This window comes from Halichoerus grypus, chromosome 2 (genome assembly GCF_964656455.1).
Source record: "Halichoerus grypus chromosome 2, mHalGry1.hap1.1, whole genome shotgun sequence".
Taxonomy (NCBI): Eukaryota; Metazoa; Chordata; class Mammalia; order Carnivora; family Phocidae; genus Halichoerus; species Halichoerus grypus.
The window spans coordinates 192,400,757-192,689,114 of NC_135713.1; the positions used below are offsets into that span (position 1 = coordinate 192,400,757).

At 45.2% G+C, this 288,358-nt stretch overlaps 4 protein-coding genes across 5 annotated transcripts in view; 2 read left to right on the plus strand and 2 right to left on the minus strand.

Annotated features, from left to right (window-relative positions):
* Positions 1–19,262, minus strand: part of WNT9B (Wnt family member 9B) — a 20,968-nt gene extending 1,706 nt beyond the window's left edge. The window contains exons 1-4 of the mRNA XM_078066388.1: positions 19,148–19,262; positions 16,083–16,148; positions 1,936–1,996; positions 1,317–1,573 (exon numbers count right to left, since the gene is read on the minus strand). Coding sequence (XP_077922514.1) covers positions 1,317–1,573; positions 1,936–1,996; positions 16,083–16,148; positions 19,148–19,262 — 499 coding nt within the window. The remainder of the gene's footprint in view (positions 1–1,316; positions 1,574–1,935; positions 1,997–16,082; positions 16,149–19,147) is intronic.
* Positions 19,263–44,298: 25,036 nt separating this feature from the next.
* WNT3 (Wnt family member 3) lies at positions 44,299–91,510 on the plus strand. Its single transcript, XM_036103125.2, has 5 exons — positions 44,299–44,521; positions 82,510–82,751; positions 86,289–86,554; positions 87,230–87,717; positions 91,216–91,510. The coding sequence occupies exons 1-4, from the start codon at positions 44,442–44,444 to the stop codon at positions 87,707–87,709; spliced, it is 1,068 nt and encodes a 355-aa protein (XP_035959018.1). The 5' UTR covers positions 44,299–44,441; the 3' UTR covers positions 87,710–87,717; positions 91,216–91,510.
* Positions 91,511–96,653: 5,143 nt separating this feature from the next.
* NSF (N-ethylmaleimide sensitive factor, vesicle fusing ATPase) lies at positions 96,654–240,345 on the minus strand. Of its 2 annotated transcripts, none has more exons than XM_036103124.2 (21): positions 240,257–240,345; positions 216,059–216,144; positions 213,650–213,749; positions 210,369–210,408; positions 202,007–202,173; positions 198,887–198,994; positions 198,335–198,410; positions 195,225–195,380; positions 165,474–165,673; positions 153,012–153,177; positions 152,132–152,206; positions 151,748–151,935; positions 143,975–144,070; positions 141,492–141,648; positions 138,207–138,340; positions 126,016–126,082; positions 123,461–123,540; positions 103,302–103,436; positions 102,100–102,213; positions 98,786–98,841; positions 96,654–98,336 (listed from the first exon to the last, which is right to left on the minus strand). In XM_036103124.2, exons 1-21 carry the CDS (start codon positions 240,266–240,268, stop codon positions 98,294–98,296), a joined length of 2,256 nt encoding a protein of 751 aa, XP_035959017.1. In that variant the 5' UTR covers positions 240,269–240,345; the 3' UTR covers positions 96,654–98,293. The 2 variants fall into 2 exon arrangements, with proteins under 2 accessions (XP_035959017.1, XP_077921982.1); XM_078065856.1 differs by lacking the exon at positions 96,654–98,336 and adding an exon at positions 98,451–98,625.
* A 9,091-nt stretch (positions 240,346–249,436) lies between these two features.
* On the plus strand, positions 249,437–265,327 carry LOC118542691 (ADP-ribosylation factor 2). The gene is made up of 5 exons (XM_036103123.2): positions 249,437–249,523; positions 251,942–252,108; positions 257,622–257,732; positions 261,184–261,308; positions 263,473–265,327. The coding sequence occupies exons 2-5, from the start codon at positions 251,961–251,963 to the stop codon at positions 263,632–263,634; spliced, it is 546 nt and encodes a 181-aa protein (XP_035959016.1). The 5' UTR covers positions 249,437–249,523; positions 251,942–251,960; the 3' UTR covers positions 263,635–265,327.
* The last annotated feature ends 23,031 nt before the right edge of the window (positions 265,328–288,358 follow it).

The window sequence follows — 288,358 nt, forward strand, 5'->3', positions numbered from 1 at the left end:
GCCGGACGAGTGTCGTGTGGAGCTGAGGACATGGCTCGGGGCAGCCTCCTATCACCCGCCCCTTAGCCTCAGGCTGCAGGCTGCCGGGTGGATGGAACTTTCAGATTTACTATGGAGTATATGCCCAGATTCCTAGGGCAGCAGACAGGGGTTCCTGCCTTTAGATGAGGACACTAAGATGCCGAGAAGTGACTTGGGCACATGCTGAGGCCAAACCACTGACCTTGACTCCAAGTGAATGTGTGGGCAAACTGGACCAACCCATTTCTGAGGCCCCTGATCCCCTGAAATATGCTCTGTGGGCGTCCTGGGCTTCAAGATCCCGCTTAGATGTCACTCTCTGCTCCCTACCTGTGCAGTAGACCCAGTGACAGAGTGACTTTGGGTCTCCTGCCTGACTTGTTCGGGACTGATCATCCCAATCCCCACCAGGACCATCGCTACTCCTGTACTCTTGCTGGGGCCTGGCGCAAACCCGGCCACCCTCCGCCGCTCTCCGGGGGACCTGGGTGCTGCTAACACGGGTGGGAGAGTAGCATCAGCTCCATCCCAGACCCTCCCCCGCCGTGGAGAGCAGCTGGCCTGGAAGGGGGCCGGCTCCTCTCTACCGTCACTGCCTTTCTGTGAAAGCCCCTTGCTCCTTGGTGACAGAGTCCCATCCTGAGCTGCTTCCCCCCCGAGGCTGTATGCTCTCCAAGTGTAGATGGGGTGTGGTTCAGCTCCGTGCCTCCAGCTTCCGGCATAGAGGCCGGCTCACTGCGAGCCTCACCAGACGCTTGGTGAATGAGGTGTGGAGGGATGCAGGGAGGAAGGGAGGAGAGAAGAAGGTAGGGTGTGAATGGAAGGGAAGGAGGGAATGACGGACCGACGGGTGCGATGAACAAAGTCACGGGTGAATGAGGGAACACATGAATTTGGCCCGTCTCAGGTTATTTGGCCAACTATTACCTGCCTTCCATCCTTATATGTTCTTGCCCCTTGTTTTGTGCACGTGTGTGCAGGAGGCTGAGGGAGGGGACTGGGGGACCACCCATCTCATCTGTGGGCTCCTCCTCGATTCAGGAATGGGCTGTGCCTCCTCCTCTCCCGGGTCTCCCTTGCTCCTCCACTCCCCCACAAACCAAGGGAAAGGCTGGGCCTCATTAACTCCTGGGACTCTTCTAGCGGGGGACTGTGCTAGGTTCGCAAGGGCAGCATGGCCTGGGCCCAGGGGCCGGGGGGGGGGGGGGGCAGAATGGCTGGCATCCTCCCCAGCCCTCCTCTCCCCCAGGCCTCCTCCCCAGCCCTCCTCCCCCCCCCCCAGCCCTCCTCCCTACCTCTCTTGAGCAGGCCGGTCCTCCCCTCCAGGCTGCAGTTCCAGCGCTCGTGTCGAAACTGGAATTGGCACTCGAGCAGGCTGAGGTGGGCAGCATCCTGCAGGGTCTCGGCCAGGCCAGGCTCCCTCCGGCAGAGCTGCTTCTGCCGCCGGGACAGCTTCAGCAGGTCACACTGCTTCAGGTGGGCCCCACCCTGTGCAGGGGCCACGGCCGTGCCCAGCCCTGGGAAGGGCGTCAGGACCTCCCGCCCGGTCAGGCTAGAGGGAGTGAGAGAGGGAGACAGTGACCCTTGGGGGTCTTGATGGGGGAAGGGGGTAGGTAGGACAGGGGACAAGCAAGGGGGGAGGGGGCCCTCTTGGGGGCTTCATTTATTCCCTGCTGGGAGGCGGGCCAGCCCCATGTGGTTATGGGCCCATTTTTCAGAGTAGGAAACCCAAGTGCTTGGAACAAGTTCTCGTGCCCAAGTTTTCCAGAGGCCAATGTCTCTGCTGTTCTTACCCATTCTGTTTCCCAAACTTGCCCAATCATAAAAATCATCTGGGTGCTTATTAAAAATATAGATGCCCAGGGTCCACATTGGGTCTGGAGTGCAGCCTGGAGATCTGTATTTACCACATACTTTGGGCAACGTCTACGATCGGGGATGTTTGGGAAGGACTGTGCGTAGTACTGGCTGCTGTCTGGAGGGGAGAGCCACGTTCCTCAGAGGGGGGGCAGGCAGACGGATGGAGGTGCTGGGCAAACGCCCCGCAATTTCCCTGATATCCTTCTCTCCCTCAGGTTATACGGCTGCCCAAGTAATCCTGTGCCCACCTAGCCTGTTTCTGCAATTCCCAGCTAGATCTTCAACCTTCTGGCCACTCAGTACCTGTTACAAAGAGATGCTTAGGGAGTACCTGGATGGAGGGAGGGAGGGATGGAGGAAGGAAGGAAGGAAGGAAGGAAGGAAGGAAGGAAGGAAGGAAGGAAGGAAGGAAGGAAGGGTGGATGGACAAATGGATGGATGGACAGATGAACTGACAGATGGGTGGATGAATTTCCATCACACCATCCCCTCCAAACTTCCTGTTCTACTATATCCAAAGTCCGTGGATTCTGAAGTCAGGCTGCCACTTCCTAGCCGTGTCGCCTTGAAGCCCTGGTTTTCTCCTCTGGGAAGTGCCAAGGGGGATCCTTTCCACCTCCTGGGGCTGCTGGGAGGATTATATGGAAAGTACCAACCACAGTGCCTGGGACACACTGGTTCACCTTTCTGCAGGCTGGAGTATCTCAAAATTCTTTCCTCTCGCAAGAGGCTTTATTCTTTAACCTGGGCAGATCTTCCCTTTGTCCAGATAAGGAAACAAAGTTTTATGGAGAGGCAGTGACTGGCCTGAGCCATAAAGCCGATGAGCAGCAAGACAGGGAATACCATTAGAGCTCACCTTCCCTCTCCCCAGAAGCTCTCTGAGATGATTCTCCTCTTTCCTATCCTGTCCCCTGGTGGCCCTCAGCATGGGTAGAATATACGCCATTCCAGGAGAGGCCCACACCCCACGGAGCCGAGGACATGGCTCTCCTGTTTGGAGCCACCTGACCCAGCCTGGCCATCTGGCTGGATGCCACACTGCCCCAGGGAGAGTGTGGGTTCTGGCTAGGCCCCAGGTGCCCCCAGAAAGTGCCCGTAGATTCTAAATCCATCAGATGCAGCCAACCCAGTGTGGAGCATATCTCTGAAACCTCTGAGCAGAGACAGATGCTATCAGGCTCCTCCTGGCCCAGCCTGGCCCTAGGCTCCCCTGCTAGACAGGGTGAGGGCAGGGACCTGTTAATCATTAATCTGGGGGCAAATGGGTAAATTTCCGGTCCACCAGGTCTACACCCAAACCCCTCCCTGCAGCCTGGCAGGAAACCCTTAGAGCTTGACCCTTGGCAGGTCCAGATGTCAGCTCTAGCTGAGGAGGCCCCACCCTGACTGGCTTCCAGTATGAAGGGGACAAAGAGAGCAGGCACCAGTTAGTCCCTCAGATGGTCTCCTCCCCACAGCAGGTGCTGGTGTGAGGGAAAACTCTGCTCACGCTGTTCCTACCGTTCAGAAATTGGGACCTCCCTCGTAGCAGCTGATGGACAGATGAGAGAACACGCAGGGAGGGAGGGCAATTTTGACCAGTGGGGCTGCACATCCTTCAAGGCCTGTCTCAGATGCCATTCCAAGAACAATAGCTATTATTATTATACCATTACAGCTTTATATATATACCTTTATACATATACCATATATATATATATATATACCATATATACCAAAGTATATAACATTATACTTTCTGTTACATAATTTCAATCATCTATCAGTTTTTGAGTCCTTATTACTAAGACCTTTAAATTGCAGACACCTGTTGAGTTGGCTACCCACTGGTTCTTCCCATCTACATGGTTACCACCATGTGGCTGACCATCTTATACCACATGACCCTGCCGCTCCGACCTAGCGATTGGACCAATGAGGATCACGTGACTCAGGCTGGGCCAATCAGTCCTTTCTCTGGGAATTTGGAATTTGAATTAAGTTGTGCTTACAGTTGCTTTCTCTCTCCGTCTTTCTTTGGGTGATTGGGCCTGTAACTCAGGAGATAAAAAGGAGAAGCTGGTCCAAAGAGAGAGCAAAACAATGAACCGAATGCATAGAGAGAAGCAGAGGTGAGAATGGGAGGGAGAATTTGGGGAGCTTTTCAGCCCCAGCCCCAGAGTCTTCCTGTGGGCAGCTGTGTTCTTACCTTCGACACTCCTATCTATAGTACGGCGTTAAGGCTTGGAGTGGGTCATCTAACCAAGGGTGCTGTCACTGATCATGAGCTTCTGACAGCTGTGAAGGACCAGCAGGCCCTAGCCTGCAGCTGTGAGCCAGGGCCAGCAAAGACCCTCTCTCCCATCCATAGGCCCCTATTTTTTTTTTTTTTTTTTGATTTCGTGTAATAGACCCTGTGATTGATGGCCCCAGAAAAAGTCCAGTATAAAGTCGGTTAATTTTATTAGCAGTAATGACACTTAGTAGCGATTAATGGTCAGGAAAGGCAGCCAACCGCATAGAGGCCTCAGGCCACACTGGGCCCCGGTCTGTCCGAGAAGACTAGCCTGGCACTGCCTTAGGAGCCCCCTCAGGACCTACGAAGACAGCTGGGAGATCTTCCAGGACCCAGTTTCCCTTTTCCTTATTTCCTATGTTGTGGTTGGGATCACATTTCCTTTGAAGAAACAGTGCCATGACATCAACTTTAGAAAACACCGTATTTCCTCAGATGCTGTTAGTGAGCTATCGTCCGCATGCCCATCCCGTGGCATCTGCTAGGGAAGCCTTCTTCCCGGACCTCAGAAGAATTCTAGGCATTGCAGGCTCCCGTCCATTTCGGGGTCTGTGGGCATGATCCCCTCCCCTTGAAGAAACCACATTCCCTGGCACCCCAGGGCTGAGAACCCCACCCACCCCTGCCTCTCTGCAGAATCTTAATCGCCCACATGTTAGTTGGGCCCCATGGGGGTAAGATGTACACCTGGGAAGATCAAGTGAGCTTCGTCAGTCGTGTGAATCCAGACAAAATTTGGAGTTTTCATAAAGACGCTGCCCTGTGGTCTGGTCAGATGGTATCAACCAAATAAGTAGCCAGTGTTCTGAGCTCAAGAGCAGAGGATGAACAACTTGTGAAGTTGTTAGCTGCTCTTCTGGGCTGTGGGACGAGAGCTCCTCCAGACTTCTGCCCGGCTCAAGTGCTCCCGAGCCCTGTGGGACCAGGCCACCCCCCAACAGGCTTTGGTGCAGCTGGTCTCCCCCATTTCTGCTTCCAGTCGCCACCCCCCGCCCCAGGCTGACTTCCAGTCCCTCTTCTCCTGCGAAGAAAGCAACAATCCCATGTGACCAGCTCCATTCTCCTCCCTTCTTTGCCTCCAGCCTGAGACCCTCTGCTCTCTGTACCCTCAGCCCTTAGTTTAATAATAAGACCAGAAACCCCCACCCCTATACAACAAGATGTCTCTGGCTTTGACTCCGGAGCATCCCCAGCTGTTCCCTGGGCCACCTTGTCTCCTCCCAGGGTGGGAAAAGTCAAGGGTTCCCCTCAGGACTTCACCTCACATACACCCCTACCCCCAGATCTCCTCTGCCCGCTGCTGGCCCTTCCTGCCCTGGCCTCCTTTCACTCCCCAACGCTCACCCCATCCACAGTTTTGGCTAAAGCAGCTCCACCTGGGATGACCCTGAAGGAAGGAAAAGAAGATTCTCTCAGGATTTGGAGAAAGTGTCCCAGGAGGCTGCTTTTGTTTACCTTCAACAGGACCCCAGTCACCGCCAAGCCCCAGAGAGGAAATGGAGCTCACCTTGGAATAATCACTCACCACCTGCTGGAGTAGGGAACCCAAGGACCTCAGGCCCCCCAAGCTGTTCTGGCCTGGGTAGTCTGGTCCCAGGTCTGCCCTCGCTCACTGGCGACCTTGGGAAGGTCCACTCTCCCGCTGAGCTCATTGCATCTAACAAAGACACACTGGCTAGTGGGAGAGCATGAAGGGACCAGGCTGCCTATGTTCAAACCCTGCCTCCACCTCTTACCAGTTGTGTCACCTTGGGCAAAGCTCTTCACCTCCCTGTGCCTCACCTATAAAATGCAGATCACCACAGTACCCACCTCGCGGGGCTTTGGGGAGGATTAAATGAGTTAACATTTGCACAGGTCTTAGAACAGTGCCTGACACAGAGTAAGCTCCAGAGAAGTGTCATTCTTGAGCACTCACTATGTGCCAGGCTCCATGCTGGCCACGGGGACGTGCTCCTGCCCCTGAGGAGCTCCAGTCTAGAAGGAACTTGGTAGGATTCAGTAGTGCTCCAGATTCTCCCAAGGCCCTAAGAAGCAGAAGAAAGCTTTGAACCAGCCCAGCTCCCGGTGGAACAACCAGGAGGTGCTCAGGGATCAGAACTCTTAGCTCCATCTGGGTGAGAACCTGACCTTGGCCAGGCCCATCCTACCTGTAGTAAGGGGCCTGGGGGGTGGGGAGGAGGCAGGAGGAAGGTCCTAGGGAGGCTTCCTGGCTAGTCGGGGAAGACCAGGCAGGTACAGTGCATTTCCCATCACTTGGGGGTGCCCCAGGCGCTGTTCTCCCCCCTGACACACACACCCACCCTTGTTTCCGCTTGAGAGGGTCTGGCGGTTCCAGAGGAGGTCGCCCCCAGGATGTGGGTGAGGGAGTGGGTGGGTGGTGTAGGACAAGGCTGGCGGTTTCCAGGGCACCAGGCAATGCCAGCCTGTCTAGACCCTTAGCTGGAGGGGCCAGGAGCTGTGCCTGGCACCAGGGACCTTGCCAACTGTGGGCAGCTGCCTGGGAACCAGGAAAGCCTTGCCCTGCCCGGAGCATTGGCCTTGGCCCTGCAAAACCCCATTAGATGCTCCCGATAACAGGCTTCCGCTGCAGGGCCATTTGCATGGTAAGTGTTCCCTTTGTGCTTTCATCTCAAACATCTCAGCCCACCTCACAGCCCTCACTAAATCCCCCTACACACCCACCCACACCCACCCACACACGCCCCACCCCCACCCGGTGCTCTCCACCACCCATCTCTTCCCAGCAGGGAGAGTTGCTGAGGGTGATGCCTGGCAGGGGAAGAGAGGGCCTTTGGCTCCAACAGTCCTTCTGCGGGGGGGGGGGGGGGGGATACCCTCAACACCCACCCCAAGCTTCTCTCCCCTCTTTCTGTCACGCTGAGGGGCCCCAAGTGGATGCACGCCATTCCCTCCATCCTTCAGACTCCTTTCTCCTCTCCTGGATTCCGTGTCAACCTCATGCCTCCTCCAAGACCACGTCCTTAATGAGCAGCCTGGCCAAGTTGCCAGTTGCCATATCCTACCTCTACTTTTTTTTTTTTTTAGATTACTTATTTATTTATTTGAGAGAGAGATAGAAAGAGAGAATGAGCAGGGGGAGGGGCAGAGGGAGAGGAGAAGGAGAAGCAGGCTCCCCAAAGCAGAGAACCCAACACAGGGCTTGATCCCAGGACCCCGAGATCATGACCTGAGCTAAAGGCAGACACTTAACCGACTGAGCCACCCAGGCGCCCCCCCCTCCACCTCTACTCCTAAAAGCTCCAGCCCCCTTCACTCACCCATTCACTTAAATATAAATATCAACGACTTTATTGAGGGTCAGCTTCATGCCAGGTCTCCCCACGGAAGACTGAAAGACACAAAAGATCACTCACTACATCCTTGTCGGCGTCTCCCCTCAGCCCCTCTTGGCTCCACACCTCCTTTCCTCCCCAGCTCTTAAGTTCAGGACTCCATGAACCCAGCTTGAGGACCGAATCTGGTCACCACCTCCCCCCCCCGCCCCCCCACCAGAGCTCATCCCCAGAGCCTCGTCCCCTACCCCAGCACAGCCCTGGCTCAGAGAGAAAAGAGCCGGGCCCAGCTGTGGGTTTTGTCTCTCCAAGAACAGCTCCACTTCCTGTCTGCAGCCCCACGCACACCGGGCTGCCCGCTGAGGATGGCATCGGGCAGACGTGTGCTCACAGCTAAGTGAGCAGCAAGCCGCCTGCCCAGCAAGCATGCTTTGCATCTCAACAATCTTGGGTATTTTGAGCTTGGCCAGTGCAACATCTGCGGAGGAAATGCTTGCCCTCCTCCTTCCTGTCTCTCTCCCTCTCCACTCAGGCTCAGGCAGAAGCACTGGAGGGGAAGCCTTCATCCCTGGCACATGGATCAGGTGGCACAGTGGCCACCAAAGGTCCCCATGTGCAGGGGGCTCCCTCGCCTCTGCAGGCCTGAGATTAGGAACATCTCCCCCCAGCTCCCTGGCTGGGTCCAAATGCACACCAATTGAATCATTATATTTTAAGGCTGGAGAAGCCCTTCAAGATCACCCAGTCCAGAGGTCTTTGCCCTGATGGCTCCTGGGAGGTATTGCAGAGGCTTCTGGGGGCAGGCAGGAGGGCAAGGGGTTTGCCAAGAGTGCAGGTCTCTGCTTTGACCTGTCTGGTGCCCTGGGAGTTCATGTAATATTTATTGTCCAAGGTGACCCAGGACTAGGATGGGATTCCTGATTGTTTCTGTCAAGCCTGGCAGTTTCTCCTTTCAGTTTCAACGCAACACTTCAGGGAAGCAAAATCAGCACCACCACAGCAAATGTCTAGGATGAAAGGAACACAAGATGGGTAGGACTGAAAGGAAGGCAATCTGGTTAGGATTCCTCTGGACCCCTGGGCAGCTAAAGGGAGAGAAGTATGCTTTGTTTAAAAGACTACTTTTTTCCTGGTCTAAAACTCAGTTTCTTTTTGGCTAAACATCAAAAATAAAGCTTAGAGAAGTGGCCTGCTTATTCATACTAAAGTGTGAGAGTCTGATGCAATCCTAGTGCCTGAGAACCTACTTGGCTAGATAGAAGGAAGATCACAGGAGAGGGTCTAGGATCATGAAGAAACCGAAGAGGAAGGGGAAGCCTAGAGCAAGGATGGGTGGGGGGTAGAGAAAAGTGGGGCTGGAAACCTTAAGACAAGCTTTCCCAGCTTCTTGGGTTCACAGGCCCAGACCTGACCCACGGGAGGAGTAGTTTAGAGGACACAGGGTGGGGACTGCAGGAAAAGGCAAGTAGTCTCTGAGGATGTCTCTTCTTATGGCAGGCAACACGCCCACCCAGTTCGGCCCCAACCTTGAAACCCTGGCTCCCAGGCTGGGTGACTTCGACCAAGTTATTAAACCATAGTAAGTTCACCAACTCCCCAGCTGGGCAGGCTCTGGGTGGTCCCCCTCTTCCCCACAGATAGGCAGGCAGGCTCAGGCTGAGCTGGGGGCCCTAGAAGAGCCAGGCCCCCAGGGAACGCCCTATGTGTGATCCCTGTGTGATTCGGGTAGTTCCGCTGTTTGCGGCTGCTCTAGGCAGAGATGTCCCATGCTGCCCGTTCCATTTGTCCTCCTCCAGGGCCCAGGGATGGTCCACACCTCCACACCTCTCCTCTCAGCTCCAAGGACAGCAGGAGCCTCCCAATCTGGTGAAGGAGCCACGTCCTGAATGTGCCTAGGGGACACCTGGGTGGTCAGGACTGCCCTAAGGGATGAAGTTGTAAGGGGCTGCCTTGGGCATAGAGCGGGGTTCGCCCCCCCACCCCCTCAGAGCCGGACCAGGACAACTTCCCACCTTGGACAGTCCTGGACTCAGAGCCAGCCGGGGCTGTAGCAGAGGGTCCATCCCCTCGGGCAGTCTTTTCCTGGTCCTCCTGCCATGGCTACCCCAGTCCACTTCATGCCTTCCTTCAAGCTGTAACCCCTGCCTGCGATGCCTCTCCCAGTCCAAAAGTCCTCATGGATCTCCTGGACTCTTTTATGGCCACAGCCTTTTTCAATACTTGACTCAAAATGCAAGGAATGGGAAAGGTGATCCTGAGGCCCCATCCAGCGCTAGCATGCTCTGATACTTGTCTACCTCCTCCAGGAAGCCCTCCTTACTTGCCAGCCCCATCTCTCCTAACCATCCTCTTTCTTTGCGTTCTCTCACTTTTCAGATATAACATCCTTAGTTCTGCGTGGTTGACACTTTTTTCTTCCTCCTCAGAGCTGCACAGACAGACTCTCCAAGTAGCCTGTAAGCCCCTGGCAGAGGTCCTGGTTTCTCATACCCTGAGGTCCCCCATCCCTAGCTCGGATCCTCAGACACTTGCTGGCTGCATAAATCCCTCAGATGTCCAACCCCAGGCGGGAGAGTATAGCTCCAGACTGTCCCTCAGCCTCCCCTCCCACACCCCTGGCCTCCCTGCTGTCTCACTCCCAGGCTGCAGGGTCCACCCCCAACCTTCCCAAGCTCCGCTCTGCAGGCTCGGGGGGCGTGGCTTTGGAGGGCGTGGCTCTGGAGGAGGCTGCCTGTGGCCACGCCCTCCGACTCTGATCACTGGCGCGTGTTCTCCCCAGTGCCAGATCTCGGGGCACCTGGCCACGGTCAGTCAGACCCCGACTCCGCCGGCCGCCGGCTCAGCCCCTGTGGGGACTGAGAAAGTCAGGTCTGTTCCCTCCGGACCTCAGTTCCTGGGGTCAAGCCGTGCCAGGCAGCTGAAGCCTCCCTTTGATAGCCAGCGAGGACCCGACAAGAACTTGGCCAAAAGTCTTTCTTTAAACCTCAGCTTGCACAGCCTCTAGCGGTGGCACATGCTGAAAGTTTACCGCAGGTTCACTTCGCCCACAATTCCAACTCGACAAAGCTCGGACAATTAAAGATTTTTATGCAGTCACGGTGAATTCATATGGCAGCAAGTGTCCTGACCTGAACCCAAATGAGAATATTTGTGGTCTGCCTTTATCCCAACATGTAGATATTTGTCTGCAAAAATAATAATGGGGTGCTGCCCTAGATATGGCATATGCATTATATTACCTTTCTAAAATTCAAGAATTCTTGAATTCTGACATGACCTGGCCTTAAAGGGAATGGAACTATCAAGAAAGCAGACCTTCTCTGCTCTTGCCCTAAAACCAGTCTCTAGAATTTCCAGGACTCTGGCGGGGAGGTGGTGCCTGGCTGGCTCAGTGGGTAGAGCATGTGACTCTTGATCTCTAGGTAGTGAGTTCAAGCCCCATGTTGGGTGTAGAGCTTACTTAAAAAAAAAAAAAAAAAGAATTTCCAGGACTCAGAACATGGTGGTTGAAGCCTATTCTTGCTCTTTGAGACTCTCCACTGCCCCGCTTCGGTCTTCATCTCTCCAGTGAGGGGGTCCGGGCTGGAGCAGCTGTTCTACCCCCCAATTCATCCCAGCTGCCATCAGGATTCCCATGGAAGGCCAGTTGTAACTGAATTCTGGAGTCTGACAGGGGCAAGTCTCTGCTTTCTGCTTCGCTTCTACTTCCTATCCTGACAGAGGCCAGGTCATGACAAAGCAGTGTGTGCTCAAGAGAGCCAAGTGTAAGTAGGTGATGGAAGAGCAAATACGATGGGGCAGAGGAATATTCTGGGGGAGAGGAAGGGCCAGCGAGAGGGAGAGAGGCTGCCCATCTAGACTTGCACTGTGGACCATGAGGCAGTGTTAGCGACTGCGGGGGACTCAGCCAACAACAGGGCCCTAAGACCCTTGCCTAAAGGGCGCTATGCATGAATCAAAGACATAAGCACATGAAAAAAGTGGGTAACAAAGCAAGAGTTTAAGACAAGCAGGTGCAAGAGATGCCTAGGTCATATGCCAGGTAAGGGTGTGGGTGACAGAGGGGAGGGTTCAAGGGTCAGAGCGGCCCAGGGGGAGAGGCAGAGGCAGCAGGAGGTGGGGATGACGAGGTTGGCTCTGGATGCTGACGGGCCAGAATTCAAATTTCAGTGCTGCCAGCCACTAGCTGTGTGACTTTTGGCAAGGCACTTGGCCTCTCTGAGCCTTTTTCCCACTCACCTATATGAAGAGACTTCTACCAGCACCTACCTCCTGGGATGTCACAATGAATAAATGAGATCATGCACATAAAATGCTGAGCACGGAAAGGATTTGAATTATACATTGATGGGGGCAAAGATGAAGAGGGGAAGGAACATAGGACACCAGAGATGCTCCTAACTTGGGAGTCTCTAAGACCAGATCACTAGATTTCTTGAACTCTTTACATGTGGATAGCATTTCAGCAGTTTATATACACTTATTTAAGCGGCACCTGGGGGGCTCAGTCGTTAAGCGTCTGCCTTCGGCTCAGGCCATGATCCCAGGGTCCTGGGACCGAGCCCTGCATCAGGCTCCCTGCTCAGCAGGAAGCCTGCTTCTCCCTCTCCCACTCCCTCTGTTTGTGTTCCCTCTCTCACTATATCTCTCTCTGTCAAATAAATAAATAAAATATCCTTATATACACTTATTTAACTACAACAACTCTATAGGTTAAGGACTAGCCCATTTAATAGATGAGAAAACTGAGGCTGGACGAGTTAACTGACTTGGGGCGCCTGGGTGGCTCAGTCAGTCAAGAAGCTGTCTTCGGCTTAGGTCATGATCCCACGGTCCTGGGATCAAGTCCCATTATGGGCTCCCTGCTCAGTGGGGAGTTTGCTTCTCCCTCTCCCTCTCCTGCTCCCCCTGCTCATGCTCTCTCTCTCTCAAATAAATAAATAAAATCTTAGAAAAAAAAAAAAAAAGAACAGTTAACTGACTTGCCCTAAGTCACAGTTAATAAATGGGTTGGATGGAAGATCTGAACTCTATGTGACTCCAAGTCCAGTGCTCCTTACACTGTAGCAGGGCCTCGGGCTGCCTCTCTCCCTGCTTACACTGATGCCAGGGTGGGGTCACCCTCACAGCACCTGGCCCACCTCCTCCTGAGCCCAACTTCTACCTGAGCACATAATTCTCAAGGCACCTGGACCTCTGTTGCTTAGGGGATTCCAGCCCAGGAGTCCCCGTGCCTTGCCTGCCCTCCTCAGCCTTAGAAAATCCATCACTATCCATGAGGGGGCTGGTTTGACCCTGAGCCCAACTACAGAGCCCGACTCCTCCTCGGGGGTGGGGGGGTGGGGGGGTGGGGGGGTGGGGGGTGGGGGTGGGGGTGGTTATAGCTCAGCCAGGGACAAGCCGGCCTAAATTCCTTCCCCAAACACAATGATTCTTATCAGTGATGTTTGGCTTTCAATCTACCACCCCAAAGCAGTAAAATTTCTTTTACCCTTTCTTCCCTCCAATGCTGTTTTTCTCAGGACCCAATCAATTTCTAAAAATGTATTTAAGTGAAAACAATACCATCCAAATACAAAAAACACTTAGGAATAAGTTTTTAAATATGTGCACGACCTGCATGCTGAAAATTACAAAACATTGCTGAAGGAAATTTTTAAAAGCCCTAAATAAAGAGGTATGCCTGTTTATAAATTGGTAGATTCAATATTGTTGGAATGTCGATCTTCTATAAATTGACTTATAGATTCAATGCAATCCCAAACAAAATCTTGGCAGGCTTTCCTATAGATATTGATAAGTTGATTCTAAAGTTTATGTGGAGGGGCGCCTGGCTGGCTCAGTCGTTAAGCGTCTGCCTTCGGCTCAGGTCATGATCCCAGGGTCCTGAGATAGAGCCCGGATCAGGCTCCCTGCTCAGTGGGAAGTCTGCTTCTCCCTCTCCCACTCCCCCTGCTTGTGTTCCCTCTCTCGCTATATCTCTCTCTGTCAAATAATAAATAAAATATTTACAAAAATAAAATAAAATAAAATTTATGTGGAAATATAAGGGACCTAGAATAGCCAAAACAACTTTTTAAAAAGATTTATTTATTTATTTTAGAGAGAGAGAGAGAGAGGGAGAGGGGAGGGGCAGAGGCAGAGAGAGAGGGGGAAAGAGTCCTCAAGCAGACTCCTTGCTGAGCATGGAGCCCAATGCAGGGCTCTATCCCAGGACCCTGAGATCATGACCTGAGCTGAAATCAAGAGTCACACACTTAACCGACTGAGCCACCCAGGTGCCCCAAAACAATTTTGAAAAAAAGAGAGAGAGAGAGGGAGAGAGGGAACTTACTGTACTTGGTTTCAAGACTTACCATACAGCTACTATAATCAGTCCTATATGGTATTGGCATAAGGATAAACATATAGGCGAATGGAACAGAATAAACTGTCCAGAAATAGAATCTCATATGTTGAATCAATTAATTTGCAACAAAAAGGACAACAGAGTAAGGACCATCTTTTCAGCAAATGGGGCTGGAACAAGTGGATGTCCACATGGAAAACAATAAACTTTGACCTTGACCTTACACAATTCACATAAATTAACTCAAAATGAACAAATAGACCTAAGTATAAAAGCTAAAACTATAAAGTTTCTGGAAGAAAACATAAGAGGAAATCTTTACAACCTCTGAGTAGACCGATTTCTTGGGTAGGACACAAAAAAAGCACAAACCATACAGGAAGTTGTAAATTGTACTTCATCAAAATTAAAAACTTCTGTTCTTCATAGGATTCCAATAAGAAAATTAAAAGGCAAGCCAAAGATAGGGACGAAATTTGCCAATACTTTCTTACAAAGGACCTGGATTCAAAATATACAAAAAACACTTACAACTCAATAAGAAGAAGAATAGCCCAATGAAAAAAGACATTCAGATGACTAACATGCACATGCAAAAATGTTCAACACGTGGGGTGCCTTGGTGGTAAAGTCAGTTAAGTGTCCAACTCCTGGTTTTGGCTCAGGTCCTGATCTCAGGGTCATGTGAGATGGATGGAGCCCCTCATCAGGCTCCGCACTCAGCACCCAGTCTGCTTAAGATTCTCTCTCCCTTTGCCCCGCCCCCCGATCATGCTCTCTCTTTCTCTCTCTCTCAAATAAATAAATAAATATTTTTTAAAAAGGTTCAACACACCATTCATCAGTGTGAAAATGCAAATCAAGACCACAATGAGATATCAATACATATCCACTAAAAGGGCTGAAATTATGACCGCCAGTAGCTGACAAGAGTACAGAGTAATTAGAACTCTCATACATCACTGCGTAAAATGGTACAATCACTTTGGAATACTATTTGGCCATTTCGTATGAAGTTAAACATAGGCATACCATATGATCCAATAGTCAGGTCCTAGGTATTTATCCAAGAGAAATAAAAACATATACCCATATATGTACGTGTACACAAATGCTTATAGCAGCTTTATTTGGAACAGCCCCAAACTGGAAACAATCCAAATGTCTATCAACTGGTAAATAGAGAAACACAGAGTGGTATGTCCATACAGTAGAATACCATTCATCAGTAAAAAGGAATGTGCTACTGATATATGTAACAACGTGGATGAATCTCAAAAACATTATTTTGAGCAAAACCATTCAGACACAAAAGGCTATATACCAGATGATTCCATTTATGTGAACTTCTACAAAGGGCCAAACTAATCTATAAGGACAGAAAGCAGAGAAGTGATGATCTGGGGCTGGTGGGGGAGGACTGGTTGCAAAGGAGCATAGGGATCCTTTGGGCTGATGGAAATGTTCCCCCATGCATTAGTTGTGGTGGTGTTTATACAAGGGTATGCATTTGTTAAAACCCCAACTGTGCACTTAGAACGCATGCATTTTACTGCATGTAATGTTGATTAGGGAAAACAATTAAGGTGGCGGTTTGCTTTCTTTACAATGATGACACCTCCATAAGCCAAGAAGACGGTTAGAGGCCCAGGAACCACCAAAAGTGAGCCTGGACAGGCACCCAATCAGGCCCCTTTCATCCACCATCTCAGTGAAGCCTCGCATCAGCCTCTAAGATAGGTATTATCATCACCTAAAGCTCAGCAAGGTTAAGACATTTGCCCAAAGCCACACAGCGAGCAAGACAAAAGGCCAGGATTCAAACTCAGGTCTAGCTGACTCCAAAGCCTGTGCTTTCATAAACTTGTCTGTACCCTCTGTGGAGAGGAAAGGAACCTAACTAGCAGAGGTCACACATTATAAAAGCACCACCTAAGTCAATCAGTATTTACAAAGTTGTATCCACAGGAATGACTTCAAGTTATGAAGCTATTGGGATGACTTAAAGACTGGATTGGGTGATGAGGGCTGTCATGGGCTCCACTTGTCACATAATACAGTGCATGTTCATTTATAAAACACCGCACCAGTTAATATTTGCAGAATTCCCAAGCCATCCAAGCCAGAACATGAACTCTTGAGCAATCCTAGACTTCCAGGCCAGGATCAGCCCATTTGAATTAGGGAAACTTAGGACCTCCAGGTGCTATAGACCTTGGAGGCAAATAACCTGACCAAGTGACCAAGCAGGGGAGGGGGCCACCCTCTACCCCCTTACCCTCCAGCTCCTTGTAGCTGTTGCTCCCCTGGATGATCACACAGTATTCGCTCTGCAGACTGTTCCCTGGAGGGCAAAGAGCCCAGACTGTGGGCAGAACCTGGTTTCTGTCCTGCCTCTCCCATTGATTTGCTGTGTGACATAGGGTGAATCACTGAACTTTTCTGACCCCCGGGCTCCCTTGGGGAACTATTTACACCATCCTATAGACCTCAAGAATGGCTCTGAGGATCAGATGAGGGAGAGAGGCTGTATGAGAAAAGTGATTTGTAAATCACTGCAATACTAAATTAGGTCATTATCAGCATCACCAGAATTCAGCTCTGGGTTCGTACAAAAGCCCCAGAAACAGTTGCCAGCTTACTGTGGTTTGGGGATGATGGTTGCTTCATTTGAAAAATGGGAATAATCGTACATGACCTGCTTGAAACAGGGGGTTGGACCAGAGAATGTTCGGGGACACGTCCAACTCTTAAGTCTATGATTCTGTGATTTCAAAGACCCCAAGAAGATTGGCTTCACCTGCTCTCCTGATGTTTGAATTTGCTTTTACCAAATGCCCAAACATTTCATCTTATAATCGGAAATGAGACTTTAAGTGCAAATGACCTGGAGAAAGGAGAAACACATTGTCTTCCATTCTCACTATAGTGTGGATGACTGATATCAGATTCCTACCAGAGAGCAAATTCTGATGGGAAGCTGGAGAATCTGGCCTGACTGAGTCATGATAGGGCTTGCTCAGTGAGAACTCAGGCTGAATCCTGTCCATTCTCTGAGACTAAACACATAACAGCCCAAGGCCCCAGTTTTAGCTTATTCTCCAAGTATTTGTCCAGCTCCCCAGACTGGGGGGAGTGGTGGCTGGAGTCTATTTTGTCAGCCTTGCTTAGTTGGGTTCATGACCTGAAAGAGGTGACTCTAGGGACGCCTGAGTGGCTCAGATGGTTAAGCATCTGCCTTCGGCTCAGGTCATGATCCGGGGGTCCTGGGATCGAGCCCCGAATCGGGCTCCCTGCTCGGCGGGAAGCCTGCTTCTCCCTCTCCACTCCCCCTGCTTATGTTCCCTCTCTTGCTGTGTCTCTCTCTGTCAAATAAGTAAATAAAATCTTAAAAAATAAAAAGAAGAGGTGGCTCTAATACTCATATGATCCCTCTCAGCCCTAACCCAGGCCTAATCAACCATCCCCCCCCCGATTTCCAATGTTGCCCCACTGCTCACAAGTCTCAAATTCTACCCCTGTGCACTGCCACAAATTCCTTTCCCTTCCAACCATATCAACCAGGGTGGTCCAGGCCCCCTGGAGCCCCTCTCTCTTCACCTACCTGGCCCTCGCCCCATCCCCAACTCCAAAACCCCCCAAAAGAATTGTGGAAATGAGCTGATGTCCAAGAGGATGCAGGTGCATTTGTCCTCTTGCTCTCCATTCCAGCTCAGAAACCCCTGTCAGGGCTGGGATACCAAGCTACTATGCCTAATCTCCTCACTAGTAACAATTACTGGCATTAGTTGAGCATTTACTATGTGCTAGATACTATCCTAAGCGCTTTCCATGTACTAACTCATATAGTGCTCATATGAAATAGGCACTATTATCCTCATTTTACAGATGAGCAACTGAGACACAGAGGGCTTAAGTGACTTGGCCAAGAGCAAGGGCTAGCAAGTAGCTGGGTTGGGGATTGAACCCAAAGTCTGTGCCCTCGCCATTATACCCTGCCTGCTGGGGCGACAGCAGTGTCTTCAAGCCTGAAATCACTGTCAAACAAACATGTTTGTGCACTGCTCTCTGGGTAGAAATAGAGGCTCAGTTCTATCAAGTTCAGCCTCTTCTTTGTACAAAAGGGTCACTGAGGCCCAGAGACTGGTCTTCCCAGGTCACCAGCAAGCTGAGTTCAGAGCTAGGGTCTGGGCTGACCTGCCTACCCCACCCCACCCCCTTATATTTCAGGAGAGGCCCCTGCTCATAGCCAAAGCACGTTTTTAACCAGGGTCATGACCCGGAAATTAGCCCACAGCCCTTAGCTCTGCCTGTGCGGGGACTTCTCAGATCCTTACTCCCCTCCCTGGCAGGTCCTTAAGAACAGTCTCTGGCAGGTCACTGGCTTGGTGTGTTTTCTTGCCTTTGCTTTAGGCAGGCTGTAAACCTCACCCTGATTTGGAGTGAAGATCACAAAAAATGACAAGATTAAAGTAACAGTCTGTACGTATTTGGAGCAAGCATTGGGTGGACGTCACGTGAGTGCCTTTGCACCCACGACCCCACCTCCCACCCAAGTCCCTAGGTCAGAGAAAGAGGGACATTGCCCTGTGACTTGCGCTGCGTTCACTCCCCACTCCCTCCCGCTCCCTCCCCTGGGATCTCCCCAACTCTGATCCTCCTTTTCCAATCATGTACCCTTCCTCCCTTCTCACTCTTGGTCATTCTCCCCAGAATTCCCCCGACGCCAGGTCTGAGATTTGGCTGGGCTTCCCTAGCGGAAGTTTCCCTCCGGCATCTCCCGCTGACACTCCCCACCGTCCGCAGGTCCGCATTCCCCTGCTATCCGCGCGATCCCCGCCCAGCCACCCAGCCCGCAGGGTCTCGGTTCCGCAGGGGGAAGGCAGAGGGTGGAGAGAGAGCCCGGGGCGAGGACTGCGGCTGGACGGAGACCAGGTTACGAGCAGACAGGGCACGGAGTGAGGATCCAGAGAGGGCATCCGAGCGCGGGAGGGACGCCTGGACCGGCAGGGACCGGGCGCGCCGTGCGGATGGGGCCAGGGTCCGAAACGTGTGCAGAGTCCGGGAGCTCGGGCCGGGGTCCTAGGCCGGGCGGAGTGGGCGGGATGAGGTCTCGGACAGGGCGGGGTGGGAAGGGCGGCGGCGAAGAGGACCCAGTGGGACAGCAGATCGGGGCCGGAGCTGGGGAAGGCAGAGACCGAGCTCGGGGCGCGAACTCCGACAGCGAGCCGGGACTGGGGTCCGCCGGGGGCTAAGGTCTGAGTTCGAGGTCCCGCCGCGGCCGGGGCCAGCGGAAGGGAAATGTTGGCCCTGCTCTAGCCCGAGGAGGGGAGGCAGGCGGGCCGGGGACGCGGGCCGGGGGCGCGGCGGGCACTGACCCGAAGTAGGCGGCGGCGGCAGCGGCGGGCAGCGCCAGCAGGCAGAGCGCGGCCAGGGCCAGCGCGGGCGGGGGGCGCATGGTGCCGGCGGCGCGGCGCCCTGTCGCATCTCCTCGCGCCGCTCAGCGCTCGCAGCGCCGCCACCAGCAGCCCGTGGGGCTTTAAAGCCGGGCGGGGCGGAGCGGGGGTGGGGGAGGGAGCGGCTCTGGCGGCACCCCCCCGCCCCGGGCCGTGAGCCCCCCGCCCCATTGGCCCCGCCGGCCTCGCCCCGCCCCATCGCGGGTGGGGCCGCCGCCCAGGGCCCGCCCCCGCCCCGCCCCCATCTCCGCGTCCCAGCCGCCCCAGGTGAGAGCTCACCTGACGCGGCGCCCGCCGGGGGCGCGCTGGCGGATCGGGAAGGCCCCCGGGCCTGGAGAGGCGGGGATGGGGGCCCGAGGCGGAGACCAGGGAGTCTCCGCATCTCCCGGCCGGGTGGAGGGACGCGCAAGATTCTCTCCCCCGAGGTACGGGGGGTAGGGGGCGCAGAAGGAGGGAGGCTCCTGGAGTCGGCGGAGAAGCCGTTTCGTGTCCGCTCTCCTGCGCAGGGGGGGTGGGGGGGTCTCTCTGCCCAGTCCCGGGACTCTGAGGGCAGGGCCGGGTCCTAACGCAGAGCCGCTCTCCCGGAACCGGAGATCCACGTCTAATGAATGGCTGGGGGGGACCCTGCTGTCCAGGAAAAGGAATCCTGGCGGGGTATCCCTTAGAGCAGAGGAGGGGGAAAGATCGATCCCTCTTTCTAAACGGGAGACCGTCAAGGGCAAGGTGCGCAGCGCGGGGTGGGAATGGGAGGGCCAGAGACGAACCTGCTTTCCAAAGTGTGTGGATGCCAGACCTCTGTCCGGCAAGATGGGAATCTCCGGTGTTGGGCCACAAAGCTCTGTCTTGCTTATCCTTTTTTAAAGTTTAACCCCAATTCCTGCAGCGAAGGTGCAGTGATCAAGGCAGTAGGTGACACCAGTCTATGAGAGAGACATACAACAGATGACCCAAGCAAGATTTTAAGTGTTTTTGAGAGTCTTGAGCACTGGGTCAAATCAAGCAAAACAAAATGTAACTTGTACTGAATGTCAAGATCTGCACGCAAAGTTTCCAAAATCTCGGCCATGCTTGTAGAACATCAGCTGACAGTGACCTTGGCTTTGCGGTGGGCACCAATGTGATGGGGTGGGGGGGGAGCTGGGAGGCTTGTGGGGAGATGGCGGCTTCCACCTTAGGCAGGATGAGCAGAGGAAGCCCCTGCCACAGTGAGCCTCTCTGAGCTCAGTTTCCCTGCTGAGTGGAGTGATTAGATGATCAATGATCTTTAACAACTCTGCCAGCCCTGTCAGTTCTCATGGTCCTGTTTATTGAGGTGCACAGCCCAGTGTGGCGAGCTGGGGCCTAGAGTCAAGTCATGGAAATCGTGAACCCTGGGTATGAAATGGGGATGCTGACCACTATCTCCCAGGATTTTTGTGCAGAGTGATTGCAAATGCCTAGCAGGTGCCCGTGCGACGTTCACACAGAGGCAGGACCAGTGGTGTGCTGGTGTTTTACATGCTTTCAGGGTGTGGATGGGTGTCCGATTGTTATCATTTCCCAATTTCTGTGCTGTAAATACTCCCACCATGGCTGATCTCAAGATGATAATGTGGCATCATCCCCAATCTCCTGAGTTAGGAAGAGATTTGCTCGATCGGTTCTGCAAGCCCGTCAGAGCTGACGCCAGCATACCACTTTTAAGACCTTGAACCAGGCTCAGTGAGGCTCAAGGAGGGGGGGGGGGCAAGCTAAACCAGTGTGAGTCAGGGAAGAGGAAGAGCCCCCCAGCAGGCCCCACCACACCCAATGGTCACCAGAGAGCGGGCAGGTGAAGAGCAAGCAGATCCAGCAGCCCCTCCTGTCCTCATGCCCACGGCACATGCCATTATGCACCAGCATGTGCCTGGAGAAGGTGGGGGATGAGGGGGCAGCATATTCTCCCAAAGTGACACATTCTCGACATTTCATATAAATAAGTGGCACGTGGACACCTGTCGGTTAAGGCTGTGATGCAGGGGTTGGAGGAAAAGCACCAAGATGGGATGGAGAGGTGAGTGGCTAGACTGTGAGATTCATACAGCAACTATCCAGATGGCTGTTCTTGAGCCCTCACCAGCCAATGGCATGGACTCCAGCCTTGGCTCCTTCCTCCTGATGTTAGAACTGTGTGGGTCTCTGGGGTGACTCCTGACTTGCCCACGAAGGCATCAGAGTTCTGTTTCTGCCGCCCCGCTCCTCCGATGCCAGGGCTTCAAAGAATTGCCCAGGTGGCAACTCCTACTGCTGATCATAATTCCAGCAGCAGCCCCCGTGTACCGTGTGTGTGTGTGTGTGTGTTTGCACATGCGCGCGTGTCCCAGGCGTGGCACGTGGTCTCACTGAAACCTCCCACCTGTTGCAAGGTCAGGGCAATCATGATCCCTATTGCAGATGAGGAAACTGGAGGCTCAGAGAGGTTAAGTAGCTGGTGAGGGTGACCTAGCTGTAAGTAGAGGACCCAGGAGTTGAGCCCAGGCCCAGCAGAACTGTCACACTTGTTGTGGCCCACGGTTGGCTGTGGCTGGCTGAGGACTGCCTAGGCACAGCCTGACTCACACTGGCCTTTGCATAATTCATCCTTACGGAGCATCATGTACCTCCGAAGGGGCCGCGGCCTGGAGTGGGAGATGTTGGTGAAGGCATATCATCTCCACAGTGGGGGGCTGTGGAGTCCCCGAGGAAGCACAGGAGGGGCGGCCCTCAGGACTTAGAGCCTTGTGCCATCGGCAATTAGTTGCTCCCACATCCTGTGAGCCTGACTTCTCTCCGTATGTCCAGGGGCGGGCACAGGACCCAGCACATAGTGGGTGCTCAGGAAATGTGTGTTGTTGCCAGCTTACAACCCGTCTCTGGTCTTTGTGTGGGGCTGCAGAGATAGAAAGTGTCGTACTGACAAAATGCATGCTCACAGCATCCCCTCCCAAGCTCAGACACACGCTCCATCACACACACACACACACACACACACACACACACACGCAATCACACACCTACAACTTTGACACTCTACAACACAAGTCCAGGCATTCAGTGACACACAGACTCCCCCGCACCTCCCCCATGGATGTCTAAATTCCTAGGCAGACCCACAGCTGCTCCTGGACCCACAGGTTCACACAGGTATGCGGGAGAAGAATTCTTAGACAGCCACATGCAGCTACCTGTCTCCATTAACCAGCCCAAGGCAGCCACGCTCAGGGATGGAGTCCTCCCCTCCCCCTCCATGTACACACACACACACACACACACACACACACAGTTTGGAGGGCACAAGCATGTGCCTGAATGGTTTGCAAAGGCTGCACAAATCCAGTTCCCGGGTCTCTCCAGACCTTCCTCCTCCCCCTGAAGCCTGTCCTCAGATCAGGCTGCCCTGCCTGATTCTAACCCTCAGGAAGCATCCAGCTTTGTCTGGCCCCAGGTACCCCAGGACTCCAAGCTCCAGCTCAACCCAGGCCCCAGACAGAGCCCAGCAATCAAAAAATCTCCCAAGCTAACCACCAGGCCATGAGCAAGTGGAAATGAGGAATTCCAGGCTGGCTATCTCCCTCTGATCGCCCTCAAAGCTGCACAGAAAATGGACTCAACCTGACAGGAAGTGGGGCAGGCGATGGCCCAGCAGCTGTGAGGGAAGGCACCAGTGCCCGGGCTGGTCCAAGGCAAGGCTGCTCAGGAAAGCTGGTCCTGGGGAGGCTCGCCTGCCCTCCCCACCTCCTTGTGACCCAGCCTTCTTTGCTGGGGCCTTGCTATGACTACTTCTGTTCTGACCACTCCCATCCGTCCTACCTCTGCACATTTGAACCAGACTTGACCCTCGCTTGCGTTATTTGACTCTGGGGCATTGTGCGGTAATATGCTGGGCATCCATCACTGTCCTCACTATTCGGATACAACCCTAAAGGCCAGAAAAGTGAGTAACTTCTTCAGTGTCGTAGAACTCACTGGCAGTTGATGGTTGGGGATTTGATTTTTTCAGAACATCAGACTGAGATGGGACTGAAACTCAGTGGGCAGAGTGGGCTAACAAATCCCTCGCACAGGAGACTCAGGGCTATGTGTGAAAAGAACAACAACAACAAAGAAGACAGTGGAGAGAGACACCAAAATGTTAAAAAAAAAAAAAAATAGTGGATGCCTTGGAGGTTGAAAGTCTGGGTAGAAAATGTTTTAATCTTCTTTGTATTTTCAAATTTTTCTATTACAAGCATGCTTAACATTTATAATGAAAATTCCCTAAAAGGGGGAGAGGACAAATACCCAGAATAATATCTAATGAGATGACTTTAAACATTGTCAGGAAAGATATTTGGGAGGGGGAGAGGGAAACATTCTGGATACCCTCCTATGGCGCCCCTCCATCTACACTTCTGTAGGAAGTGCCCCTGTTCTCTCTTGGGGAGCTCACTCCAGAGTTGGCAGATCTCCCCAACCCATGGCTATTCCAATTCAAAGCCATCTTGCCTTGATTCCTCTCTCCCTTCCTCACCTTCCTCATTCCAGAACAACACCCTGAGTAAAAACTGTGTTGTGTAGAGGAAGGTGTGACCCTCCCTTGTCCCCTGCCTGCATGAGGCTCTTCTCCAGCCCTGATACAGCAGTATCTTTGAGCTTAGCCAAGGAAGACTGAATGCAGAGGGGTGCCCTTTAGCACCCCTCCACCCAGTCACGCTTCCCTTGCCAAGGCCAGCAGGTTTCCCGCTGTGGAGCACCACCTCTGCTGGAAGCCTTGCCTACCTTGACTGACCACTCCTGGCTCTGCTCACTCACCACTTTGGACCTCAAGACTTGATTGGCACAACTTAATTTTATGCTAGTGATTATGTTAATGCACACTGTCTCTGAGTTTGGGGGATGTTACGTACCCCTGCTATGTGTAGGTTACAGATTTCTCAAGGACCAAGACCTTGACCCCTGCTTTTTTATATATACTGAGCTTCAGCCCACAGAAATCATTAAATATTTGAATTAATGAATAAATAAACAATGGACCATGGATAGGCCAAACATGACTTACTGATGGCTACAAACCGTGCCCTTGATTTTGTAATCTTCATGAGACATATGTTCAGCCCTCTATACTAGCATGGTTAGAACTGGAGGGAGTGTTCTGATCCGTCCTGTTCTGTTTAGGGATCATGGATAGTTTTGTAGGTAGATGGGTAGGTAGGTAGTTAGGTAGATAATAATCTGGATGGACAATCCCAAATTGAATAGCCTGTGCTATTGTCCCCATACGTAACTCATAAATGTTAGGTGACATATATGTCCATGCTCTGCCTGGACACCAGACTCACCATCCATATACCCACCCCTGGTGTCCTCGCTTCCAGGAACATTCGAGTACAGCGAGATGACTGGCCACGCAGTGCTGGGCAGCATCCACTCTGTCTTTGACTATTGTGAATCCTCCATGGGGCTTTCCCAGGGCAAAGCACTAAGGAGAGACTCTAATTTGGGATGTCTTACAGCAAAAAGTGTTCCATGCAAGGCACAGCTTACTAATACAGCTCAAAGAAAGAAAAATGAAGGAAGGAAAAAGGGAAGGAGGGAGGCAAAAAAAACCCCACAAAAAAACAAAAAACAAAAACAAAAACAAACTAAAACCAAAACACCTACCCAACTTTCTTAGCAAATAGAAACGAAAAACAATCCAGAATTTACTACACATAACATTCTAAAGCTCTGACTCTGGACAGAGGCATGCTCAACATCTTCTCTGTAGGTGGTTTTCATCTGAACACATTCTTGCTCTCTGGAAGGGAAGGGTGAGGGGAAAGGAGTACCGTCTTGAAGTTCAGAATGCCGTCCCCTGCAATTGTAGGAAAAACCATCAGAGACAGCTTCCTCCAGGCCACATTTTCACAACTACAGGTACAAATAAGCTTGCAGGGAGTGCTCGTTAACAGAGTCTTCGCTAGTAGACAGTTGGACCACAGCATGTCTTCCTGAATTCGGCGTGGGACTCCATTGTCCCAGCCTGAGGTCGTTCTTTAAACTGGGGAGAGACTCAAACCTTGACTTATATCTGGGAAACAGTAAGCTCAGACTTAACTCCTCAAAGAGAAAAAGGTGACTAACTCCATTTTACTGCAAAATTTGCATTACATCTAAAGTGTGATTATATAATATTCAATGTAACGAACTTTGATCAAACCTCTGGTCTTAAGCCCTGGGAGTAAGAGATGATTATTTGTCCTTAAGGAGCAGGCAGTTTATTGGGAAAGACGTATAAATAAATACATAGAGTTTTTTGACATTTCTTTATAAGTGTAAGCTAATTATTTAGTACTCACTATGTGCCAAACATCGTTCTAAGTCCTATAGGAATATTAACTCATGTAATCCTCACGACATTTTACAGATGAAGAAACTGAGGCACAGGCAGGTTAAGCAACTGGCCAACTAGTCAGCTTGGACCTGGGATTAGAACCCAGGGAGCTTGGCACCAGAGGCTATGTGTTTCATCACTGTGCTGCAATAAACAGCAGAAAGTCCCAAATGAGAGCGGAACTGGCGAAGGACAATCCACTCATCGTTCCAGGGGAGGGGTGTCTGGGGCACTACGAGGGGTCAGCGATATTTGAGCTGGATCTTGCAGAATGGCTTTTTCAGTACATCTTCCTGCATGTTACCAGACACAGTCCATCCTAATTTGTCACATAAATGTTTGAGAAGGAGTCAAGTTTTACCCTTGGTTGTCCTTATAATTCTAAGGGATGACCCTCCAGAACATTCCTTTGCTGTATTGAGTCCACCTTTGGAGTCAGAAGTAGATTGAAAGGGTACTGGAGACTTTAGAATAGGAAATGCCTTGAGACTTGCTGAACCTTGCTACCCTGTATTACTGACTCTGGAATCTCATTATCACACCAGACCACCCCCCCCCCCGCCCCAGCTCCAAAGTCAAGGTCTACCCTAGTCTCTCTTTCTGGGTTTAGCACCCGGGATGTGCCTACTGTTCTCATGGCCCGCAGGGTGATCAGTGTCTACCATGACCTGGCTGTAATACCACATGTCTTCGATAGGGGTCGCCAACTAGTGAGAGGATGGGACACCAGCCCCTAGTTGAACGGAGAGAACCCTGGGTCCTAACTTAACCTTCCTCTGTCACCTCATTTCCTCGTCCATAAAATGGATCTAACACTCGCTATCTGTCTTCCTCACAGAACAGTGGTGAGAAATGTGAAGATGAATGTGGACATCTTCCAGTGTAATTCAGAAGAGGCAGCTCCTGTCCGGATGATTTCAAAAAACGAATCATTCCATAACTACCTTTTGAGCATCCCTCATCTTGCCAGGTGCCATATGGAATCCAGAAATTTTCTCTATCTTGGTATCAAAGGACTTTGAATACAAGTTTTAAAGCAAACTGTAACACTGAATGGGGGGCAAGGAAGAATTCTCCCCGGAGAGCAGTAAAAGCAGCATCCCCTGCCCTGGGAAAATGATGTGCAAAGCGGTAGGACATCTGCCTCAGCCTGTGGCTGGAAGTCCTTCCCACCCAAGAACTCGTCTCTTCCTCACATAACCCAGTTTGCGCATGGGGAAACTGAGGCAGAGAGAAGCGAAGTGGCGTGCCCAAGAAAGAACCTGGATTCCAAGGACCTCCCAGACGGCTAATTCCAAAACATGGGGTGGGAAGGGGCATAATGGAAAGGCAAGTGACCTGGGCAGACCTGGCGGGACGGAGAAGGGAAGACCTTCCTGTCCGGACACCCTGGCCAGGCAGATGGAGCTGAGGGCTGCTGCGGCGGCCAGCCTTCTGCAGGAGCGCCCCCTGCTGGTCACCGGTGCCGCTCCTCACGGCAGCCGCGGGTGGAGGATGCTCGGTGCTGGAGGGGCCGTTCTCTAGAGGACCGGAGACCACCCCTTCTCCCCAAGCTAGAACAGGAAGGGCCGGGGGGGAGGGACGGGGCGTCCCAACCTCTTCACTTCGCACACGGCAAACGCGAAGCTCAGAGGAGGAAGTGACTTTTCAAAGGCTCTCAGCAAGCCAGAGCGATGCGGCTCTCCCAGTCGTCCTGCCTCGCAGTGCAGAGCCCTCCATCTCCCTTCCCCTCCTACCCCGCATTCCTGAGCCCAGAGGGCCCCTTGCTCCCCGACCTGCGCCAAGCCAGCCCTCATTCCTCCCCTCCTCTCCAGTCCCGCCCCGCTGCACAAGCCCATCCCCTCCCGGAGCCTTCCCGCCCTGCAGCTCCAGAGGTCCCCCTGCTGCGAAGCCCTATTGCCTCCGGGGGCCGCGAGTTTAAAGGGCTTTCAATTCGGAGACGTGGTTTTGTCAGCCTCCTGGCACGATCTTGGGGACCAGAGATGAGCCCTCTTTCTTTTGGATTCTCCACTCACCCGCTCAGCCCTTCCCCACCCAGAGGGGCCTGGTACAGGGCAAAACTGGCACTGGGTGATGAATATAGACTCATGTCTTTTTCTTCTTCTCAATGCAAAGCAGCCCAGCCGTGTCTACGGCCCTAACAGCCAGGATGTCTATGCTGGCTTTGGGGCTTTCTCTCCTAGCCTGTGGCCTTGGACAAGTCATTTTAAATCTCTCAGAGCCTCTGTTTCCCGACAGTAAAATAGCAGTAAAGCTATTCATTGGGCTGGTTGTGAGGCTTGAATGAGATAATGTGTAAAATGTGCCTGAACATAGTAGGTGCTCAATAATTGGCAAGGTTGATTAGTGAGATTTCCGAGGAGCCTCGGGCTGGTCTCCCTGGCCTCATCCCTCTCCTATTTGGCACCCTCATTCTTGGATGTGAACCTTCCAGATGTAATCCTCCCCGCCCCCTGCCTCGTGTTGGGAGAAGCATCAGGGAAGGGGCCACCCAGTGAGCGTGAAAGGGCCCTAGGAAAGGAGCGGAGCGTGCTGCTAGAAGACTGGAAAGGCTGAACAATGGGGGTGACCAAACCACAGAGGACGTGACTTTCAGGTACCTGGGTCTGCCTCCCTCACTCCCCTTTCGGCCGGCTTCCTCACCCCACACTTTTTCTCAACACATCTTGCTGCTTCTGCTTCTGTTAACTCCTGGTTCCTGTTTCCTAGAACTTACTGCCTGCACGTGGCCCCTCATGGCCTCCGTGACTTCCTCCCAGTGCTGTGGCCATTCGGCTTTGGAGCCCGGTGGCATCTGTCATGTATCCCGACATATGTCTGAGAAAAACATGGGGACACTGCATCCAGCGCTGCTTGGACCTGTCAAAGGCCATTGGCCAATTGTGGACTGGCCACCGGAGGGTCAGGTGTCCACCCCTGGTCCCGTTGGTTGTGGTCCTGGGGACAGGGTGTGTGCTGTAAAGCGTGGCCCCAAATATGTTGACATGTCTAATAGAATAAGCGTTTAATGAACACTTATAAATAAATAATAATATAAATATTAAAAATAAAAATAAAATAATATAATAAATAAATAATGAACACTTATAAATCCTCCACCCGTGTCATTATTATTTATAATGTTCAGAAGCATATTATTTATAATAATGTTTGAAACTTGTGGAAGTTCATTTGAAATTCATTCGTACAGGAAACAATCCCTTATGAACTGCTTTATGTGGTGAGCAATCCCCTCTACCTTCACAGACCTACACGCCAAATTATGTTTTGTACACCCAGATTTTTATGACTGCCTCCACTTGACTCTTGATATACTCACATGCTTGTTACCATAAATACTGCCGCAGGAAAGAGTCAAACTTGACCGATGGTTTGGGGAAAAAGACTTTCCCCTTTCCCCAAATGATCTGTAATGTTATTAAAAATAAAATCTCTGGGGGCACCTGGGTGGCTCAGTTGGTTAAGCACCTGCCTTCGGCTCAGGTCATGATCCCGAGGTCCTGGGGTCGAGCCCCCTTATCCACGTCCCATCCGGGTCCCTGCTCAACGAGGAGCCTGCTTTTCCCTGCCCCTCTGCTGCTCCCCCTGCTTGTGCTTGCTCTCTCTCTCTCTGTCAAATAAATAAATAAAATCTTTAAAGGTAAAATAAAATAAAATAAAATCTCTGGGCACCTGAGAGGCTCAGTTGGTTAAGCGTCTGACTCTTGGTTTTGGCTCAGGTTGTGATTTCATGGGTCATAGGATCGAGCCCTGCACCCAGCTCTGCGCTCAGCAGGGAGTCTGCTTGAAGATGCTCTCCCTCTGCCCCTCTCCCCCTCACCACCTCTAAAATAAATAAATAAAATCTTAAAAAAAAAAAAGTAAAATCTGTAATATAAAAAAAAAAAAAAGCCAACTTGTGTTCTGTATCTTTCCTTGTATTTACCCACTGGGCTCCTGACTCTTCCCTTCCTCCTTCCCTCCCCTCCCTCATCCCCAATTATAAGGCCCTGCTCCAGGAAGGAGAGCAAAAGCCTGAATCTTTAGCCAGATAGCTCTGAGAGGAAACAGCAGGACTGGTGGCACAGTGAGGGCGTTTGCTCCCTGCCACCCCTCTGATGACTGTTGGGGTAGAAAATGCACAAAGTTTCTCCACTCCCAGGCTATGGCCTGGAGTTGCCCCAACAACCGCTCACCCCCTCGGGTGGAGGTCTCCAGGAAGATGAGTGTGCCCGTGGAAAAGGCTGGCTGGCAGGGCACTGCCCACCCACACAGCCCCTCCGAGTGATTTAGAAACACATATGTCTTCCTCCAGGCTCTTTACTTCCCAATGTCAAAAAATGGTCTGAGCAAATACGCCTGTGATGCCAATGGGGCATTCCTCTATGGGCTTCCCTTTTGCAGTGTCCAACCTGTGCAGCTGTGCATGGCAACACCAAAGGCATACACCAAGTCATTCCTCTGCCCCATGAGTGGGAAGCTGAGTCTTGCTGACCCAGTTGCTGAGTCTTCCAAACCTTCCCCCATGCACATTCCCAGTGGGGACACCACCACCTTCCTGCGTACCCAGCCTCAGCCCTTTGGAAGAGTCGCCTCTCCCTCCCGGGCTCCAGAGTTCACATCTCAGGTCCAGCACTTCCCAGGGCTGTGACCTCAGCTAGGTCTCACAGCCTTCCTGGGCCAGAGTCCCTTAGCTGTGAAGCGAGAGCCATGCCATGCTCTGACATGGAACTTGAGTGAGGATGAGCTATAGGGAAATAAATGCAGTGCAACACAATCAGGGCAGGATGCCACCGAGTTCCCCACATCAGCCCCCCTCCCTATAGTCTCCCATTTATACTCCAAACTCTGCCCCAGGAACCTCAGCACGTGGCTACCTGGGTAGCTGGGCAGAGTCTGATCACACTTAAGCCCCTCAAGTAAACGACACACAAAACACTTGCAAGAGTCCTGTACTGAGCTCTTCCTGAAATGAAGGATTATTTTATAAACTGAAATCCTCATCCCTGCATTTCTTTCTTCACACGCCTGGCTTTTTATTTATTCCAGGGAATTGCTGAGCAGCTCACCTGTGCCCTGGGACACCGTCAGCTGGTGGCTTCCCAGCAGGACCTCCCCCTTCAGCTCTGGGCAGTTGCTCACCAGCCCGGCTCGCCGGAGAGGCTGGCGGCTCTCGCCACCGCGGCTTTCATTCTATCGGCGGATTGCCCCCAACATATTGAGCATTGGCTGTGTCATGCACTGTGCTCATTCATTTCAGTATCTTATTTATTCCTGCCAATTTCTTCAGAAATTGACATTACAGTGATCACTTGGATTGTTTTTAATCATTGCCATTTGCAGTATCACACATTTTTCTTCCTCTTCTCAATGCAATACAACACAGAGGGTGTACTTGTTTCTTGGCCCTTAAAAACTCCATTTCACATACAAATGCAAAGAACAATCTCAGACTGCCTTCTGGGTGCATCCCTAGAAACCAGACTCTGAATGAAGTTCAAGAAACACCACCAGTTTGGGGCCCTGGGTGGCGTTAAGCGTCTGCCTTCAGCTCAGGTCATGATCCCGGGGTCCTGGGATCGAGCCCCGCATCGGGCTCCCTGCTCCGCAGGAAGCCTGCTTCTCCCTCTCCCACTCCCCTTGCTTGTGTTCCAGCTCTCGCTATCTCTCTCTCTGTCAAATAAATAAAATCTTTAAAAAACAAACAAACAAACAAAAACCACCACCAGTTCTGAGGAATGCAACTCATGGCCTTGGGGCCCTGGGTCTCCCTAGGAGCCCCAGTTGGAATTCCAATGCCCCAGTTCCCTCCACACCTTCTTGTGCTTCTCCCCTGGGAAAAGGGATAAGAGTTTAATATCTAAATATCTAAGGGGAATTTCAGGATCTGTGGTAAGGTGTTATTAATTACTCACCCCCCCCCATTGTCAACGTCTCTACAGTTGCTGTTCCTAGATGCCCCAGCAGGTGTCACTGTGACCCTGACCATCCACACAGGTCCCTCTTCTGGGCCTGTGCACAAGACACCTTTGAGGCCTGGGGGGCTCCCAGAGGTGGGAAGTCACCTCTAAAGGGTCCCACAGGAAGAGTCCTGTCCCAAAGAGAAGAGCCCCATCTCTGCTGCACTCTCTCCCAGGGCCATTTTAGGGAAGGACTGTGGTCCAGGGAAGGTTCAACCTTATGGTCAAGGGGCTAGGTATAGAGTGGAGAGTGAAGGGGGAAGAGAGGCCCTAGACCATCCTCCCTTTCCTCCATCAGTCTCTTCTTACATTGCATTAGGAGAGTGTCCTCCCCAACCCCACTCTCCCTCAACACACACCAGCCCTGAGCTTTGGGGACAAATCTTGGTGACTGCTGAGGGCCCCTCGGTGTCAGGAATCACTAGACTGATGAGGAACCAGAGGCACAAAGGGGACTGTAAGTCAGGGAGGGCTTCCTGGAGGAGATGAGTGTGGACTCAAGAGATTAACTCAGGGCCCTGCCTCGCAAGAAGAATAAGGGAGAAGAGGGGCCAACCTGGGGAGTTGGTACTATCTGGGGGAGGAATGTTGGGAGGTGAGTTCATGGATGGCTGTTTTGGGGGATGTTTCTGGAGTCCAGTGGGCTTCCAGGGACTCTCTCCCCACAAGTCAGGGAAGCAGGAGACACAGACTAAAAGTGCGTGTGTGTGGAGTAGGGAGAGAGCCTTGGGAGGGGCTGGAAAGGGGTATGAGAGAATAACAGGATATTGAGTGGTGAGCAGAGCAGGAGACCTTCCTTCCAGGTTAAAATTGGGCTGTCTGGATGGGGGAGGGGTGCGACAGGAGAGGGAGAGGGAGAGGGAGGGCCAGGGAGGAAGGGCTAAACCCGTGCCCAGCCTTAGGTACGGGGCTGAGCCTGCCAGGTGTGTTTGCTTCCTTGAGCCCTTGGCCTTTCTCAGGATGAAAAGTCAGTGACAAGCCAGGGAGATGGGCTTTTACACAAAAGGTGTGTTGAGCCTCCTATTGTGAAGCCCAAGGAGACCTCAGAGGGCCTGGCAGAACTCACCAGCTCCCTCCTCTGCATTTCCGCCCGGCCCATCTGTCCACCCCCTGCCATCTTTCCCAGAGGCCCTCCGTCAGCACCAGTCCTCGGCCACCCCGCCCCTCCCCCTCCCCGCTCTGAGAGCCGGCGAACTTGCCCTTTTGGTTATCACCTCATGGAGATTTGGCCCTTCTGGAGGTGAGCCTTGACACCTGGCGTGGGGCCTGGCCCAGATGGGGACAGGAAAGACTTGAGAACTAGTAACTACACACACACTCGGGTAGGGACAACGTGCAAGAGGGAAGCGCAAGGAAAAGCAAGGGTCTCCAGCAGGAGCCCGGGATGGACGGTGTCCGTGGGCAGTCTCACCTCCTTCCTGCCGGGGTCCCGGCTTCCCGGGCGCCACCACGTGCGGAAGCCACCTCAAGGTGCACGTATAGGCAGGGTGGGAGATTTCTGAGAAGGTGCAGTGATGTGTCTTGTCCAGAGCCCGCCTCTGCTGAGCTGTGTGGCGCACCCCGCCCTCCCTCGCGCCCCGGGGCCTGGCGTAGGACAGCTGGGGGGGGGGGGCCTGAGCAAAAGCTGGCCAGCCAGCTCAGGGGAGCCTCCAGTGCCGCCCCTTAGGCGCCCACAGAAGCCGGATGCCCAGCGGGGAAGCCGAGGCCCAGGCTCAGATGCTGCGCACGGGCTGTCAGTGCTGCTAGGACTAGAACCCAGGGCCGGTGGCATGCCAGAGGATCGGGAGAAACTTGCGCTCTCTCTAATTTGACCGCGTCATGAAGCAACAGAAATCACAGGCTGTTTCCAGTGGGGCAGGAGCACGCGGTGTGGAAGGAGCCCTTACGCCAGGGAGGTCACCCGGCGAGGAATCCAACCCATCGGGGCCCCAGCCCAGCTTCCACACACAGCGGTGGCGGGTGCCGTATCCTGGCTTACTGGCAGCCCCTGTCCTGAGTGCACTGCCCCCCCCAGCCCCCCGCGGCTGATGGCTCTCGATGGACGGCCAGCATCTGGGACACTGGAGCCCTGGTGTTGCCAACAGCCCTCACCGCCTGTTCACTCCGTGGTCGTGTGGCAGACTTCCGGTGGAAATAGACGCAGCCCCCCACTGGGCGGCTAGGGCACACCCAGCCTTGGGATCCCTGCAGATCCCTCATGGGGTCTGAGACAAGGACCAGGGGGCCAGAGTGCAGGTCAGGGGACTTGCCGACTCCCCAGTCCACCCACCTAAGTCCCCCATTGAGGCTTCTTCGATGTCGAGACGCCCCCAAGCCCCCACGGCCCACCCAGGGCCAAGAGAATACTCTTCGGCAGACACGCCCCGCTGCCTCGGCCTGGCCTCCCCGCCGCTGCCAGCCCCTGCCAGCTTCCCGGCGCCCCTGGCTGGTGAGTTTCACCCCAGAGGTGGCTGTGGCCTTTTGGTGGCCGGGGCCACCGCCTTCCCCGAGCCCTTTTCCATTGCTCCGCAGCCCAGTCTCGCTCATCCATGATCCCCAGTAGCGGGGGGCAGGGCTGGGGGGCGAGAGGGGCTCTCTCTACGCAGCGGCAGGGGGCGGGGGCCAGGGGCTCCCCTAACTGCAGAGGCTAGCCTTACACACCCAGCAACACATGTCCCCCTTTATGGCCAGGGCTTTCTCTCGGTGCTTAAAGGCAACTGTGAAAAGAGCAGGGCTGATTCTGGCTGCCTAGCGGTCTCCTGGCAACCGGCCTGGCAGGAGGTCTTTCTTCCCCCCCCACCACCTCCCTTCTCTCCTCCACCACCCCCCTTTTTCCTTTCCCCCCTGTGTCTTGTGTTGTGTCTCATTAAAACTTCCCTCCCAGCCACTTCGCAGCCAACAACCAGGCCCTTCTGGGGCAGCTCAGCCAGCCGGGCCTGGGGGTGGGGGCTCCGAGGGGTCAAGCCCCCAGAGACGAGGCTTTGTGTTCTGGAACCAAGGCCTAAACTCAATTTGGCAACCTTCGGCACGGTCACGAGGGGCAGCCACTAGAACCACCCCTCCCTCGCCCTGCACGCCCCTCTTCCTTCTCTCCCCGCTCCGCGGCTTCAGCTCCCCAGTGTCTTCTGTTAGTGCCCTAAGCCTGCCAATAGAGCCCTGGCCAGGGCCTCACAGGGCTGGACACCAACAACCCCTCACCTAGAAGGACGGCCCCAGCCAGAGGCCCGCAGCTAGCTCTGGCCCAGTGTCCCAGTCTGCCCTGGAAGGGGCAGGAGCACAAGGGGTGGTGGGCACGGGGGTCATGGGATAGGCGGATCATCCACTGTGAGTGTCAGGACCAGGACTCCTTAGTCTAGAGGGACACTGAGACCCAGAGAGGGTAAGTGTTTTGCCTGGGAACACACAGGCAGTCGGGGGGTGGCGGGGGGATGGTGGGGCTGGAACCCTGGTTTCTGCTCTCCCTCTTCTGTGGGCTCTTGACGCTCCTTACATTGGGGAACCAGGTGGCTCCCTGAGGCCAGTGTACCTCCCGAGCTCTCACTTGCCTACCCCAAAGCTCTCTGCCTCCTCCACGCAAAAAGCTTCTGTCCGGCCGGGACTGGAGGGGTGGCCCCGGACCTTCTTCCCCAGCCCCTCTGGACAACTGGGAGACAGCTGATCTTCTTCCTCCATCCATCCCCCCAACCACGAGTGTCTGTGTCACAGAGACCTGGTGCTGGGCCACCCTGTCATCTAACACATTCACAAGGCTGGATGGGTGGCCCCACGTTTCCTATCTGATACCTCAAGGTAGGGATGATGCTGGGAGTGAGTCTCAGCTCTTGGCCAGGGTGGCTTCCAGATCCAACTCGGAGGCTTCTCCGCTTCTGCCAGCTCCAGCCTGGCTCACCATCAGGACCCCCGGCCAACCAGCAGGTGCAGGCCACCAAGAAGATGCCCTGACCACACAGGCTGGCGCCGTGATCCGGCGTTTTCCAGACTCCGGGCATTTCCATGCCGTATCTGCCCCACAGTTTCATAACACTTGTCTTTAAATTGATTTGCTTTGTTCTTAATAAAGAACAAAGATTAAAGAGGGAATGTTAGATGACGGTGATGTCACTCTAACCAGATACTATGGCCCCCCAAAGGCTCTGAATGTGTGGCCTTCTCTCTTTATTAGAAAGGAATCTTAGTGTCGTATTAGCACCAAACAGACTTTCTCCTTGACAATACTCAAAAGGAGTGACGGAGAATGGAATAAGGAATGTGAGTAAATGAGCTTTCTCATTGTGTGATTCAAAGTTATTAAAAACCATGCTTCATCTCATGGGGCATCCATGGTCCTCTCCAGCTTCCGAGGAACATTACCATTAGCGATGGAAACACTCTCCAAATTCCAACCTTTGGCCAAACTATATTTCAGACTTTCTTAAATTCTGGAGCAGAAAAAAAAATAAATAAATAAAATGAAATTAAATGAAAAATATTTTGGTTATACCATGTTCTCTGATTTGGGGTTCAGAAAATGATTTCTCATCTTAGCAGCCCCCTTGATGTGCAGAGCAAAAGGCAGAGGGGACCTGGGGAGGGTCCAGGTAGGGGTAGGTGAGAAGAATGAGGGGAAGACTTTTGGGCCCACCAAAGGAGCTCTGGGAACATCATCACCATCACCACTGGCCCTCAATCATTAAACAGTCTGATCAAGATTTTGCCATTTGGGGGGTCACAAGTTTGTAATAAGACTTAGGGCACCAGCATTTGTGGTCTTCCATGTGCCCCAGGCTCTCTGGGTAAATTATTCCATTTAACCCCTGGGAGGCGTGGAATTAGCATACCCATTTGACAGATAAGAAAACAGGCACATGGAGGTCCAAATAACTTGCCTAAAGTCACAGCAAAGCAGTGGTAGGGCCAGGATTTGAAATGCCTCCCTCTGATCCCAGAGCCCATGCCTTCCTCCCCGCAATGCAACCCGAGGCTGGCTGGCCAGTGGGGACAGACCTAACTTGGAGATCCTGGTCCTGCAGATAAAAGGGTGAAGCTCATGCCCAGAGGCCTGAAAATGGGAGGGGGGGAGTACAGGAAGAACACAGCCCCACCCCCACCCCAGTCCCCAGAGGAGCCTTCCACCAGCCCCAGAGAGCACAACCTCGGGAAGCTGTGTGGATGTGTGGGAGGGGGCTTCTCTGGGAGCCTGAGGAGGCCATGAACGGAGGGCTGTGATTACATGTGGAGAGAGTGTGGGAGGAAGGCAGCTGAGCTCCAGCTTTTTTCCCTCTTTTTTTTTAAATGGGATATAATTCACACACCATAAAAGTGGCCATTTTAAAGTGTACCATTCTGTGACTTGTATTACATTCAGTAAGTTGTGCAACCATCACCACCCTCTCATTTCAAAACCTTTCCATCAACCCCAAAATACGCTTGTACCCATTAGCCATCAAGCTGCAGTTTCTTAAGGAAAATGGAAAAGGCAGCACGAGATGGAAGTATATTCTGGATTAATTTTAAGCCTCATCTCACTCCTACACCATCTCTTGTTGCTCCCTTTTCCCTCCAAGTCATCTCAGAGCGAGTCTCCCAGCTCCAGGAGCAATTGCAACTTCACCCCCATCCAGACTAAACCCCCAAACCAAGAAAAAGAAGCCTAACCAGCCCATAAATTAAAGCAACTCGATTGTGAGTCAACCAGCAGCACTTAATCTAACTGCACCATACCAGACACTATGGGCAGGAGGGACAGATGTCACTTAGGAGGACTGTGGTTGCAAGTTAACAGCCCGGAGTGGCCTAAACAACAAGGAAAATGTACTCTTACACATACCAAGAAATTCCGAAGCAGGACTCCATGGGGGTCAGCTAATGTCTCAGCAGTGGTGTCAGAGACCCAGCTCCTTTCTCTCTCTTTGCCATGTTCTTCCTCCACTACTTAAGCTCGTCCTCAGGCAGTTTCCCTCATGGTCACAGGATGGCTGCTGCAGCTCCAGGCATCCCACCCAGACACAATATCCAAAAGCAGGAAAAAGGGACATTTCTTAGTCTCATTTTAAGAGCCCCAAAACCCTTTTCCCAGAAGTCCTTTTGCACCCTCCAGCAGACCTCCCCTCATGTCTCATTGGCCAAAGCTGGGTTACATGCCTACCTGTTAACCAATCCCTGGTAAGGAGGAATGAGTCCAGGACCGGCTTAGACCAATCAAGATTGATCGCTGAGCCAGGTGGGGGAGGAGTAGATACCAGAACAGACGGGGGGCCTCTTTCAGCCTGGAGGAAGGGACCACCAGCATAGAAGACTTTACACTGGAGAGGCTCAAGGAAGAGCAGCGGACTGTCATAAAAGTAGAGAAGGGCCACTTACTGAGCTCTTCACAAGTCCAGGTGCCATTTCAGACACTGCACACATCACTCCACTGAATAGGCAACAGCCGTCCGAGGCAGGGTTATTATCCCCATTTTGCCCATTATTATCCCCAAATTTGCTGTTTGCCCACAGGCTTAGAGAGGGTAGGTAATGTGCCCAGTGTCACCCAGTAGGACACAGAGCGGTGGCAAGAGATCTGGGCTCTAAGACAAGCACTCAGTTAGAGGGTCTCGCCCCCATACATATGAAACCCCATTCAGGTCTTACCCGGAAGCCAAGGAGAAGGAGCCAAGGAGACGGACTCTGCCAGGTGTGGGGCAATGCCTGACAGGGGCACCTGGTCTGCCCAAGGACCTGCCTACACCTGTCCCAGCCACCTGCTCCTGGGCTCCTGCTGGTGAGCAGCTCTGACCCCACGGCCGGCCCACTGGCTCTCTAGCCATGTGTCTAGGCTCCCAGGACCCAGGGGCCAACGGCTGGGCCCATCCTGAGGTTCCAGCAACAGCCGCTGCTGGTTGCACTGGTCTGTGGGGAAGCTAATTAGCTGCAGAGCTCTGGAGGGTCCAAACCAGGACTTGACCAGAAATTTCCACACTATCTCCAAGAATAATATCAGGCTTGTTCTGTCCCGTCTCCCTAATGTGCCCCACGGAAGTCTTCCCCGAAAGACCCCTGAGATGGAAAGAAACTTCATGGTTCTTATCTTGGTTTTATTTTATTTTATTTTTTTAAAGATTTTATTTATTTATTTGACAGAGAGAGACATAGCGAGAGAGGGAACACAAGCAGGGGGAGTAGGAGAGGGAGAAGCAGGCTTCCCCGCGGAGCAGGGAGCCCGATGTGGGGCTCGATCCCAGGACCCCGGGATCACGACCCGAGCCGAAGGCAGACGCTTAACGACCGAGCCACCCAGGCGCCCCTCTTATCTTGGTTTTAAAGGAAACTGGGAGCCATAGTCCATACCAAGAAAAACCATGCCAGCCAAGGTCTGGCTCTGCTTCTCTGGGCACCATCACTTCCCCCCGGGGGGCCAGGCCCGTCTGGGTGGGCCCAAGGCAGCACAAAGGGGCTGGAGGAAAGCTGAAGAGGAGGGAGAAAGGGAAGGAGAAGGAGGGGAAGAGTGACAGAGAGGGGGCGCTGACAGCGTGGGGAAGGGCAGCATGAGGGCCGCCAAGCCCCAGGTGCCAGCAGGCTGCCAACCCCTGATCTCACCCCGCCTGGGGCAGTGCCACTGTCCTCTGAAAGGGAAGCAGGAGCGGCAGGACAGAGCCGGGGAGCTGGGGTAGAGGGAGCGAGCTCTAAGGGCCAAGGTCTATTCACCATGGGGACCCTGAAGGGCCATGAGGAACCCAGACATGAGAGAGGGGTCCTCCCATCTGAGGCCTCAGCCCCTGCCTCCACCCTCCCTCCCTCTCTCAGCCAGTCACCAACAATGTTTATATGGGGTCTCCCATGTGCCAGGCCCTGCTCTGGGCGTTGGGGCTTTAGGTAGTCCCACAGAGCTTTGATTTTAGAGTAGGCAATAGACACTAAGGGAGCCACTGAAGAGACGTATTTGACATACAGTATATGTAACGTAAGGTCAGTGCTAAGGGCTGTGCAGGAAAATAAAGTGGAAGAGGAGGCCAAGAGGGAGGCCAAGCGTCGGCGAGCAGCTAGTGGTAAGGGGATCTTTCTGGAAAGGAGATTTTGAGGTAGGTTTAAGTTGGAACATCAGACAAGTTTTTCCTGGATAAACCCTTCTGGAGGAAGCTCTTGGGCGCCCGAGGGGAGACTGCTTAGCTGAAGCTGACTGGGGCACAAGGAGCGACCCCAGAAAGAAACCCAATATTTATTATTGCGGCCGCGGTCTGGCATTCTGTCAGCACGTTTCTCATTTAACGCTGACAGCTCCCTATGAGATAGAATTATCTCCACCTCCCACAGAATAGGGGAGGCTCCGTGATAACCAGCAGCTGGCCAGGGGTGCCCTTCATTCTTCCTGTTGCTCCCTCCCCTTCCCAAGGACTCTGGCCCCAAATCGCTTTCCAAAATGCCCTTGGGGAACCGGAGATGACCAGCACCAGAGGAATTCCTGCGGCAGGGAAAAGCCCTCACGTTCCCACAGGTGGCACCTGTGATCTCGGGGTGCGGGTGGGCCAGGCTGGGAAGGACTTGGTGACATCACTCTGCCGTTTGCAGCCTCGCATATCTCGACACAAAGCAGAGGCAGCCGCAGGGTTTCCCGCCGGGCGGTGCCTGGGACACCTCACATCACCTCGGCCCGCCCGCGTCCTGCATCTGGGGCCCGCCCGCCCTCCCAAGGGAGCCACCTGGGTGGGGAGGAGAGGGAGCCCGAAGCCACGCACACCTTATCCTCAGCTAAGCTCAGGGACTGCGAAGTAGATTAAGGGCATTCGCTCACGAGGACGCCTACTTAACCTGGATCCCCAAAGATCCGGGCTGCTCACCAACAAAGTCTCGGGCTCCCGGCCCCGCGGGGTGCGGGTGCGGGTGCGGGTGCGGGTGCGGGTGCGGGTGCGGGTGCTGGGCCGGACGGGGCCCCCTTCCTCGCCAGCCGACTTCCTGCCTTATTATCAGCACCGCCGCCAGGGGGCGCGCCAGGGCCGGACGACGGAGGGGCTGGCCGGCTCTGGGCGCCTTTGTGCGTTCCATTGACATTTGTGGCTCCCCTATGGTGCTTACGCGGGGCAGGCTTCTGGCACCGCCAGGACGCAACCTCTGCGCTGGGCAGTTTACAGAAATCTTGTTCAGTGAATTCTTGGGCCCACCACCCAGTCTATGGCCGGCCTGCTTCCAGGCTGTCCTCTCTGGTTGTCCAGCCTTCTAGTGGCTCCCAAGGAGCTCGCTTGAACAGTCCTGAGGCTCCTATAGCTCTTAGGAGAAAGTTAAAAGCCCCTCTCTCCGGTGAGAGACCGTGGGGTCCCCACGCGCCCCCTCGTACCGCTCCCCTTGTTCTCTTAGGCCCTCTGGACGGGGACACCTGCTGCTTCCCCACCCTGCAGCATTCCCCTCTCTTTTCACCCTCCCCAGGCCGGTCTGGGCGCCAGGTTTCTGGGCCCCGAGCAGCTTTCGGGCACGTTCCAAGCAAAAATGAATAGCACGGCGCTCGATCGGAGATTTCCTCCTGCCTCCCGGCGACAGACGGGTAGCCCCCTGCGGGCGGGCGGGGGCCTGGCCGCTGTCGTCTTTGTCTAGGCGGTGCTCCGCAGGCGGGCCGGGCGAGCGGCGCGGAATACACAGCTGCCGACGGCGTGCTCCGGGGGAGCGCACATCAAAAGGAACCTCGGGGCAGCGAGAGAGGTGGGGGTGGGGTGGGGCCGGGCCGTCACCCGGCAGCGCCCAGCTCCCCGATATTCACACACACACAACACCAAGGGCTTCCCACGTGCCAGCCCTCAACCCCCAGCAAACCCCCCCCGCCCCGCGGCCCTCCCCGCTTTCTTGGCCCTCTTTCTAGAGGCCACCTTCCCATTCAGGGCGGAGGCCTGGGGGTCCACCGCACCGACGCCGCCAGCTCAGCCAGCCCGGCTGACCTTGGAGTGAATTTAACCCTTTCCCCCATCGACTGCAACCCACCCCGAGGTTCAGGGTGCCTATTAGGGAGGCGGTGTTTCCGTTCGTGACACGTGGCGCGGGGGCGTCGTCCCCCTCCCGGGTAGGGACCGTTTCTGTGTTCCACCGGCAGCGCTGGGCGGGTGGGAGGAAGGAAATTAAGCCTGTGTTGAAGGAAGGACACCTGGCAGGGGAGGGGAAAGGGCTGAGGAATCCCCTCCTCTGGGGAGATTTCAAGTGGGGGGAAATCCCCACGCCCGCTTCCATTCTCCAGGGCGTCAGGCAGGGCCGCTAGTGGGTTCCCACACCTCCCCGCCAGGCCTCCCCTCCTTTACTTCCCCAGGCTGTGCTGCCCGCAGAAGTCCGCGATTCTCTCCTCCCACCCACTTGTTTCCTGGCCCCTCTTCCCTTGCCTGCCTCAAGCTCCTGACCTGGGTCTGCGGGTGCTCCCAAGCTGCCTGGAGGAGGCATTGGGTACAAATGGCCCTGCAGAGAATGACCAGTCTTGCCTAGGCTGCCCAGGGCTACTGGCTGGGCATGTCTCAGCCAACGCTCAGCCCACCCACAGCCTCCGGGATCTTTTGCCCCCACCTCCCAGGGCTGGCACCTATGGACTCTGAGGGCCCATAAATGACCCCAAGAGGTCATCTAGTCCAGCTCCTGCCTCCTGGCCACACTGAATCCACAATGGTGTCTTGGTGGCCATGGCAGGTAGACCTGCTCAGCTCTCAGAATGACAATTATGGGCTCTGGAGCCTCCCAAACTGCCAGGCAGAAGGTGAGATCCAGCAGGCACCTCTGATCAGAAAACCAGCAGAGAGTCCCCGTTGGGCAGGACAGAACACAGGGGAGGACCTAGCAGGCCGTGTGGGGTGTATGGAGGGCTCTCTACCCCTAGTGCTGGGACCCCGGAGTGCCACAGGCAATGATTATGGCAGACCCACTGTGACCCTCTTTCCAGGTGAATCAGAAACAAGGCACCCCAGAATTAGCCCATCACGGGAGCCTCTCTAAAGAATCCCCATTTCTGCAGCCTCCATCCCAGTCGTTGTTCTTGGGCAGGTTGGGGCTTTTTTCCGTCTTGCTCATCCTGCCCCTCTCAGCCTCCCTCCTTCCCCCTTCCCCTTCTCTCTCCTCCAGCTCCCCTGCTAGTCTCCCGCCCTCTTCTCTCTGTATCGATGTCTCTCAGTTTCTCTCTCTCTCTCCTTTCTTCACTGTTTCTCCCTGTTCCCCCCTTCCCTCCTCTCTTTCATCTCTCCCCCCACCCCACCCCACCCCTCCAGCCGAGCACCCGGCTAGGAACGCGGCAGGAGCCATGACAAGCCCAGGCGGCTCTCCCGACCCTTGGTGCCCCGGGGCCAGTTCCCCGAGCTCCCCGCGCCCACAGCAGCCGTGTAGGGAGAGGGCTCTCAGGATGGGCAGGGGCAGCAGGTTCGAGCTGTGGGCACGGGTGGCCCAGATCAAAGGCCAGGAGTGTCTGGCCCCTGGCCCGGACTTCCTCCAGCCATGCCCCCCACCTGGTAGAGAGGTGGCCTGCCATTCCAGGCCTCTGAGGGACTTGGGGGCCGCTTCTTTGCTGCCCCTTCTGCCGCCATCCCCTGAGCAGTGGCCCTTGCCCCCCATCACTGGCCTTGCTTTCTTCACCCCAGGCCCAGGGCTGCTCCAGGGTCCCGGGTGCCTCTGGGGCCGTGGGTGGCCTTGGGAAGCAGATCGCCCAGGTGACAGGGGGCAAGTCCCCCAAGAGTGGCCTCCATCCCAGCACCACTCAGGGCTGAGACCTAATTCTCTGGAGTCTGGAGAGGAAGAGGACAGAAAGACCCCAGGGGGCTGTGGTGGGACTTTTCTCCTATGGTGGGGGGTGGGGGTGTTGGATACATTTGGCTTCCACCCAGGGAAAGGACCCGTTATCACCGAACCCCAGGTGGGAGCTCAGGCAGAGAGTTGGGGGGGAGGGTGCCCTGGCGGGCAGCACAGTCTTCCAAGGACCCCAGCTGCGCCCTGCTGGGGCTGCTGCGTTTCACTGGCCCCAAACGGTTCATCCATAAGATCCAAATGGGATTGCGGGCACTGCTTCTGACCCGAGCTGGAGGCCGGGCCTGAACCCCTCGTGGAGGAGAAAGTGACCTGGCTCCGCGAGCAGGAAATGCAACTGGCCGCTGGTGTCAGTTGCAGGAAATGCAAAGGCAGCAGGAGGTCCCGATACCGATCTGATCCCTGACAAAAGACTCAAATGACACTCAGCTCCGTCCCCCGGCGCCGCCCGCAGCCAGACCTTCGAGCCTCAGCGGACCCTTCTGCGCGCCTCTCGGACACCCGGGAAGCGACCTCCCGCCGCCGGGGTCGAGTGGCCGGCAGGCTCGCCGGCTCCGGAGGCTGGAGGCTGGGAGGGGTTGTATTTCCCAACCCCCCTCCGAGACCCTCGGATCCTGTCCTGCCCGAGCGAGGCTTCTGGAAACATCCGTGTGCTTTCTACTCTCGATTTCTCACGCGCCCAAGTCCAAAGGGGTCACGGTCCCCCGAGAGACAAGGAGCCACCCATCAATGCCCACGCCAACCCGGCGCCACGTGAACGCCCCCGTCAAAGCCCCAGCTTCTTCAACCTGGCTGGCGGGGGGCGGGGGGGGGCGCCGCAGCGGTCCCGGGCCAGCAGAGGGTCCAACGTGCCACCCCCCGCAAGTTCCCACTGTGTCCGGGGCGCGGGCTTTGCCCAAGTTTGCTGGGCGATGCCCTTCCCGGAGCCCGACTCGTGGGCCGGGCGGGAGGGGCGCGTGATTGACAGGCTGAACTACAGACTCATCTCTTACCTTAGGCCGCGGGCGCTGATTGGCTGCTCGCTGACATCCTCAAACCCGGCTGCTCCGCGCTGGGCTCGGGAGGGGGGCGGCTGCGGGTGGAGGTGCGCTTCTGACAAGCCCGAAAGTCATTTCCAATCTCAAGTGGACTTTGTTCCAACTATTGGGGGCGTCGCTCCCCCTCTTCATGGTCGCGGGCAAACTTCCTCCTCGGCGCCGCTTCTAATGGAGCCCCACCTGCTCGGGCTGCTCCTCGGCCTCCTGCTCTGTGGCACCAGGGTCCTCGCCGGCTACCCAATTTGGTGGTAAGACTCGCCTCTTGTCTGCCCGCGGCCCGATTTCTCCGCCGAGTCCCGGGGAGGTGGGGGGCGCCGGCTGGGGGTGGGCTGCCGCTCCTTTCTCCTTGCCTCCCTCCAGCCCCCCACTCGCCCACCCCTCCTGGATTTTCTGTGGTGTCGCCTTCAGAATCCAACTCCTGGCTTTTCTGATAATCACCATTTTCCCTGCTACTCGCTGCAGAGGCTGGAGGACTTTTCCCGGCTCCGATGGTCTCTGATTCTTAAATCCTCACCCTCCACCCGTCCCCATCTGGGGGCCCCGAAGACCCTCCATTTGCTTGCAGTTGGGTTTCTGGAAATCCAGAGCTGTCCCTGGGGCCCAGCCACTCCTCTTCTCCATTTTGGGGTCTTCATGGGCAAAATCATCTTGTTTCTTCATTGCCACCCCCATCTCCGCCGGCGCCTCCATCAAGAGATTTCCCCCACAATAACCCCCTTTTGCCTTCATATTTTAGACCCCAATGGCTTCAGGGACCCCTGGGGCAGGGGAGCGGGTGGGGGGTGGGTGGATTTCATCAGATTCTCCCCACTCTGCTCTAGATTAATCTTGAGCCTCAGAAGTGAATATGGTATTTGCTGATCCGAGATGCCATTGAATTCAGATTTTATTCATTTCTTGTTTGTCCATCCTGGCAAAAGGGGGGCTCTTTGAAAATGTAGTTGTTTGGGAGGGGGTGGGTTTGTTCTTTGACCAAAAACCCAATTCTCCATGTCAAATTCGTTCCTTTTGGAAAACCGAGGACCGAGGAGAAAGGGAGAGAGGGAAAGGAGAATTCTGTCCCCGAGAAATGCGGATACAAAAGACATTTTTAGTAAATAAGGCTGGGAAACCAGGCGCAGTGTTTGGGGGGGTGGGCGTGTATGGGGGGGGGACTGACCGAGGAATAAACAGCCCTTTGGGAGCCCCAGTTCCAGGGAGTCCCCTTGTTTTCCAAGCAGCCCCACCGCCCCCCGGCAGGTCCCAGAGGCCAGAGGGGAAAGACACACTGAAACCAGTTCTCTAAATTATACCCCGCCTGTCCTCAGTCTCCAGCCCCCTGCATTCCGGAAAACTTTAATTAAAGAATCTTACCCTCCTGGACGTAGGAGAGCCTCGGCCCGGGGGGTGGGAGGTGAGAAGGAAGAATTTGGGATCCGTGAGTAAGAAGAGGGCCTGTGGCCCCTGAGCTGAAAGTCAGAGAGGAAGGCCACCAGGGCGCGGTGCCCCCTGTGCGTCCCCCTTTCCCTGACTCGCCACCCCCTCCCCAGGCCAAGCTAGGGGGAGCAGAGCCAGCATGGTTCCGGGGCCACACCCTGAGTCTGCCTCCAGTTGTTTGGGGGCCAGGAGGGGGGCAGGAGCAAGGCATGGCCAAGGGTCTGTGTGCAGAGGGTGCTGAGAGTTGCTCCCAGGACATACACCCAAGGGAAAGTCTTTCTTCTGCCCAGCCCATCCTTCCCGCGGCTTTGGGCTGGCCTGGGGCCTCCGGTACATAAAGAAGTCCAAGGGGTGGCTGGGGCAGACAGGGATTCCAGGTCGGGGGCTCTGCCTGTTGGGGGAAGACCGCTGCCTTTCCAGCCCTTTCTGACCCTCTTTCCATCCCTGGGCCAAGGCCATGCTGTTCTTTACCTTCATGGGGACTGGTGGGGGAGGGTATGGAGAGAAGGCTTGGAGCCCCACAGGCTGCAGGGGTGAGGAAGAGGCCAGGTCCCCTACCCTATTAACTGGAGGAGGGCACTTCCCAGGGCGGGGGGCAGTGTCTGTGGGGAAGGGTTGTGTGTGGGGGGGAGTCTGGTGTGTAATGGTGTGTTGGGGAGCATCTAGATAGCAAGATGTTGGAAAAACCTGGAAAGCCAGGACATCGATGTGTCCAATGCTGGACACATGGCTTGTTTGGGGGCTGGCGGGGGGCGGGGGGAGACAGGGATGCTGCTTTGTCTGAGCCAAGGAGAGGGCTGTGTGTGTGTGTGTGTGTGTGTGTTCTAGGTCTATGATCATAAGAGGTGTCAAGTGTACACGAGTGTGTTTCTGCATGTAGAAGAGTCCGTGCCCGCACCGGGGCCACCATGGATGTAAACTCACGTGAGATGGGGGATCCGTGGCTGTGACAGGGTGTGCTGCGTCCCTATACACAGTGTGAGCAAGTGGCTGGTGCTAGGATGTGTGTGGATGTGTGTGTGAGACAGAGGAAGTCTAGAAGTGTCTATGCCCACGTAAAGGTCAGCCCCTGTGTATGCTAGTGACACTATGCATGACTGTTCATGACCGGGCATGCAAGTGGTGTGTGTGAGTGCGCGCGCGCGTGTGTGTGCATGCGTGTGCACGCATGCCTTCGTGACGGTGTCAGGGGAAAGCCCCACAGCTGTCTTTGTGCATGGATATCGGTGCTCATGGCCATGACCTGATTGTGCTTGTAAGTAGGAGCGTGAGGCTGTGTCTGGGTCTGCCTGGGACCCTGTCCTCAAGTGCCAGTGACTGGTGGGGCCCAGGGTTGTGGATATGTTTGCAGACCTATGACTTACGGGTGTGAGTGACATCCTGAGCTTGGGTGCTGGGTGGGTGTCCGTGGTCCTGGAGGCGCAGTCTGGCAGGAGACAAAGGTCTAACAAGGAAGTTGCGAAGGGCCCGGCTGACCTAGGGTCCCGGGCTGGGCAGTGTCAGGGCAGGGGACAGAGCCCTTCTTGGCATGAGCTCATCCTGTCTGCCTGAGGACAGCGGCCAGCATCCCTCCCCTCTTAGGCCGTTTGTCTTTGGTCTTGGAGCTGGGGTGGAAGGGAAGGCACCTTCGTAGAGCTGGGGCTGGGCCTGGGACGGGGATGGTAGAGTGGACAGGCCTCGGATTCCTGTTCCCACTCTGCCTCGAGGGCAGTCGGGCAGATTCCAACTCTTTCAGCATTGGAGCCCAGCACAGCCTGCCCTCTTTAGCCCACCCAGCTCACACATTCCCCAGGAGGGATTTACAGGGGGAATGGTTTAGCTGGGATTGCTGTCCCTGCCACCTCTCAAGAAAGGCCCCTTGAACCCCCAGGGGCCAGTGCTGCTCGGGCCCCAGCCCTGAGAGAAGGCAGCCCAGAAAGTAGAGCCATCAGGGCCTCAGATGGAGGCTCAGGGAAGGAAGAGATGGGCTCCAGGCCTTCCCAGCCAGGTAGAGATAGAGTGGGGACAGGAAGCCGTGACAGCCGCACTGATTTCTATAATTCTCGTCAGTCCCAGTTAGTGCCTGCTGGAGGAACTTGTCTTTCTTCTCCTTCTTGGGGGAAAAAAGAACTCCCTTATTAGGGCCCATCCTAGGGCCTGCTACATTCCAGAGACAGAGGCCCTGATGGAAGGGGCCTACGCTGGGGGTCGGGAGCCCACCCTGCCTCTGTGTGACCCACCCACTTGGGGCTCTGCTTCCTCTTAACGCTGGAGATTCACCAGCCTGTCCTGTCTCACAGCTTGGGTGAAAGGGTTCTGCAGAAGTCAAGGGCAGTGAGCTGGGAAATAAGACACCTGAGTTCTCTCTCCACCACCTGGGACCCATTCCCCCACTCCAGCGGCTGCCCCAAGCCCTGCCTCAGTTTCCCTCTCTGTCAGATGTCGTGCTGCCTCCCCCACTCGCTCCCACCTCCACCCGCCTTTCAGAGGCTTGTGAACATGTTCAGTCAAACCCCGTGGGGGTCAGTGGGCTGGGCCCAAGGAGGCACCTGGAGACTGCGGGGGAGGAAGGCCCCAGGCCAGGTGTTAACACTTGTAACAGGCAGGAATTACAGCTGGCTGGGGCTGGGGCTGGGGCTGGCGAGGAGCTGAGCTGGCTGGAGGCTGTTGATCCCACAGACAGACAGACAGACAGATGGGCAGATCGGATGGCCAGGCTTGAACCGGGTGGTCTCCCTTCCAGGGCAGGCCTTTCCCTGCGGGGATTTTGGGGGGGTGGTGGTGGAAATTAATCCAGGTCTCTTGGAAGTGAGTTAACAACCCTCCTGCCCACCCCCACCCCCACTGTGGGTGGGGCTTGCTGTCCAAGGGAAGCAAATTTGGTGGCGGATCTGTTTGTATTCTTATGATGGGACCACATTTTGTTTAAAACAAAAACAAAAACAGGTCAAATGTTATAATACTACCAGGAGCCTGGAGCTGAGTTATTTTCTTGGAAGAACCTGCTTTAGCATAGGGGAAAAGGCACGGGGGAAGGCGCAGCAGTCAGGGAAAGTTCTCCCCGAATCTCAGAGCATTTTTCAACAGCTCTGGGGCCAAGAGGTGAGCGATGGGTGGAGTCTGGGCTCTGAGCATCACTCACATCCCAGGGATCTTGAGGGCCCTGGGTCTGAGACAGCTGCCTAGTAGGAAGACCTTCTGGGAGTGGGGGTGGGTCAAAAGAGTCAGGTGCCAAGTTCTTTAGTGGACACTCTCCCTCCCCACAGCTTTCCCAGTGACAAACCCAGCCAGCCCCCAGCAGCCCCCACACTCTGCTATCTGGGTGCATGCTCAGTAACTGATGACGGTGGAGAAACTGAGGCAGATGGGGAGGGGGCTAGGTGGAAATCCCCAAAGAGTAGACTCAGCCAAGCGAGCATCTCTAAGCCACCTCACTACAGAACTGAATGTTAAAAAGACCTGAATGGGACTTGGACAGACCAAAGATTGAGAAGACAGTGTGGGCAGTTGAGAAGGTGATCTGGACACGAAGTAGGGGAAGGGAGCTATGACCTTAGGGTTTTCTCTAGACTTTGAATAGGTCTGCGTGGGAGACAAGGAGCTTGGGGTCAGGGCAGGAGAGGTGAGTTTTCTCAGAGGAAGATGGAGCTAACTGACTTTTCTGGGGAGAGTGGGGGAAAAGGAAGATCTTCCTGGCCTCAGATTGTGGTGAGCTCAGGAGTGGAGTAGGACCTGGTCTTCTAGCCTTTTCCACCCACCCTGCTGGGAGCCATAGAATCCTTCTAAAGCCACCAGGGAGGGAAAGACATTCTCTACCTCTGTCCCTGCTTGGGAGAGGAGCTACGTCTCACCCCTCCCTTAAAGGTTAGGGCCAAGGATGTTCTGTCTATACGTTATGTTCCCGTGAGTGCCAGGAAGTGGTTAGAGTGGAGTGGGGAGACTCGGGTCTGAGTTCTGGGTTCACCGCCCACAGGTTGTGCGACCTAGGATGAGTTCCTTGTCTTCTCTCTGCTTCAAGTCCCTGCCTCCCTCTGGGTTTCCTTTTCCTTGACTCCCCTGAGGGATCCCTTCTACCCCCTTGGAGTTCCCAGGGCTATGACAGGGACTGATACAGTGCTGCGAAGGGGCGGCCCTGGTGCCACTCTCCCCCCTGCCCTCCCCACACCCCGCCCCTCCCCGGCCCACTCAGATGTTCAGGGCCTGGCTCAGGCAGCCTAGCCTCTGACTTCCACAGCCCCACCTGCCCTCAGCCCCAGAGCTGGCTGCCCACTGCTGCCAGGCCAGCCTGCGTGCACCCCCGGACCACACTGCCCCCAAAACCAGCATCCCGGCTCACATTCACATCTGGCTCTTTCACGTACTGCCTGGATAACCTAGGGCAAGTTAACCTCCCTGAACCTCAGTTTCCCCATTTCTAAAATGAGAATAGTGATCGCCTCTGCCTCATAGGGTTGTAGAGAAGGTTCAATGAACCATGCATATAAAGCTCTTAGAACAATGCCCGGCTTACAGAAACTACTAGGTGAGTGTTAGTTACTCACACCTCCTGTCTGCAAGCTATTTTGACCCCTTTAAGTCCTAGATCAAAACTTGCCTCTTGGGGCACCTGGGTGGCTCAGTCGTTAAGCATCTGCCTTCAGCTCAGGTCATGATCCCAGGGTCCTGGGATCAAGTCCCGCATCGGGCTCTCTGCTCAGCGGGGAGCCTGCTTCTCCCTCTCCTGCTTCTCCCTCTCCCGCTCCCCCGGCTTATGTTCCCTCTCTCGCTGTATTTCTGTCAAATAAATAAATAAAATCTTTAAAAAAAAAAAAGAAAAACTTGCCTCTTCCAAGAAGCCCTCCCGGGTTGGCCTCACCTGGCCCTGCTTTCTTATCTTCTGAGGTCAGCTTGCCCCCTTATCCTTGGCACTGGTGACCATGAGCCTGTAGCTTTATTCTTTTTTTTAAGTTTATTTATTTATTTTTTTTAGTAATTGCTACACCCGACATGGGGCTCGAACTCACAATCCCAAGATCAAGAGTCCAACGCTCGCTCTTCCTACTGAGCCAGTCAGGTGCCCTGACTGTAGCTTTATTCTTAACTCGACGGAATTAGGCCAGGTAAACCTACCCTCAGCTCTCTGCTCGCCCAGGAAGGGTAGGGAGAGAGGGCATTGGCGCCTCTCCTAGCCCTCCTCCCACCCCACAGTTTGTGAGGCTCTTGCGGCCACTGCCATTTCCAGCTGGGACCTGGAGCCACCTGGGGCTGGGCTGGGGAGGGGTGGGGGGAGGCAGGCGCAGAGGGGGAGTGGCCCTGGGGCCGCCTGGACCAGCCCGAGCACAGAAGTTGCTCCTCCAGGAGCCGAGAGATGATTCAGAAGGTGATTTATAGACGGAAGGCAGAAAGCTTGGCTCCTGGCAGAGGCCTGCTGCTTAATTACATTCTTGGGGGGGAGGTATGAGTGGTGCGGCAGCAGGGGATCGACTTTTACCCCCTCCCCCTCCAGGCCTGTCCCCATCGCTGCCCACACTCCGAGCACGGTCCCTCTTTCTCCTGCTGCCAGAAGAAGGAATTCCCTCTCCTCAATGAGAGACTAGGCCAGGAGCGCAGGAAGAGCTTCGGGGGCTGGAGGAGGTGGAGAAAAAAGGAAGAGGCCAGAGTTCCATCTCCTCCTCCGGGGGAGTCTGGCCTACAAAGGGGGCTGGGAAACAGGACCGCCTGGGGAGGAGGATCGGTTCCTCTCTTCCCTGCTTCTGGGCAGGTGAATCCATAACCCACCCAGGGAAAAGGGTTTCTAGAATCTTCCTGGAGGTGGCAACTCCACACTTTCCCTTCAGTGTCCTATCCTACCGCTGCTTCTGGATCCTTCCTTCAAGTATGTTCCTTTTATGTTTGGTTCTCAGTGGGCCACGGGCTGGGGACTAGGGACCAGGTTCTGTGCTTGGAGGCTGAAACCCACTTCTTTAGTGCCAGACAGCCTGTGTGATGTGGGCACAAGCGCTGCCTTAGATCCAGAGGGTTCTCCAGGGGCAAGGGCAGGCTTGTATCAGAGGGAGAAGAACTTCTATCCTCAGGTTAAACCAATGTCTCAGAGAGTCCCCTCAATTCACCTGCTTAAGCTACAAAATCACTTCTGCACTGTTGACAAGCAACCCCACTCTGTTCAGTTACTTGCTGTGGTGACATCCGGATCCCCTCTGTGAACGCTGACCCATGTGGCAACCTGACATCTCTCGGCTGCTGCTTGGTTCCCATGTAGTCTCATTGTGGCTTTGAAACCCAAAACCCCGCCACTAGTTCTGGAGGCTAGAAAGGTGTGTGGGGGGCAAGGGGGAGGGTAGCCTAGGCCAATAGAGTATATTTATCTGTTTGCAGCTTGGCGTGTACAGCCGGGAGGGGTTGGCAGGGGTCAGGATGGGGACACTAGACAGCTCTCTGGTTCCCCCTGAGGCGGGCCTTCTCAAAATGGCCTCATTATGTGTGTGGAGTGAATTCCAGAAACGTCAAGCACACCCATACATCCAGGGGAAGGATGGAGACGCAGAGGTGTGCTGGGATACAAGAGGGGGCAGTGTGGGGCGGTGGGAGGTTTCTGGCCAGTGAGTTAGGGGTCCTGAGCCCTGGCTCTGCCCCTAGTTGGGGTGTGACGTTAGGCAAGTCCGTTCACTGTTCGGGACCTCAATAAAAGGGGACTCGGGCAAGCGGCTGGCCTTGGACTTCCAGCTCTGAGATTTCAATCCTGGCTTCTGGTCACCCAGTGATTTGGACTAGCTGCTTGGTGGAGGGGGGCGGTCAGTGAGAGCTGACCTCGGGGCAGGGTGGGGAGTGTCGAGCACAAAGCTTTGTCCTCAAACAGCTGTGAGGTCCTGGATGAGTCTCACCACGTCCCAGGCCTCGGTGTTCTCATCTGCAACATGGGTGATGATGATGCTGTCACTTGCCCTGCTCAGCTGCAGGACTGTCCAGAGCCTCAGAAGCAATCATCTTGGTGAGGCCCGTTGAGAAGCATCGTGTTCTTTCCAGAGAAGTTAGCGTTGTTGCTGGTCCTACCAGAAAAGAGGAGTGGGAGTCGGCCCCTGGTCAGAGGGGGCTGAGCATGGACCCAGCAGGACTCTCTGAGCCTCTGAGTTTGAGGAGTTGGTCTTTTCAGCAGAGGAGGAAGGAATGGGCTGATAGCGGCGTCATGAGGCTCAGTGGGGAGCACCCAAGGGAGGGGCAGAGATCGAGGCCAAGCGGCCACAGGACATGCCCATGTTCACAGCGCACAGCCCGCGGCATGGGAGCCCTCCCGACCTAATGCCCTGACCTGCACTCAGCCAGGCACAGAGCAGGATTTCTAAGGAGGGACACACAGGGAAGGCGGTGTGGGTGGAGGTGAGGTGGGGTAAGGGTAAAGGGCCGGGAGCTGGAAGGGGCTTTTCTGAGGCCTGTGGTCATCAGAAAATCCTAATTGCCTATACAAGGACTTGCAAACTGGCAGACCATTCACTCAAGCTAGATTGGAAAACCAGGGAGGACTGGGTGTGTGCGTGCATGCGTGTGTGTGTGTGTGTGTGTGCGCGTGTGCGCGTGTGCACCTGCAGATGTGTGTTGGGGGTGGTCAGGGGGATGGGAGCAACAGGACCAAGCACCCAGTCTCTTCGGAGGGCCCCTGTGTGAAATCTGCCCCTGGGCACAGAGTCCCACTTATCTGCCAGAGCCAGCCGGGCCAGCAAGACAAACCAATCTCTCCTCGCAGGGCCATTGGGAATGCAAATAGGGGCCTGTGGCAGTGCGTGTGACCAAGCATCTCGCCTCCTGTCCAGCTCCTCACCACTTATCTTCCTAACTGGGATTTCTGAGAGCCTCTCCCCTGCTCTAAAACCTCCCGTGGCTCCCCACTTCTTGTCTGGCACCGAGACTCCCTAGGACTTGGCCTCTACCCACCTGTTCAGTAGTACTTTCATAAACCCCCAAGAACCTCCCAATTCCTCTGGGCCTGTGCACGGAGAACCTCACCACCTCCTCTCTCCCTTTCCCTCATTCAACTGTTGAAATTCCACTTTGCCTTGGACCCAGATCAAAATCCTCTTCCTTTGGGAAGCCCTCCTAGACTTCCAAAGCCATGCCCCCTAAGCAGGGAATATGTCATCTCTCCCTCTTCCTCTCCCCCACTAGCCGACATGCCATACGTTCCCACTGCCTTCTACCATGGGCTTTGGGTGTCTTATTTCCTCCTAGACTACAGATGCCCCCAAAGGGAGAACCAGTTTTAGTCCCGTGTAACTCCCCTCCGCACCCCACCCCCCACCCCCGCCGGTTCCCAGCATAGAGCAGAGATCCGTAAACACACAACGCTGTGCTGTATGTAACACACGGGTAAAGGCACAGGTGTCGTGAGCAGACAGAACGGGCAGAATGGGTACAAACCCTACCCCACCCCCCGCGTAACGCGAGGCTCCGAGCACGTTGTTTCTGCCCGACTTTGAAAGGAGCCGGACCTGGTTCCCCTGGACCAGCGGTCAGCCTGCCCTGCTCAGCTCAGGTCCGCATGGCTCCGGCCACGTGGCTGACAGCCCTGAACCTCCTCTCAGGAGGATGGGAGCCCAGGCCTGAGCAGGCTGCTGTCGGAGCCTCGGCCCTAGAGTCTCAGTTCCCCTGGGTTTAGATTTTCCATCCCAGCTCCATTTGCAAACATTTCCCATCTGTATTCTATCTGCCACCACCCCCCCCTCCCTCCCTGGCCATGCTCACCAGCTCACACTATACTTGGGAGCCTGAGTCTTTAGTTTTAAATTCCCATTTGGTGAGACTTGTTTCTCCCCCCAGGATTAGGTGAGTGTGTTTGTTGGTGGTCTCTATGTACTGGTCCCTATACACATGTCGTGGGCTTCTAAAACAACCTCACCCCATTCTGCAGATGAGGATTCGGGTCACACAGCCTGTGCTCTGAATCCACATCCTGGTGGGCCCAAAGCTTTTTCTTTCTACCACCATTCAGGCTCAGAAGTGGACTTCTTATTTGGGGCAAGAATTTACTTATTCATGTTCTGCCTTATTCCCCAAAGGATGGCTTTGAGGCAAGATTACATGTGACCTTCAACTTGCAAGCTGCTGCTTTGGGTTTATTGATACTATTTCTGAAACTCTGGGAGGTCCCTTATTCGGGGATAGATGCAAGTCCCTGGCGAACTTTCCACATGTCCTCAAGCTGGGCTAGTCGGATGCCGGCAGCAGAGGTCACGTGACTATTATGTTGCCCCTTGGACGGGCGCAGCGTCCTGGGCAAATCAGTGTGTTCTCACCCGTGAAACAGGAAGGAGGTGGGGTAAGTGGCCTCTCGCATTACTTCCAGCTCTAAGTTTTGTCCTTCTATTTAGTCCCTTCTGCTCCTTCACAAGAGCTATCATATCATACACGATATCTATCATACACGTACCAGAAAACAACCAGACTGCATCTTTCTCGCCCAAACCAATTCTTGAGTTAGTGTACCTGAGACAGCTGATCTTTTTTTTTTTTCACCAGTTCTTTACAATTCAATATTCAGCTTTATTCCTCCCTGAGGACGAGCATCTCTCCTTTTCAGATAAAGTAGGTTTCCCTTTATGTCCTGGCTGTTAGGAAACCCAGCGTCAAACCTGAAGTTCTGTCCTGGCACCTCTATTGATCTTGACTTGGCATATTTGTCTTCTCCTTCACCTTGACCCTGATTTTCTGTTTTCATGTTATTATTTAATCCCATGTGTTTTGTATTATAAGCTCCTTGAGGGCAGGCACTATCTTGCCCATTGCTGTGTTCTCTGTGTCTGGCTAGTACAGAGTCGATACTCAATAAACACTTGTTGTCTTTGGAATACATCTTGGCAGTCAAATCCTTTCTGGAAAGAAGCAAGGCACACATAAATTTTTTTTTTGAATGTTGGTTTGTGGGACGCCTGGGTGGCTCAGCTGTTAAGCGTCTGCCTTCAGCTCAGGTCATGGTCCCGGGGTCCTGGGATCAAGCCCCGCATCGGGCTCCCTGCTCAGCGGGAAGCCTGCTTCTCCCTCTCCCACTCCCCCTGCTTGTGTTCCCTCTCTTGCTGTGTCTCTCTGTCAAATAAATAAATAAAATCTTAAAAAAAAAAAAATCTTGCTTTATCAGGGAGCTGGGTTGCAAGAATTCCAATCAGTTTCTATTTCTTTATCATCAGCTCCCCCTCCATCCCAAGTCTACTAAAGCCTTGTCTTTGGGTAAGCCACCATCTTTTCTTTTGTCTGTGATCTGCTTCACTCGAAACTTGAAGTTGGTACATAACCTTCCTCTTGGGAAGCTCTCTTGTTTCCGGCCAATGATTGCACTTTACCCTTTCCCTGGCTCCCTTCACATCTGGTTCTTCCCCCTTCCCTCTCGCTGAGAGCCAGCCGGTGCCATGGCTGCCATTCCACAGGGGACAGAATGCCCTCAGAGCCTCCACCCTGTCTCAGCGGCTGGGAGGCTCCCACTCCCCAGCAAACATTGTGGGCACTGCTGTCACTCTAAGGCACAGCGGGAAGGTAGAGCAGAGGGAGGCCCAAGGTCATGTGGGGACGAGCACCAGGGTCCCTCACTGCCAGCCAGGCCTTTCCCATTGGCAACACCGTAGGGGGGCGCTGGCTTGGCCTGGAAGGTGCCAAGCCCCCAGCCATGAATAGAGCTCCAAGGAGGGACAGACCGCACCCATCTGCCAACAAGGTGTCCTCAGCTCTGAGTAACTCCTCACCTCCTCTGCTTCTGCCCTGGAGCGGCACCTCCAGAGACCACCCCACTCAGCCCTTCATTTTAGAAAAGAGAATGCCTGGCCACAGGCTGGTGGTCCTCCATCTCGACTGAAGCCTCGGCAGGGAGAGAGATTCTGGACCTACCTCAGCTGTCAGTAAGGAGGGAGTCTGGGACGTCGGCACCGTCCTTGCAGCTAAAGCAGCTCCATGAGTCCGGCACCTTCATCCCTGTTTTGTCCGTGAGAAAATCGAGGCTGCCAGAGGCTAAGTAAGGAGCTGGGAAGCGAGTGGGGGAGACAGGTCATGGCCAGCCGATACTTCATCGTGTATGTGCTGAGGAAACACAGCACACACTTTATTTTTTTTTTATTTTTATTTTTTATTTTTTTTAAATTATTTATTTATTTATTTATTTTGAGAGGGAGAATGAGATAGAGAGAAAGAGCATGAGAGGGGGGAGGGTCAGAGGGAGAAGCAGACTCCCTGCTGAGCAGGGAGCCCGATGCGGGACTCAATCCAGGGACTCCAGGATCATGACCTGAGCCGAAGGCAGTCGCTTAACCAACTGAGCCACCCAGGCGCCCCTCAGCACGCACTTTAACTCGTCCCCCCTCCCCGACCCAACGACCTCAGGATGAAGATACTCCTGTTGTCCCCATTCCACAGTTGAGGAAACTGAGGCCCCAAGAGAGCCGCTGCCTTGCCCAAGGCCTCACAGTTGGCCAGCCCAGGAGTGGCCACCACAGCACAAACTGCCCGAAGCCAGGCCTGCCAGTGACACCACAGTTCATCCTGCCAGCCAGGAAGTTCCTTCTTAGGTCTGACTGCAGTCTTTCCTGACTCAGTCCCAGCCCAGACTCTCTGGTTTGTCCTCTTGGGGACATGAGCTTCACTGTGGATTTCCAGTTCACCTCCAGTTCAGGGGTACATTTCTCCCTGAGTCTTCGCTTCTCCAGAACCATCCTCCCCTGATGACCCAGTCTCCTGCACGCCTTTCACCACCTCGCTCTCCCTCTTCTGATGATCTCTCTCTCCAGCTTCCCTAGGTCCTTTTGCAAGTGCCGTGACCCACAGAACTGCCTTGAGACCAGGGAGCAGGGGTCCTGCCAGACCCTTCCACTTAGAGGGCTCCACTCTGCGGTCTTAAGGCTTCAGGGCATTGGGTCCAGGGTCCCAGCAGTCGTACCCACCCAGAGTGCACACTCCCCAGCCCTCAGCCTATGCTCTGGATCCTCAAGCCCCTAGAGTTTCTTGCCCAAATGGCTGTGAGCCTGCTTCTGGGCTGTGCAGACCTCTGTCTGGGTTTTATCCTGCCAGAGCGGACCATGCTGCTGGTGTGGGTGTCCCTGGGCCCAAGAGGTAGTCAGGGGAGGCCATTTGCAGGGGTTGTGGATGGAGCCTGGAGATTCCATTGGGGTGTCCAGTGTGGGATGGAACAGGGATGGACCGATGGCAGGCTGGGGGCTGGCTCTCCCGTCACTGTTCTTTCTTTTTTTTTTTTTTTTTAAATATTTTTATTTATTTATTTGACACAGAGAGAGACAGCAAGAGAGGGAACACAAGCAGGGGGAGTGGGAGAGGGAGAAGCAGGCTTCCCGCCGAGCAGGGAGCCCGATGCGGAGCTCGATCCCAGGACCCCGGGATCACGACCTGAGCCGAAGGCAGACGCTTAACGACGAGCCACCCAGGCTCCCCTGTTCTTTCTTTTTTAAAAAATTATTTATTTAAGTAATCTCTACACCCAACGTGGGCCTTGAACTCACAACCCCGAGATCAAGAGTTGTATGCTCTTCCCACTGAGCCAGCCAGGCGCCCCCCCACTCTGATATCACTTTTCTAGCATAAAACTCTGTGGAGAACCCAGCCTCTCAGGTGGTGAGCAAGGATAGGATGAGAGAATGACTTTTTAATTTATTATTGAAGTCTACATATAAGAAAGTACGTAAGGTCAAAGTGTATGGCTCCCTGAGTTGACTGGGACATACCCTATTTAAGTTTGTTTCCCTGACCGGAAACCTTTACGCCTCGGGCAGTGGTAGATGAGCCTCTGCTTGTCCTCTCACCCAGGCCTTGTGAACGCCCCAGCCGGGCCCCAGCACTTGGGCAGGAAACGGGGCTCCCCCAGGGCCACACCGGCACAGAATCTGGAAGAAGACTTGCTTTCTCCAACTTTGCCGCTTACATTTCTCCCTCAGCAGGTTACCTGCCTTCTGCGTGGGCAACACTTCTAGCTCCTTCACGGGCTGGGGTCACCTCGCACCTTCAAGTCCCTCCTTGTTAAGCTGGAACATTGTCTTACCCATCCTCGGCCTCCAAGTTCCTCCCTGTGTGGTGGGATTTGTCGTTTTTAAATGGCCCTATTAGAAGACATGCAGCGGGGCAGCTCTGGGGTTCCCTCCTCCCGGCGTGGCCTGTGATGCCCTGCGCGGCCCAGCCCTGCCCCAACTCCCCACCCTAGCTCGTGGCCCACTCCCATCTCCTCCCCAGGACCTACTTTTCCCTGCATGGGGAAGAGCGGGGCCTTGGGGAACAGCAGTCCTGGGCTCTAGATGGTTCTGCCTTTAGTACCTGAATGACCCGAACTCTCTGAGTCTCCGTTTTCTCTGTAGGACAAGGGCCACTCTAAGGAGTAAAAGACATAACACGTGTGAGACTTCTTATCGGCTCTGGTGTCCACACATGTTGCTGTCCTTAATCTTGGTTTATGGTCTGTGTTGTTCTTCTACTACCTCCTATCTCCAGACCTCTGTGCTTGCCCTTGCCTTCCCTTGGAACGACCCCTATGAACTTGCGTGTGGTCTTCGAAGCCCAGTTCGGGCAACATGTTCTCTGTGTAGCCTTCCCTGGGCACTGGCTCCAGCTCAGCCCCTTCCGCTGGGAGCGCTTTCATGGACTAGACCGGGAGCCCCCTGCGGGCAGGACCAGCCCCCGGTCAGCTTTGTATCCACGTCTCCAAGCATAGCGGGGGGCACACAGAGGGGCCTCTAAGACGAGTCATGGGATGAAGGGACACTGCTGAGAGTCACCTGCCAGTCACAAGCTCAGTCCTTCAGCCCCAGCCGGATGCTTAGAGCCTCCGTGAGGTCCTCCTGGGAAGAGCTGCGGGCACTTGTCACGTATCTTCTTGGATTCTTAGTTAGCTCTTCATGTGCATCTGTCCAGCCTTCCCAACTAGAGAGTCAGCCCTTTGAGAGCAGGATTCCCCTTAGATGGCCTCATCTCTCCAGTGAGCCTTACACATCGCCCTGAATACTGCAGGAGCACAACTGGTAATTGTGGTGATGGGTTGGCTGATGAACCAGGCTCCTTCCCAAGGAACCGCACATCCAGGCTCAGCTGGTTCCCACTCTCTGGGACAGGATTTTCCCTCACTGTGTGATGCCTCAGAGGGTCCAGCTCTGAGCTTCTAAGTCTCTGTGCTGAAAGGCAGCCTAGTGTTCCAGAAAGACGGGGCAAATCTGCCGTGGTGTGAATCTCAGATGTGCTACTTGATAGCTCTGGAACTTTGGGTAGTTTCTTAAAAATATCTGAATCTCAGTTTGTTCATCTGAAAAATGGGGGTAAAAATTCTGATCTCAGGGCAGTTTTTTTTTAATATTTTATTTATTTATTTGAGAGAGAGAGCATGAGTCCAGGAGCGGGGGGAGGAGCAGAGGGAGAGGGGGAAACAAACTCCCTGCTGAATAGGAAGCCCAATGTGGGGCTCGATCCCAGGACCCTGGGATCGTGACCTGAACAGAGGCTTATCCGACTGAGCCACCCAGGCGTCCCTTGAGGATGAAATGAAACAACACACAGGAACTGAGTTAAAGGCGAATACTGAATAAGTCAAGGATGTTCTTAAGGTCATTCCAATGTAGCAAGGGTTATAAAACTATCCCAGGCCAGGATTTGTACAACAAAAAGATCTGAATTCCTTCCAAAACAGAAGAGGCCACACTCGGGGAAAACCATATGCTTTATGTTGTTTGGTCCCAACTAATTAACCTGTTTGAAGAAAGAAGTGGGTGATGGGCACGTGGTAGAAGTCTGAGACTCAGTGGACCCAGTGCAATGTGGACTCTGGCCTGACCTTGTGTTCTGGTGTCCTGTTCAGCCCAAATACTCACAAAGGCCTCCAGCTCTTGGGAAGGGAAGGATAAATCAAATGTGGAAGCTGTCTGTTTTTACTGGGGTTCCAAGGACTGGTCTGTGTAGGTTTAATAGGGCCCTAGTTAATGGCTTAGACGCTCGCCCTTTCAGTCTCTCTCTCTCTCTCTCAAATAAATAAATCTAAATAAAATAAAATAAAGTTTTCCCAGCTAAGAATGCCTAGACAATATAAATTTCATTTTGCTTATTTTTAACCATTATAAAAATGGTGTTATGCTGAATGCGGTCTTTGCTCCCTCTACATTATGTTTCTAAATTTCAAGCTATGTTGTTGGGTCTTACTGGAGCTCTTTTACTTTCACAGCTGTGTAATAGCCCATTGAGGGAACGTACGACACTTGCCAACTCCTGCTCCTGCCGATGTACCCGTGTCTCAGGGCGCACACGGGGGACAGGAGCTCCTGGGGGTGCCTATTGCAGGCTGTGCGAATGTTCCCCTTTGCGAGCTGACCCCGAGCTTTTCAAAGTTAGGTTGTGCCCATTCCCACTCTCATCTTTGCTCTACACCTTCACTGACACTTGGAATCAACTGACTTCATCTTTCTCAATCTGGCAGCTACAAAATGGGATCTGTGGTCTTCATCTGCAGAGATGGGGCTGTTTTTAAGGTCCCAGTGCTGGGCGAAGTGGAGGCAGGGCAGGGACCCAGGTGTTCATGTCGACACGTAAGACATGCATTTGGAAGAACATATGGCCCATGGCTGGGGTGTCTGGTGGAAATCCCCGACTTTGGCTTTCAGTCCTTCACACTCCTCACATTCTTTGCCTAAGGGCCAGAGGGCATCACTGGCATTTGGTGACGGGGGCAAACTGACTGATGAAGCCTTTTCTTCTCTGCCTCACCTCTCCCTCTGCACCACCTCTCCTCCTTTCTGCTCCTCAGATGCACCCTCCTGGGCTGTGAACCCCTGCCCACTTTCCAGAAACAATGCCACTCCTCCCAGGGAGTCCCACCCCAGCAGCCCCCCCACCCCAGACCAGGGGTCCATGTCCCCCCGGCCCTCTCCTGCCTGAATGACAGCAGTAACATCTCCCAGGTGCCACATCAGGGAAGACCAGAAGGTGACTCTTTCTCCTAAATCTTGATCCAAATGCTGGGGTTCCTTCCTTCTGAAAGAAAAGCTGTGAGCTCCTCAGCACGCCTGGGAAACCAGATGGGGCAGCCATGTCCTGCTGGAATCTCTGTCCTCACAAGCTTGGCCTTGCCCACCCTCCCTCCCCACCCCCCAGGGAGACTCCTCACTTCCTCGGGCTTTTACTATGAAGATAAAGGGGTCTTAGGATCCCTTCCCCGACTGGAAATCTCTTTCCCATTGCTCCTTCACCTGGCCATAACCTTCCCAGGAGTTTTCAAAATCCAGCTCGGAACTGTCATCTTGCTGGGCACTTTCCCAGCCTACCTGCGTTGCTCTTGGCTCTCCTGCGCGCACTGGGGCCAGAGCAGGACTTGGTACGTGGGTGGATGCGCTTCTTACACCAGTCCCAAATAATCCTGCTGAGTTGGGCTTCTGGGGTCAATCAAGTTTGAGAAGTGCCACCTGCTACTTCCAGCCTCTCAGTGTTTATGGTGCTCGTTAGCATATTAACATTCATTAGCATGTTAGCAACAGCAGCGCGGCAGGGATGACCCTGGTCTTCGTTTGTTTGGTCTGTGTTCCCAGAGTATTTAACTTGGCAGCCCTTTCTCCCCCAATAACAGCCATTACCTATTTGGAAAATGTGATCTAGAGGATTCTCCTGCTCCTTTCATAGGTCAGTGTGTCCTTGTGGTCTTATTCTCAGCAGTCAGGCTGTGATTCCTCCGACTTTTGATTTTTTATTTCATTTTAAAGGTTTTTTTTTTTTTTTTAGATTTTATTTATTTATTTGACAGAGAGAGAGACACAGCGAGAGAGGGAATACAAGCAGGGGGAGTGGGAGAGGGAGAAGCAGGCTTCCCGCTGAGCAGGGAGCCCGATGTGGGGCTCGATCCCAGGACCCTGGGATCGTGACCCGAGCCGAAGGCAGATGCTTAACGACTGAGCCACCCAGGCGCCCCTCATTTTAAAGTTTTTTATTTATTTATTTTAGTAATCTCTACACCCTACGTGGGGCTCAAACTCACGGCCCCAAGATTACGCGTCGCACATTCTTCCGACTGAGCCGGCCAGGCGCCCCCTCCTCTGACTTTTAAAAATCATCCTTTGTGAACTAGTTCAGCCCCGAGTACCCCGTAGCAGAGGGGCTTGAATGGAATGAATGCACACTTCCATGAATGAATGAATGAATGAAAATCAGTCATTCGGTTGGTCATCCAGCTAGATCCCCTCTCCTGGGAAGCAGTCGAAAACGGCCTGGCCATCGTACCCTGGGGCTGCGTCAGACCCTCTCCACAGTGGAATGAATCACTGTCCCACATTAGGTGCCAGTGATTTTCTTCTTAGGCATCTGTCTTGCAGGGACCACGTCATGCTCACCTCTCCATATTCCCATAAGTGGGTACACAGTCGCCGGTTCCTGAATGGCATCTCTCCTCGGACTCCTTCCCGAGGGATCTAGAACACTGTGGTTAAGCCTGCAGGCTCTGGAGCCCGAGTAGATGTGTCTGTAACTCCCCGGGGAATCTCCGCGCCTTCAGTCTCCCTATCCAAATGGGAGTGATGATCATAGTACCTTCCTTACAAGGTTGTTAGGGGACTCAGTGAGTTAATAATACGTGGGAAGCGCATGAGACGTGCCTGGCACGGGGAATGGGTTGGCCGCTGCTGGCACTCATAACAGGAGGGACCACCAGTCCTTGTACCAGGGACGGTCATGAGACCGATTTACCCACATTGGCTCAACAACTCCTCCCTCCAGTCTCTTTGAAGGAGCGGACAGTTACAGTTTTCCAATCAGGAAGTGGAGTCCTCCCAAACGGACCCGGAGACTGGGCAGCTCCTCCCCCTCCTCACCTACAGTGACCCCACTGAGCACCTGATCAGCTTTTTTATCCTCTGTCCTTCCCCCAAAGATGGCAATCCATGGCACCGCATGGGGGGATTTTAAGTGCACGGGGTACCCGAGACAGAGTATAAGTGGGTGAGAACGAGTTCTTGGAGAGGCCTGGGGGTTGCCATCATCTCCGTGGTAGAGCCAGGAACACAAAGCTATTGAGGCAGGACTTCGCCAAAGCACAGGAGAAAAATCACCTGTGAATCAGCAACGCTGCAGAACGGGCAGAGAGAGCCTGGAAGTCGGCTTGGTATCGCCGCCCCATGGCACTGTGCCCGGGGCCCTGTGTGTGCCCAGGAAATGTTTGCAGGCGGGACATCTGTGGTCGCTTTTATCTGGGCAGGTTATCCAGGTGAAAGACAGATGGTTGTAAGAGGGCATCAGGCTTGGGCGCCTGGGTGGCTCAGATGGTTAAGCGTCTGCCTTCGGCTCAGGTCATGATCCCAGGGTCCTGGGATTGAGTCCCACATCGGGCTCCCTGCTCCTTGGGAGCCTGCTTCTCTCTCTCTCTCTGTCTCTCATGAATAAATAAATAAAATCTTTAAAAAAAAAAAAGAGGGCATCAGGCTTGGGGGGCCATCCCGGACTTTCTGAGGTGAACATGCTGGAATCCCTTTCCGCATGCGCCAGTTGGCCTTCTCAGGCCCCGTAGGCTGACTCCATTCTTCTTCACTTAAGAGGAGGACCCCAGGAGTCAGGGGGTTGACCGTCCTCTTTTCTCCACAGTGGCCAGGGCTTTATTCCAGCACCGTCCCTGGTCTGGCCATACCACAGAAGAGAGATGTGGGGGTCTTGGGGGAAGGGCTAATTTGGGGACGTGACTGTAGGAGGTTTAAGATGCACACGCCACAGGCTGTTTATCTTGGAGAAGAGAAGGTTGGGGGGCTGCATTCCAGGCAGGGGAGCAGCTACTCTCTCAGCACCTGAGGAGAGGCCACGAGGACCAAAATGGCGGCTCAGAGGGATGGGGTTGAGGTAAATAGATTTCCCATCAAATGTCACGAGGCGAAGACACCCATGAGTGGGAGCAGTCGGCAAGGCTGGCAGAGAGACTGAGAGAAGTGGGGCTGCGAACTTTCCAGCCTGCAAAGACGAGGGAATTCCCAGGAATCTATGGACTGATTGGTCTATCAAAAGCTTGACTAGTGTTGAGAATCGGGTAAGGTGTTAAATTTGGATTTTTCTCTTCTCCATGGTGGCACAGTGTGTTCTGTGAACAGAGGAGAACCAGAATTCTGTGAAGACGTGGAAGAACCCCTACCATGGTTGGTTGAGTTCTTTGGCTCCTCAGCCCCATGGGATCCCAACTGAACTCCCAAACTTGGGCTACAGAGCCGGAGGGTGTGAACACTGGGTCTTACTGCCTCCTCTGGGCCTCTGTTTTGTGCCAGACGGACCCCCCAACATTCCTTCCAGCTCTGACACGCTTCTTTCAGGGGGAACAGCCCTCGTCCCCACTTCACTGCCTACAGGATCTAAACTCATCAGCTGGGACCTCAGGCCCTGCCTCCTTCCCTCTTTGCTCCTTGGGTTTTGGCGTTTTTGAGTCACACCAATGTCCCAAAAGTGCCCTTCCTCATCCTTCTCTCTCAGGGCATAAAAATCCACCTCAGAGCATACCCCTCTGAAGTCCTGGGGATTACCTGTCCCCCAATCCCACCCCATGTCGTCTCCTTCACTTGGTCCCCCATCTCCACCAGAACGATTTGTAAGCCAGCTGGTCTCCTTGCTCACGTCCTCTGCTCTTGTGCATGTGACCTACTCATTAGATTATACCCTCCTCCGGGTTAAGGGCCGTGATGGTGTCCTCTGCCCAGTTGAGTGTAGAGCACACAGTGGGTGCCAAATAAATGCATTCTGCTCGAATGATCTTGTTGTCACCAGAGGGTGGGATCTAGACAAGAGTAGCAGACTAGCAACAGCACAGCATTTGGTCAAACCCACCTTCACTTACTGGTCCCCTGTCTGAGGCTCAGCTTCCTTATTTGTTAGGTGGAGACCATGTGTTTCTCTCAGGACTCTTGAGAGAATTAACCAAGTTGCTTGTGTGGGGAAAATGCTTTGCAAACCGGAAGGTGCTGGAACGTGTATCATCTACCCTGAGCCCTCTCGGATGCCTCCTGGGAGAGGTCCTGAATTCACATGTCCCGTCTCACACACACATCCCTCCAGCCCTCAGACAGAGGTCTCCTCCCCATGGGGGGGATGCTTTGAGTGTCAGTCTAGCCCTTCCCGGGATACAGACAAGTAGACCTCGAGTGTGGAAGATCCATGACAACATTCAAAAGAAAAAAGATCAATAGGCAGGGGCCCCAGCGTTTGAGTTTACAGCCCTGTAAATCCCGAGAGCAGCCTGAGTGGCCGGCTCAACCTGAGTCTTTCCTTCCCCTCCTCTTCCAGCTCCCTGCAGACTCCGTCCCAAGAAATGTCTCCCCTTCACTGCTTTATTAGGCATCTTGGTGGCACCATTTCCTAGTGGTGCGACCCCAGGCAAGTGTGCTCAGCCTCTCTGAACTCGTGTTTGTCACCTGTCGAAGGGGGATAATTATAACCTCAGAGAGTTCTTTGGCAAATGAAAAGATATATTCCACGTAACGTGTTTTTCCGTGGCTCCTGGCACAAGCTGGGCTCCATAAACGTGAGCTGTCATTATTCATTCTCATCACCACGCGGAGCGCCCGGGTAAATTTGGTTGCCTCGCTACCTTACTTACAGAATTCAGGAAATTATTTCCTCATGACCTCATTAGGCACTCTCGACCCCAATAAATACACCCTGCATTCTCTTTCTACCATTGGGTATACACCGGGATAAGGCATTCCCCTTTATTTCATTTATTTCATTTCTGATGAAATGATGCTTTGACATTTTCCACGCGTGCCGAAGGCACATTACACACACACATCCTATTTGTAGAGACATTTTTTTTTACTTTACATGTTTGCTATGTGTGTGTGAGTGTGTGTGCATGTGTATGTATGTGTGTGAGTGTGATGTGTGATTTTATCTTTTCTGCCTTACGCGTGTTTCCTCCTGGAAGAAATTCCTACTTTTGTCACGAATGTGACTAGAACAGCAGACTGAGAATACCGAAATTTCCCGTGGCGCCGGCACTTGCGTGGGGATGCACGTGGTCTGGGGGGATGGCAGGGTGTAGGCAGTGAGCAGAGGTGACGCAGCAGGAGGTGAGGACAGAGCCAGAGGAGGGGAGTGAGACCTCTACCCATGGACTCGTGGAGAAAAAGCATTTCCAGGGAGAGATGAGTGGGGAACTCGAACTCCTAGACTATATAGCTGTGGGCATGAACCAAGGAAGGCATGGACCCCCGCCGGGAGAAGGCCTTAGGACCTCGAACCCCAGGAGTGTTTGTTGGTGTCCTGCAGCTCGGCAGAGGAGGTTCGGCTGGCTCACACCATTCACACCACGGCAAGGCTGAGAAAAGTAAGTCGAGCATCAGGAAGAAGGGGAAGTGAGAGCAGGAAACACCAGAGGACAGGGGGACCGAAAGCTTGGAAGGGGGTCACCAGATAAAGCATTAGGCTGTAGGGGGAAGTGATTTCTCTTGAAGTAGACTTCGTATCTTGTCTTTTCGCAGCGTACGTTAGCGTGTGTTTTGTAAGGCACATAAAACCCGAGCGTGGTGGCCGGCCAGCCAGTGGTTTAGACCCAAGTGTGTGTGTATCAGTGGCCGGGCACGCCCAGACACTTTTGACCGAGGTGCTGCTGCTGGGTCAGATAAGGTTTGCTCCCCTCGCTGTGAAGAGGAGATTTGTTGAGAGCGCAGGAGAGGGAGGTTGAGGGAGGGCTCCTTTCACTAGAGAAAGGCAGGCAACACCAGTGGCTGGAAAGAATGGACTAATTCTGGGAGCAAGAGGTGGGGCCCCTGAGGATGGATAGCAGGGAGGGAGGGGAGCACCCCCTCCCACCACCACCCTGGGCGGGCTCTGAGCCTTGTCCGTGACCTAGGACAGTCTGCACCCTGCCTCTTCCCCTTCGCATGGGATGGCACAGAGAAGTGGGGGCACCCGGACCTGTTCAATCTGTTTCTCCGGCGGTGGGGCCCAGGCACCAGCCGCTGTCAGCACCCCCCGGGGCCATCTGACACGCAGCCAGAGTTGAGAAGCAGTGACCCACCCCTCTGAGTGCTGGAGCGTTTAACGAGGTCCTGCAGAGGTCTGTGGTGGCCCCCGGAATACAGCTCTTAACAGGTGCTGAGTAGATGTTTGCAAAGCCCAGGCTGACGCGTGCGGCAAGGAGCCCTTGAGCAGAAAGCCCAGAGGGAGTGAGCGTAAGGAACTGGCGGCAGCACTCAGGCCTGGTGGGTTTGGGGGGGCGCAGAGGAAGATGTTGAGGCGCGCTCTGGCTGCTTCGCCTGCAGATGGGGAATGGGACGAGAGGGAGGGGCAGCCACCGCTTTGAACTTGCGTAGAGCCTCCCTAAACGGAGTGGGCAAGTCCAGGTGCGGCGCAGGGCTGTTCCACCTGCGCATCCTCGGAGCCGTGGGAGGACTCGGCGCCGAGGACGCGCTCCTGGGAATGCGGTGGAAATACCCACCTTGAACGCCAAGGAGCGAGCGGCGGCCCCCCACCCCAGAGCCCAGTGGCTGCGCAGCATCCCCACCACACACCCCCCCCCCGCCCCGCCCCGCCCCAGGCCCCTGTCTCCCCCGCCGGCAACAACCCCGCCCGGCCCTGTGCCCTCTGCGGTTCTGGCCAGAAATCCCGATGTGGTGGGAGTTTTTATTGTTATTGTTCCTTCGAAGTTTTATTATGAAAATTGTGAATCCGAAAAACAGACAAAAATAGTACGAGGAGCACACATATGCACACCTCCTAGTTCAACTGTTTCACATTTTGCCGTAGTTGCCCTAGCCCTTACCCCCCCCCCAACTACCTCCGCCCCCAGTTTGGCTTGGTTTGCTTTGCTGCACCATTTCAAAGTAAGGATAGTCATCATGACTCTTTTTCAGCCTTGTATTTCCAAAATATAAGGATAACCCTTATGACCATATACCATTATCCCACTTAACAAAATTAATGATTCCTTTTTTAAAAAATTTTATTTATTTATTTGAGAGCGAGAGAGAGAGCATGAGTAGGGTGAGGGGCAGAGCGAGAAGCAGGCTCTCTGCTGAGCAGGGAGCCCATCGTGGGTCTCGATCCCAGGCAGACGCTTAACCGACTGAGCCACCCAAGCGCCCCTAATCATGATTCCTAATGATTCAGATTTCCCCAGTTATCCTCACAATGCCTTCATGGCTAGGATTTTCAAACTAGGCTCCAATTATTTGATTGTTATGTCTCTTAAGTTTATTTTAATCTCAAGCACCCCCCCCCCCCCCCAACACACACACTTTTTAAAAATGACAGGAGCTTCTGGGCAGTTTAGTTCTGTAGCTCTGTGTACCGTCCCACATTCTTGTCTGGTTGCTTCCCCGTCGTGTCATTTGGTTTGTTCCTCTGTCCTTCGTCCTTCCTGGCAGCTGACAGTTCTCAAAGCCTGGGGAGATTCAGGTTAAACCTCTTTGACCAGAGAACTTACTACGGGAGACCAGGTACTTCACGTTGCATCATTTCATCCCGTGCTCTTGTCACGCTCTGGGGGAGGTTTTTAACGATCCAGTTTTCTGGACTCCGCCCCAGAAAGTCTGATTCAGCAGGGCTGGCTGTGGCTCCCAGGTGTCTGTATTTTTCAAAACCACCCCCAGCGATCTGGGCGCCGTAGGGCCACGGCCTGTGCCCCAGACTAGCCGCAGACAGCTGATAAATGCTTGTCCCCCTTCTTCTGGAAGGTGGTGAAGTCCTCGAGAGCCCAGCCTTCCCCAGTGTGTGATCCGTGCTGTCGGGGGTGAGGCAGGGCGGGTGGGCATCTGGGCCCCAGCAGGGGAGGAGCGTGGGGCTTCCGGGGGCAGCTCCCTGGCTCAGCTGGGAGATCTTGCAAGACCAGAGGTGCCCCCCGCCACTTCTCTGTGCTCCCAGCGCCCGGCACAGGGCTTGGCCCGGCATACATGTTTGTTAAATGAAGATACACACCAAGCCCATGGCTTGCAGAGGAGCAAGGAGGGCTGCTGTGAGGAGGAATTCCCAGCCAAGTGGTTCTCCTTTCCGTGGTCCCTCCTGGGCTTCTTCCTAGGAGTCAAACAAAGGATTTCTGGATGGTAGAGCCAGCAGCTGCTTAATAAGGCCCAGAGAGCCAGTAGGGCTGTCCCCTGCCCTCAGCTTGGCCTGCTGGTGGACTGCCGGAGCCGAGGAGGTGAGGAGAAATGTCTGGGCTAGTCAGGTGGAGCGCTCCGGGTGCCTGGGGGAACCAGACACTCTACCTATCATACAAAAATGAATGAAGTAATTCATCCTCTCAAAAAACTCGGTTTTAGTGGAGAAACAGAGTCATTCAGTGGGATGTGTCTAAGGCTCCCCTCGGGTATGTATAAGAACCGGGAAATATCCAGAGGGAGCAGTTCAAACTGGACCATTAGGAAGGGGGTTTTAAAATCAAACCTTGATGGATGAATAGGAGTCCAAAGTGAACAAGAGGGCTAGGCAGGCTCTGTCTTGTCTTTCACTGGAACTGGCTTGAAGGGTAAAGGAGTGTGCGAACCCAGAAAAATCCTGGCCTGGGGACCAGCAGACGTGGCTTCTCAGAGCAAGCAGTCTAACCCTGTAGGGCCCTCATTTCCCCATCTGGAAAATGGGAGACTGACCCCTGCCTTATATAACTCAGGGGCTGGAGGAGAGGGGAAGGGGAGAAGTGTTCCCAGGCTGTAAACAGGAGCTAGAGGTGCAGACATGGTTTAGGAAAAGTTTAAATCAGAATTCTTTTTGGTGGAAGGGGAGGCAGAAGAAACAAATGGCCAAGATCCGGGAGTCACAGGTGTCCAAGCTGAACTCGTCTGCAAGGCCCAGCTCAAAGGTGACCCCTTTGAAGATGCAGACCCACCCGTGTGGTTTCCACCCTCACGCCGTGCTATTCCCGTGGACACCTGCGGGGATGTCTGTCCTGCTCCAGGGTGGGGGCCTCTGAGCAGGATGGAGGCTACGTCTTAACGCACACCAGGCACGTGATGCCCGTGTACTGAATGAAGCCCCCACCCTCGGACGGGGGGCTTCGAGAAGGAACTGCACAGTGTAAGGGAGACAGAGGTCTGGTTGGGGTCACAGGGCCTGGGATGACCCCTGCGCTGCCTCCAGCCAGTGGAGGAACCCTGAACAAGTCACCCTGCTTCTCTAGGCCTTAGTTTCCCCTGAGGGAGTGGACTAATGAATTAGCCCAAGACCCCACCCAGCTTCAACATTCTACGGCCTGGTACCGTGCGTAATAGAATAATGAACGTGTGCGGCTCTTTACAGACTGCTTCTGAAGCCTTCCTCGGGCATCTTATGCCCCTCCCCGCCTCCTCCAAGTAGCCAGAGACCAGCACGAGAACCTCCTCGGGCAGACACTTTTATTCAGCAGGCCTTTAGTAAGCATCTACCTTGTACCAGTGAGCACCCAGAGACACCTGGTCCCACCATGGTTTCTAGAACGCTTTGTGTCTCTCAGGTGGGAAAGACAGGACCCACTGAGGGAACTTTCAGAGGGCCACCCAAAACTGGTAGGCAGGAGTGTTGTGACCCTAGGCTAGTCATTTAATGTCTTTGGGCCTCCGTCGCCTCATCTGTAGAGAGCATGGCAACCCCTTGTGTGTCTGAGAGCAGAGGTTGGGCTACAGCTTTAACTGGGAAGGAGCAGGACGCCACCGAACAAGTATGAGATCATGTGGGCTCAGCCGTGAGTCCTGAACTGCGCAGCAAAGCAAGTGGGCCTGGGAGCAGCTTCCCCTCTGGTCCCCTGTGAGCATTCGTCTGCCTGTGGTCTTGGTGCCTCTTGGGGGAACCTCAGGGAGTCTAGGGGTGAGGCCGTGGGCCTGGACCCCTTTCACTTCTCTCTGGGCCAATACCTGCCTGAAGGAGGGTACCCTCAGCTCACTGTGTCCTCTCGGGGTGCTGAGGGAGGACACAGCCCCGAGGAGACCCACGCTGGAGCTGCCAACAGGCCACCAACTCCCCCCCTCCATTCTCCTCACCTTCTCCCCCGCCACCCCCAACTTCTGTCAGGCCCTTCCCCCCTTCATCTTCCCACTTCTCACCCTCCTTTCCTCCTCCCCAGGTCTGACCATCCTGCTCTGAGCCCTGCCTCTCAATTTGGCTGAAGGGGACAATCCCTTTCTCCCACCCTCCTCCCCTTCTCCACTCTGATCAACTCCACTTTCCTATGAAATTGAGAAAAAAAATAAATAAATAAAACCCTCATGCTCACAACACAACCAAAAAACAGGTTTAAACATTTTACAGGTTTCAACATTTTTCAGGCCGCCTTGTCACATCTTATCAGATCAGCCGGGAGCCGCAGGCCAGGCGCTCTGGGAGCTGCTTTGGAGAACAGAAGCTGTAACATTCCAGCTGAGGCTGGCCCGCCTTCCCCTCCCGCCCTCCCTCTTCTCCCCGGAGAAACATCCCACAGGGCTCTGGGACGGGATGGCGGATGGAGCTCGGGCCTCCGCCTCCTCCCTCTGACTGGGACTCAGTCTTTGATCCCTTGGCTTGGAGCGTCCACCAGCCACCCCTTCTCTTCCTCCCATGCTTGCCCAGAGCATGGCCCCTCTGGGCTCTCAGGTGGTCTCAGCGCACCTCCTCGGAGGGCCCCACTTGGCCCTGCAAGGGGACCTCTAGAAGGCGGCAGGCAGAGGGCAGTGGTCAAAGTCACTCACTGAATGTAGAAGTGACCACTTGGCCAGTAGGGCCAGCAAGTTGTGTTGGAGAGTTTAGGGAGAGAGAGGAAGGGAGGAAGAGCCTTCTTGGGCTCTCATGGCGAGTCCTCAGTGCTGCCCAATGGGAGGGAATGGCTCTTTACTTTGGCTTCGTGTTTGGGGGATGTGTGGGTTTCCCATCTCTAGTGGTGTAGACAGTTGGCCTGGAATACCCCCTTCCCTCACGTTCACTCCCAGTCTCCCATCTTCCTGTTCCCGCCACACTCACGGTGACCTTGGGCACACACTACAGGGTGATAGGTCCAGAAAAGGCTGACCAACGTCCAAAGGCCCAGATTTCAGCTGAGCCAACCTAAGGGAAAGGCCCAGAATCTGTGTCCCAGGGTGAGAGGGAAGGGCTAGCTTTGCGGCTCCCAGGTAGGAGGAGAAGGGTCAGGCTGGGAGGCGCCACCCATGTGCACAGGGCGGGGCCCCATAGGAGGATGAGGGGATGGGGATGGGATGGGTTGATGGTTTAGTGTGTGTTCAGATCTCTCACCCAGGGAGGAGGGTGGGGACAAGAGTGGAAGGGGGAAAGACCAGAGCAAAGGAAGGCTGTGGTGACTCACTCTGTCCAAGTACGCTGGCCGCGCCTCCGCGGGGACCTCATCAGAAACACCGGGAAACAAAAGGCAGACGTGGGCGCTTGGTGCCTATGTCGCCTAATGAGGCCCAACCGAGCTGCCTCCTGCGGGGTTCTGGGAGAGCCCTCCCCATTTCCTGGCCCGAAGTGTGAGGTCCGTGTGATATGATGTCCCCACCCCCGTGCTGGTGCCCTCCCTCCTCCGCAATCCTGGGGCTCCTCCCTTGGCACGTGGCGTCCAGCGCCCACACTGTGAGGCTCCCAGGTTGTCTCACCCTTTACCGTGTGCCCACCAGGGAGGCCTCAAGTGTCATTCAACTGTTAGCTCCAGCACAGATCCCCAAATCTGAATCTCCAGGCTCCGTCTTTTTCCAGCACTGTCTGGACTTGGGTGCCTCATCGGCCCCCAAAAACTGTCTTTGTTCCCAAACCTGCTTCACCTCTTAAGTTCCCTTTCTTTACTGACATCATATCCATCTTCCTGATCATCCTGGCTTAAAACCTCGGTCATGCTCTCCTCCTTCCTCCTGTGTCCCCTGTGGCCATCCTTAGTCACCGCTTCCTCACTGCTCCTAATGCCTCTCTCCTGAGACCTGCTGCCACAGGCCCCGCTAGCCCAGACGGGCGGTGCCCAGCCCCAGCCGCACAAGGGGTTCACCCCAGACCCATGAAACGTGCCCCCCAGGGGTTGTAACGTGCAGCCAAGCCTGACACTCTCCTTAGCATCAACTGTCACACCAGCCTCCCTTTCCCAGCCGTGGGTCACTAGTGCCTACCCCCCGGGGCCCGTTTTGCAGTTAGATTTTGTCTAATAGACTAATATTTCCAAAGCCCAGTTCAGGAGCCTCCAATGGTTGCCCAGGTTGCCTGGATAAAGCTTGGCACTCAGGGCTCCTTTCTCCTCCTGGCTCCTTTATACAGCTCTGGGCTCCAGCGGGGGCTAGAACGGCTGCGGTTCCGTCTCCCACCTCATGCCTGGGGCTTCCCTGCCACCCCAGCGCCCCCCGGGGGAGCCCCCCCAGCCATGCCTTCATGATCACCACTGGCTGAGACCCTCTCGCCTCAGCCTTCCTGGAGGTCTCGGCCCCGACGGTGCGCTCTCTGGCGTGGTGGTAACTTGGGTTGTCGGTTACAAGGGCCTTGGGGACGCTCTGTCCCTTGTTTACGGCAGCCCCGGCACCCAGACCTAGTAGGCGCTGGAAAAATGCTGTGGCTCCATAACTGGACAGATGTGTCCTGCTCTGGGCGCTCCGTTGGTGTGGCTAAGGCCTCTCCATGTCCCCAGCACCTGGCACTCTGCCCGATTCCAAGTCATCACTCAAGTGCGTGTTGAGTGAATAGGCGGGGAATGAATCTGTTTACCAAAGGAAGACTTTAACCTGCTCTCCCCCCAGGTGGGCACCTCCAACCATTCCTCATTGCTTATTGCCCTCCCGGGGCCCTCGGCTGCCCGGCTGGCTGGGACTAAGTCAACTTGGGGAGCCCAGCAGGAGGCCTGGGCCTCCGTGGGCTCAGAAGCTCTTCCTTCATTGATTCCTCTCTGGTCTCCGGGTCCCAGCTCAGTGCATGGACCCTTTCTACCCTCCCCATCCCCTTCCCTTCCTATACATAAACGAGGGCTTCCTAGGCTGCTGGAGGCACACGAGAACCAGATGGTCCTTCCTTGATGAAAGGCATCCCTTGCGGCGTCTCTAGGCCTGCTCTGTGGATGGAGGGAGCTCAGGATCCCCTCTGCGCTCGGAAGTGACTCCCTAGCCTTGACCTGCACTGAGATGGGTGTGGGGTTGAATTCGTGCTCAGCACCCATGGGGCCCACACGTGCTCCAGGGAGGATCAGTGGCGGGGTCAGGAGAGATGTAACTTGTGAACCTTGAGTTAGATCTGTCTTGTCTGTCACAAGCTCCCGGCCAAGGCACCAGGGTGAGCCGAGCGTCCTGACCGGGGCCTCCCACATCAGGAGCAGGGATGGTCTTGCCATTCTGGGTTATAGCTCATGTCATTCCAGGAGTTAGATGCGTCTGCCCCTGGCCTGCCCCACTCCGTATGGGCCACTGAACTCGTCAGGCTCCCCTCATGCTGTCCACCAGCCCTGAAGGGCCTCTTGACCTCAATGGAAAGCTAGTAGCCTGCCTTATGTTCCCAAACCAGCACTTGGCTCTTGGACTTCCTGTCCATTTTCAAGGCTTTCCTTCTCCTTCTGGAAGTTTTCGTCTTGTCCCAGGCCAGGGTGGGGCCCCACTGGACCCCGGAGCGGGGAGGGCACCTGTCCAGTACTGCCCAGGAGCCAGCAGGTGGAGCACCAAGCCCTGGGTTATTGTAGGGCTTCTGGAAGCATGGTGGTCACTCTGGAGGAGAGAGAGACACAGATGACCGCAGGGGAAGTGGTTTCTGTCTCCTTCCCTCCCTCTCAACACCCATGGCAGGTGCCCTGTCTGGGGCGGGCAGAGACACTGAGGCTTGCCCTGGGGAAAGGTGAGGACCTTCCTGACTCCAAGAAAGGCACAACTGGGGGAGGCTTGGCCATGGAGCCCACCTGAGACCGGAAGGAAGAGAAGGGGAGACTTTCCTGGGGCTGTGTCCCCGCCCATCTTCCATATGTGACTGTGTAGCTTGGGACCCTCTCCAGGCCTCAGTCTTCCCAACTAGAGAAGGAAGGGATTTGACTAGAGCTGTGGTTCTCAGGTTCCATCCTGCAGAGGGGCCATGGGTGGGGGCAGAAACTATACTCACAAAGCACTGCCTTCCCTCCCACTCCCAGCCTCTGGTAACCTCTACTCTACTTCTGTCACGAGGAATTCGCCTATTCTGGTCCCTCACGTAAGTGGGATCCTACAATAGCTGTCCTTTTCTGACTGGCTCTTTTCACTCAGCATCATGTTGTCAAGGTTCATCCATGTTGCAGCAGCTGTCCGAACTTCATTCCTTTTTGTGGCTGGAGAATATTCCACTGAATGGATAGGCCACATTCTGTTGTGCATTCATCGGATGGACACTTGGGGTGTTGGCTGTGGTGAAGACGGCCGTCATGACACCGACAGCCCGGCGTCTCTTTGCGCACCTGCTTTCATTTCTCGTGGGCACGTAGCTGGGACTGGAATTTCTGGATCATGTGGTAATTCTCTGTGTAGCTTTAAGAGAGGAACGGGCCCCTCTTTTTCTCGGTTTTAGGTATGGCAGTGGGGGGAGGTTGTGTATGATTCCACCTGGAAAAAAATAGCTAACACATACAAAACACCCGGAACTGGATGCCTCCCGAGGCCCCTCCATCTCTAAAATCCTATTATGCCGGGGGGATGGCAGAACCTGGGGGTCGACAGTGCCAGCGTCACCGGCCAGGACACCTTGCACAGGACGCTTGTTAGTGTCCCGCCGTGTGATAGATGTTTAAGTCAAGTTAGCATCTAGGCTGGCCTGCATTCTGTGGTTAGAAGTTTTACCTCTGCCCTAGCTCGCGGCACGAGCCCACCTTCGGCCTTCTGGAGACAGAGGTGTTGTCGGGGCAGGGGAAAGGGGAGGCCAAGAACCGGGGAGCAGCGGGAGTCCCCCAAGGCCGTGCACATACTGAAGCCCGGCCTCCTCGGGGAGGGAATTTCACTCTGAGAGGTCAACATCGAGGGCCCCACGAGCAGCCTGTTGCCTGCTGGCACCTGCTGCCCATCTGCCCGGCTGTCTGTGTCTGTCCTCAGCCCAGCTGGGCGGTGGGTGGTTGGGGTGGAGGATGAGCTGTCCTCAGGGAAGGGTGGAAGGGCCCTCGGGCAGGGCCGGGCCAGGAGCTGGGTATAAATAGCCCCTGCCCAGCTGGGAAGGCCTGGCAGTGCCCTCCGCCCTCCCCCTCACCAGCTGCCGGTGCCAGGCGGGGTCCCTACCTCCCTTGGGAACCTGGCTGTTGTCTGAGGTCCTAACCGTAGGGACTTCCTCAGCGGAACCGAGCAGTCTTGTCCTGTGTGGAGGCGAAGCCTCCGGATGCCTGGATTCCTGGGGAGTGAGGCTAAGGAGCTGCAAGACAGGGGGCATCAGACTGGCCTTTTGGGGAAGGAGGTTCCTTCATTCCTACTTACCATGTGCCTGGCCTTTCGGTAGACCGTGCCCGTGTGTGTGTGTGTGTGTGTATGTGTGTGTGTCTGGTGTGGAGCAAAGTGTTGGGGAAACGGGAGGAGGGGCACCCTCTATCCTCAGGGAACTCCCACTCCCACAACCAGATCGAACTGGAAACAAATGAGTCCAGCACTTGGAGATAAGAAGGTTTGAATAGGATGCAGGAAAGACACAGAGGCAGGAGAGGTTACTTCTGTCTGGGAGCCCAGGGAAGTCTTTAGAAAGGAGGCGACCCAGGAGTCCTTTTTTTTTTTAAGATTTTTTTTTTTTTTTGAGAGCAAGAAGGAGCAGAGGGAGAGGTGGAGGGAGGGGCAGAAGGAGAAAGAGAGGGAGAAGCAGGCTCCCAGTTGAGCAGGGAGCCTGAGGCGGGGCTCGATCCCAGGACCCTGGGATGATGACCTGAGTCAAAGGCAAAGGCTTAACCCATCTGAGCCACCCAGGCGCCCTCCAGGAGTCCTGTCTTGAGGACAGGGTAAGATGTTTGCCGGGGGCTGGCAGCGGAAGGCTCTCCGGGAGGAGGGGGCTCAGTCTGCGCAGAGGTGTGGAGGGGTAAGAGGAGACGGGCGGGCCCAGCACCCGGAGCTGCTTGCACTCTGGGAGGAAGACTGAAGGAGAATGAGGCTCACTGTGTGACCCCCTCCAGGGGAGCATGCACTTCATAGTGGGGACAAGGAGCTGTGGGTGAAATTGATGCATCTGTGGTGGTGGCATTTCAGTCCTGGGCTCTGTGTGGGGAAGAGGCTCAGGGTCAGGGGTGCCAGGCCACGTGTGGGGGAGGGCAGCTATCCCGCAGAAATCAATCCCACAGCCGAGGCCTCATTAGCCCCATCCCCAGCCCGTCGCCCCCATCCCCAGGGGGCCTTGCCCATGACCAGCAGGATGTCCAGGTCGGAGCTGAAACCCTTGAATGGAGCATTCTGGGAATGTCCCCCTGCCCTTGCCTTTTGGGTTACCTTTAACACTCAGCCAGGTCACAAATGTCCGCGTCCAGCTACCCCAGTTAGGACTGAGCTGCCAGGGAAGGGGCCGACTTTGCTCTGATCCAAGGCATCCTTCCCAGTGATGGATGGGAAGGGGCTCTGGAAATTCTGACGTGTTCTATCAAGTCAGGAATGGGAGGGCAGGAGGCAGGAGTTTGCTGACAGGACAGGGGACAAAGTGCTGGGGACAGCCCCTAAACACAGGGCTTCCTATGTGCTCGGCGCGTTTTATCATTCCTTCCTCTTATTATGTCTATTTTACAGGTGAGGAAACTGAGGCAGGGAAAGGCTGAGTGAATTGTTTGAGATCAGTAGTTAGGAAACAGCAGAGCTGGCTCTGCACCGGGGAGCCTGGCTCTGGGTTGCACACTGGGTTGGCCCCTGGGCAGCAGGGAGGAGCCCGGGTTTGGCCAGAAGGGAAAGAACTCATCATCTCTGGGGGCGCCTGGGGGGTTCAGTCGGTGAAGCGTCTGCCTTCGGCTCAGGTCATGATCTCGGGGTCCTGGGATCGAGCCCCGTGTCGGGCTCCCTGCTTAGTGGGGAGTCTGCTTCTCCCTCTGCTCCTGTTCCTGCTCTCTCTCTCTCAAATAAATAAATAAAAAATCTTTAAAAGAAAAAAAAAAGAACTCATCATCTCTGCGGCCCAGAGTTGTTTTCAGAGGGCGTCATACTCGGAGTCTGACAAACCCAGCGTGGAATTCTGGCTCAGCCACTTCCCTGTGTAAGCTGCCCAGCTTCTCTGTGCCTCGGTTTCCCCCTCTGTAAAATGGGGGCAGCAACGCCCACCCCCCGGAGCTGTTGTGAAGATCTAATGACGTGATGTATGTGACGTGCCAGGCACAGACGTGCGGAAGAAACGGGCGCCGTCGTGATGGCTGGCATTGCATGTGACCGCGGAGGGCAAGACAGAATGTGCTTGGGCTGGAGGAGAGACCACAGTCGTCCAGTAGGAAGGACTTGGTGTCCTTCAGAGGCCTCTCCCTGCTGGGGGAAGTTTGGGGAGCAACTCTGGCCTCTGCGGCCAGCCGGTGCCAGGGGCTCGGGGGTTCTGCCGGGCCGGGGAGGCCCCCCTTGGACCCCGGGGAAGGGAGCTGGTGAAACCAGGGAGCGGAGCCCCTTTGGAGGGCGGGGACGAGAAGTGGTGTCGCCAAGTGGAAATGAAGAGCCAGCAGGGGCGTCCCCACTCCTTGGTGTCCCTTCTCTGCTGTGGCCGGCGGCCCGACGTGGCTCCGTGGTTCTGGCTGTGCAGCCGTGGGCAAGCCGCTTCTCTCTTTGGGCCGCTCGCTTGTTCATCTGTATAAATGGGCTTCGCGTTCTCTTAGGGCTCCTCTCATAGGTTCTAATTCTAGTCCGGGACTCAGCTTGGCTTGAGGGGGCCTGGGCCTGCCGAGGGGCTAGGAGAGAGCTAGGAAGGAGGAAAGTGATGGAGGATGCCCATCTCTGGGCAAAAGGAGGCTGGAGACTTGGGGCACTCGGGGCCTTGGCTGGCGAGCAGACCAATAATGGGGGGGTGACATGGGAACATGGGCAGGGCCCCTGGTGCCAGAAGTGACTGTGGGGCAGACCGGCCCAGATCAGAGTGTGTCGGGGGGACAGGAGGCCAAGCTGATGGCAAGCGTGGCCACCACAGGGCCAGTCCACACCTCCGGACCCGGGCATGGACCGAGGTGCCTATGATGAGGACACTGGGGAGACTGGCTCTGGCCAAAGGAGAGGGACTCTGAGGCTGGGAAGTGGGTGCCAGGTCTTCCCATGCTGCTCTGGGACAGGCAGGGGCCAGACCAGGGCACGGGGAGGTGGCCAGGAATCACGACCCCATTCAGACCAAATCAAGGTGCGGTTCCGGGAGTGGCAGAGGCCCCCCTATCAGGTCTCAGCTCCCCTCTCCGATTGTCCTCTTCATCTGGGGCTTCAGGTCCTAAATGTCAGAGGAGGAAGTGGGGAAGGCCTGGGCTTCTCCCCAGGGGAGCCTTGCTCCCTCGCCGCCCGCTCGGCGCTGCGCTGACTCTCCACCCCGAGCCCTGGGCCCGGCTCCCGCTGCAGGGATTGTAGAGCTGCTGGGGCGGTGGGCAGGGCAGGGCAGGGCAGGGCTGCAGGTGCGGGTTGAGAACACATGGGGAGGGGCGCCTGGGGGGCTCAGTCGGTTGAGCGTCTGCCTTCAGCTCAGGTCATGATCCCAGGGTCTTGGGATTGAGCCCCATGTCGGGCTCCCTGCTCAGCTGGAAGTCTGCTTCTCCCTCTCCTCCCCACCTGTGCTCTCTCTCTCAAATAATTAAAAATCTTAAAAAAAAAAAAAAGAAAGAAAGAAAAAGAAAAGAGCACATGGGGAGGCAGCCTGAACGGGGAGGGAGGCTCAACTCTGACACTGTGCAGTCCTGCAGACTGGGGCGGGTTACTTAGCTTCCTGGCCTCAGTTTCCTCGTCTAGGAAATGGGATAATAATGATGATAATGAAGTTCCTACCTCATAGACTTGCTGCAACGAGGATTACATAAGGCGAGAGACATGAGTGCTTAGAACTGGCCCAGCATATAATCAGTGATAGATAGTTGAATATCATTATTCTCGTGATAAGCTGTTTATAACCGTAACCAGGGTGGGGGCAGGAGAGAACAGGCTGCAGGGCCCCATCGGGGGCTGTGTGCCATGTGCCCATCAGGGGGCTCTGGGCTGACCCGCTCTATCCCACTCAGGCATGGGATCCACAGTGAGGCTCAGGGCACAGATGGGCCAGGCCTACAGGCAGCCCCTCACGCCACCCCCCTGCCTCAGGCCCCAAGCGGGCATTGCCCAGAAGGCAGGCGGCACAGTGGTTTGACCCCCAGGCTCTGGAGTCAGATGGCCTGGGATCCAATGAGCAGCTTCTTAGCAGCTCTGTGGGCTGGGCTGGATGCTCCGTATACAAGGCCACGCCGCCCAAAACAGGGCCGCTGTGAAGGCCCTTCTGTGTCATACAGTTGTTATAAGGAATCCACGAAGCAAACCCAAGGAAAAGGCTCAGCCCGGTGAGCATGCTCTGCTCTGCCACGGGCCGGGCACCAAAAAGCCTTGAACAAGCTAACTTACTTCCTAAACCTCGGCTTCCTCGGCCGGGGGCTGGTGATGTTCTCCAACCTTGGAGAAGTGATCAGAAACGCTACAGGTAAAGCAGCTGGCACGGAGTAAGAGCTGATAAATGGCAGGCATTTAGTTCAGCCCTGTGTCTAGTCCAGGAAGCCTGTGTGTGTGTGTGTGTGTGTGTGTGTGTGTGTGTGTGTGTGTGTGTGTGTTTTCCCGATCTGCATTTGGGGTCTTCTGGTCCCTCTTCCCAAGGCTTCTGTCATGATTTTGGGTGGGGGACTCGACTGAGGTCACTGCCAGACTGGAGCCTTGGGTCAGTGCTGGATGTGAAGGGGGAGGAGATGGGCCCCCATGCAACCCTTCTTCCAGCTCACATGGTCCCTGATCACAGGGCTGATTGCTACTGGCCTTCGAGTCCACTGAGACCCACAGATCATTTTCTCAGTTTCTCCTGCAAAATGTCATCCCTGCTGTTCCAGTGCTGGGGGAGAGAGGGGACGAACAGCACCTTGGTTTTCTAGTATTTTAAACTCTTGTTCCTCGCTCCCCACAAGACCTTCCCTTCTGTTGACTCTTTATAAAAGCTGAGAGGTTGACAGGATATTGATTGAGAAATGAGGGTTAGAAGAGTAAGGTGACTTGACTAAGGTCATGAGTGTTGGCTGGGAGAGCATGATCTGGGATTTCTCCCTCCTGACATTGAGCTACACTTGTCTTGACACGAAGCCAAGCTCCAGTCTCAGCTGAGAGGGAAGATGGCACTCTAGAAACTTCTAGGAAGCTGCCAAGATGGTCATGGAGGCCCTGGGGGACAAAGGACAGAGGACCTAGTAGAAGCCACCAGTTCCCTGGGGAAGCGCTGGGGGGTTATTGGCTGGGCAGGTAGCATCCTGGGGAGGAGGCTCAGGGACACTGCCATGGGCAGCGTGTGTGTGTGTGTGTGTGTGTGTGTGTGTGCAAACCTCAGGCACACGTGTACATATGAGTTCCCTGCTGGGACTGGGGCTTCTCTGCTTCTCTACTTCATCTGAGATGGGACTGGGGTCAAGCCAACTCCTGTCACCTCCCTCGCTTTAGGTTTGGGTTATTTCCCATGGGTCACTGGAGTCTCTGTGTGACCCCAGACGCTTAGACTCCCTAGAAGATTGTCCAGCCCAACCGCTTCAGGGCCCATCAGGGCAACTGGCCCAGAGCCTAGGAGGGACTTAACCTGGGCCCCCAAATCCACCTTTCCAGTCCAGGGTTTTTTTCATGGTATTGTGTGGCCCCCAATGCCCCCGCGAGAGGTTTCTGTGGGTCCCCACACTAACGTCCGACATGCCCGCATGTCGGTCTGCCCTTCAAGGGGCAGTGTATTGCTGAGGGCAGGGAGCGCACTCAGGTGCCGGGCTGCCCGAGGCTCTGGGCTCCGGCTGACCCACGGGCCGGCATGGCTCCACCTACCCCAGAGGGCTCACGAGGAAGAAAAAAGGCCCCTGATGGGCCATGTGCCTCCACCCTCTGTCTGCCCGCAGGTCCCTGGCCCTGGGCCAGCAGTACACATCCCTGGGCTCACAGCCCCTGCTCTGCGGCTCCATCCCAGGCCTGGTCCCCAAGCAACTGCGCTTCTGCCGGAATTACATCGAAATCATGCCCAGCGTGGCCGAGGGCGTGAAGCTGGGCATCCAGGAGTGCCAGCACCAGTTCCGGGGCCGCCGCTGGAACTGCACCACCATAGACGACAGCCTGGCCATCTTCGGGCCCGTCCTGGACAAAGGTACTGTCTCTGGGCCGGGTAGCGGGTGGGGGGAGGGCCTGAGGACACAGTGACTCTTCCCCCTTGGGGTGCCTTAGCTCCCAGCCCGGGGTCCCCAGGAGAGGGCCGTAAAGCTGGTCAGGACCCACAGCCTCCACAAAAGTGGGTCAGCTCCCTCTCTGGACCAACCCACACTGTCACCATGGCCGCCACCCCTTCCCAGGTGCTGCTGGGGGCTGAGCAGCCTTGAGATGCTCTGTGTCCTGAGATCCTAGGGCAGGACAGGAGGCCATGGCCTTCCTCCCCACCCCCCTCCCAGCTTGCACAGTGTGTGGGGGGGGCAGGCTTTGTTGTGGACTTTTGTGACATTTTCCCAACACTGTGTTAAGTGCTATGCAAATCTAGCTTTGGGGGGTGGGGGGTGGAGAGCATCACCACCTCTAGGTCCCTCCCGTATAGAAAATTCTGGAGCTGAGGAAACTGTCAGATGCTGGTGGCATTGCATTGAGAAGATTCTGCTGACCCCCATACCCCTGCACGCTGGATCTGCCCAGACTGTGGAGGGGCTAGAGGGCGAGCCGGCCTCCGGGTAACTTTCCCGCCCTCCTGCAACCTGCCAGTCTAACCGGCTGGTGCCTGAAAGGAATGGCATTCACACAACTTGACCTCAAGCATGACCAGGGGAGAGGGATGAGGGGGGCCACTGCTCCCAAGAAGGGGACTTTGGGGCTGGAGAGTTCTGGGCTGAAGATGGACACCTCTGAGGAATAGCCGTGTCCTGGAATTTAATGACCCCAGCTGGTCTCCTGGGAGCCACCACTCCCTTTCCGCAGCAACTTCAACCCTCCCGACCACCCCCCGGGGTTTTGCCACCCAAACTGGTGAGCCTGGCCCTCCCTTCTTTTACAAGAACTGTATTTATAGCCAGAAGGAAAAGGGATCTGAGAGCAAGGTGGATCTGACGGGGAGGGTGTGGGCGATGGGGGGCACTGACCCCCTACATATTAGTGTGCGGTCCCCCTTTACCTGGGCCTCAGGTATGCTGGGTCTGTCTGACCTACAGGCCATTGTCAAGGGACAGAAGAGCAATTAGCGAATCAATGGATGATGATTCTGTTTACTCTTCTATTACCAAAGCTAATTATTCCTTGTTTACATAAAAGGTTTGGCCTCTAATTGGGGCCAAGTGGCGGCGGTTTGCATTTCAAACCTGATCTTGCCCGGTGTGTCAGTCTCACCGCCTTCCGGTGCCCCACCTCGGGCCAGGTAGCGCTTAATCAAACAGCCTGGCGTCTAGACGCGCTCCCCAAAAGCAAGACTCGCCTTCTGATTGCTCTTCCCCGCTTGGGACATTTGGCAATGAAAGTCGGGCCTTTGAGCCTATTACCCATGCACGTCTGTGTTCCACCTTTTCGATCACCGTTGTAGGTTCTGGTACCTGCCTTCATCTCTAAATTGCAAGAGGGCGGTTCTGTGTTGGCCGAGGGTGGGGAGCTGGGTAATATGTCAGAAACTCTAGGAATTTGATGAAGCCGAGGAAGGTCCGGGAAGAAGGCTGCACGCCGGCACGCGGGCTTCGGCGGGTCCCCACCAACGCCGCGCGGCCGCCACGCGTTAATCTCTGCACACGCCCCCCCCCCAACACACACGCTTTGAGAGCCAGGGGGGCGGCTGCGGCGGGGGGGGGGGCGCCCTGCCAGGGGCGCGCACCGTCCGCGGAGGCCGGGCCCCGCTGCCCACGGCTGGCCGGCCCGGAGGCCGGGCGGCGGCCGGCGGGGGACTCGCGCGCACCCGTGGGGCGGCGGGGGGGGGGGAAGGGGGCCGCAGGGGTCAGCGGCCGGAAGGCGACGGGCCGCGACGGCGGGGCGCAGGCGAGCCCGGGATCGCGTTCCGCGGGCGGGGCGGCGCGGGCGGCCCGGAGGGGCTTAGGCGGCTTGAAAGGGGCCCGAGCGCCGCCCCCCCACCGCGCGGCCCGGCCCCGCGCCCGCTGCGGCCGCCGCGCCATTCACACGCCCTCTGGCCATTCGGCGCGGCGCGGCGCGGGGGCGGGGGGCGCCGCTTCAATGGGGATTTCGCGGGCCGGCGCCGGGGCCGGGGGCGCGGCCCGGCCGCGGGAGCCGCCCGTTGCTACGCGGTGGCGGCCGGCCCGGCGGCCCGGGCCCGGCGGCCGCATTATGCGGGTAATGCGGTGTGACACCGCGCGAACAAAGGCGGATTGAGCGGCCCAGCGGGCCCCGCCGGACGGGGACCGGCACAGCGGGGCTGTCAGCGCCGCTCCCAGGCTAATCCCCGCCCCGCCCCCGCCGCCCCCGCGTCCCCGGGGCTGGGAACCGAGCGCGGCCCGGGGTCCGGGCGCCGCCGCCGCCGCGAGAGGCCGCGGGCCCGGCCGGAAGCGAGGCGCTGGCCCTCGGCGCCGCCACCCCCGGGCGCCCAGGGGAGGGCGGGAGCCGGAACGGGGGCGAGGAGAGGGGGCCCGAGGGGGGGGCGGGGCCTTGGCCGCTCGCGGGATCGGTGCGCCGGCGGGGCTGTCCGTGGAAGCGGGACGGGCAGCTCCTCCGCAGGTGGCCCACGAGGCTCCCAGGCTTCCCGCTTGGGTGCCGGGCCGCGATCTCCCTCAGCACTCGGGATGGGAGCCCCGGCTTCTAGGCCGGCCTGCGTGGCCTTGGGCAGGTCACCTGCCGCTCTGGGTTCCTCTCCTGTCCGGAGAGAGGTGGTTGGACTGCAGGTCTCCCAGGCCTTGGCCTTCTAATCCTCAATGTCTGCGTCTGTAAAATGGGCCTAAATTAAGACTTTCTGCCTCCTAGTTAAGAGGATTAAATGAGATCAAGAACATGAAGGGCAGAATCTGGTGCATACTGAGCTCTCAAACGTGGTTATCAGGATCATGAGGTTGGGGACACCCCTGAGAAGTTCTCCTTTTCCTTCAAGGGATCCTGCCCTGTGTTCCGATCCTTCCCGTGGTGGCAGGGAGAGGGTTTGGGATTCGGGCCATTGCCCTCCTGGTCAGGAACTCTGGTGGCAGAGGGAAGTTATGCCCGTTTTACAAAGAGGGTAACTGAGACTCAGAAAAGGAGGGGTCTGCCCAAGTGCATCTAGGTGGGGGATGGGGTGGACTTGGGTAGTTTAGGCAGTAGGTTCCCAGGCTTCCCTCCCGCAGGCCTCAGGCTCTCTCAGCAGTGGGAGGGCTCACGCCTGTGCTGCAGTCTCTGGACTTTGGGCAGATGGAGGGTAGGGGGCCCGGGGCCAGGACAGAGCAGGACGACCACATCTCTTCAGCAACCTGCCAGAGCTATAGTTTCTGCCCCTGCTTCTAACAGGCTCAGCTCTGCCCTGAATCAAGTGCTGAGGCCCTGGGTTAATCAGTTAGCTGCCCCGGGCCTCAGTTTGCTCATCTGTAAAGTGGGGATACCTCAGAGGCTGGGCCAGTCAAAAGGGGTCGGAAGGGCACCTTGGTTCCTCCCGCTTTCTCGGGGCTGGTGAGCCCTTCTTCCCGGCTGGGGAGGTCGAGGCAGGGCGGCTGTGCCCCAGGACCCGGCCTGAGCCATGCCCTCCCCGCAGCCACCCGCGAGTCAGCCTTCGTGCACGCCATCGCCTCTGCCGGCGTGGCCTTCGCCGTCACGCGCTCCTGTGCCGAGGGCACCTCCACCATCTGCGGCTGCGACTCGCACCACAAGGGGCCACCTGGCGAGGGCTGGAAGTGGGGCGGCTGCAGCGAGGACGCCGACTTCGGGGTGCTCGTGTCCCGGGAGTTCGCGGACGCGCGCGAGAACAGGCCGGACGCGCGCTCGGCCATGAACAAGCACAACAACGAGGCGGGCCGCACGGTGAGCTGCGGCCGCCCTCGCACGACCCCGCCCGGTACCCCTTTGGGGACCCTGTCCCTGCCCCTCCTGGCTGGCCTCGCCCCTGCCCCACCCTGCCCTTCTGGTGACCCTTGTGCATCCCGGGCTCCCTGCTCTCCTCTTTCCCCTTGATGGAGCTTGGCCCACACCCACACCCCACAATCACCCCTTCTGTTCACCCATTCTCCCCGGGCTGTTTTCCATCTGCGCCCGCCCAGGGATGCGTCAGCTCGGGAGTGAAGGGCCCCATGGAGCAGGTACCCGCCAGCCCACCCAGTGCACTTGGGCTGCCCTGGGCAGGGCCGTGAAGACCGGTGGGCCTGACTGAATTCAGCCTCCACGGCTTCCTCTGGTTGTTTGATCTAGGGCGAGTCACTTAAGCTCCTGGTCTCAGTTTCCCCATCTGTTAAACGGGGATCACCATCCCCATCTCCTACAGCTTTGAGAAATGGCTGTGATTTCTGCCAATGCTTGGGCTGTGAAGGGGAGGGAAACAATGGTCATCAGTCTTTAGGTCCGCACCTCGGCCCCCAATCCGTTCTCTTCCTGACCCCCAGTAGGAGTAGAGAAGGCTCCAGGGATGGGGTGGGCAGGGGGCAGAGCGGGAGGGCCTAGGTGGGGTCGTGTTGGGGGCCAGCTGCTTCTCCTCTTCCCCAGACCATCCTGGACCACATGCACCTCAAATGCAAGTGCCACGGGCTGTCGGGCAGCTGTGAGGTCAAGACCTGCTGGTGGGCCCAACCCGACTTCCGCGCTATCGGCGACTTCCTCAAGGACAAGTACGACAGTGCCTCGGAGATGGTGGTGGAGAAGCACCGCGAATCCCGCGGCTGGGTGGAGACCCTCCGCGCCAAGTACGCACTGTTCAAGCCGCCCACCGAGAGGGACCTGGTCTACTACGAGAACTCCCCCAACTTCTGTGAGCCCAACCCCGAGACGGGCTCCTTTGGCACCAGGGACCGGACTTGCAATGTCACTTCCCACGGCATCGATGGCTGCGACCTGCTGTGCTGTGGCCGCGGCCACAACACGAGGACGGAGAAGCGGAAGGAGAAATGCCACTGCATCTTCCACTGGTGCTGCTACGTGAGCTGCCAGGAGTGCATCCGCATCTACGATGTGCACACCTGCAAGTAGGGAGCCAGGTAGGGCGGCGGGCCGGGGGCGGCTGCGGGGCCTTGGGACAGGGACCTGGGTTTGCCCGGCTCCTCTTCTTGACCAACCCACTTCTCTTTCTGAGCTGTCCAAGACACACGGCCCAAAATAGGAAGCCAGGATTTCCCCAGCTGCAGTGGGAATGGTCCCCGGGCAGCTTTGGGTGGACTACACAAAGCACAGATACCAGCCAAGTGTGTGCACGCAAGAGTGCCAGCAACTGATTAATATTTGTATACAAGTTAGTAAATTATGAGCCAGGTCAGATGTTTGCATGGCCACTGGCTATCATTGCTGAGCATCTGGGAGCCAGAGGAGGGACACTGTGGGGCTGGAAGCCAGGACACCTGACTTCTGGTCCCAACTTTGCCCTGTTCCATGAAGTCCCCAATTTCCTGTTCTTTCACTTCCATGGGCCTCAGTTTTCTTACCCGTAAAACAAGGGGGGTAAAATAGTTGAAATAGTAGGCCAAAGATCCTCTTTTACCCCTGGGGCAGAGTCATTTTGCATCCACCTTGAACTTTGAGGGCAGGTTTTTGCACAAGCATAAATCCTACTGACCTCGAGGAGGTGGGTGGGGGAAGCGGTGTATAAGCCCATATCCTGACAGATCTGAAGCTTGGGTGGAGCGGGGCCACTCTCACCGAGTTTATGGAAGGGGATGGGGAGGAGGAGGGATTCAAGTTCAGAGTGATGGTGGTGAGTAATCAAGGGATCAAAGGCTGGTGGATTATGTTCCCAAGCTTCCCAGAGGTGGCCTGCGTGGGAGACACGGTGCCTGGCCCTTGGAGCCATCGGTCCCCAGCATAGGTCAGGACTGATGTAAGGTGGTCCTAGAGTCTTGGGGCTGGAAGGTCTGAGGCCACTATGCCCTCTCTCCCTTTTCTCTGCCCTGAGAAGGAGCCTAGCATATAGAGGCGTGAGCCCTGGTCCAGCTGCCGTCACCTGCCAGCTGGGGGGACCCACACAAGAGAGTTTTTATAGATCTGCCTCCTTATCTATCATCCTCCCCAGAGGTGCTGTGGGGACAGTGCTTGGTTCATTGCGAAGAACTTACCTGCCTGAATCATCGCCCCAGGACAGTGCAGGGGAGAGCACCCCACTGGGTGACGCAGCTCCACAGAGGCCACCTCTGAGCTGGTGGCACGTGTCTACACTGTGTGGGCCTGGGGGAGGGGCCTGGGGCCTCTCTGAGGTATGGAGGAACCCACATCATGGGGAGGGCTCTGCGTGAGTCCATCTGGGAGGCCCCTTGGTGTAGCTCAAGCTATGACCTGCCAGGGACGGGGTCCAGGAAGGCAGCAGGCAGCACGCCTTTCTTGGTGTCTGAACGGGCGCAGTGTGGCCGGCGCACCAGGTCAGCCCGGAAGCCCCGAGGCCCGTTTCCTCATCCGTACGGTGATGGTGGGAGCCTAACAGGAGTTTTAGAAGCCCCAGTGAGCTACCAGCGGCGAATGCTTGTCTGAATCTGATACTAATAGGGAGTGATAACTGCCATCAGAGAGCCGTGACATGAGGGTGTCATCCCGTAGTGAGATGGTGTCATCCGCGTGGGCAAGTTTCGTTTCCTGCTTCTCACAGTGGTAGGAAAGTCCGCGAACACGAAAGAGCTCACAGGCTCATTGTAGCATGCCCACTGTGGCCCAGGCAACGTGGTGCCCCGAGCAGGACACAGCTCTGGCCATTCTGAGGGGGAGCCGAGGGGAAATCAGAACTTCAGAACACTAACAGCAGACCCATTGCTAGGGTAGGGACACTGAGCCCAGGACACTTTCTGCCTCCAGAAAGCTTCCAGACGGGTCCTGCCGAGGCTCCAGCGGCCGTGGCTCCAGGGGGCTCTGGGGTGTCACCGAGTCGGACCCCAGCAGCTGCGTCCCAGCACCTCCCCTCCCCAGGTGGGCCGCCAAGATAAGCCATCAGCCAAGCAGGGAAGGAGGTGCTGGTTTGACCCTCGGTGTCCAGAAAAATCCTCTGCCTGCCACCCCTGTAATTAGTACTGATCCTGAGAGGCATTAATACATCTTCAGCACTCTTTGCTCCCATTTCTGAAGTAGAATGGTGTTTTCTCCAATCTTACAGAAAGTGCTACACAGGCATGGATTCGAAATGCCCTGTCCAGGTAGACCGGTGCCCCCGAGGCCCTTCCCTCTGGTCGCTCTGGAGCCCTTGCTCTGGGACAAGGGGAGGACTCGCTCCCAATGTGGTACCTTTGGACAGATTCTCAACTTGCTGAGTGATTTGGGGCAAGCTGTGGAGCCTCTCTGCGCCGCGGTTCCCTCATTTGTGAACTGGGTGGGGGGGTTGTTGTGTGGACCAGAGGCTGTAGACACCAAGGGCCCCAGTGCTGGGCCTGGCTCGTGGTCCAAGGAAGCAGCAGAGATTCCCAGGCTGAGCAGAGCTGACCTCCCAGAGCGACGGTCCCAGGCGCGCTGCGTGGTCTCGAGCCACAGGCCCAAGATGGGCGAGACCTGGCTGGTTAGCTCCCCCTCCTTTCATCCACACTGACACTGCAAGCAAGATAGGAACCTTCGAGACAGGATGGCAGGGACATATGCCCTCCACACACTGGGTGGGGAGCCCCAGTCTAAATGGCTTGATTCCTGGTCCTTCCCTGGTGGGGAAAACATCTTTTCCATTGCCCGTAGCTTCTGTCCAGTGTCTCATGCTGATGACCGATTGCCTACCCTACGAGTACCAGGTGCATTCCTTGTTATTCAGATGTTGCGAGCACAGTAAGCTGGAAAGGGCTCTCTCTGGACAAGAGTCAGGGGGCCTGGCTGGCCCCAAGTGCTGGATCTGTCACTAACTTGCCACAAAACCCTGGACATGTCCCTTTAATCTTGCTGAGGCTCGGTTTCTGCCCCTGTAAAATAGTCTTCCACTGGCCCTGTCCGCCCCCTGGGGACTGGAAGGTTGATTGGGAATGCCCTTGAAAGCACTTCGGGCCTCAAATCCTCGGTGAGATGTCAATACACAAATGAGTAAGAGGTACATATTGGTTCTCCCCTGAGAAGGAATTATTCATAGTTCATTAAACAGCCGTGCTCCTGTGTGGACAGCTCATTACCAAACAGCTGGTACAATAGAAAAGCACAGTGCCCACATCTAGTCTCGTGGGGAACGGGACCCTGGACCGGAGGGTCCTTCAGTCTCTCTACGAGGGGGACTCCTGCCTGGCGGCAGCTGCCCACCACTAGCCTTCCTGCTGCCCAAGCTCCCAGCTAGGAGGTGGGGCAGGTAGGGTGTGGATCCCAGTCTGTGGTTGCTAAAGCCCTCCTGTTCCTATTTAAATCACGCGCCCTTCCTCAGCGGCAGATCCCAAAGCAGAGGAGGGGGGTACGGGAAAGCCACTTGGGTTCCCCATTGCCCCCAAGGACACGAGAAATGTCGAGCTCTCCTGTCCACAGCCTCTGAACGCGGCACCCCAACGGGCGGTTCCTCGGAGAAGGGAATTAAGTGTCCGATTCTTCCTCTTTGTTTTCCAAAGGGCACTGGGAACGGGTGAAGTGTGTGGCTGGGCAGATTCACCGAAGTCCCATGGGAAGCAGGACCTGGAGCCGGGCTCAGCGCTCAGCACCAGGCAGCAAGGAACCCGGACTGTTGCCAGACGCCCGTGCGGTAAATGACCTGGACCTGTGCCGCCCGCTGCCGGGGAGGCCTCCCTCGCCCTCTCTCTTAAGTTTCTCACCCTGCTCTGGATGGTGTGTGGTTTTTAAAGAAGGGGCTTTCTTTTTAGTTCTCTAGGGTCTGATAGGAACAGACCCCAGGCTTATCTTTGCACATGTTAAAGAAAATAAAAATGGAAAAAAAAATTCTACTCCGACAGAACAGGCTGGGCTGCCATGAGCTCTCTGCCTGGTGGTGAAGAACTCAGCACGGGCAGGATTGTTTCCAGACGCTTCTTCTGGTGACATGCCAAGATGCCTGTGAGGTGGGAGTTAGGAAGTAGGACAGACCCCTGCAGTCTCCTTTTCTTGGTCTCCTCCTGCTCAAATCTGATAGACTTCCACATTCGGACAAAAGCCATAGGTGTAGCTAGGATCAAGTGGGAGGGAGGCCCAAGGCAATTGTGGGAGTCGGATTGGGAGTTTTGAAGAACCAGGAGCGCTGGGCGGCCTGGGAAGCTGTTTGAAGAGCGGCTGTGTGTTCTTCTCATCTCGTTTCCTCTGTCAGCCTGTTCTGCACCAGAGGCTCTTAGGAATTGCAGTCAGAGCTCCCAGTCTCTGTTGTCCTTCTGCGGTGTCTACCAGGAACGCAGCGCGGGGTGTCTTGACTTTTTTTTGTTTTTTCTTTTTTTTTTAAGAGGACGAAACGATGTAAATAGGTTATGTTTAGGGGTGGTGAGCCTTCTGCAGCTCCAATGGTTTCCTAAAGAGAGAAGTGGTATCTTTAGAAGGGGCCATTCAGTCCCTCCCGGCCCTGCTCACCTGCCGATTCCCCACGAAAACAACTCCAGGTAGAGCAGTTTGGAGTTCAGGTTACCTCAGTAGAAATCAAGACAAAGGGTCAGAGAGAGAGTAGCGGTCGATTCCTGAAGTTCCAACTTGGTGACTTGTAGCTAGGGAGGATAGAAACGGTTCCTTCGTTTCCGCTCCGATAAAGACACATCTTCTGGCCTCCTTTCCCTGCTTTGGCCTATGCGGGTAAAAGAGAAACACACACCTGCTGGCCTCACCTGTGTGCAGAGAGCACGCCAGTCCACGCAGTTCCCAAGGATCAGGAAGAGGTGTTCGAAGGGGGGCAAGCAGCCTCTCCCAGCTGAGCTCCCCTTGCTCCATGCGGGTCCTCTCGAGGGTCCTGAACGGAGGCCAGCGGATCGGATGGCACGAGCCAAGGCCACAGCTCTGTCCTAGGGAGAATCAGCAAGAAGAGAGGCAGCTGGGGTAGAGATGAGAACAAGGTTGTTTCTTCCTTTACTCCCTTCTCTCTTTGGTCTGCCTCACACTGACCTCAGCTACCGGGGCAAGTGATCTTCCTGCTTCCTCAGGCAGGCTTGCCAAGACCATCTAGAAGCCATGCCCGCACTCTTGATTCTGCTGGCAACGAGCCCGGCTAAAGATACACATCCCACCCCCCTCTCCAGAGAGTCCGAAATGCCCCTCCCCATCTCACCTTAGACTGAAAAGTTTTCAATCATGTCAACCGGATAATGCTTGCTTTATGTGAGAATTATTTCAGCAGAATGGATACAAATTTTCAGAACAGTCTTTTCATATCTATGTATTCTATATTAAAAGTGATAAAGTCATGTTTCTGGGGCGTATTCAAGTAGCCGACAAGTAATTATTTAATAATAGTACACTGAGCGCATTGTAATTATTCTCGCCGTAGTCAGGTAATAGTATCCAACAGAAATTTCCTACCGATCTGCTGTATCCAAAGTTTTGTAAAAAGTTGTAGAAGTTGTTGATCTTTTTGATTTTATATTCAAAAAGTCTCTTTTTATAAATATTATTTATTATACAATGTATATACCTTTGAGTTAACTAAGATTATATATTATATAAATATATATATATTTGGAGAAAATATATTTCATCATGCAGTTTTTTTCTGTTAAGTCATTAAAGAGAAGGTAAACAAACTTAAAATGGATACATTGTACCATGTGTGGAGTTTCCAGATTAATGCTCAGGAGGTCAAGAATATCCAATTTCTGAAGGTGGTGGCCTGAACTTGCACCCTTAATTGAGTGGCCCAAAGTAAAGCCATTCCCTCTGTTCTCTAAGCAGGATCATCTCAGACATCAGGGACATCGGGTCTCATCTACTGTAGGACTTTCTTACAGGCTTACCTTGTTCTAAGTCCACATCTGACCAGTAATTCCTAGGTTTGGAAGTAAGCGGTTTGGGCTGTAATTCCTTTCCTAGACTCTAGCACTTCACTGCACAAATGAATATCACAGACACTCAAAAGATGTGGCTCAAGGCCAGCAGCCCACGGGGTTGGTTAATCCTTTCCTCACCCATGTTTGCAACTCCATTTATTGGGAAAATAGGATTTGCTCTATTGAAAATGAAACCTGACTGGAAATGGCTTCCCCTCCTGCTAGCACAGCTATAGAAGGGGTAGGTTGGTCGGGAAGAAGAAATGGTTTGGCCTGGCCTCTGGGTGGCCTGGAACAGGTATCATCCGAAGTTGGGGGTTGGGCAGAGAGGACCCAGCAGTGGGCACGCTCTGGGAAGGGCATTTTCTCCTTGGACTGCTGCTTCAAAAGGACTCACCTGAAGCTCAAAAGCGATGCGCTCGACGATGAGGGACAATAATTTGGTTTTATGACATTAGACAATCCTTTGGTCTTCAGACCTGCCCATAAAATGTCACCTTCAGTTTGTGTAGCACAGCTAAAATGCTTTCTTTTTCTTTCTCTTTCTCCTGATTTACCTTTATTAGAAGCAAATCTTATTCATCTCCCTGCAGAGACGAAAACAACATAAAAATAAAGTGGTCTGCCTTGTGCACCGGCGATGGGCTGCCCTTGCGCTCTATTCAGACCTCTAACCTGAGATTAGGAATGGCCACTAGAAGTTCATGAACTTTATTGTGCCCGTGATGTGTCATTACTTAGTCCCTGAAAAGCGTAAGCCACAAAAATGGTTGTACTGGCCGCGCAAGGAATTGGACGTAGAGCGCAGAAAGAAATCTCTGTTTCTCACAGCCCTGCTCATCTTGTACTTCACTCTGACATAAAACTAATACTCATCTCCCCCAGCATCCTGGGTACCTTTTTTTTTTTTAACCTATAAGATTGCCAAACATTTAAATGGTCCCTATTCATACTTACCAAGGCCATTTGTAATCCTTTCTATGATTAATCATATTCTATGATTAAAGAGAACACAGTTTATTGCAGTGCCTGAACATTCAATTTCTCCGTAAGTATAAATACTAATAAACATCTAAAAACAAGAGGAAGTTTAAAAAAAAAAAAGATCCAAAAGAAAGAAAAGAGACAATATAGTGGGAAGATCTCTTTCAAAGTGGTCGTTTATGAAAAAAGCAGGGGAGAAAGGCTGGGGGTGGGGGGGACAAATAAAGGCAAAGGAAAGGCAGAGAAAAGCAGGGGGAGGGATGATGGGGAGGTGATCCTAGGTGGATCCAGTGATGGGATCCAGTGATCCAGTGGTACATCCATGCCAGCCCTGGGTATATGGACGGACATGTAAGCTGTGGCTGATCGACACACACAAGGGAAGTTAATGCGGCAAAATGATGGTGGCTATGCTGTCATTTCTCTTAGCTTGACAGAGAACTCTTGAGGAGGCAAAGAATTACCTTACCAATAATCTGATACTCCCAAGGGAGTGTGACAAAGTCAGTTGCGTGGAGAGACCGTATGCGGGGGAAAGTTCAAACTCAAGTCCTCCTTGCAAATGCTGTCTACACGGCTTGAGATTCTTGCCCATCACAGATACTCGGTAGAGCATTGTCATGCCTGGGTGTCCGCACAGCCCACGCCCTCTGTGGGCTCTGCTCCAGGGCCCGGTCTCAGCTCTGCTTGCCAGTGGAGGAGAAACTTTAGATCATTTTGCAATAACTTCTGAAATTTACATGCTTTTTTGAACTTTCATCCACACCTTCCCCGGTGTCTTCTTTGAAGAGGCTTATGAATCAAGTGGCCAGGCAAGGAACAGGAAATCTTGCTTTTGCCTTCTGTGCTTGGGCAGGGTTGGTTGTTTATTGCTGACTCAGTGCTTCAACAAGTCTGTTTACCAGGATTTGATTATTACACACTTGAATCTACTCTATGACTTGCTGCTGAAACTTAAAGCAGAGGCGGTTCACTGTAATTTTTAGGACATGAAAAGACAGCCTTAAAGCAAACCATGTTTCAGATTTTAGCCACCATTATAGTTTTTCTGTTATATATAAATATATATATATAAATATATATAAGATTTTATTTGAGGGAGAGAGAGAATGAGCAGGGGGAGGGGCAGAGGGAGGGGGAGAAGCAGGCTCCCCACTGAGTAGGGAGCCCGAAGCGGGGCTCAATCCCAGGACCCTGAGATCATGACCTGAGCTGAAGGCAGATGCTCAACCGACAGAGCCACCCAGGCGTCCCCTCTGTTACATAGTTTTGAAGGTATTTCAGTGAAGATGTACAAATACATGTAGGATGAGATAACCTCCTTTTCTGAGGTTTTAATTCTATCTGCTGACAAAAACTAGCCTGTTCACGGTGCATCCGTATATGAAGAAATCTAAAGTAGCAACTGGCTGGCCTCCTTTGCTTTGTCACTAGGCTTATGACGTCGTCATACACTCGCTCACTCTCTGCCCAGGGCAGCTTTGAAGAGCACTGGGATAGCTTCAAGACCCTACCTTCCCAAGGTTGTGCAGGGACCCGGGTGGCCTCGGGGTCCTCCTAGGAGGTGTGGACAACTCCCAGGGAGCTGACCTCTTTGCACTGAGCCTTGCTGATTCTCTGAGCTGCCTTTCCTCCTAACCTCACCCCACTCTAAGCATCGGGCTTTTAGGCTAAGAGATCCAACAGCTCAGAAAAATGCAAAAAAGGATTCCAAAATGAAACATGTGAAGAAATCCCACTGAGAGTGTCTGAATCCCTTGGTTTGTACATTTCAAAGGAGTAATTCTAATTGAGAAACAGTTTTCCTTTCTGGATTATTACTAACCCATTTATGGCTTTGGTCTGCTTCAGTTTTTTAATAAGGTGGAAATAAGTAAAATAAGTATGAAGGTTCTTGTTATGCATTAACTCTTGAAAATATGCTATTGATGTATTTCTCTTTTCAAGTGACTATACTTCCTAAATAATGAAAACCAGAGACTTTTAAATAAAAATCCTCCATCTCCTTAGGCTAGTTATAACAAAACAAGGAGGGGCTTTTCTGAGCCCCCTCCTCTTAACACATTCCTATCAGTTATGTGTGTCGTTTTGTACAAAACATGGTCCACAGAATGTTTTCGAGTATAGATACTCTTTATTGCATTCCTTCATTTGCAAGAAACAATATATATTTTTCAATACAGTTTTGGACAAAACACAAAAGACATGAACCTCATTTAACGAGAGCCATAAGTTAATACAGTGTGTGTTGCTTTCCTGGGAGGAGAAAAGAGGCAAGTTGCACAAGAGATAGGGGACCCGGGGTACTGGCCATCAGGGATCACAGAATTACACAGTACAAAATCCACTTTAAAAAGCCACAAAATAAGCTAGGGATGAAAACCCAAAATGAAGTAGATATGACACAGAAGTCAACCAAAAATATACAGATGGCAGGATCTGGAGATAATTCGCCTTCTACCACGGGGACAAATGACAGCTACACCCAAGTGCCACTGTGGCCACAAGCCTCATGGGCGGCGTGAAGCACCTTCAGGTGGCTGCTGACCGCTCATCCCTGCATTTGAAGCTGCGGGGTGGTGGTGGGGGAGGGGGGGGAGGTAGGGGGGGTGGAGATAGTTGACTTGCTCCGTAAGTCTCATCACAGATATGATGACCTGATTCATTCCTTCTGACTCAGTTATAAGACTAACCACCGGTTCTCCTTCCCTTTGGAAAGAGCATGTGGAGGGGAAAGGAAGTGTGTTAAACATACTGGAATGGATGTTAAAAGACTCGGGATGAGGGCTAGAAAACGGTTTCTTCTGGAGAATAGTGTTTTATTTAATGCTAGATAGCACAGAGGGTTTAAAATAAAGGAAGAATAAATTCTAAGTCATTAAGATGAGGAAAACGACAAATGGTGATACTAATAAGAAGCCTTTAATATAAAGAACTGTCCCATTTAGAGTTGGACATTAATTAGTGCAGAGAGATTTATAAATGACTTCATTTTAATGACTCCTTTCTGTTTAGGGGTGTAGGCTTTTTCCATACAGGTCTTTCCTAAGTCGTTAACAACAGCTACCACGTGGTAATGGCCAGCACGTCTCTTGCCACGGAGCAAATGGGTAACACTGAGGGGACGCCACGGCCAACACAGTAATACTCGGACTTTCTATTAAGAAAGATGTCCTGACTGCAACTTGGAAACATCTCTGAAAATGAGAACAGCATCTTAGAAATTCAAAGTCCTGTTTCTTCAGGCAAAGATAACCACCAGTTTTCTGGGAGAACCTTTAACCAAATACCCAAGTACCTTTAGTGTTAGCGGAGGGGAGCTGTAAGATATAATCCCTCTGAACCCATACCTCTAAGTCACTGCTCCTGGTTTACATCTAGAAAGTCTTCCTTCTAACAGGCCAAGTGTTGTCTTGCAACATCATTACATTTACTGAGAGTTTTTGGGTGGTGATGGTGGTAGGGAGCTTAAAATGTGTAGTGTTCACAAGGGCAGTGTATGTCCCACACTTCAAGACTGAGGAAGAAGAAATCATCCTAGCTTGCACAGAGAGGTAAGCATAGCATTCTAGAGCAAATTTGTACCTTCCACAAAACAGAATATCTGAGTAAGCACAAGGAAGGGAGTTTTATTGCACTAATCATGCAGAGTGAGCACACATTGAAGGTAGGGATCATTTCACTTTGTCTAGGATCTTGAGTAAGTTGAGTGAAGATCCCAGGCCGTCTTCACCTTGGTCACTTCCCTTGGTCACTATGTGTGTGCAAAGAGTCCATTTTCAAAGTCCAGGGGGCTACTGAAAAAGAAACACCCAAAACAAAAAAAAGCAGATGAGGGTCTGCAAAAAACCATTTACCACAAAATCACTAAAAGCTTGATGGTTTTTCTACATTTTTTGCTATGCATCTGCTATTAGATAAGCATTTCAAAAAAGAAAATGGTCATAGCCCCATGCATTTAAAAGCAGCTTCCAATAAATATGTACCATCGAGTTTTTTCCTGCATTGCGACAAGGAAGTTTTGCGAAGCAGGACAAGGAGAGCAAACCAACAGTACAACCAATTTCCTTGCTTGGTCTCTCAGACCTACAACACAGTGAAGAATGCTAATAAATGGAAACAAAGTTGTCCAAGAGAAGTTGAAAATTCAAATGTATATGCACTGTACAGCAACACTTAGAACAGGTACTGGGATTTAACAGTGTGGTAAGTCTGGCTGGTGGTCTTAAGTGTTGTGTGTACTTACGCTCCTTCTTCTCCTAAGAGGGCCAAGAATTTTCTCACACGGTATTCAGGATCCATCTAAATACATCAGAAGAAATAAAGAACACAGGTTAATGGTACCTTCTAATAACTATGCACTTAATGCCAAGGAAATGCTCGGTTTCATACTTCCACCAGTGCTCTGCTGAGTCACAAAAATATGTTACCGGCTCCCTGACCAGTATTCTGATACACAGCGAAGCAGATTACATCATTCAAGAGGAGTGAACAGGACTTCCTAGCACAGAGAATCACTGTGCACGAGGTTCCAAGTGACCCAGCTGGTCATTCCCAGGCACCTCAGCCGAGTGCCCCCTCAGCTAGCGCTGTGTGAGGAGGCAGCACGTCTGAGAGGACACGTGTGAGACCAGACGATGGCTATTCATGGGGGTTCGAAGGGCATCCAAGTCATAGGAGTCATCCAACATATAAAAGTGAGACCAAACTTAAACCAGTTGAGGTTGATTAAATGACTAAAAAGTAGCTTATTAACTCTTCATGATCAACATATTCATTCGCTTTTCTTAGCCTTGGTCTTCCATGCAGTTTCTTCTTTGCAATTAATGAAAAAAATGGTGATGAAAGTAAAAAAATGAAGAGTGGGGCTGACTCCCCTAACATGGCCCCTGGATAATCTGGATCTCCTGTGACAGAAAAGCATCAGGATAGGGGAGCCTGACTGGCTCAGTGGAGCATGTGATTCTTGATCTTGGGGTTGTGGGTTTGAGCCCCATGCTGGGTGTAGAGATTACTTAAAAATAAAATCTTCAAAAAAAAAAAAAAGCATTCCTAAGTCTAGGAGAAGATAGGGGAATTTTGGTTCAGAGGCCAAGTTTAGGATATTACTAATTTTCTCTATTTATTTTCCTTTATATTCATGTTTATACTAATTTATTTAATTATATTTTGTTCTCATTGGTCCACCAGAGATGTTAAGTTATCTAAAAAATGATCATTAAAAACATCTTTAATTCCTTAAGATGAATTTTTATTGTAAGAAACATACCTAACTTTTAAAAAATGTTCCAGGGCAGGAGTCTGTTTCCCAAGAGGGAACTCCCTGCCCTCCAGGGAGAGCTTTCAAATGTCAGTGCAGCTGTGGGTAAATGTGCACTTGGATTCCCCCTACCACCACATTTTTTTTTAATTTTTTTTTTAAGATTTCTTCTCTTCTATCCCAAAAAAAACATTGAACAGAAGTTTCAAATGTATCAAAGTTAAGAGGTCAGACTACAAAGGACTAAGAAAAAGTGTGAATAGCTAACAAAAGAAACATTTTCCCTCTTTGGGAATAGAATTACATATGAATCAATTGTCAAGTTCTTTTAAAAAAATGGAACTGGCTGGAGCTCAGCTGTAGTCAGTACTTGCAGGTCTTTGCCCATTAAATATATTTAATATGTGTGAGCAACGACTTACTGACTTGCCTGTAGCTATGGAATTAAAAGTCAAGAGAAAGGGAGGAAAAAAGTAATCTAGATAAATGACTTTATTCCCTCAGGTGACATCCAGTCAGAGCAGATCCTCAGCACTGTGCAAGTTTTAACAGAATCGTGTATAGTGAACAGAGAGGTAACATGACTTATATTCTGCTCAACTACATGCCTCTCCACTTAGGCTCAGTCTCTCTCAGGCAGATCTAAAGAGAATTCACTCAGCTGCACGAAATCCATTTGACAAGAAGGGGTTCAAACTCAGAGGCCTATGAAGTGTCAGTCGCTGAAGATTAGGCCTGAGTGCCCCGCTCTCACTTTCTGCCCCACATACATGAGAGGCATTAAGTTGATCACTGACCTGCAGGCATCAAAGGAAGAAGGGGTAGGGACTGGAGTGAAAAGCCCACATAGTTTCTTCTATGCAATTATTGAAAAAAAAATTATGCTGAAACCAAAAAAATGAAGAGTAGAGCTGACTATCTTGACAGATTTATCTTTTCCCAAGGAAAGAGCTAATACATCTGTATACGCCCCTTTACCGAGGATAATCCCAAGCAAAGTGATCAGTCTGTAACTTCAATTTACATTCATCGTGGAAAATAAATTTCAGTCCGGCTGAATGTTCAATACATTCAACTTTAGGTTTCTGAAAGCCACAATTTTGTTTTAAAATAAATGTTCCAGCAAATCGAAAAGCATTCACTTCGTGTTCTCCATTTGTTATTGGTCCAAGAGCCTATTTCAGGTGTAACCGTGAAACTTCACTTCTACCACCCACTGCTCACGGGGCGGGGATGGCAGGACTGAGCAGTGACACATAATGCCAACAGCCTGGCCAGTCTGTCCACCAATGACCTGGGATGGACCCACATGACTACAGTTCACTGAGCGCCCTACTGTGTGTCCGGCTCTGTTCCAGGGACTGTGGATTCCAATAGTGAGTGACAGCCAAGGTCCCTGAACTCACAGAACTTGGCAGGAATACATTTATTATCTAACCAGTGTGTCAGATAAGGATAGGAAGACATAGGATGGACATGTGGAGGGGTAGAGTTCCCAAAGGAGGAAAGGTAAGTTGCCAGTAGACATGAGAAAGTCCCAAAGAAATTTCATCTGTCTTTGCCCAGGCACTAGCCTAGGGCTCGGTTTTCTATGTGATCCTGGATGCTTTAACCCTACAGTAGTTTGCATGAAATTTCTAGGAGCCCAGCCAGGGGAAAATATAGAGAGCCTAAGTCTACTCTGTACAATTCAATTAACTTGTCCCTTAAAACAGTCTCCCAGGCCCCTTTTGGTGTAATGCACAGTAGCTTCCGGACCTCTGATAAACAACGCCATCTTCCTTCCATCAATAATTGGCTATGTGATCCTGGATAACCCACTGACCACCTGTGGGACACTCAGTATCCTCATCTCTAAAATTGGGGCAGGGGGTGACGACAGGAGAGCAATTGCCTCTTTGAAGTCCTTTCTAGTTCTAAGATCTAATCACTCCCTAAATTAAAATTGAAAGTAACTTTATAATCTTTTTTTCTATTTCTGAATTTTAAGAAGTGAGAAAGAAAAGTACTCATAAGTTATTGTTCGGTCTCAGAAGCAGGCTACTAATAGCAACTTGAGTTCAGAAATAAGAGAATTATAACAAACTAATTAAAACCTTAGCAAAGGAGGGGCACCTGGCTGGCTCAGTCAGTGGAGCAGGCGACTCTTGATCTCGGGGTTGTGGGTTCGAGCCCCATGATGGGTGTAGAGATTACTTAAAGTCTTTAAAACAAAACAAAACCTTAGCAAAGGAAATATAAAACCTTGGTATGTCATGAAGCTCCTGTGTCTGAATCCTATGGAGAATGCAATATCTTACCTGGAGCGACATCTCGATCAACATTAGTAACTTCTTGATGCCTATCCAGACCTTCTTCCCTTTGACTTGCTGTGAAATTGTGGTACGTTCCTTATCTTTGAAGTTGCCCAAAAGCTACAAAAACAATAAAAATGACAAAAGCACTTTTATAGTAAGTGCATCAACAACATTAGTTAATGGTCACATTTATCCTTAAAAGAACAGTAGTAAGAACTATCTGACTGGTTCAAGTTGACAGGATTTTCTCCTATTTTAAAATCCAACCTGACCTTCTTAAACCCACTAGGTACAATTAATGAAAGTGAAAACTGGTATCCTAAATCCTATTTTCCTAGAGATCTCCATTATAATTTAGAGATATGTTTGCTGGGGGTTGGGGGAAAAAGAAAGCTTCAACCCACAATAAATATCAGTTAAAAATTTTAGCATGTGTCAAAGCAGAGACTAAATTTAATTCTTACCCAACCTCGGCACAAGAGCTGCTCACATAATTAATCTGGAGACATTTATCATATAGATAATTTCTATTTTGTTGGGAGTATGCCCCAACTGCATGGGTCTTGAGGATTTTAAGAAGCTTTTACCACTGTCAAACAAATCATTACATAACATTTTTTTCAGATCTCACCAAGATCTGAAGATTCGTGTACATTGATATTAATCAAAAGTTTAATGAAGGTTATAGTTTTTAAAAATTTAACTTTGTCATCCTCAAAAAATTTAAGAAAACATTTCCATATTATGAAATTGTTAATAAAGCAGTTTCTTTTACTTCCATAGCATTTTCGCAGTCTCTAAGGTTTTAATCACCGTTCCAATTTATTAAATGCAAGTAAATGAGCGGAAAGCTATTACGAGTGACCGAATTTTCTACATATTGATTACTCTACCACTCTACCCTCTCCTTCCCCCATTCCAAGTTTCTGGCCCATGTAATTTGTATGTATCACTCCTGGTGGGCACAGAGTAATTCATTCCTGGCAGGCTGCCTATACCAAGGAATGGGAAATTCATTCACTTTCACTGACATTCATCTCTTCCTCGAATCCCTGAAACGACTGAAGGTATATCCCAGGTGCCCTATTCCAGGTTAGCACAGAGACTAGGCACCAGGTGCAATGCCCGCTGCGCCCCCTTTAGCATTATTCCCAGCCCCGACTCCTTTCTAATAGACACTTCGCAATCCATTGACTCATTTTCACCTCCAGAGCCTCCAACAGCTGCTCTCCGGTAGCAATGTTGGGCACGTGGACGGTGGTGCTGAAAGCGTTCAGCATCTCCATCTCCTGAAGGACATCTTTGCGGCTAGTGGTCCCAATGATAAGAAGCTTGCGGCCCTGATCACAGGGAGAAAATGTGTTAAGATGCAGGATAAGACTGGTTAGGAACCTAGAGTAAGCTTGAACAATGTCCATTTATTTAACTGCAGAAATGTAAGTGGTTAAGCAAAAGAAAAGAAATTCAGAATTTTCTTCATGAAAATCTAAAGAAAAGTATCAAGGACAGGATTCAGAAAGGCAACAGCTCCTTCTTGTCATTCGCGTCAATAAAATAATGGATGAGTAAGTCAGGGAGACATACAACCCAAATAAAAAGATACTGAAGTATATGCTCTAATTCATTTCTCATGGCCAACATGGTGTACGTATGGTGGGGATTGGAAAAAAGGAAATGAATGAACGGGAGGTCTGTATCACCCACTTAGCAAAGATTTATAATGCTTTTAACAAGGAGTAGGGTAGGGGCGCCCGGGGAGCGTAGTCTGTTAAGTGTCGGACTCTTGGTTTCAGCTCAGGTCATGATCTTAGGGTCCTGGCGCCGAGCCTCGCATCGAGCCCTGCATTAGGCTGCTCAATCAGCAGGGAGTCTGCTTGAGATTCTCTCTCCCTCTGCTCCTCGGCTCGCACTCTCTCTCAAATAAATAAATCTTTTTTTTTTTTTTTTAGAGTAGGGTAACAATAATTGTTTACATTTCTGCAACACTTACCTGTAAAAGACATGGTGCCAAGTGCTTTACATAACTGTGTCATTTAATATTTTAAAATTTCAGTTTTATTTTTAACCCAAAAACATACAAAAAACGTTTAAAAACTATAGCAGGCCTACGCCACCATTCCTGATTCCCTCTCTCCAAAGGCAATCATTTTAAACTCTTAGCTTTCTTCTTGTATTTACCTCTTCTTTAAATAACAAGGTTACACCACTATTTTTAGGTTTTCGTTTTCAGCTTTAAATATTATTTACTGACCACCTATTACTGAAGATGGGGATTTAATATTGATTTGTCACACACCCCTGCCATGTGCCCCTTTTCTTGTCCTTCCAATGTGGTTATTTCATAGTCTTTGAATAAAGCTATATTCAGTATTTATCATGATTATATAAGTATGATTGACAGCTAAGCCATGTAGTATACTATTACATTTCCTTTCCTAGGAAACATTTTATATTTATTAGAGTTAATAACTGTCATTTTTACCCTCTGCTTGTTACCAGGTACCTATTACAAGTTCATCCCCAAACACAACCATGAATATCCTTTCAATACATTCAAACATGTCAGGGAATTTTAAAGTTTGTTTGTTTGTTTGTTTGTTTGTTTAAGACATCCCCCTCCTGGAGTCCTCTATTCTCAGAGAGTCTGAATGGAATGCTGCTGCACAGCTGCAGTTCTAGAACTTTCTTCTCTCCTGTTAGATCCCCTACATCCTGGTCTTCACTTATTCCCTCTTTTCCATGGTGCATCTACTTCAATAACTTCCTGAGAGAGGGTGCACAGGAGGTAAAAATATAAAGACTTTGAATGTCTGGAAATGCTTTTATTCTACCATTAATATTGTCCACTCTATACCTGAGAGTTCAGCTAGGCACAGAGAACAAGGCTAAAAATAATTTTCCCCTCCAGAATTTTGAAGGCATTACTCTATTGTCTTTTAATTTTCAGTGCTGCTGGCTAGAAGACTGATATTATTCTGATTTTGACTCTTTGCTTCTACTTTTTTTTTTTTTAATTTTAAAGGACCTTTTCCTTACCTTTATATTCCATAATTTTAAAATCACATACTTTGAGATAAATCTTCCTTTACTCATTCTGCTGGTGCTAGATGGGTCCTTTCTAAACTGAAAAATGATTCAGTTTTAGGAAATATCTTGGATTATTTATTGGATTTTTCTTCTATTTGTCTTTTCTTTTTTTTTTACTCCTGGTTTTTACCTCTTTCTCTTTCAAATACTTTTTGGGTTAGGATCAACATTATCTTCCAGCCTTTATATTAAGTTCTTTCTATGATATATTTTCATTTCTAAGAGCTCTTTCTTGTTTCTTGAATGCTTTTTTTTATTGTATTTAATGGATATGATACCTTATTTTAGATTTGTGTGACTATTACAGATTTTATAATGTTTTCTTCTGTTCTCTGCTTTGTCCTGTCGCCCCAGAGTTCTTTTTTTCCTATTTGTTCACTGGAGCTTTCCCTCAAGTATCTGGTGATTGCTGGATGACTATTCAGATTTAAGAGTTAAACTAGTGACTGGAAGCTCTGAGTCTGAGGGCTTCACTACAGGTTGATCAGATAAGACTTGGCTGATTATTGGGGGTCCTTCAAAGGTCAGGATGTGTACATTTTTCCCAGAGAAGAATCTTCCAGTCTTCTTCCTGAAGGCTATAAAGCCTAGTTTCCAGCATACTGGGATTAGATGGGGGAAGGGATCTGGGTAGCTCACCATTCAATATGGAGACTCCCATTTACTCCTATTTGCAGAATGGCATCTCTTGAGATCAACATCTCATTTCATGTTCATATAATCCTGAGAATTAAGTACTTGTATTATCTCTACTTTACTGATGAAGCTATTGAATCTCACAGATGCAAGTAATTTGTTGAAGGTCAAATAGCTAATATATGGTGGATCCAGGAATGGAAGCCAGATCCAGAATCCAAAACTGTATACTGCTTTTCTTGATGAAGAAAAACACATTTAAAAAAATGTTTACTTGGGGGACGCCTGGATGGCTCAGTCGTTAAGCGTCTGCCTTCGGCTCAGGTCATGATCCTAGGGTCCTGGGATCAAGCCCCGTATCGGGCTCCCTGCTCCGTGGGAAGCCTGCTTCTCCTTCTCCCACTCCCCCTGCTGGTGTTCCCTCTCTCGCTGTGTCTCTTTCTGTCAAATAAATAAAATCTTAAAAAAAAAAAAATGTTTACTTGGAAAATGGAAGAGGAATGCATTTTAAACTATGTCACTAGATTTATGGTACACACTTACTCCACAGATAAGCCTTTAATACAATCATTAAACCTATTCATGGATCTTAGAAACTCAGGATGTTAAAATGAGAAAACAGGGGTTCCTGGGTGGCTCAGTCAGTTAAGTGTCTGCCTTCGGCTCAGGTCATGATCCCAGGGTCCTGGGATCGAGCCCCGTGTCGAGCTCCGTGCTCAGCCAGGGGCCTGCTTCTCCTTCTTCCTCTGCCGCTCGCCCTGCTTGTGCCCTCCTGCTGTCAAATAAATAAAATCTTAAAAGAGAGAGAGAGATAATGACAATACACTATGGACAGGTGGGAGGTATTATGCATAGGATGTCACGGTAGAGGGAGGGAACAGGTGGCAGAGAAACATCTGCTCTTTCTCTGGAACTGAGTCTTAAGGAATGAGTAGGTTGATTAGGAAGTTGAAGGGCAAGGATATTCCAAGCCAAAAGGAGCAGAAATACGTAAGTCTGAGGGCGAAATAATAAAAACAAAAATTGGGGTATTTACAAACACACAAAGACATACACATTTCTACTATCACAGAAGAGTGGTGCTTTAACATTCAACACTAAACTCCATCTGTAAACTTAGGAACACATCCCTGAAGGCTAACAGATGCTAAAGGCCACACAGGCTTATTATAATGAAAGGCAACTGTTATCTCTCCTTATGTTCTATAGCCCATAATTCAAACTCCCTCATCTTGCCTTCTCTCAAGGAGGGCCACACGTTGGCTGGCCCTAGAAGAACGGCATTGAGGAAGAAGCTTCTTACTCACTCCAGAAAGCTGGAATTGCCATTTTCCAAGTGAAACTTTCTCTTACATTAACCGTGACTATGCCCTTCGGAGTGTTGAAAGACTGGGAAATGTAGAGCAACTTATAATGGAAACACTAATTTATGTTTTGCTTTACTTCTTGTTTAACAAGACTGCAAACACTGCAGAGAGGTCATGACCCAGGCAAGTTCAGGCCTTGACATGTAAAGCCTCATCTTTAAGAAAACACCGAAAATCATTACCAAATAATTAAATTGTGCTGGGTCATTCTGTCTATTAATTAGTGGTAATGCTCATGAGGAAGCTTTATCATGAAAAAAACAACTCTGAGTGTGTTAATGTAGTAAATCATACTGGAGAACAGTGTGGATGAAAAGCTGCCAGCAGCATGTAATAGGAAAGCCGCCTTTAAAAATAAAAGTAGAGTTCAACCCAAGAGGGGAAATCCAACTCATTAATGTGTGGCTACTAGTCTTAAGTCTACAGCATGGAAACATGCCCCTTGATGGAAAGAAAAAAAGTAGACTGGTAACTTATTTGAGGGATAAAAAAAATTGTTCCCAGAATACTCTTTACCGAGATTTGCTAGTTCCTGATACAATAAAGAAACGGGCCTAAATAAAATGACTATCTGCCAATCGGATTATGATAAACATTGTTCCAAGGTTAAATAAGTATTAGTTAACTAATTCTTGGTACCATAAGAAGCAACTCAGGTGAAAACATTTCCATGAAAAAGGCAGGGCTCAGTCAGGTGTTGATCCTTCAAAAAAACACTTCTTTACATGATGAAGAATGAACAAAGTACTAAGCAGTATCTAAGCCTTTTGCCACACAAAGGACTAACCAGATAATCCACACCCTTTCATAGGTCCTGCCCATTGATTGGCCCCAATAAACTGATTTGTAACAAAAGTTCATGTGGAAGAAAGCTTTTTTTTCTTAAATAAAAATGCCACCAATATAATACTGCAGTGAAATGGAAGGGCTGATTTTAACCTGTGAACAAAAGTAAAGTCAGTTATGCAGTAAAGAAAGGCCATTCTTTCCATATCATTCAATGCTGAGCAAGTGTAATACACCCTCGGTAAGAAGAATTAACTGGGAACAATTGGGAACCCTGAAATGGATTAAGAAGTGAGTTTAAAAGTGCAACTCAAAACTGCTGTGTGTCGGGGCCTTAAACTTTATTTTCTGATTGTTAGAATCTGAGGCTTTTTCTGAGAGAGAAAAATTTCAGAATATTAAGAATTTATAAACCCAGTATGTAAAAGACTAGTCGTTCAGATCATTAACGAGAATTTACTCTGTTCAGGTATTTACGGAATTATGAGATTTGGTTTGTGCCCTCAAAGTGATTATAATTTAGCTGGGAAGAGCAAATACACATTCAGGGACCAGTACCAAGTAACACATCAGCAAACACAAACTAATCATGGCCGAGGGGACAGAGCATAAGGGAACAGTTTCATCGGAGTGGGGGCATCTAGGAAGATTCCCATAGTGCTGTAGAGTCACGGACACAGAGGAGGCCCTGGAGGAGAAGGGACGGGTCTCTAATGCTACTCAATCCCATGTGGGTGGTGGAGGCAGCTGAGCCGGAGTGCTCAGGGCTGAAAACGAAGCCTTTTTAGAGAGAGGGGAGTGGGCAGCCACTGAAAGGAAGACTCAGAATGCTTAACTAAGGAAGGAGATTTGATATAAAAAGCAACAGGAAACTAAAGAAGGTTCTTGAGGAGGCAGAAGAATGAGGAAGAGAAAGAGGATCCAGCAGCTCCAGGCAGGACGGTCTAAGGGCCGGTGGAAAGCTGGGGCACTAACGATGTGCAGCTCTCCAAGTCAGCATGCCCAGGAAGGATCTGCACCTTCCCCCCAAGACCTCACACACGACATCCTTTTTAAGGCAAGCCCAGGGCTGGCAGGCAGCAAGGGAGGTGAGGCAAGTCCCCTGATGGATAGGTGGCTTGGTGCAGTAGCAAAAGGACAGGCTCCGTCATTCACAGCTGTGTGATTTGGGGTAGATTTCACTTCTGAGTACCCGTCTCCTCCTGAGTCATACAAATGGGATAAAAATCCTACCTACCTGTCAAAGTAGAGTGGTCGGGGCAGGGGTGGGGGGAAGAAGGTTGGTGAAGGGGAGTCTTTCGGAGGAGGCAAGAATGAAAGGAGGTACGAGCTTAAATGAATGGTCTTGAGGGGAACCTGGAAAAGCACTCTGTGTAGGATGTCAGGACTCCCCAACATTATGGTTAGGTCAGGGTTAGGTTGGGTGGGTGAGCAGTGGGGTGTCTGCAAATCCCTCTCCTCCCAACACAGGGTACTGACCAAATGATGCACATTGAGCGCATTCTCCCAACATTCACTCTCAGGGGAAGAGGAGAGCTCCAATCTTCAGCTTGACTAGGGTTCCAGTGAGGCCCAGATGAGGTCTGAACTAAAGATCAACCATCGCCTTTAGGAGTCGTGGCAGAGGGTGAGAGTGAGTGGCCTCAGCAAGAGGTTTCTAAGGGAGAGGTCAGTTCAGGGCAGGGCTGTGAAGAAGCATTCCCAGTAAGCCATGCTTTACTCTCCCACTTATCCTAGCTTCATTCACAAAATGGGAAGAATTTCACATATTTTTACTTAGTTTGTATTATTCAACACAGAGACTTTTTAAAAAAAAACACCCTACCCACCATAGTTCTTATATAACTTTATCATTGCCCTTATTTGCAAGTCTGAATCTGTTCCTAGCCTGTCAACTCCCTGCGGGTAGGAGCCATGTTTTATTCATCTCTGTCCTGGTGGTGGTTAGCACAGCATGCCTGGCACACAGAAGATACTCCTGTCCTCCCTCCACCTAGAACGCTCTTCCCTTACACATCCGCATGATTCTCTCCCTGACGTCATGGGGTTGCTTCCTGCACAGGCCCACACAGCCCTGCATGCTCCGCCATTTAAAACTGCAGACTCCCCTTCTTCAGCTCCCTTTATCCTGCTCTCCGCTCCCCCCCATATGGATCACCTTTTAACATGCGAAATACTTTACTCATTTACTGTCTTTACTTATTTATTGTATTTATTGCTGGTCTTCCTTCAGGAGGACAGGATTTTTGTCTGCTTGGGTCTATTGATATGTCCAGGGCTAGCATTGTGCCTTGTACATACTGGGAAGTGAATACATTTGTGTTGAATGAATGAATGGTGATCTCACTGTAGGCTTCGAGGGTGCAGATCACTCCTTCCTTGTTACAGTCTCTGTCCTGGCCCTGGAAAAATGCACGCTATACCAAGTGTTCAACAGGAAAATAACTATCTACCATTTCAGAGTCTATACCTCGGAGCCCCAAATGGGGAATGCTATAACAAGTTTTCAAGAAAATAATCTAGAATGAATGGCATGTATGCTTCATTTACAATGTCAGTGGATGCCATAAGGCTGTCATTCTCTTTCTTTTAGTTAATCAACTGATAGTTAAGCTATTGATTATATAATACAGACTTCTCTAACAGGGAAAAGAGGAGATTCATTAGAAGCCATTAAGTCAAGCTAGTGAAATAACAAGTATTATTAAGCATCTCCTACAACTCTTAAGTTTCCCCAAAACAAGGGAGAAAATTGACTACCACTAAAAACAACCAGGAGCCAGGACAGTAAAAGGAGAGGTTGGGGCCTCTTTGCATATTCTGCATGCATTTCTGATTTCTCATGCTCAAATGTCTGGTAACTTTTTTTGTGTGTGTGGTTAAATGTTTAAGTTGAATACCAAAGGAAGGATGTTTCAAATAAATCATGCTACAACTAGGCAGACAACTACACTTGAACTTTCCATTAGATTTTCCCCTGAAGCAAATTCTTAGTCTACTGTCTTTTAACCATCCTCATGGTGCTGCTAGCAGGGCAGAGGACAATAAAGAGGGGAATTCACGATGCAGATTGGATATGAAATGAGAAACTTCACTCCAAATAATTTAAAATAATTACTATAGGCAAGAGCAAACCACTTTATGATATTACAGAATATTTTAGTATCAATTTGTGAAAAAGACACTGAATCATCAGATTTTATACTTGAGTAGCTCTTGAAGATTACCTCGTCTAAAGATGACCTAATCCTCCCCTGGTTATTTTGTAGATGAGAAACCTGGGATGAGAGGTGAAGTGACCTGTCTGCAGCTTTTATACCCAGGCAGGGAGCTGAAGTTAGAGTTCAGGCCTCTTAGATATTTCCGTTATGCTTTGCTGTCCATTGTTCTCATCTGTGCAATTTTTAACTCATATCAGCAATGGCTGATCTCTTAATTATGAGTCAGGGAGACACACCACCTAGGAATTATGATCTCTGAGCTCTTAGGAGAAAAGTTTAAATTAAGAAAATAAAGCTGTACTGACCATGCCACAGTATTCTTAATGCCGAAAGGAACAGTTCTCATTAGAAACTGAACTAAGACGACCACTGATTCATTAGCAGATTCAAACTCCTCAGTCTTGCATCCACAGGAAGTTTCCCTCCCTCTCTGGATGTTTAGTTTGATGCGCCCCACAATGACCTCTGTGCTCTAATCAGGTCAATTTTCTTCTTCCTTCTCATTTAATTTCTACCTCTGTGACTTTTATCCACAGCCTTCCTCTTTATCGAAACGCTTTCCGGAGTTTTCTAGCAGTCTGCAATGGTCTCTTATGTCCAAGATATTTCAGAACTTGCCTTCTCTCCACACTCTGCCCTCACTTAACCCGACACAACTCCATGTACTCCTGCAGGCCCCAACCTTTTCGAACACAGATCAACATGCGCTCACTTAACTGGAGGCCAATCTGCTAAACAATTCAGCTATCCAGAACACAGAACCAAGAAATAAGCAAAAATCCTCTAACTTCTAGGACCAAAACAAAACAAAATAAAGTGAGACTCAAGTGACTTTACTCACTGCTAGTGTCACCTTATCCACTAGGCACGTGGGCACAGTGGCCAGGGCCCATAAAACTTGGAAGGGCCCACAAATATATATACATATATTTTTTAAGTAGGCTCCATGCCCAGCGTGGAGCCCAACGCAGGCTCGAACTCACAACCAGGAGATCAAGACCTGAGCCAATCATCAAGAGTTGGACACTTAACTGACTGAGCCACCCGGGTGCCGCTCTCTTTTCTTTTAAAACCAGAAGAAAACAAAGAACTTTCAAGTCAAAAAAAATGTTTTCTTGTTGTTGTTGTTTTTAAAGATTTTATTTGATTTCATTTTTTATTTTTTTTAGGTGGGGGAAGGGCAGAGGGAGGGAGAGAATCTTAAGCAGGTTCCATGCCCAGCACACAGCCTGACTCGGGGCTCGATCTCATGACCTTGAGATCATGACCTGAGCTGAATTAAGTCGGATACTCAACTGACTGAGCCACCCAGGTGCCCCTAAAGATTTTATGTTTAACTCTACACCCAACGTGAGGCTCAAACTTACAACCCTAAGATCAAGAGTCACACAGGCACCCCTAGAAAATGTTTGAAATACCAACAGTTGGAAAATAAAATTCTGAATTTTTTTTATGGAAGAAAGGGCCCATGTAAGTCATAATGTGGCTCTGTTCATAGGAAAGCTCCTTCAGCTCTTGTGGCCTGGTTATTCTTCCTTTACAAACAACTCAGGAGTCCCAGTGGTTGCCTTTTTTAGTTCACAGCTGACCAGAAGCAGCAAATTAGAAAAGTGGGAACCATCAGAGGCAGGTAGGCTAACACAATTCAATGGGATTTTGCAAGTCACAGCTAATAGCAAAACCATTAAGAACAAGAAAAGGTACAAAAAACTAAAACAAAACAAAACAGGGCACACTGGGCCTATTTCATGACTACCTTGACAGAGCTGTACACATTCCAACAGTTCCTCCTGTTACCCATGATATTACTGACCCATGTGATTATGATTTGTAATGATGATCCTTATTCTTTAACACAGTTCAGACACCAAAAATTATACAGCAATTTTTTCCTCTTAAAAAAGGCTAAAGTATAACAACAATAGATATTTAAAGAGGTTAAGCTTTCATCATCTGAAAAAAAATAAAGCTTTTGATTTCTTATGAATTCCTATTCTTGTCTCCAGGGAAACTGAATATGCCATATGAAGCCTGAGATAAGTATTATACACAAAACATATCCTTACATTTCCAAATATCAGTTAGTGTGTAAATAATAAAAATTTGCTAATTCTGGCATAGACGCATCTTTCACCATCTCTCCTCATTGCTTCAGAGCTGGAATTCCTTAGCGTGGCAGCATGGCCCTGACAAACCCCCCTTCTACTCATCTTTCAAGACCAAGATCAAGAACTATTTGTGGAACATTTGCAGATTTTCTCAGCAAAATGGACTGTGCTTTCCTTTATGTTCCACTGGAACCCACACAACTTATAAAACTAGATACATCATGTTTACACATCTCTCTCTGTCACTGGATTGTGACAGGGATACAAAAAACAAAACCCTTCCTTGGTGGATGAAGTAGGAAGAAGCGTGCAGCTACTTTGCCCCACCCCCAAAGCCCCAGTACCTTGTAGGAGCAACTCTCAGGGCTAAGGTTGCCAGATAAAGCCCCAAGTTATGCCCCAAACACTGCACGAGATATACCAAAAATTATTTGATATCTTTCTAGAATTCAAATTTAACTGGGTGTCCTTTATTCGTATCTACCAAATCCAGCAACCCCACTCAGAGAGGATGCAGCCCCACACCAGGGTGGATGGCTTGGTGAGCAAAGTGTGGGCTGAATGTTAACTCTCAATTGTCACTTGACTTTGTACACACCTTGTTCACCAACTGCACAACTGACCAGGTGGTCCTGGATGATGAGCTCTCTGAGGGCGGGCAGTGTCTCATTCATCCTTTATTTCTACAGTGTGGAACAAAATGCTTATTGAGTGCACATCCCAGGGAAAGCATATACTCTATAAAGTCACATTTCAAACTTGCATGTCAAAAGAAATATTTCTGGATGGGGAAAAAAAACCTTCCCATTGCCCTTCCATGGAACTTAATACAATTGTCACCATCTGTCTTCGTCAACCTTGGTCACACTGCCATTCCAGCATCAGAAGTTCCTACTGGAAGCACAACACTGAGCTGACTGCCAGGTGGGTCTCCAAGGACAACTGGGAGAGGCATGAGACACTTTCACGCTTCTCCTCTCAGGACCACAGGGCGTCTTACAGACTAGACCTTAAATTAAATCAGCCTTACAAGAAAAAACAAGGTTAAAAAAAAAATTACACATAGACAAGCTTAGAGACAAAGGTACATCCATTTAACCCTGTTAGGCAAATAGCAAATCAGTTGGAAAGACTGGAATTGAAGAATTTTGACAGTTATATGCTGCTAGTTAAAAATGAAAACAATGGTATACACATTAAGTTTTTCTTTTTTCCTGATTATAAAGTAATAAATGCTTACTGTTGAAAGTTTATAAAATGTAGGAAGCAATAAAGCAGAAAAAAAATCACCTATAACCCTGCCATCTAGGGTACAGCAGGGGCCTTCAAGATAGAGAAATAAGAGAACTTCCTTTTATTTTTTATTGCATTCTTCAAAAAATTTTTTGTGTGTATGTTTTAAAATGAACATCATCTTATAGAAGAAGAGATGTATTAAAATGTTGGGAGGATAAGCTCATATGCTTTTTTTTTACTGGTAGGGGTACGCCTTCAAAAAGCTGGGGGGCCACTGACATAAAGGCAACCAAAAGGAACAATTTTGGCATTACACCCCCTCACCCCCAGTCCTTTTTTCTTTGACTGAAATCACACTCGGAGAGCAACTCAGGATTAAGTGAAAGGTGACTTGACAGTTATGCAGGCAGTTTCTGACACAGGCCCAGTTTATATAGACAGTGGGTTACTGGCTGGGTGGTCAGAGTTTTCCATCTGACTGGTTAATTTCTCCCTGTCTTCCCTTCCCATTATTGCCCCTCTTATTCTGGAAACTGGCCCCCTTCTTCAGCTTGCTCCAGGGCTGGCTAAGGCAGACAGGGGCTGCAAGGAGCAAGATGGCTGGCAGAGAAAGCTGCTATGCTCTTTCTTCCGGATTTCTAGGGCTGGTTTCTCCAGCAGCAGCCACGTGGAGCCGAGCTCCTTTGATATGCGTTGTTTGCTTTGTTGGTTTTATATATTTTTTGTGTGAGGAAAGACGACAGTCAGAGTTTTCTTTGAAGTGAATAATAAACTAATAACTGAGTTGTGCTTTGCAGTTTACAGAGAACTACAATAAATACTTATTGTATTTAATTCTCACATCCTCAACTTCAATATTACTATTGTTCTTATTCTAGAAAAGTGAAAATTGAGGCTCAGAAGTGGCTGAATTCAAATTCAAGTCTTTGAATTCGAACCCTTGTGCTCTTAGGTCCACCACCAATGCTAGTTCTATGTGTAGTTAAGACCCACCATCTTCAAAATACCCATTCGTAGTAAATATTATCATCCGCATAGCCTAAATGGTTTAAAAAAAAGGAAAGAAAAGGCGGGGCCCCTCAGATTGTCTGAAGCCTGCCTGTGGAAGCCCTCTTTCCATTCCCCAATGTGAGGGGCAAGGAAGGTTGTCAATACGAAGATGTGGCTGTAGACCAAGTAGTGACTTAAAAAGATCAAGACCTCGTTCCATCTACACATCCCAATAACTATGAGGAATACTGACAGACTGTTCTGGACCTTTTGTAAGATTCCTCTTACTGGCTCTTCTTTCCCAACAGCTGTTATGCCATATCCCTAGGAAATCTCCAAAGATCTGCGTACTTGTTTCAGGGACAAGAAGGCAGGAGAGAAGCTGTGAGACACTACTCTGGTCCACCCTAAGTTAGGAGAAAAGGGGAGCTTTAGTCACAAGCAACAGGTGGCTTTAGGGGAAAAGCAAGTAGGTGGGTCAGTCCTTGGAGGCTGAAGATAAATGTAATAGGTAGTGTCCTCAGGGATCTGACAATGGCCAGAAGCCCTGTTCCTCCCTCAAATCCTTACCCTGTTGAGCCCTGAACCTCCTGTCTCTATTTCATTCTTCATTTATAACAGGGATCTCTAATTCTCAGACCAGAGTACTCAGGAAGCTTCTAAATTCCAGCACATGGGAGAGAGGGAAGCAGGGCATACTTATGTTTTCCCAGTACTGCAAATGAGGGAAGCTGTATCTGGGCGCTCAAGGCTGGAACTCCAGCTCACTTTCTGATGATCTGCTACATATAGCAGTTGCATTTTTTAGTTTTCCTATTTTACAGGCTAAAAAGATTCTGTGGACTATCTAAAGGCACCTCTTTTCTTCAAAAACAAACAAACAAACAAACAAACTGGAAAATACATTTCTAGTTCCAGAATAGTCTTAATGAAATACTAGACCCTCTAAGAACTTTGAAACAGCCACAAAACAGGAACAAACAGAATCTGAGATGGTCAACCCTTGGCCCCAAGCAATGGGAATATTCCAATCAAGAGAACATCCATTCTCTTTTCGAAGATGTTAGGATAAGACTCTATAAATCAATCCTTTACAGATGGCATGCTCTGTGGACAATGGCAGGTTCCTCCTTTTCAGTAACTCCATGCTCTTCACGATAAAGCATCAGTACCTTCTATCTGTGTAGTCCGCAGGTTTATAGAGGACCTCACAATACATTATCTTCGTTGGCCAATGGGGTAGGTACTGCAGGGAGAATTACCTCCATTTTACAGATGAAGAAATACACAAAGATATTAAGGGACTAGGTCAAAGTTGACTAAGCTACAACTCAAACTCAGGTTTTCTGACCCCAATAAAGAGCAAGTTCTGCAGAGGGGGGTCCTCACAAGATTCATGGCACTGTGGAATATTATGGTACTAAAATCAACACTTTTCTAACGCTGACGTCATGTCACAATAACATATTTATGGCAATAGTGCTCAGTGAAGACATTCTGGCAGGGAGAGAATATTGTTCTCAGCACCATTAGCAGTTCACCGATGATTAAACTTTAGATACTTAATTTTGAGTTAGCTGAAAATGGTGTATACGTGTCTTACAATTTTTTGTATTCATTAATACCTATTATAGATGTGCTCTACCAAACCAAACAAAAACCCTATTTTGAAACCATGTTTTTTTTAAATGTGTATCTGTTTTTATTTATTTACTTGATTTATTTTTTAAGTAGATTCCACACCCAACGTGGGGCTTGAACTCACGACCCTGAGATCAAGTCTCACATGCTCTACTGACTGAACCAGCCAGGTGCCCCTGAAAACGGTTTTATTCAGCAGGTATCTGTAGCAATATTTTATAAAAGGACTCACTAAATTTCTTTCACTAGTGCCTGAAATCATTCTCCATATATATGTATATATGTATATATATATAGAGAGAATGTATATATGTAGAATGTAAATATATGTAATATTCAATATACATGGAGAATGTAAATATATATAATATATTCAATTTACATAGAACTTTCTGAGACAACCTACTATACTAAGCGAAGTATAGAGAATTTTATAAACTATAGTAGCCATCTAATGTCACTGACTTAATAAATGGAAAAACTGGGCCACTGAATTGTCAACCATCATACAGCTTTTCTTCAACAAAGCAGTCCAATGCACAAGTCATCACATCAGTGATTACGATTAATGTGTCTGGCAAAATGACTATACCTCTTTCCTAAAGTGGTTATACATCTTATTGAGTCATATTGTAGTTATTAGCCAGAGTTAATTTTGAACAGATAGATGGGGAGATACTCATGTTTAGGCCTGCACGATTTGGAGTCTCTTCCATTATCTGCTTCTTTCGCTGAAGCAACCCAAAGGCTGAAGAGTTGCTTAATATTACCAAGACTTCCAATAACATCTCTGAAGTAAGACTGTACTCAGATGTCGTGTCAGGATTACATGAAGAGCAATCTTGTCTAGAGACTGGTGATGTTAAAATCCACGGGACAAACAGATACCCCTGCCCGAGTTCCCACTAGCAGCTCACTATAGTTTTTTTTTGGTACGTGATGCCAGTCCTGGCTCTAAACCCCTACTTCTTTCTTACTAGGTAATATTCCTAGGTGCCAGAGCAGCGAGGAAGTTGTTTTTTTCAATAACATTTACTTTAACAAAATCTCTAACAACCGCTAGGTCTGAATTCTACTTCAGTAATACTGCTATGAATTCAGAGTGGTCTTCTCTTGTAAGAGTTTACAGTTTCCAAAGAGTTTTCCAACTGGTATGCTGCAAAGGAGTTCTAGGTGGACAAAGATATCAGTTCTCATCAGCCCTGGGGAAGGCTGGGTGGCACCTGGGGCAGGGGGGACTGCGCTGAGAGTGGTGGCAGCCATTTACCCAAGTACCTCAACAGACGCTACCATTTTCTATATACTATTACACTGAACTCAAAGAGGAATGGTTCTCCATGAGTGGCAAGGCCATTCTGGTAGCTATAGATGCAGTCTTCCAATCTGATTCCCCAAAGCGTCAAGTAAACCTAGCACTGAAGCAGTCAGGTTAATGGGCTTAACTAACTACTCCCGCACTTGTTGAGGAAACTGGGAAGTCATGTCATTTTAGAGCTTGAGGAGTTCCTTTGCGGGCACTTAATTTTGTCTCCCAAAAAAAGAAAAAAAGAAGGTGCCAGAAGAGCTCTCTGAGAAAAATAATAAAGCTGTCGATGCTGCAGGTTGCGGGAAGATTTACCTGGCCTTACGGCTTTCCTACCGTTTCTTCCTTGACATTAAGACTAAGGCTTTCATCCTCCTGATGTTGAAAAGCACATTCCCCTCAACTTCCATAAATCTGCAAAACCTGAAAAGAGCCCCAGTGTCACTGAGTAAAAGAGCCGGCTTTAGGAATCTCACTGGAAGGAGGGGTGTCTTCAAGCCTCTCACTGCTAAGCCGGACATTTCCTAACACTGGACAAATTGTACATCCAGCTCGGGGAGGGTGAACTGCAGTGGTCTTTTACCCTCCGAGCCAATTGTTAGCTTTTCACAGGAATCAGCAGGGAAGCACATGTGAAACCTCTGTGGTGCCGGTGAGCACCCCCATGCCTTGTGTGACTCTGCATGTAGATGAAGCAGGCCGGGGGCTTTCCGAGCCGCGGCCGGGAGTTCTCAGAGCAGCCCTTTTCTCCCGCGGGGCTCCCTGCTGGGACAGCCCTTTTCAGTGTTCTACCCCCCCTCGATCTCTTCTCCTGCACAACACAGGGCAACTTGATTGAAATAAAGACCTAGGGAACATGTTTTATTTTCTCCTGTTCAATCCATTTTAGAAAAGCTTTTAATTGGTTTTAAAAAGATGCTAAACAAAATGTGATGATGTTTTTCAGTCTTCATGAACTACAGATACCACTTTTTATACTTTCAAAGGGCTAATAAATCAATCATGAAATTAACTCTCCAGCTAAATTTAAAGCAAACCCACTGTATACCGGGTTCATTAAAAATCTATGCATTTACTTAGAAAAATTTAAAATTCAAAGAAAATTATCCTAGTAACTGAAATCTGACTTGAATTTTTAGTCCTACACTGAAAATCCAAGACCAAAGCAATCACAAAGGGAAAAAAAGAAGGCTTGTGAACCAGTTTTAATAAGCCAATTTACAACGAGGGAGGGGTGTGGGGGAGGGGAGGAGGAGAAAAGAGAATATCTTGATACATAACAACATAGTGCCCCTGAAGGGATTCTTTTATTTGAGCATGTGCACACATGCACACATAATTTTTCTGTGTGAAAGCTGGAATTACAACAAATACAATATTAAGGATTCTGTGGCTGATATGATTACTATATTGTATCCATGCACAATTCCTCTTTTTAAAGAAAAATGCCTTCAACTTCTGTTTTCTGGACAGTGATAAAAATAATAGTTTTCTACCATCCTACGTGGCTCTACAACACTCAGATTCATACACTTTTAATATTTAATTGAAAACATCTGAAAAACCTAACATGGATAATGGTTTGGTGAATTGAATGCTTCCACTTTAGAAAGACAAATATTCTCGACACTGGATCAGCCTGAAAATTTTCCCTTGTTCTCCTGAGAGAATACACACTAATTTAAAAAGCAAGGTGGTACAGAAAAGGCGTATTTTTATCTTGTCAAATGTACGCCAACTAGAGATATTTGAAACATTAACTTCTCCGGCCACGGATGCACTTATATAGCAGGCCAGGTCAGAGTCACCAAATTCTGATTAATGACAGGCTGGTAATCCTTAAAAGAGAATCCCTGCCATTTCCAATCACTAAGGCAACCAGATCTATCTTTGACTCCTTACATATTCCTATACCTTTCCTTTTCAGTCCTTAGAGAAATGCATTCCACATCCCTTTTTAATGATCCAATCCCTGTTTCTAGGACTTCTCCCAAGTTGGGCCATGTACCTGGGATGCTCAGTCCTTGCTTCTAGCTCTCCCTATAACCCTCCTTTCATCAATTAAGTAGCTTCTGCAATCACTTTCTTCTTTAAAATCTGTTTTATTGAGATATAAGTCATAGAACACACAATTCACTGATTTACAGTGTACAATTCAATGGTTTTTAGTATATTCACAGAATGTGCAACTATCACCATGATCAATTTTTGAAACCCCGCACCCATTAGCAGTCACCCCTCATTCTCCCTATCCACCCCTCCCAGTCCTAGGCAACCATGAATCTACTAGATTCTGTTTCACAGATTTGCCAATTCTGGACCTTTCATACAAATGGAACCAACCTGTGGTCTTTTATGATTGGCTTCTTTCACTTAGCATGTTTTCATGGTTCATCCATGTTGCAGCATGTAACAGGACTTCACTTCTTTTTATTGCTGAATGATATTCCATTGTATGGATATGCCATGGTTTATTTGTGAACATCTGGGTTGTGTCCACTTTTTGGCTATTATGAATAATGCTGCTTTGAACACATGTACAAGCTTCTGTGTGGACATATACTTTCATTTCTTTGGGGTATATACCTAAATTGTTGGGTCATATTGTAACTTTACCTCTAACCTTTTGAGGAACTGCTAGGCTATTTCCCAAAGGCTGCACAATTTTTATATTCCCAGCAGCAGTGTATAAGGGTTTCAATTTCTCCATATGCACAGCAACACTTATTATTATCTGACTTTTTGGTTATAGCCACCCTGGTGGGTATGAAGTGGTATCTCACTGTGGCTTTGATTTGCATTTCCCTGATGGCCAATGATGTTGAGTATCTTTTCATGTGCTCGTTGGCCATTTGAAATTTATTTATTTTTGAATGTTTTCACTTTAATCATACCTTGCCAAATATAAATTACAAAAATACAAAATAGTTAAGCCCACCAAAATGAGCACTCAAAAAATATCTTTAGAAGTATGTTATCTATATTTTTTGTTGAATAGGTTATTCATGAAGTACATCTGTATAAACTTGTGCCAGACGCTGTGAGATTTAAAAATATTAGATAATGTTCCTTTCCTCAAGAATTTTACATTTTTACAAAATGGAAAGTTATTCCTAAGTCTTTAATCAAAATGCTGCAAGTCTTTTTAATATGCTCTATTTATTTCTATCAGTATCTATTTTGGATTACAATAATTCTCAACCAGGGAATGTCTCTCTGTTTAAATAAATGTATTTAACAATGTAAAGGACAGTTTGAAAAACATCATTGAAAAATTATTCTTCCTTCTCCCAAATGACTTCTAGCATAAATTCTTTTTAGCTAAAGATTGAATAAGATATATATATTTTTAAAGATTTAATTAATTTATCTGAGAGATAGAGAGAGAGCACGAGCAGGGGGGACGAGTAGAGGAAGAAGCAGGCTCCCTGCTGAGCAATGAGCCCAAAGCGGGACTTGATTCCAGGCCCTGGGATCATGACCTGCTTAACCAAATGAGCCACCCAGGCGCCCCTGAATAAGATATAAATTTAAATGCCTGGAGAAAGTCTCCCAATCTAATAATTTTTAAAATGCTACTTCATAGGAAAGGATTTTTTTGTATGTGATATATACGGATATTGGGGTTATTTACTTTTTCCAACAACTTTATTTATAAAGATTTTATTTATTTACTTGAGAGAGAGAGACAGAGTGAGTGTGCCTGTGTGAGCAGAGGGAGAGGGAGACAAGTAGACTTCCCACTGAGCGGGGAGCCCGACAGAGGGCTCGACCCCAGGACCCTGGATCATGACCTGAGCCAAAATCAAGAGTCAGATGTTTAACTGACTGAGCCAACCAGGTGTCCCTTTTCCAGCAACTTTAGATTTATCTATTTACATATTTATTGAAGGAATCAGAGAAAGGAAAAATAAATACTCACTTCTCTAACTTCTTTAACCCATCTAGGATGAGCTAAAACTCCAATTACTGGGAATGATGGTTTATGGAAAAATGATTACAAAATTCTTACAGTGCATATATATGGTAAATTTTCAAGGTTGTTGTACCTTATGTTTCTTTTCACTACTCTAGAAATACAAAAAACCAAAAATATCCTAGAAAATCAAGACCCATCACTTTTAGTTCTAACACACACACACACAATTTTAACTGTTAAATTAAAAAGCAGATTCACCAACTTAACATGAAATATTTTCCATACAGCCCAGTTAAGATCTCTAACTTCAAATACAAGATTCCCATAGACATTAAGATGTTTTTCAAGTTACCCCTTTGTATCTGTCTTTGGCATTTCTCAAAGGTTACAGCACACAAAATCAATCAAGAGAATTTGTATTGTGTCATAGCCAAACATGCTCTGGCAGCCTCTACATAATTAACATATTTAACCAACCCCCATAGATTACTTTTAAATGTGGTTAAGTTACCAAAATCACCAGTCTCCAGTAGCCACATCAATAAAAATGCAACCACATGAACAAAGATCCTGGCTATGAACTCCCTCCTCAAAAGTGCCACATGACACAAGAGAAATAATTTAACAAAAAATGTAAACATTTTTTAAAAAGAAAAAGAAAAATCTGCCTACAGGAAATAAATATCCCCAAATATAATTTCTTAGGAAAAATCTCTATCAAATGACAAATGAAACAAATTGGAATGTATATTCAATCCCTTCTACATGAATATCATGATCTCTCATGGGAGATGAAGGTGGCTAGGGATGTGTAATATCCTGGGGAATTTATAGAACAACAAAAACAGAACATTAATCGAAACTAGGATTTGGGGATATTCAGAAAGGAAACTTCTCTGTTAAGAAAATCATTTACCTTAAAACAGAAGGCCAGACCAGATGACTTTTCCAAAGCCCCTCAACAACAATTTTATGTTTATGATTGCTCGCTTATTTAGCAGCTTATTTGCACCATTATATGCAATATACTGGAAAAATTCTGTGAAAATGTTTCTTATGCTATTTTTTACCTGAGGAGGTGCCTTTTTGAGAAGCACAAGAAGAGCCTGTAATACCAGATTAGAAAATCGAGGGCCAATAGGGACATAATCTGGAAGAGAAACATTGCTATGTTTTAGGGATTCGATACACGTCTGCACATATTCCAAACATTCAGATTTTTCTGCATCAAGAGTAAACATAGTCCTAGGTAACTGTCATGCAACTAACGATAATTAGAAAAATAGTATCTGCAATAACTTAAAAGCTTAAAAGGTTATGTAAGAACTCTCATCTGTAAATTTTTTTTAAAAAGCTTCTAAATATCCATTTTGAGTTCAGGTAGACATTTTTTTTTAAATTTTATTTTATTATGTTAATCACCATACATGACATCATTAGTTTTTGATGTGGTGTTCCGTGATTCATTGTTTGTGTATATCTTTGTCTAATATTCGGAGACAGTTGTTTTTGTTTGTTTGTTTTTGTTTTTTTAAGGAAGAAAAAAACCCAGGTGTATTTACCAAGCATTTCCAAGAAATTACTGCAAACTCTGGTAATATAGTAAGCTCACAGGCAACAACACATACTAGAAAATGAGTAGAGGGGGAAATGGCAATTACTAATGTACATAAGGTACTTCAGTATAACTGAAATGATGGTAGAGTCACTAAGACTGGTCCTCAGATGGTGAAGAACAGAGAACTTTCTAAAATTTTCTGTTAAACTTCTACTAATTCTTCAAGATTCAGCATAAATGCCCCTCCCCAGCTTTCTCTGCATACTGCATATATATGTACCCTTGCCTTATGCTTAGAACTACCTTCAGGCACCAGCCCTCTGAAGTCAAAAGTGATCTTTCCCCTTTCTGAATATCCAGAACACATAGCACATTCTACTTTGCAGTAATTTTTACCAATGTGTTACAACAACAGCATGTTACTTATTTTTTCTGAGACCCTAATAATTCTACCACAGTAGTAAGGGCTCAGCTTACTTGTCGAATAAATGAACAAACAAGTACAGATAATAACTATTCATACAAGTGAAAATATACTCAGAGGGCACACATTCCTGACATAGTAGTGTTGCTATGACCACACATCTCAATTGTGTTTAGATAAAGGAATTTACACAGAGCTATGAGTTTGTGCTTAAAAGCTTTTAAAGAAATAATCCTATAAACTAGGCTGAAATGTATCAAAAATAGCAGACCAAAAACCCCAGGTCACTAGATAAAACTATCACATTAAGAAGACCTCAGATACACCTTATTACATATAGGTACATCTTTGCTTTATAACAAACATTGCCTTAAGAAACAAGAAAATAAATAACGGAGGACCTGAAGCAAGCCTGAAAATCATGAGGAAAATATGGTAAGAACAGTTGACTTGAAATCATTACTACACCATTTTGGATAGCTTAAGAAGGCATTACTCAGGTGTTGGGTAGTATTTTCAGAAGTTTATGAAGTCACCATGTGGGTTCAATTTCAATACAGTTATCACAGCATCCCGAGTCACAATTATAATGCATTTATTCCAGATTTATCTAATTTTTGCAATGAAATAAAATATAAGTAACAACACTTTTCTGGCATTTACTGGGATATTACACCTTATGAGTTGCATACAGGGACTGTCTTATTATTCATCTTTGTATCCTATAGCAGTGCATTTTATTTTTTAAAGATTTTATTTATTTATTTGACAGAGAGAGAGAGAGAGACAGCGAGAGCAGGAACACAAGCAGGGGGAGTGGGAGAAGGAGAAGCAGGCTTCCCATGGAGCGGGGAGCCTGATGCAGGGCTCGATCCTGGTACCCTGGGATCATGACCTGCGCCGAAGGCAGACGCTTAACGACTGAGCCGCCCAGGCGCCCCCGTAGCAGTGCATTTTAGCATAAGAGATGGGTAATCAATATTTTTAAAATTTTTTTTAACTATACAGCACCTGTAAACATTTCAGAATGTTTTCAACACTGTTACCCCATTTTTGTCTGCACAATTACTCAATGGGATAAGTAAGGAAGGGAACACAGCCTCTGTTCTTATAAAACAGGCACATTTGATTTCATTGCAAAAATTAGGTAAATCTGGAATAAATGCATTATAACAGGGACTTGTTCTTATAAAACAGAGACTGAGGTACAAGAGAACTTGCAGCTTCTCCCAAGTGTTATTTCACTCCATTCATAAGCCCTTCTTCCCTTAGTTCTGTCGAAGTTCCTAAGTGGAAATTCTGGGGTACAGGCAAGCTCAGAGGTACTAAATAGCAAATATATCCATCAATGGAAACTACTAATCATTTACTAGGGGCAGAGAACTCTGTGGAAGAAACAAAATAATATGAGGTGTGGGCCCTGACGGGAAAGCAGTTTATGATGGAGTTACGGTCATAAGGCATATTTAACATGAATACCATCACTGACTTCAGATATAACAGATAACATAATTCCTTGTAAGACAAAGAAAAGTATTTTTATTGCCCTATAGTTTATAAATACCCGTTATTTTTCTCTTGTACTTTGTGAGACATTAGTGTAATGTCGCAAAGATAGTACAATGGCAGAGGTTATGACTTACCAAGCAGTCTTTCAATGTCATCCACAACCACACAACTAAGCTGGGATTTGTACGCATCATCAAAGATCTGGAAGAAAGTAAAACCATTTATTATCTCACTGCTCTCCATAATTTCCAAGAAGATAAAATTTAGTTAATTCTTGAGTAATGCCTACACGAAACACAGTAAAACACCACTATTTCAGACTCTCCTACATTAGAATTTAACAGATAATAGGATTTTAAAACTAAGAGTTCTTACAACTTAAAAATGAGGAAATTGAGGCCCAAACAGTTAAATGACTTTGCTCAAGATGACACAAATGGATCTTGGCTGAGCAAGGAGAAGGGTAATGCTGTTTTCAGCCCCACGAGCTGGATGTGTCACACCTGGGCATGCTGAGGAGCAGCTGGTCATGAATCAACTGACAAATCCCATCAAGTATATCACAATGGTCTCCCCTATGTCAGGAGCGTGACTTCAGTGTTGTGACTCAAGAGCTAGATGGAGCCACAAGGGATGGGTAGAATAAAACTGAATGTCGTTTTATTATTGGTGAGAACTGTGGCCCTGTTAAGCAGGAGCAACACTAAGAGAACAGAATCCTGTTCACTCAAATCAGACCATAATGGTCAAAATGTTCACGGAAGAATTAAAGTTGGTTATAAAGGATTAGACAGATGTATCTTTAGAACCAGACAAAAGATAATAGTACACTGTCTTAAGACAGTGAAAGAAATGCAATAAAGCTAGCAGTAAAGGAAGCTATTATATCCTGACAAGGATGTAGCAATTTCAAGCCAGACAGAAGACTTAATTTATGTATAAGTTGGACGTAAGTGCCCTCAGCCTTGAGACCAGCCTTTTCATAAATGTGGGGGTTCCTATTCTAGGGGCTATAACTGGGGTTCAGGGCACCCCATGGATGTCAACGGTAAGAATTAATTTCTGCATCCCAGCCCAGTCTCCCTGGTTGATAAATAACCTCAATGCACCAAGATGGTAACCACACCCTCCACCCATCTTGCTTGGGGTGGCATAATATTCTTCTGTGGTTATCTTTTAACCAGAGATAATTAAGTATTAGGCACAGAAATAAAGTAAATCACGTCTTCAGTATTAATATTTTTCATATTAAATTTAAAGACAACTTGTGTATACTTGGTCTCGAAAGTATTTGTAACAATTAAGAAAATTTACCGTCAAGATTAATCATTAGCCTTACTAGTTCGTCAAGATTAATAGATAAGCCTTACTAGTTCAATTTAAATACGCCACTGAATAATTCATTTTGATAAACTTTTACGTTGGAAGGTAAAAGATAAATTTAATAGCCTTACAAATGGTAAAGATAATCTAAGATGCACCATATTTATATTATTAGTTGTATTTTAACTTAATGCTAAATAAATATAATTATAGTTACTTTGAAACTCAATGTTTTGTTAGACAAACAACTGAAGTACTTCAAAGAGAAAATAAAACATTTTAAATGTGTAAATATAGTTTAAAATATTTAAAGAAATTTAATTAAGCTGTAAAAGTCCCCTTTGAACTGCTAAATTTCACTAGACCTACAAATAGAATAAGAGATGTAACTGGACTTTTTTAAAGTTTGTTTTCTTCTGTGTTAAAAAACTAGGTTTTAAATTACAAAATTTTAATATGTTGACTTTTCATTTTTTAAACCTTAAATTAGCTATACATGGTCTTTTTTATGCTCAAAAGTCACCCTCAAAGATGCAAAACAAAAACGTGGCAAAACAAATCAACTCATGTTGGCAATCCAGATGGTAAGTTCCTCCCAACATACTATCAGTTCTTTAAGGTAGGGATTATGTCCTCAGTATTATGTATTCAATGTCTGACACTGCACTGGTGCTTAATAAATGTTTCCTGTATGCCTATATGAAAGAAAGCCTCTGTTGCTTTCCTTTGCACCATCCCCTTTACCCCTCAGTCACTCTCCCATATTGTGTTAAAATCCCATTTACCCTTTCATCCTCAGCTACCTACCTGTCTCCCCATTGGACTGTGAGGTGGATAAAAACTTGATTCATGTCATCTCGAGGACCCGGCATAGAACAGTATTTATACTTGCCCAGTGAATTCAGTGGTTGAAACAACACAAGTTCTAACTCCATCTTGCCATAGATCACTTGTCTCTGTTCTGCCCTGGTACAGCATTTTGTATATTGTGTACATATTAAGGATTCATTACATTCTTCCTTGTATTATACTAGAATATAAGCACTCTGAAAGCAAGTACTATTTTAATTATCTCTGTATCCTCATATCATTTAATATAATGCCTTACCAGAAAGTAATCAATAAATATTGACTGCAAGAATAAATATGCATTTTATTTTGTTTTTTAAACATTTTATTTATTTATTTGAGAGACAGAGAGCGAGTGCATGAGCAGAGGGAAGGGGTAGAGGGAGAGGGAGAAGCAGACTCTCCACTGAGCAGGGAGCCCGATGCGAAGCTCCATCCCAGGACTCTGGGATCATGACCTGAGCCCAAGGCAGATGCTTGGGCCGACTGAGCCACCCAGGCACCCCATAAATATGCATTTTATATTCAAGCAGAAATATCAAGTGAGTAGTTGGAGACATATGACTGAAGTCAGGGTATGGAGCTCACCTTCCGGGCAGTGACGCTGAAACCATGAGAGGGGAAGAGACCTCAAGGAGAAATGGCAGAAGTAAAAGAATAACAGGCTAAATACCAAATCTCGGAGTGTTACAAATATTTTCGAACTGCCATTACGCGTTAAGCATCAATGAAGGCAATGGAGAGAGTAATGAATGAGACAAATATGATCATACCTTCCCAAAGCTTGGAGTAGGGCAAATAGGTCACAGGTAACCATAATAAAGCATGACACTACTATGCTGGAGGAAATACAAGATGAGATGGTAGTGTACACAAAAGAGCTGTGGCAGTCGGGGATACCCACACATATACTGATTTTCTTTCTAGCATGTGGTAGGATTGTAGTTCCCCACCCCCTCTCAAGGCAGGGATGACTATGGGGCTTGCTTCAGCTAATGAAATATGACTGAATATGCATCATTTTCTAAAAGGAGCTTTAGAGCTACTGCATGGTTCACCATATTCCCTTTATCCTGCTTTGGCTATCATGATCTCACATGTGAGAGGGAGCTTCTATTATGTGTTAGCTTGAGTCTCTGAGAAGCTACAATGAGCAGAGCTCCTCCTCTGAGCCATGATGGACATGTAGTATGAGCAAGAAATAAACTTTGTTATGTTAAGCCACTGAGATTTGGGGGTTGCTCCTTATTGCAGCAAAACTTAGCCTATCCTAACCAACATGGAGGATTATGGAGTCAATGCTGGTATCCTAAATTTAGGAAGTGGCATTTAAGCTGAGATCCGAAGGATAAACAATCAGTGAAAAATGGGGAAGAAAGTGTTTCAAGCAGAGTGCACTGAATATTAGGAGGCTCAGAGTGAGAAAATTCAGGAGCACTGTAGGAACTGACATATAGTCAATAAAAATTAAAATGAAGAGGGGCACCTGGGTGGCTCAGTTGTTAAGTGTCTGCCTTCGGCTCAGGTCATGATCCCAGGGTCCTGGGATCGAGCCCTGCATCGGGCTCCCTGCTCCGCGGGAAGCCTGCTTCTCCCTCTCCCACTCCCCCTGCTTGTGTTCCCTCTCTCACTGTGTCTCTGTCAAATAAATAAATAAAATCTTTAAAAAAAAAAAAAAAGAATTAAAATGAAGAGGTGTTAGTGTGGTATGCGTGGGGAATGGTAGGTGAGAGATGAAGCAGAAGAGGTGACAAAAGAGCCTGGACACGGAGGGTCTTAAAAATTTCATACCAGTTGAAATTTTATTATAAAGGCAATAAAAAGCCACTAAAGGATTTGAAACAATGCACCACCACGTCAGGTTTATGATTTAGAAACATTTTTCTCGCTGATATACAGAAAAGCATCAGAGGGAAGTAATCATTGTTCAATACTTTAGAACTCCAGGTGAAAGATAATGTGGTCTGGAGGTGGGAAGGGGAATGGGTGTTCTGATAAATGGATGGATTCTAGAGATATTTAGGAGGCAGAACTGAAAGGACTTGGTGATGAATGGGTGTGGTAATGAGGAAGAAACTAGAGTTGAGGGTTCTTTCTGGTTTGGCTACTGAAATAGAGGACAGAAGAGAAGCTGGTTTGGCGATGGATCATAGGTACATGTAAAGAGCAGGGAAAGAAGAGCCCTTTACCTCTCTCTGTATCACCTACCCTCCCCCCCCAAAAGAGAAGAAAAATAGGACATTTATTTCAGCCTCTTGATACATAATGATCAAGCTTTGAGTTGGTGAATACAAGACAGGAGAAAAGTTTAGAAGTAGTTTCACAGTGGTTCTTGGCTATGTTTTTTTTGAAGACTGGACCAAGATAGCAGTCAATGTAGTATCCTATAAATTCCGGTGATGTTAAGGAGTCACTGAAAATAATGTTTGCTCTTCAAATCATTTCTCAGAATTCTACTAAAGGCTCTGATGCAAGCATGTAATTCCATCTGTCAGGCTGTACTAGGGTGGATTAGAGCCACAGGGGCCCGGGATGGTGAACTGGCTATTTGCAGTACTCCATTTTTCCCGAGTCAGCCCTTCTCCCTTCTCAAGGAGAGTATAGAGCTTACACAGCTATAGGAATTCAGTTTGCTGGGGTCAAAACTGATGATAAACTGTATGCTGTTTCACCAATTTATCTCAGATACTGTGTTCATGAAGCATTATAAATCACTTCATAGCTGACTGCATGATTTACCCATAAGATTTGAGAAGAAAAGTACCTACGGCAGTCATTTAATGTAGGTTTGTTTTTTTTTTTTTTTTTACAGACAGCTCTTAATGTACTAATTACTATCATGAGGAGAGGAGCACTCAGGGCTAACTCTCTTAACAACCTACTAACCATGACAAAGACTGTGCAATTCCAGTTGTAACTTGACCAGTTTCAGTTGACAGGTCAACTGAAACTCCTTTGGGTAGCAACTCTGCTCTAATTTAAATACACACACCCCTTTCACTTCTTACACATATAATTCTTTACCTTACCTAGTCACTAGTGTAATATAAGGTCACCATTCTTCCTCTGGATCCTTGTTTTCCGCCTAGGCTCCTCAGCCCCTTCCACTCCTCAACCCCTGGCCCAGGCCCCAGCCCAACGTTCACTAAGAAGACACTCAGATTGGTGTGGCAATTACGTGCGATTAGCTGCCACGTGAAAATGTAAGTGAGATTTACATGGTGAGCTGGGAAGTTCTACCACAACTTTAGGTAGATAAACCCAAAAAGGAGGCGAAGTACCAGAAAGAAAGACGCAGAAAAAAATAAAATTGTACAAACTGCCCACAATAACCGAAGTGCCAAACCTGCCCCTGCTAACAGCACCCGGCAGACACAGTGCCTGCTCCAGATCAAACGACGCCAACGACAGTTAGGCAGGTGGGCTGAAGCTGGAGCTAGTGGATGTATGCCAAAGACTCTTTAAAAATCAATTTAAATTCAGATCCTCTCATTTAGTAAGATAAATGTATGACTCTTAAGCCTTTTCTTGTTGGAGAGGTTATCAGCTGGGGATCACATAAATAGTTATCATGCAAACCAGGACATATGAAACGGGGGGCGCTGTTAATAATGCTGGAATAACAGGTAAAAACCAGGATTGCTCAAAGCAAATTGGAATGTGTCTGGTCACCTAGTTTTATCAGGACGTTTCCTGTAGGGCAGGTAAAATTATCAACGCATGTAGTCTTACAGTCCAGTGAGAAATCTGAAAGAGAAGGCTAAAGAAAAAGAATCTGAAGAACTGAAGAAAGAAAAAGTGTGTGAAAGAGTGGCCTTCCATCAATATGGACATAATGAGAGGTCTATTCTCGAAGATGAATAGGATCTCTAGAAAACACAGAATCCCACAGTCTATTTCTGCTCTCTGGTACCACCCCTCTTGTGTGCAAAGGCAGGTAGTAGGTCATAAAAGACAAACTAAAATGTGAGGAGACCGGGCTGAAGGCAAGAACATGCTGGATGCACCACGCAAGCAGGGAGGAAAGGGAGGCACGGGGCTCCTGCCACACAGGGGCTGGGGCAGGTCTGAATACGGTCCCCAAGGCCACTGCCAGCTCTCTAGGCACAGAGCCCACTCCTGGAATCTACAGACAAGCTAGGAGGCACCTGTGTGCAGGGGAGGGGCAGCAGCTGCCGGTTCTGGAGTCCGCATGAATACAAATGGGAACACGCCAGCATTAGCTCCATGTTAATCCCAGCCTTTCAGAATCACAAACCACAGCAAAGCGTGTTCTAAGTGGATTCCATCCTCCATTTTCTATAAACTCGTTAGTGCTCTGAGGTAAGTGAAGCCAAATTCTCTGGTTCTTCTGAGGCTGAAAGAGTTCATCTCAATTCCGAAGTGGCTGGCGTGAAATACCTAGTTAGGAATCTGATGACAGTAGGAATCTGATGACTTAGAAAATCCCTAATGCAGTAAATCTGTCAGCAATTAGTTGAAAGCATACCCTAATCATATTTGGTAGCATATAAAAACGTAAATGAGCAAATTCAAATCGGTGCTATCAGTAATAATCTCCAGTTTCTAAAAATAACTTGGGAGTAGACCAAGCAAACATTAGCTGTCTTCTAATGAAACTGCCTCAGGAAGTGGACCTAAACTTTTGGCAAAGCACTAAAGCTTCCTGGAATGACCTTAAAATCCCTCATTTGTTCTCCCTGCTTTTCAGGAAAAATTCTTACATTTTTCACATAACACAAACCACAGAGTGGGGTATTCTTAATAATATAAAAAGTCACAAGGTCTGAAAGTTCTACTAAAGGTTGCACCATCCTCCTTTGTGTGCCGAAGAGATACAAACGCCAAAAGACAAAGTGTATTAAACAAAACAACAGGCGCCTACCCCCCAGCCCTATGGGGACCAGTAGGCACTTCTGGAGTGTCCACTTCTCTCAGTTAATACATGCACAAACTTCGACAAATCAGCTACATGATATATTAGGATGTTAACCAAAAACATCCAAATTCTGTTGCTTAGTAACTGCTGTCAAAAGATCCAATTTCCAGCTCTGCTCTTTGTATGGACTAAACCATGAAAAGAGGAGGATTAGGCACCATGATTCTGTTCTGTACAGACTACAATTTGCAGTGGGATTTACAGGAGGATATTCAAAGAAGATTATTTCCTTCCTGCAAAGCTAGTGGAAAGGAAAATTTCTTCCAATAATTTTCAGTCCTTTAAAAACAAGACTATATTATGTTATTAATGAGTAGTTTTATAAATCACTGATACTCCTACTTAATTTTGTTCAAACAATTTAGTCACATCGGATTGTTCTATTTCATCTCTGTACTGATTGTGTACTCAGAAAGCATCAAGATTAGGTAATTAGTTAAAATCAAACTCTATCGTTTTGTTCTTTTGTTCATTTAATGGCACTAATAGAACTAGTAAAATAGATTTTTAAAAAAATATAGATGTGAATATGGATAAAGGAACTGAAATTTAAAAATAGAATGGAGTTGGGAAACAAACATAAAATGGGGGAGAAGATGATCTGTAAACACTTCAAACATCTTAATGGAACATATGGTATCTCCACCCACCCCACCCCCCAATGTGAGGATAATGGCAGTGTTGAGGAGTTTATCCATGGAGAAAGGATTTATTAAGCAAATTAAGAGAAGTACAAGGTAAAATTTAAATTAATTGAAAATAAACCACTTTCATGTATTTTAGCACCATCCATATGTGAACAAGAAGCAACAGCTTAATTACAATTAGTTGTAATTAAATCTAAGATACTCATTAAAGCAAGCCGAATGACCCTCTCTACTAACAAAAACTCTTACCTCTTGGTTTAAGTAATAAAATGGTATATAAAGATGTTCTATGAATCAACAAATCAGACCACCTCTCTTTAACAAAAATTAATGTGTTAAATTATATGAAATTATAATATTTCTGAGTTTCACTAACTATTGCCATTACAAAACACTTAAAAAATCTTTTAACTTGAGCACTTAGTCATTAAAATGTAGCTGAAGAAATAATTTTAAATGCTAATCTTTTACCTCTCAAATTGGCAAAAAAGATTTTAATTAATTAATTGTTAAAGATTTTATTTTCAAGTAATCTCTACACCCAACATGGAGCTTGAACCCACAACCCCGAGATCAAGAGGCACATGCTCCATCGAATGAGCCAGCCGGGCGCCCTGGCAAAAAAAATATTTTAATAACATCAAGTATGGGTGAATGTCCAAGGCAATGGACACTCACTCACATGATGGGGCTGCGAGTGTAAATCAGTACAACTTTTTGAAGAGGTGGACTTTATAAATCAGCAGTATTTTTACATAAGAGTTTTGATACCAATATTTATCAAAAATCTTCAAAATATTAATGTTTTTACTTTAGCAATCCCAATTCTGAGAATTTATCCTAAGGAAATAACCGGAAATGTATATACAGTATTAATGATACGTAAAAATAACCACTACACTTTACTGAGCACATATGATATCCCAAGGCACTGCATGATACTCTACATAGATTATCATCTCACTTAATTCTGAATATTATCTTCATTTCATAGGCGACAAAACAGAGGCTTATAGGTTAAGTGACTATAAGGCCTGGTAAGTGTGGTGGAGCTGGGATTCAAAGGCAGATCTATCTGAAACCTAAGCCCAAGTTCTCAGCCATTAAAATATGATGCTACTCTCAGAAAAATCTAGTAAGAAAATGGGGAGTAGTGATTACCCTAGTTTGGTGGTTCTACAGAATATTTTTTTAATTGTGAAAAAACCTGGAAACAAACTAAATGTTCAGCAAAAGGGGAATGTTTAAACGAATACTATACAGCTATTAACGTAATACTGAAATACATTTTAACGACACTGAAAAAAAAAAAAGCCATAATATATTAAGTGAAAAAAGCATGTTTAAAACAGTATGTCCAATGTGATCCCCAATAAACAATGTGTGTGTGTCTGAGTATAGAAGTATAGAAGAAAACTGAAGGACAAATATGGAGTCCTTTTTTTTTTCTTCTGTGCTCTTTTCTATATTTTCTAAATTATTTTTGTGATTAGAAAAGCTGCATCTTTGAGGAGGAGCAGCACGTAAAAGGAAAGAAATGTGTTTCCAGAATTGATAAAAAATTATAGATTATTTGTGCTCTGAAAAAAAGAAAGAAAGAAAAAATCGTCCTATCCTAACACTAAAAATGAAGGGAAGAGAACAGCAGTGGGAGGTAGGCTAGAAGTACTGAGGAATGGCATTTTCATTTTCAAAAGCAGCCTGGAAGACTTAGCACCTTTAGACTGGTTTGAGCCCGCAGGCTTTTGTCAACCTATCATTAGGCAACAATGTGAAAACTACTTGCAGGGAAAGATTTTGCAATATTTCTAATATATTTCTAAGACATCTATGCCTCATTCTTTTTTCTGTTACTGTACTTAGTTAAAGGGAATGACATTTTTTTTCCCCCCGAGAAAACCAAAAAGTCTAATATGAATTTATTATACTGGTGACATGGAAATAATTTTTGTAACTTTAAGGGTACATGGATGATCCAGACAGTGAATCATGAATCGAAACAATTTTGAATAAGCTTGTATAGACACTTATTTTTCTATTCCTTAGCCTTCCACTCATCTAAAAGTCTACCTTGAAAGGCTTTAACAATTTAAAGATTAAATCATAAGTTATTAAGCCATTAATTTAACCATTTAAGCCTCTAAACCCAGCACACATTACCTTCCCCCCTCAAGTCAATTTGCAAGAGATTAAAATAATAAAAATGATAATATCTCACACTTACAAAGCAGCTTTGATCTGTAGGAGCCTAAAGTGCTTTTTTAAAACTTTATAGAAAAACTAGGACCATTCCACCCACATCTCAGAGGACATCTGAGGTAGAAGCTGGCAGCTGGTGAAAAGCGATGCAGTAATTTACCATCTGCAAGGGAGACTACTACTTTTGAACAAGTACAAGGAATAGATGCAAGTTAGGGAAATGCGAACAGAATTAGCTGTTCAATTAAATGCTACATTCAATGGCCACAGATTCCAAGGGCTATTATTTAAAGTTTCACCAGAGGAAGTTTAGGTTCCCTCAGAGGGGAAAAAAAACAAAGAAAAGCCACCCCCACCTACATTAAGGAAGTTACTGGTTCCAGTGATTCTGTCTAGATTTTCCCCAGAAGGACAGATACTACTGGTTTCACCTCAGGCACAGATAAACGAACTATGATATTTAAGTTCTTTTTCTGTCTGGCAACATTTTCCTCTCTTTCACACTCAACTTCAAAGGCTTTTATATAGAATATTTAGCTTTTTTAAAAGATTTTATTTATTTTATTTTGAGAGAGAGAGAGAGAGAGAGAGAGTACAAGCAGGGGGAGGGGCAGAGGGAGAGAGAGAGGGATAAGCAGACTCCCCACTGGGCAGGGAGCCCGCCACAGGACCCTGGGATCATGACCTGAGCCAAAGGCAGAGGCTTAACCAACTGAACCACCCAGGCGCCCCACAGAATATTTGTCTTGATGGTACAGTGTACAGGACAAGAATCCTGGTTCAAGCTCTGCCCCCTCCATCCATTTCAAGCATGCTACTCGAACAATCTTCTGCCATCTGCACAAACAAGAAGCTAACTTCTCAAACTTACATTTTTTTGGAGTCTGCTTATTTTAAAATATTATCTTTCCTCTTCAGTCTCTTCCCTTAAAAAAACCTAAAGTAACTGTATCCTCTATCTTTAAAAAGTGGGGGCCTAGGAGCAAGGTTAAAGAATTCCAGAGCTGTCTTTACTAGGCAGGACCCCAATTCTCAAAGCTCTTTTCTCAGATTCTGATTTTCCCACATCTCTTTAACAGTCAGTTTATATCTATGAAAGATCAAGCATGAAAAATCGGATTTAAGTAAAAGAAATACTTCAACTAGATATAAAAAAATAACTTCTTCACTGTCTGGGAGATCTGGGAACACAGGCTACCAAGTGACATGAAACAGTCATTACATCTTCATCAGTGACTTTTGTTGTTTTTAAAGAGTAGCCACTTACTATCCTAGAAGCCATACATGGCACTTGCTTGAATGTAAGAGAGATGGATCAGATGGTCTTAGAGTTCTTTCAGCTCTAGGATTCTATTCTACGTTGCTCTAACTTTCCCTGACGGTTCAAAGCAGCTGCATTAAGAAGGTGACAAATGGCACTTAGAGATAGGAAGAAGGATGAGGGCTGTGTTAAGTTGACAAGCAAACTCTGATTGTCCTAAAGGACCATCATCCCTTTGTAGGGGTTTTGAGAATATCTTTCCAAAGATGTACCTCTGTTCTTTTCCAAACTACATAGTCAACCTAATTGACCCCAAACAGTGCGATTTTGTACACTGATTAAAAAAAAAAAAATCCTAAGTGAGTTTGCTCCACTCTACTCAAATACTTTTAAAAAAAAAAGATTTATTTATTTTAGAGGGACAGAGAGAGAGAGAGAGAAAGTGAACAAGAGGAGGAGCAAAGGGAGAGGTACAAGCAGACTCTGCGCTGAGCGCAGAGCCCAACGCAGGGTTCAATCCCAGGACCCTGAGATCATGACCTCAGCAGAAATCAAGAGTGGGATGCTTAACCGACTGAGCCACCCAAGTGTCCCTCTACTCAAATACTTTTAACTTGATCTTTCTTTCAATCAAGTCAATACAAACTTAAGAAATGAAAATTAACGGTAATATGTATTAAACAAAACATAATTTGGGGGCACCTGGGTGGCTCAGTTGGTTAAGCATCTGCCTTCGGCTTAGGTCATGATCTCAGGGTCCTGGGATCAAGCCCCAAATCGGGTTCCCTGTTCAGTGGGGAGTCTGCTTCTCCCTCTCTCTCTGCCCCTCCCCCCACTCATTCGCTCTCTCTCAAATAAATCTTTAAAAAAAAAAACACATAATTTGGAAGATTAAAAACTGCTAATAAGAATGCAATACAAAGTTAAATCTACCTAAAACAATGATTGTTTCCTCCCAAATTCTGCTGATAATTTAGTTCCACTTGAGAAGAATATCGTTGCTATGGCTTTTACATACATACATGTACAAAGACAGATATACAGGTACTGCGTACACACACGTATCTAGGAGACAGGAGATTAAAATGAAAGTAAAAACCTTGATACCTTCTTCATGGCCTGACACTTGGCTGTCTCAGAAAAGCCAATCATTTTATCAGGAGAACAGATCTTGATGAAGGGGAAGTTGGATTCCTCTGCAATCTTCGCTGCTAAAGCAGTCTTCCCACTATGAGGAGGGCCTGCATAAAGATAGGAGCACGTCAGGGGAAAAAAGCCAACCTAAGCAAAGGGGAATAAGACAAGTTTAAACGTTTATCCACAATGTACTGAGGTCTCAACTAGTTGCTCATTAACATTTCCTGACACAATTTCATAGCAGACATGTTTTCTCTTATTTATTAGCAACTAAACTTAATGAACTGATTAGCATTTCTGAAAGGTATGATGAAATACATTCCTTCTTTCTTTCTCACAGTCTTAATCTTTCGAACTTCTGGCTAAATATATAAAATGCAAGGGTTTTGTTTCTTAAAAAAAAAAAAGAATGCATTCAAATGCATATCCGTACTCATATTATTAGTTCCATCAAATCATATGTCTAACAAAAAAATATGATCTTCTTAGGAGATGACATTGGGGGCAGGGAAAAAATGCCTTATTGAAGCAAATGTGACTTAAAAAGCTAAAATTTTAAAGATTTAGTTAGGCCTTCTCATAAAGGCAACCAAATCTATAAACTTATCTGTATTTGGACATCTCCTCTTTCCCTTCTCTTTCATCCATAAACCAACCAATTCTTCCTTCCCATCTTCTCAGGAACCTGACACTGACTGAATCCTCTTCCCCATTTGTTCTATCTCTTGCTCTTCCCTACGGTCTGTCCAACAGCATCTCAGCATGCTTTAGTCTACCTAACAGTTTAATAAACAAAGCAAAAAACTCTTCCTGGGTTCACACCCCTCAACACCACTCCTTCTCCCTTCAAAATGAAACTTCTCTAAATAATTATCTATGCTGGCCACCTTCACTTTTCATTTTCCCTCCATCCTCAAACCAACGCTCTGGCTTCCATTGCCATTACATGGAACAGGCTCCCCTCTGGGTCACCAATGACCTCCATGTCACCAAATCCAACAGACACGTTATCTGTTGGCTTCTTAGGAATATTTGATACAATGGATAACTCCTCTTTTTTAAAAATACTTTTCTTGACTTCTGTGATAGCTCCTTCTCTTTCTCTCCCTCTTACCTCTTGCTCAGTCTCCTTTGTCAACTCTTCCTGATCTACTTGGTTTTCAAATGTTGACACACCTCAGAGATCAGTTCTAGGCCCCCTTTTCTTTTCAACTTACACCCCTTCTGTAAGTAACCTCACCCAACTCCTATGGATTCAACAACAGTCTATATACAGACACTCATGAATGTTATTGCCAGCCAGACCTCTCTTCTGAGCACACATATCCAATGGGCTGCTCAACATTTCCAATTCAATTATCCTATAGGAACCTCAAACTCAACATATCCAAAACTGAACTCATAATCTTTCTTCCTGAAATGTTCTTCTCCACTAGTGTTCCCAATCTTAGTAAACAGCACCATTTACCAGGTCGTGTATAGTAGAAACCTGGCGATTTGATAACTCTTCCTCATATTCAATCTAGTTACTTAATATTTCTAAGTTTAGCTTCCCCATCTACCAAATAGACCTAACAGAAGCATCTGCCCTCAGAGGATTGAAGTGGGGTTTAAATAAGATAATAAGTGTAAAGTGCCAATAGAGTGACTAGCAAATAACAGTCCAAAGAATGTTGGCTTAATTATGATTAATAATTAATAATAATAATAATGAAGTCTCTTTTATTCTCTCTCCTACATATTTCTCAAAATGGTCTACTTGGGCGCCTGGGTGGCTCAGTCGGTTAAGTGATTGCCTTCGGCTCAGGTCATGATCCCGGAGTCCTGGGATCGAGTCCCGCATCGGGCTCCCTGCTCAGCGGGGAGTCTGCTTCTCCCTCTGACCCTCCCCCCTCTCATGCTCTCTCTCTCTCTCTTTCTCACTCTCTCAAATAAATAAATAAAAGATTTTATTTATTTATTTATTTGAGAGAGTGAGAATGAGAGAGAGAGAGAGAGAGCACATGAGGGTCAGAGGGAGAAGCAGACTCCCCGCTGAGCAGGGAGCCCGATGCGGGACTCGATCCCAGGACTCCGGGATCATGACCTGAGCCGAAGGCAGTCACTTAACCGACTGAGCCACCCAGGCGCCCAATAAATAAAATCTTTAAAAAAAAAAAAAAGATGCATTAATGCAGCTGCTTCTAACCATTGGTTTCTCCTGTATCTTTTCTGACCCTCCAATCTATTCTCTACCACAAAGCAGTCATGATGTTTTGAAAATACAAATCTTATCATGTCACTTCACTGCTTAAAACCCTACAAATGGCCTCCATTGCCCCTCAGACAGAGACTGAATCTTTAATATGGTCTACAAGGCTATGTAAGAACTGGCTCCTGTCTACTTCTTCAGTTTCATGTCTAGCCAATGTCCCTTTCTGTTTCAGTCCCCTTCCCGCCCAGGCCTTTTTCACATGCCGGTCCCTCTAGCTAGAAATCTTCCCCAATTCCTTTGCTGGGCCAGCTTCTCCTCATCCTTCAGGTCTTGGCTTAATGTGTTTCAGGAGGCCCTCACTCGCAGACTTTGGAAGGAGTTAGATTCCTCTGTCATGTGGACTCACCAAACCTTTCTGTTGTACTAATCATAACTGTAAACAGGTAACTAGGGAATAGAATGTCCCTGCCTTTCCGTCTACTTGGTAAAATCCTAACTAATCCTTCAAAGTCTAAAATTAAACACCACCTTTAGCTTTCTTTGATCATCCCTGGGCAAAATGACTTGCATTCACATACACCTTTACACATATATACTGTAGTTAAGAATTTGTTTACGTGTCTTTTTTTCATGACCAGACTGAACTCTGTGAATGTCTTTGTATCCCCAGCAACCGGTTCAATGCCTAAAACATTTTACTCAATGAATACTTATTTAATTGAATCGAGTACTATGTGCTATCAGTCTATTATATAACATAGCACTCAGTGGATATTGATTTAATTAACTTAAGTACTCTGTGGTAGCATACAGTCTATTAAGTAACAGAAATTTAGATACAATCCCACAAGAAAACTAGTTGCTATCATTCATCAGTAACATTCTACCCCAAGAAAATTTTAATTTATGCACAATATTTATATATAGACTGGATTACTATTTTTAGATTATGAAAAGATTTAGAACGGAAAATAATTCATTTTTCTGGAATGTGCTAAATAACTTTGCAAAAGTTTTTTTTTTTTTCTTACTTTTAATGCCATCTCCTCATTCTTTCTTACCTTCCAAAAGGACGCTAACCAGTGGTGTGCGGTCACTATTTTTAGTCTGCTGAACCAGCAGCTCCCCATCTTCTAGAACTCGTGTAACTGGATCACCCCATTTGATAATACCATTCATAATGTAACTTGCATAATCCTCTTGGTTTGTGCCAAATGCCTATGGAGGAAAAGGATAATTTAAAGCATTTTGAGTGTTAGTATACAAACTAAAATACTTAAAGGTACAAAAGATGAGTAATAATTTCTACACACTAAAAGTGTTGAGCAATATCCCATATTAATGTAAAAAGCTTGAAAAGGAAAAACAAAAAACCCATTATTTTATAATTTCTTATTTAACCTTGTACCCAGTGGTGGAGGAGTTACTTTGGGTGACTTAATGGAGTAAAACACAGATCCTAGGGTCAGATTCTACAAGAGCCCAAGCCCTCATGATCCCTGAGAAAGGGTAGTTTCAACGTGCTTGTTTCTGTAAGGAGTACATTGGTTGTGGCCTTCTGTTAAGAACAAAGAGAAAAAGAGGTTATGGACTTAGAAGCAGTTGGCTCAGCAGACGGAGATACTATCTTCACACTGACGGTAGGTGTCTCGGATTAAAATGGAAAATGAAATGGTAATGAGAAGATCTGGTCCACATCAGCTTGGTAGCAGGGGACATAAGTTAAATGGCAGCAACGTAAGCCTAGGTTTGTAAATATAAGATTTAGAATGAGGTAGAAAGGAGCAGCTATACTGAAGGACTGAAGTAGGAGAAAAAGGAAATAAAAGCAATTACTATAAATAATAATCTTAAGTGTGGTTGCTACATATTAGAGCTTAAATCACATCCCTCTTCATTTTCAACTTCTACTTTCACATTGTAACTCCCAACAAACCAGCTGCCAAGAAAAGTCAGTAACGTTAGCACTTAGTGACTTAATTGAATTGCATTTTCATAAGGTTAACAAGTGAAGAAATGAGTAAGAAAACATAACCCAACGTAATCTAAGGGTCACATATCTTGAGAATTTCAAATTTTAAAAAATTATCACATCCCTCAAAAAGTCAATTTTTCATTACCCAACATACGGAATGATTTTAACATTAGAACTTGTACCTCACAGAAAATCATTCTCTGTAATACTGTCTCTTAACAATATACAGTGGTCTCATTACTCTGTTACTTTGCCACCAAATCACTTTGCAGACCACCCTCTCGTCCTTGCACACACTAGTCTTTTGATCCCTGAATACAGAAGAAAGTTATCATTCCCTGTTCTGGATATAGGAACTGAATGGCCCTGTAAAAAGTTATAAAGGAGGAGCCTAGGAAGCACTGGTTGGATGGCTACTGTAGGAAATATGTAGACTGGCTGGCTTTTGTCTTTAATGATTCCAAGTATATACTCCAAGCCTCACAACAGCAGGAGCAAGATACCTGAACCAGGAAACAGTGACCCCCCCCCGGCCAAGTCTAACCATATGTAGCAGTCTTCCTTACGTATTCTGTCATTTTATTTTCTGTTTTATCCCCCAGACCCGTGCAATAAATAAAAGTAAGTTATTAATTACTTAACTAAGTAAGTTATCTTAGTTTCCCCTTCCTGGTGGCCAAATTATTTGTCATTAAAAAAATCTTGGCATAGGGCGCCTGGGTGGCTCAGTTGGTTAAGCGACTGCCTTCGGCTCAGGTCATGATCCTGGAGTCCCTGGATCGAGTCCCACATTGGGCTCCCTGCTCGGCAGGGAGCCTGCTTCTCCCTCTGACCCTCCCCCCTCTCATGTGCTCTCTCTCTCTCTCACTCTGTCTCAAATAAATAAATAAAATCTTTAAAAAAAAAAAAAAATCTTGGCATAAAGCAGTTAGGCTGGGCTCTAATATTTTTGGTAACTATTACGGATGACAGCAGCAAAAGATTAAATTATTTCCATTGCTCGATAACTTTTGAAAGTAATTATTTTATATTTAAAAGTCACAATAGTCATAAAGTAGACAGGGCTAAAACAAATTGATTTTTGTCTTTAAACGAGATACTTGCAACAAATAATTATTGTCAAGAATATAAAAGCAACTTATACAGGCCAAATAAAAATAAAGAATAAACAATACAACAGAAAAATAGGCAAAAGACATGAACAGCATTTCACAGAAGACACTCATATGGCCAATAAACATATGGAGAGATGCTTAACTTCATAAGTAATCAGTGATGTGCAAATCAAAAATAAAATGAGATTTAATTTTACATCCAACTGAATGGCAAAAATTAAGTCTGACAATACCAAGTGTTATGAGATGGCAATCTCCCTATCATGAGAAATAATTTCAATTAAGTACTGATTAATTACCCAGCCACCAGCATTAATGTGCAAATGTTTCTCACACTGGACACTTCCAATACTGAGATTTCCTGATTTTTAAAAGTATGTATGATATAACCTTACAGAATATTGAGTAAAATGGCGTTTACTTTTCTCTTGAATCACTCAATATCCATACTCACTGGTTTGATATCATTCTCCAAAGAAGCAAGGAAGTCTCCTCTTGTCACCTGCAGGCTCTCTGCTTTCTCCATGTCCACTTCCACCTTAGTACTGGCCTAATTAGAAATGAAAACAAAATGTAAGGACTTCCAAGATGTAAGAATATTTCCAGTCTAAGAACATAATGCCTGAAGACTTAAAAGGCATCTTTTCACAGACAAAAAACATCTCTCTCAAATTCACAAACACACATAACCTTTGCCTGAACAATTCCACTTCTTGGAATTTATCTCATGAATATATCCACAAATGTATGCAAAGTTATAGATATCAGAAGATCTATTAGAGTAATTTGTAATAATAGAAAATTAGAAGCAAATTAAATGTCTAGCAAGAGGGTACCAGTTAAGTAAATTATGACACATCTGTACCAAAGAATGCTGGATAGCTTTTTTTTTTTTTTTTTTTTTCCAAATAAGGCACGAGGAGAAAATACACACAGAGGGTCTCCAAGAACAGTGGTTCTCGTCCTTGGCTGCATACCAGCATAACCTCTAGAGCCTTTAAAGATATGCAGAAGCCCAGCCCCACTCCCTCCAGGATTTTGATTTGACAGGTCCAACAGAGGGCCCATACATTTATATTTTCATAAAGTGCCACAGGTGATTCTGATGCTCAAGTACGTCTGTGAACCATTATTCTAGAAGACCAATGTCCTACAACTTTGATTTGTAGTCATACTCAGTGGTTGAGAATCTATGTGCCAGCTCCAAATATTCTGCTTACTGCACCTGGAGCTAACACTTAGAACAGACATCTGGAGAAGCATCAAGGCCTTTACCAGCACTTGGAGCTGCCTGGACCTGATGAGTGATTGAGATACCAACACATTTTTTAATGTGACTGGGCTCACTCCCAAGAGCACAAGGCAAGTGAGTCTAATTTTTAAATGGCACTACCTTTTTTAAAGAGAGTATCTTCCAAAAAAATCTGACTGTAAAACAAAAGTATATTAAGCAATATCAACCTTCCATTGATTATTATAAAATATGACTCATGTTCTTTTAGGAACAGATTGTCGAGACAAATGAAATGACAGACATTTTGTAAAAAGTCAGCCTTATGGGATAAAAGGAACTATGTCAGGAAACTGGATCGAGATGGCAAATAGAACATATTTATTTATCTCCCTTCCTGCCCCAAATCCCATGAAATGACAAAGTGAAAGAGAAAGGTTAAAAAGCATGGAAGATATATCCAGAAACTTAACACTGACCCAAGAGGAGTCTCAGAAGGAAGGAAGTGGAAGAATGATAGAGAAAAAACAATAAGAGAGAAGAAAAAATGTTTTCTGCAGCTGAAAAAAGGAGTGTCTTTGCAGTTTAAAAGATTCAATGAGTGCTGATCAGGATGAGTGAAAAAACCCCACATCTGTCTAGACACACTGTTATAAACTATCAGAACACTACAGGTGAAGAGGAAGTCCTTGAACCTTTTTGGGAGACAAAAACACGTTACCTGCACAGAAACCAGAATAAAACTGGTATATCTCTCACCAGCAACACTAGAAACTAGAAGATAATGTAACTAAATGTGGTCTTCAAAAATACATCCAGCTATCTCCCCTAGGAAATGGTTCTCACATGCACTTGGGGAGGGATAGGCAAGCACTTTCACAACAGTATTATTTACTGTTCTAGGCACCAGACTCATATCAGAATATAAAACTGACTGAGTTCCTGCTCTCATGGATCTTACATTTTAAATTATAATATTCTAGAATACTGTGCATTTGTCCAAAATAATGAAGACTTGTATATACTGACATGGAAAGCTATCCAAGATCTACTGTCAAGTGAAAACTATAAACTGCAGTATAATTCCATTGATTTTTTTTTTAAAGCACATACATATATGAATGTAAATGTAAGGAAAACAAGACTATACAGATATAACCCAAATGTTGGCTACCTCTGGAGAGGGAAAGAGAGGGGGTATTGGAGACAGCGTTTCTCACTTTTCCCTCTATCACTTGGCATCCTTGAGTCTTCTACAGAGAGAATATATTCATACATGACTTCTATAATTTTAAAAAGAAAGTAACAAATAATATCTAAATAGATATAATAATAGATTCTACTTAAATACAGAGAACAATTAGCATTTAAATTATTAATAGGGCTTTCATCGGCACATATTAGGCATTTGATAAATATTAACCACATTTGGGGCATCTGGGTGGCTCAGTCGGTTGAGCATCCAACTCTTGGTTTTGGTTTGGGTCATGATCTTGGGATCATGGGATCGAGCCCCACATCAGGCTCCGGTTCTGCTTGAGAGATTCTCTCTCCCTCTCCCTCTCACTCTGCTCCTTCTCTCACTCGTGCTCTCAAATAAATAAAACCTTAAAAAAATATTAACCACATTAATCTGACACTTCTAAGTGAAAGAAAGGAAATGGTGTTACAAGAAACAAGCACCTCTATGAAAAAATTACAGTGCTCAGTTCATAATATATAAATCTCTATAGTGCTTTATAGTTTATTTTTATTTATTTTTAATTTTTTAAAGATTTTATATATTTATTTGAGAGCAAGAGAGAGCAAGCATGAGCCAGGCGGGGGTTTGATGGAGGGATGGAGGGAGAGGGAGAAGCAGGCTCCCTGCTGAGCAGGGAGCCCAACACCGGGCTCAGTCCTAGGACCCTGGGATCATGACCTGAGCCAAAGGCAGATGCTTAACTGACTGAGCCACTCAGTCACCCCAGTGCTTTATAGTTTATAAAGTATATTCATATACATTATCTCATTTCATCATACCCATTATCTCACTTTATCCTTATACAAGCCTCGAAGTTTTCTTAAAATAAGGGTAGGATAATTTAACTAAGGGTAGATATAAGATTTCCTTCCTAGGTAATCTCATATAAAGATTTTAACTCTGATTAAAACTTTTTGACACATCTTCAAGGATTCTACAAGATGTCAACTCTCAGGTCAAAGTGAAAAAGGAGCTCTGACAGAATCATGTTAAAACCCCAATGAAGCCTCCGGCCTCCAGCCTCATTCCCAATGTCTCCTCTGTCTATAGCCTATGATGTTTTGTGTTTTGATTTCCTCTGCTGGTGAAAGTGAACTCAAATGATAGAAACATAGCAATATGAGGGGAAAATCTTAACTTCTGACGTTTGCCAAAAAATATGATAGATTTCAGGACTGAAGCTGTGTGAAACTTGTCTGTTTACTATTAAGAAAGGACTTACCCAATGAATTAAAAGTGAAAAGCTGGGGGAGAGTTATTTTAGAACAAGTTGTTAGGCACGCCAGGAATTTTAGAAGTTACCTAATTGTAAACCATCAATATTCTAACTATAAATTATTCCTGCCTATTCATTAAGGTTTCTAAGGACTTCTCTTAGCTAACTTTTACTATTTTATCAAAATTAGTAAAATCTAATTTTAAAATATTCTAGAATTCTGAATTTTTATTCATTCAGAAAACCTTTTCTTGTTTGTCTGAATTACTGTGATTTTTTCCTGCAATTTTATTTATAACAGCTAATCAATATAGAAGAGGCAACATCTTTCAGCTTATACCTGCAGAAACTAATAAACTTGTATTTCAACACTAGCAAATATCAAGTGGTCACCCTTAAATTTCATAACCTTTTAAATCTGACCTTTCAAAGTTCTTATCATTCCTCTTAAATTAAGGGTAGAATGACCTTAATCAATCAAAATTCTACAGAAAACAAGAAATAATTTTATTGAAATTCTGCAAGCATAAATCAGAGCTTTGATTCAGATAGAGTGTTGTGTGTGTGTGCATGTCCTCAATTTACTTCCTTAGAACCGATTAGAGCAGAAGAAATTCAGGTTATGAATCTTTTCTACCTGAAGCAGAAATTCCTTTCAAGAAAAAAACAACCAAATGTCATATGAATTTCAGTTGACCACAAACACGGGTTCACGTACAAATGACATGAACATCAGGTGTTTATGACCGGATTTTCTCCTCGTTTCAGAAAACTTGAAAAAAGAAAAAAAAAAAAAGTCTAACAGGGAAAACTTGTTTAGTTGAGTCTACCTGACTTTATTTAAGCCTAAATCTTTTGAAAAGGATGCAAAATGAAACCAATTAGGGCTTCTTATAATACAAAGACAGGACATTAGAACAAACAGTTGAATGCTGTGGATGTTTTAAAATTGTATATCAACTTCAGATCATAAGCTTCAAATTAAATACTTACTCATCATTCACTACTAGTAAAGCTATGAACATCTACAATAATGGAAATATTACAACTTTATGCCTTTTGTTCAGCTGAGGAGTCTTGCTGGGAAAACAGTCTTTCAAGACCTTTGACAACACAGATTTTTAAAAACATAGAAAAGAACATAAATGTTCACATTATTTCTCCTTGGGGACTAGGGTTAGTGTCCTTTAAATCCTTCTCTTCCCTGAAGTGCCTAAATAATCCCTTGTATTAGATATTACACAGATACTGAAAAAAATTAAAAGCTCTCTCGTATAAAAGATACTGATCGCAAGTCAATATGCATTACCTTAAGTTTAAAAGTAACCACATGGGGAAAGTGAAGGCAAGAATATCAACTATTTGCACTACTTCTTACTTGCAAATCTGAAGGATAACATATTCTGTACAGTGGTAACTAACACAATGGAAAAAATTACAATTGCAAATAGTCAACAAATTCAGAAACTCAGGCATTGTAAAAGATATATATGGTTCTCAAATTAGCCAATAATAGCAAAAAATGGCAACAATTAACATTTTATATAGTTTGGAAGTGATTTGATTTTCACAAAAACCTGATGAGGTAAGTAGTTATTTCCCCCTGACAGAAATAAAAAAGTCAGGGGTGCCTGAGTGGCTCAGTCAGTTAAGCATCCGCCTTCAGCTCAGGTCATGATCCCAGGGTTCTGGGATCGAACCCCGTGTCGGGCCTCTGATGGCAAGGAGCCTGCTTCTCTCCCCCACCCCTGGGGCTCTTGCTGTCTCTCGCTATCTCTCTCTCTAATAAATAAATTTTTTAAATCTTAAAAAAAAAAAAGAAATAAAAAAGTGAAAGAAGTTTAATGCATAGCCACATCTTCGGACTATAAAATCTGTCATCTCTCCACCATTACTCATTGTTTTGTGTGTAGATAAACCCAATATATACTTGAAGAAAGTATATTTCTTAGTGACAGAATGGCTTAGAATGACATTTTGAGATAGGACTATTGTGGTAAAAATAACAAGTGACTAAGAGAAAAATCCAGAGGCCACTGCATATGAAAACTTTGATAATACACCAGTCGCTGTGGATTATACCAAGATGCATTGATGTGGTCTGAGATGAAAGATCAGTATGGTGGGGAACAATCCTCACATCATTTACACAACTTTTCTTGAAGTCCCCATCACTTCTAAGACATTTCTTATGGCAAGGAGAAAGGATGAAAGAATGAATAGATGGATGGATAGATCCATTCTATAAAGGAACCAATACTGTATTTCCACACTATCCTGACCTTTGGCATTCCTGAGCTAGAACAAAGTCACTTCTATTACGTAGGGAAATTATGACTTATGGGTAGAGCTTGATTCAGAATACATATATGTTTACTAATTTTAGAAACTTACCAAACACCTGCTACGTTCTCAGTATTTAGACCTATTTGGGGCACTGTGGGATATTCAGACACGAATAAGATATGGACTTAAAGTCTAGAACAGGGGTTGACAAACTTTTTCTGTAAAGAATGAGACAGTAAATATTTTAGGCTTTGTGGGGCCACACAGTCCTTGTTGCAAATTCTCAACTCGACCACTGGAGCATGAAAGCAGTCACTGACAACACATACATGACTGGGCATGTTCCCCAAAAATTTCATTTATAAAAAGTGGTGGTGAACTGGATATGGCTCATGGGCCACAGTCCTCAAGTTAGAACCAGTGATAGGATGTTGCCAACTCCACTCGCCTCAATACTCCACTCGACACAGCTGCCAGAGTGAGCTTATGTTTTAACACTATGTCACTGCTATTCTTAAAACTCTTCAATGGCTTAGCACTACTCACAGGAAAAAAGTCCATACTTCTTAGCACAATATAAAAGGCTCTTTGTGCTCCACTCCCTGCTTTAGTCTCCTGACTTATTCCCCACAATGTCTCTCTCTACCTCCCCTCCCTTTTATGCTGAAGCGATACTGAATTACCCTAACACACCATGCTATTTTGTGTCTCTGTTCCTTTGCCTTCTACCTAAAATGTCCTAACCCACCAAGAGACACATTCACCCAGAACTGTCTCTGTGAAGCATCCTCTCACCCCAGGAGTTGACCACATCTGACACCCTTTCACTTCCTTACGTCTCCTGTCCTTTCTGTTACTGAATGTGGAGATTAAACCATGGGCTGCTCAGGGTAGGCAGTTTACTTCTTTCAGGTGTAGCATTAGCTGCCTGCATAGTGTCTGGCATAGAGTAGGTGCTGAATAAATCTACTGTGAACCAAAGTGAACCGAAAGTACCGTAAGTGATACACTACTATTCCAAGAAGGAAGACAATACATCCTTCTTAGAGGAGACAATCAGAAAAGGTTTGAAGAAAAGTGGTGGCATATGAACTAGGTATTAAAAAGATAAGTAAACATAGAGGGTAAAGACTTCTGCAAAAGCAGGTAAGTGAAAAAATAAATTAATGTCTGATGACCAATGAGTATTTCAGTTTGGCTAAAGTATGGAGAATAATTGGGAACACACTTGGAAAGGCCAGTTTAGGGTCAGATCTAGAGGACCTTAAGGATCAGGCTAAGAAGTCTGTACTTTGTTCTGAAGTTTCTGTAGGGTAGAATAGTATGAAACAGGAAGACTAATAAAACAGAAGGTGGGTAGAAACTGAAGGACACAGCCAAGATAGAAGTGACAAAATTTGGTGAATGACTTGATATAGGACACAGTAGAGTGGCAGGAATTAAAGATATTCCTGAAGTTTTAAGCCTGGGAAATTGGGATAAACAGGAAAATAGGAACAGGAAGGAAAGCAGTTAAAAAAAAAAAAACACAGTGAATTTGGTTTGGGAATATTAAATTTGAGACCTGATAAAACATTGAGGTAGAGGTATTTTGTGTAAATCTGAAAGTGGGAGAAAGAAGCTTTCAAGAGATGAGACATAAATCTGGGAGTCATCCATCTATCCCTGAAGAGGAGAAGGGATGGTAAAGACTCAAAAGCACTTCATCAACATAAAAGTATCCTGGTATGTCTTCCTACCATAGTATCAATAACATTATTGTACTAATTTACAAACATGTCCATCCGCCTGACTCTGAATTCCTGGAGGGGAGAGGTCATGGTTTATCATCTCTGTGTCTCCAGTTTAATACTCAGAAAACAGCAGGTATTCAGTGTATGTGCTGAACGAAGCAGCCCCTATAATTCTAGCATCTAGAAAACCCAATTTCCTATGACATGTTACTATTCTACACAGTACAAAGATTAAAAACTAAATTCTTCATACTCTTCATCTTCACATGTTTGTATCAGATGGCAGCAACCCGAGGCAAATGTGTTAGTAGTTACCGTGGGGCAGGTGCCAGCATCATCTACTTCCTACCACTCTGAAGCTTTGGCAGCGGACAATTCCTATTCCTTTCACCATGTCTCTTCTCTGTCAAAAGTCAGCACTATCACAGCCCTTGGTACATTTGAAAGGAAAGGGAAAGAACACTGACACAGTATTTATGGAGCTGCAGAACCCTAATGTGTTAGCTGATTTTCCTGACCTTGATGTGTCGGTTCATAGCAGTGGACTGTGCCGCCCGCACCAGCCCCTCCAGTTCAGCACCGCTGAAATTCTTGGTCTCCACAGCCAGTTCTTTAATGTCTACGTCAGCAGAGAGTAACTGATGCCCTCTCATCCTTGCAGTGTGGATGTGAAGGATCTGTAGTCGACCTTTCTCATCTGGTAAGCCTGGTAAAATTGAAAATAAAATAGATATTATTATAATCCTAATGCTTTTCTTATAGGTACTTAAGCAGGTAAACATGTGCTCCTCATGATACACAACTTTTCTAACCAATGTTAAGTTACAGGACTCTGCTCTTACTAATGAACTCCCCTTACTAATGAACACACCCCTCCCCCAGCCAGTGACAGATCTGCTTACCTATCTCCATTTTAACTTCCAGTCTTCCAGGTCGAAGGAGAGCCTCATCTATCAGATCTGGTCTGTTGGTCATTCCTGAGCACAGATTTCAAAAAGAAACAACAAAAGTTAAAAAATAAGATAAAATGTCCCTTCGGTATATGTAAGAATAGTAATTTCTCAAATAAGTTAAGATATTTTATAAAGGTCAAATAGAAAACCAATTATTCTCAAATAAAAATATCATTTGTTCTTGATCTGTTCTAATGGAAATACCTGAAGACTCTGCTTTAGTATTTCACTATACTGCCAATGGAATATAAATGTAATGAAAACTTCAAATATTTAAAAAGAGAAGGTACAGTTCAGAGAGGCTAAGTAGCCTGTCCAAGTGAGAGAGGGACAATGTGAACATGATCTGCCCAACCCCAAAGTCCCTCTCCTTTTTTGTAGGCCAATGGTTTTTAACCTTCTAAATATCAAAAGTTTTGTTTTGTTTTTTAAAGTCATCTTAAAAGAACCTCAGTACATGAAACAGTTAAAAGAAGAAGTTATAATTGGGATACGTGATCTGAAGCTCACTCACAGACCCTGAGGCACCTCTGAGGGCCCCTCGAGGCCTATAGGATGCAATTTGAAAACCACTGCATTACACTATGCTGCCTTTTTCATCTTTGAGCTATGAGCATACACACCCATGAGTCACTAAAATCCATCTTTTATTTGTCCTATTAAGGCCAGACATTAAAATAGGTACTTAAGATTCTTCAATATCACCTGATTCTAATTTGGAAACATGGGCAACACAGTATTAACTACAACCTACAGAGATCTTAATTCAGAACCTATGTGTCTAATGTTTTTGAAATCATAAAACTTTTTTTTTTCAAAGCAAACATACCAATGACTAAGATGTTGTTCAGTTGCTCTACCCCATCAATTTTGGACAGCAGCTGGTTGACGACAGTGTCATGAACTCCTGTGCTACCAGCCATGCTCCCTCGCTGCTTGCAGATGGCATCGATTTCATCAAAGATGATTATGTGCAAACCGCTGTTAGCACCAAGCTGTTGAGGGAAGAAATTATAGTGAAGGTCATAATTTGAATATATTACTAAACAAACTAGTCAAAGAGAGCAAAACAAAGCTGTCACAGATTGATTTTGCTCCATTTTGACTAATAAATACAGCAGGTGTACTCATGGCTTCTACCCTTCAAAGGTATTGGAACTGCATTCTCAGAATTCTGCAAACTGAAAAGGCATTCCAGAACCTCATATTTAATAGCCATAAAACAAAAATGTACATTATATATTAATGAATGTGAATAGTCCATCAAATAACAACCTGTTCATTGACATGCATTCCTTCTCTCACTACTGAAAAGAACAACTCATAATTATCAGATGTCTGTCTTAAGTCAGTGAATGGCAACTCCCTCCCATTTTCCCTGAATTTTGGTGAGAGAACAGTTGCAGGAGGCTTAACGTCTGTCATATTATATAACCAAGCAGTAACTCTACCCGGAGGTTGACTGGGAAGTGGGCAGATGACGGAAGGAGGTGAACATGATTCACATTTGGTTATATCACACGAAAACAAAGTACTTTTTTCTAACAGTAAAGTGAGAACAGAGATATAGTTTATAGAAAGAATAGTCAAGGGGGTGCTATTTCTTCTGCATAGTGATTTGAGTTTGTTGAATACAGAGTCATTATAAGAAAATAGTTTGCACATTGTAAACTTTTAATAGATGCAAGTATTTTCAAATGCCAATAATTCATTAGGTTAACATGGACCTTCTAACAATTTATATTCAAGTACTTAAGTCTCTTATAGGAACCAAAGAAGGAAGTGCACTCCATAAATTTTTTTTTTTAAACAAACAAACAAAATCAGAGATTAACAAAACAGGTGAAAATGAACATTAACTTACATATGGATAATATAAATAATGGGCATAATGAGATTCAGGATTAGATATGATTGGTATTCATTAAACCTCTGGTATGGATAGAATTTTTTTTTTTTTTTTTAAGAGTTGGGACTTTTTTGGGGCGCCTGGGTGGCTCAGTCAGTTAAGCGTCTGCCTTCGGCTCAGGCCATGATCCCAGGGTCCTGGGATCAAGGCCTGCATCAGGCTCCCTGCTTGGTGGGGAGCCTGCTTCTCCCTCTCCTCCCTGCTTGTGCTCTCTGTCGCTATTCTCTGTCTCTCTCTCAAATAAATAAAATCTTAAAAAAAAAAAAAAAGAGTTGGGTTTTTTTTACTTCGTTATAAAAGCATTAGATGTTAACTGAGCAAAAGTTGTAAAACAAATGGAAATAAGTTAAAAATATGCTATGTCATATCATACCTATGATATATACTATATAATACCTAAAGATAAATGCTGTTAACATTCTGTAGATTTATTTCTATATTTAAAATTTATTTTAATTAAAAAATTGGGAACTCATTGCATCTTGTATTCTCTTGAACATTATTCTTTGAAAACTAAAATTTTTATTTTTGTTTCTATTTGCAAAATACATGATCATTATAGAAAATGTGGAAAAACACTAAAAAATGGAAAGAAATCACAATCATCCAAAATTCAACTAGCTACAAATAACTCATATTATTAATTAGGTGCTGTGTAGGTAGTTTGTATCCCTTTTTTCAGTACAGATATTATCTTCAGCCCTTTCACATGGCTATAAATACAACTATATAATTTTTAATGGCTCCATAATATTTCATTGTATGACTGCTTCCACAGAGAACTCCCCTAACTTCACATTAATTCCTTCCTATCAGATATTTAATAATTTCTAAGTTTTTAGTATTATATATGTTGTTACAATAAACATTTTTTTAAGATTTTATTTTTAGGGGCACCTGGGTGGCTCAGTCAGTTAAGCGTCTGCCTTTGGCTCAGGTCATGATCCCAGGGTGGTCCTGGGATCAAGACCCACATTGGGCTCCCTGCTCTGCAGGAAGCCTGCTTCTCCCTCTCTCACTCCCCCTGCTTGTGTTCCCTCTCTGTGTCTTTCTCTGTCAAATAAATAAATAAAATCTTTTAAAAAAAAAGATCTTTATTTTTAAGTAATCTCTATACCCAACATGGGGCTCGAATTCACGACTCAGAGATCAAGAGTCACATGCTCTACTGACTGAGCCAGCCAGGTGTCCCATGATAAACATTTTTGTACTTAACTCCTTGACAATAAATATGATTATACTTCCTGAATGCAAATTGTTACTTTAAAAGGTGTGTTGAGTATTTTAAGGCCCTTGAAATAGGTTGTCAAATACTTTTCCAGAAAGATTTTATCACTTTATAATCCCACCAAGGTATATGACAGTGACTATCTTGGTATATCCTCACAAGTAATGAATATTAGAAAAATCTAAAAAGTAATTCCCAACTTGATAACCAAACAATGGTGTTTTCCAATTGTTTTTTTGTTTTTTTAAAGATTTTATTTATTTATTTGAGAGAGAGAAAGCATGAGAGGGGGGAGGATCAGAGGGAGAAGCAGACTCCCTGCTGAGCAGGGAGTCCGATGTGGGACTTGATCCCGGGACTCCAGGATCATGACCTGAGCCGAAGGCAGTTGCTTAACCAACTGAGCCACCCAGGCGCCCCTCCAATTGTTTTTAACTGGCATTTGTCTGATTACTGAAGAGGATGGTACTTTCTAAAATCATGTTTTTACCATTTGTAATTTTTCTTTTATTATTTGTACATATCCTTTGCACATTTTTCTTTTGGGATTTAATAGTGTTGCTTATTGATTTATAGAAAAATTCTTTATATATTAAGGGTATTATTCATTTGTTATAAATATTTTATCCCAGCTTGCCGCTTATCTTTTAATTTTATTTATGGTATATTTTTGAATATAGAAGGACCTTTACTTTTTTTTTTTACTATGTTGCCAAAATTACCCATTTTTAATTTTATGATTTTTAAAAATTAATTTTACCCTTAAAATCCTTCCCCATTGTAGACCCTGATAGTCACCTATATTTTCTTCTCTTTAAAATTTTTACTTTACATATAATTTTTCAATCTATCTGGAGTTTCAGTTTTGTAAATGGTACATGTGAAACAAGAATCCAAATATTTCTTATTCAAACAATTAACTGATCCAATACTATAGACTAAATAATCTTTTCTCTTCATTGATTGTCATTTCTATCGGGCTTTATATTTTTTTTTTTTTTTTTTTTTTTTAAAGATTTTATTTATTTATTTGACAGAGAGAGACACAGTGAGAGAGGGAACACAAGCAGAGGGAATGGGAGAGGGAGAAGCAGGCCTCCCGTGGAGCAGGGAGCCCGATGCGGGGCTCGATCCCAGGACCCTGGGATCATGACCTGAGCCGAAGGCAGACGCTTAACGACTGAGCCACCCAGGCGCCCATCGGGCTTTATATTTTTATATTATTACCAGCCTATTCTACTACAGCAGTAGATTGGGTAAGCTTGCTCCCTCCACACATTATTCTTTGTTATAACAATTTTGACTATTTTATGGGGCACCTGGGTGGCTCAGTTGGTTAAGTGTCTGCCTTTGGCTCAGGTCATGATCTCTGGGTCCTGGGATGGAGCTCCGCATCAGGCTTCCTGCTTAGAGGCGAGTCTGCTTCTTTCTCTCTCTCTCCCTCTGTGCCGCCCCAGTTTGTTCTGTCTCAAATTAATAAATAAAATCTTTAAAAAAAATAATGTAGAATCTGTTTTTCAGTCACAAAATTTCCAAGAATTAATACCCTATCATACAGAAGTATTTGGCAAAACTGAAGGTATAGTTCCAATTCCTTATCCTCAGTCTTTTCTACAGTTGGAAAGATGATAGCTTTTGGTGTTGAAATTTTTTTTAAGCAACCAAGCTATCATTTATCATCAGACATCTGTTCAATAAATATGACTATATTGAGAAAATTATTTTTTTTCAGATTTGAACTTAGTTTTTAAAACATTGGTGGAAGGAAAACAATCTGTAAGTAGTTCAGGAAAAAAAACCCTAGTTAAATTTTAGAAACCTTGATGAACACATGACTATCATTTTGCAGAGAACTGCATTAAAGAGTGAACAATAATCCAAATATGAATAGAATGTAAATATTATATTTTATCTGTTTTTAAAAATTCATTATTATGAAGTAAAACTGATTTTTGGTATGAAGTTTTGTGAGTTTTAACACACGTAGAGTTTTTTTTTCTTAAAGACTTTGTTTATTTGAGAGAGAGAGAGAGCGCGCACAAGTGCATGAGTGGGGGGAGGGGCAGAAGCAGACTCCCCACCCAGCAAGGAGCCTGATGTGGGGCTCGATCCCAGGACCCTGAGATCATGAGCCGAAGGCAGACGCTTAACCGACTGAGTCACCCAGGTGCCCTGAGATTCTACATTATTTTATTTATTTTATTTTTAAAGATTTTATTTATTCATTTAAGAGAGAGAGACAGAGCACAAGCAGGAGGAGAGGCAGAGGGAGAGGGAGAAGCAGACTCCCTGCTGAGCTGGGAGCCTGACATGGGGCTCAATCCCAGGACCTGAAGATCATGACCCAAGCTGAAGGCAGACGCTTAACCATCTGAGCCACCCAGGTGCCCCTCTACATTATTTTATAAGACATTTTTATTCAAGGTTGTCTGCCAATTTAGCATGAAACAAAAAGCTGCTAAAATGTATGAATTTTGCTGTCATTGTGCCTTATGTTGCCACTGGAATCATGACTTCCTTCTCAGTCCGACCTCAAAAATCATCTGTGTGGATGGGAAGCCAGAGACAACAGGAACACTGTAGACCCACAGGAACAATCTGTCTTATAATCAGTACCATTCTGACCTTTTCAGAACCTTACTAATCTTGTGACCTGTCATCACGTGCCTTCCTCCAACCTAGTCAGTACAACCACACCAATTTTTACAGGTGTGTTACTTAAATAAAGGTAAATTCTTGCAATAAATTAGGAGTCAGGTAAGGAAGATGTCAAGATTAATCTTCACAGATTAATATAGCTGACTCATCAATAAACCCTTTACCAAAGAGTTTAAATTTCCACCATGCAATCCTCTTTAATTCACTGGCCTCTAGCTCTGTTCTTACCATCTGCAAAGTCTCCCCACAGAAACAGAGCTGATGCTGTTGAGCCCCTGGCAACTGCCTTCCATAAGGGCTGTTCTATATTTAACCAGTTTGACCTATATGCAAGTGTTCATCTCTGTCAGCCTGGACTGTCCAGAATCACAGAGGTGATGCTCTTCTTTATTATGTAACACATCTACCCTCCATGGGGTCATTAGCTGAGTATACCAAGCCATTCCTGGATGTAAGAATTGAGAAAAGGTATAACTGAAAAGCCTGGCTAGATTAACATCTACCTAGAAATTCTTTGTCAACTCAGTTGTATCATTAGCAGTGTCATATTTAAACTGTCTGCAAGTTTAAAAACAGCACCAAAGATACCTATGCAGCCATGTGGAAACTATCACAACAGATTTTTATAAAATGCCTCTTTAAAAAGGGGACATTTTGACTCACCTGCACCTAGTGTTTAATCCTCAGTATACCATCAGCGTCCATTAGACACCATTTCAGTTTTTAAGTTTTTTTGTTGAACAATTTTAACGATTTATATTGATATTTCATGACTTTTTAAATTAGAAGTCTTCCACAGAAGAAAATGGAAAATATATTTTAAAAAAATAGAATAAACAGGGCACCTAGGTGGCTCCAGTTGGTTAAGTGTCTGCCTTCGGCTCAGGTCATGATCCCAAGGTCCTGGGATCGAGTCCCTGTGGAGCAGGGAGCCTGCTTCTCCCTCTGCCTCTGCCCCCCTCTCTCTCTGTCTCTCATGAATAAATAAATAAAATCTCTAAAAAAAAATAGAATAGAATAAAACTCATTCTATCTTGCAATTACCATGTGAGTCCACCGGACCTTTTTATAAATCTAAGATTTATTATGCTATTTCAACACTCCAGAAATTACACCATCATTACTCATCAATTATTCCAAACTATCCTAAAAAAGATTAAAATAAGAAAATGAAAGAATGATGGAATTGCTCAGAGGGATAATGCAATAGTGAAATCAAGACCACTATGACATCATCCTTCAGTTTTCTTACTGTGTTGCCCAAAAAATTACAACATCTTTCAAGAAGGTACAAAAGAAGTCTGGAGACGCCATCCACCATCTTTGTTGCCTGGTTTTAGCTTTAACTACACACAGTTGAGAATTCAGACCCCCCCTCACTGGCCATAATGGCAAAGAAAAGACAACCAATAGAGGAAAATATTTCACTTATTACATCTAATCCAAAGATTAATGCAGAGTGATGTAGCAGCACTTGAGACTCTAATGAAGATGGTGAAATTGATGATTATAAGTAAAATCTCAGCCTATGGCCTCAGATGATGTTATCCTGCATATTTTTTCTCAAACTCAAGTGAGGGGTGCCTGGGTGGCGCAGTCAGTTGAGCGCTGACTCTTGGTTTCAGCTCAGGTCTAATCTCAGGGTTGTGGGATCAAGCCCTGTGGCAGGCTCCACGCTCAGTGGGGAGTCTGCTTGAGTTTCTCTCTCCCTCTCCCTCTGCCCCTACCTTGCCGCCACTCTCTCTCTAATTAAAAATAAAGAATGAGTGAATAATATATTTCTAAGGACAAAAAAATGGCATTTTCATCTAGTTATTCAACAAAAATCTTCATTCTGCAATATTTTGTGACAAGAAACTAGACCATCTCATTTTTCTAAAAGACATATGACAGTATTCTTTCATCTTTTATTTCATTAGGCATCAAAATTTCCTTGATATGGTTTCTAAGTAGACAGATGCTGAAGACAGGTATTATAGAGAGATGATGATAAGAAACAGGTGATATAGATATTAAAAATCTGACCATTCTAAAAGGTGTATACAAATCTAAAAATGAAAATGTTTTGCAATTATGGAGTATCTGGTGGCCATCTTCTCCTCAACAAAATAATGTTTTTTAAAAAAAAAATTCTTCAAGTATTGTGTCTTGACAATGCAAGTACAAAAAGAACCAGAAGTAATGACAAGCTAGACTCCATTAAGGGTGTATTTAAAACTTAGAATCAGGGACACCTGGGTGGCTCAGTCAGTTAAGTGTCTGCCTTCAGGTCAGGTCATGATCCCAGGGTCCTGGGACAGAGTCCTCGCTGAACAAGGAGCCCGCTTCTCCCTCTGCCTGCCACTCCCCCTGCTTGTGCGCGCGTGCTCTCTCTCTGACAAATAAATAAAAAATAAAACCTTAAAAAAAAAAAGAAAATAAAAACTTAGAATCAGTATGTAGAAGTTCATGCATGACAACTGATGAACCATTAGTCACATTCAGAGGCTCCTGCCCATTTGGATGGGGATAGCTATATAGATATCTGCATAGATATAGATATATAGATATATATCTCTATCTTCAAAACCAAGAAAATGAAATAAAAATTTAGTTTGCTATATTTAAGTTCTTATTAAATATATAATAGTCTTTCACTCCCTTTTATTCTTACATTTGTAAATTATTTGTAAAATAACTGAAAAATAATTTTTAAAAAGGAATTCTTTCAACCCAGATAGTAAATGGTGGTGACAACTTTTCTTGGTACACTGAGTGTTAAGATTTTTGAAGGAGAAAATATTGTAGTAATAGGGATGAACAGTAAAACTGAATGGTTCTGGGACTGTCTGAAGAGTTACTGGACTTGTGATTACTGGACTTGTACCAATCCACCAGGACCCATGCCTTTTAGAACCAATGTGGCTGAGGACAGAGACCTGAGATCATGATCTGAGCCAAAACCAAGTCAGACACTCAACTGATTGAGACACCCAGGTGCCCCTGCTAGTTGTTATTTTTAATTGTGGTGTTTGTCTTTTTTGTACTTATTATAAAGGAGTTATTACAGAGAATTTATAAAACATCAATTCTTTGTGGATTATATGCATTGCAAATATCCTCTCCAGTTTGAGACATCTGTATTGTGTGTAATTTGTCAGAGGGAGTTTTCTTCATATTATATTAATGTAACCAAATTAACATTTTTTTTCTTTTATGGATTTGATCACTGTATCTTAATAAAGAAATTCTTCTTGGGGTGCCTGGGTGACAGTAAGTGAGTGAGTGAGTGAGTGAGTGAGTAAATAAATAAATAAATAAATAAATAAATAGGGCGCCTGGGTGGTTCAGTGGGTTAAGCGGCTCCCTTCGGCTCAGGTCATGATCCTAGGGTCCTGGGATCGAGCTCCATATTGGGCTCCCTGCTCAGCAGGGAGCCTGCTTCTCCCTCTGCCTGCAGTTCCCCTGCTTGTGCTCTCTCTCTCTCTGTGTCAAATAAATAAATAAAGTCTTTTTTAAAAAAATAAATAAATAAATACCCCCCCCCCCTTTAAAAGAAATTCTTCTCTAGCCTCAATTCTTAAGGCTTTTTGCCTACATTTCTTCTAAAAATGTTTTCTCTGGTAAATTTTAGTTTTAGTTTTTTGTAAATCCATTCTGTAATTCTGTATGATATGATAAGGACTGTATTTTATTTTTATGAAACAGAAAGCTGATGATCTCATCCTGATGCATGGAATATTCTTTCTCCTTTGATTTACATTGTCACTTTTCACATAGCAAGTTCCTCCCGTGTTCTATTCTGTTTCCTTGGTCTGTTTATACAAGAATATATAACGATCTCAATACTACAGCTTTCCAGTAAATCATGATATGAAATAAGTCTTTGTAATTTTCCAAAATTTTCATGGCTCTTCAAGCATCCAAAAAAAAAAAAAATCAAGTTGTCAAATTCCAAAAAAGTCCCATTAGACTTGATTGGAAAAGCATAAATTTATAAATTAATATGGGCAGAACTGTCATTTTATGATATTGTCAGTATTCCCACACATAAACATGGTTTATCATTTATTAGCTCTTGAAAAAAGATTCTCAAAAATGTTTATAATTTTCTCCCTTAATTTTCCTGTTAAGATTTAATTCTAGGTACCTTATTATTTTGACTGTTGATATAAGTGAAATTTTTTTTTTTAAAGTTACATTTTCAATATCTTCACATTTTCTTTGAATCTTGTCTTCTAAAGAATTTGAGTTTTATTCCTTTCCCCGCTCCTCCTCATGCTTTGGAAAAGCATGAAAGTTATACACAATTTTCACATACACACCTAACTTAAAGTTTGATGTTAATTAACAGTATCATCTTCTTCCCAAATAATACAAAGATCTTACATAGACTTAATCCACTTCCCCTATGTTTTGTTCCATATTTTAGTTCTATCCTTAAAAAAAAAAAAAACCAAAAACCCATATTGATGACTATTATTGTTGTCCCATGCCGTGATTATTGTTTATTTCTTTTAAACTTTTTTTATGGTGAACTACAGCATACAGAGAGGGGAAGTTCACAAAATATGAATGCATGTTTCAAGGAACTGTCATAAAATGAACATCCATATAAGGTAACAAGAAATAGAACAGTGCCAGCATCGTGGGCACATGTCCTCACAACTCTTCCCCAATATCCCTCCCCATTATTCCCCATAGGCAACCCCAATCTGGTTTTTTATGGAAACTACTTCTCACTCTTCTTTATAGTTTACCACCTAAGCATGTATCATTAAACATTATATTTTAGTTGAACCTTATATAAATGGAATCATACAGTACGTATTCTTTCTTGTCTGGTTTCTTTTGCTCAACATTTATTTGTAAGATTCACAGCTATGTATAACCATAGTCCGTTTATTTCTTATTACTCTGTAATACTTCATTGTATATTTACATGACAATTTATCCATTTACTGGATACAAAGTTCTAACTTAACAGTTCTTCTCTTTCAGCTTCTTAGAAATAGCATTCAATGGATTTCTGGTTTCCATCATCATTTGTGTTGGTATTTTCTATCACTTTTCATTGCTTTCATCCTTTTTCTCTGGTTATTTTTGTCTAACATCTTTCAGCGCACTAATTCTCTCTTCAGATGTGTCTAATCTGCTGTTTAAACCCATCTACCTGAGTTAATTTCAGTTGCTGAATTTCTCATTCCCAGAATTTCCATTTGATTTTGTTTTTCAGTTTTCACTGCTCGGCCAAAATTCTCAATCTTATTTCCCTTTGAATGTGATAAGTGTAGTTATTTTAAGTCTGTATCTGAGAATTCCAATATCTGGAGGCCCAATTTCTATCACTTTTGTTTCTCTTTCTTCAAGTTGCCTATGTCTTTGTATACCTGACTGCTTTTGATTATAACCAGGCATCTCATTTGCAAACTATAGAAATAATTTGTGGCCTTGCATGATACTACCTTCCTCCAGGAAGGATCTATAATTCTGATGGATGCCGAGGGGCACTAGTCATTTAGGAACCTTCAATTTAATTTTAGAGAAATTAGATGTGATTCAAAGCTGGCCTCTGTGAGAGCATGTCTACTTCTGATTAACCCCTGCTTCTATTGTGCAGCCTTCCAGAATCCCAACTCAAACAGAGGCATGTTCATTAGGTGTCCTCTCTTCATGAGCCACGCATTTTAACCTCTGGCCCCTTACTCCCACTGGCCTGTCAAAAGGGCTGCACAGCTGTTTAGCAGTTCCCTCCAGAAATGGCTAATATCTCCAAAGGAATGGTGACCCTACACACCAGGACCTTTTCTTCTGGGCCTCCATTCTCCTCCTCCCCAGGGGTTTGCTAATAACTATCAACCCCATGCTATCATTAGGATATTTTTAAATCAATTTCTCAGCATGGGGGCCCCTGACCACAAAGGTCAGGGGTGGTGGTAGTGGTGGTGGTGGTGGTGGTGGTGCTGTGTGTGTGTGTGTGTTTTCAAATCCTAAGCATGAGTTAAGAATCCATAGTTCAGAATTCCCATGAGAGATTCTATAGCTCCCACTGCAGAACTCAGACAGATGGTTAAATGTTTTTGTTATTTCTTTGTGCTGGTAAGCAGACAATTTCTAGACCATTCTTTTCAGTGAGGACACAACCCCTTTGAAGGTTCCAGTTCCTAGTCCACATCTTAAGTGGGTTCAAGGGCCTGCTAGTGGGTACTAAAACCCAAACTCATACATTACCAAAACCAAAAGCTGCAGCTCTTATCTTTACCAGTCTAATTTTCAGAGTTTTCTTTTCATTTCTGGAGCTCTCCTTTTCTTTCTTGAGAACTAAATTATGCATTTAAAATGATTTTAGTTATAGTTTATCCAGCATTTGAAGGTGTTTATGGAAGACAGGTTTTCAGGTTACCTAGTCTACTGTATTGCTAGAAGCAGAAATCCTATGGCATTGTTTTTAAACTTTTGTCAATGAAATAAATATGTTAGTATTAGTGTATGAGGGTTTTCCAGAGAAATGTAATCAATAAGATGGATCTATAGATCCATCCTATTGGACACCTGAAAATACACATACATACACACACACAGATCTATATAGATCTAAATCTATATCTATCTACAGAAAGATTAATTATAAGGAATTGGGTAACCCAATTATGGGGCTTGACAAGTCCCCATATCTGCAGTTGGCAAGCTGGAGACGCAAGAAGGGCTGCAGTTTCAGTCTGAGTATAAAGGCAGGGAAGAACTCATGGCCCAGATAAAAGCAGTCAGGCAGTAGGAAATTCCCTTAGTCAGGGGAGGAGTAGCCCTTTTGTTCTAGTCAGACTTTCAACTGATTGAATGGGGCCCACCCATATTAGGGAGGGCAACTGCTTTACTCAGTCTACCAATGCAAATAGTAATCTCGTCCAGAAATATCCTCACAAACACACCCAGAATGTTTAACCAAATGTGTGGGCACCCTGAGGCCCAAACTGACACATAAAATTAACCATAACAATTAGTAAACTCTGGTTTGACTTTTAATTAATTTTTTTCTAAGACCCACATCAAACTTTCCTCTGAGACCTAACAACTCATACCTGTCACTCTACAAGTGAGGAGACTCAGTGGTAAGTAAACTAGCTTTCTGCTCATGAAACTTACATATAGATAATTCTACAAGTCATTTTACAAATTTAATTCCCCCCTTTTCCAAAGGATAAATGAGTTCAAGTCTCTGAAAGTAATGTGGAATAAAAGTGACGCCTGGAAATAAATTCATGATCTGTTTTTGCAAAACTTGGGCTTACACAATCATCTATCTTTGTATTATGTACATGTGGGTAATGACATCTGTTCACATCATGTAAATTCCCCATAATCCCTGGTTCAGTGATATAATTCAGTATTAATAAATTTTACCTGCATGTTTTTCAAAACATGGATCACAGTAACAAGTTTTCCACCATAGCTTTGGGTTTCATTCATTGTATAAATGAAAACAAACTTTTACTGAATTATACTTATATTAACATTACCCTCCTTTGCTCCTCTTCAGCATCAGCAAAGAGTTTACGAATGTTAGCCTCTGATTCTCCCACATATTTGTTAAGGATTTCTGGCCCATTGACCACTTTGGGCTCCCTTGCATTCAACATCTTGCCAATCTGTCGAGCCAAGAGAGTCTTACCACAACCTGGGGGCCCATATAACAGGATGCCTTTAACATGTTTGCAACCTAAAAAGGAAAAGAAAACAGTCTTATAACAACTAAAATCCAAAGGAAAATTTCCATTTAAAGGAAAATTTTCTTTCTTCTTCATATGCATGTTAGGAAAACTATAGTCATGTCATTAACATATAATATCCAAGTGCCATGAGCCGAACAAGAATGAACTAAAGCTCTTTTTTTTAAAAGTAGGCTCCACACCCAACATGGGGTTTGAACTCATGACCTGGAGATCAAGAGTCGCATGCTCTACTGACTGAGCCAGCCAGGTGCCCCTAAAACTCTTTTTTTAAATAGAAAATCCAGAAAAAAATTCCTACACAAGTACCAATATTTGAGTGTGAAAGCTGCCAATTAAAGGTCTTTGGAAAAGTATATTCGAACTATCATTTAGAATACTTTTAACTCTGAAGATGTCTCTCTGACCTAAATACCTAATTAGGAAGTATTACTTATTTTCCATTATTTTTTACTTTAAAGTCAAAGCATAAAAGAGATCTGCTTTTAGGCAAATTTAACTCAACACAAATCTATTATGATACGGTAGGCTATGGAAACCATATCTTAGTCATAGAAATTACAGGTCTACCTGTCAACACAAGCCCTTGAAGAACGGGCAAACATGTTTTGAGCTGGCTGGTAGAGAGCAATCCAGAAGGATCCAGATGGATGTTACAACTTAGTGGATAAAGTTCAATGTCCTACTTCATGTGACTAATGCCAAGGGAGGCACATGCTTGTCTCAGCACCACCCAGATGAAGATGAAGTTTCAGAAGAACAGTATTCAATTCTTTTCCAGGCAAGCATTGCTAAATGCCTTAAAAGGTATCAGTAACAACAGGGAAAAAGCAAGATTGGTGATTTAGACTCCCCAGGATTTCTTTAGCCAACTCTTCATGAGCATTTACTTCATTTCTAAGATTCCGATGACCTGTGGTTTCAGTTTACTAACTCTAGGAATTCTCACTTTTCTTGCAGTTTCACACTTAGGATGCATGACTCTTTTCTTATGAGTTTTTCCCTTATACTACACCAAAAAAAGCATTCTGTGAAATAATGATTTATTAGATTTAGGTGTTACACTCAAAAGTACAGGTGAAAAAGAAAATTTCTGGAAATGAAATATAGTGTTTCCATGTATAACAGTTTGCCCTCATTTGGAATGAAAGCCTTAAAAACTGTTTCTTCAAAAAAAATTATGACAATACATTTAATAACTCACATAAAAGAAATCACAAGGTACAACCAACTCTACTAGATATCTTAGATTCTGAGTAGGAAGACCCTTTGGGTTGCCAGTATGGTCACTGCTTCTATATGTCAAAAAAAGACTCCCTTTTAAATCCTTGAAAGTAATGAGATGCGTGCTTATGGTTAGATTTGTGGAGACAAGGGGAACTTAGTGGAAACCCTTGAAGGCTTAGAGTCTTAACCCTTCTCATCATAGAGTAAATTCCTGTCCTGAGAACCATGGCCAATAAAACGTCTTTGCCCTTGATCCACTCCTGGAGCACAAGGAGTAGTGAGGTAAGGGGTAAGCCCTGAGCCTCTCCTGGAGGCCATCATGAGGCCCTGCCAGCATCCAAACCACTGGGGCACTTCTGATGAAGACTCTGGAACCTGGCTAATCTTATCCTCCGAGCCAACTGCTACCATCATGACTTGAAACTATTCATATAAACCACAGCAGAGGTAGGTGGTCATGGTGGTGGTAAAACAAGGCACAGGAAAGGGGAGCCAAAAAGGAGAAAATGAAGACTTGCTGAGGACCAGGACCTACAAAGTACTAGGCCTTATCCTCATCCTCTAATTTCTTAACTTCATCCAAGTTTATCAACTTCCTCCTAATGGTACTTCCTTCCACATTAAGCTATACTCTCTTTCAATTCCCTAGCCTTCTTACACTTCTGTTCTACCCATCCCACAGGCCTGACCACTGAATGGCTTTACTGCACCTACACGTTGGCCAAAGAGCATAACCAGAGAAAATTACACCACTGTCCTGACTGATACTCTCACAATTTCCTATTATCCAATTTCAGTTCCATGCTCACTGCTTCTCAATACTGCATGCCACCCTTTACTGGTTTCTGTCAGTCCACCTCCCATTCTCTGCATTGATTATCCAATTAATTGTTCTTCTCTTCTCAAGTGCTACCCCATGTGTTTTTTTTGTTTGTTTGTTTGTTTGTTTTAGATTTTATTTATTTATTTGACAGAGAGAGAGAGAGCCAGAGAGACAAGTGGGGGAAACAGCAGAGGGAGAGGAAGAAGCGGATTCCCCGCTGATCAAGGAGCCCGATGCGGGGCTCGATCCCAGGACCCTAAGATCATGACCTGAACCGAAGGCAGCCGCTTAACCAACTGAGGCACCCAGGTGCCCCTACCCCATCCGTTTAATTCATAGAAAAGATCTAGATTCCTACTTCACATATTAAAAAAAAAAAAAAAAGACTAACAGGTATGAAATCCCTTTAGCTCATTGCTTCTCTAACCACAAATTCATCTGCAGACACATCCATTCTCAACCTCACCATGGCTTCTCAAAGGAGTTTCTTTCCTTTTCCCCAAGGTTTAAGTTGCAATTATTTGTTTATATACCTTCTCCATTAGACCATGAACTATTCAAGGGCAGGTGCTATCTCATCAAGCTGGAATTGCAAACATCCACCATAATGTCTAGCATATAATGTGTACTCAGTAAATGGCTAAATAAGTAAATTGTTGTTGATTCCTTTCCTACAAAACTCAAAAGAAAATGAGGGAGAGAAGACCATTTAAAAAAATTATTTGAGGGATGACTGGGTGGCTTAGTCGGTTAAGCGTCTGCCTTCGGCTCTGGTCATGATCCCAGCGTCCTGGGATCAAGTCCCGCATCAGGCTCCTTGCTCAGTGGGGAGCCTGCTTCTCCCTCTCCCTCTGCCTGCCGCTCCCCCTGCTTGTGCTCCCTCTCTCACTCTCTCTCTGACAAATAAATAAAATCTTTAAAAAAAATAAGATTTAAAAAAATTATTTGAAGCTCATTTATGGAACTGTTTATTTTCATAACTGAACTTATTTAAATACCTAAAAAACATATTTACAGTGACTGGGACTTTGCAAATTTAGCAGAACAAACTATATAATATATAACATAGACCCTCCTCAACTTATGATGAGGTTACCTCCTGATAAACCCACTGTAAGCTGAAGACAACTCTTGTAACGGCACGGCCAACTGGGAGCGGTGGGTGCTGCTGCCCAGAATCATGAGAGAATATTGTGCTATCTCTAGCCCAGGAAGACCAAAATTCAAAATCTGAAATATGGTTTCTACTGAATGCATATCGCTTTCACACCATCATAAAGTCAAAAAATCATTAAGTCAAACCATCGTAAGCTGGGGACTGTCTGTACTACAGTCTTACCTCCGTAACTCCGTTTTCGTCTGTGGAAAATGCTCAGTTTAATGTGGTTTGAATTAAATGAACTCAGACTTTATAAACAATTCACAAAATATTACCATGAAGTCTGAAAGAGATAAAATGCATATCCATGGAACTTACTGTATTTCATACAGATCTCTGAAATGACAGAATCTACTCGATATGACACCAACAGGAATGTCATAGAAGCTCTCGTCTGCATTAGAACTATAATTCTTTCAGGATCTCAAGAAAGCACATCAAAAATATACATTGACATGTGAAGATTTTCAAAATCCACTTCCACAAAGGAAGCAGTTACTTGAATAAGCAGTGGAAATGGGACTTTGTTATTACTACTATTATTATAGCCTATTCTGACTTATTAAATAAGCATTAGTCTCTAATTTTAAATGAGTCATAAAAACTCTTCGTAAGTAATTCTATTCAACAAAAGTGTATTAAGCTCCTGTTTGGACTAGGCATGAAACTAGGTGTTAGGGATACAAACATGAAAAAGGCAGTCCCTACCTGCAGGGCATTTCTGGTTTAGTAGGAAAGACAGAAATAAGAATAGGTTATCTACAATATAATATGACATTATCAGAGATATGTATGAAATGTTTTTGGAATCTGGCCATGAGAGACTGACTTCTGCCAGGGTGATGGCAGAAAATTAGGGATGGACACGGGAAGAAATAATATTTAGTGTAGGCCTTGACGGACAGATAGCAGGAGGTTCATGATTGGGCACAGGAGAGGAAATGGCACCTAACGAGGGAAACTAGCATGATCAAAGGCATAGAGGTATGGACATCGAAGCTGTCCTTTCAAAACAGCCAGCAGTAACCTGTTGTGGCTACAGTCTTGGAGGGGAGGGGAGAGGAGTGCCTGGAGACTCCCAACTATGGAAGGCCTTGACACCATGCCCGGGAGTTTTTAATTTGTTTTATAAAAACCCTGAGGTTTTTAATCAGGGAGGGTGTACAATGAGATATACGTTTAAAAACTAAATCTGGTGGTAGAGTGGAGGAAGGACTAGAGAACAAAGATGAGAGGGTAAAAGTGTAGTTGGAGGAATATTTTTAACCTTTTTCTGGGGACACTGCCTCATTGGCTGGCTCGGGATTTTTGCCAATTAAACTTTCATTTCCCTCCAAGCCCTCTGGAAGCATATGAACAAATGGGTCCAGAGGCCTTAGGAGGACACCTCCCTAGAGATGCCCCAGCTTTCTCCTGAGCTTCTGCGGGACATTAAGACATGGCTCTGATGCTGGAAAGCCTCTGACCTGTAGCCACTGGACTGTCCCGTCTGACTGCCAAGCTGAACTGACGGCTGTCACTTGTTCTTTCTTGATGTCTGATGTGCCTCGCTACTCAGAACTTAGAGCAGGCATGGAAAGAAGAGAAATCAGTGGAACTGACTCATTTAAATTGTCATATTCTCTCATTCTATCTCTTACATTCTTTCCCATGGAATCGTCCAATGGACCTGTCCCGAGAAATGCACATGTACAAAAAAATTGCATGCAGTTTTGAGGGTATTCTTAGATCCTCTGAGGCCTATTCACGGAATCCAAATTTAAAACCCCTGAATGTACTACTGAAATAAACCAGACAAGAGACCAGAAATGGAAAGAGGCAATAGTCGTAAGAAATTGTAGTAGGAAAAGAAAGGAAGATTTGGGAGATATTCATCAGAGTTCAGAGACCAAAGGAAAATAAAAGAAAGAGGAGTAGTCAAGGTTGACCCAAAAGGTATGTAGCCTGGGCACATGGTAAAATGATGAAACCCTAGAACATAACTAAGAAGTTAGCAAAAGGAGATTAGAGGAAATCGTAACTTTGTTTTTGGCTATAAGGCCTTTAAGATTCAAGTAGTAACATCCCTTAAAAAATACAGGTTGAGGGGTGCCTGGGTGGCTCAGTCAGTTAAGTGTCTGTCTTCAGCTCAGATCATGATCTCAGGATCCTGGAATCAAGTCCCGAGTCAGGCTCCCTGCTCAGCGGGGAGTCTGCTTCTCCCTCTCCCCTCTGTTCCTTCCCCAGCTTGTGCTGTCTCTCAAATAAATAAATAAAATCTTAAAAAAAAAAAAATACAGATCGAAAGCTCAAAAAAGATAGCAGAACTACTGGTTCCATGTTTTTGAACGCCTGCTCTGGACACATGAAAAGCCACAAGAAGTTTTAAGCAGAGGTGTTGTGATAATGGGGACAAATGCTGCAGAGATAGAGGATGGGGCCTGGAAAGAACACTAGATTTAAAAACCAGGAAGTTCATGCTGATCTGGGCCATAAGGTCTTAGGTCAGGGTCAGATCATTTCGGGTTGAGGTAGGAGAAGGAAGCTAGGTAATATAAGCAGGAACAAACAGAGATCACAATTTGAGAAACTCTGGCGATACAAAGGAGGGATTTCGAGAGATACCTTGCAAGGAAACCTCTTCTTCTGAGATTAGAGATTAGTTAGGTAAAAGGGGATGAGGAAGTGAGCTGAGGTTTTGCCTGCTGTGCTCTACTTACTATGTGAAGCAGGAGCTAGGTCATCTACAAAATGAGGGACAAGGAGATGATCCTGGGAAGCATGGTAAAGGTTTGGAAAGAACATGGGGAACCGGGAAAATGTGTGGGAACTCATGCCTGAGCAGACAGATGCCATTAAGTGAACTCAGCATATGGAACTCAGGTCACTGAGGGACTCTCCTCTTTGTTGTGATTATCTAAGCTACTTACAGTGTTAGGTGAGGCGCAAACTTTTTTTTTTTTTTTAAGATTCTCTTTATTTATTTGAGAGAGAGAGTGAGTGCACGCACACGCGCACACACAAGCAGGGAGGAGGGTCAGAGGGAGAAGCAGACTCCCCGCTGAGCAGGGAGCCCGATGCGGGGCTCGATCCCAGAACCCCGAGATCATGACCTGAGCCGAAGGCAGACGCTTAACCACTGAGCCACCCAGACGCCCCTGTAAGGTGTAGACTCTTACTCAACTCCATAGATACAAATTTCATTAGAGCTGGAATAAGAATCTTGACTTTTTTTGGTTTTAACCCCTTTACTTTTTTCAAAACTGAACCTTTAAGTGGGGCAACATGAGGTAAATAACAGCATAAATTTTCTTACTCAACTCCATAAATACAAATTTCATTCAAGCTGGAATAAGAATCTTGACTTTTTTTGGTTTTAACCCCTTTATTTTTTTCAAAACTGAATTTTTAAGTGGGGCAACATGAGGTAAATAACAGCATAAATTTAAAGTCAACATACTTGTAACTAAATTCTATTATCTAATTTTCCTAAAGTGTGAGGGCGAAACTATCACATGACTTGTTCTCATCCACAAAGTTTGAGGCTTTATCTTCATTTCTACATCATTCGCATATTTTCTCCTTCCTCTATCATTTATATAAGTTAGAACTATCGTGGTTTAACAGCATAATCAAACATAGTTCCAAAGGATTTCTTCTCTTAATTTCCTGTATTCAATTACTTAAGTGCTTATTTTACTAACTGCTCCTGTTAATAATCAACTTCTTCTTCTTAAAAACACCTACTTTTTATTTGGTTAAGGCACAAACATATTATAACTCTTGGTTATAGTAACGTAAAGGATGGTGGTTGGGAAAAGCATAATCTAAAATGGCCAAAAAGAGATTTATATAGTTTTGGAATTTAAGTTGCTTATTACATTTGAATATAGAAGTAAATAAAAGTTCTGGGATAGCATATTCTTTCACTCACTCAACAAATGCTACGTTTGGTGGTGGGGAAGAAGAGGCAGTTCTCTTCTGACTACTTCTATTTTCTCAGTGAAATCATGATTCCAGGGCACCAGCAGCTGGTGAGGAGGGACTGGAAGAGGTGGTGCCGGAGGTTTGAGGAGAACGGAAAAGAGGAACGAGTCCTCTTCGAGAGAAGGACAGTAAAGTGGCTAGACTAGGGAAATACAGAAGGAACAGCAGGAAATACTGATTCCAAGAAACACTGAGGGCCCACTTGAGATGTGCTTCTTAAATTTAAATTGAGATCAGATACCATGCTTTGTGCTCTTCTTAAGCCATATCCAATAGTCTGGGTACTGATCCAGAGTAGGCAGGTAGCGGAGACATACCCAGGGCTGTGACACACACAGAAGATAAGAAGCAAGGCCATTAAGGTTGTATTTGAGGAGGATAAACGTGATAGACCACAGACTCGAAGCTGGGTAAAGAGGGAAGAGAGATCAAAAAGGTTGGGAAGTGACAGAGTAAATTAACTGGAGGGTCCTGTGGGATCCAAGCTGCTAGAGCTGGAGTAAAGGCAAAGCTACCGCGGGACAAATGGGAGGCAGGATGCTTAACACTGAGATCCCTGAAGGGGTGGTTACTGGTAACAGTGAAGCCTGGGGTATGACCAAAGAGGGGGTGGCTGAGATGGGATGAAGGAAAGTTTCCTGGAAATGAGGAAGCAAAGAACTGTGAAGATGGATTGTTGAACAAATCACCAGCAAGGACACCCAAGTCCAGAATAACAGAGACAGAAATAAAACACACTAGAGATCACACTCAGGAAGAGCAAGTGAGTCGGGCAGCTTTTTATCTGGCTCCCCTGTTCATTCTTCTCGAGCGGGGCTACTCTTGCTCTCATTTTGTTCTCCAAATGTTACTGACAAGGAAAAGTGTTCATGTTTATTAACCCTATTATTATATAATAGCTACTACCAAAGGTATGAACAATATAAAATGCCCAAGAAATAAACATAGCCAATGATAATGCCATTGTTTACTAAGGATTTAAGTTCACGAGACACTGGAACCTCACTGTAAGACTACATTCAGTAAAGCGTTTGGTATAAGGCTGGCTTGTACCTCATTCCAGACCACTTGTCATAAAGAGTTTTTAATGACACCCTAGAATATGAACCACAGACTGCATTTTAATTATGTTTCACAATAGGTATCTGTCCACAGGATGAACATATGATTTGTGGTCAGGTGCCAGATGGATGAGGACTGATCAGATTAAATGCATTAGGAAATAATTTGAGTGAAAAATCTCTAGAGAACATTAAAAATTACTAACAGTCTCACTTTTCTGAGCAGTGGTTTTCAGACCTTGATTTCACAAACTAGAAAAAGTACTTTTTTTTTAACAGCGGAGAAGTGATGTCATAAGGTTGCTTAGTTTTTATTTGCAAAGTAAAGATTTCTTAAACAATAACAAAATCAAACCTGACATCTCCTAACACCACCATTTCATAAAAAGAGATATATCTTCATATCAAAAGGTAGAGTGGATGTAATCTCAGAATAAAAGACAGTCTTTATGTTAAATGAATTCCATTTTATATACATTGTCAGAAGTGCAAGCTCCAGACTCAGCTTGCCTGGTTTCAAATCCCGGCTCTTCAGTTTGCTAGCTAACAGCAACTACCTCAGAAGGTTAGTATGAGGATTAAATATAATGCACCCAAAGCACTTAGCAGACTTGCTGACATATAGTAAGAGCTCATAAATATTGGCTATTAATTAATATCAGCTTATACTTTACCATCTTGTTGGAGATGAGCAATGAAATGCAACCAGACTCCTAACTGTTCTGTGAGAATTACATCACTGGTAGGTGACTGTAAAGCTTGAAAATAAGTGACTATTTTGCTTATGAAATTCCTTCTGAGACTGACAATGGTGGCCCCTTAACTTATCACACACTACTGTCACTTGAGCATTGCAAGTGATAGTACACATTCTGCTGATGGACCTCAAGCTCCAAATGAGCGTAAATGAGGTGGACCACAGCAATTTCACAAAGACTTCACGAGGGTTTCAGTAAATCAGGATTCTCCATGGCTTCAGCCCCCCATGACATCACTTCAGCCTCTGTCTTCCAGGTAGATTGGATTACTATCAAAGTCAATCCCACCTGCTTCTCTTAAGCCTCAGGCAGAGTCCGTTCATACCTATGCCTCAAGTTTTCCAAGCTCATTTAGGGTCAACACATAACTCATTAACATAAACCAGGCTACTATGATTATCAGTTCCATGTGTATGCATCCTGCTATCTCCTCCACCTCTTGTTCTACTGTATGTTTCTTCTCCGAAGTCCCCTGTGTCTCCCCAATGTAACCACTGTCACAGTCCCTAGCTGCCACCTTCCTCTCAGGGAGCACACACCATGCTCTGCTGGCACTCACCTGGAATGATCTGGTGCTACCTGGGAGGAACTGAGGTTATTTCTGGGTACTTCATCCAAGAGCGCATTTGCCATGCTAGACTACCACAGCCTACCCTTTGCCTCTTCAGGTGAGGTATGATATGCCTTCCCACCTCACTTCTTACTCTCTCAGCTGAATTAGCAGTTAATTCTCCAGCAATGTATAAGACTTGGAATATTGTTTGAGCCCCAGGTATTGATACCCAGTGATTATAATCATACAAATTTTGGTGGGGACAAGTCGAAGAGGCTTTAAGGTGTGTGCTACAAATAACCTGAAATGATTTCTGATCTGAAAGTCTAAATTGTAGAGGACCTTATCCATTATAATAAGGCTTATCCACCCCTCTGATGAAAATGATACATGAAAATATAAGATATCTAATATGCTAATTGTAATCTCTCTTCTTAAAATAGCTCAATGGAAAATATATAGCCTTACCACTGCACTAAAATGAATAAACAGTAATGTTTGCTGTTTATAATCTTACAAAACACTATCCCAAAAAAGTGACAAGTATGTTTCCTAGGCTCTTTTATTTTAAAAAGCAGTGAATTTTCTTTGTTTTCCTGAGATGATATCAGAAGCAAGCTGCACTGAGGAAAAACTGTCAGTCAACTTTTAGGTATCTGAAAGAAGAAAAATTATACATAAATATAAAAAAACAACAACAACCCATTGATTTTACACAAGAGTGAACAGAATGATAATATATTAGAAGTGATCTCTGTCAAATTAGCATCAGGGTTAAGGAGTGTTTAGTTCATTTTGTGGGCAACATGATCTGTAAAGAGAGAAAGTGTGAAGTGGGTTTTGAATGACAGCTGATGTTTAAAGGGGAAGTCCAAGTAGCTTCCAGTTCAAATGCAGACAGATTTGCCATGTTTGCCTAAGAGGGAGACTATCAACAGACTAGTGGCAAGTCAGGACATATTCACAAGTCTTGCAAGCTTCTCTCTGCAGTTGTATAAACCAGATTTGAATGCTTATTTTTAAACAGTGCATGCACTTGCAGAAATATAATCACAAGTTGGTATTAATATATGATCTTTTGTTTTAAAGTTTGCGTAATTCCAACTTCTCCTAGAACAATGAGTATGTTCTCACTTCCATCCAACTCATCATTTCAGTAGTATGATAAGATTACTTACTTTAAGAAATAGTTTTGAATTTTCCAGCCATGCAGTGAGGACTTGGAGCATCACTTCCAACAATACAATGTAATACAGGAGGCCCTTTTTGTTTGTTTGTCCCTTTCAAAGACTGTCAATCAGCATCTAACACAGGCTATCATCTGCAATTTGCTGAGCTGTGCATTTATCAAATATTTAAGGAAAAGGCAAATTCAAGACTAAAAACTCACTCCTGACCCCATTTGGGCAGTCAGGTCTCTGATCATCCACAGGTATCATTCTGTCTAGCAGAGACTTGCTGTGCCCCGCCAACTTTAAAATATTCTCAAGAACACTTTGAGTTCCGTTACGATAAAGTGAAAAAGGCCTCCGCCCTGAGCACCAAGCAGCTGTGTGATGTCTACCACCTGACTGGTCTATATCCAAATTAGTCAACTGAGATTTAATATAGATCTTCTCATTAGATAGCCTAGAACTAAAGATGGGGTATGTGTAGCAACTCTCCAAACTAATCTCTGCTGACACCCCCACCCTTTTACACTCCCTTCTAGGGTGTGGCCTGGTATTTCATGAATTCTTGATGACAAAGATCACGCTTCTACTATGGCAGGTCCTGCCTTGCTGCCATGTGGCAGCATGTGTTCTTATTAGTTTCAGGATTTTACAGCTTTCCCTTTCTTCTTTTTCCCCTCTGTCTACTTATTTTACTTGCTGCTCTACAAGGCGTCTGCTGCAGACTAGCAAATATCTTATCTTCTCTGGCAGACAACTTATTCTTTCTTTTCCTACACTTGGAACTTCTACTCACTCTATCAAGTTCATGTCCTTCTGCTCCTCACAAATCACCTCCTTAAGTAATGCCACCTAAGCCTGTCACATCTGACTGTGTCAATGTTACCTCACTCGCATCACATCTTTGGTTCTATTCTCCAACACTTACGGTAGCAGTCATCAAACTTTCACATGCACCAGTGTTCAATGGGGCCTGTTAAAATGCAGATTCTCAGGCATCACTCCTAGAAATTTGAATTCATTAAGTCCGGAGTGGAGCTGAGGAAGGTGACCAGTTAATAAGCACCCCCCACCCCCGACCCAGGTGAGTCTAATGCAGGCCAGAGGACACTGAGAACCATTCATACTTACAACTGACACTAAGTCATTTTCTAAGAGTTCTGAGAGTTTTATTTTATTTAGTGTATATGTTCTATGGCCTTAATTAAATCGTAAGCTGAGAAGGACACATTTCTTATTCCTTGATAAGTTGTAGCTGTAGAACAGCAAAGAACTATTCTAACAAGATAAGTTATCAAGAATAAATGTAAGATTTCTGTAGTTAAGTACAGCTGGGGGAGGTATGGTTTTGTGAGAGATGATCTGGGGGTTTTACTCAACACTAATTCAACATGAGATAGAATCCAAGATAGAATGTGGATGTCAAAAATGTTAATGCAATTCTAGCGCGCATTAAAAGAAGACTGAGGTTTTGAACAAAGGATGGAGTTCTGGCCTATTTTAGAACAGGGGAGACACTTGCAGGACATCACTGATTTCTGGGTTTCACAACTTAAGGAGAATATAAACAAATGTTAAAGTTCAGAGGAATGTGAATAGGATGGTAATGGGCTGAAAATAAATTATAAAAGGACTGGCTGGAGGAACCAACCCAGCTGGGAGATGTAGCTTAGGAAAAAGATGAATCCTGCAGGACTTTAGGTCTGGACAGAACAGCTCTCTTCATATGCCTTAAGGGCTTTCATGGTGAAGGAGAAGCATCCTTATTCTATATAGTCTTAGTGGGGAGAACTAGAGCTTGTAGAAGCTACAAGGATACACATCTCACCTTAACATAAGGAAGACTTACATGTACGGTTGTCCAAAAAATGGAATGTAACATTCAAAGAGAATGATTCCCGTCACTGCAGGAATCTAAGCTTAGACTAAGGAACTGGACAAGTTATTTAGCAAAAATGGAGAGAAAATGCAAACAAAAGTGTATGAACTAAATGACATTTAAGATCCCTTGCAATGCTGAGATTCTGTAATTCCCTTGATATTCTCTGACAGAGCCACCTAGTTTTGCAAAGACAACGAGCTTTGAAATAAATATTCCAGGACAGGAAGGAAAAAAAGAGACTGAGGCTAGGAAGATTAAATAAAGAGGATATTGTTTATAGTTCAAGTATAATTTACTGAAGCTATAAAAAAATAAAAAAGGAATGATCCAAAAAATGAAGCAGAAAAAAATTAGGAGTTTTCAATAATGGATTTGAAAAATGCATGCACACACAAATACAGCCAACTGATTTTTGACAAAAGGGCAAAGGCAAATACAATGAAGCAAAGATCGTCTTTTCAACAAATGGTGCTGAACTGGACATACACATGCGAAAAAAAAGAAAAAAAAAGGAATCCAGACACAGACCTCACACCCCTCACAAAAACTAATGCAAAATGGATCCCAGACTTACATGTAAAACGCAAAACCATAAAGCTCCTAAAAGACAACGTAGGGAAAAAACCTAGATGATGTTGGGTATGGAGATGGTTTTTTAGATACAACACCAAAGGTGTGATCCATGAGAGAAATAATTGATAAGCTGGAGTTTGTTAAAATTAAAAACTGCTCTGTGAAAGACTATGTCAAGAGAATGGGAAGACAAGCCACAGACTGGGAGAAAATATTTGCAAAAGACATATGTGATGAAGCACCAAAATATAGCAAGAACTCTTAAAACTCAAAAATAAGAAAATAACCCAATTTAAAAATGGGCCAAAGACCTTAACAGACACTTCACCAAACAGGATATACAGTACAGATGGCAAATAAGCATATGAAAAGATGCCCTAGATCTTTTTTTTTTTTTTTTAAAAGATCATATGTCATCAGGGAAATGCAAATTAAAGCAACAAGATACCACTACACACCTATTAAAATGGCCCAAATCCCTAGACTGACAACAGCAAATGCTAATGAGGATATGGAGCACAGGAACTCTCATTTGTTGTTCATGGAAATACAATATGGCACAGCCATTTTGGAAGACAGTTTCTTACAATACTAAACATACTCCTTCTATATGATACAGCAATTGCACTCCGTGGTACTTAGCCAAATAGTTGAAAACTTATGCCCACACTAAAACCTGTACACAGATGTTTATAAGAGCTTTATTCATAATTCATAATTGCCCAAACTTGGAAGCAACCAAGATGCCCTCTAGTAGGTGAATGGATAAATAAGCTGTGGTGCATCCAGACAATGGAATACAATTCAGCACTAAAAAGAAATGAGCTATCAAGCTGTGACAAGACACGGAGGAACTTTAAATGCATATTGCTAAGTGAAAGAAGCCAATCTGAAAAGGCTACATACTGTATGATCCCAACAATATGACATCCTGGAAAAGGCAAAACTACAGAGACAGTAAAAAGATCAGTGATTGCCAGGGATGGGGGGGAGGGAGGGCACAGAGGATTTGTAGAGCAATGAAAATACTCTGTATGATACCACAATAATGGATACATGTCATTATACATTTGTCCAAAGCCACAGAATATACAATACAAAGGGTAAACAGTAATGTAAACTATGGGCCATAGGTGATTATGATGCGTCAATGTAGGTTCAAAGATAACAAAGATACCATTTGGTAGGAGATGATGATGGGGGAGGCTATGCATGTATGGGGACGGAGATATACAGGAAATCTCTTTATCTTCCCCTCCCTTTTGCTGTGGGCCTAAAACTGCACTTAGAAAAAAAAGTCTTAATAAAAAAAAAAATGCATGCAAAGCAAAGCAAAAAGGGAAGAAAACATGACTCCACGGACCTAGAAAATAAAGGTAACTAGGAAGAGATAACTATTTGTGGGATGAGAAAACATGTCTAATATATGTAACAAAGTTTTGAACATTTCAAGAATTCATTTCAGTAAGAATTCCTTTTTTTTTTTTTTTTTTTTTAAATAGACTCCACACCCAGCTTGGAGCTCCATGTGGGGCTTGAACTCACAACTCTGAGATCAAGACCTGAGCTGAGATCAAGAGTTGGACACTTTACTGACTGAGCCACCCAGGGACCCCTCAGTAAGAATTCTAACGAGAGATGGTGAAAGCTTCTGGAGATAGAGCCATACGTTACACACAGTAAAGGTAATCTAAGAATCACCACTAAACGCTTGGACAGAAGGCATGAATAAGTTCACATGAAATATTACCTTTCGGAAACGGAATTATTAAACCTCCACTCTGAGCATATTAACTTCTAAGAGTTGGAAAAACATAAATGTTTTAGCAAAAGAAATGAGTAAATAATTAATGCACACAGAACCCAGGAAGGGACAGATGGAGGCTAGAAGTGCCGCTACTGAAAGCACTGTCCTAAGCGCTTTCTCGTATGTTCTCTTCTGTAACCATTTAAAAAGCCCTGTGAGCTACGTATTATTTTTACTCTTCTTATGGCAGATGAGGCACTGAGGATTGCAGCAGTAAGAAGACTTTCCCCTGGAGACACAGCAGAACAAGAGCGCCGGAACTTGAACACCAATCTGCCCAACGCCAAGTGAGCACTACAGGGACAGCTCAGCCGCTGGCGGCACTGCGTAGTCAGCTTTGCCTGAGGCTCAGACTCAGTGGACCTGAGGGAGAACCTGGGAATCCACTTCTGGGTTTTTTTTTTTAAAGCTCCCCCAAATTTTGATAGACCCCAAAGATGAAGAATAATTGTGTTACTAAATAGAAGTGGCATCAGAAGGACAGACATTTTGGAATAACCACCCCAAAACTGAAGAAACATGGTGAAGCTCTTCAGAGTGGGAAAAGACAAGGCTCAGTAGGAGGGTAGGCTCTTTGATTTCATAGGCTGGGGACATGGAGACCTACGTATCACTCTCAACTCCCACAGGTATTTACTGAGTATCCATTAGATACCCCAAAATATGCTAAGCCGAGTTCTTTAAGGAGATGAGTAAGATGGCCTTTGTCATAAGGAGCTCAATATTAAAAATCAAAGACACAACTGTACAGAAACAAAATAGATAAAGGGCTATGAGAAGCCAAAGAGAAAAAAAAATTCCTTCTCCTGGCAAGATCCATGTGTGAGGGATCCTCCAGAGAAGGTCATCAAGCTGCAACCTGAAGGATGAGTCTCCCTGCCAGAGTCTATGTACAGACTTCATATCTCACTAAAATGAGGTGTTCCCATGGTAGTAGTTCCAGAAACATTTCTGTATCTAGTCTATCTTCCCCTTTTTACTAACGAGGAAACTACACTAACGAGTCACACAGTCAGGCAATGACAAATCTAAGACTAGGCTCCAACACTCTACACCTTGTCCATCAGGTTCCCAGGAAACCGTTAGAGTTCCTACATTTCTCTCTCTTCCAGAGAACCTATTTAGTGATTGACTTCATCTATAACATTTTGATTTTTTAAGAAGGAAGTCTAAATTTGGCAGTGCATGAAAAAAGGGTTTACACTTGGGAATGCTCTTTGATTCCCAAATTCCGCTTCCAGGAATTTATCCTAAATAAATATGGACATGCAAAAAACATTCAGCTTCAAGGGTCATTGTCACAACATAGTGTATAACAGTGAAAAAGTAAATACAATTTATATGTCTAACTGTAGTGGACTGATTAAATAAGCTACAGCATTTTCATTCTATAAAATAAATTACAGAATATTTAAGAAAAACTTTACATTACTGAGTGGAGGAGAAGAGATTACAAAACAGGAAAACACATTTTTGTCCCCCTCCATACATACATATATATATGTGTGTGTATACATATGCAAAGCAAAAACTAGTAAAATGATATACTCCAAATATTAATAACAGTTTTCAGGTGTTTTTCTTTTATACTGAGTGATTATCTTTTTACTCGTGTATTTTTAAAATAATAAACATGTATTTCTATAATTAAAAAAATTAATAAAAGTATTTTTATAAACAGAAATCTTAGATCTGAGAGATCTAATAAAAGACCCTATCATGGGCGCCTGGGTGGCTCAGATGGTTAAGCGTCTGCCTTCGGCTCGGGTCATGATCCCACGGTCCTGGGATCGAGTCCTGCATCGGGCTCCCTGCTAGGCGGGGAGCCTGCTTCTCCCTCTGCCTCTGCCTCTCTCTCTCTCTCTGACTCTCATGAATAAATAAATAAAACACTTAAAGAAAAAAAAAAAAGACCCTATCAAAGCTGGAAAGGTGATGAGTAGATTTAAAAAAAAAGAAAAGTACTATCTCTGGAACCTCCAGGCCCACCAGAAAACCTGAAGTGGTCTAAAGGCAGGATGGGGCTTTCTGAATCAAATTCAGACTCCAAAAAATAATGAAGCTTATCCTAGAGAACAGGAAATATGGCTTCACATCCAAGTTGTGAAATCAGGAATAAAAAACCCAGTAATAAATCAAACATTTTCAGTGGCTGAATCAAGAAACCGAAAGGGTACCAGGCTGGGAGTAAGGCAACTTGGATTCTAGCCCCCTCCTCCTTTAGCTTAAATAAGCTGCTTACTCTTCTGGGGCCCCAATGTCCTCATCTACAAAATAAGAATGACATGAATAAAAATCAGTGTTTCTCAAAACTGGTGTTTCCTTGGAACATTATCTTTATGTACGTATGCTTAAGTAAGTTTAAGTAAATTTGGAAAATTTTAGACTAGTTAATTTCTAAGGTCTCCTACTCTAACCTGGTCTAATTCTGATTCAAATATATAGCTACCTTAATGTACTTAAATCTACTATATTTACGGATATACTGTCTGCTTGTGGTTCTCTCATAGAGAGGAGTATTAGATAATGCAAAATGGGTGACAATCCTTTTGAGCAACTGTCCTACCTTGACAGCAGCAACTGAGTGCAGAAAGCAAAGGGGCTACAAGCAAAGGGGCAGAATAGTGTCTGAGAATGGATTGGATAATTAAGGTAATAAACATAAACAATGACTTTTATTGTTTCTAGCTATCCTTCTAAATGATCTTTTCCTTCAAATTCTTATATGAGTTGTCAAAAACAGAATTATTCAACTACAAGTTCAACCAATTCAACTTTTTAAAAATTCATTTTTACATAAAATGAAGAAAAGGATTCAATCTTTTGTCTATGGTAAAAAACTATCATCTTTCTTTCCTCCTGTGGATACAGTGTCCCACCTGGAGCCATTACTACTTATAAGACAAATCTGAATTTTGAACAGCTGAGTTCTGTCATTTATTATCACATATGGGCAGACTTCTCCATCCAGAGAAAGAAGAGATTACAGAGAATCTGTAACTCAAGTGAAGCGCGTCTTCCCTATCTCCCTTGGTCTAAGCTCATCACAGCCACAACTGGTTGTCTAAATGAGTTACGGAAGAAGCCAAGTAATCAGGTGGCAGACAGAAAAGCAAAAAGAATCAAGAGAAGTTTTGTAGAAAAAGTTCAGTAACACAGGAAAAGGCAAAAAAGTAGTTGTGGATCAGCAGAGAAATGTCCCTGGAATGCACTAATAGTCAGCAGTCTGGATAATTCGCCTACGTATATCTGAGATTTGACTGAATGTATCTAATGTGTGGCTTGGCAGCATCCTAATTATAGGTTTATCCTGTAGTAACCATTCATTATCAAAAGGCTCTTAAGTCTTGCTAAGTTTTCTCCCTCATGACAGGATTCTAGGTAGATTTTTTAAAAATCAAAGCACTTCCAAAAAAATTATGTCATTGTGGATAAGTTCGAGTAAATACATGTATCAACGGCAGAGAAGTTCAAGCTACAGATGTATGTATCTTTATATATCAGTTTTCAGTCACTCTGGAATAGGAACAGAACTCAAACTATCACTTGCCCAGAGAAAAGATACCGTGTTAAGAGCCTGAGGTGTTAATGAAGAACTCAAAGCCACAAGTACAGGAAATCTTTGAGTACTGAATACATTATCTACAGTAACTTCCAATGTCAAATTTTACACAATTAGGAAAATGGTATATGGAAGGGATTTACTGCGGTCTACTCTAACTTCTTTGAAAAACCTGAAAGAACATCGTGTTATTTAAAAAACAAAAAGCAAAAACAAAAAGAAACCCACGTTTCTTGCAGGTTTTTTTAAATTATAAACATACTATCAAAGGTATATTGCTCCAAGTAACAAGTCATATGGAACTCTATGAAAAGTCTCTTTTTAGTGTCCCGGTAGAAGTACTCTCCTAAATAATTCTGTATTAAGTTCCATGCAGCTTTTTGCTAACATTATCACTAATTCTTTCTTCCACCTCCCTTCCTCCAATATCCCATCCAGATAGTCATTTTTCTAAATCAGTATTCACATATAAGAAACTGACAAGATTTATAGAAGTGGTAGAGCATTTATCACCTCCTCTCTGATGGAATGTGATAAAAAGTAAACATAAATCAGCCAAAGTATGAGTTCACAAATAAAAAATATTTCTAAGTGTCCCCTTGACTACCTTATCAACAAACACTGTTCAAAATGGGCAATTACCGAACATTATAAGAGGATAATCTAAGGCGTTAACTATCTTCAACAGCAACAAAAGTTTAAGATAAGGAAATAGATCTATAAACATTTGACTAAAGGCAATGGATTAAAGATTTTTACCTCCTACAGAGCTATAAGAGTATCTTAGGCAACAGAATCATACCAACCAACTACCTCTATGGAGTGTTTGATAGTGAGGATGAACAGGAGTGGGATAAAAAGATGGCGAAATGTACCCAGGGGTACAGAGGTAAGAGACAGTAGCATGAGCCATTAGAGGACCTGAAATAGGACAGGTTGGCTGGAACCCAGAGCATGCAGAAGGGGCACAGGCTTCGGGAAGAGGGGAAGTTTGTCAGGGGCCAGAACACATAGGACTTATAAACCATGGAGGAAGCTGAGAGCTACTGGAGAGTTTTAACCAGTGGAGTGACAGGATCAGACTTGCCTTTTTAAAAAAATCACTCCAGTTATAGTGTAAAGAATGGACTGGAGAAGGGCAAGGCTAAAGGCCCAGGGAGCAATGCAGGCAAGGGATCCTGACAAGGCAGTGGCAGGGACCGGAGGGAGGGGGAGACGGAGAGACTGGACAGATCTGAAAGAGTGAGGAGACCGTAGCACTGATGGTCTGTTCTGTGACTATCTGGGAAGTGGAGGGGAGGGAGAGAGGAGAGTTAAAGAAGGTGCCCAAATTTTCGGCTAGAGCACTACCTAAGACAGAAAACAGGAGTAGAAGCATGTTTAGGGAGGATGGAGGGGCAGGTGAATGAATTTAATTTTGAACTTATCTGTGTGATCATGAGATAGACAACAGGTTATGCCGATAAAAATCCAGAACTTTAAACTGAGACGGAGACAAAATATGCATATTTGAGAGTTGATGGCATCAAGATACTAACTGCAGCTATGGGAATCAGTGTGATCAGTTTACGGAGAACAGTCTCAGAGTGAGGAAAAGAGGAGATCTAAGACAGACTCCTGAAGAACTCCAGCATTTTAAAGGACACACACACCCAAAACGGACAGCCAGAGGTAGAAGGAAAATCAGAAACCCTTGGAGTGAGAGAAACCAAGTAAAAAGGATATTTCAAGAAAGAGTGGTCAACAGAGTGCTTCTCAAACATGCAGAGATTGAGGCTAGGCTTCACTAAATATAAATATCAGTAATTCTTCCTATCTTCAATTCAGGTTCTAGTTTCTCTTTGTGGTAACAAAAATATGTGCAATGACATCTCCACTCCCCACAAAGTAGGTCCTCCTGGTCTTCTCATTTCTAACATTTTCTCAGTGAGACCTAACTTCTCACCGCCAACTGTGTCACCCACAATAAGTAATCACCAAATTCTGCCAATTTCATCTCTGTAACCTTTTTTGTGTCTTTTCTTCCCTTTTCATCCCCACTGCCACCATCCCAATCCAGGTTCTAAGGACCACACAAATGGGAGAATCTACTGGTCTCCCAGGCTCTTCTCTAGAGCAATCCTTTTCATACAGAATAACCATATTAACTATCCTAAAACATTCACTTTGTCTTATCCCACTGCTAAAATTCTCCAATGACTCCTCATTATAATCATTTGTTCAGAAATTTCATTCATTTAGGGGCGCCTGGCCTGGCTGGCTCAGTCGGTGAAGCATGCAACTCTTGATCTTGGGGTTGTGAGTTCGAGTCCCACATTGGGTGTAGAGATTACTTAAAAACAAAATCTTTTTAAAAAATGTCATTCATTGGGGCACCTGGGTGGCTCAGTCGTTGAGCGTCTGCCTTTGGCTCAGGTCATGATCCCAGGGTCCTGGGATTGAGCCCCCACGTCGGGCTCCCTGCTCCATGGGAAGCCTACTTCTCCCTCTCCCACTCCCCCTGCTTGTGTTCCTGCTCTTGCTCTCTGTCAAATAAATAAAAATAAAAATCTTAAAAAAAAAATGTCATTCATTTAGCAAATATTTACATAGGGCAATACTTCTCAAACTATCTATGCTAAGGTCCAGTTTTTTTTTCTTAAAAAGTTTCTAATCGATATTCTTATAAAATACAATAAAAAACATTGTGTTAATGTTAAATTGCTAAAAAAGTTTCTAAATTCTTACTCTCAGTTTCAATATTTATCTCATCATGGACTGGAAACAATGGTTCATGGTCCAGCAATGGTCTGTAGACCACACTCCAAACAGCCCTGATGTTGATAAGACATGGGTAAAAAGACACTACAATTGTGCCTTCAAAGGTCTTAGAGCAGTGGTTCTCAATGCAGGGCAATTTTGCCATTGAGGCGAAATACTTTTGATCACTACACAGGGGGAAAGAGGTGGGGAACTACTGGCATTGAGTGGATAGAGGCCAGAGATGCTGCTAAACAGCCTACCACAAACAGGACCAGGCCTTTCTCCCAACAAAGAATTATCCACCCTAAAATGTCAAAAATGCTGAGGTTGAGAAACTCCCCCTTATGAGTGTAATGCAAATGAATAATTATAGTATATTAAGAAGAGAGCTACATTCTAAGTATATAGAAGGTATAGAGGAAGCACAGAAGAAGCACCTGAGTCTGTCTTGAAGGTCAAACAGGTTTAGTATTTACAAAAAAAAAAAAGAAGTCCTCATCTCCTGATTCATAGCTTTCCACATACAACCCCAACCTAACTTCTAAATCTAATTTCCTGCTTCTTCCAACAACAGCTCTGCTAGACTGGTCTAAGCTGTGAGTTCTATACCTTGCTGAGTCTGTCACTCTTCCCAGGGCATGGACGACCATCCTCTCTCCTCCTATCCAAAATCATTCAGCATTCACAGCCTCATTCAAGCTCTGCCTCCATGAAGACTTCAGGGATTCTCTCTCTTAAAATTGCAATAGGACTTTTCATCTATACCATTCATTTGGCACTTTATCATATACTGACTTTTGATATCACTTGTTAGGTTATGGTGCTCAACTTCTAAATGATTATTTGATTTTAGCATTTATGTTCCATCTCTAAGTTGACAGTTCGCTTAAGACAAAGCTTCCGGACACACCCATAGCAATCACTTCCTTCCTGTATTAATGCTACCATAGGTACCAAAAAACACATGAAGAAAATGGACTAGACTTATTATCTATTAGACACTGCAGTCCTACAACCAATGCTTCATGTCTTTGAGCTCATGACAGTTCTAATATATCCAGTTCCTAGAAAGATAGTTTATTTATAAAACCTTAGTGTTATAGAGAGTTCATTCATTCTCATACATTGAGCACTTCAACTTTTTCTCCAGGCCAAGAGAAGTCCATTGATTTTTGCCACATTTAAGTCCCAGAAAATCTGCCAGAAATAAGAAAATTTAAAAATCTCAATTGGGACAGTTTCTCTGCTCAAACTGTAAAACCCAAACAATAAAGAGATCTTTATATTCCTAGTCAATACCCTCCTGCCGTCACAAAAATCTGAGATTTTGGAAAATGCCACTAATCTAAAAAAGAAGAAGGGGAAGAGGAAAGGGGGTGGGGGAGGAGAGGAAGAGAAGCAGGAGAAGCAGGGAGAAAGAAGAGGAGGATGACAAAAAGGAAGATGAAGGAGGAGGTGGTTTAACTCGTTAGAAGAGACGGAGAGGTTGGAAAAGTTTAAACAGTTTAGAAAGTTGTCTTGTCTGATACCTAAATGCAGAAGTCCGATTTCTACAGTGTATTTTCTGAACACTTACTTATACCTGCATGTGGGCAAAGGTGGGTGGGGGGTGAGGCCAGACCTACAGACCTTCAGGGTTTCCAGTAACTCCTCTCTTCCGTCCCACCCTCCTAACCTGTCACGTCTAAGTTCTCAGAACCTTTCTATATGGACAACTTTGTAAATTTCTTTGAGAATTAATTAAGGGAGAAAGGCAAAAGCGGCACTTATTTACTCATCATAAAATATTCTTTGACCTAAACTTCAGGGCTTCCTTGATTCCTTGATTCTTGGCTCCATCTCTCCAGTACCTGGAGAGGCAGCTGAGAACTCGGACTCTGGAACCAGACATCCTACTTCCAACCCCAGCTCGGCCACTTACTAGCTGGACAAACTTAGTAAGTTACTTCCTTCTCCTCCTTCAAGGGTTCCTGAATCAGGAGAACCAAGTTCTAGTCCTAGTTCTGCCTGTGACTTGCTTAGTAACCTTGGGCCATAGCTTCTGCACCTGTAAAGAGAAGCCAGGGGCTTGTACTAGATCACCAAGGGTGATTTTGCCCCCCAAGGGCCATTTTGGCAATGTCTGGAGAATTTTTGATTCTCACCACTAGGGGTAGGGAGGGAGTGCCACCGGCATCTAGGAGGTAGAGGCCAGAGATGCTGCTAAACATCCTACAATGCACAGGACAGCCAGCGCCTCACACCAAATAATGATCGGGCCCAAAAATGTCTATGATGCCACAGTTGAAAAACCCTTAGCTCTACCTCCCTCAAAGACCGCCTCAGAGGCCCCAAGAAGTGGGGCTGAGAAGGCCCATTTTAGCAGTTTTACAGGATAGGCTTTCATGAGAGAAGAACAATGTAAGTGTTAAGGGTACGGCCTCTGAGGCCAGACTGCCTGGGTTCAAATCTGACTCCACCACTTACTAGCTCTAAGTCTTGGGACTAGTTAGTTACTTAACCTTTCGAGACTGTTTCCTTCTCCATAATATGGGGATGATACAGTATCTACCTGACAAGGTTGTTGTGAGAATTAAATAAGTTAATATATGTCAAGCATTTAGAACAGCACCTGGCACTACAGGAGTATTAGCTACCATTGTCATCAACATCATCATCACCAATCTAAATATGGGAGTAAAAGGGGAAGAAACACCCACCACTTTAAGTCAGGAGTCACGGGAGATGGATTCCTCGGTGGAAAGGTGTGAGGAGGACCGAGCAAATTCAAGCACAGTTCCTCACACATCAGAAACTCTGCTCTCCCTCCAGTCTCTGTGTCCCACTCTCCACCCTCTCGGGCTTCCACAGCTGAGTAAAGGCCTGGATGCAAATGTTCTCATGGTTTGCAGGAAGTACAAACTACTTATACCCATTAGCATAATGCTATGTAGTGTGTTACATATCAGGAAACTGGTTTTACCTTTTCAGTGGAAAAGGACAGGTGCCTCTGACTCCCCTCTGTCAGGGGCTGCCATCAAAGCCCTGGGGGGTCCCATTACCCCTGTGCTCTTCTCCTCCACAGAAACCTCATGAAGGACGTGGGACACATCTGTTCCTGCATTCCCTTGTTGTGCTGACAGTGAAGCCACCACAAAAGATAAAGAGCCTGTGATATTACCTTTTGGTTGTTTTCTTAACTATACAAGTAGAAATATAAGATCACAGTAAAACATTCAGATGCAGAAGTACAGAGAGTAAAAGAACAAAAATCTCCCTGTATTTCCCATCCTAACTTCCCTTTCACATAAATAATGTTTTTTCAACTTAATGTGTGTTCATAGAGACTTTTGTAATGCATTTAACTTTCAGTTTTATATATATTTCTTATTAAAACATCTCTATACATTGGGAGCTGTATCATTTTAAGACCCGCTTCACTGTATTCCATAGCAAGGGTAAGAGCATGTAGCACAGTTTATTTAATTATTTCCTTACTGCTGGACGTATAGTTTCAAATTTAGACTAGTGACCCAATTACTGATCCGTAACTCACCTGTAGTTGCCAGTAAATCTAACCCATTAGCTTAGACTCTATAGGCAGTTCTGCCTCCTCAAAGATTTATTTTCAAAAGTTTATCTATTAATAAAAAATGCTGACTGAATTTACAAATGGTTTGACTCTGAGATATGAGCATAGCTACATTATTTCTATTCAAATATAAGTAAATTTTATTTAAAAAATTAAAACCAGGGGCTCCTGGGTGGCTCAGTCGTTAAGCGTCTGCCTTCGGCTCAGGTCATGATCCCAGGGTCCTGGGATCCAGCCCAGATCAGGCTCCCTGCTCAGCGGGAAGCCTGCTTCTCCCTCTCTCACTCCCCTTGTGTTCCTTCTCTCACTGGGTCTCTGTCAAATAAATGAATAAAATCTTTAAAAAAAATTAAAACCAATGCAAGAATTAATTCAAGGTTAAAATTTTCAACTTATAAAAAAAGCACCTATAGTATTTTTTTAGGGTGTGTGCTTTAGCTCTAAATCTTGTTTTGGAGATTTTTGGAAATCACATGGTCATAAGCCATTTCTTCAATTAAAAAAAAAAAACTTTACAAATTTCCCAATATGAAGTCAGAACTAGTAAATTAGTAAATTATTACTTCTTCATATTCAAGTATCATCTATAAGTATTTGGTGGAAAAGCAGAAGGGGGAAGTTTTGCATCTCTAACTAGTGAGCAACTGCTTTCTTTTCCTTTCCTAATAAATTACAGGCAGACTTGAACAGATGTCAGGTTGGCATTCAAAACCTAAAATATAGCTGAAAAGCAAGTTATGACTAATACAAGGAAAAAAGATGAATGTCAGAAAGCTTCATTTTTTTTTTCTTTTTTTCAAATTTCAGATAAGCTCTTTAGCCTTAGGGTTCCTTTTACAGAGCCCTGGAGTTCGGCTAGATGTCTTAACCCCCATTTAAATTGCAATCTCTCCTCATGAGTGGGGGTGTGAAAATGCATCTTAAGAGTGTCAGTGTTTATGTTAATCTGAGCAAGAACTCCCTCTCTCCCAAATATGGCGCGTACAAAACCTCAGTGCCCTTTCTTCCACCGTATTTTATTTGCACTGTTTTTAGCTTATGAAAGATGTCTGCATGTGATTGAGAGGCTCCTTATCTTCTCGGCGCTCTACTCCATAGAGTAACTGCAGTTTCACTTACGGTATCAGAAGAGTTGCTTTCCTCTAGAATTCCAAAAGAAATCTTAAAAATACAGATTGAAAATGGGCTTAGAGAGGTAGGCATGGAGAAAGGGGACCAAAAAGAACAGAGTCGTTTCAAAGACGGGGGCACAAGATATCACAGAGGCTCTCCTCCCCGCTAGGTGGCCTGGATCTCTGCGAGGTATAGAGCCCCCAAAAGGCAGCGTGAGGTTGGAGACCCTCTCAGTCTGCACACCCTTTTCCTTCCAGCTCTAAAACGGGTAACTTCTGCCAAAGCCCCTTTCCTTGGCTACAGGTAAACCTAGTCCTAAAACTACTTTAAGAGATGCTAATTCTTTAACAATCATTCCACTGTCCTTTGAAGAGGATTTTTGGTGGGTTTTTTTGCCCTGGCATTTACAACTTAGGGGTAATTGCCAGGGATGCTGAAAAATGAAGTTTCTTTACAGAATCTCTATCTTTGCCAACAAAAGAGCCACAACAAGAACTGAGGGACTCAATCAATTATCCGCAACACTCTCCACAAAACTGCGTGCAAGGGAGTAAGTGTGGTAAATGTCTGAACGCACGTATATATTCAGCTGGCGCCTGACTGTGCACAAGGACAGCAATCAGCTTCTGGGTTTACTCACCAAGACTTTCAGACTCCACTTTGTGATGCCCACACCTCTACCCTGGGACTCAGAACGTGCTCCTAGGACATTTACTGCATGTGCATGACCTCACCTGACCTCGAACGTTCCTGCATCACTGTGTGCCTCTGGTTAGCCCTTTGGTCTTCGTATACCTCACCACAACATTCTGCACATTTCCAAACTACATCCACAATCGTGGAAAGGAACATGAAGTTTTACAAGCAAAAGGAAAGAACTGTATTACCTAGAAGCAAAATTATCACTCATAAACACAATGAGAGAAGAGAATTCTAAATCTATCACTCCGTGAACTTGCAACTTTGATATATAGGCAAAAAGATCCATTTACTTAGGATTCCTACTTACAAAGTAGACATAACTCTAGACTCCATGGTAAACACAATGATTTGGTCTCAAGCCAAAAGTAAAAAAAGTTCTCTGCTTAAAACAAAACAAAACAGCCCCATAACCTACATAAATTATTCTTTTCTAATCACTATTTTTTTCTATTTTAATTGATTTAAACAATCACGCCCAGTGTCCAATCGGATCCCCAAACCATAGAAGTTTAGCTATTTAGTTAATAAAGAGAGAGGAAAAAAATCAGACAATTTTGTTCCCACCTGACAGGGTAAAAGAACACAGCATATATATAAAAAGAACTTGTGCAGGGTTGTTTTTATATTCTATCCAAATGTAGCAATGTGTCCTTTTATATACCTTTACCAAAGCCTAATGAGAATTTTATAACCACACTGTTCTTGGACTGCAATGAGGTATTCCACTACGTAATTCCCCCAAAACTCAAAGGAAGAAAGAAGACTCTAATGGAAAACGCGGAATGACATATGCATAGCAAGAGAATTATTTCTCAGCCATTTTACCATAAAAATGAGCTTTAGGACACTGACAATCTTCATTCAGAATAAAGAAAATAATGTCTTTCAATTTAGCTCAAAAGCAAAGGTAGTTTTATATTTTTTGTCTTTTAAATCAAATTGATAACATGCATCTTGATGGCAAAAAGTCATAAAGAGAAAAAAAAATTTTTTTAAAGAACAGAACTCATTTTTTATCCAATTAATGTAAAAATATTAGAAAAATAAATCCACAAAAAAGGTTCTGGATAGTAGCCCTCACAAACAAAATTGAAATCCATGATTCTTAGTCAAAAAACATGTTGACGATAACAAAAAGAAAATTATTATAATTTAACTGATTTCAATATTATGGATTGCAGAAACACAGATTAAATTCACTCAAAAATTCCAAATCTGTTTTGATTTAATCCCAAACTCTCCAACAGCTGGCAAAGTCACAAATCAACCAATATGAGTTTTGCTCCTTTCGTATTATCTGCCCAACTGCAGACAGAGGCCCTCATGAGTAAGGTTTGGATAATGCACAAACAGGAAACACATATCTGAATAACTGAATCCTTGATAGCTTCCAAAAACTGTGAGAAAATATTTATAATATAATTAAAAATATAGCTTATTACAGAAGCCGTTATTTTTCTACTTGTTGGCCGGATAATATAAATGTTCAAAGAAACAGAATCATTAGACTCTTTCTGCACTGAGCTCAGCCTTGAAAACCAGTAAAAAATATGCCATAAGAATAGCAGAACATTTAAAATCATCCTTTTATCTCTCCTGATACCCAAAATATATGCAAACAACATTTCCATGTCTTGATCAAAAAGCTTTATGGACTTAACTGTGCTTCAAAATACACATTACCAAGATACTGAATTACCACATTTTTTACTATGTTCCAAATTAAAATTCTGTTTTTTATGGACTTGGCCTTTGTTATCTTTCAGATAAAAAAAGTATGTTATTGCCATCTCAAGGTGTATAAAACTCAGGTGATGAGGGTCTCTGTCATTTTCTCTTAATCCAACTCCAAATTCGACCTTTACCCAGAGAACAGGTGTGTGCTATGCCTGTAATTTATCAGAGTGAACGGCCAGGCAGAAAGGCTACCAACAATAGGAGGCTAATAGAACCAAGCACTTAGTGCCTAGAAAGCAGTTCTTTTCCCCACCATACTTTTATCTGCCAGTAGCAATGTAAAGATAAAGAATGATGGAGGTGAAGGGAGTAATATATTCATATTCCTTCAGGTTTTTTTTTAGATACTGTTTTTATACTAGTAGTCTGCCAGAAGCTGTTATGTTATAAATTCCTTTCTCAGATATTCTATTGCTCACATTCCAATTCAACCTATGATATGGATATGAAAACAGTCATGACAGCATTTCCACTAGGGCAAATAAAGCCACTTCACACAAAGATAAATTAAATAAACCTTCAAGAAGGAAATGATAAATGAATAGCACATTTCTTTATATGCAATATGGAAACTCCCATGTATATCCTGCATTTGTCTTTTTGGATCAAACTTATCTAATTGAAAAACATGCCAAGAATCCATTTACTAGGCATGAAGATGTACTAATTGGGTAATGCAACAGCACAATAAAAAGAAGCAATAGCTAACGTAAGAACAATGCCCACAGTCTAGTAGGTAATGATGATTTAGCAGGGTAAATCTTAGACCTACAGTGGATCTTTAGAGTCAGGTGAAATTCCTAAATATGCCCTAGAGAAAAACATTCATAAATAAATAAATAAAATGAAATTTCTAAAAATGTCCATACACATACTTAAATTAATAAATAAATCAATAAGATAAAGTAACCCCAAATATTTCTATTTTCCCTATAAAACTAAAATGTAATTTTAAAAATTCTAATACCTTAAAAAAAAATTTTTAGAACATTTTTTTAAAAGAAAATGTTAAAACAAAAATATACTGGCAGGTCTGAAAAATAATTTCAGAACATTATTTTAAAAAAAATTTCACTGCATTTTTTTTTTTTAACAATACAAGATTTTTATCAAATGTTCCTTTTTAAACTCACCCATCTGCTCCACAATCTCTGGAGGAAATACTCGGGACGCAAATGCTCGTCGGAAAATATCTGAAAATTCCTTGTCCAGACCTCCTATTCCCATTTTTTCAAAGTTCCAGTCAGGATTGATGATAGATTGGCGATTTTCCTTGGTTTTAGCTTTGCCTATGTCAAACAAAGGTAATCAAATGTGAAACAAGAACTTCATTACTGGGTGAAAAAAGACAGAAATCACTGGGCATTTTTAATGAATAGAGAAGCTACCCTATGCAAAGATGAACATACTCTTAGCTGATTTTCTAATAAGAAGAACGAGTTTTGCTATGTTAACTACTTTGTCTGGACCCACTTAGGGCCAGTAAAACATTTCAGAAATGTCTAAACTCATGCGGTAGTCCATTTGTGATCAATCCATGGAGCTCGGTCTTATTAACCTCTTATCCTAACAAAGTTAACTAACTTGGCTGATGAGAGGAAACACCATGTGTATATCTGATGAAGACAACACTAGTTGCTAGAAATGCAACTGAAATCTAGCAATCCCTCAAGGCTCCTGAAGCAAGTGTATTTAAAAATACATATATTTATCTAGATTAAGTTTATAAACTGTGTATGTAACCCCTTAGCCTGAGAGGATGCACTGAGTAAGTCTGATGTCTTATTTTTTTCCCCACTTGCACACAAAAGTCTAAAATCATCCTAAAGGCTTAATGATTTCAAAATTCACGTTTTCTACTTTTCACAAATAAAACTTATCTAACTTAAATGTCATAGTGCCACCTAAAGTAACTCAAGAGAACCACATTAGCCATTTCAAAAACAATAAAAGTACCTTAGTTCACTCTACTATAAACAAAAAAGAAAATGATATAGTTTTTTTTAAATTAGAGATGAAAAGGTCACATTAGAAAAAGTTGATCCTAGATGGTGATTTTATGGGTTAGGGTTTTGTGGACTCATTTTCTTTACAAAGGGATCAAAAATATATTTCTTACACTCTACTGCCCTCTTGTGGCCAAATTTACCGCATGCTAAATCAATACACAATTTTATTGATCAATGGGAAAAAGCCCATCAATCACACCTTTGCATGAATTACTTAGAAATATCCACGTTGTATGAAAGTCATGCAACTCCCTTAAGATAAGATACCTTAACAAAAGGTGTATGAAAGGTGTATAAAATACAAAGAAATCACTTCAGAAATGTATTGGATCAGTAACAGGAGATTCTGATAAAACCTACATCCGTAACAACATATATAGTCAATAAAAATTACATTGTTGAGGTGTATTAAGAGGTTTGAAATATGTTAGGCAACAAACAAATTATAAAACATTATGAAAATAGAATCAAATTTTAAAATTTTAGTGTGTGTGAGTTGTTTTTGAGTGAATGTTTCTATATTTTAGGAAACAAATATTTTATTATAAAATAAAGAAAAAACAGTAAGGAGGAAATGATAATTTATGGATCAAGAAAAAAGGTCACATATTTGAAGGTAAATAACCTTGGAAATAATGGTATGCAACCAATGAAAATCCTCTACGTTCTACTGGGGAAGACATCGGCAGAGTGAAAATCACCCCAAATCAGAATTACTATACAGTTAATGGCATCATCATTCTGGTGAGTTACTTTTCTTAGAGTCCAATCTGCATTATCTAACATAAAAGAGTAGGACTGAGCTATGAATCTGTTGGGAACTTTCTTTACCTGCACATTCACCATTTAACTCAATCACTAATAGAAGTGATGTTAGCATCACACTTAAAACACCACCAAGTGAGGGGCAGTTGACAAATAACTGACCAGTTCCCAACGTGCATACAGACACGTTATGCACCAAGGCTATGTATAAAGATAGCGGAAGCCTGAGGAACTGCCAGAGACCAGAGAAGACTATGGAAACTAAACAACTAAATGCAGTGTGAGATTGTGAATCACACCCTAGAACAGAAAGGACATAATGAAAAAATTAGTGAAACAGAAATAAAATCTGTAGTTTAGTTAGTAGCAATGTAACCATGTTAACTTAGTTTGGGTAACTGTACTACGATTATTTGGGATATAACATCAAGGAAGTTTGTGAAACATACAGGACCTCTCTGAACTATTTTTGCAAATCTTCCATAAGCCTGAACTTATCTCAAAATTAAAAGTTTAAAAATTAGGGGCGACTGGGTGGCTCAGTCGGCTAAGGGTCTGCCTTCAGCTAAGCATCTGCCTTTAGCTCAGGTCATAATCCAAGGGTCCTGGGATCGAGTTCCGCATCGGGCTCCCTGCTCAGCAGGCGAGTCTGCTTCTCCCTCTCCCTCTGTCCCTGTTCGTGTGCTCTCTCTCTCGCTCGCTCACTTCCTCTCTCAAATAAATAAAATCCTTATAAAAAAAGTTTAAACATCAATTTTATTCTGTATTTTTTCCTGATCAGTGTCACCATTATGAAATTAAAAATTACACATGGCCCACATTCTATCAGACAATGATGATCTAGTGAAGGTTTTGGACTTTTTTTTTTTTTGAAGATTTTATTTATTTGACAGAAAGAAAGATAGCGAGAGAGGGAACACAATCAGGCGGAGTGAGGGAGAAGCAGGCTTCCTGCAGAGCAAGGAGCCCGATGTGGGGCTCTATCCCAGGACCCTGGGATCATGACCTGAGCCGAAGGTAGACGCTTAACGACTGAGCCACCTACCAGGCGCCCTGTTAAATTTTTCTTTTTTCTTTTTTTTCTTTAAACATTTTTATTTATTTATTTATTTGAGAGAGAGAGAGAGAGAGAGAGAGCACAAGCAGGGGGAGCAGCAAGCAGAGGGAGAGGGAGAAGCAGGCACCCTGCTGAGCAGGGAGCCCGATGTGGGGCTCAATCCCAGGGCCCAGGGATCATGACCTGAGCTGAAGGCAAACGATTAACTGACTGAGCCACCAGGTGCCCTAAACTTTTTCTCTGTATCAGCACATCGGATGGTGATGAAATACTGTGTGATTATGTGATAAGCCTTCTCAACAGAGGTGCCCTTATTCTCCTGCCAGATTTGAAAATCACGGTAGTTGAGTCACGTACAATAACAGAGATAGTCCCACTTCATTCAGACTTTTCTAAAAATTGCAAATCTTACCAATAAGATTAAGTGATGAATTTTCTGCTTTTTCAAATGCAACTTGACTGTTTCCAACAACCAGTCCTACTTCAATCTGTATAGAAAGACAATAATTAGTAGTTAGCCTAATAGTGAACTTCTGGACTTCCCAAAGCAAGGCCAAAAATGAAGAGGGAATTAAGGTCTCTTCAAGCAAAGCAAATCTTCCAAACTATCATCTAAGTTACATTTATTTTTGTCCTACCTTCTACTATTTCTATTTAATTTCAATGCATGTATCTTTTGATAATGCCTGACTTACTGTTATTATTTGTGTGCAATAAATATCATTGCATTCAACCAGGATTACGAGTACACATACAAATTTCAAATTACTATTAAGTCTGCAAATAAGTGTAATTTATGCTATATTTTGATAACAGCGTTAGCTATAAAAGCAATGTTTTCTCCCTACTACCTTAAAAGAAAGAGTACATAATATGAAAGAAAACACTGAGCGAGAGAATGGCTAGGAATGTTATATTAATCTGCACAACTCACACCACAGCGACTATTAGAAATAAAACATACCTTCTGTCTTTTACCTGTCGCGGGCTCTCCCTTCAGGATGCTAGGATCCATGGCTTCAATGTCCTTTACCAGCAAACCAAAAAGCTTTTCGTTGAAGCTAAACACAAGCTATGTAGAAAAGAGATAAGAGGAGAAAAATCACTTCTTGATATAATGGCTGGATTCTCACATCATCACCAGTGTTTTCCAAATGCAGGGAAGGCAGCTTTCTCCTGTATATCCCTCTCAACTCTGCTCCACAGGCAAACTACTCACACAGGCAATGAGAGGAAAAGGGAACTAACATTTATTGAGCATCTTCATGTGCCAAACAAACACTACAGGAGGTCCTATACTTAATGCTCATGAACTCTCTCGGAAACAGATAGTCTTCCTCAGTCTTACTGGTAAGGGAGCTGAGACCCAGGGAGGGCCTGAGCAACGGAAGCCAGAGTCATAATAAACGAGAGTGCGAGGACTCGAGCTGGGGTCCTGGGTCCACAACTTGAAGATTCATGCCTTTCCACCACCAATACAAATCCCTGCCATACAAGTGCACAGACAGCTTTTGAATGCTCACTCATTCACCAAGTTTTTACTGAGTGCCTACTACAGCCTAGGCCCTCTTCTGCCTGCTGGGGTATAACAGTAACTACGGCAGGCGAAGCTGACTTCCAGTCCTGCCACTACTGAACTCTACAAATGGGAATCAATACAAAGAACAGTGATTTGGGGTAAGATATTTATTTCTTCTCTGTATTATGGAGGATTTTTCTCTCATGGGTTTATAGACATCTGCATGCTACTGGGTTTTAAATGATTACAAATACCAAAGCATCTTCGGGCGCCTGGGTGGCTCAGTTGGTTAAGCGACTGCCTTCGGCTCAGGTCATGATCCTGGAGTCCCTGGATCGAGTCCCGCATCGCTTCTCTCTCTGACCCTCCCCCCTCTCATGTACTCTCTCTCTCATTCTCTCTCTCTCAAATAAATAAATAAAATCTTTAAAAAAAAAAAAAAACAAATACCAAAGCATCTTCTATTAAAGTAGTAATGCTAAAGGAAAAGGTAAAAACAGTGACGTTTAGGTAAGCAATTTGAGCATAATTATTCATCAAAAAGTGTCGGGATCCAGAGGGAATACAGCACAGCTCAAAAAGCAATGGACAGGGGGTCACCAAATGATCAGAGGACTGTCATCTTGGGGAGCCTCCCCGGACCCTCTAATCTCAAGCAGTACCATGCTGGGTCTCTAGTACACCATTTCATTTTACTTACATCAAAGTACTTAACAGTGCATGGCAGTTCTTGCTTTGTTTCTATCTTCCCCAACTAGAGAGTAAGCTCTGTAAGAATAGGAAATGTGTGTATTTTGTTCACTGCTGATCTGCTGGGACTAAAATAGTAGCTGAAACATACTAGGTTATCCAGTAAATATTTGTTTAATTAATTAACTGTTCAATTAACTAATGGGTTCTTGTCTCAGCTATGGCCCTGGCTGTGTAGCCATGGACACGTCATTTACCTTCTCTGAATTTAAAAATTACTCATTTGCAAAATGAGGAAGTTAGACAAGATAATGCTGAGGGGAAAAAAAAAAACCTCTGAGGTTCACTCTAATTCTAACACTCTTAAAAATAAATAATAAATGCACTATAACCTTTTTCTGAATATCAGTGATTCAGTTTCACTTGTGAAAGCTTGATTATAATGTATGGATTATCCAGATCCCTGGTCTTGTTCTTCCAGATTCATGCCATTTCACTTAGATGAGAGAATCCAAAGAAGTGACACTCCTTTATTCCAAGAGCTAGTTCTTTCTACCACTTCTCTCCCTGACTGTTCCACACACTGCCCCAGATGAGAGCCTGCAAGGACAGTCTAGGTAAGTCACTATCAGAATGCCATAAGCAGCGACTCACAAACTTTTTGGTCTCAGGATCCCTTTATATGCCTAAAAATTTTTGAGAATCCCTGAAGAGCCTTTGTTTAAATGGATTATATCCACTGGTATTCACTATAGTAAAAATTAGAACAAGAAACTTAAAAATGTATTTATTAATACAAAAATGACAATAAATTCACTATGTGTGAACATAAATGACATATTTTTAATTTATTAAAAAAACCCTGCCAATTCCCAAAATAAAAAACGTAAGTGGGAACCGTGGCACTGTCACATTTTTGCAAATCTCCTTAATGTCTTGCTTAATGGAAGAAAGCTGGACCCTCACGTCTGCTTTAACAGTCAGTGTGCTGATGAGCTAGCACACATCACAAAGTCTGCAAAACTCCACTGTACATTCATGAGGGAATAAGAGAAAAAAGAGACATAACATCTTGGTATCACTATGAAAATAAGTCTGACTTCACAAACCCCCTGAAAGAGCCACAGGGACCCCCAGAAGTCTCTGGACCACACTTTGAGAACTACTGCTATGGAGCTATGAATGACAGGAGGAAGGAATTAGGAATAATTAAGGAAAGTCCACAAAAATGGGAGACAAATATAATGGTGAGGTTAAAAGAGCAGTGATTATTTCTGCGTTCAAACAAGCAGCAATTTATGAACTCACGCAGCTTTTTAAGTAAAATTTTAAGAGAACAGAATTTCTTCGTAGGAGGTTAACAATATATTAACTGAAGTCCAAAAAAAGGCAAGATCAGCAATATCACTTTTAAGGATAGAAAATCCGGGCTTCAGATGTTCCATGAAAAACCTGCAAATATATATACATATTTGTCTTAAGATTCTCAAGTTAGTTTATAACCAAAAGAGTTAAGAATTACTTTTCTACAGAAATATATCAGGTAAATGAGAATGCCATCCACAGACAAAACAAATGTCCCACAACAAGAAAAGTAAGAAATTTGAGACATATAAGTTTGCAGTCTTCCCAAATTTACAGAGGAAAGAGCTACTGTAATTAAATATGACATTGTAACCTAAAAGCTACTTTAGAATTTTTCTGACTGGACTCAGAGGTTCAGTAAACACATCTCCCATCACTTTTTATCATTCAACTGGATATATCAGTCCATATGTGAAGCTCCTTGCAATTTCTAAAAAGAATTAATTTTGGACAACTACAGAGACTGGAACGCCCATTAAGTGGGAGGAATGAAAGAAAATTCAAAACCACCTGCTGTCCCACTGAGAATGCCTGGTTGTTGAACTGCTGAATGAATTCTGCTGCCATCTTGTCAGTATCGTAAGGGTTGGAGTCAATGCTCTTTTTCTGCAGGAAATCAATCTCGATGGTCATTGTGCCAATGCACTGTTTGGCCTTGTCAAATGTATATAAGGATACTAGGGGAAAAAAGAAGAAGCATTTTTAAAATCTCAAGGACACCAAATACTTGCTGCATTTCGAGTAACTAAAAGTTTCACATAAATGAAGCCTAACAGAACTTGACCAAAAGGGGGCTTTCCATGGCCATCACTGGAGGGACACACAGGCACAGATTAAACAAAATAATAAAACCACTGGAGATTTTGCTCCCCTCTGAATTAATTAGGACATACTGAACAGCACTCTCCCTCTACCTTTACCCCTCACCTGACTCTTACGGGAAATCACAACCCTTCCCACACGGTCTCTACATCTTCCTCCTTCTCATTTAACAGAGGACAAAATGACAGCCTAGGAAGTGCCAGTGGAGTTGGCATAGCATGCTGCTTTCAAACAAGATTTTCGTTTGACACCAGCAAGAGCTAACGTGAGAAGTATGTGGACTCTTTTGCCCTGCAAGGTAGTGTGTGTAGGACAAAAAAAAAAAAAAAAAAAGCTTGAGAAACAAAATTTACTAGGCGGGTTTGCTTAGCAACTTAGAGTTTGACATTTCTTTTTTAATACTACAAAAATATTTACTGAGCACCTACTATAGCCAGGGAGTAAGTACTCTCAAGAGTGGGTACTCCCTGTACAACATGTAAAAGAAGGCAAGGACTGTTTTTAACTCATCTTTATATGAACAGCATGTAACAGCAAAAAACCAAATCTCCATGCTAATAACAAAGGAGGCAAGACAAAGGAACTTTGGAGTTGGAGTCTGTGTCTCAAAAGATTCTGTTAGGGGGCACCTGGGTGGCTCAGTCAGTTAAGCAGCTGCCTTCGGCTCAGGTCATGATCCCAGAGTCCTGGGATCCAGCACCACATTGGACTCCCTACTCAATGGGGAGCTTGCTTCTCCCTCTCCTCCTGGCTTGTGCTCACTTGCGCTCACTCATGCTCTCTGTCACTATCTTCGTCTCTCTCTCTCAAATAAATAAATAAAATCTTTAAAAAAAAATTGTTAGTTAAGTATAAGAATCTAAGTAATTCATCTAGCTCTCTGTGCCTTTGTCACATCTGCAAAACAAGATGGAACTACATAAACCTTTACATTTCTTCCATACCCTAAATTCTGTTCTAAACTTATTTCTTATAGTCTAGCCAGTTGAGTTATGTATGAAGATTTTCTATAAATTCTCTGAATGAAATTGCTTGTATAATCATATTTTAATATTTTGGTTTGCCATTGTAAAGGGGGACACACATAAAGATAAACATTTTCAATAGAAAATTCACTGAAGATCAAAGAATAACTTCAAATCTCAGCTGAAAGTTTCAAAAGACTTTCCTGCCTCCACTTCTGGGTGTTTTGTTCTTTCTTAACATTTTCCAGAAAGTACAGGTTACACATTAAGTAATTTTCATAAGCAAGAGAGCCTAATTGTTTCCTCATATAGTGAAGATAAGTACAGAATGAAGTATCAATATAAAAATGAGTAAGTTGGTTCAGCAACTTCATTTCCAGGTGTTTGTACCAAAAAGACTCCTAAACATTTATCTAACAAGAGATCTATAGAGAGGTTCCTTGCAGCATTATTTGTAACAGTCGAACATTGAAAAAACACTGATCAGTAGGGGAATGATGAGTAAAATGTGGCATATTCAGAATGTGGAATACTGTACAGCAATTAAAATTAAAACTTGATGTATATTGGGGCGCCTGGGTGGCTCAGTCGTTAAGCGTCTGCCTTCGGCTCAGGAAATGATCTCAGGGTCCTGGGATCGAGCCCCACATCGGGCTCCCTTCTCGGCTGGAAGCCTGCTTCTCCCTCTCCCACTCCCCCTGCTTGTGTTCCCTCTCTCGCTGTGCCTCTCTCTGTCAAATAAATAAATAAAAAATCTTTAAAAAAAAAAAAAACTTGATGTATATTTAATTGTGTAATTATAAATTATATTGTATGTATATGTATAATTTAGATGTATAAAATGTGTATAATTTAAATGTATAAAAGATGGATGGGCTATTAAAATATAACATTGAGTAAAAAACTGTGCGGCAGGAAGATTTATAGTATGATACCATTCTGTGCATTAAAGACTCAAAACCAATTCTATAATGTCATGTGTATTTATGCATGTGTGTATTCACATATACACATACACCTATGTGTGTATATACATGTGTGTGTCATCTATATATTAAGAAACTTGAATACATGTATTAAAGTGTCATTATTACTGACTATAGCTTTCAAATGTGCTTTAATTTAAGGTCAGTTTTCCTAACAGAAAAGACCAAGCTGTTACGATTACAAATCCTGCCGTCAGTACCATGGACAGTACCACAGGCAGGACCGTGGTCAGCACCACTGTCAGTCCCAAAGGGACAGAGGCCCTGAAGGTTTCATACAGGAGCAAAGAAGGGCTATAAGGTTGAGAATGTTTTCTTATTTTATGATTAATAGAAATTTAATGCCAAAGACTAATAAAAATTATTTTTATAAGCAAAGAATGGTATAGGCAGTGCTTTGAATAAAAAGACATTACAATGAAAGGCATACACTATAATGGTCAAAAGGTGTTAATTGGACATCAGTCCGTAACACTTAAATATGTAAATGATTCTTCTAGAAGATTCCTTCACACTCACTGACTTGACTAAAAAAATTCTCACCTTACAGACAGAACTCCTGTTTCAGAATCTTTGAATTAGCACTCCCCTTCATACCACACATCCTATCCTATCTGTGCCCACATTGCTACTTACACTGAATCAGCTTTCTTCCTTTATGGCCACATCATCCACATCACTCAGGCCCCCAAACTCTTCCTTGCCACAAGCTAAATCTACCTTAGTCCCACCTAATCACTTAGTTTTATAATTTTGCTCATTAAGTCTGTTTGATTCACTTAAAAAAAAAAAAACATTTTATTTTTTTAAAGTAATCTCTACACCCAACATGGGGCTCAAATCCACAAGCCCAAGATCAAGAGTCACATGCTCTACTAACTGAGCCAGCAGGTGCCCCTGTTTGATTTACCTTTTAAAGAACTGACTTTACAATCAAGACAACCATTTCTGGTAGCAGAAGAATGCTTTAAACATAATTTAAGTCACAAAACACATTTCTCAACTCATCAAGATTTATAATCTTGAATTTTCATACCTTTTCACAATAGAATTTACCTACATTAAAGGTTAAATTTAGGCACTCTTAACTATATTTAGAAGAATAAGTTTGAAGAAGAAACCTACACTACAAACACACCTATTTTCTCACTAGATTTAATAAGCATACATTTTTATTTCTGCCAATGTCTGTAAATAAGGAACCCTGATTTCATGCACTGACCTACTTCACTCTGGTGCTGAACTCCTTCCTTGTCTCAGCTTCTCACCAGGCTTCAGGTGAGGGGGTTAGAGTTAAGGGAATCACTTATGTCAGTGTTTCCCAAAATGTGGCTGAGGAATCACTTAATAGTGAGTGTTAAAAACACAGATTCATGAATCAGACTTCTCAAGGAAAGGGCCTGGGAATCTTTTTTTTTTTTATTTTTTAAACAAACTCTCCAGGTGTTTCTCCCAGGCAAGTGTGGAAAGCACTAATTGTGCAACTCTCTCCACCAACTACCCATATCTAAAGTAATTTCCTTTATTTTCACCCCCAATCAGAAAATTTTAGCCCTCATCCTATTTCCACAAAGGAAAAAAAAAAAGCCACCTAAAGATAACCCCAATATTTAAGTTCCTTCTAAAAAAAAAAAAACCCCACAAAAATTGAAAAAAATAACTCAACAAATGTCCTATAAAAAGAAAACACAACGTATATCAAAATACCACAGCATTTCAGCTGATAAAGTGTCTTCCCCCCAAAAAATCAACCATGAACTAGAAAAATATATATATAACACTTTAAACTGAATTAAATATCCTCAAACAAGTATGTAGAGATATAACAAAACATCTATAGTCAGAAGATTAAAATGTAAGAACACAAATAGACAAAAGAATGCAATTAGAGTTTATGAAACTCAGGAAGGAAACTGAAGAAAAAGATAAAACTATTTCAGAGTGAATAATAAATTACAAAGTGCCCATAGGAGAGTAGATTCAAATTAATATTTAGTAAGAGGCAGTGAAAGAAGAGGAAAACAACCAGATAACAAAAATAAGATAAAAAAATTTTTTTAAAGAACAAAGAGGGAGCACCTGGGTGGCTCAGTTGGTTAAGCATCTGACTCTTGATTTTGGCTCAGGTCATGATCTCAGGGTTGTGAGATCGAACCTGGGTCGGGCTCCACGCTCAGTGCAGAGTCTGCTTGAAATTCTCTCTCTCCCTCTGCCCCTCCCCCTGGCTCATGCTCTCTATCTCTCTATAATAAACAAATAAAATCTTTTTTAAAAAAATCTTTAAAAAAAAGAACAAAGAAAAAAGTAGAAGGAGAAAGGGGGAAATAGAAAATGATCATGAAATGTCATATAGGCAACAGATGAAAGTCAAAGGATATCACTTAGAACTGACAGAACAGGGGCACCTGGGTGGCTCAGTCGTTAAGCATCTGCCTTCGGCTCAGGTCATGATCCCAGGGTCCTGGGATCAAGCCCCACATTGGGCTCCCTGCTCAGCAGGAAGCCTGCTTCTCCCTCTTCCCCTCCCCCTGCTTGTGTTCCTGCTCTCGCTCTCTCTCTGTCAAATAAATAAATAAAATCTTAAAAAAAAAAAAAAAATAACTGACAGAACAGTTTCTGAAAAGGTCAAGTAAGAAAAAAAAAAGGAGGGGGCTAAAGGGACTATGAGACATATAAATGCAAAAGTTATCATTAAAACAAAAATATAAACACTCCAAATACCAAAGTAAAAATTCAAAAATAGCGAAGACAACATGCCAAAAAGGGAAACACAACTAAAATGTAAAATAACAGAACTGAGATCAAATATATCAGTCATATCAATAACGTGAATGGGCCTAATAAACCTATTAGAAGATTTCAAATTGGCTCATAAAGCAAACCCCAACTCTATATTGTATGCCACAGACACATCTAAAACACAGAGATTAAGAAAGGCTAAAAGTAAAGAGATGGGCAAAGAAATACTGAGCAAATTAAAAACAGTAAGAAAACAAGGTTTGTGATCCTGACATCAAAGTATAATTTACAACACATTAAACAAGATAAAGGAGGACACTTTATGATGCTAGTAGCCACAATTCACATTAAAAATATAACAATTATGAATATCTACATACCAGATAACACAGAAACTACTATGTAAAATAGAAACTACAGGAAATGCAAGGAAAAATAGACAGAAAAACACTAAGATTTTAACACACCACTCAGTACAAAACAGGGCAAGTGGCCAACAATAAGTAAGAATATAGAAGTTCTAAGTGGCGTAATCAGTAAAGCAGAGCTTCTGGATATACAGCAAACACTACACCCTGATAACAGAGAATATACCTCCTTCTCAGTGCACATTCTTTCTGTGTGTGTGTGTGTGTGTGCATGTGTGCACATGTGAGATGAAAATGCTTGACATCTACCCTCTTCTCAAAGTTTAGGTATACAATACAGTATTGTTAACAATAGTCACCATGCTGTACATTCGACCTCCAGAACTTATAACTGACACCTTGACCAAACAACTCCCCATCTTATAAATGTTTTCTTCAAAAAGATCACCGTCATGAAAGGAAAACAAAAAAGCTGAAGATTAGAGAAATGACAGCTAAGTACAATACACGGTCCTGAACTGGATCCTATACTGAAGGGGGAAAAGGCTGTAAAGGAAATAACTGGGACAATTATCAAAACTGAATTATGGACTACAGATTAAAGTTTCAGTGCTTAATTATATTAATGTTTCATTTCCTGAATTCAATTACTGTAAGAGCGCATCTTTGTTCTCAGGAAATACATAATGAAGTATTAGATGTAAAGAGGAATGATTTCTGCAACTTAATCTCAAGTGGTTCAGAAAAAAAATGTGTGTATGCAGGCATGTGTGTAGAGAGAGAATGAATTTTAAATATATAATTGGTGAATCTGGGTAAAAGTAGTAATATAGGGATTCTCTTATTTTTGCAAACTTTTCATAAATATGAAATTTTTTAGGTTTTAAAAGCAAGCAGAAAGAGGCGCCTGGGTGGCTCAGTCGATTGAGCGTCCAACTCTTGATTTCAGCTTAGGTCATGACCTCAGGGTCATGGCATTGAGCCCCGGGTCGGGCTCTGAGCTCATAGGGGAGTCCGCTTGAAGATTCTCTCCCTTTGTCCCTCCCCCCACTCATGCACACTCTCTCAAATAAATCTTTAAAATACTTTTAAAAAAGAAAAGCAAGCAGAAAAAACCCTGACTTAATTATACTTGCTTCTTCTTTCCTTCTCCTGCTGTACCCATGAAGTTGACAGGAAACTATCTGACAAGAAGATTCATACCCCATTTTCTCAATTTGTCACAGTGCCTAAGAGACAATGCCAGTTTTTGCTTATTAGCTTCTTGGCTTATTATCCACAAGTAGCTTAGTCTTTTTTTCCTCCTGAAGTCAGAAGCTGCTTTCCATGCCCTTCCCAACTACGGTGACTTGATACACACTTCATTTAAAAAAGCACATTTGGAGTGCCTGGTGGCTCAGTTGGTTAAGCACTGGACATTTGGTTTTGGCTCAGGTCATGATCTCAGGGTCATGAGATTGAGCCCCACATCAGGCTCCCACTCAGTGGGGAGTCTGCTTGAGGCTTTTCTCTCTCCCTCTCCCTCTGCCCCTCCCCTGCTTGCATGCACGCATGTGCTTTTTCTAAAATAAATAAATAAATCTTCAAAATAAAAATTTTAAAAAAAGTATACCATTTGCTTAAATACTGCTACCCTTTCCTTAACTTAAATCTGATTTATCTTTCCAAACACAGAAGAAAACATATCTCAGTATACAGTAAAATGGAATCACCAAGTAATACCAATTATTTCTCTTCAACATGACTTAGACTTTTTTTTTAAGATTTATTTATTTGAGAGAGAGAGAGCACAAGTGGGAGGGGCAGAGGAAGAAAGAGAATCTCAAGCAAACTCCACACTGAGAGCAGAGCCCAAGGCGGGGCTCGATCTCATGACCCAGAGATCACGACCTGAGCCGAAACCAAGAGTCAGACACTTAACCAACTGTGCCACCAAGGTGCCCCCAATATACCTTAGACTTTTAGAAAAATTTTTGCATAGCCATAATTTCACAAAGTCCTATTCAACTTAAGTCTAGGCAAGTCAAATGATCTCCAAGCTATTTTCCTTAACTCCTGAATCCTCCCCTTTCCTCACTATCCTCCACACTGACATCAGAATCTTTTTTTTTTTTTTTAAGATTTTATTTATTTATTTGACAGAGAGAGAGATAGCAAGAGCAGGAACACAAGCAGGGGAGTGGGAGAGGGAGAAGCAGGCTTCCTGCCAAGCAGGGAGCCCGATGTGGGGCTCGATCCTAGGACCCCGGGATCATGACCTGAGATGAAGGCAGATGCTTAACGACTGAGCCACCCAGGCGCCCAGAATCTTTTTTAAAGTTAGGATTTTGATGGGCTCATTCAGAAATTCTCAGGAGCTTTCAACTGTCTTTGAATAAAATCCAAAATTTCCAGTATATACTTTTAGGCCCTCCACGAACTGCATACTCTCATCGTTTAATAGACTCATTCAGGTAAATCCTTTCAATCACGCAAACATACTTCCTGAGCACTGGCTATGATTTGCTTGCTCCCATATGAATGCCTTTTATTGATATTATTTCTCATCTTAAGAGTCTTTCTTCCTTATCTCCACTATGTAATGCTTTCCCCCTACTTCATAATCATGCTCAGAACTCCAGTGCCTAAGAAGATTTCTCTGGCTGACTTTCCAGTCTCCAGTCAATTCATTCACTCCTGTTCTATCTTAGCACTTTCACACAGAGCTCCCAGTGGTAATATCTGTGCACTTATTTACCCTGTACACTTTCTGTGAGCTATGAATAAGTGGATATTCTTTCCCCCATTAGGTTGCAATTTTCAGGCAGAATAGCAAGTCAAGAGGTAAGTACCATAACTATTTACTTTTCCATTCTCATATATCTAACCAGTAACTTAAATAGGATCAATGTTTAATGGCCTGACAATCAGTAATAGAAAATTTTACAGATATCCACAACCATAAGAAACTCATAAAGAAAATCTACATAAGGTAGCTAAAAAACATACCTACCTTCTATTTCTTGCCCAATAGAAAGTCCAGCCCATTTTCGCTGTAAAATAAAAGAAAAAAAAAAAAAGAAACTTAAAATCAAATCAATCAAAATTAGAGAAATGAGGAAAAGAGGGATTTCTATGAATTTCAGTAACAGGAACACATTCAAAGATCAAAATGTGGTTTAGTGTTGTGTGTTGAACTGTGTTCCACAAAAAGATATGTTGAAGTCTTAGCCCCTGGCACATGGGAATACAACCATATCTGGAAATAGGGTCTTTGCAGATGCAATCAAGGTAAGATGAGGTCATTATCAAATTAGGGTAGGCATAAGCCAATATGACCCCAGTGTGCTTACAAGAAAAAAGACAGACAGACACGGGGAGAAAGTCATGTGATGATGTCGGCAGAGACTGAAGTGACACATCTACCAATCAAGGAACATCAAGGGTTGTTGGCAACACCAGAAGCTAAGCATGAGCAGATTTTTCTCTAAGGCCTTCGGACAGAGCATGGCCCTGTTTACACCTTGATTTCAGACTTCTAGACTCCCAAACTGCAAGAGAATAAATTTAAGCCACCCACTCTGGTACTTTGTACAGTGGCCCAAGGAAACATATTTATTTATTTATTTATTTAGAGATTTTATTTATTTGACAGAGAGAGAGAGAGCACAAGCAGGGGGAGGAGCAGGGAGAGGGAGAAGCAGGCTCCCGCTGAGTAGAGAGCCTGATGTGGGGCTTGATCCCAGGAACCTGGGATCATGTTCTGAGCCAAAGGCAGCTGCTTAACTGACTGAGCCACCCAGGCATCCCTAGGAAACATACTTATATACTATAGTTTATATCTGAACATCTATCTGAAAACATACAAAGCTTGCCTTTGTACAATAAAACTGGTATCACTGAGTAGGATGCTTCTTTGCACACTATATTGCTCCTGAAGGCCTTCATAGTATCAGATAATATTTCGGTGTTCTAAATGTACTATGGTTACTTATATTGTTTGCTATAATATCTCAAAAAGAAAGACACTCAATTCATGAAAACTAAATTAAAGCTGGTCAGCTAAACTAGCTTGAAACCTAAGCAGCAATTCCAATCATTAGATGGTCCTGATTACTCTTCGTACTAGCCAAAGGATTTTCAGGCATTTGCAACTAGACTTTGGCTTCTCCCAGATCCAGACTGGTTATAACGGCAAGAATATATGGAGGCAGGCCAGACTGTGTTTAGGCAGGAATTTAGGACTGGCTTGGTATGGATTCAAAATTAGTCACTACAGATAACACTTCAAAGAACAGTGGGAAAAATAATTTTTGGCTGAAAATCCACATTTTATCTACTCATCAAGCAGTGCAGATTTGCGGGTGGATGGTGAAGAGGCTGCACTGTGAATATGTGCAACACCTGCTTTCCCCTCTAGCTCTCTCAGCACAGGATGCTTCTCCCTCCTCTCTGCCCTTCATGCCCTCTTCTGTAATATCCCACCTCACTTCTGGCCAATGAGAAATTTAGCAGCATGCTGGGTAAGTCCAGACTTTGGGTCACAAAGCAGCCACAATTAGGTTCTGTATTTTAATCCCAAAGACAGACTCAAACGATGACAGTAATAGTATCTATCATATGGGGTTGTTTTGAGAATTAAATGAGCTAATACATGCAAGAGTACCTAGAATAGTAGTCCTGATAATCAAGAGGCATACAAATAGAGAAAAGGGGAATTGTGAGTAAAGATCTCCCATAATTTTTGAGGGCTTCAAGAGACCTTCAATAGATCCCTAAAGAGTGTTTGATCTCTTTCCTTCAGCCTCCAGGGGAGTAAATCAATGCTCATTAGCATACTAGAAGGTAGGGGTTGCATCACATTGCTGAGGACTGTGGGGTAAGTAGCACAAGTAAGATGATAAGGGAGTAAAGGATACAGACTAGTACTTGTAATGCTCCTCAAGTATGTATTAGGTGCCTGCAACAGTGCAAGACAGTTTTCCTGCAACAGTGCAAGACAGTTTTCCCGCCACAGAATCCATCAACAGTCATACATGTAATCATAACCCTTCCATTCCTTAAGAAGCCCAGCAAGTTACATTGTAATTTGAGACAGCAACTATTCATATCATATTCATTAGCGTGACATCATTGCACTTTAAAAAAATCACTATTATTAGATGTCAATTTTATAAATTTATTTTTTAAGATTTTATTTTTTTATTTGACAGAGAGAGCGAGCGCAGGCAGGGAAAGCAGCAGGCAGAGGGAGAGGGAGAAGCAGGCTCCCCGCTGAGCAGGGAGCTCGATGCGGGACTTGATCCCAGGAGCTGAGCTGAAGGCAGATGCTCAACTGACTGAGCCACCGAGGAGCCCCTATAAATGTTATTTTTATATATTTTCTGTTACCCTATGAGTTAACATTAAAATAACTTGAGACTTTATCTGATAGCTAACTGATATTACCGCAGAATTTTTTTAAAAATTAGGAAAAAAATCAAGGCAATAAAAGGCAAACATAGTAAAACTCATAATTAAGAATGTATCTTTAGGGGTGCTTGGGTGGCTCAGTCGGTTAAGCATCTGCTTTCAGCTCAGGTCATGATCCCCCGGTCCTGGGATCAAGCCCTGCATTGGGCTCCCTGCTCAGTGGGGAGCCTGCTTCTCCCTCTCCCTCTGCCCCTTCCCCTTGCTAGTGCATGCATGTGCTCTCTGTGTCTCTCTCTCAAAAAAATGAATAAAATCTTTAAAAAAAAATAAAAGAATGTATCTTTAGGGGAAACTGGGTGGCTCAGTCGGTTAAGCATCAAACTCTTGATCTCGGCTCAGGTCAGGATCTCAGGGTTGTGAGATTAAGCCCCGGTGTCAGGCTCCGCACTGGGTGTGGAGCCTACTTAAGAGTCTCTCTCTCCCTTTCCCTCTGCCCCACCTCCCTTTAAGAAAAAAAAGAATGTATCTTTAAATTCCTTATATAAATACCTAGATGTTTTTCTTCCACATGAATCAATTCAGTTCCAGGATGAGGTTTGCTTTATATGAATTGATTTTTCTAGGACTTTCAAGAATGGAAGAGAATAGGGGCGGCTGGGTGGCTCAGTCATTAAGCATCTGCCTTTGGCTCAGGTCGTGATCCCGGGGTCCTGGGATCGAGCCCCGCATTGGGCTCCCTGCTCCGCGGGAAGCCTACTTCTCCCTCTCCCACTCCCCCTGCTTGTGTTCCTTCTCTCGCTATCTCTCTCTGTCAAATAAATAAATAAAATCTTAAAAAAAAAAAAAATAGAATGGAAGAGAATAAATTAGCATCTAAGTTACCTGAGGTAAACTGAATGCAATGCTCCCTGGAACCACTGACGGATGGGTCCTCAATGTAAATGTGTACCTGTGGTTGGGAGAGGTTCTCACAATCACATGCCTGAAAGACAAGAAACATAGTTAGGGCCCCATGTCAAAGGAAATAAAAAGCATCAATTCCACTGCATGTGTTCATTTCCAACAACTGATGCTTGATGGGTACCAGGTGGAAACATGGCAGAGTATTTGAGAGTCCTGAAGGAACAGAACCACAAATTTCATTTCTCAAAACTGTCAGCAATTCAAAATGTTTTCCAGGCATAACCTTGGGCCAAGCACACATCAAGGAAAATCAGGATCAAGTTCAAGAGAGTACATACCAGTCAAAATAGCAACACCATTATATTTCCAGTTTACATAAAATTGAAGACAATGATTTAGAGTCCTAGATATTAAGTAAAAATTAGATGAATTTCCTCTCCTGGGAATTATTTCACACCTTAAATAGAATAAAGGGAGGAGAACCAAAGATAGAAGAACCAGGATATAACAGTCCAAAAAAAGTTAGTTTTAGGACTATTCATTAAATCTCTGTAGGCTCTCACAATAGTTGAAACAGTAACAATCTATAAAATTAAAAAGATGGTAAAAATAAAAAATTGTCACAAAACACATCAGCTTTCATATAGATATCAATATTTATTATTTCAAAGCATTTTGTGCTAATTCATTCTGCTCAGAAGTTACCCATAATAGATAAAATATAGTCATCTCATGATAACCTCCTACAACGAGAAATTGCCATGGACTGTGTGTATGATAAAAGCTTCAAACTCTATTTTGCAACAGCACTATCTGTTTTAAAATCGTCTTTTAGAGGGGCGCCTGGGTGGCTGAGTCAGTTAAGCATCTGCCTTCGGCTCAGGTCATGATCCTGGGATCCTGGGAGCAAGCCCCGAGTTGGGCTCCCTGCTCAGTGGGAGTCTGCTTCTCCCTCTCCCTCTGCTCCTCCCCCTACTCATGCTCTCTCTCACTAGCTCGTTCTTTCTCTCAAATAAATAAATAAAATCTTTTTAAAAAATTATCTTTTAAAATGCTATGACTTTTTAAATATTAATGGTTAATGTTTCTATATACATCATTTTGTCACAACACAAGTTCCTTATATCTGCTATATTTCAAATAACTCTATCATGAGTATGGTGAACATTTGACAAATATAAGAGATTTCCATAAACAAATTCTTACACTGATTATCTATACCCCAGTTTATACATAGAAAGTTCTGTGTTCAACTTAGTATCAAAGAATTTTTAGGACAAGAAACAATATTACTGCAATAATGTAATGCAGCCCCTTATTCTAAAGCTGAAAACTACAGATAATTAGCAATTCTAACTTTGTAAAACTCCTGGATTTTACAGAGTTTTGATTTTTTTTTTTAAGGCTCAGTTAAAATTCTACCTTATTGTTCCTTATTTCCCTACTCTGCCTTCTGGTGGGACGACTTTATCTCCTTACCTCTACCAGCCTCAGAAGCATATGGGTGGCACTGAGCTTGGTAGTAGGGTTTTTAGAAATTCTGGCAGTGGGTGATGTGAATCGGTTAAAATAAATGACAACAAAACAATACTTATAAGTAAATACTTATAAAAACTTTGTTGTGCATCTTCTAATTTTCATGTCCCTTAGATTATCATAGTAATAGTCATCAAAATAGCTAATATTTATTGGGGCACCTGGGTGGCTCAGTCAGTTAAGCAGCTGCCTTCAGCTCAGGTCATGATCTCAGGGTTCTGGGATCGAGCCCCGAGTCGGGCTCCCTGCTCAGGGGGGGTCTGCTTGTCCCTCTCCCTCTACCCACCCCTCACTTGTGCTCTCTCATATAAATAAATAAAATCTTTAAAGAAATAGCTAATATTTATTGAGGACTTATTAATGTGCAAGGCACTGTTCTAAATGCTTTATTTATATAAGTCAATCTGCCCAACTACCCTGAGGAAGATATTATCATCATCCCCATTTCACAGATTAGGACACAGAGGCACAGACATGGTGAATAGATAAAACTTATCCATGGTCACCCAGTCTGTAACTGGCAGAGCCAGAATCCAAACTCAGACAATCTCACTACAGAGCCAAAATCCTAATGACTATGCTATATGATTTATAAAACCAGTATGTTTAGTTCTGCTAAGAAAGTTGATGAAAATAAAAGTTATACATAAAAAGCTATGTATGATTTTTAAAACCTATTAATCAAAGTTTAACATAGTAAAGACTAAAATACGTAACTCTCATCTCTTCCATTTTCCAACTCAGCAAGAGGAATTAAAAAATTATTCTCAAATTTCCTAAAATATAAGAGCTCTCTAGAAGTTTCTAAAATACCACTTGGCAGGTTAGGAGAAAACAAAGTTAGATACTCACTGGCCAGGCTGGAAATCCTTTTCATTCACAACTGCACAGTTGGTTAAAGATAATTCATCTGTAGGACATCTTGCAGCTTGCATACTCTATAAAAATCAATGATTAAGAAAATAAAATTAAGTCATCTTTCAAAGATTTTTTTAAATTTATTTATTCAAGAGAGAGCACAAGCAGGGGGAGCAGCAGGCAGAGGGAGAGGGAGAAGTAGGCTCCCCGCTGAGCAGGGAGCCCGACGTGGGGCTCGATCCCAGGACCTGGGATCATGACCTGAGCTGAAAGCAGACATCCAACCAACTGAGCACCCAGACACCCCTAAGTCATCTTTTATAACCTTAAAGAATAGTTTATGCCTCCTGTCCTCTATTCCTCATCACCTGTAGTAAATACCTATTGTTTTTGACTCCCTGCATTCCTTCCTCTGTGGTAACAGCAAACCCTTCCTTTGGGAAACTGTTCCTTCCCCATTCCATATGCTTTCATGGGCCTGCGAATCACAGCACACGGGCAACCACAGATTCTATTTCATCTGTGGGATTTTATACAGACATGTACCAGAAGGACACTCTTCCTTGCCTCACCACTGCATGGAGGACGACTTTCTGCTCTAAAAGAGAGTGAAACTATCACAGAGAAAGCAAAGGTAACAGAGACACAGACAAACAGACACCTTCAAATACAGATCTGACAACCAAGTTAAAGCCCTTGAGACGAGTACTGAACATTGGTTATGAACCAATAAATTCTTTTTTTCACTCAAGCTTATTTGATTTGGTTTTCCATCTTTTCTGAAGAAAAGACTTTTGACTCATTCAAATGCAATGAAGTAAATTCAGTAAGTTTAATAAAGTGTATCATGAAAAAATTATTTTTATAAGAGATCCCAAGTGGTCTGAGCCACATTTCCTAAGGATTAAGAAAGACCATCTTCCAAATATCTCCAAACAAAGATAATTAGAGGATACACTTTTTTCAAAGCAGCGATTAATCTTTTTGATCAACAGCTACTAGCAAAACATTCCTTCATATAATGTACTTAACCAATAACCATTCCACCATTCTCTAGGGTTTCCTAGTTAGTGAAATATGACCCTTGTAGTCATGACATGTAGTTTATGACTAAAGTGCTCATTCTTTAAATCTCAAGCCAAAGCTGATTCTTCTTAAATTTGCCTTCCAAATACAAATGTATAAAGCAAAATAAATTTTTTGCTTTGCTTTTAACTAAAAGTCTAGTTTCAATACAGTTACCCCAGTTGTTTAGAGCAGTGGTCCCTAAAGTAGGCTATGTGCACCAGAAGGATTTGCAGATAATCCAAGTATCAAAATTAACTGCATTTAGAAAACAGACCTCTAAATAGGTAATATCATAAAATATTAAGCCAAAATTTTTAAAGAATAATGAAGTAGCACTTTGCTCTTTGTATTTTTTAATAAAATAAAAATGAGAGTATGTTTTACATCTTCAGTTCATCCTTTTTAACACTTTTGTAAATGATTTATTATGTAAATAAATTATTAGTATGTCACTTATAAATAAATATGTATACATATTGGAGATACATGAACAAAACATGTTTAACTTATGGGATTCATAAAATGTTTAGAAATCACTTATTTAGAACATAAGATGAATAAAGTCTGGGTCATAAGTTTGCTTTATGAATAAGACAGTATTTTTGCCCATGGTCCGTCTGTCTAGCCATCTGACAAAAGTGTACCAAACTTTTTAGTTTGCTGCCCATCCTGGGGTCTCTCTCATCTACAAGCTTCTTCCTTGTATATACTTCATTCTCCACTAATGTTAAGCCTCTTGCTTAGCTAACTCCTACTCATTTCAACAATTCTCAGCTCAGACATTACTTTTTCTACAAGACCTTTCTAGACCTTTCCCTCCCCACTAAATTGATGCAAGAAAGCACCTGACTGTATTTTTATTGTCTGTTTACATGTATGCATGGCATAAAAGACAGTAAGCTTCTCAAGGACTCTGACTGTATCTTGCTTACATGTGTGGTTCCTCAGGACTAGTACAGAGCTTGGTACACAGTGAGTGCTCATCAAACATCTGCTAAATAAATGAACTTATGGATCAATACAAATCTAACTGCAGAATAAACAGTTCAAAGGACATGTACACAAAGGACGTTTCAAGGTTACTTAGGAAGTGATATGAAGTGATTTAAATTACCTAATAGTTCAAAATTGCACAGAACTGATATAGTCAAAGTAATAAAAAATTTACAAAATGCTAAGTTAACCTTTTCATTTATTAACTTGTTTAGTTGTCAAAGAGGTAGTGTCCTCACATTTATTTTCTTACAGTTTCTGTGGCTCAGGAGCCTAGGCATGGCCCATCTGGGTTGTCTAAAGTCTCACAAGGCCATAATCAAGAAGTCAGCTGGATTGCACTCTCATCTGGAGGCTTGCTTCAATGATCACTGGGATTGTTGGCAGAATTTATTTCATTGCTATTGTGAGACTGAATGTCCAGGCTTCTTGCTATAAAACATCCTCAGTTCCTGGAGGATATTCTCAATTCTTGGCTACATGGCATTCCCAATATAGCCACTTAGTTCATCAAGCCATCAAGGAAAGTCAGTAGGGTGACTCCACTAGCAAGCTGGAGTGTGATGTAACATGATGTAATTATGGAAATGACACTGCATTGCCTTTCCCATAATCTATTGGTTAGAAGCAAGCTGCATGTCCCATATACTCAAGAAGAAGTGATTACACAGAGGCACGAATAACTAGAGGCAGTGGTGATTGCGGGGGGTGGGGGGGAGGGTATTACCTTCCAGTCTGTCTGATACAGGACATTATTTGTAATACTTTTCTACATCCTCAAAAAAAAAATTGCCAAAGAGGCAGTGTCCTTCAAAAAAAAGTAAAAAACTCTGTAGAAGTCATCCGGCTAGCCAACCGAAAACAGATGCTATGAGCAAAAGGCCTCCCTACTGGAATCTAGAAGCATCTGTGTTTTTATGAAAGCCAAGCAGGGTATCTCATTTTCTCATCAAATTAAATTCAATATAAATTCCTATAAATAGTAGCTGTTTACTTACCACAGTAATGCCAAGGGAAAATTCCACAATTTTTCTAACATTGACCTTGCCTCTAGGAAACAATAATAAAAACTCAGCCACTACAGCCATGCAGCTATTATGAAATGAAAATACTACACTGATAGGCAATTTTATATAAGTTCAGTTATCTGAGATCTAGAACATTTAACCATCTAAAGGCTGTAAAATATTTTAACTTGAAATGTAAAAAATTATTAACTCACTGCTACTCAAAAGAACAAAAATCTCAACAAATCTTTAATGGAAACTTCAGTATAAGTAATTATATCATTACTTAAAAGGCTCTGAAGCGCAGAAAGAGGATTTGCTTCTCTTCATCAAAAAAAAAAAAGGAAGGATTTAACCAGGTCTCCTCTGGGCAATGTTATACAGTTTTCTTAAATTTAAATAGCATACTTCCACTGAAAGGTCCACCTTAAGAACTGGATTAATTAGATATATGCTTTATCATTTACCAAAGAATTTAGTAGGGTAAAATAAATAGAAAAAAACAGAGTGTAGTACCTAACTAGAAGAGCTCATTACCAAATAACTGCCCCTACCCTAACTAACTGCAACACTCATGAATGCACTGGTTCTTCCTCTGTGGTGCTTGAGGCCTTGGTTACATCTCTCTAGAGACACACAAATCCCCCACAGGAAAGGGAAGCAGGATGGATAACATGAACTTGCCCAGAGCCAGCTCCACTGACAAGTCTCACTCAACTATTTGTCAGACGATCTTTGCTAAAAAAAAATAACATTTTAGAACTGCACTGTTCAATAAAGTAACCACTAGACAGATATGGCTATTAAAATTAAAATTAAAAATTCCATTCAGTTGCACTAGCCACCTTTCAAGTGCCACATGTGGCTAGTAGCTATCACTGTGGAAAGTTCCACTGGACAGGGCTAGTCTAGAATGGTGTGAGAAAGGCCATCAGTGCTACCTGTCTTCAGGCCTATGGAATCTTACTCTGTGCTATAAACTCCTGTAATAATTTCTGTTAAAATTTTGAAGTTACGTGAGCCTAGAAGTGATGGAGTAGAAATAAGTTAAACATCCTGAAGTTATCTCTCAAAGAGCCTGTAGGGATACTTTCACATTATCCATTTCAGACCAATAACTATCCACATAAATGAGCCTCCTGACATCCCTTAGGGCCTTAAAATTCCTTTACAGATTTATACTGAAAAAGAAAAAAAGCAAGTTCCCATTTTCATCTTTTTTGGGGGGGAGGGACCCCAAAGAAAAATGCAAAGGGCCAACAACACTAAATACTGGCAAAGACATAATACAGTTTCTTATTAAGTTAAATGTGACCCAGCATGTCTATGCCTAGCTTTTTATTCAAGAGAAATGAAAACATAGCCACACTTGTACACAGATGTTCACAGAAGCTTTATTCATAATAGACAAAAATTGGAAAGACACACAAGTGCCTACCAACACATGAATGGATAAACAAATTGTGGTACAGCCATACAATGGAATACTACCCAGCAATTAAAAAGAAACTACGGATACCTCCAACAACATGAGTAAACTTAAAAAACATAATAATGAGTAAAAGAAGCCAAATGCAAAATAAGAGTTCACCGGATATTATGTAAAATTCATCTCATATTCAGATGAAATTCTAGAAGAGGCAAAAGTAATCTAGAGCAACAACAACAAAAGATCAGTCAGTGCTTGCCTGAGTGAAAAGGACAGCAAAGAAGTATGAAGTAATTTTTTGAGATGACAGAAGTGTTTTATATGTTTTTTTTAAAGATTTTAATTACTCAGGGGGCGCCTGGGTGGCTCAGGTCATGATCCTCTCCCACTCCCCCCTGCTTGTGTTCCCTCTCTCACTGTGTCGCTCTCTGTCAAATAAATAAATAAAATCTTTACAAAAAAAAAAAAGATTTTAATTACTCAGGGATGCCTGGGTGGCTCAGTTGGTTAAACTGGTTCTTTCAGCTCAGGTCATGATCCGAGTTCTGGGATCGAGCCCCACATCGGGCTCCCTGCTTGGTGGGGAGCCTGCTTCTCCCTCTTCCACTCCCCCTGCCCCTGCTTGTGTGTTCACTCTCGCTCACTCTCTCTCAAATAAAATCTTGATTTTATTTATTCATTTGAGAGAGAGAGTGCTCGCAAGCACGGGGGAGGGATAGAGGGAGAGGGAGAAGCAGACTCCCCACTGAGGAGGTGCCCAATGCCGGGCTCAATCCCAGGACCCTGGGATCATGACCCGAGCTGAAGGAAGACACTTAACCAACTGAGCCACCCAGGCACCCCATAAGTGTTTTACATCTTGATTGCATTTTACTGTATATAGGTTATACCTCAATAAAGTTGAGAGATTATGCTCTGATTTTAATGGCTGTACAACCTAATAATTTCCACAGCAAAGATAGGATAAATGCTAAAACTAGAAAATAGAGTTTCGGTACAATTCAAAATGGGGCCCTTATCCCTATATTAACATAGACCTAGACCTTGATACATCCATACTCCTACCTGGTAGAGAGATAGTTAGACTCCATTCACTCCCCAAACAGTCCTCATCCCAGATGTAGGGACATACAGAACTAAGAGAATGGTCAGACCTACCTCTAAAAGGCCAGTCCAAGGGTGCTGCCCATACTGGCCTGCCAGTCCTGGGCATAGGAAGTAAAAGATGAAGGATAAAACCTGCAAGTCCTTCTGGCACAAATGTCCCATACTGACTGTTAGATTGGTGATTCTTCCTCTTGAGAAGAGTGAGTAAGGATTTTTTTTCCCTGTAATAATTCTTCCCTTAAGAGGCAACCAAGTTTGATATAAAGTTCTACCCTCCCTACAGGCAGGGATGGAAAAGAGAGGAAACAGGAAGAAATGTGCACCCACCCATACATACACAACAATAGAACTAAATGAGATAATCCTCATTTACTGATGCAGAGTAAATACTCAACGAATCTTAGCTATTATTCTAACTATCCTAAAGATATTCAGTAATAGCAACAACAACAACAACAACAAACAAACAAAAAAACACAGATGCCTAAGCCTAAATAAATGCCAGAAATAGGGGTGTGGCTAAAAGAATCTCAACTATGCAGCCGTTTCAAAGGTCAAGGTACTTCTGTGTGTTATTGACAAGGGAAAATGTCCACAATATAGTGGTACACTTTTTTTTAAGTTACAAAACTGTGTGTAGGGTAAGCTTTTTTTTAATAAACAAGATACGCATAAATTACTGATACTGATAAATTAACAGTAGCTACCACTGAGGAGAAACAAGAAGGCATAAGGGAAACACACTTTTCACAATTCTTTTTTTTTTTTAAAGATTTTATTTATTTATTTGAGAGAGAGAAAGAGATAGAGAGAGCATGAGAGGGGGGAGGGTCAGAGAGAGAAGCAGACTCCCTGCTGAGCAGGGAGCCTGACGTGGGACTCGATCCCAGGACTCCAGGATCATGACCTGAGCCGAAGGCAGTCGCTTAACCAACTGAGCCACCCAGGCGCCCACTTTTCACAATTCTAAAATTATTTTTACAATAAATAACACTTGTCTTATGGAGATAATTTTTCAAGTTTATTTTAAGTAATCTCTCCACCCAACGTAGGGCTCAGACTCACAACCCCGAGATTGAGTCACTCCCTCTTCTGAATAAGCCAGCCAGGCACCCAGGGAAATAATTTTAAATATGGAAAACTTCTATGTACAAAATTGTTCTCTACAGCATTATTTTAACAGTGATGAATTAGAAGCAACCTAAAAATACTATTTCCAAGTAAAGGCTATGTAAACTACAACATAACCACTTAATTAAATATCATATAACCATCAAACTCCTCGTAATATACCGAGGGGTTTATATCACAGGAACATAAAAAAATATACGTTAAGTTTTACTTTACAGCTTGATTTTTTAAAAGAACAGCAAATCAACTAAATGGAAACACACCAAAATGTAAAAAACAATTGTAACTGGATAATGGAACTACAGATGATTTCATTTCTTTTCATCTTTTTTTCTGCATTTTCCAATTTTACCAAATTAAAATTTTTGTTTTAAAGTTAATTGATGGTGGGGTGCCTGGGTGGCTCAGTCAGTTAAGCGTCCAACTCTTGATTTCGGCTTAGGTCATGGTCTCAGGGTCATGAGATCAAGCCCCACATCAGGCTCCATGCTCAGTGGTGAGTCTACTTGAGATTCTCTCTGCCTCTCCCCTTCCCCCCACCCTCTCTCAAATAAATAAATCTTTAAGTTAATTGATGGCATTTCATTTTAGACCTCTGTCTGCTTCTGTATAGATAGTTATGACCATACACATTAGGAAAATAACACAAAGGACATGCTTAATAAAGGCCATTGTCATTATTCATGACATACAAGACACTGTGTCTCAACCTTTGTGTTTTTTTCTTCATAATTAAATCATGTTGGTTAAATCTAATTTTGATAATGGTGTGACAAGGATTTTTGTAAATAAAGAAAAAACACTTCTAGCAAACTCAGTAAGAAGCTATAAAATATGGTCTGAAACACAGAGCCATTTGATAATTATACAAAGAGTTACAGATTTATTTACATTGGGCAGGTTAACCAATGACAGCATTAAAATGAGCACTAAATCGTCGTCAGTTAACTGAGTCCTTGGCACTGTGAATAACTTCCTCTCCAAGGCTGCATTAATCTGGGAAAGTTCATCAATGCCTTAAAATAAATTACTTAAAAATTTGGAGAAGTACCTGGAACAATATCTAGCACATGACAGGGACTCAGTAAGTATTTGTTGAATTTTTTTAAATTTTTAGAGAAATATATCTACAAAGTTGAAGAAAATTAATGCCCATCTAAGCAGATAAATACATAAAATCAAAAACTGCTATAAATAGGAAATAGACAACAGGTTCCCAGTACAACAGAAACAAAAAATGCTTAAAGTACTAGAAAAAAGTTTAGCAAAAATGCATAAGACCCTCATAAAGAAAATCAATGGAAATACATAAGAGAATATCCATATAAATGTAGAGAGAAATATGATGTTACTGTATGCAATGACTCAATATTGTAAGGGTATCAGTAACTCCAAATTAACCTATAAATGTAATGTAATTATAAGCAGAATCCCAATGGGTCATTAATAAATTCAATCTAAACTGCAACCCGCCAAGTAAAATACATTAGAGGAGATGGGAGGGAATTTTTTAAATTTGTTAAAGTAACCAGGAAAACTTTCAGGAAGAATGAGGGAAACTGGCCCTACCAGACATCAAAACATGCTATATACAGTAATTAAAACAAGATGGTACTGGTACAAAAACAAACAGTTCAGGGAGTAGAACCACCAACCCAGAAATAGAATTAGATATATAGGAGAACTCAATATACAAGACTGACAATCAGTGGGGGAAACTATTCAATAATGGTGTTGATACAACAGACTACCCATTTGGTGGTGGTGAGGGAGGAGTGTTAATAACAATAGCTAATATGTTTGGGGAGCTTTATTATGAGTCAGGCACTGTTTTAAGAGCTTTACATACCTGCAAGCATCACAGCCCACAATTCTTTATTACTAAAATCTAACCTTACAGTTGACCCCTTGAACTACATGGGTTTGAACTGCAGTTTTTTTATAAATACATTACAATATTATAAATGTATTTTCTCTTCCTTATGATTTTCTTTCCATACACACACACACACACACACATATATATATATTTTTTTTTTTTACATCAAGTAAACTCTACGCCCAACATGGGGCTCAAACTCACAACCCCATGATCTAGAGTCACATGTTCTACCAACTGAACGAACCAGGTGCTCCCCCTTATGATTTTGTTACATTTTTTCTCTAGCTTAATTCATTATTAAGAATACAGTATATAGTATGTACAGCATACAAAATAAGTGTTATTCAACCATTTATCAATAAGGCTTCTGGTAACAGACTATTAGTAGTTAAGATTTTGGGGAGTCAGAAATTCTAAGTGGAATTTCAATTGCACAGGGAGTCAATGTCCCTAACCCCTGTGTTCTTCAAAGGTCAACTGTATCTGCCTCACTCTAGCTACTGCTTTTGTTTCTCACAACACAAGAAAATTACTTCTCTCTAAATGATTTTTTTAATATGATTCATTCTGAATACTGCACACTTAGAAGAGAAAAAAATTCTAATTTTAAGATGAATAACATGAAGATTGCACATTTTCATCCTATAGGTACCTCCAATATAATTCAAGCATGTAATATAGTTTCATTTCATCACCTTCAAGGATCACAACATTACACTGTTTGTTAACTTCAGCCATGGTGGCACCCTGATCTTGGACTTCTAGCCTTCACAACGGTGAGAAATAAATTTCTGTTATTTAAAGTTACCCAGTCTCTGGCATTTTACTATAGCAGCCCAAAGAGACTAAGACAATTTCATACAACATACAATTCATCATTTTAAAGTGTACACTTCAGTGGTTTTTACTATATTCACTGTTGTGCAATCATCACCACTAACATTTCCAGAACATTTCCAGCAAACTCCAAAAAGAAACCCTGTACTTATTAGTAGTTTAGTCCCAACTCTCCCCTCCCTTCACCTTCTGATAACCACTAGTTTAACTGTCTCTATAGATTTGCCTATTCTGGACATTTCATATAAACAGAATCATAAAATCTGTCATCTTTGTATGACTGTCTTCTTTGACTTAGCGTAATGTCTTCAAGGTTTTCTATGTTGTAGCATGTGACAGATCATTCACATTGTATGAATAGACCACATTTGTTTATCTATTCATCAGCTGATAGACACTGGGTTATTTCCACTTTTTGGCTATTATGAATAATGCTATGAACATCCATGTAACAAGTTTATGTATTAAACATGTACTTTCAACTCACTTGGTTATATACCTAGGAGAATTGCTGAGTCATTCTGTTTAACTTTTTAAAGAACTGCCAAACTGTTTTCCATAATGACTGCAGCATTTTACATTCCCACCAGCAGAGGATAAGGGTTCCAATTTTTTAACTATAACCAACCTAATGGGTGTGAAGTGGCACCTCATTGTGGTTTATTTTTCTTAATGCTGGGGGTGGAGCCTAATGCAGGGCTTAAACTCACCACCCTGAGATCAACACCTGAGCTGAGATGAAGAGTCAGACGCTTAATCAACTAAGCCACCCAGGCGCCCCTCATTGTGGTTTTAATTGGCATTTCTCTAATGACTATGATGTTGAGCATCTCTTCACATGCTTACTGGTCATTTGCACATCTGGTTAGGAGAGATGTCTATTCAAATCCTTTGCCGATTTTTATTTTTCCATTGCCTGTTTTTATTTTTATTTTTTTTAATTTTTTTATTGTTATGTTAATCCCCATACATTACATCATTAGTTTTAGATATAGTGTTCCACGATTCATTGTTTGTGCATAACACCCAGTGCTCCATGCAGAACGTGCCCTCCTCAATACCCATCACCAGGCTAACCCATCCTCCCAACCCCCTCCCCTCTAGAACCCTCAGTTTGTTTTTCAGAGTCCATCGTCTCTCATGGTTCTTCTCCCCCTCCGATTTCCCCCCCTTCATTCTTCCCCTCCTGCTACATTCTTCTTCTTGTTTTTTTCTTTCTTAACATATATTGCATTATTTGTTTCAGAGGTACAGATCTGAGATTCAACAGTCTTGCACAATTCACAGTGCTTACCAGAACACATACCCTCCCCAGTGTCCATCACCCAGTCACCCCATCCCTCCCACCCCACCCCCCACTCCAGCAACCCTCAGTTTGTTTCCTGAGATTAAGAATTCCTCATATCAGTGAGGTCATATGATACATGTCTTTCTCTGTTTGACTTATTTCGCTCAGCATAATACCCTCCAGTTCCATCCACGTCGTTGCAAATTCCATTGCCTGTTTTTAAACTGAGTTGTCTTTTAATGTTGAGTTGCAAGAGTTCTTTATATATTCTGGATACTAGACCCTTATCAGATATATGATTTGCAAATATTCTCTCCCATTCTTGGGTTGTCTTTTCACTTTATTGATAGTGGTCTTTGATGCATAAAAGTTTTAAATTTTGATGAAGTCCAACTTACCTATTTTTTGTGCTTTTGTGATATCTAAAAGAAAATCACTGTTTAGCCCAAAGTCGTGCAGATTTTTACCAATGTTTCCTCCTAGGAATTTTATAGATTTAGATCTTTGATCCATTCTAATTTTTTGTATGTGGTGTGAAGTAGGGGTCCAAATTCATTCTTTTGCATGAAGATATCCAGTTGTCCCAGCATCATTTGCTAAAAAGACTATTCTTTCCCCATTGAATGGTCTTGGCATGCTTGTTAAAAATCAATTGACCATGAATGTATGCGTTTACTTCTGGACTTTCAATTCTATTCCACTGGTTTATAAGACTATCCTTACACCACCGTCACATCATCTTGATTACTGTAGCTTTGTAGTAAGTTTTGAAATCAGGTGTGTGTCCTTCAACTTTGTACTACTTTTTCCAATTGTTGTGGATTCAATGGCTTTGCAACTCCGTATGAATTTTAGGAGCAGCTTATCCATTTCTGGGGAAAAAAGCAGTTGGAATTTTGATAGGGATCACATTGAATTTAGAGATCAATTTGGGGAGTATTGCAATATTAATAATATTAAGTCTTCCAATCCAGGAACACAAGATGTCTTCCCATTTATTTAGATCTTTCTTTCAACATGTTTTGTAGTTTTTAGTGTACAAGTCTTGTACTTCTTTGAACTTATTCAGAAGTATTCTTTTTGATGTTATTGTAAATGGAATTGTTTTCTCAATTTCATTTTCAGATTGTTCATCGCTAGGGTATAGAAATGCAACTGATTTTTGTGTAATGATCTTGTATCCTGCAACTTTGCTAGATTCATCACTTGTCAATTTTTTAGGGTTTTCTATATATAAGATCATGTCATTTGCAAATTGAATTTTATTTCTTTCTTTCCAAACTTTTTTTTTTTATCTTACTTAACTGCGTACCTAGAACCTCCAATGTCACACTGAATATAAGTATCAAGAGCAGGCATCCTTATCTTGTTCCTGATGCTAAAAGGGAAAGCTTTCAGTTTTCACAAGTATAATGTTAGCTGTGGATTATTTTGTTGAATTTTGCTTGTTGAACTGAATTTACAGAGTGCCAACTCAAGGTTGCTCCGAGAATCTAACAAGAAAAGATCTGTGAAGGTGTTTTCAAAACTGTAAAATACCATTTAGTTTAAGATATCCTTATTCAGTAACTTCGTGCTCTCACTCTAAAAAGTTATCTCTAAATGTTAAAGAAACGAAAACAATTGTTTGTGAACATCTCTTTTTAATTCCCGACATCCTGATGAAAGTTTAGCACCTATGTTCTTTTGAAGGGTGAAGAGGAAGAGAATAATCTTTGGAGAAGTAATCAGAACAAAAATAGAAGGACTAGAGCCTCACCCCAGTTTAAGAAAAAGAACTACCATTTCTTTAAATAAACTTTTATTGAAGAAAAACATACCTACAGGAAAGTACATATGTTAAAGTGTTTGGCTCAATGAATTTCTAAAAAGTGAACACACTGAGTTCAAGAAAGAGAACACTACCAGCCTCCCATACTTCCCCCTCCTAGTTACTAGCCCTTCACCCCCAACTACAGATAACCAGTATCTTGTTTCTATCACCAGAAATAATCACAGTTTTGCCTATTTTTGAAACTTTATATAAACAGCATGTATAATTTTGCATATGACTTCTATCCCTCAATGTTATGACTGTGAAACTCATCCATACCGTTGCCTGCAGCACTAGTTTATTCATTTTCGTTGCTTTTTATAGTATATAATTATATGAATATGCCATTATTTATCCATGAGTTGTCTCCAGTTTTTAATTATGGATACTGCTGCTATTAGCATGTTTGTACATGTTTTTTGAATAATATATGTATGCATGTCTATTGGATATACATCCCCCCACACACAGCCTCCAGCAGATTGTTGGGTCATAGCATACACATATATGTTCAGCTTTAGGGAATTTTGTCTAACATGTACAATGTGGTGTTTTGATATAAGTATACTTTGTGTAATGATAACCACAATCAAGCTAATTAACATATCCAGCACCTCACCTTGCTACCATTTTCTCTGTGTGTGGTAAGAACACTTAAGATCTACTCTCAGCAAATTTCAAGTATACAATTTATCATTTTTAACTACAGTTACTATGCTATCTAGCATTTTAAATTGTTTCTTTTTTTTTTTTTTTTTTTTTAAGATTTTATTTATTTATTCATGAGAGACAGAGAGAGAGAGGCAGAGGGAGAAGCAGGCTCCCAAGGAGCAGGGAGCCCGATGTGGGACTCGATCCCAGGACCCTGGGATCATGACCTGAGCCGAAGGCAGACACTTAACCATCTGAGCCACCCAGGTGCCCTTTAAATTGTTTCTATAGGAAGATCACTTAGAATACCAAATTCACTATATTGCAGGAAATAACTATGCTTTCTTTAATGTTTGAAAATTGGATACAGTTCAAGGTATTAAAGGGAAGAAAAGACAATAATCCTGAAATCTCGAAATAACAAGGTTGAATATACATTTGGAAAGAAATATGGGAAAAATATCTTCAGCAATTTGTTAAGGAACTAAATTGGAAAGCACAATATACCAAATCAAACCTTCTTAACTTGCATACATCAGAATCACTTGGAGAATGTGTTAAAGGAGATTGCAGGGCCCCACCACCAGAGTTTCTAATTTAATCGGCCTGAGGTAGGGCCTGAGAATTTGCATTTCTAACAAATTCTCAGGTGATACTGAATAGCTGGTCTGCAGATTCCACTTTGAGAATCACTGTATTAAGTAAGGAGAAATAAACTTCATAAAAACAGAAATACCTATAGGTTCCTTTCTTTTTACAATTAAAAGGTAGGAAAACGGATTCAATAATGCCCTTAGGCCATTTCATCATTTAATCTGATAAATACAATTAAGTTTATTTTGATGCTTGATAAGTAGTAAATTGATTGGGAGGCTTTATATATAAAAAATAATAATCAGACTCAGTATCGGCACTTGGAGAAAAAAGACTAGCATGAAATCCAGCAGCTGTTTAAAGTTAGATCTATACCATGTTATTAATAACCTGAATAACAGAATAAACATAAGTACAGTATTCAATAGCTTGACAAAGAATGTAACATTAAAATTCAAACTACATTGTCCAAAATGATGATTTATTAAGGTATTTAGAAATAAATGTTCATCCATTCACTCAACAATCATTCACTGTGTAATACCTCCACACCAGGCTCTGTTCCAAACAGTGAGAACCACGTCTTCTATCATCTCACAAAATGTTGTCAATATTATTCTCTAGGAGAAAAGTAACTAGGATAACTAAATTTTTTAAATTCCCCAACACTGATGTTCTTTGGAAGACCTAGAATTATCGATAATTGCTATTTTCATTGCTTGTCAATCAAGTAAGAAAGTGTTTGTTCATATGCACATAACACTAAAAACACTTTACAATATTTAAAAATCCACCAGCAAAACCCTAAAATATTCTTTTATTATTTAGGGATTTTAAAAATAAGTGAATGTTGGATTTCAAAAATGACAACTTATTTCTTACTTTAATAATTTTCCCATTTTCTCCATTACCAAAGATCTATATGGCTAGTGCAGAACACGTGAGAACTTCAGCATTTCATTCTGAATTTAGCAGAGAACCAAAATACCCTGCATTACTCACAAACAGCTGATGCTAATTCATTTGGTTTCAAATCTGTAGAGCACAAAGTTGTGATAAATTATTAGTATTTTTTGGCTTAACATCAAAAAAAGGAAAAGAAAATCAGCTTTGTAGAGGAATTCAGCTGAATTTTATTGAAATTATCTTTTATCTGCTCTTGTAAAACAAAGAAAAAATGTAGGTCAAAATCAGTAGCAATAAAGATAATTTTATTTCCTAAAGATTTTTTATTTTTAAGTAATCTCTACACTCAACATGGTGCTTGAACTCATGACCCTGAGATTGAGTCGCATGCTCTACTGACTAAGCCAGCCAGGACCCCAATAAAGATAAATTTAAATTTAAAGATAAAGATATTTTTTAAAAGAGGAATGATTACTTTCATATGGAAATGCCAAATAAAGAAAAATAAGGAGGGGGCAAGAATAATTTTAGCATATAGCAAGAATAATTTTAAAGCTATCATACAATATACATAACATCAAATAATAAATTATAAAATTTATAACATGATATACATTTAATATAATATTAAAGCTATTTTAATTAAAACAGTGGCATTGGTGCACATATAGGCAAACAGAATATGAACCACAATAGTCCAGACTTAGGGTGGTTATGAAACAGAGATACAATTAAAAATCAGTGGGAAAAAAAGGATTCAATAAATGATACTGGGACAACTGGCTAAACATATGGAAAAGATAAAATTAGCTTCCCAATTCACACCAAACACAAAAATAAATTCCAGATGAATTAAACACCAAATTGTAAAAAACAAAATTTTAAACCTTTAAGATGAAAATCTTTTTGACTTGAAGGTAGGTAAAGATTTCTTTTAGGGCACCTGGGTGGCTCAGTCAGTTGGGCAGCTAACTCTTGGTTTCGGCTCGGGTCATGATCTCAGGGTCCTGGGATTGAGCCCTGAGTCAGGCTCTATGCTCAATGGGAAGTCTGCTTCAGGATTCTCTCTCTCCCTCTCCCTCTGCCCCTCCCCTGCTCTCTCTCCCTCTCTAAATAAATTAAAAAAAAAAAAAAGATTTCTCTTAAAGCACACAAACACAGTAATCATAAAGGTAAAAAATGGGTAATTATAGCTATAATAAAATTTAAATCAAAAACTCTATATAAATATGAAAAGATCACCACTGTCTGGAAGAAGCTATTTACAACTAAATAAGAATTAGATTCCAAAGCATACCTTACTCCCCCCAAAAGGAAAACTCTACAAATCAACTCTTTTTAAAGATTTTATTTATTTGACAGAGAGAGACACAGCGAGAGAAGAAACACAAGCAGGGGGAGTGGGAGAGGGAGAAGCAGGTTTCCCGCCAAGCAAGGAGCCTGATGTGGGGCTGGATCCCAGGACGCTGGGATCATGACCTGAGCCTAAGGCAGACGCCCCTCTACAAATCAATTTTTTTAAAAAAATACTAACAGCTAAAAGGTAAAAATAGGCAAAGTTTATACAAAGGTGATTCAGAGAAGAGGATATCCCAATGACCAATATGAAAATTGCTCATCTCACTAGTAATTAGGAAAAAAAAAAAATACAAATTTATTTTTTCTAAAGATTTTATTTACTTATTTATTCATTTATTAGAGAGAAAGTATGAGGCAGGGGAGGGGCAGAGGGAGAGGGAGAAGCAGGCTCCCCGCTGAGCCAGGAGCCCAATGCGGGGGCTGGATTCCAGGGCCCTGAGATCATGATCTGAGCCTAAGGCAGACACTTAACCACCTGAGCCACCCAGGTGCCCTGAAAAAATGCAAATTTAAACAATAAGATTGTTTACACGTATCATATTGTAAAAACTAAAATGTCTGCAATGTTAAGTGCTAGAAAGGACATGAGTAACACACACTCATACACTGCTGCCAAGAGTGCAAACTGGTATAACTAGGTAAAGACAAAGGTAACTTACCACCCAGCAATTCTATGTAGCAATTCTACATAGGATACGATCTAAGTTTCTAGACATATATCCTAAACAAACTCTTACATGTGTATGTAAGGAGACATATAGACGAATGTGTACTCCATAAAAAATAAAATTGGAAGCCATTTAAATTATCCTCAGAATGTATGGGGATTAACATAACAATTAAAAAAATTTAAAAAAAAATAATAAATTATCCTCAGATAAGAAAACAGATAATTGTGGTATAGTCACAAAATAGGATACTACACAGTAAACAGAATTAACTGGCTCTCGATATATCAACATGACTAAATTCCAAATGTCATTTTAAATTTAAAAACTGCAGTTTGCAGAAGGAAATATACAGTATGACATCATTATATATATTTTTAAAACACACAAAACAATATATTACTTATGGGCACAAACATAGGTAAATGTGAACAGAAAGGATCTATACCAACTTTAGAATAGTGGTTATTTCTGGGAAAGGTTAGTGAAATCAAAAAGAGATACGAAAGAGATTCAACTGGGTCTGTAATGTTTCATTTCTAAAAATTAAAGTTCTGAAACAAATATCACAATATGTTAACACTTAAATCTGGGTGGTGAGCATATGGATATATTTTATATGCTATTTGCTGTACTTTTCAACATGCTTGAAATCTTTTTTAAGATTTTTTTTTTAAGTAATCTCTATATCCAACGTGGGGCTCGAACTCACAACCCCAAGATCAAAAGTTGCATGCTCTTCTGAGTGAGCCAGCCAGGTGGCCTATGCTTGAAATCTCTTAAAGTATGTATAAATTATACTTGTTTAAATGCATAGAGCTTCTAGAAATACTTACAGTCAAGCAAGGAATAGTTTCCATCATAAAAAATAAGTTGGAAATTATGAGATTAAATCACTAGGAAACTGAAGACAGCATAATGTAGGCCTCAGAGCCCATTCAGGGGTATTAATACTGAATTGTGAGAGAGGATCTCCTTAAGAGACTCTTACCTAAGATACCATACCCAGAGTATGGACCCTTAAGAACTGCACTATAGCAAGTGTCTAGTATATTGCTAATGCAGGTATTTCCAAGGGTTCACTGTTCTGCCAATTCAAGAATTTTCAACAGTACAATAATATACTTTCTTTTTTTTCCCCAAGACCTTATTTATTTATTTGTCAGAGAGAGAGCACAAGGGGGGGGGGCAGCAGGCAGAAGGAGAAGCAGGCTCCTCGCTGAGCAAGAAGACCCATGTGGAACTCGATCCCAAGACCCTGGGATCATGACCCAAGCCAAAGGCAGACACTTAACTGAATGAGCCACCCAGGCGTCCCCAATAGTATACTTTCACCTTATACCTTTGCACCTTGTCTTAAATACTTGAAAAAAGAATGCATCCATTTTAAGCATAAATTCCTTTTGTTTCAAAAAGAAGCTATTTTAATAGTGCTAAAAAGAGTTCAATTTTAGTTTCTAAAACATATTGCACTTGAAGACACTTTTTAAAAACTCCACTAAAGTAACATGCACAAACAATAACTACTGCATATAAGACTGCAGAAAGTTGGTATGCATTGGATAGCAGAACTCTGACTTTATGAAACAAGACTACAAAACATTCTGTATTATTTGGACTCGTGGTATTGCACATAAGGATCCCCAATTCAGAACTTGTTCCAAAACTACCTGAAGGTCGATTATTTGGTAAAGATGTCATACACCCACAAAATGTTTTAAATGGCTAGGTTTCTTGGGGCGCATGGGTGCCTCAGGCATTTGAGACTCTTGGTTTCAGCTCAGGTCATGATCTTGGGGTCGTAGGACAGAGCCCCACGTTGGGCTCCGCGCTCAGCAGGAGTCTGCTTCAGATTCTCTCTCTCCCTCTCCTTTTCTCTCCCTCTCTGTCCCTCCCCACTCACGCTCTCTCTAAAATAAACAAAATCTTAAAAAATACATGCATACATACATACATAAACTGCTAGGTTTCTAGACTAGGCTACAAGTTATTGATACTAAATATACTAGCCTGCCTCGTCAAAACATGAGATTAGTTAAATTTTACCTCTTTCTTTTTTAAAATTTTTTTAAAAGATTTTATTTATTTATGTGAGAGAGACAGAGAGAGAGAGAGAACGAGTGGTGGGGAGGGGCAGAGGGAGAGGGTGAGAGAGAGAGAGAGAGAGAGAGAGAAGCAGACTCCCTGCTGAGTAGGAAGCCCAATGCGGGGCTCGATCCCAGGACCCTAGGATCATCTAACATCTTTCTATAGCTCATTCAACTCCTAAAAGAGTTCTCTTGCTTAGATTCCTATTTAACATCATCTTACTCCATTCCTTCACAACAGATTACCTCAAGGAGGTGTAAGAATTTATGAAGAAAGTGATCCATTGGCTTTACTGGCATTTCTGTGTGTATTTTCAGAAAGGCACTGCTGAGTCCCCAGGAAGTGAAATTTCTGGCAATTTTAAAAGACAGAGTACAAAAAAGTTCAGGCAATGTGGAAAGCCTTTCTTTTTTTTTCAGTAACCAGGTGGTGGTGGTGATAGTAGGGGCCAAGAAAGCAATACCAAATAGAGCAGCTTTACTAAGGAGCCTCTATACTTAGAGTCAGCTCTCCTAAACATTTAAGGCTGTATTTCAGATTCTTTCTTTCCTCTACTGATTCTACGATTCCAGAGAAGCTGGAGCATAAGAGTTCTGGTAGACAGTGTGGAGGCCTGGGGCAGTGGTAGCCATCTGTATGGGGAGCTCATTTATAAATGAGTCTGTATTAAATGTAAGTAATAAGAATTAGAACTATAGAATCTGCTTTATTACCAGCAAAAATTTAAGACAGCCAAGAACACTTATTACCTAATTCAATCTTTGGAAAGGCCAAAGGGAGTCAAGTACGTTTAAATCGATTCATCATTTATTATAAAACGTATCCAACTTACAATTCCATATTTTTTTCTCATATAGTAGCTACACTAAAGAAGATAATGACAAAAATTATTTTCTTTCAGGTTCTTTGCTTTTCAGATTAGGAGCTTCAAGATATTTTAGGGATTAATCAAGTTCTGATGACCTAGACGCTATTTATTGAATAATATCACACATTTTATTCTTCAGCTAATTTCCCAGATGAACTAAACATGATGCTCTCTTTTGCCCAGAAAAAGCAAAGGACATACAGACAGGTTACTAATGCTACCAGTGATACATGTGATATAATGATACAGTGAAATAAAAAACCCTTCAATTACACAGTGAATATAAATACCATTTACAAGATATCAGAATGCCAAAATTAAACTAACCAAAAGCAGTAATAAGTCAAAATAGCTTTTCTCCCACAAAAAGGAAATTCAGAACTCATTTTAAAAGCATCACAACAAGGCTAACTCTATTTGTTAAACAACAATAAGTAGTTACTAGGAAATTATGGTTATCGGAAAAAATAAGACAATCAGGGATGGGCAAAGGTGTTCAGATTTTCCAAAAGATAGAAGGTAGTTTTTGAAAATTAAACTTTGGCAGCAACCTCCAAAAGTTCTAGGTAAGGTAAATCTACTCTTCTCTAGACCCTTGCAACTAAATTGGTGAAGCAGGTAATTGTAGCAAACTGAGCTGAATTCATATCCTGACCCTGCTTCTTGTTAGTTGTGAACGTGGCAAATTAACGAGCCCCTAACTCTGAGAAAAATAATATTAATACTGCCTAGCTTGCAGGGTGGTTTTGTCAGGATTAAATGAAATATGTTTGTATTTAAGTAATGGTACCCAAAGTATATTGATGTGTATCAGTCTAGAGGAAGGTCTCTAACAGCATGTTCAAGGGCTATTTCTGACCCATCTTATTCTCCTTATTATCAATGACTTGAATGTAGACCAGAAGTCATGATTTTAAACCTACAGGTGAAAACAAAATCGGCAGACAGAGCTACTATGTTGCATAACATGAAAGAATGGAGAATCAAGAAGAGCCTGAACAAGTAGTAAATAGGCCCTGACCTTAAAAAAAAAAAAAAAAAAATTGTAAAGGGGATAAATGTAAGGTTTTATACTTAGGTTCAATAAAACTGCACAATACATAGAATGGTGTGGGGGAGCCAATTTTAAAAGAATAGGAGAGTTTTAATTGACTGCAAGCTCATTATGAGCCAAGAGTGTGATTTACTGCAGAAAAAAAGCAAATACCCTGTATTAATAATGGTAGTGTCTAGCTTGAGAGATTAAGAGTTCAGCATATTCTTCACTAATCACTGTGTTCCACTTGGGGCACATTTTAGAAGAAACACTGGCAAAACAGCGTTTCCAAAGGAAGGTAACCTAAGTGATGAAGGGTTTGGAATACAGAATATTTGAGGAATTGGGGATGTTTAACTTGCAAAAGAGAAAATCTGAGCGAATGTGTAACCTGTCTTCAAATATATGAGGAACTATCATATGGAAAAGGAATTGTGTTTAGTTCTATGTAGCTCTAAACAGCTAAAAATTATATGGAACTCCATATAAAAAAGACCTTTCTAACATGACACTAAAATGGGTTAGCTTTAGTGGTGATGCACCCTCTACTGCTAGAGTATTCAAGCAGAGATTAGATTAGTTTCATTTTAAACAAAAATGTATTGAGCACCTAGGTCTGAGGCAGTGTGCAAAGCACAGGTGATGATGATGAATAAAAAACTAACATGGTCTCTTCTTTCATGGAAGATAAATGGTAAAGGCAAATAACCACACCAATAAATTTAAAATGACAAACAGATAAATCTCTAAGGAAAGGAATACAGTTAGTTCTTCAAGAGCATATAACAAAGGATCATGACTTGTGTGGGATCAGAACAGGCTTCCCTTGAGTAGATGAGTGATCTTTGAGTAGGAGGTAAATGGTTGGGAACAGAACATCACAAAGAAAGGAAACAGTACGTGCAAAGACCTTGTGGTAAGAGAAACTACTAAAGTTCAAGGAACTGAATGGTTTATATAACCTGAGCATAGAGAGTAAGGCAGTGAGTAGAGAAAAGCAGGAGTAGAACCACAAAGGGCCTTAAAGGCCCAGTTTGGACTGATCTCCCAAAAGTAACCTGATGCTATTGAGGTAGGGGTTTAAGTACCAACAGGCAGGGGAGGAAACAAGCAATGTGGAAAATGCTGTAAAGAGACCTCTAGTGAGCTTCCTGAAGTAGTCCAAACCACAATGATGGTAGTTTGGGGAAATGAGGTGGAAATGAGGATGCAGAGAGGCAGAGAGATTGAAGAGATTTTTAGGATATTAAAATGACAGAACCCACATGACCAGTAGTCCAGTGGGTTAATGGGTATAGTTTAAAGCAGCAATGCCCGGGGCACCTGGGTGGCTCAGTAGTTAAGCATCTGCCTTCGGCTCAGGTGTGATCCCAGGGTCCTGGGATCATCAGGCTCCCTGCTCTGCAGGAAGCCTGCTTCTCCCTCTACTACTCCTCCTGCTTGTGTTCCCTCTCTCACCGTGTCTCTCTCTGTCAAATAAATAAATAAAATCTCAAAAAAAAAAAAAAGGCAGCAATGCCCAAGCCAGATTCTTCGGCCCTAATAATACCCTTTTAGGGAAGGGGTGGGGGTGGGTGGAACAGAACTCAGTGATGAATTTTACTGGGGGGTAGAGGATGTGGTGAGAGAGAAGTATAAAGGATGACCATGACCACCACCACCACAACCACCACCTCCCCACCCCCCACTGGTTTCCAGCCTATGGATGGTGATGCCATTCACTGAAACAGAAAACAGGAAAAGTACTAATTAGGTGGGCTAAGATCATGGGTTTGGATGTAAACTGTAGAGTTTGAGGTGCCTCGATTTTTAATAGGCAGTTTGATATATTGATCTGGAACTTAAAGGATAGATCTGGACTGGGAGTCAAATACTGAGAATCACTGGCATATAGATGGTAGTTGAAGCTGTAGGCTTAGAAGAGATTGCCCAAAGAGAAAATGGAGAAGAGAGCCTTGAGGAATATCTGCATTGAGTAACAGGGTAGAGGAGGGTGAGTCTGCAAAAGAGACGTATGAGTAAAAACAGGAGCAAGGCTGCACAGAAACCATGGGAAGAGTGTTTTCCATGGAGGCTATGGTCAACAATGTCAAATGCTGTGGAGACATCCAATCAAAGAATGAAAAATGTTAATTAAGTTTAGGAGCACGTTTCAGTGGACTGATAGGGCCAGAAATCAGACCGCAGTGGGCTGAGGGGTAAGTAGGTGGTAAGCAAATGAAAGACGATAAATGTACACAATTCTATCAAAATATCTGGCTGAAAAATGGGAAGAGAAAGGAGACAACTGTGGGGGTGGAGGGAGGGTTTGTCTTAAGGTGGGAGAAGCTTAAGTATGTTGAGAGGGAACAGGTGAATGCACAGGAGTGGGGGTTCCTTGGGCGGGAAAAAAGAGAATCTAAAGCATGGTAGAGGAAGCAGCCATAAATAAAAGGAGAGGCTATGGGGAAAAGGAAGAGAAAGAGGTCAAATTAAATGACCTTTAAGGTCTCTTCTCACTCCATCATCTCAGAACTTACAATTTCTTTTAGATAGGACATTTGCATGCATGCGTAAATCTATACAAACTTGTTCAAATACTCCAGTATAAATAAACCAGTCAAGCACATCCTTATCCCCTAGTGACGCAGTTAACGTCCCCAGGTTTATGACCAGTGTAATCTCTGGGCAGGATCCATCCCTCAGAGAGCTTTTAGCTCAACGCACACTGCAGTACAGCACAGAACCAGCCCTATCTCCCCTTACCAAACCCACACTACACCGCGATCTTAAGAGGCTAAAGGAGGAAGTAAAATTTAAAACCCTGAAACTATAACATAACCTGCTGCATTCAAAGCGACTGTCATTCATAAAAACAAAACGCGACACCCCCCAATGCATCCCCACTCCAAGCTGAAGACATTCCTGCCTGTTCCGACAGTGACAGGTCCCCCCGGTGGCTGGGGTTTAACACTAAAAGTCATTTGCACCTCCTCCTCCTTTCACAAGACCTTTCACTCAAATGGGTTCCTAATGTTCCTTCCCACAGCCCTCGCCCCCAACGCAGCAGACGGATACCCCGCAGTTATTCCAACGGCTGCACCTAATAAGCCCTAGCAAGGGGGTGCGGAGAAACCCCCAGAGCCCGTCCGACCGGGCTGGGACCGCCACAGTCCTGCGGCTGGCTTGGGGGACGCGGGTAACAAGCCCCAAAGGATGGGAAGGGAGAATTAAAGGAGACCCAGGAGACCCATGGTAGTGAGGGGGTCACCTCCCCTCGAGCTTCCTTAGGGGGATGGAGTTTCTGAGGAAGGCTAATCCCCTGCCACCGCTCCCCCTTCTTACCCTCAAACCCTTCTCTGGCTTGCCGCCCTCCAACCCCCCATCTACTCAGACTCACCCCCCCCTCCCCTGGGCCGTCCGGACCTCAGAGTGCTCGCGAGCCCGGGACCCCCGCCTCCAGCCGCAGGTTCGGGGCCGGCACTCACCCGACCCGCCATCTTCGCGGACACGTCCGGCTCCGCGGCTGCAACTGGGCGCTTAGTAGAGCCCGCCCCCGCCGCGCGCGCGCGCGCGCCCGCCGCCCGCCCTCGCGCAGGCGCGTAGCCGCCGTGAGGCCGCGCGCGCGGCCGCCAAGGAGCGGGCGGGGCGGCGGCGCCATTTTGAGCGGTAGTTGCGAGTGCTGTGACTTTGTATTTTTTCAGAGCTCCTGTCCGCCGGCAACTTTCTCAAGGGCTTTTGCGAATCTTGTCACAGCTGGCCGGTTGCGCCGGACTTTGTAGCAAGGCCTTTGATGTTTTAATCCCTTAGCCCTGCTTCTCTTTGCCCGCTGCTGCTTGCCCAGTAATGGCCTCTCTCAGCCTTTTAACTTTCTGCTTCCAGACTCTGAAATGTGAAAATGTGCGTAAGAGCACCCGGCGCGGGTACTGGCCTGCCCAAAGTTGGTTCTGAATTCAGGTTCTGCGTGAATTCAAGCTTTTCTCTGTGGGCAAGCTTGTACCTAGCTCCTGGAAATTACCAACGTTGGCATTTATATTTAGCTTATATGTAGCCTGGAAAACTCAGTATTTTCTTCAAATTTAAAAGTGAATTGTGATTGTTGCTATACCTTTATTTTCTACATTTTTTATTTCATTATTAAGTGTATTTATTTATAAAGGTAATGTTTTTTTTTTTTTTAAAGTATAATTCCCCAGTATTGTTTCAGTTTAGACAACACGGCGGAATTTGAATGAAATATGCCCAAAATTCGTTCCGTTTTTTACCTCGATGTTTCTACTATCCCATTTCCTCACTGGAGTCTCAGAATAGAGGATAATAATAATTAGAATAAATAATAACGGCAGCAGCACCCTGCAAGAAGAGAGATTCTGCTTAGCAGATTCCCTGATGCTTTTATTGCCCCTGCCGCTGATAGCTTGTATTTCTCTCCGTATTTACACAAGACAACGAGAAACAACAGGATTTTTTATCTTTAATTTCTCACAGCTGATTAGGAAAAAGTAGTTTTTCCAACATGAGCAAAGGAAAAAATTAGAAGAGCTGGGCATGCTTAGCAGTTTAAGATTGAGAACAAAAATCAGTAAGTGACCTGAAGGCGGGCCAGGGACAGAAGAAACAAAATCAGGCCAGTTTTATAAACTCTCACGCTGTGCCTGAGAACCACATTGCTTTATTGGGCAAATCAGATGTTAACTAAATCAGTGGATCAGAGTTTATCAGGAAAACAGAACTAATTGAACTCTGATCTATTAACTTGCAAAAGCTACAAAACAATGAGAATGAATTGGGGAGCCTGGAGGTGTAGGTTCTTGTCCCTTTTCTTGCTCTGCCTACTCATTTGCCATATTTCAACCTCTCTGAGCCCCAGTTTCCTTGTTTGCAAAGTGAGAGGTATAATTAGGTGAGCTTAATGGTTGTGTCTTACATTTTTTGATACTTTGAATTTGAATCTGTAAATCAAAGAGATTTACCAAACAGATCCAGAAGATGATATTGGTTCTCAGTCCAATGACCTGACATTATTTTCAAGGCCAGAGAATAATGCAAATATATTTACACCACTGGTTTGTTACTAGGTAAAATAGATTGCAAGGGAAAATGTCTAATCTCTCCAACAGGGAGGAATACTCACCACCTAGGAAAGATAGGCTTGCTGGAGAGGTTCCAATGTGTCTGTTTAGAGCGCGTATTCCCATGATAAGCCAACCTCTGTAGCATCTCGCAAGTGGTATAAATTCAGTAGCATCACGTACGCAGTCCTACAGGTCTGTCTACCAAAGAAACCAGGTAGACATGAGCTCTTGCCCTTAAGGTGCTTAGTATCCATCTGGAGCAGAAGGATTCTGAGACATTGGTACAGGCTGTCACAGTGTCTGTGCCTCCCATCTGTGCCTTACTCTGATATTCAAGGTTATCTTAGAAATAGTGGAGCTGTTTCTGCATTACCTTTGAGCAATTCTTACAGTGATAGTGATGGTCTATAGAGAATAAATAGTTTGCTGCCCCAAATCCTCACCCCTTTTTCTGGCCACAGTTCCTCCAGCTCATGCAGCTTGGAAACTGTCAGACAAGGTGCCCTGCCATCCCCTGGCCCAGGAGGGAGCACAGAACCCAAGCTCAATTAATCAGATGGTTCTCTCCCAAGCAACTGCAACCTTGACTATCCTGAGGAAGATAGAAAACAGTGAGAGCTGATTTACTGCAATGGTGACACCTTGAAAAGACCATGAATTATCTAGACCCCTGGAGTTTATCTGGTTTCTGTCTTCTGCAAAATCTGGCTGTCCCTCTTTGTCTTCATTTGTTTGTCAATTTCTTTTTCTTTCCCTTCCTCAAAAAAATACCTCCCTCAGCTCTTCATTGATCCTGAAATCTTTTTAATATGCTTTTCTTTTACAATGAGAAAGTAGGTAAGACAGCTAACAATGATTTAGATTTACCCTATTTTTTTAAAGTAATCTCGATGCCCAACATGGGGCTCAAACTCACAACCCCAAGATCAAGAGTCACATGCCCTACTGAATGAGCCAGCCAGGCGACCCTAAATTTATCCTGACGTGTAAATGACTAACATAATTTTCTAAGGGCTGCAAGGCTTTTTAGCGAGGCAGGAGGTGGATGAGGTGAGACTAGGGATAGAGACAGAGAGGAAAGGGGTATTAGATACCTCGAATGAAAGGACAAAAGATCATGACATAATAATGAATTAGATATAGCAGTATCTAGGATAAATAACAGTGAGGAATGGGGGTGGTGGTGGTAAGGGTTTGATCAAGATCAGTTCTTGTTAACATGGCCACTGTGTGACCCAGTGTGATGGTTAATGTTATGTGTCAATTTGGCTGGGTCACAGTGCCCAGATCCTTGGTCAAACATTATGCTGGATGTTTCCATGAGGATATTTTTAGACGAGATTTACTGATGAATCCCAGACCTGTACCTCTGAAACAAATAATACATTATATGTTAAAAAAAAAAAAAGGAAGAAGAAGAAGAAGATAGTAGGAAGGGAAAAATGAAGGGGGGGAAATTGGAGGGGGAGATGAACCATGAGACTATGGACTCTGAGAAACAAACTGAGGGTTCTAGAGGGGAGGAGGGTGGGGGGATGGGTTAGCCTGGTGATGGGTATTAAAGAGGGCACGTACTGCATGGAGTACTGGGTGTTATACGCTAACAATGAATCATGGAACACTACATCAAAAACTAATGATGTAATGTATGGTGATTAACATAACATAATAAAATAAAATTTAAAAAAAGATTTACATTTAAATCCATGGATTTTGGGGCACCTGGGTGGCTCAGTCGTTAAGCATCTGCCTTCGGCTCAGGTCATGATCCCGGGGTCCTGGGATCGAGCCCTGCATCGATCGGAGCAGGAAGCCTGCTTCTCCGTCTCCCACTCCCTGTGCTTCTGTTCCCTCTCTCGCTGTGTCTCTCTGTGTCAAATAAATAAATAAAAATAAAAAAATTTTTTAAAAATTAAAAAAAGTAAATCCATGGATTTTGAGTCCAGTAGATACTCTCCAAAATGTGGGTGGGCCTCATCTAATCAGTTGAAGGCCTGAATTAAATAAAAGGCTGATCTCTTGGGAGCAACAGGAAATTTTCCAGCAGACTGCCTTCTGACTTCATCTGCAAAATCACATCTTCCTGGTTTCCTAGCACACTGCCTTTGGATTGGAACTGCAAATTTTTTTTTTTTAAGATTTTATTTATTTATTTGACAGAGAGAGACACAGCGAGAGAGGGAATACAAGCAAGGGGAGTGGGAGAGGGAGAAGCAGGCTTCCCGCTGAGCAGGGAGCCCGATGCGGGGCTTGATCCCAGGACCCTGGGATCATGACCTGAGCCGAAGGCAGACACTTAATGACTGAGCCACCCAGGTGCCCTTAAATCTTTCTTGACTCTCCAGCTTGCCAGCCTGCCTCATCAAATTTTTGGACTCCTCAAGCCTCCACAAGTGCAAGAGTTAATTTCTTAAATAAATCTTTTTATTTTATACAGATATTTATACTATACACCCTATTGATTCTGTTTCTCTGGAGAACCCTGACTAATACACTCAATTTCCTGTCAGTGACAACAAAGGTATTCCAGGCTTCCACATAGTAAAACTTAATATCACCTGTTCCTCCCTCATGGATAACCAACATTTATAGGTGGAGGCCTGATTCAAAGACTTGAAGACTGCATGGATATAATTCTATGTACAAATTATGGTCCATTAAACATCACTTAGTAAGAGCTCCATTGGAATGGGGCTGAATAACTTTCCGGTTACAGAGGTATTTTGCTTGTAACAGTTGGGTAAGAATTTAACTGGGGGAAAAATTTCTTCTGTGTTTTGAAGAGTGAAGGCAACAGTAACCTACGTAGAAGTAAACTGAACCAGTGTCGTCTAGTTTATTTAACAAAGCAATACAGCTTTTTGGTTCTTGCCACCTTACCCAGAGGAAAACTACCTTTTGTCTGTGGAAACTCTAGGTTAAACAAATGGTGCTGGGAACAGAGAGGTGTTTTAGTCACTTCGCGGTGTGGGTTTCAAACATCTTCCAGCAAGACTGCATGCAGGTGTTTCAGGGAACAGGTCTATGCAGTGAATTCACCACTGCATTGTAAATGTTGGAAACCATCCTCCAGTGGTCCTGTGTATGTGAGTGACAAGGACTGGCACCGCCCCTCTTGTAGAAGATGTCATTGTGGAGCAATAAAAGTGGTCTCCAGAGCCCCTTTTACACTGCAACATCTCCTCTCTTTCCCAAGTTCTTTGAGCATTAGCAACCTCATATATTACACTTCTCAGAAGAATATGCAATTTAAGAGAATATTGCTGGGGAGAGCAATGCCTAACCTAAAGAAACAAATTGCTCCTGGTGGAATTTCAGAGATTGTGACATCTGTCTAGGGAGCTTTATGTGGATAATGATCCTTACTTTGCCCCTCCAATCATAACCCATAGGTCAGCCACCCATGCCCTAAGCCCAGGCTTAAGGGAGCCTTGTTCAAAACTTCATTTTACAGCCCCATGGTAGCCAGTTTTAGGAAAATGGAGTCGCCATCTGTTTGTTTTCTGTTGGAGAAAACTATTTTCCCAAAACAGTGGATAAGGCTAGGGAAGGGAGCAAAATGGAGAAAGGGTATGGAATTTTTTAAAGAAAGGAAGACAGGCTGATGCAATGCAGCGTTTTAGCTGCAGTCAGGTTTTTTATTGTTGGTGTTTTCGTGTTTTTTGTTTTGATGAATATGCCTTTTCTCTTTGGAAGATCAAGGACAAACACCTATAGTCACAAAAATCAATTCATTCTGCAAAGTCTGAGTGGGCAGGAGAGATGATAGAATCCTCCGTGGAAAGGAATGAATGTTGCTATGGAAACCAGATGATCCTTTAGTGCGAGTCCCAAAGCGCTTGCCAGGCTGCCTAACCCTGCATATTAACATTGTGGGTCCAGAGAGCTGCTTGCAGTTCTTTGGAGAGGGATTATTCAGATATTGGTCTGATGAGCTTTTATGCATCTTGTGAAAAGGAAGTCCGAGTCTCCTGGGAAAGGCTGAGTTGCCTGAAATCTTAAGATACTAAAGGCCCACAAACCACAGCTCACTGGTCATGACAATACTCGTTATCTGCGATGGTTCTCAGGAGGGCTTCTGAGAAAAAGTGAAGGTTGTGTCTATGGTTTCTGGAGGGCTGTTTCTAGGGCAAGGAACATGTAAAGTAGGGCTCCTAGAGAAGAAGACATCTCTTGAGCAGAAGTGTGACCGGGATAGAGGGATAAAGGGGTGCCTGGCTGGCTCAGTCAGTAGACCATGCGATTCTTGATCTTGGGGTCATGAGTTCAGGCCCCATGTTGGGCATAGAGATTACTTAAGCTAAAAAAAAAAAAAAAAAAAAAAGAATAGAGGGATAAGTTTACTTGGGGGAGGGTGGTATGGGTATACAGTGTGACATTTAGACACTCTAAACTTAAATGTTTTCATGTGAGAATTAGATGAGATGATTATCATACTGTACCTAACACAGTCAGTACCTGATGCACACAGATACTAACTACCACTACCAAGAGTACTATACTAGTAACCCTATTAGCTAATTTTAAAGTCTAACTTAGAGAAAGAAAGCTATCTCCAAATGAGATGTTTTTCGGGGTGAAATGATCTCTGTTTCTCCCCAGAGCTCTTTCTACTTGCCATGCTGTACAAATAACATTATATTGATAAGAAATGTTTTCTTCTCTCTCTCTCTCTCTCTCTCTCTTTTTTTAAGATTCATTTACTTGAGAGAGCATGTGAGCGTGCGTGGCGGTGGGGAGGGGCAGAGGGAGAGGGAGAGAGAGAATCCTCAGCAGACTCCCCGCTGAGTGAGGAGCCTGAGACACAGGGTTCCCTCCCATGACCCTGAGATCATGACCTAAGCTGAAACCAAGAGTCGGATGCCTAACCGACAGCCACTTAGGTGCCCCAAGAGATGTTTTCTGTTAAGGAAAAAACCCCACTCAATCAACATCACCATACGCAATTCATTTATTGAGTCACCACAATTGAGCTTAATAAAACTTCGCTGAACAGTTACCATGATTTCAATTAAACCTTCTTCCTAATTGTGGGTTTTGTTTAAAAAAAAAAAAAAAAAGTTGAGTTTTGCATTATGAAATTAGTATTTTCTCTCAATCACTTAAAGAAAAAAATCACAACCCTGTCTCCTAAATACAGTCATTAGTAAGTTAGACCTGTTTTCTTCTAGCCCCTCTCCCATACATTCCCCATGCATATTATTATTAAAAAATATATGATGGGTGCCTGGCTGGCTCAGTTGGAAGAGCATGCGACTCTTGATCTTGGGGTTGTGAGTTCGAGCCCCGTGTTGGGTGTAGAGATTACTTAAAAAAATAACATCTTAAAAAACATTTTATATGTTTATATGTATAAAACATACATATAAACATATAAAACATAAATGTGTGTGTATATATATGTATATATAAACATGTCTCTGTGTGAATATGTGTATCTATATATGGCTGTAATCCTTCAACAATTGAGTGCCATGTGGGCAGGGACTTTGTTTTATTCATAGGCATCGTGATGCAGATCTTGGGAAAATAATGCACATTCTCAGGTCATCGAGGTGGAGGGATAAAGCCCCATTATTATCAGCTCCAACATTCCTTCTGTAGGGTACAAACAGTGGTAGGAAAAATCTTTTCCTTGCTATTTCATCCTTTTTTCAGGTTATGATGAATCCATTTAAGCAGCCTTCATAATTACTGGCAAAACAGTTTTGCATCTTTGACATGGAAGTCAGCAGAAGGACATGAATAGATCATTTGTAGTAGATGAAATAAAAATACTAGTAAACATTTGGGGACAAATAAGTAATCAAAGAAATGAAAATGAAACCAACATGAGATACTTTTTTTTCTTTGGTTATCAAATTAGCAAACAAAATACATTAAAAAGAGCTTACCAAACGATGAAGTAAGCACTGTTTTCACTTGGCAATGGGAAATGTACAAATGTACATTACCAAGTGAATGGGAAAATGTACATTTTGGGATGGGAATATACATTTGCATAGTCTACTCAGAAAACAATTTGGCAGTGGTGAGTCCACTTCTGGGGATTTTCCTGAGGAAAAAAAATAGCCAGGAATGCAGGGGGAAAAAAAAAAGTTCACTGAAACATTATTCATATAGAAAAACTTAAAAACAATCTAAATGTTGAACTCCATGAAAGTGATTAAATAAATCAGGGTATATCCATATAACGGAATATCACACAGCTTTCAGAAATGTTTAAATGCTAAGTAATGTGGAAAATGCTCAAATTAAAATGTTTACTGGAAAAAACCCAAAATTTTATGTATTCATAGTCTGAACTGTAACAGTGATTGCCTCTAAATGATAGAATGATGGGTGATTTTTTTTTTTTCTCTTCCCCCTCCTCTTTTTCGTCCACACTCTGGTGAGGAATGCCATTTTTCATGTATTTTAAGAAGTGACTTTGTAGGGGCGCCTGGGTGGCTCAGTTGGTTGGGCGTCTGTCTTCAGCTCAGGTCATGATCCTGGGGTCCTGGGATCGAGCCCACCTCTCTCTCCCTGCTTAGCAGGGAGCCTGCTTCCCCTTTTCCCTCTGAAACTCCTCCTGCTTGTTCTCTTTCTCTTTCTCCCTCAAATAAATAAGATCTTTTTTAAAAAAGTGACTTTGTATAATTTTTTTATAGTCAGAAAAACATTTTTTAAGGAGTCACATAGAAAAACCTCTTATATATTTACTGTCATATATACAATCACTGTGACTGGGAAAGAAAGTATGTGGTAAAGAGATTAAGACCTAAGCTTTTATCTCTGTTCGGCTACTTATTGTTCCTCTTTGTAGAATGGAAATTATAGTTTCTAACTCACAAGGCATTATGGTCATGCAGGTAAAGTCCTTGACATAGTTCACGGCACATGGTATGTGTTCAATCGGTGTTCATCTTTCCGATTATGTCAAGTACTATTTGCAGGAGTTGGTTACCTTTTTAGCTAACCAAGTTGGCTAACCGAGTTTAAGGGGTCTGGGTTATCCAGAGGGCTGTGATACTGGACATCTGAACGGTGCAGGTGGCTAGTATCTTACTCAACTGTTGAAAATCTGTTCAGAGGCAGGGCTGCAATTTAGCTTCAGCCTGAGCAGGAAACTTTCCTTAAGCCTCACTTCTGTGTCAATGTCTGGGTATTTCGCACACAGGTCACCGCCCCAAACTAGTTTCTACTTTTAGCTCAACCGCGGCAAATTTCCTTAAGTATCTCTAGGAACTCGGCCCCGCCCACATGCCCCCACCCGGTTGGTTCGAAAGCTCCCGGGGTTTGTTCAATCCTAGGGATTTTTCCGAGTTGATTGGCGGAGCAAATCGGAAATCCTTTGACTTTTCTGATTGGTCGCGTACGGCATTGGGGCGGGGCGTGTGGGAGTGTCTCGTCGGGACGCGGGGAGCTGTCATTGGAAGATGAACCCGGCATTTTCAGAGCTTCGTGCCGTCGCCTAGGTCGCGAGGGGCGGGCCTCCTCCCGACCAGGCTCTAATTCTCCTTTGCATTGGCCAGACGTAGCGTCACTCACGGAACTTCGAGGTCATTGGTACGAAAGCTCCAAGAGGCGGTGGATGATTGGTTGGTTGTGGTTCCCGCCTCCGCGCCAGTCGCCATTTTGCAGAGGGAGCCGAAATCCGAAAGGCAGTGGTGTGGGTAACGGCGCTGAGTGCGGCGGCAGGTGAGTCGCGGGCTGGGGAGAAGGGGCGGCAGCACGTAAGTCCTGGCTGGTTTTCCGCACCATCAGCGGGCGGGAAACCAGAGAGTGGCGGTTGGCCTGCGGAAAGGGGTTGGGCTCCCTGCCTCTTCTCCACCTTCTGTGGGGCCGGCGCTGTCGGGATTCCAGGGAAGCTTGGCGCGTGCACCCGTGGTCCTCCGCTCTCTCGAGGGCCGGCACCTCGAGGGGGAGCGGCTTGGCGGGCGGGCAGAAAAGGCGTTCGGGGCTCTTCCCGAGGACCCGGCGCGCGTGCCCGCCCGCCCGCCGCGCACGCCCCCTTGGCCACCCGCTCCCGTTAGTGCCCTGGGGGTCTCGCCGCCGTTCGTCCCTGATGGATAGTTGGTGCTTGTGGCAGGGAAGGGTGAGCGGGCCGAAGAGGCGCCAGGGTCGGGGACGTTTCTCCCCAGAGGGTGTCCACAGGCTCAGCGGGATTTGGGCACCTCTGGCAGATGAGTGGGAAGAAGAGGAAAAGAGAAGCAGCAGGGAAAAACCTAGGTGGTGTACTGTGTATAGTTGGGAGGGGGAATCGAGCAGGAGTATTTGCCTCAAAGGACATCTAAGTGGGAAGTACTCCCCCTTCCATTTCTAGCACGTTCCTTATAGTTTTTCTCATCTATGCGCTTTGTCTTTTTTCGGAAACAAAGACAAGGCATCTCTAGTTTTGTTGCCCAAAAAGATTTTGACTGCTGCAGTGCTCCGGACGTTTATATACTTTACATACAGACCTACTATGAATGGTTAAAACATTCATCATTCTTTGGTTGTAGCAGTTCACTTTTACTTCGTTTATATATGGGACAAATGCTCTGCTTTTCTCTGGTCGTAGAATGGAATGGTGTATGCTTGGACATCATCCATGTTAAGCCACCGTGGGAAACCGCTGAATTTCAGACGTGGGGCCTCTGGAATTTGGTGACCTCCCCTTTGAGATCACTAGGGTCCAGATGAATGAGAGGTTGGCTGTCCTTGTTGCATTTTCCCTCTGTTCTGCCGGGGAGTAAAGTTTTTCTTTGGTTAGCAGTTTATTTTATTTATTTTGGGGAGGGAGAGAGAGAATGCAGGCTCTTAAGAAAGCAGGCTCTACGCCCAGCGCAGAGCCCAATGACAGGCTGGATCTCACCACCCTGAGATCATGAGCTGAGCTGAAATCGAGAGTCTGGCACATAACCGGCTGAGCCACCCAGGCGTCCCTGGTTAGCAGTTTAAAAGGAAAATCGTAGTCTTTGGAACAAGGACTTTTTTTTTTATTTTTGAAGAATCTTTGTAGACTTTCAGGAGCTTGGTTAGAGGTGCAGACATAGGACTACTTTTAAGTCTTTAGAATGTCAGGCTCACACTTCAAATAGGCTGATGTGTTAAAAGACTGTAGAATAAATTTCTGCAAAGCTGGTCTGTCTTTACTATTGCCTTTCTTTTTTTTTTTTTTAAAGATTTTATTTATTTATTTGAGAGAGAGCACGTGAGAGGGGGACCCCGCTGAGCAGGGAGCCCGAGGCGGGACTCCATCCTGGGACTCCAGGATCATGACCTGAGCTGAAGGCAGTCGCTTAACCAACTGAGCCACCCAGGCGCCCGTTACTATTGCCTTTCTTTAAAATGTTGAACACTTACGCTGTTAGAAGTCAATATAGTGACTTTTGGGAGGTAATGACTGGGATGGGAGACAAGGAGATCTGGGTCGCTGGTAATCATCATTTTGATTGGTTCATGACATTTCATTGAACTGTTTGGTTATCATGTGTGTTTTTATCTGTATGGAAATTACATTTCAATAAAAAGTTAACAGAAATTGGTTGAGAGTCAGGTGATGGTCAACACTGGATGCTGTGGGACCTCCTCAGCTCTTGCCCTAGTCAGTTTCTCTGTTAGCAGTGTGGTGTCACAGTGCTGTATTTCCTCCCCTCCGAAATTGTTTTAGGTTCTTTTCTGGGTGTTGATGCTGTTTGCTAGCCAAAGGCAACAACTAAAGTTCTAAGAGATACTGATATTTAACCTGCCTTAAGGACTTCGCTTCACATCCCGTTAAATAAACTGGTTCTCTGCTTGAGTTCTCATTTCAAGAGAGTTTAGATATGTTTGTCTTGGCACTGCTTCCATACTTAGGCTGACTAAAGCCTGCTGCCATAGTGGTAGCATTGAGACTGTGTTTCCACTTACCCACTTGGATGCTGCAGTGGAAAAGAATTTTCTGGCAAGGCATCAAAAGGCTTAGTTGAATTTCCCTTAAAAACAAGACACACTACTCTTTCTTGGCCAAATTATACTTAAAATTGTTTAAATTTTTTACTAGGAGTCACCTCTAATAGAGCCTTGTGTTTTATGTATGGTGTTTCTATATCTCTGCAAAGAACAATTACTTGACTTGCCTTTCTTTTCATTCAGGTAACAGAATTCAGTCACAATGGGGAACGTTTTTGAAAAACTGTTTAAGAGTCTATTTGGGAAAAAAGAGATGCGGATTCTTATGGTGGGTTTGGATGCAGCTGGAAAAACCACCATCTTATATAAATTGAAACTGGGAGAGATTGTGACTACCATCCCTACAATAGGTATGTTCACGGCCTGTGACGAGACCAGTTTACAAGTTAGTATGTTACACATTTACATGCCTTTTATATTATTGAATACTTCTTTCTGAAAACCTTGTCTGCCCCAAGAGCGTAAACTTTTTGAGGCCCAAACTAGGTAATACAGAATTTCCTAATTGCTCCCTGGCACCTCTAGGACCATTGCTAGGTTTATGGGGCAATCAGAGGGACACATTTAGGATAAGCACAATTAACCTTATCTGCTTGGCAAAAAAGAAAAAGATAATGATTAAAACAGGGAGGGCGCAGGGGTCCCTGGCTGGCTCAGTTGGTAGAGCTTGCGACTCTTTTTTAAGATTTATTTATTCTAGAGAGAGAGCGAGAGTGAGCTAGCTTTGTTGGGGAAGAGCAGAGGGAAAGGGAGAGAAACCCAAGCCGACTTCACACTGAGTGCGGAGCCCAACGCAGGGCATCTCAGGACCCCAAGATCACAACCTGAGCTGAAACCAAGATTCCGATGCTTAACTGACTGAGCCACCTAGGTGCCCCAGAGCTTGCGACTCTTGATCTCGGGGTTTTGAGTTAGAGCCCCACTTTGGGTGTAGAGATTACTTAAAAATAAAAGCTTAAACAGACAACCAGGGAGGGCAGTTATGCCCTCTATTCCACTCAATTAGTGTGTGTCCCAGCCTAAGCCTGAGATGGGAGCTGGGAATCTGCTGTTGCCTCTTCAGCCCATCTTCCTTCCAGCTGGCCTTTCTAAGTGGAAGCATGTCCACAGGAAGTATGTTCCTAGGGTTTAAAGATGCAGTGTGATTTCCTTCACTCTGGCTCAAGCCAATTACTTGAGTTGGTGTCCAGCTGAAGAATCTGCTTTGTTCTAGTGCTGGAGGAGAACCTGGCAGTGGAGTTATTTCTGTGAACCAGTACTGTGTTTTGTGGGCCATTTGAGGATTTCACAAAGGCAGGTTGGATAGGACTTAATCTTTGCCTTAAAAACTGCCTCTAGATCCAAACTCCTGAGTGAGAATAGGCCCCACGGGATGGCATGTGAAGTCAGTAGTGTTCAGAATGTTGGATTAGTCACAGGAACCAAATGATCAACTTCCAACTTGGGCAGTAGTTTCAGAGATTACAACATTTGGAGAAGGAGGAAACCAGATGGAGAAAACGTTCACACCCACAATTTAAAAAATGTTATTAGTCCAAAATGAAAATAGCATAATTGCTTGGTTTTCTCCAATTATAAAAATTATTCATGCTTCCATAATGTTAGACATACAGCAAAACATAAACAAGTGTTAAAAACACTACTGTTAAGATTTTGGTGAATATCTTTGTAAAATCATATGCATTCTGTTTTCAAACTTTGCATTAAACAGTGTGTTTGGATCTCTTTCTATATTATTTCCTCTCTGTGGAATGCTTTCCTGCCTTTTTCCTTAGCTTCCTCCCCTTTTATGTAGCTAACACCAGCTCATTCTTTTGGTCTTAGTTTAAACATTATTTATCAGGGACACCTTTCCTAATAGCCTGGACTGGTTTTCCCCTGTTAAAAGTTTCCACAGTAACCGGAACTTCTTAATAATTCTCAACACATTTGCCATTGCTTGCCCACTTCTCTTCCTTCCAGCGGTGTGTAGATAAGGGCAGGAACCATGTCTGTCATTTTCACCATTGTTCCCAAGCCCCTGGCAGAATGCCTGGCACATAGTAGCTGTCCAGTAAATATTTGGTGAATGAATGGGATACCAGTCTTTTTTTTTTTTTTTTTTTTTTTAAGATTTTTTATTTATTTATTTGAGAGAGAGAGAGAATGAGAGAGAGCAAGCACATGAGAGGGGGGAGGGTCAGAGGGAGAAGCAGACTCCCTGCCGAGCAGGGAGCCCGATGCGGGACTCGATCCAGGGACTCCAGGATCATGACCTGAGCCGAAGGCAGTCGCTTAACCAACTGAGCCACCCAGGCGCCCATGACTGTATTTTTAATAAATTTCCATTGATGGTTGATTCAGTTATTTACAGTGGTTCTTTTTTTGCAAACACGAACTTTACTCCTTGTAGTAATTTCTGGAGGAAGAATTGTTAAAAGTAATGTACATTTAGGGATGCCTGGGTGGCTCAGTTGGTTAAGCGTCTACCTTCTGCTCGGGTCGTGATCCTGGGGTCCTGGGATTGAGTCCCACATTGGGCTCCTTGCTCAGTGGGGAGCCTGCTTCTCCCTCTGCCTGCCGCTCCCCCCTGCTTGTTCTCTCTCTCTCTCTCAGAAATAAGTAAATAAACCAAACCAAAACAGAGAAACCTAATGTACATTTAGGGGCACATGGCTGGCTCAGTCCATAGAGCATGTGACTCTTGATCTCGGGGTCGTAAATTCAAGCCCCATATTGGGCACAGAATTTACTTAAAAAAAAAAAACAAAAAACCCTTACGTACATTTAAAATGTGAGTACACATTGCCAAACTTCTCTCCAAAAAAGTTGTGTCACCAACTATTAAAAAGTGTTCATCTCCAGGGAATTTGCCAATCTGATGGGGAGGGAAAAAAAACCACTGATTTTTATTGGAATTTCTTTTACTGTAAGTGAATATATTCAAACATCCATTGGCCATTTGTATTTGTTCTGTACTCAATTTTATTTATTTATTTAGTTTTTAAGCTTTTACTTATTTATTTGAGAGAGAGCATGTGTGCGCATGACAGGGGAGGAGTAGCAAAAGGGGGAGAGAGAATCTCAAGCAGACTCCCCGCTGAGCACAGAGCCCAATGTGAGGCTTAATCCCACAGCCCTGAGATCACAACCTGAGCAGAAATCAAGAGTCGGACGCTTAACCAACTGAACCACACGGGTGCCCCTTATTTATTTATTTTTTAAGTAGTCTCCATGCCCAATGTGGGGCTTGAATTCACGCTGGGTGGCCCTTATTTATTTTTTAAGTAATCTCCATGCCCGATGTGGGGCTTGAACTCACAACCCTGAGATTAAGAGTTGTGTGCTCTACCATCTGAGCCAGCCAGGCACTCCAGTCTATGACTTGATTTTAATTTGGTTCTACTGTTTTTTTTCTTTTTGTTGGCATGTTTATATGTCTCTTAACAATTTGAAGGAGGACATCATGGGTCAGAGACAACTCTTGTCATGTGTTAGTTTTCTAGTCAATTGTCTTTCAACCTCATTTTTTCTGTTTTGCCATATAGAATTTTAGGTAGTCAAATTTACCAATTTTTTTTTTTTAAGATTTTATTTATTTATTTGAGAGAGAGAGAATGTACAAGGGAGGGAAAGGGACAAGCTGACTCTGCGCTGATTGTGGAGCCCAACACGGGGCTTGATCGCATAACCCCGAGCATGACCTGAGCTGAAATCAAGCCGGACGCTTAACTGACTGAGCCACCCAGGTGCCCCATCCATGCTGATATTAAATGCCTTCTTTATCATATACTAAGTTTTCATGGGTGTGTGTGTGTTTTTCTGGGCAACTCCCTGTTGTAGTCATTTGAACTTAATTATTTCACGTGTTACTGAGTTTTGATAATATCTTTAAAAATAATTTATCTGTTTTCAGAGAGTTCCTGGTTATGTTTACTTGCTTATTTTTCCAGGTTACATTTAAGATCATTTTGCTAAGTTTCCTACCCTACCTCCCTTCCCTCATCACTTTAGGATTAGAATGGCATTGAATTTATACATTTATTTAGCAAGAATTGAGATTGCTGCAATGTAGTGAGTGCCCCTCGCTAAAACAAGGCATGACTCAAAGTGAGATATGGAAAGTGAGCAGGCCCAGGTTGTGGTGGACCTTGACAGTCATGTTTGGGATTTGGGTGTGGGAAGCCAAGGAGAGATTAGTTTTTTTTCCCTTATTTTAAATATTTCAGTCAAGCATAAATGTGTAGCGAAGTGATATGACCACATAATGTGTTTTGAGAGTTTTGATTGGAAAATGGTAAGTGGACGGAGAGAGGAAGAGTAGCTGCAGATAGTTAGGTCGCTTCAATAATTGAGGCTACAGTCTCTTGGGTTAGGGTGACTATTAGATATTTAGGAGGTTGAATTGATAAGATTTGATAATGAGATGTTTAGGGGTGAGAGTGTTGGGAGTGTCAGGGATGCCTCCCAGATTTCCGGCTTGCGGGATGAAGTCAGTACAGGGGTAACTAGTAGAGGAGGGGCAGGGATCTTTTTTTGTTTGTTTGTTTTTAAGTAGCTCCTTTCCCAGCTTGGAGCAAAATGTGGGGCTTGAACTCATGACCCTGAGATGAAAACCTGAGCTGAGATCAAGAGTCAGACATTCAACCAACTGAGCCACCTAGGGACCCCTAGAGGGGTGGGGATCTTATGTTCAGTTTTGACATAATGCCTTATTGGAGCCTTTGAGACATCTAATCAAAGATGTTGGATAGAAGGTTAGATTATGAGCCTGAAGCTTAGGAGATCTGGGATGGGATAATGTAAATTTGAGAGTTGTTAGCACAAAGGTGGTAATGAAGCCCCATGAGTGAATGAGATTACCTCTTGGGGCTGTGGAAAGAGGAGAATGAATGGGGCAGGACAGAATCATAGGAACTCCATCACTTAAGGATCAATCAAATGTGGTTGAGCTCACTGAGTAGACCAAGAAGGTTCAGCCATAGAAATACAATGAAAATGGGAAACCAGGGAAGAGTTTCAAGAAGGGAATGAGCAGTAGTGTCAGATATAAAATCAAATTATGCAAGAACTGAAGAGCATCTGTTGGATTTATTGATGTGATCGTTGCTCACCTTGGCAAGGCCAGCTATGTAACATGGTGAAGCAGAAGGTGTTCTTGGGTGAGAGGTGACACAATGGGTGCAGTGAATGTAACTAAGCTTCTTAGAGAAGTTTGGCTTTGATGGGGAAAATAGAGGGTGATAGCAGGTGAAGAAGCGGAGTCAAGGAAGGGCTTTTTTGAAAGATGTGAACACTTAAGCATGCTGAGAATAGGTTGGAGACTTCAGAGAGGTCCAGACTGTATAGGTGGATGGAATCAGCATTGGATAGATGCCCCCTTCTCTTCTAAGAGGGAGAGAAAAAAGTGTGGGTACAGATGTAGGTCGGTTTCTATGCTGTGTGGTGGGAGGTGGAAGTCAGTCTCATTAATGGCTTCTGTTTGCTCTGAAGTACGCTGTAAGATCTGGGAGAAAGAGGGGACGTGTGAGGTTGGAGAGAGTAGAGAAGGTTGGAGACACTGGTCATGATGAATAGAAGAGCAGAGCTGACTAACATAGTCTGTTTTGTAAGCTATAGATCTTTTTTCTTTCTTCTTTCTTTTTTTTTTAAGTAAGCGCAATGTGGGGCTTGAACTCAAGACCCCGAGATCAAGAGTTGCATCTCAACTCATTGAGATGCAACTCTTGATGAGGCTGAGCCAGCCAGGTGCCCCCTGTGAGCTAAAGATCTGTGACTAGCAAGTTGCTTTGTAAATTAAAAGTAGTGTCCAAATATTAGCTGAAATTCATTTGAATTGTTCAACAAGTCTTCATTAAAATTTTTCTTCATCTTCCCAATTTAGGCTTCAATGTGGAAACAGTAGAATATAAAAATATCAGCTTCACGGTCTGGGATGTTGGTGGCCAGGACAAAATCAGACCTTTGTGGCGACATTATTTCCAGAACACCCAAGGTAAAGATTGTCCAGTCTATGGCCTTGGACCCATTTGTATTAAATGTGTCTAAAGATGGATGCTTGAAGCAAAACTTTGTGTTCTGCTTTATTTGGACTGTCAGTCATTCCTTCTCTTCTGATGACCCGCTTACACTTACTGGGGAGGTTTCTTTTTGGAAAATGGTCCCTGCCTTCCTAGAAAAAGTACTTGGGCATTAATGCCCTACATAGAAAACTGCTTTTAATGCAGACTAGTTAAAAAATGGCTATCCTGGTGAATTTTGTCTTTTGGTTAATTGAGAGCTGTATGTGCCTCAGACGAAGTACCAGGTTTTGGAGAATTTTAGTTTAGTATACTCTTTTAAACTCATTGAGAATATCTAAAAATCATGCCACTGGTGAGAAAGAGATGAACAAGCCTGGCTGGAACCCCAAATACCAGCATCTTGTGTGGCCACGGTCCCTCCCTGCTGCCTTGCTATTCTAGAAGTGCGTGAATCAACACGCATATACCAGATCATTACCTTATTTCCTTATCACTAGTTTCTGGGTTTTTATTTATTTATTTATGATTATTATTATTATTTTTTAAATATTTTATTTATTTATTTGTCAGATAGAGCTAGCACAAGCAGGGAGAGCAGCAGGCAGAGGGAGAAGCAGGGTCCCTGCTGAGCAAGGAGCCCAGTGCAGGACTTGGTCCCAGGACCCTGGGATCATGATCTGAGCTGTATTTCTCTGAAATACAGTGTATGTAACAAAGGCAGAAAAAGTGTTTAATTCTTTCCCTTTATTGATCTTCAGACAAACAACTTGATACCCTAGCAACTTCCATGATGACTCTTAGATTTTTCTATCTTTGTGTTTCAGTCCACTGCAGACAGTACTTTAGATACCCGGAGTGTTTGTTTATCTTGGCTTGGCACTTGCCATTTTGGCCAGACTGTCGCAGTTCCTTATTACTTAATAAAATGAGAAAGCATGGGTTTGAACCACAGCTCTGCTATGAAACCTTGGGAAAGTTTGTCTTTTCTCTCTGTTTCCTTATCTTTAAAATGGAGGTAGTACCTGCTGTGTTGGATCATTTGGCTTAAATGAGACTGATTTTGTAAAATGCTTAGTTCTGTGGTTGGAAGGTAGGCACTCAGATAGGAGCCTTTATTAGTCTGGGTTCTCCAGAGGAAACAGAACCAATAGGATGGATGGAGATATATATATATATACATATATATATGTATACCAGATTAATTATGAGGAATTGGCTCACATGGTTATAGAGCCTGAGCAGTCCCAGGATCTACATTTGGCAAGTAGGGGAACCGGGAGAGCCAAAGGTGGAAGATCCAGTCCAAGGGCAGAAGACCAGGTCCAGGATGGTCAGGCAGAGACTTCACTCCTCTTGTGCTCTTTTCAGGCCTTCAGTGGATTGGAGAGCACCCCCCCTCCGCCCCCCCGCCCCATGCTGGGAAAGACAGTCTGCTTTACTCAGTCTACTGATTTAAACGTTATTAACCTCAGCTAGAAACACCCTCACAGACACACCCAGAATAACGTTTGACCAAATGTCTGGGCACCCTGTGGCCCCGGTCAAGTTGACACGTAAAATTAACCATCACCAAACCCAAATTGTGAGAGGTTTTACTTCCTCATTCTCTGGCAGGAGTCCTTTTGCCTGCTCGATGTAGAGTCACATTCAGTCACCAAGTTGAAATGCCTTTTTGTTTTCAATCTTCTATTCATAACAAGCCCAATTTTATGGAACTTCAGTAACTTGCTGTGATGGAGGCCACCTGGCTATGATCTAGGGCCCTAGGGTGGGCCAGTTAGGCTCTTTGTGAAACTACAAATGGGGACTCTTTGAAGAATGGATTTGCTCTCTGTGATGGGTTCAGACATCTCAGCCAGGAGTAGCCTTGGATGCTGCCCCTGTTTCTCCTGCCAGCTTCTCAAAGGTCAAGCGGTCTTTTTTAATTTAAAAATTTTTCATCAGTATTGAGTATGACAGACTTAATGATAGCTTTTATCTCTCCATTAAGACACTTAACTGTGTGTTCACTTAGGCTCACTTGTATAGATTGAAATTTGAACTGTTTATGTGATTCCTTAGTTGATTATATTATATAGAGTGCATAAAATGGTCTATTAGTTCTCACTTGGAAAGATTTTTCTCCTTGATTGTAGGTTCAGTTATTTTAATTCGTTAAATGGCAATACATGTATATGGTTCAAAATTCCGAAAGATAGAAGAGTATATAAATGTACAGCCAGGGCTCTTCCTATTGGCTGAACCCACCAGGAAGTGAGAGGGTGACCAGTCAGCCCTGGGGCAGACAGCGGGTAGGGGAATGCGTAAATGTACAATTAGAGCTACACGAAACAAGTTGAACCTCTCTTTATGGCATAGCTCTTTAGATATGTAAAGATAGCTGTCAGTCCCTCCAATGAGTCTTTTCTCTCGGTAAAATATCCCTAGTATATCAGTTCTTTTTCATCTGACATGGTATCTCATTCCTTTGCCATCCTAGTCTTTCTTTGAATCCTTCCAGTTTGCCTGTGTTTTAGAGTGTGGGGTCCAGCAGCGACCACGTAATAGTCGCAGGATGTTCTGATTGTCGGATGATGGAGGAGGCTTTCTCTCGCTCATGTCCTAGAAACTGAGCTGCCATCACTGCTCTTGATACAGCCTAGGAGCAAATCAGTTCTGGCAGCTGCTTCACATTTTTGTCGCACAGAGGGCTTATTGTCAGCTAACCACCTGGTTCTTACTATCATTATTGCCTCAGGGAGTACTGCTGAGAGGGTCTTCCCTGTTCTGTATTTGTGTGTATGTTGGATTTCCCCCTGTGGAATGCTCTGGAGATCGTCTTGCCCTACCGCTCCCTCCATCCAGTGTGGTAGCAGCCAGGTCTGTGCAGGGGGCAGCCGGCTTGGTTTAGACTCTTGCTTCCTGGGGATTTCTCCGATGCTGTCTAGTATGGGGTCCTGCAAAGCTTTCCCGACACCCAGCTTCCTGGAGTTGGGCCAGACTTCACAGGTTAGGGGCACAAGACTCCCTCCCTTCAGATACCTGCTGAAAATGTGGGGGGGTTCCCAGAACATTGTCCTTTCCCTGTGGCATCAGGACGCACCACCTCCAGCACCCTGATGCGTGACGTCTGCAGGGTGTTGCCAACCAGGGATGCTTATCTGAACTTTGATGTCCCTGGTTTTTATTGGGACTTCGTTATGTAAACAGGATGTAGAAGTGAAGTGATTAAGCATGAACCTGGGGAAGGCCTGGATGCTTCTGAAGATAAGCTGGTGCAGTGTGTGCACGGCAGGCTCTCGTAACTCTGGAGAGTACATGTCCTTCCTTAGCTGATTGCTTTCAGTGAAACCATACGCCTAAGTCGGGAGAAGCTGTAAGGACATAGAAACCTCTTGTCCTTTCCAGATTTGGATCACCAACATGCTTGTGATTTCTTTCCAGGTCTGATTTTTGTGGTCGACAGTAATGACAGAGAGCGAGTCAATGAAGCCCGAGAAGAATTAACGAGAATGTTAGCAGAAGATGAGCTCAGAGATGCAGTCTTATTGGTGTTTGTAAATAAACAGGTATATTATTGGCTTTCTGAGTACTGGGACCGAAATTGCTGCCAGATACTCACTTAAAAATACAGATACTTAAATTAGATGTCTGCCTCCCTCTCTCTAGCCCCTACCATAACCTTTCCCTCCACCTTTTTTTTTTTTTTTAAGTAAGCTCTAGGCCCAACATGGGGCTTGAACTCACAACCCCGAGATCAAGAGTAGCATGTCCTACCGACTAAGCCAGCCAAGCGCCCCCCTCCTCCTCCTTTTTAGCTTATGTCTTCTGTTCATTCACTCAACAAATATGAATTGAGCATCTACTAAGATCCAGGCATTGTTTTAGGTATTGGTGACATAGCAGTGAGCAGCAAGATAGACAAAAATCCCTGTGTTCATGGAGTTTCCATTCTAGTGGCAGGAGAGTCAGTCAGTAAGTAATATGTAATGTGTCTGCTGGAAGTGTGGTAGAGGAAGGTAAGCAGAGGAAGGGGGCAGGTTGGATGTGGGAAAGGGCCAGAATGCCTCCATGATGAGATGACATCTGAGCAGACCTGAAGGCCAGCAGGAAGGGAGCTGAGTGGGGCTAGGAAAAGCACGGCTGCCAGCGCAGCTGGAACAGAGGGGGCAGGGGCGGTGAGGGCGGAGATGGTTGCATCATATAGGGTCTGTTGTCAAGGAAGAGAAGGGGCTTTTACATAAATGTAGTGGAAAGCAGTAAAGGAAGAGTGGGAGGAAGGCCAAGTGTAGAGCCGTCCCATCTTGGGATTCAAAGAGGAATGAAGCTGGGAAAAGAAGGTAGCATCGTGGAATGAGGTAGAGTCGTGGAATGCACCAGCCTGAGATGATTTCAGTCAGGTAGTGATGTGTTTTCCTTCCACTTTCTCTTTCATGAATACATTCGTTACGCGATTGAGCTCATGCTCTTCTGACAGGGCTGCATCCTGTTTTGTCACTTCACATTTATCGAAGGCATTTTCTCTTGCCCTCCAGCTCTTTGTAAACATGATTTTCTTTTATATTTTATTTTATTTTATTTTATTATTATATTTTTTAAATAGGCTCCACACCCAGCATGAGCCAAATGCAGGGCTTGAACTCATGACCCTGTTCTGAGATCAAGACATAAGCTGATCGGGACCAACTGAGCTACCCAGGCGTCCCTGTAAACATGATTTTAAATGGTGGCTGGACCGTCATTCGCTCAGTCTTTACCCTACCGTTAGGTTCGATGCCAGTCCTGAATTTCACTCATGAACATAATGGACTTTCAAAAAGATAATTACACTTGTTCTTTTTAATTATAAAAGCAGAACATGCTCATGGTGTAAATCTGGCAGCAGTTTAGAATACCAAGTGAAATATTCTTGCCTCACTCTTCAGGGTAAAATAATATTGTTAAATTTCTTCTGTCCTTTTTCAGAGATACAACTTTCTATGCCTGTATAAGCAGTTATATGATTGCATTCATATTTACGTTCTGGAGATCCACCTGCTTTTTCACTTAGCATATTTTGATGTCATTCCATATCAATATCTCTAGATATACCTTAGTATGTGCCAGGCACGGTTCTAGGAACTTGGAATATATCAGAGGACAAGATAGAAATTCCTGCTCTTGTAAAGCTTGTGTTCTAGTTGGAGACAGATAATAAGTCATCAACATAGCAAATAAGTCAGTTTTATAGTACAGTAACGTGTGGTGAGTGCTGCATTTGAAAAGATGAAGCAGGACCATTAGGGAGGGGTCCTGGGGGCTCGGGTCCCGAGGGCCTTGCAGACCACCGGGAGGACTCCAGTTCTTCCCCCTGAAAGAGATGGATCTGCTGCAGGGTTTTGAAAGAATGACTTGCTCTGACTTTCACTGGCTTGAACATAGACCTGAAGGGAACAAGCACACAAGCAAGGAGACCAATTCAGAAGTTTTGTCCGTACCCCAAGTTAGAAACAGCGGTGGGATCGGGTGGGTAGCCATGGAGGTGGTGAGAAGTGGTCCGATCCTGCATCTGTTTTCATGGCAGAGCCAGTGGGTTTTCCCGATGTGGAGTTGGGAGGTCAGAGAGAGAGAGAAATTGAGGATCAGCTGAGCTAAGACTGTGACTAAAGTTTTGGGAGAAGAGCGTTATTTCATTATACAAATGCATCATTATAAACTGACTTTTTTTTTTTTTTTTGAATTTGCTTTTTCAAGGATCTTCCCAATGCGATGAACGCAGCAGAAATAACAGACAAGCTCGGCTTACATTCCCTCCGCCAGAGAAACTGGTACATTCAGGCCACTTGTGCCACCAGTGGAGATGGGCTTTATGAAGGCCTGGACTGGCTCTCCAACCAGCTCAAAACGCAGAAGTGATTGGAAGCGCTCCATTCCCCATGCATTGTGGCAAAGTCAGCTGGCCTCTTCTGTGTGCGTGTGTGCGTGTGAGGAGCCGAGGATGGGTGTGTGGCTGGGAGTGGGAGCAGCGTTCTCACACCGTGCCTTAGACGTGCTATAAGAAAACCAGGCTTACATTTGAAGAAAAACCAGTGTTACACTTTAAATGCTACCTTCCATTTCAGGAGTTTCGAGGGTCAGCTTAGGAGGTGATGGAGGGGTCCAGAGGGCTTTCCTGGTGCACGACCTTCCTAAAGGCCCTGGGGGTGGGCAGGAGGAGGAGAGCTGGCGTGGGGCCCGAGTGGAGCTGTGCCGTCCTGGGTCTGGCGGCTCTGCCTGCCTGGGGTCCTGTTAGACTTTGGTGGCCTTTTGAAAAAGAGGAAGGGCCTGTCATTCTTCCCCATCACTGCCAGAGCTAGCAACTCACTTTTCAGTGCTTTAAAGCAAACGATCCTCAAGAAAAAAAGATTCCTGCTTGCTGCAGGGTTGAAGTTCAGCTTTGAACTTTTCCCTTAAGTTATGTTCTTCCTGGTTTAATGTGCTTTATTTAAAGGAACTCGAGATCTTTTTCATTAGAGTATCAAGACTCCATTAACACTAGAAAATCATCCAGGCCTTCCCTCATGCTAGTTCCTTCCCGTTTGCCTCTTATAAGCCAAATGGAGACCATTTGGGTTAAGTAACCCAGTGTGAGGCCAAGACTCTTCACTGGGGCCACACAGTCAAGCGAAGGGCTGGGTTATGGAAGCGAGCTGAGGGTTGGAAGGGAGGTGAGGGTCGTGTTTGTGTCCTTGTATCACCACCTCGGGTTTCAGGCTCCTGAGACTGCTGCTCCCACTTCTCTGCTCTGTGCTGAATGTTCTATGCTCGAAGCAGGAGGTTCACTCCTGGGATGGAATCGTCACCAGGTTCAGTTGTCTCCGTTCGACTTGCGGTTTTGGTTAGTTGTTCCCAGAACCACACACCTGTGAGTTCTGAGAGTGAGAGAGGATCGAGAGGTTCATTTTGGAGACGAAATTCCCGGCAACCCCTGTTATTGCCCCTGAGTTGGTGCTAAATTTTGCTATGAAAAATGTCTAACCCCGACCGCTCTCCACGGTGCTGACTCCCTCTTCTGGGTGGCAATAACGTTCTATGTGGAGACGTGCTTTATGTTGTCTTCAAAATATTTATAGAAATGGCCTGGGGATGAGCTCGGTTTCACGCGGTAGCCTAGAGCTCGTTTGTGCAAACAGCTGTCGGCCAGATGTGTACCTACGCGCTTCCCCTAGTTCACCTTTGAAAATTCCTTTTTCAAGAAAAATGTTTATTTAAATTACAGAGGAGGGGAATGTAAGGTGAATTTTAACAAAAGTAAACCTTGTTTATTGATGATAATGAAGTTGGTATTACTAGGAAAAAGTTTCATACCATGATACATGTGGGGTGTAATGTTTTTCTTTAAAATGTTGACTTGAAAGAATGTTCACTGCAATACTGGCATCCAAGTCCAGATTTAGTTTTTAACCATGGAGTAATTCCTGAGAAATATGTAGGTTGTATGCCTCAAATTGGCAGGGACTGTGTCTTACACTTTTGTATTTATACTTAGTACAGTGTACCTAGTACAGTGCTAGGCCTCATTAAACAATTGTTGATTGGTTGGACAATAAAGAACTTGCTTTGGAAGGAGGAGAGGACAGCCATGTGCTTCTCAATGTCTTGAATGACTTTAGAATTCCTTTTCCCCTCCATCTTTTTTTTTTTTTTTTAAGATTTTATTTATTTATTTGACCGATAGTGACAGCAGGAACACAAGCAGGGGGAGTGGGAGAGGGAGAAGCTGGCTTCCCGCTGAGCAGGGAGCCCGATGCAGGGCTCGATCCCCGGACCCTGGGATCATGACCTGAGCCGAAGGCAGACGCTTAACGACTGAGCCACCCAGGCGCCCCTCCCCTCCATCTTGGCAGACTTATTTTATGCCTTTACCAATACTCCTCACTGACAGTTTTCCTGGCGCATTCAGCTGTGGTCTTCTAGGATTTAGGGCTGCTGATTAGGGGTAAGTGGGGCCACCTCAGTGTAGTTACTTTGAACTTTGGACTTGGGTCCCTGAATGCCATGTTGACATCCCAGCTGTGTCCCTTACTAGCTGCTGGCCTCAGGCCATTTACTCCTAGCTTCTGTATCTCTGAGCCTCAGTCTGCTTAATGTTAAATGGGGATAATAATACCTGCCTAATAGGGTTGTGCAGATTCAGTGTCTCAGACCTTTGCACACCTTGCTCTGGGGTTTCCCTGGGAATATCTTGATGTCTAAGTGTGAACAGCAGTGCTGGCCGCAAACTGATGAACATTATTTATAGGAGAAGGGAAGTGGGATGGTGGGGGGAGGGGGGCTACATTTAATCTCTCTCTTGCTCTATTTACCTTCTAATCCTGCTGAGTGCTCTGTCCTTTTCTAACCATGGAGAATGCTAATGAGACCAGCCAGGATGCTTGTTCAACAAGCACATTGCTGTGTCCTACCCTCACCTGTTCCTCTTCCTTTTTTAAGTATTTATTTAGGTATGTATGTATGTTAAAGTTTTGTGGTTTCTAGTATATGCAACCACAACTACTAATTTTCAACAACCCCAAAAGAAACTCTGGATCCATTAGCATCCATTCCCCATTCTTCCCTTCCCCCAGCCCCCCGGCAACCACTAATCTACTTTCTGTTTCTTTGGATTTGCCTATTCTGGGCTGGTGAGGGGTCTGGGGAGCTAGTGGGAACTTCAGGGAGTGCTGAGGTGCTGTTGGCCTGACCACGCTCCAGCCAGAGGCATCAGTCTGAGATCCAGATGAGGCAGAACCCCAGGGAAAGACTGCCCCTTAGGGACCATGGCGTTTATTAGCTTGAGAGGGAATGCGGTGCCGCCAGTAATTACGTGGGACACGGCAGAAAGTGGGTTGTGTGGTCACCTATAGAATGGTAAGAGCTCTGAACCTGGAATCAAAGTCCGAAGCTGAAATTAAAGCTCTGCCCATTCACTAGTTGGATTCGGTTGGGCTACTCAACCCCTGACCCTCCATTTCCTCCTGGAAATGGAAGTTCCCAGGCTGACCTGGGATACAACAGCTCTGTGTGAATACCAACAATATGGGGTAATGTAGGGGTTCTGTGAGTCAGTTCTATAGACTGTGGGTCCTGTGGTTAGATCTATTTTAAATAATGTCTTAACAGAGCTGGGAATATTTCCATGTGAGTTGCTCAGCACAGGAGGGTTGAAGTTTCAAGTGAAGTGAGGTAGGACACCTAGAAGTGACCGGAGACCTTTGCCCACAGGTCTGATGGAGGTTGTCAAACGGTACACAGAAAATCTGATGATGCGTTGTGGAGATGAAATTTTTTTCCCTTTGAAAATTTTGATACTCACCTCACCTTTTTTGGTAGCAGCTTTGTAGAGATATAATTCACATACTCTACAGTTCACCCATTTAAAAGTTTACAATCAGTGGTTTTTAGTATACTCAGATCTGTGCGACCATTACCACAATTTTAGAACATCTTTCTTATCCTGAAAAGAAACCCCGTACCATTTAGCATTCACCTCCCATCTCTCTCAGATGCCCCCCCCCCCGCCCCAGTTCTAGGCAACCACTAATCACTCATTGGTCTTTCTGTCTCTAGACTTGTCAGAGATGCTTTTTTTTTTTTTTTTAAAGATTTTATTTATTTATCTGACAGAGACACAGCGAGAGAGGGAACACAAGCAGGGGGAGTGGGAGAGGGAGAAGCAGGCTTCCCGCTGAGCAGGGAGCCTGATGCGGGGCTCGATCCCAGGATCCCGGGATCATGACTTGAGCCGAAGGCAGATGCTTAACGACTGAGCCACCCAGGCGCCCCTCAGAGATGCTTTTTAAATTGCTTTGTCACACCCTGTGGTCTCTAGGAGCATCATGCGAAGAACTTCTGTTTTGATTTTCATTTTTTTTCATCTTTTATTCTAACGCATGGCATGGGAAGGATGGCGCCGTGCACGCACAAGCCTCTCACGCGAGCGTTGGATGGACTGCTGAACTTCAAGTGTGCAGTCAGACCAGCGACTAACCTGGACAATAAGTAACTTGCTGCGGCTCATCGCCACTAGGTGGTGCTGCTGCTTCGTCCCACTGACCTACCCGCAGCCCTGGCAGGGGTGGGCCTTGGGGGTGCCCAGAATCCATCTTCTTGCCTGGATACCGAGAGTAACCTAGAAAACAGGGACTGCAGGGACGCCTGGGTGGTTCGGTCAGTTGGGCGTCTGCCTTCAGCTCAGGTCATGGTCCCAGGGTCCTGGGATCGAGTCCTGCATCGGGCTCCCTGCTCAGTGGGGAGCCTGCTTCTCCCTCTCCCTCTGCCTGCCGCTCCCCCTGCTCGTGCTCTCTCTCTGTCTCTGACCAATGGGTGAGTGAAATCTTTAAAAAAACAAACAAACAAACGGACTGCAGCCAGGGAATGCCTGGAAGAGAAAGGCAAATGGGCACCCAGAGCAGAGGACTCGTGAGTGCCGATGATAAAGGTGGCAGCAGGCTGATGGTAACTGTAAAGCAGTGGTCACTGCTATCTACCGAGCATCCTGGAGACGTTCTAGGCACTTTACATACATCATCTCTACCTCCCGATCCAAGGTACATGTATTGCATCTACTTTGCAAAGGGAGAAACCAGGGTTCCAGAAGATTCAGTGACTTCCTGGAGCATGATTCAAATGTCGGTCTGGGGCACCGGGGCCCATGTGCTTCCAGAACACACCGCCACCTCAGACTCTGCAGAAGACCACGCACTGGCCTCCAGAGCTTGGCACACGGGGAGAGAAGGAAGCAGAATTGCACCGTGGAGACAACTGGGGAGGGCCCAGAGCCTGGGGTCGCAGCAGCAGGTGCAGAACAGTGTCAGCTGACAGGAAAGGGAGTGAGTGCTGCACGAGGGGAAGAGCCAGGGCACGGGGGTGTGAGATGCAATATTAGGTCAGCGGAGACAGCAGCCAGGGAGACCTGGACCTACCTTGGGTGCTGACCATGTTCTTGGGGAAGCAGAAACTACAGTGTTCTAAAACTGGATCGTGTTGATGGTTGCACAACTGTACGCATTTACTAAGAACCTTCAGATTGCTTCCAAAATGGGTGAATTGTGTGGTAGGTAAATTACACCTCAAGAAAGTGATGTGAAATTTATAATCATGAAACCAATAGCAACGAGGGTGCCGAATTAGTAGGTCTCAGCAGTGCTGTAGGCACTTTGAGAAGAGGGGGAGAGTATCCTCTCCGAGTAGAAAGTCTGGCTGATGGCTGTCCAGCCTCTGCTGGAATGCTTTCAGTGCCAGGGGGCTCAGTACCTCCTAAAGCAGCCCATTCTAGTTCGGGATAACTCTCAAATCTTCAGAAAGTTGAAATCTATCACTTGCCCTTATCCTTTTTTTTTCTTTCTTTTTTTTTTTTTTAAAGATTTTATTTATTTGAGAGAGCACAAGCAGGGGGGTGGGAGGGGCAGAGGAAGAGGGAGAAACAGGCCCCCCGCTGATCGGGGAGCCCAGGGCTTGATCCCACGACCCTGGGATCAGGACCTGAGCCAAAGACAGACTCTTAACCCACTGGATAAAAATACCAACCTCTCTGAGCCTTATATTTTAAATCTAGCCTTATTTCTTCATCTTGCTCACCAGGAATCCTCAAAGATTCTGTCAGGTGCTTTGCCAAAAGTAAGTACACAGGATGCATAGCTGTGTCTCCATGTACCAGTCTATCAACATGGGAAATGAGGTTAATTTGACCAGTGAGTACTTTGGCCATTAGTAACACCTGCCATCTTCTATAAGGACTCAAAACCTAGCTGTCTACAGGTCAGCATCAGGCATGCCAATCTGTAATTTCTGGAATCCACTTTCTCCTATGTGGGCAGTATTTCCCTACCTCCAATTTCCCCCCACTCCTCGTAGCTTCCTGATTTCTCAATATTTACCAGTAGGGGTTCTGCAGTCACACCAGAAAGTTCTCAGATATATTTAGTTGGGATCAGGAGAGCTGAGCCCGTGTACAGCAGCAGGGCTCTCCTTGAGCCTCATCTGTCTTGGGTCCCAATTACCCCATAATCATGTATGTTCACCTTTCCAGCTTGAAGATTATTCTCTTTAATGCAGGAAATGGAAGGAAATAGGGAGAAAGGAGGCTTTAGCTTTTCCCCAGTCTTTTATTAATATCTTTTATTAATATCATGTCATCTGCCTTGAACATCTCTTCCCTGTTGTTCTTGCTTGGAAAAAAAATTTAGCTTTTAAAGGCTGCCTTTGTTACATGTACATTTTTATCACAAGCCCTCATCATTCTGGTATTCAATAATAGTAACACCACCTAATGTTTCTTAGATACTTACCATGTTCTAGTCGCCACGCTGTCTTACACATATTTGTTTAATTAGTAGACATTTCCAAAACCATCCATTCTTATAATCTGTCCTTCAGTGTTTCTCATTCATGTCCTCTTAAAATCTGAGTTTAGCCCTGGGCTCCCAGTGCAGCCACTTGGATTTCTTTAAAAGCTGCTGCTCGTCCCTTCCTCCTGATTGGGTGGGCCCTGCCTCTGAGCAGTCCTGCCTTCCAAGACCTGCAGGAGGGGTGGGGTCCCTGGGGCTGGATGGCTGACGCAAGGTCCTGACTCAGCCTAACTGATGGCTGCTTACATTTAACTAGGGAAAGATGCAGAAGGTGGAGAGGTGGGCTGGCCCTAGAAGTGCAGTGGGAAGGAGTCCAAAGGTTAAAGTCTAGGCAGCTTGGCATGGCAGGAAGTGGAGAGAAGAAAGTCATTCCAGAGGGAGGCTGTAACAGTGTGACCCCATCTACGAGGGTTCATTGTATGTGTTCACTTACCTGGGCTAAGGGATACCCAGATAGCCACGAAAACAGTATTTCTGGGTCTATCTGTGAGGGTGTTTCCAGAAGAAGTTAGCATTTGACTCAGTAGACTGAGTAAAAGTTCATCCTCACCAATGTGGGCTGGCATCATCCAATCCACTGAGGGCCAGAATAGAACAAAAAAGTGGAAAAGGGCAAATTCTCTCTTTTCGTTTTTTTTTTTCTAATCTTTTTGTTCTTTTTTTTTTTTTTTTAAGATTTCATTTATTTATTAGAGAGCATGCACAAGCAGGGGGAGGGGCAGGCAGAGGGAGAGGGAGAAGCAGGCTCCTCGCTGAGCAAGGATCCCAATGCGGGACTCGATCCCAGGACCCCAGGACCACAACCTGAGCCAAAGGCAGATGCTTAACTGACTGAGCCACCCAGGCATCCCCTCTCTTTTCCTTGTTGAGCTTCAACATCCATCTCTCCTGTCCTTGGACACCAGAATCAGAGCTCCTGGTTCTTGGTCTTTGGACACTGGGACTTACATAGGGCTGACCTCTTTTGGCCTCAGACTGAATTATGCCACCAGCTTTCCTGTTCTCCATCTTACAACAGCATATAATAGCATATCTCAGCTTCTATGTAAGCTAATCCCCATAATAAATCTCCCCTTATGCATCACTCTATGTCCTGTTTCTGTTTCTCTAGAGAACACCAATACACCATCATTTTTCTCTCAAAGATTTTATTTTTGAGAGAGAGTATGTGCGTGTGAGCAGGGGGAGGAGCAGAGGGAGAGGGAGAAGCAGACTCCGTGCTGAGCACGGAGCCTGATGCAGGGCTCAATCCCATGACCCTGCGATCAATGACCTGAGCCAAAACCAAGAGTCGAACACTTAACCAACTGAGCTACCCAGTTGCCCCTATCATTTCTCTTTTTATTTTTTTAAAAAGATTTTACTTATTTATTTGATAGAGACAGATAGTGGCAGAAATAGCAAGAGAGAGCACAGCAGGGGGAGAGGCAAAAGGAGAGGGAGAAGCAGGCTCCCCGTGGAGCAGGGACCCCGATGTGGGGCTCGATCCCAGGACCCTGGGATCATGACCTGACCTGAAGGCAGCCGCTTAACCGATCGAGCCACCCAGGCGCCCCTCATTTCTCTTTTTAACCGTGAGGGTCAGAAATGAGTCCAGAGGAGTGGCTGTCTCCCCTACTTCCTCAACCTGCTGAGGAGGAAGGCCGGCAACAAGCAGCTAAGACGTTCCAAGACGCTCTACTTTCAAGTGGAATGAGCCTTTCTACCTGTTTCCCAGAGAGCCACATTTCCTCACCACTCCTGGATTTTGCCTCTGTTCCATTCTGTGATTTGCATTAAAAAAGAAAAAAGATATAGCCTTCCCACCGTGCTGTCAATTTTGAGATAAAGGACTGAATTTTTGCAAAATCTTCCTAGGGCCTAGCACTGGGTAGGTGTTCCACAAATATTTGGTGAGTTAATGAATGACATCAAAGTGCTGTCCTTATGCTCTTCCGGCTGGGTAGCGTACAGAAGAATCCCAGAACACCATCATTTGCATTTCTTCCTTAACTGACCCTAGAAATTCTCCACCACGTATCCATTCTCAGATGTGTGGGTTTCCATGCAAGTGTTTTCCACTCAAAGATTGTAAAATATATATTACTTATTCATCTGACTAAAGACCCCAGAAGAGACTAGCACCCCAAAGGAGCAAATATTTCTCTTTTAAGGTTCCCCAACCCAAAGCAAACATCTTAGGGATAAGCATGCAGTTGGCAGTTAATAAATAGCTGGTTACTAATTAGGGACCATCATATGCAAAAGTGGTCAATTAAAAAGAGCTGTATTACAGATAAATAACAAGTTATCTAGAACAGCTGAATCGACTGTGCTCTGCGCGTAGGGAGAGGAAGCCTCCACCCGCTAGAGAGATCTCCCTTCTAATCAGGCTTCCATCAGGATAATATTGCAAGTAGCTCAGGATATGGTTGCACTCATCTGCTACTCTTGGAACAAACCCATGGGGGATTTAAGTTGGGCGGCAGAAGAAGGCTGTCCCAGGAATAAATAAACACACTGTGAACCACTCCTGAGCGAATCCTCCACACACGGCTAATGAAACGTTCACCATCAATGAAAACCTGATTGGGTTGCTGTGTTTTGCATCAATGACACTTAAACACAAGCTCAAGAATTTAGATGGCCAGGAGCATCTCTACTTGCTAGGTGGGGTGTTGCCCAATTCACAAATCATTTAATAAAGCTAATCAGATTTTTTAAAAAAGAATTTGGGTGGCTAATTAACAAGACATGGCTCAGGAAACTATAGGTTTTGCATCTCAGAAAAACTGGTGAATTTAGACAACTTGAATATCTTCTCATTAGGGCAGATAGCCTCAGCCTCCAAGCGCTGGCTGACAAGGCTTGCTGTCGAGATGGGCACTGAACGGAGTAAGATACGTTCTCCGTTATCTTGCCGGTTATTGAGACGTGAAACAAATCTACTTCACCCCCTCGACAATCCCCTTTAATGCAACAGCTCAATTCTCTGTATTAATCTGTTGACGGGCCCCAGAGGATGAGCCATCTGGGGGTGCTTGCTCCCCCCGGCTGGGCTGGGTGGGGTTTGGCTGGCAGAGGTTCCTTTCCGAGGGCCGGTGAGGCAGAACCAAGTCACAAATCCGGCTTCTCTGACCCCTTCAGCCAGCAGAGTTTGCTTTATCTTCCACCCCCCATGCTGCTTCTCTTCTCAGATGGAAGAGACAGCTGTAGACCACAGAGATTTTTATCAATGGGTTAGGTGATCTAGCTTTCCGAGGCTCAGCTTCTCCATCTATAAAATGGGTATGATAGTATCCGCCAGAATCATTTGGAAGGTTGCTGGAAACGGGTGGCGCCTCTTTGGCTTCCCTAAGCTTTAAAGAACTGTATGCACAGGTGCTGATCTTGTCACCCGCAATCATCACTGGAACGCGGATGACCAACAGCTCTCAGGACCAGCCCCAGTAGCCTCCGCATTGACGCAGGGCTGTCCTGTGGATGGCACTGTGGCCTGGAGAATGCTCCTGAGAGGACCCTGGCAGGTGGGACTACACCTGAGAGGGTGGGGCCATGGGGGAGCGGGGTCCAGCCTGGGTTTCTACTTCGTGTAAGTCCTGGGTGTGTGCCCCAACAACAGGTACCCCAGCGTCACATTTGGCTTCTCCTAGGGTCAGTTCCCTGCTTAACCAGTGATCCTCCGTTTCTCCTTTTCTGCCCGCCCCAGTGGATGGAGTGGCGAGTCTTGCCTGCTGGGTCGTGCCCTTTGACTCCTGCGATCCACTGCGGTAGGTGGCATGTCCGTAGCCCCTTCAATCCCTTCGGGGCATCGTGACACTTAAGATGCCTCCCCCCACCCCCGGCTCCATCTATCTTGTGATGGGGGCCACCAGCTCTGCTTTTGGAAACAGCCTTGTTCTGACTTTGTTTCCCATTGGAGATGAAGTGAGGCAATCTGAGACAGGATCTAAGCCAGTGAAAGAGAGAAGGTGCCAGGACCCCCTAGTGGGGCTCAGAAGACAAAGGCCCCGGGCTAAAGGGCGGGCTTGGCTCCAGCCTGGTGGGATTCTCCTCTCACCACCCAGCGTTTCTGTGACCAGGGGCTCATTACGGGGGAATGCCTAGAGGCTCCTTCCCTGCCTGCGCAGAGCAGAGGATGATACCTCTCGTCTAGGACGCAATAGCGAAGACTAAGTGAGATGAGTCATGCCACAGGCTTGGCAGGGCGCCTGGCACACAGTGAGATTCAAATGATGGTGATTAGTATTCAGTGAGGAGCAGAGGTGATGAGGTGGGGGGTATCCGACCAGAGAGAGCACACAGACAGCTAGTGAGGGAGGCCCGACTATGGGAGCAAAGTGAGAGTGGTGAGGAAGGTTTCTTGGTGACCCTGGAGAGCTACGGTGGGGACCCACCTCATTCTGCTGACCCCTGGGGCGGCCATGCCATCAGGGAGCCGGGCACCGGGCAAAGCGAGCCGACCATCTGGCCAGCTGTTTTTGCAACAAAAATAGGTGGTGGCTGGGGCTTGGAGAGCCAGACCCCTTTGACCACAACTACCAGTGGAGGCCGAGACCTCCCGGAGAGCGCCCAGCCCGGATCAGCAACGTTCAGGCCCGCATACTGCAGCGGCCTAGTGAGCGCGGGATCTAGCCTCCCGGAAGCCAGCACAGAGGCCAGAGGGCCAGAGCGTGCACTGAGCCAGTCACAAATCATGAGAGGACTGAAATGATCCCTCTGTCCTTGTCAGTGATCCTGTCCCCCAGGGGCACAACCTCCTCTGTGTCCCATGAAGACGCCTCCCTACCACGACTATGATATTCGTTACACTGCACAGTTAGAAGGGCGGGCTCTGAGGCCAGAACACACGCGTGAGCTGTGTGACCTTGGCAAGTTGCTTAACCCCGCTGTGCCTCAGTTTCCTCAACTGCGAATGAGTCCGGAGCGTCCATCGAGTTAATATGTGTCAGGTTGCAGCTGGGCCCGGGGATGTAACGTGCGCCCCGCGGGCATGAGCTGCACGGCTGGGCCTGGTGCCCTAGGCGCCCCGACACCTCATCCCTTTCTCTCCTTTTACACCCCATCCGTCTCTGTCTCCCTGCCTCTCTGCCTCTGTCTCTCTCCCTTCGCTCTTCCCTTGCTCATCCACTGAGCAGACATGGCCGGCTGCGGGGAGGACAGATGTGGGGCGCACAGTGATGGAATACAGAGTGAGCCCCGACAGGACTCTCCCAGGCCCCACCTGGTCACGGCCGCCACCTGCCCACACTGTGATGTCTTTACCACCCGCTCTCCCAGGCCCCCACAGACTTGCCAGGGCTGCCATCGCCCTCAGCCTCCAGGGAGAGCTGGTGACCCTGGGGGACGGGACCTTCCTTTCTGAGATGGGGGGGCAGCAGAGCTAAGAGTCGGGCTGGAGTGAGTGGGGCTGCTGGGTGACAGCCCGGCTGTCAAATCCCGGAGCTCCTCATCTGGGGTCAGTGTGCTTCTGCCCTGCTAATGACAGAGCTGTCACTCACAGGACACCACGGCATCGTGCAGGACCAGACACCGCTGTCTCTCCCCAGACGGGGCAATAGGTGTCATGGGGGCCTGGGAGGTTCTGAGGGGATAGTTAGGGTCTCCCCTCCCCTCCAGTCATGTCACATCTCCCAGAGTCACGCAGAAATGTTCTTACACACCTCAGTGCCTTTGCACAGGCCATTCTCTTTGCCCGACCTACCCTCCCCTACCTCAGGCCTCCTCCATCTGACAATGTCTCACGTATCCTCCAAGGCTCAGTCCCTGGGGCACGGCCTCTGGGAAGCCTCCTTCGGGACGCCAGGCCCAAAGGAACCCCGTCTTTCCCTGAGCTGCTCTGATGCCTTGCACCCCCTTTTCCTACCACAGTGGTCACGGTATTTGTTTGGGTGCTCGTCCCCCTGCCGCAGACAGTGAGTTCTTGAGGCAGAAGGCCAGGCCCCAGCTTTCTCTGCATCCTAGGGCTGAGCACAAAGTTGGCACCTAACGAATGTGTGCTGAGGAGGGGATCGTGGTTGTGTCACCATCCACCTCTACACACGGGTCTTGATACCGAGCAGGATCCAATCCCTGCGTGGTGTCTGGCCTACAGCAACATCCTGCCTTAGGGAGAGGTTTAGAAAGCCAGCTGGATAGAAGGATCCAGAATGAGGTGGCCTTTTCCTGTTGAGGACCGAATCTAAGCCTAACGCACTAGGAGATACCAGTCTGGAATTGTCTTTAAATGTACATGAGGAGTTTGAGCTCAGAACCAGTTGAGCCTCTTGGTCCCATCTGAGGTGACCCACAAACGGTGAATGGGACCCACTGGAGGCAGAAGTGAGGCAGGACTCCCCGGGGAAGACATCCAGGCAGATGCCTCACGGACCACAGGGGGAAACAACAAAAGAGCAGTTTCATTTCAGTTTTGTAATGCAGAAACATAGAGTGTTCCGCATGTCTGCTTTTGAAACAGAGAAGAGAGAGGGTAAAATGACTTTAACAAGGGTGCCTGGGTGGCTCAGTTGGTTAAGCGACTGCCTTCGGCTCAGGTCATGATCCCGGAGTCCTGGGATCCAGTCCCGCGTCGGGCTCCCTGCTCAGCAGGGAGTCTGCTTCTCCCTCTGACCCTCCCCTCTCTCATTCTCTCTCTGTCTCTCAAATAAATAAATATATAAAATCTTTTAAAAAAAATGACTTTAACAAATGAAGGAAGTCATTAGAAAAAACAAGTTTCTCCCATCCTGTGTGATGGTCAGTTGAGGAAGAGAGACAGCAGGGCGGAGAGGAGAGGAAGGGAAGAGAAAGGAAGGTGGATGCAGAACTAGTAACGTGCGAGTGAAGGGCCGAGAGAGAGAAAGAGAGAGAAAGCCCAAAGAAATGGTGGAAACACACACACACACACACACACACACACACACACACACACACGCTCCTCCAAGACTTGCTTTTTAATTGTGTTTGTGTTTTGTTATTGTTTTTACCAGTTTAAGGGGGCAATTTTGAACACATTTCTCTTGTTTTCTGACTTCTAGAATGAAAAGCTCCTAATGAGATGTCTCATGCCATTCTTAGTATTGATCTTTTTTTTTTTAAATATGTTTTTTTTTTCCTTCTGAAAACTTCTAAGATCTTCTTTTATCTTCATACACACTACCACAAAATTCGTGTGGACCTTTATTCATTTATTCATTCATTCATTGATGTGGGTACTCAGTGGGCTTTTATTTTTATTTATTTTCAATGGGCTTTTAATTTTTAAAAATATTTTATTTATCTATCTATCTATTTATTTAGAGCATGAACAGGGGGAGGGGCAGAGGGAGAGAGAGAATCTCCAGCAGACTCCCCACTGAGCGCAGAGCCCAACATGGGGCTTGATCTCACAACCCTGAGGTCAAGACCTGAGCAAGAGTCAGTTTCTTAACCAACTGAGCCACCTAGGAGCTCCTCAATGGGTTTTTAAAATCTGGAAATGTAGGTCCTTCAGGTCTGGAAAATATTTTTGTATCACTCCTTTGACTCTGGACTCTCTTCCAGAGTCAAAGGAGTAATGGGGGTGTCATGGGGGCCTGGGAGGTTCTGAGGGGATAGTTAGGGTCTCTATCCTGTATTTCTCTATCTTGTATTTCTTCTGTTGGGCCTCCTAGGTGGATCTTTTATGTTCCTTATTTTTTCTCTCTCCTCTTTTCCTTACCTTTATTTTTTTTTCTACTTTTTCAAAGATTTCCTTGACTCTATCTTTCAAAACCTCCTATTGGCTACTTTATTTCTGCTATCATATTTTCTTTCTTCTTTTTAAAAAAGTAAGATCTATACCCAACCTGGGGCTTGAACTCAGGACCCTGAGATCAAGAGTGGCGTGCTCTACTGACTGAGCCAGACAGGCACCCTTCTGCTATCAGATTTTCAATATCCAAGGGTTTGCTCCTTTTCACCCCCTGATTATTCCCTTTTAAAAACAGGATTTTTGGGGGGTACAATTTATATACCATAACATTTTAAGTGTGATTCAATGATTTTTAGTAAATCTACAGAGATGTGCAACCATTACCACAATCCAATTTGGATTATTCCTTTTTGTATAGTCTTTTATTCTAGTTTCATAGGCGAAATATCTTCTCTCATCTCTCTGAAGGCATTAATGCCTGTTTCTTTGATGTTTTCAAGCTCCTCCCTTTGGTTGTTGGTCCGCTGGTCTCAGTTTCTGCCTTTCATGTTGGAGACTTTCCTCAAGTTCTTGGTTATCCTTTGCAGTTCACTAATATTTAAGAGTAAGACATTAAAAAGCCATCTGGATACCGTGTGTGCATGGGCATCATTTGTCAATTGATGAGCTTCACCCTAGGAGTTATATTAGGACCATCTCTTTGAGATTCCCCAAACGTCAGTAGCAGTGAGTCTTTTTTAGGGGCCGTTCAATTTCTCTAGAAAAGAATCTACCAACCTCTCTGGGGTTGAGGTGGATGAGTGGAGTGGGTTAGTGCTGATCTGGTTGTCAATATCCTTGGAGATGCATGGTGCGGGGGACTGGGGTAACAACCATTTGCAGATCAACTTTCATGTCAGCCTCTTGTTTTGCCTCTGGAGCCTCCCTCTTCTACTGTTCCTGCTGATGGGGGCTTAGACCCTCAATTTTTCCTCCTGCTGGAGGAGGGGAAAGGTGGTCACTTGGCTGTACGGAATGGGGGAGGGAATTCGGGGTGTCTTTCTACCGACCCCTCGGTTTCCAGTTGGGCAGAATCTGCCAAGTTTCCAGTTCTACGACTCATCCTTGTCTTTTGCAGTCTCCGGCGCCTGCCATACCTGTGTCTTGCCAAGAATCCGCAGCTTGAATTGGCTCTGTTTCGTTAGCATCCCCCTGTGTAGGCACATGGTATTCAGATTTGTCAGCCCTGATAATTCTTCTACCTGCTTTCCACCTTCCAAAAATCTGTTGACATCTTTTGTCTTCTGCTAGGCTTTTTTTTTTTTCTCTCTCTCTCATTCTTTTCATTCTTGTGGGCTCAGACATCTTTTTAATTCCTTAACTCACATTTCAGTGGCGTTTTGGAAAGAAACAATGATAAATCCATGTGCTTAATTTGTCAGGCTTTACCTGAGATGTGGGATTAAAGGCCTTTCAAGCTTTGTTTTTTTAGATGTTTTTGCAACCGTAGACATAAGGAGAAACAAGAGGAGGTCCCCTGTATTCTATACTAAATATGTTATAGATTCTCTTCTTCTCAGAGTGATTTTTCTAATCTAGGTCACTGGTTCTTTGAAAGGAAAGGTGGAAAACTGAAGGAGATCTTGAGAAATGATGATCAAAGGGATGGACCTTGGATCCAGGGAAAGTTTGAAGGTGTTGGTGCTGTTTAACTGGGCAGAGAGGCTCAGGGATGGTTTAGTTATTCAGTGGAATTCATTTTCCTTAAAAGTGATTTTTGTCCTGATACATCATGCTGCTCTGTCCTATTTTGTGTTTGTATGAACTTCCATGTTGCCGTAGAAGAGTCATCCTAAAACATGAGAGGGAGGAGGAGTGTGGGAGAGACTAAGCCTGTATTAATCAGGGTAGGCTAGGCAATGCTGCTGTAACGGATAAATACTGAGATGTCTTAACACAGTAAAGGTTCATTCCTCTCTCACTTCACCATCTTCTCGCTGCTTGGTAGCCCCCCCACCCAAGAGATGGCCTTGGGACCCATGCTACATCTATCTGTTTGCTATACTGTCTGGGACGCATGGCCTTCCAAGGTTCTGTGGAAGGGGACGGAGAATTGAAAGATCATGCTTTTGAGGGCCCAGACCGGAAGTGATTTATATCTTCTACCCACATCCATTGGCCAGAACTCTGTCCCGTGGTCCCAGATTTCCTGCAAGGGAAGATGGGAAACGTGGTCTTCTTGTGCGCTCTTGAAGTAATGGTGTTGCATTGTCTCCGCCATCTGTCTACCAGGCTTTCTGAGGGGGGTTGCCAATATTCTTAGAGGGAAGGGAGATATGGTCTCCGTGTCTATAATGCCTGACCAAGAGGTAATAACGTTCAATTAAAGTAGGAGACCGCCGTCAGACATAAAGAGAAATTTCTTGACTTTAAGGGAGTCTAACATCAGAATGGGCAAGTGAGAGGTGGCATCTATCCTTACAGATCCTTAAGAAAAATGTTTCTGGAAATTGATGGATCTATCTACTTAAGAGGTGAACTGGATAATCTTTTGAGATCCCACCTAATTCTGGGATTCTAGTCTCAAATATGCAGGCCTTAGGGTTTGTAAAGCAGGACCGCCAGGAGCAGGGGTGGGTCCAGGTTTTGTGAAGCCTGAAGCTTACACTACTTTGGGTGCCTTCTATAAGAAAAATAGGTACCTTCTATAATTCAAAATTAGGTACAGAGCTTGGAAGGGGCCCTCACCAGTGGAAAGCCTCAAGCGTAAACTTACTAGTTTCCCAATAAACCCTCCTCCAGCCAGAACAAACCCATTGCTCCTTTGGAGCTAATAGATCCCAAAGTGTCTTCCCCAACAGACTCGCTCTTCCAGATTCTGGTTCACCCTCATGATTTTCTCCGACTTTTTCACTCAGCAAAAATTGTTGACTGCCCACCACATACCAGGCACTGGGCTGGGCCCTTCATCACCCACCTAGGTTGCAGGGCTGAGCTGGAGACCAGCCCCAGGGACATCGGTCCTGACCCCAGGAGCTCCTGAGTCCATGCTGGCAGCCTCAGGGCAAAGGAGGAGGAGGAGAACGGGCACAGAACAGGGCCATGTGTGACCTGAGGACATAGGGAGTTGTCTGTGGACGTCAGGCCCCTGTGTGCAGGGGAGAAATCCATGCTGCTCTCTGTCTTTCTTTGAAAAGGAAATGTTCCTACAGACACTGCCGAGACCTCAGACCTGCTGTGGACCAGAGGCTCAGCTGTGTCCTCCGCTGTGTCCCACAGCCCCTCTGGCAGACACATCACTCCTCTCGAGGAGCTGGAGCCTGGAGTCCAGTGTCACTGTGAAGAGTCAGCAGTCTGGGCTACGACACTTGGTCCAGAGCCCAGCTGTCAGCCCTGTCCCCACCATTGTCCCTGGCACTGTCTGGGCCTTTTCAAGCTGATCGAACTGCAGTGTCTGGAAAACTCCAGACCAACACTAGGTCCCTGCAACAACCTGTCTTCTCTTAGAATTTGCAAACAGCAGAAAGTCAAACTAAGAGTGAATTCTGAAGCCCTCTCAGGAGACCAGGCCACAGATTTGCTGGGTGACCCTTGCAGATCACCTTCATCTCCCTGGGCCTCTTTTTCCTCTTCTGTAAACTGGGAAAATAACCCCTGGGCAGGACAAATGTTGTCACCATGGTCAAGGTCAGCAAGGATCTGCAGCGAGGCTTGGGGAAGGGACACTGATGTCTCAGAGTCTGTCTTCTGGTCCAGCTGCACAGGGGCTGGACAGGGGTCCCAGCCAGTCAGGTGGCACTGAGATAATCTAGCGGGTCCAGGCCCTTGGAAGTCCCAAATCTGCTTTATGGTTTATGATGTTCTTGCACGGTTTGCATGGAGACCTGGCGAGTCTAGGGGGAAGGAATAAAAACAACCAACCTGCTTAAAGTGCTTAAAGTGATTTGTCTGAAAATTTTTGCATCAAGACGCACTGTACCAAAAACAGCATTTTTAAAGGCTTTCTAATGAAGCAGATGCAAAACAACTCACGTTAGAGAAAGCTCCGTCCCAGCACACCGTTGGGAGAATGCAGGGTTTCTCAGCCAAAGAAACTGGGCTGAAGAAGAGGTCAGGGAAGCATCAGGGTGGAGAAGGTCTGGGAGGACTGTTTAAGGCTCCCCGCCAGGGCTCCCTGGGATCCTGGTTTGTACCCGGAAACTCTAGGGCCCTGCTCTCTGCTGTTGACACTAGTTCCTTCCCAAACTTAGGCGGTCTTCTAGTGGGGTCTAAAAGCCTACAGGGGCTTCTTCGGTGGACTTCAGGAGATGCCAAACCCACTGATCCACAAAATTTCATGTGGACGGAAAAATTTCATGTGGCTGGGCTTGGAATTTCTTCTGGGAAGAGAGGTCTGAGCTCTCCTCCAATGTCCAGTGGGTTCGGGACCCAGAGCAGAAACCTTCACTCTAGACTATGCTGGAGGCAGGAGAAGGTAAAGGAAGGATCACTGGCAGAGTGGGCAATGCAGGCCACTCCCAGCTTTAGAGTTTAGAGCTAGCTACCCACAGGACGATTACGCCTGGAACCTTGGAATGCATTTTCCTTGAGGAGGTCTGTCCCTGTGGAAGTCATGCTCCCTGGCAAGTAGCCAGAGTTTTCTTCAGATGGACTCATTCAAAAGCCCTGTTCGGTGCCCGAGGTGAGTGCTGGCTGCTGGGGACACGAGGGAGATTAGACATGGTTCTTTTTTTTTTTTTTTAAGATTTATTTATTAATTTGAGAGAGTGAGAGAGCAGAGGGAGGGGCAGAGGGAGAGAGAATCCTCAAGCAGACTCCCTGCTAAGCAGTGAGCCCTATGCTGGGCTTGATCCCAGGACCCTGAGATCACGACCTGAGCCGAAATCAAGAGTCGGACGCTTAACCGACTGAGCCCCCCAGGCGCCCCCTGGACACAGTTCTTGTCTACCCGTGTCAGATTCCCAGTCCAGGGGATGAGGTGCCCAGAGAAATGACCCCGGTGGGCTCAGTCAGTGGAGCGTGTGACTCTTGATCTTGGGGTTGTAAGTTCGAGCCCCACATTGGGTACAGAGATTACTTAAAAATAAAATCTTAAAAATAAAAAGAAAGAAAGAAAGAAATGACAATACCAGGCAGTCTGTGCTATAGGAAACGTAAAAGAAAGGTCTGGGCCACACTGAGGGAGGAAAGGTTCGCTCAGTCTGGAAGCTGGAAAGCCACCCAGAAGGTGTGTGGCATGGGCCAGAGGGTCAGAGACACGAGGGTGTGAGTCCAGGCTGTGCGACCTCTGAGAACCTCGTTTCCCTTTTAAAATACAATGAGAATCATTCATAGAATTGTTGAGAGTCCAGTGAAATCATGTTCACACAGCACGTCCATGGATTGGACCTTAAAGTGGGATTTGGCTTTCGGAAAGATCTAGGGGCAGCGAGAGCATCGGGGGTAGAGGCGCGGCTCAGGAGGGTACTTCGTGCCGACCCAGCGATGCTTCTGTGCTAAGGCTTGGGGAGACTCACATTTGATGGTCCAGCAGTGTGCGGATTCAATGACTCAGCAGTTTTGGATTCGATGGTACAAAGTGAGAGGACTGTTTATAAATCGGGGCTGCCGACGATCACAGTAACAATCGTTGTCACCAATGACCGAGAGCTTCTTACACGCCGGGCCCCACGTGGTGTTTGTGCATTAACTCGCTGGATCACTTGACCAGGCTGGTGCAGGAGACCTCAAACCCCCTCGCCGTGGGGCTGCTGTCACCCTCCGTCCCAGTCCGTTCCTGCCCTACCCCTCTTCTCACTCAAGCCTTCCCACCCTTACCCCCCATAAGCCATGACTGTACTCAACATCCTAGGTCAGAGCCAGGAGGGACCTTGGAGACCCCCCAGTTCAGCTCCTCATTTTACAGAGGAGGAAAGAAGCCCCTAAAACAAAGGACTTGCTTTTCTAGACCATAGAAAAGGCTCCCGTGCACCCTCATAGGTGTCGGATGAATCCAGTCAGGAGGCCTGGCTTAGCCGCCATTTATTGCCCCCATGATCTTGGGCGGGGGTCCTCTGGGTCAGGGTCAGACCCATGATAAGCTGGGTGTGTCCACGTGCTCCCCAGGATTCACATCCAGGCCATTCTCCTCTGGACGGTCATTTTCCTCAGTGACCCAGGCTGCCTGGTTTCCCTTCAGGTCAAGCCCCTCCAACCCGAGTGCAGGCCAAGGGCCCCCCGCCCCCCACGGGCAGGTAAAACATGGATCACTGGGCCCCACCCCCAGAGTTTCTGATTCACTGGATCTGGGGTGAGGCTCTAGAATTTGCATTTCTAGTAAATTCCTAGCTGGTGCTGATGCTACCTTCCCGGAACCACTGTGAGAACCACAGCTTGAAGGTACCACTTCCTACATTTTGCCCTCCGTGGTCCCTGCTGTGTTCCTTCCCTTCCTCGTTTGCATAAAACAATAGCTCCCCTCACCTCACTTATGCTTCAAACTTCGCTTCCCCCAGATCTTCTTAGACTGAGCTGTGGGATGGGCAGGGACGGGAGGGAAATGATCGCCCTGCTTCCTCAGTTCTGGCCCTGCCGTCCAGCCCCATCTGGAGCATGAATGTCCCCTGTTCTGACTCTGGAAACAAGATGGCCTTTTGCTGGGCCCCAGGGTAGCCTTTGGTCAGCTTCAATCAACTTTCCACTTTGAAGCTGTTCTTGGTGAGGGATTGATATTTTATTCAGTGCATTAAATGCCTGACAAGAGTTGAGTGTGGTGAAGGATTGCCATGGGAATACTTCCCCAAGGCCTGGTGTGGGGGAGAAAGAACGCAAGTCTGGGGTGGAGGGCTTCTCAACCAGGTGCCAGAATCTTCCACCGAAGCTCTGTCCAAGGTAACCAGCAACTTGCACAGTCCTCCCAGCTGCCATCAGCTCTCCTCCCCTCCCTTGCTGTCCTCTCCCCAGGCTCTAGCATGGAGATCATGGCCAACCCTTGGCCTCTGGATTTGGTGAACAGTTTCTGGCATCTCAGCTCCAGCTTGGCTGCCCATTTTGCATGACAAATCACTTCCTTTTTGGAGGCCTCAATTTCCCCATTGGTAAAATTAAAGACTTGACTATAGCAATGGTTTTCAACCTGAGTTCCACAGGGTTCTGCTGAGGGTCAAGGTGTACTCCAAGTCTACCACCTCTGCTTCATTAGAGTGGCTTTATATCTTGAAATTCAATGTCAACAACTCATTTGGAAGACAAAAGTCCTGCTGCTAAAAATCACTAGCCTCGAGGATCTTGAAGATATTTCCTGCCCTGGTTTTATGGTCTAGATTCTGTGGTTCTTTGACCTCTATGTCTTTTTTAAGTCGCAGCCCGTGTGTGACCTCAGCCTTGAGTTTTTCCTCGAGTTTCTGAAACTCAGTGCTCAGGAACATGTGTTTCTTTCAGGACAGAGGTGGGGGGTGGCAGGCCAGGCATGTTGGCCCCTGTTCCAGTCACTGAACTGTGCTGGAGGGTGCATCTGGGCCAAGCAGATGGGGCTGGCTGGGGTGGAAAAAGGAGGTTTGAGTGGATACCAAGAGCCTTTCAGGTATGTGTATGTGTGTTTTCCACTAAGGAAAGGCCATCTGTGAAGGAGAAGGAACCCATTTCACAGTCCCTGTGATAGGTCTGTGGGAAACGCCAATAAACTTGCAGGCCCAGGGGAGGCGTGAGAGCAGGGATTGAGTGGGACCCCACTGTGAGGGTCTTTTCTGGATATCAAGTTGATCTCCCATGACTGAAGTTGGCATGGGACAACCAGTGGGCATAATCAGCTTGGCATACTGGAACATTTGAGCAGAAAAGGGACATGCTTCTGGCATGCCTCTCTGAGAGCCAGAAGGGAGGTAGTTAAGACAGTAAAATTTGTTGAATTGGAGGACCTGAGGCCATTTCTCCTGGGGAGAAGGAGGCAGGGGGTTCGGGTGGGTAGATGGGTGCTGTCTGTTACCAGGCTCAGGGACACATATCCTCGTTCCAGAAAATGTGATACACAGGCTTAGATTTACAGTGAGAGGGAGGCAGGTTTCTAAGTTATTTTACAGACCCTGAAGCCATGCCTGGGTCTCAGGCTGGACTATATTACGGGGTGGGAACACCTCCTGTGATATGCCATAAATTGTGGAACCATGGCTTCTCCAGAGGCACAGGAAACACTCAAAGGTAAAGAGGAAGAGAGTGGTGTGGCAGGATTGTGTGTGTGAAGAGAGTGCCCAGGCAGGGGGCGGGAAACAGGGGGCCTGCAGTGAGGAAAAACTCCCACCCAGGAGACTCAAGTTCTAGCCCTGCTCTGGCACTTCTTAGTTGCATAAATTTGCTCAAGGGCCCTTACAATGGACTAGAAAGGGCTCTCAACCTGCCAGAGCTGGGCTCGAATCTCAGCTCTACCAATTCTTAGCTGGATGAACTTGGCAACTTATTTGAATTCCCAAGCCTCAGTTTCATGATCTGTAAAGTGGGAATAACAACTGTGGATGTCGTTGTTTGTTGCCGGTCTAAAAGCTCATCTCTCCTTTCTCCTTAGATTTTGTTTAGATAACACATTCTCAGAGAGGGGCCCTTCTAGCAATCTCAGTGGATAAATTACAATTGGTCTAATCTAAGCATGGTCATGTCATTTTCTTTTTGTTATTGCTTGGTTTAGGAGTGGACCTACGGCCCAATTTTAACCAATGCCTTCTGGGAAGGATTTTTTCCCCCTCATATGCCACGAAGTCCTGCTGTCATCTTCCTGCCATAGATGAGGTTGGGTGAGGATGTGATGCTTGGAGCTGTGGCAGCCATCCTGCAACCATAAGGTGTGAAGCCTGAGAAAGCAAGACTAACATATCAAGGATGATGGAGGAGAAAAATAGAAAAAAGACTGGATCTTAGATGACTTTACTGAGCTTCTTCATCAACCCTGGATTGCCTATCTCTCCAGACTTCTTATCTGAAATAGTGACAGATCTTTATTCCATAAGACATTAGTAAGTACGCTGTTACCTGCAGCTGAAATATTCCTCCCTATAACACAACAGTCTCACAGGGTTGTTGTAAGGGTCAGCCAGATGTTAATATATGGGAAATTCCAAGCCCAGGACTTGGCTCAGAGTAGGTGTTCAATACACACTAGTTTCCTCCCTCTTCCCTATTTTTGTCTCTTAATTTTAGATTTTTCCCGCTCTACCAATCTCACAGGATTGTGGTAAAAAAGCAAATGAGATAATTTTTATTTATTGCCACACTAATGCTCTAGTAACAACCACAAAACCTCAGTGGTATATCACAATAAACATTTCTTTAGCTTACAAATTTGGTTCTCTGTGGCGTAGGCTGGCTACTCTACAGGGTTGGTGGCGGGCGATGGGGCAGACTGGGTGTGTTCTCGGGAGCAGGAGAGGAAGCAGAAACACACAACATTTGTTCCCAACTCTGCTTCCTTCCTGTTGGCTGACATCCCATTGGTTGAAGCCAGCAGTGTGGCCGACGCCAGCAACAAGGGGTAGGGTAGGATGAGACGCCATGCTCACATGGGCGGGCACCACCAAGTTGCATAACAAAGGGAGTAAGGAAGAATTGGGCCAGTGTTTTTACCTTTTTATTTTTATTTATTTTTTTACAACCCATCTATCACGATAATATATAGGAAAGGACTTTATAATCTGTAAACATTCTACAAATAATAGTGATGATGTAGATAATGGTCCATGAAGGAGGAAGGTTACATACAAGGTCCAGAATAGGCAAATCTATAAAGGCAGAAAGTAGATTAGTAGTAGCTCAAGGCTGATGGGGTTGGGGAGTTTGGGAGATTGACAAGTAAGAGGTGTAGGGTTTCTTTTGGGGGTAATAAAAATGTTCTAAAATCGATTGTGGTAATGGGTACATAACTCTGTGAATATACTAAAAGCCCTTGAATTATATCATTTAAATAGGTGAGTCATATGGTATGTAAATTATACTGTAATAAAACTGTTTTTAAAAAGGCGGAAAGGGAGGAATGATTCTGGATTAAGGAGGGGAGAGGTGAATCACCAGGTGGTGGCCATATCCCCCGTTTCCCACAAAGCTGTCAGGACACCACCATATGTGACCATTAAAAAGCCAACTTGTTAAGGTTTTCTCTGCCACCCTTGGAAAAAAATCTCTGATTTTATCATGGATTCTGTGGGGGGAAAATCACACTGTGTTTATAGCCATTTGCTGCATGGCCAACTTTGCAGGAGAGCAAGCCCCCACAAGCCAGGAGAGGAGCTGGGACCTCAGTGCATGCGGGGAGGGGAAGCTTTTCAGAGGCACCAAAACATTGGCCCCCGTTGGCCCCCATTGGCCTGTGGAGGGGAGGAAACGTCTCCCCTGACCCTCTTAGGGTCCCTGGCTGGCTCTGCCAATGAAACTGACAGGATAACAGAAAACCTTACAAATTAATTTAACCTACATTTTACATGACAGTGGAGCCATCAGGAAATAAAGACATGAGGGAACGTTCCACCTGAGTGTTTTCATGTGAGGTTTCATGAAGAGTGGACAGTGTGTGGAAACAGAATATGTCAAAGAGCGTGAACAAGGGTAGTAAACTGGGAGAAACTTAGCAAGGTCTCTTGGTTCAGTTCTTTCTCAGTCTTCCTCCTTCTTGGAGGATAGAATGCTCCTTTCTTCTGGGTATAGG

Bases quoted from the DNA above. Each gene is read 5' to 3' on its own strand.
- LOC118542691 (XM_036103123.2), top strand. From the start codon at position 251,961: ATGGGGAACGTTTTTGAAAAACTGTTTAAGAGTCTATTTGGGAAAAAA. The intron at 257,733-261,183 runs GTAAAGATTGTC...ATTTCTTTCCAG, and splicing joins TTATTTCCAGAACACCCAAG to GTCTGATTTTTGTGGTCGAC. The intron at 261,309-263,472 runs GTATATTATTGG...TGCTTTTTCAAG, and splicing joins TGGTGTTTGTAAATAAACAG to GATCTTCCCAATGCGATGAA.
- WNT3 (XM_036103125.2), top strand. From the start codon at position 44,442: ATGGAGCCCCACCTGCTCGGGCTGCTCCTCGGCCTCCTGCTCTGTGGC. The intron at 82,752-86,288 runs GTACTGTCTCTG...CCCTCCCCGCAG, and splicing joins CGGGCCCGTCCTGGACAAAG to CCACCCGCGAGTCAGCCTTC. The intron at 86,555-87,229 runs GTGAGCTGCGGC...CCTCTTCCCCAG, and splicing joins ACAACGAGGCGGGCCGCACG to ACCATCCTGGACCACATGCA.
- NSF (XM_078065856.1), bottom strand. The intron at 152,207-153,011 runs GTATGTTTGCTT...ATCTGTGCTCAG, and splicing joins GAACAACATCTTAGTCATTG to GAATGACCAACAGACCAGAT. The intron at 98,626-98,785 runs GTAAGTACACAC...ACTGTGTTGTAG, and splicing joins CTCTTAGGAGAAGAAGGAGC to GTCTGAGAGACCAAGCAAGG.